The 252,517-nt window shown below is 41.0% G+C and overlaps 16 protein-coding genes across 28 annotated transcripts in view; 5 read left to right on the top strand and 11 right to left on the bottom strand.

Moving 5' to 3' along the window:
- Positions 1-2,226: 2,226 nt before the first annotated feature.
- Positions 2,227-4,685, top strand: tm4sf21a (transmembrane 4 L six family member 21a). The gene is made up of 5 exons (XM_068331884.1): positions 2,227-2,524; positions 2,809-2,874; positions 3,909-4,042; positions 4,115-4,301; positions 4,442-4,685. The coding sequence occupies exons 1-5, from the start codon at positions 2,348-2,350 to the stop codon at positions 4,448-4,450; spliced, it is 573 nt and encodes a 190-aa protein (XP_068187985.1). The 5' UTR covers positions 2,227-2,347; the 3' UTR covers positions 4,451-4,685.
- Positions 4,686-4,830: 145 nt separating this feature from the next.
- slc25a15b (solute carrier family 25 member 15b) lies at positions 4,831-10,149 on the bottom strand. Its single transcript, XM_068331883.1, has 7 exons — positions 9,951-10,149; positions 7,965-8,060; positions 7,620-7,878; positions 7,396-7,533; positions 6,894-7,069; positions 6,617-6,775; positions 4,831-6,076 (listed from the first exon to the last, which is right to left on the bottom strand). The coding sequence occupies exons 2-7, from the start codon at positions 8,017-8,019 to the stop codon at positions 5,958-5,960; spliced, it is 906 nt and encodes a 301-aa protein (XP_068187984.1). The 5' UTR covers positions 8,020-8,060; positions 9,951-10,149; the 3' UTR covers positions 4,831-5,957.
- A 6,708-nt stretch (positions 10,150-16,857) lies between these two features.
- On the bottom strand, positions 16,858-35,296 carry si:ch211-284e13.4 (insulin receptor substrate 1-B). The gene is made up of 8 exons (XM_068331701.1): positions 34,644-35,296; positions 29,675-32,797; positions 20,144-20,291; positions 18,699-18,985; positions 18,251-18,480; positions 18,001-18,113; positions 17,528-17,899; positions 16,858-17,296 (listed from the first exon to the last, which is right to left on the bottom strand). The coding sequence occupies exons 1-8, from the start codon at positions 34,990-34,992 to the stop codon at positions 16,858-16,860; spliced, it is 5,061 nt and encodes a 1,686-aa protein (XP_068187802.1). The 5' UTR covers positions 34,993-35,296.
- A 3,229-nt stretch (positions 35,297-38,525) lies between these two features.
- gucy2d (guanylate cyclase 2D, retinal) lies at positions 38,526-49,947 on the bottom strand. Its single transcript, XM_068331172.1, has 20 exons — positions 49,874-49,947; positions 48,201-48,470; positions 47,439-48,140; positions 46,958-47,259; positions 46,494-46,866; positions 46,157-46,241; positions 45,960-46,065; positions 45,684-45,803; positions 45,517-45,597; positions 45,169-45,345; positions 44,912-45,068; positions 44,668-44,817; positions 44,349-44,497; positions 44,082-44,245; positions 42,653-42,845; positions 41,913-42,087; positions 41,269-41,367; positions 40,182-40,276; positions 40,010-40,092; positions 38,526-39,893 (listed from the first exon to the last, which is right to left on the bottom strand). The coding sequence occupies exons 2-20, from the start codon at positions 48,310-48,312 to the stop codon at positions 39,809-39,811; spliced, it is 3,408 nt and encodes a 1,135-aa protein (XP_068187273.1). The 5' UTR covers positions 48,313-48,470; positions 49,874-49,947; the 3' UTR covers positions 38,526-39,808.
- A 6,011-nt stretch (positions 49,948-55,958) lies between these two features.
- hsd20b2 (hydroxysteroid (20-beta) dehydrogenase 2) lies at positions 55,959-61,077 on the top strand. Of its 2 annotated transcripts, XM_068330847.1 has the most exons (11): positions 55,959-56,157; positions 57,045-57,091; positions 57,219-57,294; positions 57,414-57,524; positions 58,579-58,646; positions 58,733-58,777; positions 58,902-58,936; positions 59,040-59,121; positions 59,285-59,350; positions 60,598-60,747; positions 60,843-61,077. In XM_068330847.1, exons 1-11 carry the CDS (start codon positions 56,010-56,012, stop codon positions 60,981-60,983), a joined length of 969 nt encoding a protein of 322 aa, XP_068186948.1. In that variant the 5' UTR covers positions 55,959-56,009; the 3' UTR covers positions 60,984-61,077. The 2 variants fall into 2 exon arrangements, with proteins under 2 accessions (XP_068186948.1, XP_068186949.1); XM_068330848.1 differs by lacking the exon at positions 57,414-57,524.
- A 130-nt stretch (positions 61,078-61,207) lies between these two features.
- Positions 61,208-74,990, bottom strand: LOC137605915 (solute carrier family 12 member 9-like). Of its 3 annotated transcripts, none has more exons than XM_068330845.1 (14): positions 74,280-74,986; positions 72,391-72,611; positions 72,135-72,269; positions 71,912-72,049; positions 71,524-71,820; positions 71,180-71,287; positions 69,512-69,623; positions 69,271-69,428; positions 69,115-69,197; positions 68,915-69,039; positions 66,589-66,781; positions 66,336-66,510; positions 63,246-63,392; positions 61,208-63,140 (listed from the first exon to the last, which is right to left on the bottom strand). In XM_068330845.1, the coding sequence occupies exons 2-14, from the start codon at positions 72,578-72,580 to the stop codon at positions 62,311-62,313; spliced, it is 2,691 nt and encodes an 896-aa protein (XP_068186946.1). In that variant the 5' UTR covers positions 72,581-72,611; positions 74,280-74,986; the 3' UTR covers positions 61,208-62,310. The 3 variants fall into 3 exon arrangements, 2 of the variants coding, with proteins under 2 accessions (XP_068186946.1, XP_068186947.1); XM_068330846.1 differs by lacking the exon at positions 74,280-74,986 and adding an exon at positions 74,112-74,264; XR_011037809.1 differs by lacking the exon at positions 68,915-69,039 and having other exon boundaries at positions 63,002-63,140; positions 74,280-74,990.
- Positions 74,991-79,001: 4,011 nt separating this feature from the next.
- LOC137606198 (solute carrier family 12 member 9-like) lies at positions 79,002-91,402 on the bottom strand. 2 transcript variants are annotated; one of them, XM_068331335.1, is made up of 14 exons: positions 91,304-91,402; positions 87,324-87,557; positions 87,064-87,198; positions 86,841-86,978; positions 86,458-86,754; positions 86,237-86,344; positions 83,343-83,454; positions 83,083-83,240; positions 82,916-82,998; positions 82,710-82,834; positions 82,241-82,433; positions 81,988-82,162; positions 80,429-80,575; positions 79,002-80,323 (listed from the first exon to the last, which is right to left on the bottom strand). In XM_068331335.1, the coding sequence occupies exons 2-14, from the start codon at positions 87,526-87,528 to the stop codon at positions 79,494-79,496; spliced, it is 2,706 nt and encodes a 901-aa protein (XP_068187436.1). In that variant the 5' UTR covers positions 87,529-87,557; positions 91,304-91,402; the 3' UTR covers positions 79,002-79,493. The 2 variants fall into 2 exon arrangements, with proteins under 2 accessions (XP_068187436.1, XP_068187435.1); XM_068331334.1 differs by lacking the exons at positions 87,064-87,198; positions 87,324-87,557; positions 91,304-91,402 and having other exon boundaries at positions 81,988-82,292; positions 86,841-86,954.
- Positions 91,403-105,952: 14,550 nt separating this feature from the next.
- Positions 105,953-114,276, top strand: gnb2 (guanine nucleotide binding protein (G protein), beta polypeptide 2). 3 transcript variants are annotated; one of them, XM_068330778.1, is made up of 10 exons: positions 105,953-106,553; positions 108,033-108,130; positions 108,234-108,272; positions 108,705-108,811; positions 109,304-109,367; positions 109,487-109,649; positions 110,372-110,438; positions 110,521-110,722; positions 111,719-111,935; positions 113,085-114,276. In XM_068330778.1, exons 2-10 carry the CDS (start codon positions 108,074-108,076, stop codon positions 113,189-113,191), a joined length of 1,023 nt encoding a protein of 340 aa, XP_068186879.1. In that variant the 5' UTR covers positions 105,953-106,553; positions 108,033-108,073; the 3' UTR covers positions 113,192-114,276. The 3 variants fall into 3 exon arrangements, with proteins under 3 accessions (XP_068186879.1, XP_068186877.1, XP_068186878.1); XM_068330776.1 differs by having other exon boundaries at positions 105,955-106,553; positions 108,051-108,130; XM_068330777.1 differs by lacking the exon at positions 105,953-106,553 and having other exon boundaries at positions 107,358-108,130.
- A 918-nt stretch (positions 114,277-115,194) lies between these two features.
- mink1 (misshapen-like kinase 1) lies at positions 115,195-152,568 on the bottom strand. 3 transcript variants are annotated; one of them, XM_068330775.1, is made up of 31 exons: positions 151,250-152,567; positions 143,838-143,903; positions 143,250-143,432; positions 143,041-143,151; positions 142,862-142,952; positions 142,263-142,393; positions 142,122-142,176; positions 137,403-137,481; positions 135,388-135,563; positions 135,195-135,264; positions 134,871-135,081; positions 133,416-133,523; positions 132,750-132,836; positions 127,676-127,852; positions 127,422-127,592; positions 126,868-127,134; positions 126,672-126,751; positions 126,470-126,573; positions 126,284-126,375; positions 125,377-125,528; positions 125,096-125,213; positions 123,432-123,548; positions 123,032-123,143; positions 122,688-122,837; positions 121,814-121,957; positions 120,688-120,822; positions 120,454-120,554; positions 120,209-120,358; positions 119,968-120,127; positions 119,737-119,876; positions 115,195-119,658 (listed from the first exon to the last, which is right to left on the bottom strand). In XM_068330775.1, the coding sequence occupies exons 1-31, from the start codon at positions 151,304-151,306 to the stop codon at positions 119,575-119,577; spliced, it is 3,879 nt and encodes a 1,292-aa protein (XP_068186876.1). In that variant the 5' UTR covers positions 151,307-152,567; the 3' UTR covers positions 115,195-119,574. The 3 variants fall into 3 exon arrangements, with proteins under 3 accessions (XP_068186876.1, XP_068186874.1, XP_068186875.1); XM_068330773.1 differs by having other exon boundaries at positions 119,968-120,358; positions 151,250-152,568; XM_068330774.1 differs by having other exon boundaries at positions 119,968-120,358; positions 126,868-127,026.
- A 404-nt stretch (positions 152,569-152,972) lies between these two features.
- pld2 (phospholipase D2) lies at positions 152,973-171,878 on the bottom strand. The gene is made up of 24 exons (XM_068331469.1): positions 171,667-171,878; positions 164,046-164,199; positions 163,795-163,922; positions 163,305-163,447; positions 162,861-162,954; positions 162,599-162,664; positions 162,461-162,519; positions 162,114-162,359; positions 161,887-162,030; positions 161,710-161,793; positions 161,505-161,583; positions 161,272-161,382; positions 161,003-161,194; positions 160,704-160,851; positions 160,180-160,298; positions 159,870-159,983; positions 158,334-158,438; positions 157,951-158,039; positions 157,638-157,751; positions 157,381-157,427; positions 156,964-157,098; positions 156,138-156,291; positions 155,728-155,842; positions 152,973-155,628 (listed from the first exon to the last, which is right to left on the bottom strand). The coding sequence occupies exons 2-24, from the start codon at positions 164,176-164,178 to the stop codon at positions 155,404-155,406; spliced, it is 2,844 nt and encodes a 947-aa protein (XP_068187570.1). The 5' UTR covers positions 164,179-164,199; positions 171,667-171,878; the 3' UTR covers positions 152,973-155,403.
- Positions 171,879-174,671: 2,793 nt separating this feature from the next.
- chrne (cholinergic receptor, nicotinic, epsilon) lies at positions 174,672-185,361 on the bottom strand. The gene is made up of 12 exons (XM_068331171.1): positions 185,190-185,361; positions 180,618-180,751; positions 180,333-180,377; positions 180,059-180,168; positions 179,779-179,934; positions 179,440-179,537; positions 179,168-179,368; positions 178,410-178,524; positions 178,205-178,319; positions 176,800-177,007; positions 176,505-176,638; positions 174,672-176,360 (listed from the first exon to the last, which is right to left on the bottom strand). The coding sequence occupies exons 1-12, from the start codon at positions 185,254-185,256 to the stop codon at positions 176,193-176,195; spliced, it is 1,551 nt and encodes a 516-aa protein (XP_068187272.1). The 5' UTR covers positions 185,257-185,361; the 3' UTR covers positions 174,672-176,192.
- Positions 185,362-188,408: 3,047 nt separating this feature from the next.
- Positions 188,409-191,963, top strand: gltpd2b (glycolipid transfer protein domain containing 2b). Its single transcript, XM_068331187.1, has 4 exons — positions 188,409-188,976; positions 190,838-190,896; positions 191,055-191,236; positions 191,367-191,963. Exons 1-4 carry the CDS (start codon positions 188,907-188,909, stop codon positions 191,950-191,952), a joined length of 897 nt encoding a protein of 298 aa, XP_068187288.1. The 5' UTR covers positions 188,409-188,906; the 3' UTR covers positions 191,953-191,963.
- A 56-nt stretch (positions 191,964-192,019) lies between these two features.
- Positions 192,020-204,438, bottom strand: atp1b2b (ATPase Na+/K+ transporting subunit beta 2b). 4 transcript variants are annotated; one of them, XM_068331189.1, is made up of 9 exons: positions 204,321-204,438; positions 203,979-204,125; positions 200,359-200,487; positions 200,169-200,276; positions 199,805-200,010; positions 198,180-198,239; positions 197,919-197,945; positions 197,635-197,730; positions 192,020-197,554 (listed from the first exon to the last, which is right to left on the bottom strand). In XM_068331189.1, exons 2-9 carry the CDS (start codon positions 204,067-204,069, stop codon positions 197,387-197,389), a joined length of 885 nt encoding a protein of 294 aa, XP_068187290.1. In that variant the 5' UTR covers positions 204,070-204,125; positions 204,321-204,438; the 3' UTR covers positions 192,020-197,386. The 4 variants fall into 4 exon arrangements, with proteins under 4 accessions (XP_068187290.1, XP_068187291.1, XP_068187289.1 ...); XM_068331190.1 differs by having other exon boundaries at positions 204,334-204,434; XM_068331188.1 differs by having other exon boundaries at positions 203,979-204,412.
- Positions 204,439-205,442: 1,004 nt separating this feature from the next.
- Positions 205,443-219,225, bottom strand: LOC137606105 (neuronal tyrosine-phosphorylated phosphoinositide-3-kinase adapter 1). The gene is made up of 7 exons (XM_068331186.1): positions 219,038-219,225; positions 211,821-212,176; positions 210,443-211,738; positions 209,879-210,370; positions 209,517-209,753; positions 208,634-208,740; positions 205,443-208,038 (listed from the first exon to the last, which is right to left on the bottom strand). The coding sequence occupies exons 1-7, from the start codon at positions 219,223-219,225 to the stop codon at positions 207,607-207,609; spliced, it is 3,108 nt and encodes a 1,035-aa protein (XP_068187287.1). The 3' UTR covers positions 205,443-207,606.
- Positions 219,226-242,746: 23,521 nt separating this feature from the next.
- On the top strand, positions 242,747-244,981 carry mogat3b (monoacylglycerol O-acyltransferase 3b). The gene is made up of 7 exons (XM_068331686.1): positions 242,747-242,828; positions 242,991-243,098; positions 243,303-243,373; positions 243,681-243,885; positions 243,987-244,161; positions 244,566-244,750; positions 244,827-244,981. The coding sequence occupies exons 1-7, from the start codon at positions 242,747-242,749 to the stop codon at positions 244,979-244,981; spliced, it is 981 nt and encodes a 326-aa protein (XP_068187787.1).
- Positions 244,982-245,609: 628 nt separating this feature from the next.
- srrt (serrate RNA effector molecule homolog (Arabidopsis)) overlaps positions 245,610-252,517 on the bottom strand; it is an 8,959-nt gene continuing 2,051 nt past the window's right edge. The window contains exons 6-20 of one of the 2 annotated variants that reach the window (XM_068331734.1): positions 250,624-250,793; positions 249,742-249,923; positions 249,568-249,672; positions 249,318-249,474; positions 249,047-249,198; positions 248,893-248,954; positions 248,707-248,785; positions 248,360-248,551; positions 248,107-248,271; positions 247,254-247,407; positions 246,669-246,862; positions 246,359-246,518; positions 246,161-246,250; positions 245,972-246,071; positions 245,610-245,848 (exon numbers count right to left, since the gene is read on the bottom strand). In XM_068331734.1, the coding sequence (XP_068187835.1) occupies positions 245,773-245,848; positions 245,972-246,071; positions 246,161-246,250; positions 246,359-246,518; positions 246,669-246,862; positions 247,254-247,407; positions 248,107-248,271; positions 248,360-248,551; positions 248,707-248,785; positions 248,893-248,954; positions 249,047-249,198; positions 249,318-249,474; positions 249,568-249,672; positions 249,742-249,923; positions 250,624-250,793 (2,038 nt within the window). In that variant the 3' untranslated portion in view covers positions 245,610-245,772. The remainder of the gene's footprint in view (positions 245,849-245,971; positions 246,072-246,160; positions 246,251-246,358; positions 246,519-246,668; positions 246,863-247,253; positions 247,408-248,106; positions 248,272-248,359; positions 248,552-248,706; positions 248,786-248,892; positions 248,955-249,046; positions 249,199-249,317; positions 249,475-249,567; positions 249,673-249,741; positions 249,924-250,623; positions 250,794-252,517) is intronic. The other variant, XM_068331737.1, reaches the window with a different exon arrangement.

Raw genomic sequence — 252,517 nt, 5'->3', positions numbered from 1 at the left:
GCAGCAGTGATCACATCTACCGCTGGTTCATTCATGTTAATCTTAATTTATCTTTTAACCACCATTTGCTGATGTTTGCTCCTTTTTAGGTTAAACGTGATCAGATGTTAGCATTGCAGTGCTGACAACCATGTTACCTCTAATGGAGCCTAAATAACATTACACACAAACGCTAGCAAATACAATAATAATAATAATAATAATAATAATAAGGCAGTCACAAACTGCAACATCCTGCGACACCCCTGAATTCACAGATCAAAGCTAGTTATCTGAGCTAACGTCATTGATCAGAGCATCAACTTTGATCTATGGTCTCACTCACACTGGCCTTCTGCCTGGTTTTTCTATGTTACCCGGTCTTGAGGGTACAAAAGTTGAAATTTGACCTTGATCTACTTTTCTCAAGGTCATCATCTCATTTTCATCCCCTTTGCCGCCTGAGTAATTTGTTTTTGTTTCATCTATGTATTTGCAAAGATATTTAGTGGACATACTAACAGACCGACAAAGGAATGGATGAACACTGACAATTACAATAGAGTACATCGCCGCTTTGAAACGGGATGTAATAATAATAATAATAATAATAATAATAATAATAATAATAATAATAAGAAGAAGAAGAAGAAGAAGAAGAAGAAGAAGAAGAAGAAGAAGAAGAAGAAGAATAAAAGTAATAAACCCAGAGGTAGGTGTAATATGTGTATGGGTTAGTGTGTGACAAGCAGGTGATGTAATGTTGGTTCCATGCTTCAGCTTCACTTTAATCTTGGGTAATAAAATTTGAATGAACACTATGCTGTAGAGAGATTATTTATTAACCCTGTCAACTGTTGTTGGCTGTTGGACAGTACCTTCTAAAAAGAGATGGCAAACAGAACTTGTGATGACTTCTGCAACCTTTTTGATTGTTATCTACTGTTGTCATTCATTTAAATATCAAACAAACAGGGTACTGTACTCTATGTCATTGCAACATCTCACATAAATTATTAACCTTTTGGCTTATTTCCAATCTTACACAATAATAAAAGTCATATCTGGCAACCTCCCTCTTCACTGACCCCATAATGCTGTTTAAATAACTGTGTCACTCAGTATTGTTCCAGCCTTAATGAAGTAAATACTACATGATTATTTCATTTTTACACTTCTGTTGAGTAACTGTGGGTCAGTTAGTATGCAAACATGACACATAAAGCAGTGAGGTCATATGTTAAGAGACAGAACAACATTCACTGCAAGTTTCTGCAGGAAAACATCATGACAAAAATGCTTTTATATTTTTGTACATTTTGTATATATTTCTTTCATAATCAAATAATTTGTCTTTATGCAATTCTGAGCCAAATAAAAACTCCATGTTGTTTCAAGTTCAAATAAGGTAACAAGAGAAAGAGATAAAGTAAAGTAAACAGTCATAGGATAGAGCCTTTTTCATAATGCATTCCATGTCATACTTCACAATTGTCTCTATGTGTCATTTAATAATCCAACAAATATCCGAATATGCATTTGCCTTATCATGTTTTCTACTGTAAGTGATGTATTGCCTCAAATAACAGGTCTGTGCTTGTCTGTATGAGAGGCAGGAAACTGAAGGAAACTATTTACAACCTTTATCACTTAGCAGGAACACTAACGCTGTCCAGCCTCTTTCTTTATCTAATAATAAGGTGAGGAAATTAACAATCATTAAATCATTAGAAAAAATAAGGCATGTAGTGTGCTAGGCTGGCATTGAGCCACCTAAAAAGAGATCATTTATCAAGGTTTTGCAGTCGATGTCAATGACACATTGTTTACACTCTTACAAGCGTGCTGCTACAAGTCTAAAGTCCAACCATGCTGTGATCCTAAAGTCACCGCACAAATATGCAGTATATAATAGACAGTAAAAACAGAGGAGCTAATGTGAACAAAAAAATGCAGATTTAATTGCAAAAAAACCCCAAAACATTTTACAGGCTTCATTACTAATCGGGTGTGTCATAGTTATTCAACCACCCACATCAAGCCCAGCCCACATAATCCAGGTGCATCTGCATAGTTACCAAAAAATATAGGCCTCTGCATTATCAAATAACTGATTCTGTAAAAACCTAAACTGAGTCAGACAGTGTCTATGTGCAGCCTATCCCAGGTTCTGTTTGTCTACGCCATTGACTTCTTATACACCTCCCACACCCTGAAATCACTCACCGTATCTAGTTTCTGTGCAAATACATATGTCATTAGGTTAGTTTCATGTTGAGCCTCTCTCAGAAAACAGGAAGGATTTGAGCTCATACCAGCGGTAGAACAAGCAGTTCAGCAGCAGTTTGTTCACTTTCATTTTGACAACATGTGTACTGGAAAGTGTTCCCGTTGCATTGCCGTTGCTTTGTACCCATTAGCACTTATATCCATTATTTGTAACATTGTGCTGTTCTTTCCTGATGGAGATGTCAAGTACGCCAAAGATGGACACATTACTGAGGAGGTGAAATACATGGGGGGACTCATTGGAGGGGGTTTGATGGTAAGTTGTGTCTTTCTCTTTCTACCAAAAGGTGTGGTTCTGGACTCTGGGCTGCTGCAGATTCTTTTATGAAATGTGTGCAGTGGTCATGTTGTTATCTTATGTTTTAGACTTCTCATTCATTTAATGCAGTTTGATGAGGAGTCGTGAGAAAAATATTTTTTTCTGTATTTGCTGACATGTTTAACTAGATTCTAAAAGCTTTAGTTTGACAAGATAAAGTGAAAATGCTGAATTGATCGTTTTAAACTGAATATTAATCTCATTCATCTGTCCTGCTGTAGGTGTTGCTCCCTGCACTTTACATCCACTTGACTGGAAAAGAGACTTGCTGTGGGAATCGCTGTGGGGTGAGTAAATACACTTGTATTACGTCGTAAATACTAATGAGATATTTCAGGTGGTATAAATGTTCACTTGTCCCATTTTGTTAAATGGAAATGTCATAAAAAATTATAAAGGTATTATTAAAATTTTAAAATAGAAAGGTCCTAATTAAATATCCATTTCAGGTTAATAATAGTTTTTATAATGTGAAAATAATTAAACACACATCTTAAGACTTGTGCGTCTTTTACCAGTGCATTTGGTTTTCTTTATTATGATTCATTAAACGATCTTTTTATCCATTCACTCATAAAAGAGGATATAAAACACATGATATAAAAGGCTGAATTGACCATATATCAGTACTTTTTTAAATGTTCCATATAGATCTCCATCTTTGCTGTTAGTGGTATCCTTCAACTTTTTTTCTGAAAAGTTAATTTTCAGTAAATTCAGTTGTATGGTGAGTGCACAATTTTCACAGCCTGAAATCCTAAAAAAACAAACATTTATTCTTCTGGTTGCAAGAGGAGAATTGGATAGTTAAAGACATGTTCAAATAGGTTGTTGAAATGTGTTTTAAAGTACCTGTTCAATTTACCCACGTGATCACGTGACTTAAGAAAACCAAGACAAGAAGCATGTTGTCTGCATGCTGTTAGGGGGTTTTAATGTCATGTGGGAGCACAGCCCTCTATGAACCCTCTATATTGTCTCCTAGGTCTGACTCAGACAAGTGTGTACAGTGTGACAATGGCAGTAAAGTAAACACAAAGCGAGCCAGCTTTGGATGACGAGTTTGAGCACGTGGAGCAATACTTTCTGCTCGTCTTTTTGCTGCTGGGAAAAAACGAAGCTCAATAGTGTGAGGAACGTGCCTGCAGAAACTAGTATCAGTGGACAACTTAGAGCGTGTTCCATCAACAACTGTTCATCAATGACACCAAAAAACGTGTAGAGGAGGAAGGGAGGCGTGGGAGAGAAAACAGTACAAATAAAGAATGTGCTCTGTGGCGACAGGCCTCTCTGACCTTGTCTTATTATGTAACTCCTGCAGATGTTCTTATCAATTGCATTCGCTGCAGTGGGTGTAGCCGGAGCCTTGTACAGTTTTATTGTGGCAGTGTTGGGTTTGCAGAATGGGCCTCTCTGTAAAGTCATCCTGGTTTGGACAACGCCTTTTAAAAACAAGTGAGTAACATTACAATGATTTTTCCAAATCTCAAAGATCCTGATGATCGATTGAGCTTCGTTTGTGCACAGTGACCACAAATACCTGACTGATGACACATGGTGGGGAACCTGCACAGAGCCCAAAAACATAGTGCAGTTCAACATTGGGTTGTTTGCCACGCTGCTGGCCACCAGCAGTCTGCAGGTGATTCTCTGTGCCATTCAGATGATCAACGGGCTCTTTGGTTGTCTGTGTGGAACCTGCAAGAACAAAGGGGTAAGACGGAGCTGAGTCTTTTACTAAATGGAAAAAACAAACAGCTTTCTGTGTTTTTAAGATATCTTGATCCAGATTGTGATAAAAAAAAGAAGAAAGTTTTAACTTCCCTGATCGGAGTTTCGTTTTTTGTTTCACAGCCACTGTGAGCTAAGTTGACTGGCGCCCCCTGCTGTATGACTGGGAGAAGTATTCCTAGAAGCACTTACTGTCAAAGTTCATCTCCCTGTCATAGTTTTTGTGCTTCATGACGCTCAAAAATACATTATAAGAAAACACAGAAATGTTGGTGTTAAGGTTTTTTTTTTATTAAACAGTACTATAAGAGAAATAAATCACAACAGATATGTAGCTGATTTCAAATAAATCACTTTTAAATATCAACATTTTGATTTTCTGTATTGACAACAAATTAGAGGAAAAACTACTCGACAGGTATTCTTCAACCTTTTCTGTAGGCTGTAGGTGCCTTTTATAGTCACAAACTTGTACTGATACAAGCAAGTCTGCATCATCATAGACTGTCAGCACTCAAAAACATCCACACCTCCCCAGGACATCAGGGTAATATTATTGAGAATTCCAGCTTTTGAGCACAAGAAGAAAATTGCTGGACCTGGAATAATGCACGTGACAAATGCATTCCAGGAAGCAGGTGACATCTCCTCAAATTTCTGTGGAGGTTACACAACAACAAACAGAATAAGAAAAAAGGGGTGACAAATTCAAAACGTAACCTTGACAGGATACCAAAACATTAAAATCAGACAGAAATGTAAAACACTAGGTGGTTGCACTTTAAGGTTTCTTTAGACATCATTGAAAATCGGTAGAATTGAACCTAGTGAAGTTTAAAACCAAATACAGTAACACTGAAAACTTTCAATATATGCTCATTTCCTGTAGCTTTGCTTCTTAAATAGCAAAGGTGTGATAAAAAATGAGTCATGTACTTCTGAGAATGTTAAAAACTAACCTGCTAAAAGTCTGTCTGTTAAGTTAAATTCTTTAGCCAATTGAGATGTTTAGTGGAAATCTTTTTGCAGTAATTTAAATAAGGATTTAAATAAGTGTTGGGATAGAAACTTGACAGCATACTGTAGCCTTTCATCTTCATCTAGCTTCACACAGTCAATAAAGTAATATTAGTACAGTACTGTGAGGATGTGACTCTGAGGTAGATATAAAATACTGAACTGAACTGGCTTTTCATTGTTGCTTACTACTGTGCTACATACGGCACTGTTGGCAGTGGCATTTTCGGAGCACTAAAAACACAATATTTGAATCTTAAAAAGTAAAACAAAAGGTTTTCGCCCTAAATATCATGTCAGATGTACGAGACCCAGGGCGTGTTAGTTTTCAGTAAAGTTTAATGAGTGCTTGCATTTGGCAAAACCCAGAACCCAAAACCAAGTCCAAAGATTCAACTTTCGTTTGGATAAGATTGTAAGGCTTACAGCCAGGTCCATAAATATTGGGAAATCAACACAATTCACACTGTTCTGGCTCTATGCATCACCACATCTGGTTCATTTCATTTTAAATGAAACGACATAAAGACCCAAAAAAATGAGAATTGTGCTAATGTCCAAATATTTATGGATCTGTGCTTCAGTTGTAGATCGCTATCCTTCATGTTTTCTGCATACAGAGTCAGTCAAACTGCTTCATCATGAGCTTCCGACTGGCCTCATAACCCAGAAAGAGAGCTCCATTGGCGGGGAAGGTGCGAACCATGGTGGGGGTGAGACCAGAGTAGAGCGCCCTCACACCTAAACACAAACCAGCAAAGATTATGTCAGCTAAAAAATTCAATAAAGAAAAACCTGCATCAGCAAATCTGAGCTGAAAACATTCCCAAAGATTATAATACAAACAAGGCAGTCAGAGACTGCAACATATCGCAAAGGGTAGGTCAGGGTACCCTAACAGTACGTGACAAGTGCACGGCTTTGACCTTTCAGGGTGGGTCAAAGCGATGCACTATCTTTGACCACAGAACAAAGCTAGTGAATAGGTAGATCAAAACACTAGCTTTGATCTATGGTCTCACTCACACTGGCCTTCTCCCTTGTCTTTCTATCTGGTTTCCTGAGCGTACAAAAGTTGAAATTTGACCTTGACCTAGTTTTCTCAAGGTCATCATCTCATCTTCATCCCCTTTTCCGCCCGAGTAATGTCCTTTTTTTTTCATCTTTCTACCTGCAACTGTTGAGAAGATATTTCGTGGACTAACGGATGGACGGACGAACACACACTGACAACTACAATACATCAGCGCTTTGAAGCGGGATGGAATGAATTATAGTAACCTTCGGTACGGGTGATGGTCATGAAGGTTTTGAAGAATCCTGCCTGTTTGGCCGTCATAGACATGACCTGAATTCGAGACTTGACGCAGTCCATAGGATAAACCACCAGCCAAAGGCACGCACCTCCAAAACCCCCGCTGAACAAAACTGGACCCACACCTGCAGCATAAACAGTAACATCACATTCAGACACAATGGAGATGACCAGTGACCTGTTTACCCATTGGGTACCTGTTTGGTCTGAAACATTCAGAAGACTAATAAATTTCTGGGGTACCTATGTCGTCTTTTTCACACTTCATGTAGTCTGCAAACCCGGTGCGGCAGAGTTCATAGGCACCAAAGAAGCAGAAATACCCGGGCACCTCTCTGGCTATGGTGGTGGTCAGGCCCTGGAAGAAGCCCTGTGGTCCCTCATTCCTTAGGATGGACTTCATCACTGACCACACCGTGCTTTAGACAGAGCAGAAACATGTGTGGCTCAGCCCCACAGTGGGGAATTTTAATATTATTTCATAAATTTAAGTTATTTCATGGCATTAAACACTGTACAGTATGTATCATATCTAAAATGTTCAAGTTACATGGTGGTAATTTAGTGATATCAGCAGCTGAAACATTACCTTTTAAATACTTAAAATGAGTTATTTTGTTTAGAATTGGAGTAATTTCTCAACATGGCCTATTCTCCTGGATATCAGAGTTAATAATCTTAAAATCTGAGTAAAAGTCTCTCATGACATTATGTTAAAACATGGGTTTAATCAAAACTCACTAACTTCTGGCTCTGAGCTATCCTCCCTGAGGCCTCCATCTCATACATGGCCTGCAGACGACACTTGACGAGTTCGGTCGGGCAGAGAACCAACGAGGAGAAGATTGATGCCACTGAGCCGGCACAGGCTTTCTGAACGTCACTAAAACAGAAGACATTTGGACATGCACTATCAGAGGAAGGCTGGTTGTGTATTAACAAAAATGACGTGGTTGAAACACCCCGTACCTCAGCACAGCTTCACCGTGCAGCCCGACCACAAACCGAATGACCTGCTGGCAGAAGCCGTAACTCATGAAGAGCACGGAGTTCTCAGCGATGTTGGCCACCAGCGCCGGCGTGGTGCCCTGGTAGAGGCCACGCAGGCCCACCTGCTTGTAGGTGGACGCCAGACAGTGAACAAAACTCCGGTACATTGTTGGAAAGGTCTGCATCTTGACCTTTGCGGTGTCCAAAGGTTGTCCGCTGAAGACACACGCTGCTCCCCCTAGCAGAGATAGAATTAAAAAGCTCTCAAAAGCCCAGATCAGCCAAAAAAAAACAACCCACCGACAGCAGGAAAACTGTCATTACCTACGGCTCCTGCAGAGAGGTCAATGATGGCCTGGACCACTGGGTGTGGAGCCATGACGTGTACGGGTAGTCGGAAGAGGGTTCTCTTTCTCACAGCTACAAATGAAAAGAAAAACAAAGCAATGACACATTACCTCTTCTGTGCACTGTTACGTGTTATTAGAGCACTTAAATTACTATGAATTCACAGGATAATAAGACATCTGTTCCCTTAGATCCTCCTCTGACAGTGACTAGATGAGGGTTTCTACACAGCAAACAGCAACTGAGTTACAAAGTTCACCGAAATAAATCCGCCCTCATTTCAGGCAACAGTAGTTATTTATAGTTAGGAGAAATTACGTAGTGGCTAGTTTACAAGATGAAGTAACTCAGTGACAATTTTATTTTATGTTTTTATGTTTTATGCAAAACAATAAATTTCAAAGTAAAAATTAGAAAATCTGCAACTCAAATATCAAAGTATAAAAAAAAAAGTAACAAACCTATACTGCATCCAGCTGTTTAAGTCAATCTACTGGATTTTAAGAAAGTTGTTGAAGCCGTTTTGTCTCTCATCCAAGAGACTTCTTCAGCTCTGAAGGCGGCTGGTCTGGTCCCAGGTTATTAACCGTGAGGGTTGTGTTCAGTGCTATTCACATTCCAACGACCGTCGTCGAAACCCGTCTGACTCCCCAACAATTGTTGATGGGCGTGTCAAAAGGGGGGTCGTTGAAATGCGAGTTACACCTTTGTATGCTAATGAGGGTTATTAGCCTGAGACACATCACCTGGGTTAATCTGCTGAGACAATCGTTTTGGGAGTTTCGAAAGGACATGATTGTAAATGTGCGAAAGGTGATGTCGCAGACCACCCCCCCCTGTTCCGAGATGGCTTCTCCACTTTGACGTGGATGAATTCCTTCACTCCTCTCTCAAACCATCTGTCTTCCCTGTCCAAGATCTGAACATCGATATCCTGAAATGAGTGTCCCTCTTCCTTGAGGTGAAGGAAGACTGCTGAGTCCTGTCCTGATGTGTTGGCTCTTCTGTGTCGAGCCATGTGCCTGTGAGCATTCCTCCCTGCATTTAACTGCATACACCAGATTGCTCTTCTGACTGTGTGGTGTGGGGTCTTTTGGGTGGACCAGTCTTTGTCGGAGGGTGTTGCCCGGCTTAAAATACACAGGAACCTTGTGCATGTTGAGGATCCTCCTCAGCTTTTCAGACACTCCAAACACATACGGGATCACTATACCATTACGCTTGCTCTCCTTCTCTTCCGTCCTCACTGGGTTGTTCTGGATCCGTCCTTTCTGGATCCTGTGTGAGCTTTCACAAAGGTCCAGTCAGGTATCCACCCCTTTTCTTCTAAACCACCAGTTATTCTTTATAGGTTCCCCAAAGCTATTTATTTCACGTAATTTTCTTATGTTCATTGGTCTCCGTGTAATTATAACAGAATGAATGTTCATGCAAAGTTTTCAGTTGATTAATGTCTTGTAAATTCCGATTTCTTTGAATGCAATTTAAAAAAACAATTAAAGTGATTAAACAGCTTACAGCAAATGTACTGTCTGCTGGGATGTTGTGTTACTTTCCTGTCAACCATATTCAGTCAGACAGAGTGCTTTATACGGCTTTATATTACAACACAACGCACTAAAACTAAAAACAAACAGCATGAAATAATCTTGACCCTGTGAGGTACAGTAAACCCTTCCACGCGCCAGTAACAGGTCTTTACCACTAGGGGGCGCCGCCCGCCCATCACTCCATTGTGTTCTATTGTAATCCGGATCGGAAAACAACGCGTGAACTTTCGCCATCCTTTGCAAAGAAACGACTTTAACAAGTTGATGGCAAACGTGTGGCAGCAACATCCGTTGCCCTGTGCAAATTTAGTGTGAGCGGCATATTATGCAAAGGTTACAATTTTCGATATTTTACATCAACTATATGTGAATAAAAGCTAAAGGAATAAACGCGTAGAAATGAAACACTCACCTTGAGGAGGGGAGAGCTCAGCTCATCGATCAACGCCGATGATGGTTTGAACCGGTGACCGAAGCTGATGTCCACGCGTGGCCGCATGCCTCACCACCCAGAGGTTATCATAATGACTCCTCTACAGCAGGGACATGAAGCTGAGGAAAGACTGGACCACCAACCGGTGGTGGAGTCATGATCACAAAGCTGTAAAAAAAAAACTAAGAGCACCACTTTAGTCAAAAACCAGGGGTAAAACTGCTGGGCTGAATTTACTGTAATGGGTTTAAACTTTTCCAATCGTCTTGTCCATAAAACCATATTTATGCAGCTATGTCGTGAATGTCACCAAATTAGTAATATGCTAAAAATGTCAGACAAAAAAAAAGTTACTTTTGCACAACCAAACTTTTAATAAAAAAGAAAGAGTTCTGAATGACGTGTAATATCTTTGCTTTACTCAACCTGTAAAAGCTCACATTACGATGACTGTTACATAACTAAAAGATCGTTTAGGCAGGAGCCGCAGTATCATCTTGTGATTTAAGATCTCTGAGGACACAATTAAAACACTTCCGGTTGACGGTCCAGTTCTTATTTAACCATACAAATCGGAATTGTACAGCACCTCCTGCTGGTCGAATTTACAGGTACAATAACTTCAACTTTACAGTTTCACCTCGGAAATGTCTGTTTCAACAGAATTTTCATGGATTCATCCACTTGTTTGCAGCCATTTATGCGAATCCAGGTCTCAAGTTACACTGGAGCCCTCTACCGTAACACAGCAACACACTGCAATAAAAACTATTGTATACTAAAGGGACAGTAAAGTCAAAATGAATCAGGTCTGTATTTGAAGTACACAAGTTAAAAAAAAACACTTGGTGGCATTTTAATTTTTTTATGAGCAATGGGGACCTAGAACAACAAAATTTATCGTAAGTTATGGGGCGTTCCATGACAGCAGAAGTGACGCAATGGTAGACATCGGGATGAAACCATATCAATGCCGATAAAGCGAGCGACAAGGTAACAAGCCGACATTTTCACTATTATTTATCAGGATATCGCCTAAAATCGTTTCATCATCATCATCAGATACTGAGGATGAGTTCCCTGTGAACCCACCTGGGGGTGTAATTATCCCGTATAATTATCACCCGATGTATGCGGAGGATGAGAGTTTGGACATCTAGTGACTCATCTCAGGTGGCTTCATCTGAATCAGATTCTGACAGCGATATCCAACTAGTTACTGTATAAAGTCCCGTTTTGGTTTACTGTGTGAAAAGTTAATTGTGCTACCGATACTAACACGCTAGCCCGTCAATGGGATTTTCCATATTATGTTAGCATTAAGCTATGCGCCATTCGTTACTATTGGACTGTGTGAAATTCTTGATCTCTTCTCCCTGTAACCTCACTCTTCCACTTGGGTCCCTCTCATTCACACACATGTAGTCTGTCTTACTGCGGCTAACCTTCATTCCTCTCCTTTCCAGAACAAACCTCCACCTCTCTAGCTTCTCCTCCACCTGTTCCCTGCTCTCACTGCAGATCATAATGTCATCTGCAAACATCATAGTCCATGGAGATTCCTGTCTAACCTCGTCTGTCAGCCTGTCCATCACCATAGTGAACAAGAAGGGGCTCAGAGCTGATCCCTGATGCAGTCCCACCTCCACCTTGAACTCCTCTGTCACACCTACAGCACACCTCACCACTGTCTGACAGTCCTCATACATGTCCTGCACCGCTCTAACATACTTCTCTGCCACTCCAGACTTCCTCATACAATACCACAGTTCCTCTCTGGGCACCCTGTCATAAGCTTTCTCCAGATCTACATAAACACAATGCAGCTCCCTCTGGCCTTCTCTGTACTTCTCTATCAACATCCTCAAAGCAAATACTGCATCTGTAGTACAGTGCTCTTGCAGCTACATTATATATTTTAAAATATACCATTGGAAAAAATGAAAATGAAAAAAACTTTTAAGTATTATTTTCAGGGATTGAAGTTTAGTAGTTGGAGATTGGTACTTCCTAGGTACTTTCTAGGTACTTTCTACTTCCCAATAGAAAGTACCTGGGAATGTAGCACAAATGATGATTTTGTATATATTTACAGTAGTTTAATTACTATCTAGTTACAGTATTGTGTTTAACTAGATTACAATTTTTTTTTCCGTAAGTATTGAAAGTCTGAATACTCAATTGTTTTGTTAAGGTTTTTTTTATTTATTGTGGAACAGCAGTTTGCACGAATTCTATAGAATGACCCATATACGGTACAAATTATTTGGCTGACCCTACAAGCAGCTATCATTAAGTATAAATGTAGGTTCAAAATGCTGAAAATTTTTTATATTTTAATATATTTTATATTATTATTTTTGAACACTGTTAATATTTTCTTAGCTTTTTCTTGGATATAGATCATAACCTGTGACTAAAAAGTCAGTTGCTCCTATACAATGAAGCTGAAAGTTCACACCATACTTGTTCAACACTTTCAAAAACCAAACAGAAACGCTTGTGAAATATTTTGTCAACAGCTACACCAAGCCGGATCCAAACATTGACTTAGTATAAATAGAACTTCTTAGAATGTGCTGTTCTCAATCAGAATCACCCTGGGAGTTCTGTGCTCTCACACATTTGTATATCACTCCCTCCTGCAGAACAACATAGTCCTTTCATGTGCCAGCATGTGCTGAATCAGTCGCAGTTCTCTGCATTATCAGGACTGTATGAAATCACAGTAACAATATAGGACCTTCTTGGATTGGGATTAAGCAAGTCTAATGCAGCTTGACACAGGTTGCCAGGAACTGTATTAATGGATGGCCATCTAAATGTTAAAGATGACCCATAATGGAGTATAGTTACTGAAATTTTCTAAGTGACAGACCTGATTTATTAGTTTTCTGCTTAAAGTTCAATTAAGTGCTATATAAATAAAACTTGCGGCACGGTGGCACAGTGGGTAGCGCTGTCGCCGCACAACACAGCGGGTCCGGGTTCGAGTCCCGCTCTGTGCGGAGTTTGCATGTTCTCCCCGTGTCTTCGTGTCTCTCCGGGTTCTCCGGCCTCTTCCCACCTCCAAAAACATGCACTTCAAGTTGATTGGCCGGTCCCAAATTGCCCGTAGGAGTGAGTGCGTGTGTGCGTGGTTGTCTGTCTTTGTGTGTGGCTCCGCGGCACACTGGCGTCGTGCCCGGAGTGTCCCCCCCCTCACACCCTATGCCAGCGGGGATAGGCTCCAGCTCCCGTGACCCGCTATGGCGGATACAGCGGCGATACATGACAATGAATGAATGAATGATTAATTGATTGAAAGTTCATTGCAGTCATTGCAGTTTTTCTGATTTTGTCTTTCTCTTTTAATATATAGCTGCTCTTAAACTTATTTATAGAATGCATAAGATGTAATGTAGCGTACATACTTGGAAATACATTCAGAAAATAATGGCTAATAATAATAATAATAATCAATGTAGGTAATAGTATTTTTTGTTTTCATTGTTACTTTTTTTTGTCAACTCAAACCAGGCATCATGTTTTTAGAGCCTGCAGGAGATTGAAAAATGTCATATGACACGTTCAATTAATTCCTTATTAGTAATATTACAACACAAGCTTTTCCCAATGTGACAATACTCTTCTGTGAAAAAGGCCTGATGAAGGAGCAACCACCCCGGATGATTGGAGACAGCAAACATTTCTGTTAGACAGACGTGTTTCATGAAAAAATGTGGATCAGCAAAAATTAAAAATGTCATTTTAATTGCTCCATATTTAAACATGTCATCAGTGTGGTAATCCTGTAAACTTCAAGGAGGCCAGTAGAGGTTTCCATAAACAACAATAATGTTAATAATGTGGTAGATAAAGGTCAGGATGGCTAATCAATGAAAGTCGCTTCCCTGATTCACCACCACCTCTGTTGTGGCTGCTTAATGTCGATAGTCTAAAGACCACAGTATCGACAGAAACCCATCCGTGTTTGTCTTCTAGAGTATACAGCATATGATTTCGCAGAAATTTGGATTACAAAAAGCTTGCTTCAAAAAACAAATTTGTTTTATCCTTCTCAGCTTTTCACACTTCATGTTTGATCTATCCTAAAAATATACATATTATTTAAAGGGGCCCCTAATATGAAAATCACTTTTTCAGGTCTCTACATATAGATAGTTATCCTCCCTAACCCGACCAACTCCTGGAATCTGGTAAAAAATTCTTCAGCATCAATAGATATTTGGAGTTTTAGAAAGTCATGGCTCTGAACGACTCAAATCGATCATATTGCGCTAGAATAGCCATTCTTGACGTCAGACTAGACACTCTGTGCTATTGGACATAATATTGGATGATATGGATTGGTTGACATGCCCAAGGGCGTGGCCATCCCCAAGACTGAGTTCTTTGCATCGGACGTGAAATGGCATCCATGAGAGGGAGACATGAAAGTTGCTCAGTTGTTGATTGTACAAATTAACACCAGTGCATATTTTTCATCTCATCCACAGAAGAACAGAATAGACCGTGGTTGCATTTAATTTTTAATGGCAATGTGCAGCTACATCACCTGCACGTTTGTTTGTGTGTGGAACCACTTCACTCCAGCCTGTTTTAGCAATGATGGTCAGTACAGACGGGGCTTTGCCTGAGACTGATCCTCATTCGAGGATCACTCCTAACCATACCGGACCAAGGAACTGCACCCCGGTTAAGGTAAGTCTCACCACATTTATCTTTTTTGCAGTTGTCCGTTAGCAGGAGTGATCAAGTGCTATTTGGCTAATTAGGTAGTACTGCTTTGTTTCGCTCCAACACGTGTGTGTGCTGGACCTACAGTATCTGGCTACAATGCACATAAGTTGGGCTCACATTTTATCTTTTTTCATGTTGTCTGTTAGCATGAATGGAGTCATGTCATGCTAGGCTATGTAGAGATGTCTCCTTTGTTTCGCGTTTGAACGAAAACGCAACTTTTCGAAAACGCTGGCCAAGGTGGATTTTTTTGAAAACGCTGGGTCTGCATTGTCGTGTGGACGGTGTATCTGCAACTTTTTGTATCCGGAGGGCGTGTCCCTGGGAGCAAAACCGTTGTGACGTCATGCATGTGACCCGAATCTACATGTACAAATGGAGCTAAAACCGGCTATTTTCTGATGTATAACAGCTCCACGTCGAAGATGCGTTGATAAACATGCTTTGCACTTTAATATTTGTTCATCTGTTTCTTTATTTATGTGTCATAAAGTTTATCTAATTATTTATTCATTCATTCACATTCCTCGCCAAAGACGCCGACGCCAGCTCTAGGTCAGACCAGGATATATTGCCTGCTGGTGGGAGAACTCTGTGATGGAGGTGATCCTCCGGGAGGAACAAGGTGAATTTCCACACGTCCCGGTCCTCTCTCCTGTCGTTCTAAGAGTTGTTCTGCTTATACACGCGTTGATAAACGCACTGATGCATTTACGTGTGGACGGAGATTTTTTTGAAAATGCTGTCATGTGGAAGCGAATCATTTTCGATGCGTTTTCAAAAAGTTCCGTTTTCAAAAAATTCCGGCATCGTGTGGACGGGGCCTTAGTGTTGCAATATTTTAATATTTCAAACAAACATGTTTTGAAATTCTGTTGGTAATTGCTGCCTGACATTAGCCCCCATTTGCATTGTTGACAAAACTCAGCAAATCTCATGTTTGAAGAGTGAATTTAAATCTATAGCCAGATACTTGTTGGTTTAACTCAGTGTAAATGCTGAAAACATGTTGTTTTAATTTTCAGGTGGGTGGCATTAATTATTAATTTCTGAAGACACACCCAACTGAATTTATTCTCATGTGGTCCTTCAGGACTGAATTAAAGTCACTGAGCAAGGCATGTAGCTAATGTTCAGTTCTCTCCACCTCCCAGACATAAAAACATTGTCCAAAATTTTAAAGTTAACTTTAGCTAGTTACCTTAAGTTTGAGAATCTCTTAAGCTAACGTTGATGCTAGTTCTGTACCGTTTGCAAGCCTAACTTACCATAATTGAACATTTCAGAAACAACAAAACAAGTGGCCTTTATCTATCGTTACGATATCCGACTTGCGCAAAAGGAATAATAAGTGGAGTATATATCTGTTTTCTTTATTGGACATGCGCCTGCGACGTCACCTGAACATTCGCACAGTAATCATGCCACACTAGACCTGTCAAGCCCATCACATTTACATACACATACAACAGAACTACTTCCGCTCACAACATCCATCCATCCATCCATCATCAACCGCTTATCCGGGGCCGGGTCGCGGGGGCAACAGTCTCAGCAGAGATGCCCATACTTTCCTCTCCCCAGACACCCCCTCCAGCTCCTCCAGGGGGAGCCCGAGGCGTTCCAAGGCCAGCCAAGTGACATAGTCCCTCCAGCGTATCCTAGGTCTTCCTCGAGGTCTCCTCGGACATGCCCGGAACACCTCCCCAGGGAGGCGTCCAGGAGGCATCCGGAACAGATGCCCGAGCCACCTCAGCTGGCTCCACTCGAGGCGGAGGAGCAACGGGTCTACTCCGAGCTCCTCTCTGGTGACTGAGCTCCTCACCCTATCTTTAAGGGTACGCCCAGCCACTCTATGGAGGAAACTCATTTCAGCCGCTTGTGTCCGGGATCTTGTCCTTTTGGTCATGAACCAAAGCTCATGACCATAAGTGAGAGTAGGAATGTAGACTGACCAGTAAATCGAGAGCTTCGTCTTACGACTCAGCTCCTTCTTCACCACAACGGACATATACAGTGACTGCATCACTGCAGAAGCTGCACCGATCCGTCTGCCAATCTCACGTTCCATCCTTCCCTCACTCATGAACAAGACCCCAAGATACTTAAACTCCTCCACTTGGGGCAAGGACCCTCCACCAGCCTAAAGAGGGCACACCACCCTTTTCCGGTCGAGAACCATGGCCTCGGATTTAGAGGTGCTGATCCTCATCCCACTTGCGTCACACTCGGCTGCAAACCGTTCCAGGGCACGCTGAAGGTCCAGGTTTAATGAGGCTAACAGGACAACATCGTCTTCAAAAAGCAGAGATGAAATCCTGTGGTCCCCAAACCGGACTCCCTCCGGACCCTGGCTGTGCCTAGAAATTCTGTCCATAAAGGTTATGAACAGAACTGGTGATGGAGGACAGCCCTGCTGGAGTCCAACATGCACCTGGAACAGGTCTGACTTACTGCCGGCAATGTGAACCAAGCTCTGGCTTTGGTCATATAGGGACCAGACAGCCCTCAGCAAAGGGCCCCGGACCCCATACTGCCGAAGCACTCCACCACAAGATACCACGAGGGACACGATCAAATGCCTTCTCCAGGTCCACAAAACACATGTGGACTGGTTGGGCAAACTCCCATGAACCCTCGAGCACTCAATTGAGAGTGTAGAGCTGGTCCAGTGTTCCACGACTGGGACGAAAACCACATTGTTCCTCCTGAATCCGCAGTTCGACTATTGGTCCAATCCTCTTCTCCAGTATCCTGGAACAGACTTTCCCCAGGAGGCTGAGGAGTGTGATCCCCCTATAGTTGGAACACACCCTCCGGTCACCCTTTTTGAAAAGAGGGACCACCGCCCCGGTCTGACAATCCAGAGGTACTGCCATGCGATGTCACAGAGACGTGTCAAACATGATAGTCCCTGCACATCCAGAGACTTGAGGTACTCAGGGCGAATCTCATCCACCCCCGGTGCTTTGCCACCAAGGAGTTTTACAACCACCTCTGTGACTTCAGCTTGGGTGATGGACGAGTCCACCTCTGAGACCTCAGCCTCTGCTTCCTCTGTGTAAGACATGGCAGCAGGATTGAGGAGATCCTCGAAGTACTTTTTCCACCGGCCGACAATATCCTTAGTCAGCAGCTCTGCACCTCTACTGTAAACAATGTTGACTGTGCACCACTTTCCCCTCCTGAGGCGCCGAATGGTTTGCCAGAGTTTGCCAGACAGAGGGCTATGCCAGATGTTCCCAGCAGACTTCTGCCTTCTGCTCGGCCAGCGGATCCAACTCACCACCAGGTGGATGACAGCACTGCCCCTCTCTTCACCCGAGTGTCGAACACACGCGGTCGGAGGTCTGATGATACAACAACTAAGTCAATCATCGACCTCCGGCCTAGAGTGTCCTGGTGCCACGTGCACTTATGGACATCCCTGTGGCTTATGGACAAACTGTGACTAGCATAGAAGTCCAATAACAGAACACCACTCATGTTCAGATCGGGGAGGCCGTTCATCCCAATCATCCCTTTCCAGGTCTCACCGTCATTGCCCACGTGAGTGTTGCACTATTCAGTACTCCTCCCAGGGACACCAAGAAGGCCAGGTATTCCGCACTGCCATTTGGCCCGTAGGCCGAAATGACAGTGAGACACCTGTCCCCAACCCGAAGGCGCAGGGACGCGACCCTCTCGTTCAACGGGGTGAACTCCAACATACGATGGCTTAGCTGTGGGGCTACAAGCAAGCCCACACCAGCCCGCTGCCTCTCACCTTGGAAAACACCAGAAAAGTGGAGAGTCCAGCCTCTCTCAAGGGTTTGGGTTCCAGAGCCCAAGCTGTGGTTGGAGGTGAGCCCGACTATATCTAGTCGGTACCACTCAACCTCCCTCACAAGCTCTGGCTCCTTTCCCCCCAGCGAGGTGACATCCCTAGAGCTAGACTCTTTGTCTGGGGATTGGGTCATCGAGCCCCATGCTGACGACTGCTACCCAATCCACACTGCACCCGTCCCTTATGGTTTCCTCGGCAGGTGGTGAATCCAACGGAGGTTGGGCCCACCACTTCTGTCCACAGGGCCCACAGGCCGGGCCCTGTGGGCAGAGACACGGCCACCAGGCCCTCACATACGAGCCCCAACCCAGGCCTGGCTTCAGGGTGGGGCCCGGTTGCGCCATACCGGGCGACGTCACGGTCCTTGATTTTATACTCATCATAGGGGTTTTTGTGCTGCTCTACGTCTGGCCCGTTACCCAGGACCTGTTTGCCATGGGAGACCCTAGCGGAGCGTAAAGCCCTTGGCAACATAGCTCCTGGAATCATTCAGGTACTGAATCTCCCCCACCACGATAAGATGGCAGCTCTCGGAGGAACCGCTCAGGACAGGAAGAACCAAAATAAGAGCGTCACACACTTATGATTAACATCTATGATGAATATAATTTTGCCAGTAAGACGAAAGTACATACAGTCAAACCTCGGTTTTCGAACACTTCTGTTCTCGGCCAAATTGGTTTTCGACCAGAAAATCCGAGAATTTTACGTCTCTGAACTCGACCAAAATTCGGCTCTCGACCAAACCGAAAGAAGCCGAGCATACCTGAACGCGACTCACTCGAGAGCTGAGCGAACTTGAATGCCCAGGATGCTTCCTCCGTAGCACATTCGTGTTCAAAATATCTTTTATTGAAATAAAACAGTGTCTATTTGTACCCTTTTTTATTTATGGTAAACAGTATACATTGCAGTTTATGGTGTAAACCGAAAGAAGCCGAGAGTACTTGAACGCCACTCACTTGGGAGCCGAGCAAACTGCCCAGGATGCTTCCTCCATAGCGCATTCGTGTTCAAAGTTCGATAGGATATCTTTTATTAAAATAAAACACAGTGTCTATTTCTACCCCTTTTTATGTATGGTTAACAGTATACAGTACAGTTCATGGTGTAAAATAGTGAAAAAAACCCAACTTTTAGACTTGGAACGGATTAAAATTATTTACATTTTAATTATAATGGGAAAAATATTTTCGGATTTCGAACAACTCGTTTTTCGAACAGCATTCTGGAACGGATTATGTTCGAAAACCGAGGGTTGACTGTATTAGTTATATTTGAGTGTCGTCTACTTACAGAATTTACCTTGTTCAGCATCGTCCTCATCCGGCTTCTGGGGGCGTAGAAAGGTGAGTACGTAATGCGGTCATGCAGGCTTGTAATGTATTGACCAATCACGGAACCCCTGCATGTCCCGGTCCGACACAGAACTGGCGTCGGCGTCTTGGGCGAGGAACGTGAATGAATGAATAAAGAATTTATAAACTTTATAACTGTCAAGCATAAACGCCTCTTCGACGTGGAGCCATTGTACGTCATAAAATAGCCGGTTTTCGTCACAGGGGCACGCCCCCCGGATTGACGTCTCCCTGCACCAACACACCTGATCGTTTGAATGAGCTCATCATCGATCAGCTCATCATCATCGGTATCAGGTGTTTTATTGGTAGTGGCATCCGCTCTGCGGATCCGCCTGGCATCCGCACCGAGTCCGCTGTATGACGGTGCGCTGCCCGCAACCGGGCCGTTTCCTGTGCGGTTCGCCGAAGCGAGCAATCTGCCGAGGCGGAACTGCGCGTGTTAAGGGCGCATCCGCCCCGGCGTCGGGTGCTATGTGAGTAGCTCAGATGAGCGATTTTGAAAAGCTGATATTTCGGACCACAGATCACTTTAGGTCAAAATATTTGGAATACAGTCTAGTTGGACATCTGGCAGCTGAATGACATTAAGTTAAAAATGCATAATATGGGACCTTTAATTATTATTATTAATAATAATAATAATAATAATAATAATAATCCACACTTTATTGATCGCTCTTGGGGAAATTCTCTTTACACTTCACTGAAGTACATACATGTGGTACACATTGGTTTCAGACACATATAGAGGTACAGGGGAGGCAGAGTGACGGGTCGCGTGAAGAAATCGCGCCCCAATGAGCATCTTGTAGGGGGGACGGCGCCTTGCTCAAGGGCGCCTAATTGTACTTGCCTCTGTAATTTTTCTGCATTAAATATTGAAAAAAATAATAAGATTTTTTTTTTGTTTAGTTTTACAAAAGTTTCCTTTTACTTTAATTATATGTATTTTGATCAAGTATCTTGAAAGAATTAATTGCTTTAATGGGGAGTAGCTACTAGGAGAGGATGATTCATTCTACTTATATAGTTAAAGTACTAATACTGCACTACAACGTACAAGTAACATCTGAAATGTTTCATTCATCCATTCATACTGTATTCAAGTCACAGTTAAAGAGATGTCAGTGATACATGGTGTTATTTTGTTTGATGCTGATTAAAAAATAATAATTAAATCCTTTTTTTAAATTTGTGATGAAATAAAAAATAAAAATTGCCTGTAAACAAAAAACAATGTGGTTTGAAGTTTTGCTTCCAAATATTTGCTCTTCAAACGACAGAATATCCTAAAAATGTCCAAGCTTTTAATTATCTATGAACTGATATGTTACCAAAATACCATCTGTTTCAAGACAGTAACCTGGGATTAAACACTTGTGCCCTCTGTCTACAGGCTTATCCCTAAAAACGTGTGACAGTGATGCTTTACATCAGTCTGGGTGAACTCCACTGTGTGTTTTGCATTTATTAAAAAAACCAAACAAACAAACCCAAACAGTATTTTACATTTCTTTCCATACCACTTTGACTTTTATCAAAAGAAACATTGACGCTGTCTACATCACAGACAAGAATCATCAATATTCTGTTTTGAACAATTTTGCAATGAACAGAATGAACCCCATGCCCATCCCCCCTCCCCAGAGCAAACTCCTCTATACACAGTATACTTTACATACATATAGTTCCTGTTCAGTCTGTTTGCATTTTACATCATTATCAAAGTATCATCATCAGCTTTAAAATACATACAACAATCTTTCCATTCTAATTATAATTGCTGTTCTGATTGTACATAAAGTATCATTTCCCACAGTTAAAGACTGATCAGCATTTTCTGTGCCTCATTTTCATTATAAAATATTCTCAAGAGACAAAACCAGCCTCTTTATTCCATAAAACCAAAATATTTCTGATGATTTGTTGATGAGAAGCTTTTTCTTACATCTGCCGTGCACATGAGAATGGAAACACTGCAAAGAGCCTCACCGTTAAAGTAGTTTCAAATATGCAATATAACAAACTGCATTTACTTTTCTCTACAGATTTTCTGTATGTTTTCCTCCTTTCTGAAGTCAGTAACGCCCTGAACCCTTCTCAGACGCTCCGAGTAGCTTTGCTACCAACTGTTACGTCTGCTTGAAGTCCAGATTATGAGGCACAGTCAGAGAACCTTGGTAATCCTCAATTATAAGAGAAGGAATAACAGAGAGATTATAAAAGATCACTTAAACAAAAGAGCAAGATAAATTAGAAAAGTGGAAATCTTCCATATGTTTGTGTTGTTTTGTTACAGAAGAGTTTGGCAATAAAGTTTTCAACATTGAGCATGGGCTGCTGGAAGTAGAGCGCCGTGCTTAATCAATTCACATTGTTTTTTTTGTTTTGTTTTGTTTTTTTACCTAATAGAATTTTTAAAAAGTGCCTCTTAAATTTTCATTACAAAAAACAGATTTTTAAAATTTCTTTTTCAGTTTGGTTGTCAGCGCTCCTCAACCCATCTTGGTGAAACACCACACACAATTCCTTTACAAAGGAGGAGTGGCCCAGGTGTTCAGTGTCCTTATGGATGTGAGAGGATCGGTCGGTTTGTGAGGAACCTAAAATTATCTAATTTGCTTGATTGTTATAGTGTGCAAGTGCAGCAAAGCATTTAATAGCTGCAACAGCCTCAGAATTACTTGGTTACTAAAACCACAGCACAGAAAGAAAGATTTTTTTTTAAAAATCTAATTGTGGGAAAAGCTACCAGTGTTAAAAATACATCAAGAAAGCCTTCTTCATTTGTACCCTGTTTACACACAGCCAGAGCCCTCGACTGGAAGGATTTGATCAATGCAATCATTGAAATGTCTGTCAATGCAACATTATGCCTAGTAGACAATTTTCTTAGATTAGCAATGGCCAAACTCTCCAAAATCAAAATTACTCCCCTAAGAAAAAATAATATACTCCATTAAAATTTAAACAACTTACTTTCCGGCCCAGTGGCTGTCAAGCTAAAAAGTGATTTTCATCAGGTGTATCTATGCCTGGCTTTATGTGTTTATGCTTTGAAAACAATCTTCAAATTTTTGGCAATTTGACAGCAGCAGAATTTTACCACTGGAATAAAAGAGGAAGTGACGAGTGTGAGCAGAAAGAGCCAACAGTTACAGTATATGGATCTAGACAAAGTCTTGAGTGTAGAAAGAAAAAAAGCAAGTATGAGAAGTAGCACTGTTTATGCTGAATCCACATCCAGACAATCCACACAATATCACGAGAAGTGTGTTTCTACTGTTGTGGCCCCAAGAGGTTAAAATCACCTCCTGGCCTGCTTGTCTTCGGGTTCTAAATATCCTGCAAGTAATAAGGTGAATACTCAACATCCTGTCTGAACATATCCTGTTCAACAAGAACTATATTCTACTCAGTTTAAAACGCTATGAATGGACGTCGAAGAGCTTTTGAGGCAGATGTCTTTACGGTTGTGGATTCTGGTTCTCTATTTTGCTTCCTTCAAAATCTGCAGAGATGGGGCCTGTAACTGCGGCGCAGCATTTATGGCAGTGTATGTCGTTAGTTGAACAGTCCCAGTTGTTCAGATGAGTCCAGAAGTACCAAAGCTTACAAAATTTTGTGATCCAGAATGCTTAAAATTATAAGGCTCATGCAAAATTCACAACTGTGAGATAATAAATAATAATTTTGTAGACTTGAAGTAGCATCAAATTGCATCTGATGATCTGGTGATTCAATTGGATGTTCATTTAGTTAGTGACTGAGCTACATCCCAAAGAACATGATCTTAGAAAAGAAATTTTGTTCAACAATATATTGGGGAGATTCTACTACATTGATGGAGGTTAATCTTTTCTAAGTGCTGAGTAGTTTCTCTCTGCAAGCTTCTAGTGACCATTAGTAACCAGCTTCACCTGGAAAACAAATGTACTTTATGTTCTTTCAACAGGTCATCAGCTTTCAAACTTAACAGGCAGCTACAGTCGGGCCTGAATTGAACACATCTTGTGTGTAATGACCGAAAGACAAAGACAGAGATGCATTCTTTTCTTCTTCTTTTTTTCCTTTCTGTGTTTTTGGCCAAATCTCAGCTTGACACAGCCAAATTTAAAAAAAAAAAAAAAAGGGAAGCACTTACATTGTGGCTGAAGTTAGGCACTGCAAAAAAATTAAAAATGAGGTTCGTTTTAATGTTTCTAATCAACACAGTAAGGCAATTTGAATATGGCTGACTGATAATAATAACACTTCCAGCCTGTCTGTAAAGATGTTCAAAATTTAGACTCAGGAGAGGAACTACTTTTTTTTTTTTTTTCAATTTTCACAACCCATTTTAAGATTACCTGTGTAAAAACAGCTACAATCAAAAATGAGGCACTTTATAAAAGATTATAGAGATATCTAGGCTATATAGTATTAATCATTAAACTGTATGTATATTGTATATTCTATATATCATTGTAATGTGTCACTTTACATTGGAATAGTGTTAACTGATGACAAACTGCAGTTTGCACTATAGTTTCTGTCCTTCTACAAGTGTACTGTAGTATATACTATAGTATAATACAAAGATATAATAGAAAAGCTCAGTTGCCAAAAAAGTGTTTACGCTTTCAAAGACTTTGTGCAACACATTCTTTCAAAGGCGTTGCATTCATTTTATACTGAAAGGAAAGGACAAACATTTATGTGAGGTTTTAACATTTAAATAGCAAAGGACATGTTTATTATAAGGTCTAATATGAATTCTGTCAACTTACTAGTGAATTTGTTTCGTACATGGGCTGTAGTTAGGGACTGTATGAAAATTACTGGTAGGAGAAGGTAGTTAAAGAAGATCTTTTAGGAGTGAAAGGGAGGGTCTTTCAATAGCTCTCAAACTAATTTAATCTCTTGTGTTTTGTGTGTTTTTAAATAATACATGGATTCCGTATGGATTCCATTACTGTATTTGCCAGTCACATGATCGGATGTGTTACTGTTTGATTGTCCATTAAATATATAAAAGTTGTTTGTGGATTTTGATGAACTTCAATATTGTAGCAGATCTTAAGACCAACAAAGGGTTGATTATATTTCTAAGTGGATCCCAGTATGGATGCAGGTTGTGAATATTTTTCAATTTCTTCATTAGTGTTTGTCCTTAGTAGTTGTGCATTTTATATATATGCGGAGTGTAATCTCGTTAATTTGTTTTCGTAAAAATAAATCTCGACTCCCCGATCATTTTTGTACAGTCCCTAATGGCAGCATCAATCCCCTCTGGCTAACAACCCTACTATCAGGTTCCTTCGGCAATGCATCATGTTACATACATAAAATCCAATTATTGTCCTTAATGCATGTTTGAGACAAATTTGATTAAGTTGACATCCATAACAGAAGAATGGCATGTTCATTTTATTTCCAAGCATTGTCTCACACCATGATAATTACATAAGTGCATAGTCGAGCATGTATGTGCCTGCTGCAAGACCTATATAACATTAGTTGTTTTACTGAATGCTATCATGTTGCATTAAAGCTGTGCCTCTTACGCACATATTGTCTCATCATCATCTCTTATGATAGTCCAATGAAATGACAGGGTTACTGAAGGAATAAATTTAGATATGAATTTCAATAACTCCATGTAATTCAGTTTTAATTTTCTAATGCATAGCGGAGAAATACAGGACATGATAGCCAATGTGTGGTCACATAACGGGCCAACAGCTCCTACTATGGAAGAAGGAGCTGGGCAAGTACGTATATATATTAATGTGGCTTCAACATTTGCATACGGGCAAGATTTGAAAACCAGCTGCAGGACACAACATGTTTAGCCCATGAACTGTGAGAGCTGGAGCTGAATAAACAAGTGGCCTGTGAGAGTTCACATCAGGGATCAAATTAACTGTGTGGAAAAGACACACAAAACGCAGAATTATAGCAGGATGGTTTTGAATGCATAGAGGCGTCGTTCTTCTCCCTCAACATGCTCCGAATGCTGACTCTGAATGTGAAAATGAAAACATAACTATAATATGTAATACTTTATTTAATACCGTTTGCACTCTTCACATTTATTATGTAAAACGTGTGAGGTTTTCACAGAAACATGTTATTTCTGTGTAAAAAAAACTGACAGCAACATAAAATATATATGTAAATTAAATATGAATTATTTATTCATTTCATTTTCTGCTTGTATGATAAGCTCATTTTAAAAACCCTCAGTAGTTTGTGGTCCAGAATTGTAAAGACTTTTTTTGGCAACTGCATATAATAAAGAGATAACAGTGACAGCGTATATGAATGTACTGTATGAAACTTCTGTCTTCCCATCTTATTTTGAGTCAAAATGACACTTGAAGATCATTTCACTTATCCAATATGGACAAAGGAGGATGTGACGATATATAAAAACACAAACTTTGAGGGTTTCACTTCAAATAAAACCCTAGAAATGTAGTTTAAGTGAGCTGCCACGTCGAGCCTGGATATACAAGAGTTAAATCGATTGCTCCAATAACAAACAAGTGTGTTTTAAATGAAACTACACAGATGGACTTTTTCTGCCATTTGTGTAATTCCCTGAAGGCCTTGTTAATGCCCACATGATCGCCCACACACAACCACGCTTCCCCTTTTATATTAAGTAAAATGATGATCAAATGCCACTTTTATTTGAAATAAAGGCTAAATTAAACATTTTTCTTACCCTGTCTCTGTGTGTGTGTGTGTGTGTGTGTGTGTGTGTGTGTGTGTGTGTGTGTGTGTGTGTGTGTGTGTGTGTGTGTGTGTGTGTGTGTGTGCGTGTGTGTGTTTGGCACACATTTGGTTGACAGAGAACAGCAAGCAGGATGGGGATGAGTTGTCCGGGGTTCTTCAGTGCGTGGACTCGGTGTTCAGGTCACACAGCTGAGTGTCCCCTTGCTGACTCAGCGTAGAGCTGTGGCACCGGCGTCACGCTTAAACCACCGCCCAAGATCAGCAATCTGGAAAAGAGTCCAAAGTAGCCGTAAGTTTACATTACACCATTTTTACACAACAGCTTTCACTTTAATTCATGTTTCTACAAGTTTTAACGTTTGTGCTCATTATTACAATTTACTGACTGACAGTAAATCCATTCTAAGTCTCCAATCACAAAATGCGACAGACGGTACAGCAGGTTATTTTCCAGAACGCACTGCTGTTGCAGAATCTCGAGCTCCCGCTGGCTACTTAGGTAAAGATTATATGACGCACAACGTCTTTCTAAAATGATTTACCGAGTTTGAGTCACGTACACATTGTTGCAGATGTCAATATTATGTGTTTTGTCTCTGCGTGACGCATATCAGTTCCAAGAAGTTTTCTCTTTGATGAGACATATTTAAAAACAGGAGCACCTATAAACACTGTTAATATGGAAGATTAGGGTACGTCTGCAATGGAGAGCCTTATAAAATTACTTTGATAGAGGGTAACCACAGTAAGGGACACTCAGACGACTGGAAAGATAAATCAACCCATAGTTTGAGTGGGACTGAGTCAGTCTGATGTACATTCAGCACCGACTGATGCAGCGTTAACACAACCATTTAATAACAATGAGCAGACCTGTATTCAGAGTTACTTGGTCCCTTATTACAAATTTATACTGCTTTACAGAATGGAAATTTAAAAATGACCACTGTAGGTGATCCATGCATCGGTAGACTTTGCATAGTTTATCTATGTGAAGTCTACCGATGCATGGATAAAGAGAATCTATAATCAGACAGAGTGGAGTGTTCAAGTTCCATCATTGAATCAGAATTTTCAGCATCAGTACATATGAAAAATGCACATGAACACACAGTATAGAAACAGCGCAAATGAAACATGGGGAATGTACTGTATATATATTCTCAATTCAATCTGGAACTTTAATTTAAGGATTTAATTTCAGTGCCTAATTGAAATGTAATGAAAACATGCGGATGGGGTAATGTGATGATAGCAAAAATAATTTAAGTGCTGATTGAATGTTTGTGAACCATCCCTGTGTCTTGGAGGCTTTATTATCTGCACTGTAGCGACCATCCATCCCCATGCTTCATATACAGTATTTACTTCCATTCATACAACATGGCTGCAGTTAATGAAAGTGGGGTAAACACTCTTCCAGCTTATAGGAGGAGATGCACTTTTGATTGCAAATTATAACATTTAATAGGACATTTTTTCATCTCTATGAATGTTAAATGCAGAAATGAACCGTCAGCAATTGAAATAAATACGCAATTATTATGATTATATACATATATATATATGGAGAAAGTGCGCAGCATCAGATGAATCAATCATACATATGTAGCAGCAGCACCTAGTATGTAAGGTGTGCAATTGGCTCGTTCAGTTCTCTCATAAATATGTATATTTACATATGTATTTAGATTCTAACATACTACCTCCTGCAGATTATATTTATCATCTACATGCCAAAGGAATTGATCTCCTGTGTATTTCAATGTAAATCCATAAAAAAACAGACTTCCATCACCAACATTAACTCTTAAATAATTCATCTGTGCAGTTTGAGGGAACTGTCAGACCTGCCACATGAAATCCAGCGGTCGATACTGCACACCCACACATGAACAAAACTACCTGGTCTGTATTTTTGTCCTCTCTCCATCCATTTATGTGAAATGGCTAATTACCAGCAGACATATCAATTGGCTTTGCTCTCTGAGCACCCACTTGTGATAATAAGAGACTCTAGAGACAATCCACAGCCTGGACGCATGGCGCCGCCCTCCAACTTGAAGTGAAGGTGCACAGAGGTGAAGGATGAAAAGAATGAAAAGGCATGACTACGATCCAGGTTTGGGTTTTATCACACAAAAGGCGGATTATAAAATATTAGTCAAGCTTCATTTTTCAGATCAGCCATCTACAGCTTAAAAACATTGGATTCACTGTCGGGACACAAGAAAAAAATCTCTGCCTAAATTTCAAGTAAGTAAATTATTGGTGATTTTGATTTTTTTTTTTAAAAATATCAACATGGTTGCAGATCACTTGATAGGCGAATTAATCTAAATCAATAATTACAATGTCAGTACATAGAGCGCATCCCACCACCATAGTAGAGCAATCAATGGAGGTGACTTTTTATTGACATGCATCGGGCCGCCATCAAGCTATTCATACATCTACTGTATTTTTATTCTGATGATTATTTTTTGGTTAATCGACCAACTGTTGATATATTAAATGCCATAAATGATTATTACTAAATACAAACATGTGTCTAAAACCTTGTCTCACTCTCATGTATGACAGAAAACAAATTCAAGAAGCTTGGTCATTTTTTTTAAATGACTGAAATTCTAAAATGGATAATATGGATTAATTTCATGCACATTGTCAAATTATTACAAGACTATTTCAAGGTCTTGGGTCTTAACAAGCAGCTGTTTGCTGAGCAGATAACCTTTAAATTTGATAAATCAAGTGGAAAATTTTTTTCATAATAAATAATATTTTCGATACGATGTAATTACTGTATTATTTGTCGTCAGCACATTTGCATTGTATCCCGCTAGTGCTTTGTCATTTGCAGTCATTTTGTCACGAGGCCATAAATGACACCATAAAGATGGTCTGGTGGAAGACGAGTAAATGGACTCACCGCTATAGACGCCGCCACCATGTGCAAACCCTGAAAGATGATATCTAAGAATGCTGGAAATGTGCCTGATAGATTTCATATATTCTTTTGATGAATATTTTTGGATTGGTCCACTTACCTTGACCATCCTTTCTACTGCTCTGGTGTGCTCGTAGTTCTTCTGACTTATAGAAATCAATACTGGCGTAAGTATTGAGGGTGGAGCTGGCGCTGCTACCCAATGCATTTCCTGTGATGTTGTAGGTGGTGGGGGTGTGCTCCGCTCCAGCTTGAGGGCTCTCCTTAACGGCCAAGTCAAGGTCAATATAGTTAAGGCCTTGTTCGGCGGAGGCTTGTGGTGTGGTTGTTGCAGACAAACTAGACGTCTGCCTGTTCTCCCATAATGAGCAATCCAAACCATGCCGATGACTCGCTGCCTGGCTTCCCTCTTGGAAGATGGATGTAGAGGCGGGTGGGTGGTGTGGTAGGGAGGGAGGTGAGTTGAACGCCTCTGTACGGTGGCTCTGTCGCCCCTGCGAGTCACCCCGGACTGATCTGCTGCCCCTTTCTGGTGAGTGAAATGACTTGGCCGGGGAGAAGCCAGACGCCGACTCCTGCTCCATAGAAACAGGCTGAACAGAGTGGATGACAGGCATTCCTGAAATGCTGGAATCGGAACCTTTATTATCCGTAAACGGAGCAGGGGCAGTTGTTGGCATGGCTGCCACCTTGCCTTTTGTCCTGTATCCGGCATTGCCCTCTGCTGCCAGAGAAGATGTGCTACGCTCATGGCGGGATTTGAGAGCAACAGCTGGTGGGCTCCGTGGGCTGTTGAACGTGGATCCAACAGCAGTCAGGGCCGTGGAGGTCTTCCCTAGATCCATACTAACATATTCAGCTGAGGTGGACAACGGAGCGGAGAAACTGCGGGGAAGGTTTTTGGGATTATTGTGGCAGAAAAGCGGTTGATTAATGGGCCGGAGGGTTCCGTGGATCATGGCGTGTTTGGTCCCCACACATTGTCCTCCATCATACTTACTGTCCTCCTTGAAAACAATACTAACGTACTCACCAACATTTTGAGACACTGACGGTAGCAGACTCTCCTTCACCCTAGGCAAGGTGTTGGCTTTAGTAATATCTGCAATCACACTGAGAGGGCGACCTCTCCTCTGCTGTTTTGGGCTCTTGCCACTCGATCCGTGTTTTGGATGGTGATGCCCTTCTTTTGTGCATGTTCCTGCACTCTTGTACTCTGTTCCAGTCCTTAATAAACTTAACCCTTTCCCTGCTGATATGGACTTGTCTTCCAGGCTTTCGCTGCTGGCTGAGCTGGAAGAGAAAGAAGAGGAAGACATGGAAAGTTGACAGCCTCCCACAGAGCCCACGGTAATTTTGTTTCTCTTGCTGTATCCCACTCCCCCTCCCCTTCCAGCGCTATCCTGCCTACTGCTGTCTTTTTTTCCTTCTTTTTTGTTTAAGTCATCCTCAAAGCGATTGTAGAGAGTGTGTTGGTAAGCTCGTGGCAAGGAGAAGTAGGAATTGAACATTTTTGGTTGCAGTTGGTGCTGTTCGGGGTGGGAGGGCGGTGTGCTGCAGGCGGAGCGGCTGCAGACAGGTGAGATATTCATGTAGTCGCTCGCCGTCCGGCTCTCCATGCTGGTTCTGCTATCCCACATGCCCAGTCTGTGCAGTTCCGTGGAGCTGGTGCTATTGGGAGACATGACCATGTAGCCCTCTGTGCTGGGCTGGTGGATGTGCTGAGGGGGGGACACACTGTTGTTGGGAGTCATGGCCATATACTCATCATCAGTTCCGGGTTTGGTTCCAGTGTCAGGCATACCTATTGATAGAGAGAGTGGAACAGGAGACGTGACTCCGGGCAACATGGCCATGTACCCACTGTCCACAGCAGCTCCTGTGTCCATCTCCCCCCTGCTTTTGTCTCCCCTCTTCCTGCCGTCCTCAAGCTGCACCCCCCCGACTGCCAGAGCTCTTGAGCCACGATGCACATCTGCCCTCTCTCTGCTACCTGTCTGCGACATGATGGCATATTCTTCATCATCTTCATCATCTTCATCTTTTGTATGTGGGGTCAGTCGCTCGTGGGCTGCCAAAGGCAGGGAGGCCCTCTTACTTAGTAATCTACGCTCTGCCTCAGTTTCTCTACTTGATGCGCGGCGCAGTATCCGACGGCCTTTCGAGCGATGATGGGAACCCAGGAGACCCTCTCGCTGTCCCATCACTATGTAGCTGGAGGAGCCTTCTCCGTGTACATGATGTCCTGACAGACTAGGTACAAGTAGAGAGTGTTCTCCAGGACTGGAGCCGTATTCATCTGAAGAACCATAGTCGCTTGGGGAACCTGAAACCGACACTCTCTGAGAAACACGAGGGTATGAACAGATTGTCATGCCTCCCACCGCCGCCCCCACCAGACCACACTCTGATCCATGACCTGAACTGGACGACAGACTTGGAGCAGGAGAGGGAGCAGGATTAGGCGTGTAGCGTGCAAGGCTAAGGGTAATCTTAGCAGGAGTGGGAGCCCTGGTAGGCTTAGGCCTCAGTGTTGGCGTAGTTGAGCAGGAACCATTCAGACTTGGGCTGGAGCTGGCCCACGTCCCTTTGACGCTTCCTCCACCCTCCTCCGATCTTGCCCCAATGCTGGCGGTTCGTGCTCTGGGGAATCCATGGCGTGATGTCGGTGAAGTGCTTGTGCTGCTGCCTCCGGTTCCAGGCGTCTCCGTGCGAGCTCGTCGGGAGAAGCCCACCTGGCTTGGTGGCAGATTTGGATGATGACGGCGGCTCGGGACGCTGATGGGGTTCGAAGCGGTACCGCCTCCACATGACGTTCCCACGGACTGAGACTTACTGCGCTGACGAAACTCCTCACTGAGGGCTTTCATTGCCTCCAAAAGGGTCTCGTGCATGTTCTGAGCCACCACTGAGTCGTCCACCTGCATCCAGAACTCTCCAGGGCCAGTAATCGCTGAACGACCCACCTCGATGAAGAAGAAATTCTCTGAATGGCCACACCTGCGGACGTTCATCAACTGCAACACCACTGCTGCCACATCAGAGTTGAGTTTGACAAAGTTGACGGTCTTTTCAGTCAGGCACAGCCGGTAGATGCCAACCAAGTTCCTGGCATGTCCAAGACCTTTGGGCCAAACCTTGACCTGCCACACTTCCTTGAAGGTTGGAACAGGAGACGGAGAACTACACTCTCCACTACTGCCATAGTCTTCAGGAGTTTTACCTAAGAAAACAAACAAAGAAGGAACATATGCTAATATACAGACATTAAATGACAAAATGCATCATACACATATAAAAATGTACTAGAAAAGCAAGATTTAACTAAAACAAAAGCTGTTCAAGCACGAATCAAAGCCACACTGATCTATATGTGTAGGTGACATGAATAAATCATATGTCACTCTTTTTTCATTACTGAAATGTGAGACATGATGATGGCTAATGTATTCCCTGCAGTGAATCTATCACCATCACTTTTAAGCTGGAAATACAGAGAAGCAACATGCTCACATGTGAACTAATGCATCCCAGACTGTGTTCACACTGCAAGAAAAAGGGACCCATGATTCTGATAAGTGATTCTCAGTCGGATACTTTTCTGATGCTGTTGGTGTGTTAGCGGTGTGAACACCCACATCCATGTTTATCAGCAATGCTGGCCAAAACACAAATAAGGAGGATAGCAAACCAATTATATCTGCTGTTGTTCATGTAAATGTGAGGTCATGGCACAGATCTGTTCACACTGATGCAGATGGGGGTCGTGAAAAAGATCAGGCTTGAGATTAATCTAAATGTTGTCACTTACAACCCCATAGTGTGAGTGTAGTAACAGTTCACTGCCAACCATGTGACCAATGACAGGCCAATAATCGTTTCTTGTTCCTACAGTCACGTCTATCTTCACTCAATCAGCTTCCATTCTCAAAGAAATATAATTTATTCCTGCCGATGGCTCCGGAAAATCACCATACCGTGCTCTTATATTAATGACTTTCTATCTCAACCAAAATCTCATATAATCACGCATACGATTAGAATAAAATTAAATTAACCATTATGTTTAATCGTCATTTCAAACGCCTCGTCTCGTCGATGGTTCTGAAAGCTGCCAGCATCAAAGCTGGGCAAAGCCCATCCGTCTCTAGTAACGCCAATGAAACGAGGGAGGGAGAGGAGGGAGGGTGGTGTCGGGCTCCAACATAAGGATAACAACGTAAACACGAGGAGAACCAACAGAAACACGCTTTCTTTCTTTTCTTTTTTTTTCTTTTTTTAAATTTTTTTTTCCTGACAGCGAGAGCGCATCGACGAGGCCATCTCCTTCCTACCAGGAACGTAAATGTGGAGTAGGCGAGCGGCAGTGGGAGCTGTGCGGATAAACAGAAACACGGCTCCAGCGGAGCGCACCCCGATAGGCTACTACTACATGATGCGTCCTGTGGATGGTTGCTATATGCCCACTGCGCCACGCGAAATGCACCGTCCTGCGAAAACGGGCTTTCATGGATTTTCAGTCGACGAGGAGGGGTGGGTGGGTGGGTGGGGGGGGGGGTCGTGTACATATGATTGCACACAAATGCAATTTAATGCATCAATTGGTGTGGGGGTTTTCTTTATTTTTTTTTATGCATGTGTGTGTTTGTGACAGGATAATAATGTATCTTCAGGTTATGACCGTATTATGCAGCACAAACACACCACATGCCGCCCATTCCGTGTTGTTGGTCGGATCCACCTGTCTTGGTTAAAAAAAAACAACACACACACACACACACACGCTGTCAAAATTGATCACTCGGGATGATTTAATCGGTTTAAATTCAATAAACGATCTGCAGCTGAATGGAGGGGAAAAAAAATAAATAACACGAATTAAACATGTGATGTGCAAAACCCCCACCACCACACACACACACACACACACACACACACACACACACACACACACACACTCACAACCAAACAAACAAACAAGCCGAGACAAATATTGAACAAATATCGGCTCGATGGGCCTCATGCAGAGACAGACAGCAGAAATCATGCCACACTTTCCCACATCTTACAGTTGCACTGGAGGTCCTGCATCGCTTGGTACCATTCATTTTGGATCTCCTCGCTGTCCGCAGCGATGGCAAAGCTCTCGCTGCGGGTATAAAGGACGATCATGTGCTTGTTCTTGGAATCCGCCCGCTTGTTGATGTTGAAGCAAGTCTCCAGGTTCAGGACTTTTTTGGGCACAGGTGATTTACTGCGAAATTTCTTCTCGTTCTCGTAGTACTCCAGTCGAGCAGGACCGTGTTCCGAGGCCGCCCGCAACACGAAGAAACGCCGGTGCATCGATTTGTGCTTGCGGAGATACCCGCTCTTCTGTACATCTTCATAATTCTGCGTCTCGGCTGCTTGGTTCTCCATCGCCAAAGCAGGGGGATAAATATTACAAGACAATATTCTCAGGAAAAATATCGAAGTCCATGTCTGCTCCTCATTAATCCATCGCAACTACATCCCTCGTCCTCCCCATGTCCACGTTTAAGTGTCCAGCATGTGTGAGCGACGGTTCAGGGTGGCAGAATCAGCCAAACCGTGTTGTGGAACTAGGATCCATGCTGTGAATCCAGCAGCTGCAGGAGGATCCACGCACCGGGCGTGGACGGCGTCCACCCGGCCCAGCCCCGACAGATCGAGTCCAGCCACGGTGCAGTGAAGCTGCTGAGGATGTCTCCTCCACCTGTCTGAGGTTACCCTCAGTCAGGCTCTATCCGCTGCTGTCCAGCCAGAGGAATTAATCCAAACTTCCTTCAGAGATTTTCAAAATAAAACATCTCCCGGAAGTACACAAGGTCTGAAGTACATGTGCTCACCTTCACGTCTTGTCAGTGCCTTTTACGCGGGTTGTTCAGAATGTTGGACCATTATTGGGTCTTGGCATTCCCAACAAATCAGTAAGGCTATAATATAAGGCAGGGATGTGACGTTATTAAAGCAAAGCTAGCACAAAGGAGAAGAAAATCAATCAAAAATGCGCTGTATTCCGATTGCAGCGAGAGCATGAGGTTCAGGGCAAACTTGGTCTCCAAACAGATCAACCACCTTGTAACAGGAAACAAAGATGAACTGATTGCTTACAAACTGGCATTCAACACAGTATAAAATACCACTATACTGTAGATGCTAAACACAACTGTGTTGGATGTCAAAATCACACAGTTATTGTATCACATCACATATATTAACATAGCATTTATTTGATAATGTTGACCATCATATTTACTAACATATCTATTTGTCAGATTCCTTGGGAGGACAGGCATCTGATCAGTCAGACTGAACCCTGTTCAGATCAGAGGGCATTCATTAGAGTGCATTCCTCCACCAAGGCCCAGCTAATTAAATCCAAATTCCAACAGGACACATGTGATCCCTCAGAATTCCTGACCTCAGTATCCTCGCAGTGTTAAAGGAAATTAAATCTCTAAAATTCAATTGCTCCTTCCATGACTTATTCAATACTCTTTCATGCTATTCTTTCAGGTGATTTGTACATTCTTGGCAAAACGCTGAAATGAAGCCAATCTTGCAATATTGAGATATGTAAAAAAAAGAGGTAGTTTAATTAACTGCTTTATTCTGATTACTTAGGAAATGTCATTTGTTCTGTAATGGGACCCAGTCGTGCTTTAATTGTGAAATCCACCCCGCTCAGTCTCCGGTCTCCTCCGGTTCTGTCAAGCGGGCTTGACGCGCCTCCTGCCAGCCTACTAGACAGCTCCAAGCCGGTGCCAGTCGGATACCACGGGGCTCCAGGACTGACAAGGAGCGCGGACATGCTGCCGAGGGAGGCTTCGTGTACGATCATGTGGACGATCAGGGTTTACGTTGTTTGTTATGCGTTTTCATGAGGACAAGCTGAAAACAGCAGTGGCACATGCTGTTGCAGTGATCAGAGCGTCTGAGTGGTAGTATGTATGTGGTGTAATAATGCAGCCATTTAAAACCAACCTGCAGAAAAAAATTCATGTTTTCATCCCATCACATTTCTTTGAATGCAAACAAAGAACATACCATCTTCTTCTTTCCTGAAGAATACCATACACACATTTAATCAGTTTCTCTGTTGTCGTTTATGGGGCTGCAATGGTTTGGAGCGCCAGACGCCAAAAGCATCAAAACAACACCAGCATGTGCATAATAGCACATAGTATGGCATCAGTTTTATCGTATTATGTAGGTTTATAGAGAATGAGTGAGGCATTTTTATTAGTGAGCCATAAATACAGAAAAATGATTACCACATAGCATTAATATGTTACTGACAAAGACATTTTAAACAGGACAGTCTTTGGACATTCAGTTTGTGGTTAAATCCAAGGGGTGCAATCACACCATCAAAGTGCCAAAAGTACTTGGCACGGAAACGTGTCAAACTGATCAAATTGTCCTCCCAGCAACCCCTGTTAATGGCAGAAATAGGTTGTGCTGTTGAACTGACATTGTCCCCAGGCTGTGGATATCGCCTGTTCCTGATGGGAGCAGAGACACAATCTCTTATTGTGTTTTTGGGTAATAACATTTTAATAAATTCATACATTTTAAGTTGTAGCTACACACGACATACATTGCAGATCCATGAAAGAATTCTAATATTCTTTTATGAAATCCCATTGCCCAAAGCAACAAATATATTTTGTTACTTTTACAGAAATTGTATTTACATCAGTTTTTTTAAAAGATGTTTAGTGAAATACAGTCACATTGAGCCGATACCTATGCAAACATTTGCTGGTGTTACTGTACACAGAGCAACTTCAGCTCCACAGAGGTTCTGCTTAAGCTGGAAAGCCATTGAGTAAACATCATGAATCAAATTTTTCACCATTTGCAATGTTCAGAATGAAATTGTGACAAAACCCCCATAGAGGGTTTGTTTACTATGTGCAGCCTGTTATGCAGACGCGGCATAACCCAAAGCCAGCCTTAAATTTTCTTTGGATTGTTCCACTGCAGAATATAACAGTCAGAGGTGAGTGAAAACAGCCCAAAGCATATTAGAATCACTGTAAAGTGTTTGTGATGTATGGAAAAATGTGGAGCCAAGATTTCCTGTGAGTTACTGAGTCTTCATGACTGAGGGAGTTTTCATGGCGCTGATACTTTAGATATTCACCTCTTGTTTCTGTACATAACAGCAGGAACTGATCTAATTTTAACAACTGAACTTGTTATTATTCTGCTTTGAGTTATCATTTTGTGTACTATGAGGGGGGAAGAGATCAACATACATTCAAGGCTAAATGCTTGAAAACACATTCTTCACTAAAATCATAATTTATTTACAGAATCATATTGAATTCAGTTTTCAAAACGAGAAATACACTCCATTCAATTTTGATTAGATCTATTTGGCAAATTGATTTGAAATTTAGAAAGAGAAATCTCCTGCCTACTCGGTAGCACAACTCATTTTGTTCTTTAGATACTCAAAGGAATATCCACACATTTACTCCCATGTTCCTCATTTTGACTCCTGTGTTTCCTCCTCCTTGGGGGTTCAGTCATGCTTGATGAGTCGGTGCTGGAACTAAAAACCTAATGGCGTGAACAACTTTAACACAAGCAACCTGATAATCAAGTCATCACATGTCCTAGTTATGTGTCTATAAGATGAACAACTGTGACAAGTCGATGTGTGAAGTGGTCAGCAGTGAGCTCCAAATGAAGAAATGTCCACAGCTGTCAGAGAAAATTCAAATCCTGACATTGCCTGCCTATTGCTGCTTCAATAACAGAGCTGAGACACACAATTACAGTAAATCCGAAGACACCCAGAGAGCAGTGCAGTGGTTTTTGAATGCACAGTGCATTAAACCCTTGTGCTTCATTGATATCTTTCCATTTGAAAGACTTAAAAACATAAAAAAACTGCACTAAAAAGTCCCCGACTCCTGCATAGGACACGAGACAAACTCACTGTAGCATGTACAATTTGTATTATATACACATTCTCCAGTCAGAAAGACATGACCCCGACATTCCTGTTCACGCTGCTTATATATATTGCAGAAAATTAATACTGAACCCTCTGGGGCATTCAGATAGAGCCACTGTTTGGTCTCTTGCAGAGTCCATGAAGAAAGAATGGAGCAAAGCCAGAAGTTTTTGTCAATTAGATGAAAATGCAAAAAGATTTCAAGAGACTAGTACGCAGATCATTTACATCACAGAAATCCTGATGCCATCCTCTTAATGCCATTAAAATCACAACATGCTGTAAAGTCCACTCAGCCATGCATTCAGCATGAGCTACAGTTCAGGTCTTGTTAGCATGTGTATCTTATATTTTAGTATAAAACATGTGAAGGTTGATGAAAGCAAGCCATGCAACATTAAAGAAGTCGAGGACAGAACAATATCATACAGACCCCGTGGCATTTTTTTTATTGTCATTAAATATTAATTCTATTGTCAGTCTGTATTTGTATAGAATTTCCATTTTAATTTCCATCCAAGCTAAATCTTAGGGCACATAATTTTCTTTGGATCTCTGTATTCAAAGTGATCCACCGCAATGACTCATCCAATCACAGCATTGGGATGAAATGCTAAGCAATATTGCATGTTATTTAAAACCCATAATAATTAAATATCTTAAAGAAATAAGTCAGATATTTTTACATACTGACCAATTTCAGTTACATCACTTAATTCATCAAGTGTGTGAACCCAAACATTGCTCCTCAGCTAAAATGTAAATGTTGAAATGTATTCATGTTTCATTGTGAAAAGGATAATGTTCCCTTTATGAGTGCAGCACAGACTCTCATCCCTGAGATGAAGAGTTGAGCAGTGTAGGCACCTGCTCATTTTATCTCCAGTATTTCTAGATAGGACAAAGATCAGTAAAAATACATACAGTACATTCAGTAAACCCAATTAGCAAATAATACTTTAGTGTTTTTGTAGATATTCCATTCCTGCTTGGTGATTGTACTCTTCTAAAACCAACACATGTATGTATGTATGTATGTATGTATGCATCTCGGAGCCAGCGTTTATCATGACACTGATGGGCTACTCATACAAATGAAGAAAAAAGAGCTTTCTCTTTCATTCTGAACACAGCACACACTATAGTAAATTGGGTTTGGATTTAGCAATATTCAGATTATCATTGATTTTTATGTGTATATTTTCATTCAGTAAAAAAATAAATGAATACAACAGCAGTAAGCTATCCCATCCTCTTCTGTCTATCTAGGAACTTTTGTCTTCTGTCAACCGGTATCTCCTCCAAAGAGATGCCGTGGTTGCTTCCCCTGAAAAAACACAATATTTTACAATTTACTGTAAGTTTTAATCACATATATATCTTAAAAGCTGTTCTGCTATTAAACTAGTTAAACTTTTATGCATATATGGAGTAAGTTGTTACCCTTGAGTGTCTGGAGGGATAGGCAGTGGCTTGTGGAAATCTTCCTTCCCTACCAACCAATATGTGTTTTCAATCCCTTTACCCTAGGAACAAATAATCCTTAGCATTCATAAGCTGATACCACACAGTATAGTAGGTATTCATTCTATATTATGACTCATTTCCTTTTCACCTTTAACTCTGTCAGGCCTCTGAGTTGAATCTTGTATCCCAGCTTCAAGCTGTTCAAAACATCAACTGTGTTTTGGCTGACATGGATTCTGTAAGCTGTTAAAAATGAAAAAAAAAAAATCATTATCAATATCAACACATACACACTAAAAGTCTGTTACTGTACTTCTAAATTATATAAAAGCTGTATCTAAGAAATGTAACAGATCAACTTGTCGTTTTTATTTTGTGCCACTAGATGGCAGCACACTACTCGGCCTCAATGTACACCCAAACCAAAAAAAAGAAAAGCTCTGTGATGAGACAGCTGGAGTAGCTTTGCAGAAACACATCTGTTAAATCCAACTCGTGACCAATATCATTTTGAATATAAGATCCCGATGTGGGCCTGATTTTGAGGTTAACATTTCTGTTTTTTGTAATCCAATAATTTGTTTTATTTTTTACTGATGCTCAGAGGTATGTGTATCTGGTTGAGCCATTGTAACATTAATTTTTTTTCAAACTTCATACACACACACACACTTCATACACACACACACACACACACACACACACACACACACACACACACACACACACACACACACACACACACACACACACACACACACACACACACACACACACACACACACACACACACACACACACACACACACACACACGTATAAAACTTGAAAGACTATCCAAAAATATAGTAGTAGTTGACCCTTTGACGTGGCGCAATTCAAGCTTCGGGACAGGAAATTCTACTGTCGAACAGCAGAATGCATCAAATGTGAGGTTTATTTTTAAACACAAGTGTTGCTGGGTATTTAATAATTAGGTAAATATTTCCTTTACACAACTTACGGAAGGCATCTGAGGCAAAGTTGGTGAATGACGACATTTCCACTGAAACTTCAAATTGACCTCTAATTTAGCTGATAGTCTTAAAGGATTAGTGAGGACTGCACACTCAAAGCCCGTTTAGCCTCAGGGAACATGCATACAAGCCACACCTGTTCTCACAAGGACCATGTCAAAAAAAGTTTTAGGAAAAGAGATGAGATCGTCGGGTCTGTAAAGCGATGCGAGACACTCACACAAGCCAGTGCTCTCCATTCGAGATGCTGTGTTTACGGTGTCTCCAAACAGACAGTACCGGGGCATCGTGAGGCCCACCACTCCGGCTACCACTGGCCCTGCAGAAAACACACACACACAGATGGGATGGACTTCAAATGGGGTGTCTTTCTTTAACAAGCAAGATATTACTTCATATATCCTTTTCTGCATCAAAGTTATACTATTTCTTTTTATAATTCTAAAATGAAATATTTGAAAAATATTTGGTTACAGCTCTTTCTCCTCATCATTTGGCACTTCAAATAAAAGTACACAATTCTTCTTTCGATACCAGTAGTGTTTGTGTGATGAAATTCATAGAAAAGAATTGGAAATCCAAAGTATGCAGTGTGTTAAGAGGATGAAAGCGCTCTAAGTGGATAGTGTTTCACTGGTCCAGGAATAAATGCAGACGAGGATAAAGGAGGTAAAAATACCTCCTTGTCTTAGCAGCTTGTGTCGCCGTATTCTTTTTCCTCTGCAATAAGTTTTATTCACTTTAGGATTTCTTTTATGTCATGTCACATGTCAAGCAGACAGGTTCAGAAATGGAGCATCATTGCTTTCCATCATGTCCACAGTATTGTTTATTATGGTTACAAAAGTTGAATACATTTCTCACCAGAGTGTAAGCCAATGCGGATCCTGACTTTGACTTCAGGCATGTGTCTCATCTTGAAGGTCCCAATGCAATGGAGGATGTCCAGAGACATGTTGGCCATCTCAGCTGCATGACGGTTGCCATTCCTGGTGGGGACGCCCGAAGCTACCATATAAGCATCTCCAATAGTTTCCACCTAAGGAAAATAGAAGAGTTAAAAGATGCTCAGCACACTAAAAGCAATCATATTTCATACTGGTCTGAAAATCCAGCCCCCATTTCAGGGGCTGGAGGTCAACTTTATATAGACTGCAAATTCCATTCCGGAGTTTCTTCCTCAATGAGGAAGTTCTTCTCCGCTGCTATCGCTTATGCTTACTCTAGAGGGTCTTGTTGGGTTTCTCTGCCTGTTCAAGGGCTTTGAAATCTCTGCTGATGTGATTAATCGCTATACAAATAAAGGTTGATTGATTGTTTGATTCAACGTGGGAGTTTTATGTGATTGGTTAACAGTACTGGTCACCACCAAAAAAGGAATTATCTTGATTTCAAAAGGAAACACAAAAAATAGAAATAAATAAATAAGAATTTTGTTTAAAAATGAAACAAGACCTTATTCACATCCCAAATTACCAAATTTAAGAAATAAATAACTATCGAATTCATCCTTTCTACCGATGATGATATACGTAGTGAACAAAAGATGCTTTTAAAATACTGGGATTTAATCTGGGCCCAACACAGCACAACATATTGCTGACCTTGTAAACATCATGCAGTCCTATGATGGCATCAAAGAGTGTGTAGAGGTCATTGAGAAGGTCGACCACCTCGATGGGATCGCTCAGAGCTGAGATGGTGGTGAAGCCCACGATGTCACTGAAGTACAGCGTGACCTCTTGGAAATGCTCAGGTGTGACGGGTTTGCCTGTCTTCAGCGCCTGTGCTACAGACCTACAGAAGGAAGATGATGAGCGTCAGACCTTTAAACAACATTCATCAGCTCTGTCCTATGTCAAAATGCCATCTCTGACATCATTACAACGTAGTGACGGCGTGGCAAGACTCTCCTCTCAATAAGAAGCTTAACAGAAGGAAGTTCATTTCCTTTGGAAAATGGATGTGGGGTTTTTATGCTTTGATTGGAGTATTATTTTTTCCATTTATATTTGTTTTCATTAAAATAAAACAACAAAAAATCATGAAGGGCACAAAGAAGACAGTTGTGTGTCCTAAAGTGTCCTTGTTGACATCTCGTTGAGACTTGAAGGTGTTTATACAAGACTGACACATCATTATACATACTGACAGAACATCAGTTCCAAAGATGAAGCATGGATGTTAAGGCTTTTGTGGTTGAGTGTTCTTCTGTTATTTATTCTGTTTTAAATGTAAGATCTGAAACTTTTTTTAATGGCAAATTGAAATGAACACCGAATTTGTCTGACCTGAACTGGTTGTTTGATTTGGTATTATTCTAAAGATGACAAGTTCTATTAAACTCAATAACACAGCGAAGACACTGTCTTAGCTAAGTGTCTGAATGACAGCAGTGATGAAGGCTCCAGAGTTCATTGGAGGCTTAGGAGGGTTTAAGAAATTCTGATTAAATGATGCAGCTTTATTAAAGAACACATTAGATTATCATTATGATCATCATGCAGCATTAAAGATTTTTAATAATTTCACAGGTGGGTTTACTTAGCTTATAAAAGTTAAACTTTGAACACAAACAGTTCCACATCTCAGAATGATGTCTAAAAGTAGTACATTATTGATTATTGTCAGCCTACAGTTTTGTTGTGAATTGCATTTGACAATAAACATTGCTTACAATATATTTTGCTTTTTAAAAAAAATAAAATAATTGATATTAACAAGCTAGATTGAAATAAATATCACATTCCCCAAGTCCCTGAATCCAACTGAACAACATATTTGGTATATTCTGGCAGAATATACCAAATGTACGTTTTGAACTGAAATAAATAGTTAAATACTAGTAGAAGAACCCTCTATTATGTCAGGGAGAAACCCCACCGCTGAATCCACCAGTTTCAGAGATGACGACCTCCTTATAGAAGCATGAGGTAATTGACCTCTGCAGAATTCCGAAGACAGATGTTACCACCAAACCTCAATAGACAAACTTCCTCAACTCCACATTCCTATCAGTTGTTGGACACTCACTTGGGCAACATTGCAGCCACCAGTTTGTCAGTTTTCTGTCTCTCCACTTCCAGCTCCTCTGTTCTCTCTCTAATCAGATCCTCCAAGTTGGATGAGTACTGCTCCAACATGCGCAGCATAGAATCAATGATGTTGGTCTTCTTTCCCTTAGTGATGCTCTTGAACTGTTGAATACCAAGAAGGGAAAAGCAAACTCATTTCCATCTTGATGCTTTAGCGTGCAGGTGAAAACGGAGCTGAAACAAAGAATGTTTTCCAAGCGTTCACCTGTTTGAAGATCTCCTCAAAGGTCGGCCTCCTGTCTGGCTCCTCGCTCCAAGATTGTTTTATAACCTGGATGACATCCAGCGGTGCCTCGTCTATTGACACAACAGGTCTGCACAAGGGAGGAGGCTCTTTAATCTTGCTGATGATTTCTGCCAACAGTGCACACAGTTGGAGAAAAACACACAAAAGTGAAGCACAAACAGGAATGCTAAAGTCGGACCAAATATGTTGCAGTGACAACTGAAGTAAACATTTGGAATTTCTTGATTTCTTTATTGCTTAGTTTCATTTTGGTGATGTTTGGGGACATTTTACTCACCCTTGGGAGGCATGTCCAGCATGCAAAAAGGTGCAGAGCGACAGATGACCTCCTGAGCGATGATGGAAAAGCCGTAGACGTCTCCTGAGAAAGTGCCTCTCTTCCTTAGGCTGTGATTTCGCAGCAGCTCAGGTGCCGTCCAAAGTAGATCTTTATTGAAAAAAATGAAACACAGCAATAAATAATGACAGAACCAGTTAAAGTAGGAGGGAAATCTCTGAATCATTTTATTTAAGGAACTCACTCTCTGGTTTTTCCTCATCAATTTCGATGCTTTGGGAAATCAAAATTTGACTGAAGCCATAATCTGTCACCTTCAACACAAAGCGGCCATCTACCACACAATTGCGGGATTTGAGACGCCCATGGATGATGTCACGGTTGTGCAGGTACTTCATTCCCTGAAAGCAGTTGGTTAAAAATGTGTGAGCAATGGTAAAACACAGCCGGGTGTGAAATAAAAGTCAAAGTGGTTGTTCTCTCTCTCTTTCTGTCTCTTACTCGAATCAGATCCATTAACAGGGAAGACTTAAACATCCAGTCGAGACGCACTTCTTCGTTATTGAGCAGATCCTCCAGGCTTCCCCTGCTGCAGTGTTCGGTCACGATACCAAAGATTCCAAAGTCACAGAACAGTCCCAGGAACAGATTGATGTTCTCATGCCTCATGTCTCTCAGCTGATAGGAGGACAATGGACACATTAAGGCTGTACAATCAGGTGTGTGTCACTGATATCTACACATTGGGAGGGGAATATCACTCATCTTGATGAAAATTTTACATTCAAACAATTGTGTAATCACAGATCAAGAACTGAGTGTTATCAACTTCCTGAGACATTTGTTTACCTTGATAAAGACATACTCGGTACTGCTGTTCACACATGACACGACTCTACCAGGACATTTCTTCAACCAAACCCAGTCACCCTGGGATTTAAACAAAGCCCCACGGTTATCATCAAACCAAAGACATCCAGAAAAGTGACAACTGGAGCTCAGTGAACGCATCTTACCTCAAACACAGCAACGTTTGAACTGTCAGGTGTTGAAGCCAGGTAGCTGCGACCCGACACCGAGTGATGAGGTGTCTTCATATCCAGCTGGCTCCTCAAGATGCTCTCATCATTAAGCTTCTGCTCACACATAGAATTCAGAGTTCAACATCTTTACAGGTAAAGAATTTATGTGTATCAGATATTCGCTAAGCAGATTGGAGCAAATAATGTCAAATACTCATCATATTGCAATAATGATAATAATATTTGACATGTAAATAGCCATGAACTAACCCGTTTGCTGATTTGTGTGTTGATGAAGATCAGGTCATCCAGAGTCAGCACTACTTTTGCTGCTCCACTGTTGCTGCCTCCAAAATTTAACCTAATCCTGCCTCTTCTGACAAACAGACGAAACATAATACTATAAGCATTTTTTTGAAATTTACGCAGAACATATATCATTATTTGATATGATCATCTTTACGTACTTGAAACCAGTAAAGAACATGAGTCCTAGACCAAACAACACAATGAACAGCAAGCACAGGAAGAGGAAAGTGGGTGTACTCATACCTTTGGGAAAAAGAAGAAGATTTTGATTTTTAAAAAGTACGTTATTCATAAAAGCCAAATTACAAGGTAATCAAAGAAGAGGAAGAAGAAGAAGACGACGACGACGATGATGACAAAGAAGAGGAAGAAGACAACGAAGAAGAAGAAGACAAAATGCAAAAGTCTGAGATTTCATGGTACTGTAATTTATCTGGTAACACACAAATATTAACTTGCATTTATTTCCTGTGACTACACCTTCATTGTCCTCACCTCCACTGCAGGCAAAGTATGGGCTAAACCAGCAGCCGGAGTCTGAGTAGGGAGTGCTGCCAGCAAAATGGATGGAGCGACCGAGGTATTTCAAACCTCCAGTAAGGCCATCTGTATGAGGAGCCTCCAGAACATGAGTAGAGTAGAGAGAGGAGCCCATGCCACTGTAGTCCAGCACCACATATCGCGCCTGCATGCCTTCGCCATTCCAACCGGCCCTTAAGGGCTGATTGAAGCCTTCAAATTCAAAGCCCCCCCTGCTGTCACCCAGAATCCGACCGCTGACCCAACGACCTCCCCTGGCACGTGCCTGCTCAACAGCCATTGCTGTGAAGTAAATCATGTTGTAGATGGTGGCAAAGAATGGAGAAACCTGGCAAAATGAAGGTGAGGTGATGAGTTCCCGTCTTTCCTCATCAGAAGTGTCGTCTTGTTTATGTATCACTTAATTATTATAGTCTCACCTGCTCTGGTTGGATGCTGCCATGAACTTCATAGCTGTCCTGAGCATCTCTGAAGGCCTCGTAGAAATTGCGTTCTCCAGAGTCCATGGTAATGGTGAGAACGCCATCATAGGCTTTCCGCAGCTTGGTGTCATTGCCTAGTGAGTAATGGTGTGCATCCTTGTAGGGTAGTGGGTACAGCAGGGTGTCATAGGGGATGAACACATAGCCACGGTCAATCAGACGCATATCCAAGGCTGTTGTCAAAAGTTGGTGCTGAGACTGACCACCAATCAGGACAGAAGGCATGCACATAATGATTACTGTGGAGAGAGAGAGAGAGAGAGAGAGAGAGAGAGAGAGAGAGAGAGAGAGAGAGAGAGAGAGAGAGAGAGAGAGAGAGAGAGAGAGAGAGAGAGAGAGAGAGAGAAAGCAGAGCAGAGGATGTTTAAATGCTCACAACATTTGATTGTTTTTGATCATCTGTGCATTTACACCTCACCTCTGACTCTGTCTGCTTCCCGCACTTTTGTCAGGGCTTGGCGAGGCCCATCCTTGTTGTTTTCCATAGTGACTACAGGGTTGACAGGTAAGCCAAGAGCCCTCAGAGAAGAGGCCAGCTCTTGTCCTGTGGCCTTCCACACGTCCGTGTCCTCTGAGATAATGGCCACATGAGCCCAGCGAAAGTACCGTAACACAGAAAAGAGTACACGAGAGGACAGTGGCAATGGCTGCAAGTAGGTGGGATACATCTCCTCTTTATTCATGTTTGGTTTAAGACAGCCCCAGGAAAGAATCCCAACATCCCACTCTTCTGCGTACAGAGCAGCTGAGGTGCAAAACCCTGGGTTTGCAGGGCCGATGAAAGCAGCACCGTAACCGTCCAGCTCGGCAAAGCGAGCAAGAGCTCGGGAGGACTTGCAGTCCTCGTTGATCAGCGTGTAGTCATACCAATAGCCTTTGTTAAGATGGGGGTCCCTATTTATGCGGGTGGTAGCTAAACCGGCCGCCAAGTCTGGGAGGGCTTTCGAGTACAAGAGATCACATGTCCAGGGTCCAACCAGGGCCACCTTAAAAGTGGTTGCCCAGGCTTGACATGGCAGAAATGAGACCATGAGTAAGGGCAGAAGGAACCAGTTCCCCCACCTTCTCCCAGAGCATTGAATAAAGGATGATGGCAGCTGTGGTTTGAATGATGAGGATCCTGTTGACAATGACGATGAAGCTACTAATGGATCAAACAGATTATATTGATCATAACTACTTGTAGCTCCTGTTTGCATACGTCTTTTCCTCTTCACTTTCTTTGAGTTGTGCTGCCATCGTGGGTGGTAGGACAGGTTGTGCAGAAAACGAGGATCTCTGTGACTTGCCATTTCCTCACAAAGCTATTCAGATGCTTTAGAGACAGAGGAGGGGCACGGTTAATGGTTGTTGGTGCGAGGGTGTCTTTGAGGGCAGGGCTGACTCCCTTAGCACTAAGGAGACCTCTAGATGAAAGCTGGATTGGTGATGAGATGACCAAAAGCCATCGCTGCCTCCACAAAAGAAAAAAAAGCAGAAAGAATTAGAACTTTGGTAGCAATAGGATTCAGTGTGAGTTTCCAAAGACTTGTGACACAAGCAAAGACACCTCAAGGCTGAAACAGTCTCCAAGGTACAGACATGATCCCTGACCTGACTGGTTCATCTTGCATTCTAAGTGGAATCTCATCAGTATCCATCTGTCCCTTTGAGGACATGGTGCCCTAAGTGCCAGTGCGCTTGCTTATAGAATTAATGGCATGAGATTGGCAAGCTGATTTGTTCTGAGAGGTCATGGAGTTTTAGAAAAAAAATCAAGCGCCAGTTAACTTTGGACTAAATCTAGGTATAATCAATCAATTTGGTCTTTGTCTCTTTATGTCAGTGGATTTGTAGGTTGAATTACAAAAGAAAGACCAATGGATCCCATTAACATTCACTGAATTTACAAACCTTACAGCTTGATAAGAATTAAGATGGAACATTTCCTAACTTCTAAATACTGGAGTATGCAAAAAATGTCCTCTATCTCTTATTGTTAAAATTTTAGTTTAAACCCTGATAAACAAACCAGCACAGCTGGCCTGAGTCTGTCTGCTGAGGTCTACTTTTTAAAATGGCTGACATGGAGTGCTGAGCAAAAGGCCTGAGCGATGTGGCAGTGGAGAGAGTAGTTTTAATAACAGATAACCCTTCTTGAGTTCAGGGAATTCCAAACTGGAAGAAATAAAATTGTCCCACCAATGTCTATTGATTTATGAAGATGTTTTAAAAGTCTTACCTGTGATCTTTATATAAACGGTCGGCACAAATCTGACTATAATGAATTGTTAACGTTATCATTAAAATCACACGCATATTAATGCGACATTTATTAAATGGAATATCTGAAAACTAAACCAGGCAATAGTAACATTGATACTCTGGCACATTACTATTTTAATATCTTGACATGAGCTCTCAATCTTATCACAATAAACCAATTTGATTGGTTCAAAAAATCTGAGTTAACAACACAGATCACCAGTTAGCCTGATTTCTTTAACTGTCTAACAACTAAAATGTTGCAAGTCAGCAATGACCTACAAGCCTTTCACAGAAACTAAGACTGACATTAGCTTATCGGCAGCTGATAAGTGGAGCACTGACTGATATTCTAGCTTTGTTCTGTCTATTCTAGCAGCTTAAAATAATAAAAACAGGTCAATTAAATCCTTTTAAATCCAATTAATCTTTCATTTTTGAGACGATTGTTGCTGTTGGAACACTCATTGGAGTAACTACTGCAAAGAGATTTGAAGGCTTCCTTGACACTGTGTGATGGATGTTCACATAAACAAAATTAAACATGTATTTGCCAGAGTAATGGAAAAGAAATAACAATTAAAATGTTTAAGAAGGGAAAATTCTGACCTGGAGCAGGTTTTCTAAATAGGAAGCATGTCATTGTTGGAGTCTTACGTCGAATAGCGCCATCCATACTATAGGTACGCAAAACATACAGATGTATACAGCAGAAAAAAGTTATTTTTGCGCTGTTGTTGAGGAAAATATCAAGGGTAATCCAAATGGCATGAAAAATAGAAAATATATCATATAAATCAAAATCAAATGATCTCCTCTTACATCCAAGTTCTGAAAGACCATAGTGAACAAATAGATCGAAAAATCTCCTAACTTCCAGTGGTTTAGTCTTGTTTCGGTTCTTGCTGTCCCTGTTTTGGACTGGGACTCACCCCAAACCACACAGAGCAAAGGATGATGTGTGAGAAGGGGTGCACTAAACCATTTTAACAGAGAGATATAGGCAGAGGTAAAGGAAAGAAAAGGGAGGGAAGGACTGGAAAGCTTTGACTTCTCAGTACTCTTTAGCTTTTAATCCATGCTAGTGTGGGTAGAGTCCGTGGAGGGGGAGGGCCTGAGGGGAAGAAAAGAAGGTGTAAGAAGAAGGTGAGAACACAGAGATGTTAATTCTGGACGCTGTAAGCTAAGATGCTTGTTTAGAGGAGCCTACAAAATGTAACAAGCTCACAATTATTTTTATAATGCAGTAGGGAGAACTGCGATAAAAAAGGCAGCTAACATTAAGCTTGGGCTGATTTACTGTCAGCAAAATGTCCTGCTGTAGCCACAAAAAAGATGTCATAGGAGGAACTCTGGTCATTACTTAAAGGAGTCAGGATGTATTTATTTTAATTGAATAGCAACACTCAGAGTCCATGAACTTTGACTTTGAATAAAAGATGGATTTTATTTTTTCCATCATTGCCAATTGTGTATTTTAGCAGTGATAAGTTCTACAATTTACTTCTGTAAGCTATTAATAGTCTTTGGCCAGAGCAGGAAAATAATTTATAATGCTCCCCTTAACAAAAGCAAGGAAACATTTTGCAGGGCAAGCAATCACTGAGGCTACCTTAAATGACAGAACTGCATGCATTAACCCAAGGCTTGATGGTAGTGCAGTGATTAAGGCACCTGCATCTGTAGCCTCATATAACCCTGGTACCAGCTCAAATCCTTTAGAGACCTGCTTCTCTGCTCTTTTTCATTCTCTGTTGATGAAACTAAAGATGCCAAAAAATTTACTTTTACAAAAAATTGTAGCATATTTCAGGTCGGATATGTATGTAACTATTTCTTAAATAAATAAAATTAAATAAATTAAAGCGGCAGACTGCTGTCACACAGCGCCTCCACAGAGAGGCTGAGGTCCTCCTTCGTGCCCCGTGCCATCAGGGGGTACAATGACTCTCTCAGGAGGAGCGGGGGAGAGGTGGCGAGGTCAGCACGCAGTTGAATGGATTTAATTTAATTTTATACTGTTTATATTTTAATTTTATACTGTTATATTTTGAATTTTATACTGTTTATATTTTTAATTTTATACTTTTTATATTTTAGTTATAGTTTAGTATATAAGTCCTGTTAGTGCTGCATGTGTCTGTTAGTGTAGTGTATGTCTTGTGGTATGTCCTGTGATGTCAGTGTTTCTTTTTCTCCTGGTGTTTATCCAGTATTATTCGTTATGTAATGCCTGAGCAGTGGATACGTACAATTTCCTCCGGGATTAATAAAGTATCAATCTTAAATATCCTCAGTCTCACTCCTGATAAATGTGCAGAAAATGATAATGTTAAATAACAGATAAATAAGTAAGTCCAATTTTATTCAGATTATCTGTGCTTCATGCAGCTCCTGACAGCTTGCAGCCTCCATCCTTCCACAAAATAAATTCTTTGAAAAAAAGGTCACAGAGAAAGTGTGAACATGAGCATCAACAGACAGACAGAAAGAAATGCTAATAAAAGCATAAGAACTATGTGACCGGGAGCTGGAGGGACAAAAATATCTTGTAGTAAGCCACTGAAAATCTGCTGCTGCTCTGTTGACCTGGCAGCATTATCAATGCAGCGCTACAGCTGGAATTTAAGCTTAGGGAGGAAAGGGAAGGTCCTTTGCAAAAATGTCTAAGTACAAGGTCCCCTAAAACAATACAGCAAAAACATTTATTTTAATCTGCAGTGCATTTTATAAATGTGAAGATGGTCTTTTGCACATGAAAGAATGAGACTAAAACTATATGTATGTTCCTGTTTGCCCTGTTCGCCACATTGATAACGCCCTTGTTGAAGTTATCAGATTAGACAGGTGAGTCTGTGCTTAACTGATCTGCTGCCTGCAAGCCTCTTAGTGGTATGGCCAACAACACTGGTAGAGATCACTTCACAGCAAGGTCACAAGAGCAAAGAACCCACTAGCTGCAGGGTCAGCACACTGCAAGGTGCTGACGTTTCGAATTTGTTGTTAGCTCTAAATGTCATTAATCTGCATTCCAAACATCTAAACACAGTCTTGCAGGCAAATAATCTAATAGTATTTCAGTGTTGCTATACAAGAATTGACTTGTTTTGCAAAAAATATGTGGAAAATGACGGCTTTCAATGGACACATATAGATTTGGTTGTGTATGGAGTATTCAACCCTAAATGAACTTGATTTAGAATCGCAATACTACATACGAAATCTGTCTACCAGCTTCATACTAGCGTGTGATTGACTCCATGACAGCAAAGACTGCCATGTGATTTAATGATTTATAAGTACATCTCTCTCAGAATTGATGTTCTTAGTGAAAGCAGAGACATGAGGGTTAATTAATTAAATGCAGATAAAAACCCTGGATGGAGAAGCTTAGACACTTGCCTTCAACTTGACCCCGTAGTTAGGTGAATTATTTAGGCCACCTACCACAGCTGACATCACTACTGTTCCTCGGATCACAGGGTCACAGCCTTGTGAAAGCAAGGTATTTTCCCTGAACAGTATTTTGAGTGTAATTTAAAGTGTGTGTTGTGTAACAGGGAATCTTCAGATGCTATTTTAGTCACTGGGGACATTTTCCTCTTAAATGTTCTATGTAAAGTAAAGCAGATTTTAATAAAAATCCAAAAAACAAACAAACAAACAATTTTATATATTGCTTTGCAAAACAAATAACCCTAACCCTAACCCTAACCCTGAATCCCCAAAACTACTAGAAAATACTACTTCATATTTTGCAGTGGATACTAGGATACTAGATTTTTTTAGAGTTTTTTAAAAATTTCTTTTTTGTATTACAATGAAAAACAAAAAGATCCCCATCACTATTCCTTATCAAACTCATTCAACTATGGCCTCTGGCATATCCTTTTGCAAGTGACATTGAATGTGACTGATATCTCAGCTCCTAATCTTTTGTCTTGATATTTAAAAATGGATTGAATGTAGAAAAAAAAAAAATTAAATACAATTTCAAAAATGCTGATTCAGAATTTCATTTGCTCAATTATCAAGTTTAAAGTGAGCAGGTCTTCCTCTGCCTCTCTCCAGGTAGAGCAGAGAGGCGCACTGCATTTACACCACCATCTGGTGGTTTAAAGCTAAATTACTGCTGTTTCCCCATCTCAGACAGGAAGACGCTGTTTCTTCTGTCTTTCTAGTTTACTTGCCCACTTGCTTGAGATTTATAGTTGCAAATGTCTGCAAATGGCACAAACTAAAATTTGCACAAAAATAATAGCAGCCATGAAACTGGATTGCGTCTCAAATATACGGCAAACTCTGAATATTCCCCAACTGCTGATCTCTTCCAAGTTATAGTACATATAGTACAAGTCTAATCTAATACAGTATCATATTTTGTAATTTCTATGTGTTTCTAAACTGGGACCGGGGTCAATTTATCACTTCCCACCCTAGCTTGACATGGCCCATAACACTAATCCAACTACGTTGCGAATGCACTTTTGCTCAGATCATGTGTGTCTGCAAGGGACAAATAAAGTAAAGTTACAAAATGTACCTCTTATTTATTTGTGTGACACAAAATACAGGCTGCACAAATGTCTTATTTTATTCTCTTTGTTTTGTGTTCAACATTTTGATAGTATAAAGGCCCCAGAGACCTTCAAATTTAAATATTTTATGAATCAAACTAGTTGATGAGAAAACAACACAGTTAAATATTTTTCTCTTATTGTAGGATATGCATTAACATTATTATTATTCTTAATAATATTATTATTAACAACAAACATTCAAAATATAATTTGAATGTTTGTTGTTGGTATTGCATTTGATAAATATGCTAGATGTTGAGATGAAAGGCCCTTACAGTGAGTCCCAAACATACGTTCATTGGTTTGAAAATGACCTAAATATACCACAAAGAACCTGCTGCAATGTTATGTAAGTAGTAGAGAGTTTCTTTTTGTCATTACACTGATTCTAAAGTCCACAACATCTCTTTAGCTTCATTTCATTTGCTTTATTTTAGCATTTATTTGCAGGCAGAAACATTTAGCTCAGTACTTCAGTAATGGTTAAAACAATTCACTAACGTGTGGTTTAAGATGTAGTCAAAACAGTTATGATTTCTATAATGAATATCTGATTAAAGTTGATCGTCAAAATTATGATGATACTTTCATATAGCTGTAAATTCATATAAGTATTTCAATTATTGATTAAGTGAAACAAATATAGCAAACAATTTGCCAATCAATGAAAACTTCAATAATTTATAACGTACATAATGTCTAACAGTGTTTTATGTGGTTCTTTTGCCTGTGGAAAGTCTGTCAGCCTTGTGTCTGGTGTGTGTGCTCAAAAATATAATCACTCAGTTGTTTAATCAAGAGCATTTACAGTTTGCCAACGAACAGACACTGATTTTACATGAACGGGTAGTACTGTTTCTAATTCTTCATTGTCTGCAGCAGCAACTTATCAGACGATGGAAGAACTGTGTCACATTCTTAACTGTGTCATTACTTTATCTCCTATGTGGCTGCTGAAGTCATAGTTCTGTTCTGGGTTTTTGGTGATTAGATGTTGGAATTATTTGACTAGATGTGTTACTGTGACCCCATATGCCACTCAAGGCAAGAGCGATAGCCTGAGAAAATAGCCCTTGTGATGGTATAAAAATGTCATGAGGTTTGTATCAGTTTGGTATTAAGAGTTAACATTCATAATAGAAAGACTGTTACAGACTGAAGTCACGAGGCACGACTGAACTAAACCAGAAAAATAGAAACATCACCTGAAAATATTCTCAAACTTCACCATAACTTAGTTTATGATTACAGAAAGCCATCAACAGTTCATTCATTCATTCATTCATTCATTCATTCATTCATTCATTCATTCATTCATTCATTCATTTTCTTTATCATTTAACCTGTCCAGGGTCTCAGGGTGTGTGTGTGTGTGTGTGTGTGTGTGTGTGTGTGTGTGTGTGTGTGTGTGTGTGTGTGTGTGTGTGTGTGTGTGTGTGTGTGTGTGTGTGTGTGTGTGTGTGTGTGTGTGTGTGTGTGTGTGTGTGTATCCTATCCCAGCTGGCATCAGGTGAGACAATGGGAGACCAGTTTATGGCAGGGCCACATAGTCACACTCACATTAATGTCTGAGAAATTTTGCATATTTTTTGTGGGAGGAGGACGTCCAAGAACCTGAGGAAAACACACAGGAGACCAAGCAAAGTAGAAAAAAAAAGTCTCAGAAGATTTGAATACAGGATCTTCGTGCTGTGAAGCACCATCGTATTCTTATTATCATGAGGCCTGCCACCAAAAACGCTTTACAGTAAAAACAAACAGTTTAGAAGTAGTGAAGCATTCAGTGTGAAGAGAGTTCATTGACCTTAAGCGACCTTAAGTAATGAAAAGTGAATAAACAAAGTTGTCAGATGACCCTGATAACCATCTTGATCCTACATCCAAAGCAAACAACACAAGGAGCAGTCATTTTGGATAGAAAATGATATGTCGCTAAATCGTGATTAACAGGTCCCACGGTTTCGTCTACAGAGAGCTTGTAAGGCTCAGATGCATTGTATGGCTCCGGAGGTGTTGCTCAAGCTCACCCTCAAGACAACAGTACACAGTAAGGGGTGGAGCAGTGTGGGAGGAGCACTGTATATAAAAAGTTTAAAATTAGTAGTGAGCACATTTGAAACCTTTGTCCACCGTACTACATGTTCACTCTTTAGTTCTGCAGCAAAATGCTCACTGATGTGCTCGTATTCATCGGGGGATTTACTGTTGTTTTTCACATGCTGAAACTTGCCTGGAGATGTTGGTGTGGATTTAAGGAGTACATTTTGTCAGAGATTTGGCAGGTGGATTTAAGAACATATGGAAAATGGGCAGGTAATACAAAAGACAGTGTACTTAACATTCTCTTTACATGTTACTTTCATAACTCATAATGAAACATTAGCAGTCAGAATTAAAACCAGATGGCAATGAGGACGTGTAGTTCTGAAACGTTTGATGAGAGTGGAGAGCAGAGAGCTGGAGTTCAGAAACATTTAGATTTTCATACCTCTACTTCCATCGGTGGCACATACCAGAATTCCAGTCGGTGAGGGCAGTTTGATAAAGGGCTCGAATAAGCTGTTTTACATTCCAACTTGATGGAACATTTCCGTCTTAATGCCTGTGAACATTTCAGTACCCTGCAGACACAGAGTAATTTAAGTTTTAATTTAAAATCAAGGTTTTTCCACTTATATAAGACTCTCTCTGATGAAACACCTTAAATGAAGTCCAAACACTTAGGATATTCTGGATAATTACAGGCGATTCTTTTTTCCACTGACCAAGCTAAGAGATTACTCATACTTCAAACTCTAACTTTTCGATGCAATGCAGGGTTTTCAGATGCAAGGTTTTTCAAAATTGGCATTTTAGAACAACAGTTAATGAATCTTCAAAACTGATTAAAGACTTTTGTAAACTAGTGTCAACTTGTGGTCACTGGGCAACATGTTCTTGTGCCATTGTTTGAACATCAAAGAAAACAATTTGTACTTATTGCATCACACTGAAAGCTGCTAACAAAAGTTAAAGGTGTAATATTTCAAAACTCATTTTAAGATAAGATCACAGAAGCTTTGGAATCAGGTTGTGCAGTGGAACACATTGTCATGTCTTCTTTTGGTGCTACTATAACACATGTAGTGCTAAACACTCTAGCTTTTCATAACTGTCCAGTGAATAGAAATGCTATTTTTTATTTCTTTGTTGTTGTGCAGTTGTCACTGGTGCTACATCTGGCATTGGTAAAGCTTACGCCACAGAGGTGAGAGTCTAACTTTCTGAAGTAATTCCTCCTCAACAATTGATGTGTTTTCAATATCAGTTCAGTGTCTTTTTGTGGGTTTAAAAAGCTACCAAACTTGTCTGTCTGCTTACTTGTCTTTTTCCAGTTGGCACGAAGAGGCCTGGATGTTGTTTTGGTGAGCAGATATGATGATAAGCTTCAACTGGTTGCCAGAGAGATTGGTGAGTGAAATGAATGTAGTCTTTTGTTTGGGAACTGCTGTTCCCTTGTTACTTTAAACAATTTATCTATGTGCGACGCTTGGGGAGGTATATTTCACAATATCCTGGGTCTCTTCCAGAGGATCAGTATGGAAGAAAAACTCGCACCATTCAAGTAGACTTCACGGAAGGCCACGGCATTTATCCAATCATAGCTGAAGAAATACGGGGACTGGAGATTGGAATTCTGGGTAATGGCATAGCTGTTACAGAACAGAGAATGTGTAAACACCATGTAGTTATTCAGATGCTTTATAAGTATATAAATCTGGAAGGAAACCAGTTAGAAGCTTCAATGTTGTAAACAACTAAAAGTTCCAAAGTAGATAGACTGTGAAAACGAAAGTCAGCAGCTTGTCTCTGGAATTGCTGGAAGTGGTTCAAACAATCAGCAGCTCTTAATTTTCACAAAAATGTGGGTCTTGGATCTCTGCTTGGAGAAACAGATCAACACTCACTGAGAAACAAGCATAGTTGATGAATGATGCCACTCTCCTATTTCAATGTGAAGCTGCAGCCAGCAATCAGTTTGCCTACATTTGTGCAAGGAATGTTAACTTAAAGAAAAGGCAAAAATGTCATGTTGCTATAGGGAATGAGTACGATAAGATAATTGGGATGTTATAACAGCATATGAAAGCAAGCAAGCAGAATAGTCATTAATATATTAAGAATGCAAATATATCACTTGAAAAAGTAATGAGTTGTAAAAAACAATTTATTACCCATACAATGCAGGATGCCATGATTATGATGTGAAGTCAGGTAAATCTGTGCTGCATTTTCAATGTTCCGAGCAAAAAAATCCAACCCATCTATGGATTAGATATAATTTGTGTTTTCACTCTTTGTAGCTCCTTCAAGGAGCTTTTGTTCCCCACTTATGTTTGAAATCACAATAATCCTTCTATCTGTTTACACCCCAAGCAGGAGCTGGGAACTTAGTAAAGACTAACATGACTGCAGCTTCAAACTTGCCTTACAAACGTCATATGTATCAGTGCTCTCATCAAACTCAAGTCTAATAACAACATATATTTCTGCAAAATATTACCAAGAGTTTAAGTATAAAACATGTTTGTTTGGCAGATTCAACTGCTGATTGTTATTGAATACAGATTCCTCCTTGCTTAATCCTTGATCATAATATATATAATGGGAAACCCACTAGCAATTGTCAGTGAAAAGTTTACATATACAGGCTTACTAATGGAATGTTTGTTTGTGTCTTTGTAACCCACACAGTTAACAATGTAGGCATGGCCTATTCCGATAATTTTGCCTACTTCTTGGAAACACCAGATGCTGAAATAGTAAGTTTTTAAAACTTCAAATTCTGAATGACACTCCAAGAGGTTTTAGTTTTGAAACTGAATTCGTGTTTTGTTTTTCTGCCCAGAAAATTACTCAGATTGTCAACTGTAACATGTTGTCTGTCCCACAGGTAAGAAATAGCATAACTATTACTTTAAATGTTTCCTCGACAATCACATTTCCACTGTGTCTGGACAGTGTTTTGGCTACTGGCTGCATAACACAAGATTATGATAGATATCTTCTTCATTCAGATGACCAGACTGGTTCTTCCAGACATGGTTGAAAGGTACCGCCTGAAATATCTAGAAGTTAAAGATGGATAGAAAGCAAAGAATTTAGAGAATGGATAAAAACATTTCCTTCTCTGTTTGTCCTCTATTTGCTTGTAGAGGGAGAGGACTAATTATCAATGTATCCTCTGAGCTGGGAATCCACCCACAGCCTTTGCTGACCCTTTATTCTGCCACAAAGGTATTTTCTCATGCAGTTACTCTTTACATTTAAATGCTCACATTCATTCAAGACACACTGACCAGATCTGATCTCACATCCATTGATTACTGCGCAATCTTTAAATCAACTCTCAGTAACTCGTCTGTCTGTATTGTGACTTTGACTTTGTTCTTTATTTCAGATTTTTGTTACTTATTTCTCTAGGTGTCTGCATGCTGAGTACAAGTCAAAGGGAATTTTTGTTCAGGTAAAGTATTTGATACTTACCTAAAAATTCCAGCAATCCCTAAGCTCATTCACATGTGATCAAACTGTAAGAAGTTTCAAACAATTCAAACGTCATCAAATAAAATTGAACGCTTCTTATATTTATCCCTAAAAAGTCATGTTTTCCTAGAATGAGGTGTAGTTTGAAAAAACAAGCAGAATTAAAACCTTAAATTCCTGTGTACTGTGAATAAACACCAGTATCATGTATACAAAAAGAACAATGCAGCAGGTCTGGTTTTTAGTCGGATTTATTAGAGTGGGCTGGTATAATAATAGGTGGACAACTGACACTAAAGGAAGCCAGAGCTTAAAGACATGCAATAGTAGCCTGCAAGTGTAATCCAGTCAGAAGCTGCCTCGATAGCCAGGGCTAAAGAACAGGAAAATAGAATAATTTTCTAAAAATGCAATCATAAAACTATGAAAATAAAACATCTTTGAATTAAGATTGACTAAAATATATAGCCTTCATTCATTTTTAACATTTAACTCAACATTCATTTTCATTGCATAAACTTAGTTAAAAGGAACTACAACCTAATCCACTGGATTAGGTTGTAGTTCATTCTTACCCTTCTTACTCTGAGTAACAACTCGACTGATATCTGTTGAGATAACATTTTTCAAGAACATATTTGCCATGACACCTTTTAAACTGGTTGCTCAAAGCGCAGTGAAGGCAGCACAAGCAGACTAGTGTGGTTTTATTCTGTCGATCTAAATAAGCTGCTGGCCTTACACACATATTACAGAGCGTTCACTCGTTTTGACAGATCCGTAAACATAAGGATCATTTTCACAAGTTTAACAACATGAAGTTTGTTTTTTGTAAAGTGATGTAAAATCTTTTACATTTTAGAAAAGCTTAGTTCATGGGCCTGATTTCAACCACAGTAAGATTTACAGGACAACACAACATTTTTGAGGATGATGCCAGTATCAGTGTTTCAAATTTTCAAGTTAAATCACACATTATTATACTGTTTTGTAATTGAAAAGCAAAGGTAGTATTGCTCTCTAGGGAACATACAGTAAATGCAATATACAGAATGCTGCACTCACTCATGCTTATATTCATTTTTTTATTATTGAAAATGAAGCTGGCTTAGGATACTCCTCTACTGGACAAAAGTACTTTTCTTACTGATGCTTTTGTTAAAACTGTATATCATTTCTATAATGATGTGAGGGCATCTAAACCTGTCTTACCCCATTTTCCCTCAGTGTGTTGTCCCTTTCCTCGTGTCCACCAACATGACAAACAACATAAGAGTCAACTGCTGTGTGAAGAGCGCTTCAGGATTCGTTCGAGATGCCTTGAACACTGTTGGCCACTCCAGTCAAACAAGCGGTTGCCTGTCTCATGCCCTCCAGGTCACTGATATGAAACACTTCTCAATGATCACTGACAAATTGTTCGGTTATTGCAGAAAATCAATGTCTTACCCTTTTCCCCTCAAATCCTACAGAACTTGGCTTTCACAATATTCCTCCCAGAGTGGCTTCGAATGTCATCCCCTATTGTCAGAAAACTAGGAAACCTCTCAAAAGTCAGTAAATATGAAGGAAGAATGAAGCAGGAAAATGAGAAGACAATGAAAAAGGAGTAATAGTCAGGCGCCTGGATGTGGACAGAGAAGGATATACAGGAAACTGATGAAAATGTGATTTTTTTTTTCTGTGAATTAAAATGATTTTATACCATTTATTTATCCCTATACTAAACATTTATATCACTAAATATGAATTTATGTATGGAGCTAATATATTCAACAGCTTTATTCATGATATTCATGTACAGTGACCGATTTAAAAAGGATCATATCAGAAAAGGATTCTATTAACATTTACATTATTACACTTGACAGAAACACAACCCGTTCCGTTAAATACATATTTCATGTTTTTTTGCAATGTTACATTTACAAAGATAATACAGAGCACATTTAGAATATGCTTAATCCAAGAGTAACAGCAGTTTAATATTTACATCTGCAGATCCTTAGTATACCGGTGTGAATCCACACAAAGCAGCTTAAGAGTAAATGTTAAATGACAAAGTTGTAAAGCCAAGTCAATGGTTTCAGTCTTGACTGAATCACCTGACTGTTCCCGACCGAGTCTGGATGAAGATGAAATCTAGAGTAACACGTGTAAAACTTTTGGTTGCATCTTTACAAACTGTAACACAAAGGACAAAAACTCAGTACACTTTTCAAGTGAGCACATTCAGAGCACAACAGAGCAGCAGTAAAATAAAACGGTTCGTAATGGACAACAGTCATCTGACCCGAATTCAAATCAGAAACAAAATCTTTGGGTCACTTGGTCCAGCAACCAGCAGACTTGACAAAAAGGGAAATGGAACTGTACTTAAAGTAAGAGGTAAAAAATATACCATAAATAAAGTGAAGTCCTCCTTGCAGTCAGCAGTCCTCAGCAAACACTACAATTTCATCCCTGAAATTCTAACTATATGTATATGTAGACATTTTATATCCAATGCACTACACAACCCGTATTGTTAAAAAAAACAAAATAGTTTTTTGTTCAGAAGAGACTTTGACACGTTTCCTATTTCTGTCTAATGTTGAAAAACAAACAAACAAACAAACAAACACAGAATAATGTAGCGCTCGTAGGAATGTAAATGACACATCTGTCAGTGTTTGGTCTTGAATCATATCAAGTAAATGAAAACAATAAATTCTCTAACTTGAATTCAAAAACCTCAATGGTATACTAATATAGATAAGCTTTGGTAAAAGGACAAAAAACAAAGCTGACTTAGTCTAAGTGGTGACATACTTTTCCTTGGCATCCAGATTTCATGAAATTATATGATAGTTTAATTTTCAACCAGCATGTACAACTGCGCTGAAGCACAGACAATATTATGTAAGTGTGAATGTGAATAAAACTGTTGACTTCAGACGCTCACAGCTCAGTGTATGTGACTGGCGTGACACCATGAATCAGGAGTGTTGGTCCTAAACTATTGGTCACTGCTTCCACATGAGACAAGTACTGTTGTGACTGGCTGTGATGAGCAGGGGGTCGAGGCAAATACAGGAAGCGAACAGCAGCTTGGGAGCTGTGCTCTGTCAGCATACTGTTCACTGCACACAGGAAGTCCTCGGACAGGGCTTGTGGTGGCTCCTCATTCAGATGAACGTGGTGTTTCAACACAGAGTCCCACGGCACAATCTTTATTGATGCACGAATCCTCAGCTTCCTCAGCAACTCTCGAAAAGTCTCTTCATTTACCACCCAGCCCTGGTCATTGGACTCAGTCTCCACATTCAGGAAAATTCTCATTTGTGCACGGCGCCATTTATTGGACATGTTAAGCACACAGGCCATCTGCAGCAGGAAGAGGCTGCACACATCCTGATACTCACGACTGCAAGGTTGGAGCAGGTTGAGAGGCCACACATCTATAGTGCGCTCTGACCCATCAACCTTGCTGTCTTTACCCTCTCCCTCTAGTTGGAAGAAGTAGCGAGCAAGGCACACATTCTTGCTCATTTTAATGGCATCAGACAGGATCCCCACATACTCCTCTGGTGATAGCCATCGTGGGCTCTCAATGTGCCGAACTGGAGGGAAATGAGCCTGCAGTGAAGGTAAGTCAACACCAAAAGTAAATTCGTCCTCAGTTGCTCGCCTCATTGAAGAGTCACAGAATGCAGAATCTTGAAGGAAGAAGTCCTCAGGAGTGCAGCTGTCATAAAAACCCAAGACCAGTGTGTTGGGCTTCATGCCACCTTGTAGAGAGAAGCAGAAATGCAGAGATGTGCGGGTCATACATTGTAGATAAAGCTGCATAAAAACATGTCCTGGATGCAAGTGTGTAAGAAATCACAGCATACCTAAACCTGTAATCCGCAGCAGATGCTGTGTTCCCTGTCTGACAGAAGGAGACAACGTCAGGTCTACAAAGGCCTTCACCCCGAGTTTATCAACCAGCCTCAACCAGAAGTTGTACTGCTGCTGCACCGGGTCTGATGGGAGGATGTCTAAAAGAAGGAGGAAAGGCAGAATTAAATTCACTGCATGGATTTTAACAACAAACCAACAGTAATGCAATACATTATTTCACAGCTGCATCACGTGAGCAAGCAGACAGTGGTGGAAGAGGAGCGAAAGAAAGCATCCTGACTGGAAGCATCACAGATTGGTATGTTATGGCTCTGCATAACTTTGCACCACCTAGTGGTATCTTTCTTTTCCATCAAACACCAAACTGCTGGAGATGATCTTTAATGCCAACTTTGAACACTCTGTTATCATCAAAACTTCATCACAGACCCATTTACAAAGACGGGCAAGCCTACCAGGAACAGTCAGGCGTTAGGGTTACCATCATGTCCCCTTACACAGCCTACCTATTCTGGTATATCAACAGAGAGCAACACTCTCTCAAAGGCAGAGCCATAGGATTGGAGGAGCAACAACTACGCTTGGAGCTGACAAAGGTTTCTAGTGATGTGGACAAGAGAGACATTCCTATAGAGACTGAACAGGCTCACAAGTGATTAAAGCCAACATTGAGGTCCTGTAACCAAACTTTGTCATCCAGGCTGTACACAATGACTTAGCAAACCATGTACTTCCACATGTAGATTAAGTATGAAACACAATTCTGTGTCTCACGGGCATCACGGGCAGTTGACCCGGAGCACTTGCCGAAGGCTAACATCAGTGGTGGCATATTAACATTTTAAAAGTGGCTATAGAAAGCCTCAGCCACCACCTCTCCCAGCAGTTTTGAACTGCCAGGCAGGAGGCCAAGAGAAAGACCAAAGAGGAGGTTTATGGATGTAGTGAAAGAGGACACGAAGGTAGTTGGTGTGAGAGAAGAGGATGCAGAAGACAGGGTTAGATGGAGGTAACTGATTCACTGTGGCGACCCCTGAAGGTTAAGCCGAAAGGAAAAGAAGGTCACCATTGACAGGGCTGGAGACAAACACAGTCCACAGTCATATCCGGGACAGGAATTCTCAGCACAGCTGCTGACTGACAGCAACAAGATGATCTCTGGAGATAGGTGGTGAAGAGTTGGAGCTGATCGAACAACTCCTGCATAATGACAGAGGGGAGATTTTGGGCTTTCTAGAGTGGTCACTTGGTAATCAAGACTAGTGGATTTGTCTAAGAGAAAGTTTGTCAAGTTAACCCCTGATGAGCAGAAAAAACAACAACAGGTGGTCCTGTGGTCAACCGTTACTGGGAATCAATGCCAGGGTCTGATTATACCGGGCTGAGTTCCCTGGCTGACCTTCGGCTGGATGTGAAGAGTACCGATCCAGAAGGATATTAAACAGTTTCCGATACCACAAGTGGTTCAAACAAAAGAAATAGCTACCTTAGAAGGTCACAACACAAATCTGTTGATTCATGGGGTAAAAAAAGAAAAAAGAAATTCTTGAGTGTCAGTTGTTAATTAAACATTAAATAAATTTAGTATATAAGCCTCCTTGTTAGAAAAATACAGCAATCCCTCATTACTCACAGTTAATAGGTTCCAGGACCACCCATGCAAAATGAAATTCCGCGATATAGCGACAAATTATTTATATTATTATTTATGGTAATTGAAACGTTTATGACCCTCCCCGTACTGATATTAAACCATCTTATATCTGTATTACCTTTCCCCAAACTCTTATAGACAGTTTAAGCACTTTTGTACTAAAGAAAAATGTTTCTTTACTACACGGAAGTGCGCTGCGTTCTGCGAGTCTTGGGACGCAGCGCACACACGGATGCTGTCAGCCAATAGCATGCGCGTATGGTATCAAATGACTACCTACTAAAAATCTGCAATGAAATGAAGCCGTGTATCTTAAAGCGCAAATACATGAGGGATTACTGTATTTCTTTAAGTTTGTTTTTTCTTTATAAACTGTTGCATTTCTCAACTACAGACTTGTATTAAGTACTTTCTAAAAGTACTTTCTAAGTACTTTTTTTACTATCTCGAAACACTGTTATCAACAACCAGAGGAGCCTTAGAAGCCTGACCTGCCAGAGGCTGCGCCTCCCAACATGCAGGACAAACAGACTAAAGAAGTCCTTCATCCCCCGAGCCATTAAACTGCTCAACTCCTCTCTGGGGGAGATGAAGAAAAAGGGAGTTCACACGAGAACGGAGGGATGACGGAAACAATGCACCAAACACTATAAACAATATACACACTAATATAATATTCAGTCCATGCCTATTAAGGTTTATTTATTCATGCCCTTTATTCCTAAGCCCATTTAGGTCTTTGTATTTGTATATTCCTTTATTTAGTGGGTTATTTATTATTTATTATTCTCTCTGTCTGGTGGGTTATTATTTATTACTCCCTTCTATTTGGCGTTGGCATTACTTTGTGTGTCTTTTCTTTCTGTGTACGTACTGTGCTGTGTGTAATGTGACGGAGACATTACACACAGCAGCATTTGAACCTCTTGAAGGGATGAATAAAGTCCTACTCTCTCTACTCTCTAACTACAACAATATAAACTTTGCAAAGCTTAAAAAAATATACATTACTTCACAACAATGCAAGGAAATGATCAATTTTTACTGTGGACATCCATTTTGCATCCTTAAGGGCACCAAGAAGCAACAAACTCAGCTGCTGACTGAAAGAATGAAAGTAGTGTTCTGTATTCCATGAGGTGAGTCATGCGATATTTTTGCTTGCATTAAGGACATGATAAACTAGGCTTAAACTGTGGGTGACTCTAAAATGGTAAAAAGAAAATGCATTCACCCATTAATAATACAAGAGAAGCAGCAGATGGAAAGTGAAAGCCCAACATTGAGCCTTACTTGACAGTCTAAGGTCGCAATGTAACTTGAGCTTCAGTGTGGGGGAGCGAAACCACAGAGGAAGATGATTCAAAGATAAGAACAAATTAATGCTATTAGCTGCAGATGGCCATCACAGGACATGCAAAATTACCCAGATCCCCCAGCTGCACGTGGCCCAACACAAACAGCCCTCCTTTCTTCAACTGGTTGACAAACTGGATGAGCTGACAGGAGGAGCGAGGGTTGGCCACCATGAGCAACACTTGTGGCCTCCAGAACTTCACGTGGTCTTTCCTCACATCCAGCATCAATAGATATTTCCGTACCTTAACCAAAAAGAAGGCAGATCTGTTGGGTAAACTGCATGTTTGATTTTGTATCCATCTCTGCAAGAGTCTAGATACCTGATGGAAAATGAGAGCCTGGCTGATATAGCCCCAGCTGCTGGTGGGCGATCTGTAGTGGAGGAAAAGCAGGAGCACTAACAGGATTACAACGCTGCCTGAGGAGTACACAGGGTTGATGACGAACATCATCACTAAACAGCTCACAATACCCAGAAGGCAAGTGTGCCAGGAGAAGAGCTGGAAGGTCGGCCTGTTAAAAAAAGAGACATACTGTATTTAATATACGGTATATGGATGGAAATGCTATTAATAGCACTTATACTGACCAAGATGAAAATCCGACAGCAATTCTACTAAGTGAGGCTGATGTGTAATGCAAATATGTTGTTGGCAGAAGTCAGTGGAGAGTATTATATTCTCATTTTTTGAATAGAATTTTATTATCTCCCCATCAATATATTTGAATAAGCTCACTTGAAAACCCTCACGCTGTCACGCTTTTTAACTCCACCCACTACCTGTCAAGCAAGCGCCCAACCAATCACGGTGCCCAACCAATCACGGCGTATCTGCCAGAAGGAATACCGTGAACAATATGGCGTAAGGCATTGGGCAGCGAGGCTTTTTGTTACGGTCACATTTTTTGTCCACATGACAACACAGATATCCGGGACGAAAATACCGAGCAAAGTGAAGTTTTTTGAAAACACCGGGTCTGTGTTGTCATGTGGACGCTGTAATCGAAACTTTTTTTTATGCGGGGGGTGTCTCCCTGACATTAGTATGTGTGACCCGTCTCTACATGTACACACAGAATGGACGGGGTTAAAACCGGCTATTTTCTCACATGTAACAGCTCCACGTCCAAGACGCATTGATAAACATGCCTGACAGTTGGACATTTGTTCATGTGTTTCTTTCTTTATGAGTCATAAGGTTTATGTATATTTATTTTTTCATTCATTTATTCATTCATCATTCTTTCATTCACGATCTTCGCCGACGCCAGTTCTGGGTCAGACTGGGATGCGCTGCCTGCTGGTGGGAGAACTCTGATGGAGGTCGTCCTCCAGGAAGAACTGCGTGAATTTCCACACATCCCAGTCCCGTTCTCGGAGTTGTTATACTTATAAACGTGTTGATCAACGCACGTATGCAGCTATGTGTGGACACGGCCTGATTCAGGTAGTGGTTCTGATATGACCCAAGAATAATCACTGGCTGTACCTCAACGTTACAAAAACACAATCATTGTCCATACCCCAACCCCTAACTGTACATGTTTACTGTACTTTCATTTTCGTCATGTCCAAATGATCATTTTCCATACTGCTGGTGTGTGTGTGTGTGTATACTGTATACGTGTGCAAGCATTTGGAGTTAAACGAAAGTAATTTCCCTACGGGAATTATTTTTACACACACACACACACACACACACACACACACACACACACACACACACACACACACACACACACACACACACACACACACACACACACACACACACACACACACACACACACACACACACACACACACACACACACAGTGTACTGCCATCACTAAAATATACATGTTTTGCACATTTCCTTATTTTGCTGACAGTTTTATTCACAGGCTTTCTTCAAAATGCCACACACTTCAAACTCATGCCAACTGATATTTTTATCCTCCAGTAAATGTCGTACTAGAGCAAATGAAGCCTCATGAAGCTTTGAACTGCAATGAACCGATTGGGATGAAAAGCTTCAATGCTTCAGGGAGCTTCATCTGCACATCACTAACTATACATGGCCTTCCCAGTTAACATAATTTTAGTGTCATAACTGTACCAACAATTGTCATGTTTTTGAGCAAAGAGTCCAAACAGAAGGAAAGACACAGAAAATGGCAACGATTTCTGGTGAAACTATCTGACTAGCACGAACAGTCTGTCCAGCTATGGTTTCCTTTTGGAACGAGACAATCGATGTAGTATCCAAAATGATCCTCGGGCATCTGACAAAAACAGTCTTTAAGTAACTACATACAGTTCTGTTCATGTAGTCAGCTCATAGAACTATCACCTCTCTAAAATTTGTTTTCCACTTGCTCTTTTGACCGTTGCCTTTTCCTTTAACGTTAGCTCCTGTCCCAATCTCATGATTAGTTAGCTTTCTTTTTCCAGTTAGCCTGCTAACATTCATCTACTTCTTCGCAATGCCCGCCCAGCGCAATCCATGATTTGCCAACACAAAGTCACCACATTGATTTTGGACTACATTGGTTTACAATACCAATACATTTGTTTTCATATGTTTGGTGTGAAGTCTGATATTATTTTTTTATCATTGAATTTCCATGTGTTCCCTCTAGTTTAATAGAAACTTATTAATTACCTGAAATTTGGAGCTGACGCCCATTCAAGAGCCAGACAAGCGAGGTCAACTGCAGCGTATGCAAGCAGGTAGAAAACAGTCACCAAACTTGCTATTGAATTGAGCTGACCTGCAAACACTACACACTGAAATATAAACAGAACACAAGTTCAGGACCATTTAATACTGAAAATACAAGATTCATCAGAAACTCCCCTCACCTGTGCCAGACCCCAGGTGTACAGCACTGCCACCCATGGATTCCCAGATTTTGATGTGATGGTGGCTGGGGCTAAAGGTAAACCTTGAAGGGAAAAAAACTGCATCTTAGAAAATAATTCTGAAACACTGATATGTGTAAAAACTTCAGTCCTCACCAAACAGGTCATCCAGAGCAAGAGCGTGAAGGATACGGGATGCTCCAATCATAGCACACATTGCAGCTGACAGAGCGGAGCAGTATATCCCAATGGTCACAAATGGGGACCAGATGTTTATTTTCTGGAGAAACCCATAATCCTCAATCAACAGAGTCCTGAAGACAAAAAAGAATAGAAAGTAATTTCTGCAAATATGTATTTCTCTTTGAATATCAAACGTTAAAGAAACATTTCATACCTGTCACAGGTGGCGCTGACTAAGATGAATAAGAGGACATAGATTATGAAAGTGTAGAGGACAGCTGTGATGGTGCCTTTTGGGATTGAAACACTCGGAGTCTTCAGATCCCCTTCAGGGACATGTGTAGGAAGTACAATAAGCATGAGAATGCACCAAGGTCCACAGAATATGTGTATAAACATAATGCAAAAAAGAAGTTGGTGCAATGACACAATGAAGTCAAATCAAATTGTTCATGAGAACAGAGGAATAGAAGATTGTGGTCTGTCATAAGAAGAGTGTCACTGTCTGAATAGCGATTCAGGGACGGGTGGAGCGAGAATAAATATCACCATGTGATTAATTTTTGTTTGTGTGTGCGATGATTTGCCTGAATATGTGTATAAAACAATGATTTTTTTTTTGATTTTTTTATAACAGTCAAAAATAAGATAGCAAATACTTTTTCACTTGTAGAAGTCAGTAAGTAATTCATATATTCATTTTCTTCCAATATTCAGGTCACAAACTTCCCTCTTTGCAGCTATCCCATCCAGCTTTTTTAGGGAAACACCAAGGCCTTTAAAAGCTAGCAGACACATCATCTCTCCAGTGCATCTCAGGTCTACCCAGGGTCTCCACCCAGTGAAACATGTCCAGAATGTACCTCCCCTGGGAGGCATCAGTGTGGCATCCTAACTAAACGCCAGAATCACGTCAGATGACTCTACAGCATCTGCATTAGGTCAAATGCTGCCCCGGTCCATGTATCAACCTCTCACTCCATTCTTTCCTAACACAACCCTGTGATATTTGAACTACCCTACTTGGGGCATCCCTAACTTGGACAGAACAGTCCACCCAGACCTCCTCGTTGGTATAATGAACGATATCTCCACCTCTCGCGTGGAAGACTGGGTTTAGATTCCCCGATGGGGAGTCTTGAGACAAGAGGGTCGCCAGTTCAAGTCCAGCTCCTAGGGCGCTATGACATAACTGCCCTTCCCTCTCCCATCTCTCTCCATTAGCTGCAACTGCGAAATGCCCTACACCCTCTAGCACTGCGCCGAGAGTGACGAAGTGATCCAGCACTCTAGGACCAGGACAAAAACAACATTGTTCCTCTTGAATCCAAGATTCAACTAACAGTTGGTCTCCCCTCTCTGGAACTTTGTCATATACTGTACTTTCCCAGGGAATAGATCATTGAGTAGGGTGATCAGAAAGTTACAACACATTTTCCGGTCCTTGTTCTGAACTCCTCCACACCCATGTCCCCAGATTCCTTCGGAATGCAGTCGAAATTTTGCCAGAATTGAGAGCTGAAGACCTCCTGGACAGGAGGCTTTGCCAGATTCTCCACGCACATCTACATTGTTTACTTGGAAACATCATGTTTATCTGGTATACCCCCACCATCAGATCCAGCTTGCCAAATAAGGTGATCAGTTGACAGCTCGGCATCTCTAATCCTCCAAATGTCCAATACATGGACCTTGCAGAAATTCTATCTACAAAATTTGCAAAATATACTTCACACATTAAAAATTATTATTGTTCAGAAAAATGACACCAGTAAGTAAAAAATAATTCCAAATCATACAAGTACATTATTCATTAATCATATATAGGTAAAGATGACCTTCACTGTTAAGTGATTATATATGTAAGACAACACGCTCTAACCTGACATGTTGGCTCCAGCCATGATTCCTGTGCAGCTTGTGAATAAAACAGCAAATACACTGGCAAAAGACATGACAGTGTTGGTGCTGTAATCCAAAGTGTATCCAGCTGCAAGAATAGAAAACAGGAACAGTAAAACTATTAAAAGAAGTCTGTGTAGGCTCTTAATCATCCAGGTCATTTCACCTCTTGGATGAGATGTGAAATGTCTTCAACCAACCTTAAACAAGTCCAGTTGATTCTTTATTTTTTGCTTGTCTTCATTAAAAGATTCTAAATCTTGCTATTTTAATCATGATCTGCATTAACATTCTTTATATCAGCCTCATGCCCCCAACACTCACGGCCCAGGTTGTTCCTAAGGGTGCTGGCATTGAAGCCTGTGTAGCTGGCATTGAAGTGGGCAGTCTGGTTTCCAGATCCATGGTGGGTGATGAAAAACTCACGAGGTTTGACTATGACTGAACTGATGAAAATGGACAGCAAGGATATGGTGATCAACACCAGGATGAAAAAGGCTGTGCGAGAGTAGATGTGAGCTCCAACCAGACACACAACCAGGCAAAGTAGAAGGACTACTGTGGAGTACAGAAGGTTGTACCAGTAACCCTGGGGGAGCACCTGCAATCCCCCTGATGAATCTATAAAAGAGGAAAACAGTTAGAAAACCGAGAATCTGAAGAATGACTGAGAATACAGTATAAGAGAAACATTAGATAACCAAAATCTTACCGGGGTCTGCACCAAATACATCAAGTATTGCCTCTACAAGACCAAGAACATATTCTCCACATGCACACACTTTGGCCAAGAAGAACATCAAACCAATACTTCCACCAAACTCTGGGCCGAGGGACCGACTGATCATGTCTGGTCGCACTTTGTTAAGATTGATGTTTTAACTGAGGAATGAAAGCATAAGACTAAAGAAAGACGTTTCAGTCACCAAGGATACAATAAGCTCCACCCCCTTGTATAGCGCCATTAGTGGAAATGGCAGAGATGGACAGTATTGTCAGCGATATGATGATGTAAGCTACAGTCAGCATTAAAAGACCCTCCAACAATCCTGCATGACCAACTACAAACCCTGCAAGAGAGATCACATTACTGTTAGTCAAAGTGCACAATGCAATTACTCAAAATGTAGGAAAGTTAAACTCCTACTGCTTACAGCCAATTGCTCTCAGGTTTATAATCGCTCTCCTCACCTGTTCTCAGGAACAGCACAATGCTGAACATGGACAGGATGGTTGGCACCATGACCCCAAAGAACGTGTTCAGCTTTTTAGGCTCTTTACTTGGAGTGCCGGATTCAGGGGTGGCATCCGACTCTGCGCCACATGTTACAGTCAGACCGCATACCCCTGACGTGATCAGGGGGGTGCGTTCACTTGACATAGTTGGTCAGAGGTGTCTCGGTGTGCTTGATCTGTGAAAAACAAATTAGGGACAATAGATTTGTAAGAAAAACAGCAATAACACTTTCCCATGCAGTTTTCTTTTTTAAACAGAACAAAGTTCTCCTTTGTTTGTGTTGTGTCTTCTCTTTTTAAAGTGAGAACACATATAAATCATAAGACTATGACATGAGTTGTGTTTAATGTCTACAGCTTTAATTCACTTGAAGCATTGCTTTTTTCACATTTCTAAAAACAAGTAACAATCACAGGGCGATCTTTCACAAACAAGTAAACACAGTGATGTTTCTCCTCATTCTAGACTTGCACAGCATGTGCAGATGCACCCATCACATATTCCTCTGTACTGTCGGGCATTTCTTGTCTACAGTTGGTCATGATCAGTAAAAATGTTTTCTTATTTCTTCTACTCAATACAGAAAATTTACTGAAACATGTCCAGCCAGGAGCGCAGAGTGAAGTTGTGACTCATTCTTGTTAATGAAAACTGTAGCTCACACCTCAGGTTGGTATTTTCAGTCAGTCGATTCACAGCAACTTGTCTGTTTTTGCAAGCAGCTCCCACCAAAGAGCAAACAGACATATCAACCTGGGCATTATCCTGTGCACAGGTAGCCTTGGTTGTTTTCTACCCCTGAAATTCACTTTTGTTATTTCTCCCTGAGGCAGTTTTCATCTGTGACGCGAAAGCCAGAGTTGCCTTGACAATCCTACTTTAATTAAATCTTCAACAGAAGAACATGAGTGACAACAAAGCATGAAAGGAATTCAACTCTCATCAGCTCATTAACCTCTTTTGTTTGTAATGAATTTCACAATGCTTTGACGGAACAAAACGATGAACTAAGAATTAACTGATGATAAAATCTGGATATGATCCGATCATTGCTCAAACTTTTCCGGTGGTCAGATTTGTGAATGTGTTGTTTTTATTTGCTTTACGTCACATTTAACCAAGCACGACTGGAATTTAGACTGTCACACAAGGCAGAGTCTGGAAATTTACTGTGAATGTTTTACATGGTTAATCGATTGAAAATTGAATTATTATTTGAACCTTATCTGACAGTGATATGCATGTTTCCAATGTGATACTTAACAATTTCACTGGCTGTCCACAACTCTTTTAAAGTCTTTTTTTTTTAATTGTTAGAACCCTCAAAGACTTCATGATGAGGGGGTTTTTCAGTGGCTGAGACAGAGAGGTTTGACCTCTCAATAAAAACAAACTACATTCAGTGATACATATGTGTAAATATTTGAAAATGAATTCGTCATTTTGCCAGTCATGTTCTGGAGGATGCATTTTAGGGTGCACGGTTTTTGACATTCTCTGACGTCACATTACTAATAAAAAACGCCGTCATGTGAGTTCGAGTAACCGACTTGAGAGACAATAAATTTTCTACAATATATCACAGTGTCTGTTAAAAATGTGTGCCCAAACGGACGGAAATCCATTAAAAATCCGCCTCTTTTCTGTTGAACCTTTTGGTGGACGTTTGTTTTACCTCCTCAGCGTCACTCAGGAAGTGGTCCGCCCGGCTGTCACTGAACACCTCACGCGGTGTTACGTAGTTGCCTGATGCCGTCCAAATGGCAACATCCGGGATATTTATCCCATTTCCCCTGTGGTATCACTCAGGAACGCCGCGTAGGAGGAGGAGAATCAAACTTACCCGGCGGACACTTTCGCCACTTCCTGCTTCAGTGGTCCAGAACGTGTGGTCTAGCGAACCTCTCAGGGGGGATGCTTCCGGTTCGATACGTCCCAGTTCAGATTCCAAGTGGGAGATTAAGTTTAACCAACAACTGGATGCTGTCAGAGATGTGCTGCTTACGTACAATGAGGCAGGGCAGCCGTGGAACGCCTTGTTACCCTGGTATTTGTTCAAAACTGTCACGGGAACAGAATCCAATCATGTGACTGCTGAAAGGGGTGGGCTAAACGAGTTCATATTTTCAAAGCTGTCTGTTGTAAATTATTAGACCCCATAAGCAGAAAATCTAATAACCCTGAAGTCCAAATATGGACACACACAGCTGTTTGTTAATAGAACGGTAGCACTTGACTGAATGTAAATCACATTACTGCTCTTATGTGTGCGTCTGATGCAAAGTTGTACTGTACAGGTCGCTGACAGTTGTCCCCACTAGAGTTCACTGTTGCTGCAAAGATGACACACATATACTGTACTATGTACGGGGATCATGATCCAGTGGATCACTAACCTGAGATGTTAGATCACATATGAAACTGTGAACAGTCAGGCTACAAACAAAAACAAAACAAGGCAGTCAGAGACCGCAACATCCCACCACTTACCCTGACCTACTTTCAGGGTAGGTCATGGTCAGTGACGTGCGGTCAGAAAAAAAAAAAAAAAAAAGGAAAATCAAATAAATAAATTAAATGAAGATACAGACAATAATTTCTACAAATAAGTTATTGACGTGTTTGTTCAGAGGGAGCGGCGCATGGACTTCATTTACAAGTAAACTTGACATATTAATAAGTAGGTAACAACATTATGCTTTTTTAATCAAATATGCTTATTTGTGTGTTACAGTTTGTAGGTGTAAATAATTATGCAATGAGACTTTAACATAACCCACTCACTGTTGCTAATTAAATGGTGAATAAGCTACACTCTAGGTTCATATTTTTGTAAATCTGATCACGTGATCATGATGACGTTGGTGCCTCACCTGCCATGATCCTCACCGCACGTCACTGGTCATGGTACCCTGAAAGTAGTACCTGACAAGTGTATGGACTAGTGCATATGCAGACAGCCAGTGTGAGTAAGACCATAGATCAAAGCACCAGCTTTTTTGGGGGGGTTTTGAAAGGACCTGATTGTAAATGGGCAAAAGGGAATGTCATAGACCACCCCCCCGTTCAGAGATGGCTTTTCCACCATGTCAAAGTAGCTTCAACTACGGTCGTTGGAATATCTCCTCTGGACATGTCCAGCCATCTCAGTCTGGCCTCTCTGACTTTATCTCCAAAGAGATGGGTTTCAACTAAGGTTGTTGAAATGTGAATAGCATTGAACACACCCCACAGGGTTAATAAGCTGGGACAAGACCAGCCACCTTAAGGACTGACATAAGTCTTTTGGATGACAGGCGAAACGTTTTCAAGAAACTTTCTTAAAGTCCAGTGGATTGATTGAAACAGCTTTGGATAACCATGACCTGGATAACTGAGAGCCTACACAGACACACTGCCCAGAGAGACATGGCAGTAAATTTCTCCAGATACAATTCATGGTTGCAGGATCATGACACACACACACACACACACACACACACACACACACACACACACACATAAGGGGCCTGTTAGCATGCAGATGAGATGAGAGGTGGGCAGCTCCTTCATGGTGTGCCCCCAATGAGCAGCTTGTAAGGCGGATGGTGCCCTGCTCAATGGTACCTTGGCAGTGTTCAGGAAGGGAACTGGCACCTCCCACTGACAGTTAACATAGCACTTTTTGGTCCACATGGGTCTTGAACCTCTGGTCCACAGCCCAAGACCTAGTGGATTGAACTACTGCTGCCCCAAACTCATGCTTTAACCGAAAAGTAAAAAAAAAAAAAAAAAAGTGAGAAACAATCTTAAAAGGCACATGTGTTAAAAATGGTTACGTTTTATATGGCTTTTGATGACATTTTAATGTGTAGTTTGATATACTCCAGACAACATCACCAGCGTTCTATCTAAAAAAAAAATTTGTGTTTTCATGGGAAAAAAATTAAATGGTTAAAAATTCAAGCTATTCAAAGGCTGACTACTCATCATGAACACATGGCCGTTAAAATAGATGTGACCCATTATAACCAGGTCAGTAGTGACCACCAAAGGTTTGCCATGAACTCATGATTTAGAAGGGACGAGCATTCATTGAAAATCATACATTTAAGGTGTAATATATATGCACTTAATTCATGGAATAATTTTTACAACTGTTGAATCAGAAAATCAAAGTTGCATCAATAACTTATTGTGCAGAACCCTAGAGGTCCGTTAATCACAATTAACAGCTTGTAAAATCAACACCTATGATTATGCATGTCAGCTCTACTGAAGACTGTGAGAAGCCATTATCCTCTTTGTTAATAAAGTCAGCATTATCAAGTCCAACATCATGGTACAGTCACCCTATTTTATACTTCAATTACTGTCCCAACTTTACAAATTGTGAGCAGTTATCCTCTTTGTTAACAAAGTCCACATTATCAAATCCAACATCATGGCACCAGTCACCACCTCTGATCCTTCAATTACTGTTCGAATTTTATTCAATTTGTTCCCGTCAGATTGAGATACCTCTCTGAGAATTTCCCAATTGTGCATGTCCTCCTGTAGCCTTAGATATTCTATCCAGTCACTTACACTCCTATCTTCTACTGGCCTTCCATTATGAAATATAATGAACATATGTTCATATGTTCACTTACATCCAGCTGTTTCCATTACCAATATCAGAACTGCTTGTGCCCTGAAAAACCTGACCCCAGTAAATCTGTTATGACCAATGCCTAGCCCACTCTCTAAACTACTGCATTAATCTCCTAAGTGCCAGAAAAATTTATAACCAAGCACCTCATTCAAATTGTGAGGGCCACAATTTCTCAGCTCAGAAATAGCCCTGTTAAAAGGCCAAATTACATCATTCTGCAGGCTGAGAATGGAGAAAATTTTTGTTGGTACTTTGGCACTGCTGATCATTCCATTCTTATACACAGGTTAAATGCTGTTGGTGTCAAAACAAAATGTATCGTCTTCTGTGGTCATTTGAGTAACACTGGTAAATTAAATGTCACTGGACTGCTGTAAAAAAATGTCTGTACAGGTAGTCGCCGACTTACGACCTGTGCAACTTACGACCGATCGACTTTACGACCACAATGTCCGGGTAGGGCGGGGCATTCCCTCCAGCCACAGTACTCACGCTCTGAGACTCCCGCGCTCTCTTCAGTCCCCACGGCGCACACACGCTGTTCAGTCACACTGTGAGATCAATAGCCCAGCCCACTACTGATGGGCTGGGCTGCTTGGGAGACTGTGACGGAGAAATGTATGAATGGCGTATGGAAAAACTGTCAAGCGTTACGTGAACTCTTCTGCTGGATTTGAAAGTGACGAAGAACTTGATCAGATTCGGGAGAAAATAGTGAAACTGGCAAAAAACCTCTCCTTGGAGAACTCACGAATGATCGCACTGTATGAAGAACTGATCGCGCTGGAAGAAGAAAGAGTGGAAGAAGAGAGAAGAGAAGCAGAGAAAGAAGAGGAGGAAACAGAAACAATGTTCACCACCAAAGGCTTGTCAGAAGGCTTTTCCCTGTTAAATAAACTCCGTGCACACTTTGAAGAAATGCTCATAGAACATAGAAACATTTGCAAGGATTGAACGGATGGCAAACGACGCTTTCCGTCCATATCGTGAAATTTATGAGGAGAAAAAGAAACGAACAATTCAGACAAAGCTCACAATGATTATGAAAAGATCGTCTCCCGCTCCCACCAACCCACACGCTGCCCCAGCTGACGATCCGGACGACCCCCAGCCAAAAACCAGCGCTGCTGGATTTAATTTTTACGTAAGAGTCGATTTACGACCAAGTCGAGTTACGACCGATCTGTCGGTCCCAATCGCGGTCGTAAGTCGGCGACTACCTGTATTGTAAACAGTGGTAAATTCATTCCCTAAATTGTCTTCTTGAAGACAAGATGATTGTAATTATCTCCTCTTCAGCAGCTTACCCAAAATATGGGTCGTGGGTTATGCTAGAGTTATCCCGGTTGACTATTGGCTAGAGGCTGGACGAGTCACCAGTTCCTCACAGAGCCCCATGTAGAAAACAACCACAACCCCTTATCCTAACCACTCACCCTCACATTCACATCTACGGACAATTTGGCATGTCCAATTAATGATGTTGCATATTTTTGGAGGTAGGAGGAAGCTTGGAGAGAACCCGCCGACACAGCGAGAACAAGCAAACTGCACAGAGAGGAAGTGAACCTGGAACCTTCTTGCTGTGAGGTGACGCTGCCACCCACTGCGCCACTGTTCTGCCCATGGCAAATATGTTGTTGCAAAAATGTGACAACTAGCTCTGTTTTCAGTCTTAACTAAATCATCCATGACTGGTCCCAACTGAGTCTGTATTAAGTTTGCAGGTGCCCCGCCTAAAAGGTTGAAGCTTCATTGAGTTCTTTTGTGCTGCACTTGGCCATGGATAAAAGCTTTTGTCAGTCTTTCATTAATGCAAATATGAACTCTTGTATGACTATAAATAACCTCTAGTTTCTATGTATTTCATGTGTTGTCTCAAGCCAGATCAAGCATATCGAAACAGGAGAATATCCTACTTGACTGCAAAAGCAACAGGTGGCAAATTAATAAACCCCAAAACATGGTGCTACATACTATATCTTTTCATCCACAACCACAATTGTTTCATCTACAGCCACATATCTGTGTTTTGGACCACAGGGTTGCTGGAGCCTGTCCAAACCAGCTACGGGCAAAAGATGGGGTTCACCCTGGATAAGATGACACCTCAATGTGGGGCCATATGAAAGACAAACACACTCACACCTATTGACAATTTGGTGTGACCAACTGACTTGAACTGCATGTTTTTGGAGGTGAGAGGAAGCTGGAGAACCTGGACAGAACCCACGCAGACACGGAGAAAACAAATAAACTGCACCGAAAGAGATTGATCCCAGGACCTTCTCACTGTAATGCAACAGTGCAACCTACTGCGCTACCATGCTGCCCACGTTTCATTACATTATTTCTCAAGTTACAGTATTTGAAACAAAATTCCATACTTACACCTAAGCATGAACAATAAAGAATAAAATATGCTCACAGCTCAGTGTATGTGACTGGCATGACACCATGAATCAGGAGTGTTGGTCCTAAACTATTGGTCACTGCTTCCACATGAGACAAGTACTGTTGTGACTGGCTGTGATGAGCAGGAGGTCGAGGCAAATACAGGAAGCGAACAGCAGCTTGGGAGCTGTGGTCTGTCAGCATTCTGTTCACTGCACACAGGAAGTCCTCGGACAGGGCTTGTGGTGGCTCCTCATTCAGATGAACGTGGTGTTTCAACACAGAGTCCCACGGCACAATCTTTATTGATGCACGAATCCTCAGCTTCCTCAGTAACTCTCGAAAAGTCTCTTCATTTACCACCCAGCCCTGGTCATTAGACTCTGTCTCCACATTCAGGAAAATTCTCATTTGTGCACGGCGCCATTTATTGGACATGTTAAGCACACAGGCCATCTGCAGCAGGAAGAGGCTGCACACATCCTGATACTCACGACTGCAAGGTTGGAGCAGGTTGAGAGGCCACACATCTATAGTGCGCTCTGACCCATCAACCTTGCTGTCTTTACCCTCTCCCTCTAGTTGGAAAAAGTAGCGAGCAAGGCACACATTCTTGCTCATTTTAATGGCATCAGACAGGATCCCCACATACTCCTCTGGTGATAGCCATCGTGGGCTCTCAATGTGCCGAACTGGAGGGAAATGAGCCTGCAGTGAAGGTAGGTCAACACCAAAATTTAATTCGTCCTCAGTTGCTCGCCTCATTGAAGAGTCACAGAATGCAGAATCTTGAAGGAAGAAGTCCTCAGGAGTGCAGCTGTCATAAAAACCCAAGATCAGTGTGTTGGGCTTCATGCCACCTTGTAGAGAGAAGCAGAAATGCAGAGATGTGCGGGTCATACATTGTAGATAAAGCAGCATAAAAACATGTCCTGGATGCAAGTGTGTAAGAAATCACAGCATACCTAAGCCTGTGATCCGCAGCAGATGCTGTGTTCCCTGTCTGACAGAAGGAGACAACGTCAGGTCTACAAAGGCCTTCACCCCGAGTTTATCAACCAGCCTCAACCAGAAGTTGTACTGCTGCTGCACCGGGTCTGATGGGAGGATGTCTAAAAGAAGGGGGAAAGGCAGAATTAAATTCACTGTATGGATTTTAACAACAAACCAACAGTAATGCAATACATTATTTCACAGCTGCATCACGTGAGCAAGCAGACAGTGGTGGAAGAGGAGCGAAAGAAAGCATCCTGACTGGAAGCATCACAGATTGGTATGTTATGGCTCTGCATAACTTTGCACCATCTAGTGGTATCTTTCTTTTCCATCAAACACTAAACTGCTGGAGATGATCTTTAATGCCAACTTTGAACACTCTGTTATCATCAAAACTTCATCACAGACCCATTTACAAAGACGGGCAAGCCTACCACGAACAGGCGTTAGGGTTACAATCATGTCCCCTTAAACAGCCTACCTGTTCTGGTATATCAACAGAGAGCAACACTCTCTCAAAGGCAGAGCCATAGGATTGGAGGAGCAACAACTACGCCTGGAGCTGACAAAGGTTTCTAGTGATGTGGACAAGAGAGACATTCCTATAGAGACTGAACAGGCTCACAAGTGATTAAAGCCAACATTGAGGTCCTGTAACCAAACTTTGTCATCCAGGCTGTACACAATGACTTAACAAACCATGTACTTCCACAAGTAGATTAAGTATGAAACACAATTCTGTGTCTTCTTCTCTGGAGCACTTGCCGAAGGCTAACATCAGTGGTGGCATCATAACATTTTAAAAGTGGCTGCAGAAAGCCTCAGCCACCAGCTCTGCCAGACAGCACTGTTAAAAGATGATTGTCACCACTGAGATTCTGAATATATTGGTAGAAGGATGCTGAGTTTTGAACTGCAAGGCAGGAGGCCTAGAGGAATACCAAAGAGGAGGTTTATGGATGTAGTGAAAGAGGACATGAAGGTAGTTGGTGTGAGAGAAGAGGATGCAGATGGAGGCAACTAATTCGCTGTGGCGACCCCTGAAGGGAAAAGCCGAAAGGAAAAGAAGAAGTAGACCACCATTGACAAGGCTGGAAACAAACACAGTCCACAGTCATGCAATACAGGTCTTCATTTTATTCATTGATCATCTTAGTAGCTAAGCTGTGGCAGATGTTATACTAAGGTTCTTAGAAGTATATATGATAAAACTGGGTAAAAATTGAAACCACAAAGAACATCATTGCTACTGAGTGATAGCGTTGCACATGTTGGGAAAGGATTGACAAAGTTTAAACTCAGAAACTCCTGACACAGTGATGTGATATTTAATGACTAATAATACAAGAGAAGCAGCAGACGGAAAGTGAAAGCCCAACATTGAGCCTTACATGACAGTCTAAGGACTCAAGGTAACTTTAGCTTCAGTGTGGGGAAGAGAAACCACAGAGGAAAATTATTCAAAGACAAGAATAATTTAATACTATTAACTGCAGATGGCCGTCACGGGACATCCACAGGCAATTACCCAGATCTCCCAGCTGCACGTGGCCCAACACAAACAGCCCTCCCTTCTTCAACTGGTTGACAAACTGGATGAGCTGACAGGAGGAGCGAGGGTTGGCCACCATGAGCAACACTTGTGGCCTCCAGAACTTCACGTGGTCTTTCCTCACATCCAGCATCAATAAATATTTACGTACCTTAACCAAAAAGAAGGCAGATCTGTTGGGTAAACTGCATGTTTGATTTTGTATCCATCTCTGCAAGATTCTAGATACCTGATGGAAAATGAGAGCCTGGCTGATATAGCCCCAGCTGCTGGTGGGCGATCTGTAGTGGAGGAAAAGCAGGAGCACTAACAGGATTACAATGCTGCCTGAGGAGTACACAGGGTTGATGACGAACATCATAACTACACAGCTCACAACCCCCAGCAGGCAGGTGTGCCAGGAAAAGAGCTGGAAGGTCGGCCTGTTAAACAGAGACATATTTAAAATATATGGAACGAAATGGGCTTCCCATTCTCAATTTTTTATCTTCTAATCATTAAAAGAATAAATTTCAACCATTCTAATATTAAAGCATCAATAGTGTCACTGACAAATTCTCTCATATAGATTTTAAAACAATTTTTTTACAAACTTATTCCAGAAAATTGATCAATTTTAATCTAATGCCAGATCTTGTTGGCATAGCTCAGTAGAGATGACTACATTCTCATTTTTCTAAGGATTGATGTTTCATTACCTGAAATTTGGAGCTGATGCCAACTCAAGAGCCAGGCAAGCGAGATCAACTGCAGCGTAGGTAAGCAGGTAAAAAACAGTCACCAAACTTGCTATTGCATTGAGCTGGCCTGCAAACACTACACACTGAAATAAAAACAGAACACAAACCACAGTTCATTACCTTGTAATACTGAAAACACAGGATTGATCAGAAACTCCCCTCACCTGTACCAGACCCCAGGTGTACAGCACTGCCACCCATGGATTCCCAGATTTTGATGTGATGGTGGCTGGGGCTAAAGGTAAACCTTGAAGGGGAAAACACTGCATATTAGAAAATAATTCTAATATGAGTAAAAGCCACTAATATGAGTAAAACATTCAGTCCTCACCAAACAGGTCATCCAGAGCAAGAGCATGGAGGATACGAGACGCTCCAATCATAGAACACATAGCAGCTGACAGGGCAGTGCAGCAAACACCAACAGTGACAAATGGAGGCCAAATGTTTATTTTGTGGAGAAAGCCATAATCATTTATCAACAGAGACCTGAAGACAATAAAGAATGGAAAGTAGTTTATGTCATGAATTCATCCCAATATCTATTTCTCTTTGAGAATTTAGATCAAACATTAAAGAAATATTTCACACCTGTCACAAGTGGCGCCGACCAAGATGAATAAGAGGACATAGATTATGAAAGCGTAGATGACAGCTGTGATGGTGCCTTTTGGGATTGCAATGCTTGGATTCTTCAGATCCCCTTCAAAACATGTGGAAGACATGCAAATACAGTATAACGCTGTTTGTGGATTTTTGTGTATACTTTTCATTGCAAATCCTATTGGGGTGTAACATGCACGAACATTGTTCCAGATTAGCTATCGGAAGAGAATTTTCTGACTCACCTACAAGTTTGGCTAATTTTGGGTGCACCATGTCTTCCAGCCTCACTCAAGCCCTTTTGTATGCAAGTCTACCTTACTGATATACGCAGAGTTTATCTTTTTGGGCAGGTTTTAATCTGGCTGTGAGTTTTGGGATGAGATCCATGGAGAAATAAAATGCATCCTTTTTTCCAACCCCATTTTATGGATACATTGGATTTTTTCACTCCTTGCAGTCACTTTTTTAATGCCATTGCACAGAAGTATGACCCTATCGTCCACTGCCAAATAACTTTTCAATTTGATGTGCACTTTCGCAGGCAGACAAAGAGATGGCAACAAGTTGTATACCACCCTTCGCATCTCACAACCACAACCTTGTTACGTGCATCAAGGAAGCATCGCAATTTCCTTGCACTTCCCGGGAAATCCGCTGGCAGCATTCCCACATCTACATTACCTGCTGGCTCATCATCTGATTGCTGCACTGATGAGTTGACTATCAAAAACTTTTCCTGCTCTCACTGCTGGCGCCTAAATTCCCAGTTCCAGATTCCTGTTCACCAGGCTCCTAATTCCATCTCTGCAGAGAAAGTTCTGCCCCATGGTGGAGTGGATTTCCCCTTAAATTTGGCCTCATAAATGCAAACCTCTGTTGCAAAGAAGACATTTATCCTAAATTACATCATTACATCTCTTGAGTTGGGCTTTCTCTTTGTGGATGAACCTTTACTTGGTATTGGTGATTTATGTCCTCCCCAGTGGGGTTCACTAAATTCCCAGAGGATCTCAGGTAGCAAGATCTCAGGTTCAAGAATGCATTTAATTGCTAAATCCTTCCTGCGAATACCTACTCTTGTTTTGAATTTCAACTGTTTCCACTAACTCTCAAATTGATTCATTTTCGAATCCAACCATTTCAGTTGACACGTACTTAACTTGTGAGGAATTTTCTGATTATTTTATCAGTAAAATTGTTCATATCAGGCCATATCACATCACAGGACTGCACTTCTCTTAAAACCCACAGTCCTACCGGTATCCTCCAGCATTTCACTCCTGTGTCTTCCTCTGAACTGCCTGAGGTACATCGTTTCTCACCTAAAGCCTTCGTGTTGCCTCTCTGATGTTAGCCCCTCTTGACTCTTTAAAGGGGTATTTGACATCCTTGTCCAATTGTTTTCGTGAAAGCGAACTGCCCCTTGCACACTGATGTACCCTCTGCTTTCAAGCATGTACAGTAAGCCCTCCCACATTCGCGCATCAACGTTTGTGACTCCATCTGGTAGGCAGTCATGTGATACCATACGAGCGTTCTATTGTCTGACGGCATCCGGAAGTGCACTCTGTTCCGTCAGTCTCGGACTTTAGTGAGACACAAAAGTGCTTTAAACAGTCGATCAGAGTGTGGGAAAAAGTAATACAGGTAGAAGGTGGTTTAATATCAGTATGGGGAGGGTTCATAAACGTTAAATTACCGTAAATAATAAGTGGATCGCGGTCTCAATCGCGGATTCCTCATTCAGGTGTAGTTCCTGGAACGCATTAACCGGAAAGAACGAGGGGGCCCTGTATTCTGTTTTGAATAGTTTTAATATATTGGATCAATTCCAAACTGGCTTCAGAACCCTCCACAGTATGTAATCTACCTTGCTAAAACGACATCTTACGAACTGTTGAATTGTGCATTGAATTCCAAGTAAAATAAGATTGCTTTATTTGGATCACCCACCTCTACAAACAACTTCAGCAAAATCCTTGGTAAGTGGTCATCAAATCTGCAGAATGGGGTCAGAAATTTAGGTGCCCTTTTGACAGGTTTCTAAATTTTGATAAACAAATCAGCTTCGTTGTTGAAGGAAGGGTTTTTTTTTTATCAGCTTAGAACAATAACTAAGATGAAGTAATTTTTATCTAAAAGAGACTTTGAAACAGTCAAACATGCTTTGAATCACATTTAGATTACTGCAACTCACTTTGCACAAGCTTATCCAGTACAATTTAGGCTCCAGTTAGTATAGAATGCTGCTGCAAGACTGACACTGGCAACAAAGCTTATGAGCACATAACTCCAGTTTTAGCCAGGCGTCACTGGTAGCCAGTGAAATCTAGGATTGATTTTAAAGTTTTACTTTTTGTTTTTAAATCATTCCATGATCAAGCCCCCATCTCCAATCTTTTATCCACCTACTCTGCTTCAAGGTCACTTAGGTCCACAAGAAAACCTCTCTGCTGACCCACCAACATACTTAAAAACCATTGTGGGCCGAGCCTTTTCTGTAGTAGCCCCAAAGCTTTGGTACTCCTCCCCACCCCATATCTGTTCATTTAACACTATTGTCAGTTTTACGTCCAACCTGAAGACAAACTTTTACACTCTTGCTTTACACACCTTTTTTATGCCCTCTTTTAGCCACTGTTTTATTGTATTTATTAACTATATTTATAGTCCTGTATACTTGATTTTGTATTTTCAAGGCATGTATACTGTTTTGGTCTTCCCCGCTATACATGTAAAGCACTTTTGGTCAACTGTTGTGCATTTAAATGTGCTATACAAATTAAATTACTTGATTTGACTGCAACATACATTATATCAACGGTGCACTCTTTCGATGATTGTCTTCAGTGGGATAATGTAAAACAAAAAGCACTAACCTGACATGTTGGCTCCAGCCATGATTCCCGTGCAGCTGGTAAATAAAACAGCAAATACGCTGGCATATGACATGACAGTGTTAGTGCTGTAATCCAAACTGTAAACAGCTGCAAGGATAGACAACAGAACATTAAAAAACATTAAAAGATTCAACATCTTGTAATTTTAATCATGATCTGCATTAACATCCTCTGTATCAGCCTTATGCCCCAACACTCACGGCCCAGGTTGTTCCTCAGGGTGCTGGCATTGAAGCCTGTGTAGCTGGCATTGAAGTGAGCAGTCTGGTTTCCAGATCCATGGTGGGTGATGAAAAACTCACGAGGTTTGACTATGATTGAACTGATGAAAATGGACAGCAAGGATATGGTGATCAACACCAGGATGACAAAGACCGTGCGAGAGTAGATGTGAGCTCCAACCAGACACACAACCAGGCAAAGTAGAAGGACTACTGTGGAGTACAGCAGGTTGTACCAGTAACCATGGGGGAGCACCTGCAATCCCCCTGATGAATCTATAAAAGAGGAAAACAGTTAGAAAACTGAGAATCTGAAGAATGACTGCGAATATAAGAGAAATATTAGATAACCAAAATCTTACCAGGGTCCACACCAATCGCATCAAGTATCGCCTCCACAAGACCAAGAACATATTCTCCACATGCACACACTTTGGCCAAGAAGAACATCAAACCAATACTTCCACCAAACTCTGGGCCGAGGGACCGACTGATCATGTCTGGTCGCACTTTGTTAAGATTGATGTTTTAACTGAGGAATGAAAGCATAACACTAAAGAAAGACATTTCAGTCACCAAGGATACAATAAGCTCCACCTGCTTGTATAGCGCCATTAGTGGAAATGGCAGAGATGGACAGTATTGTCAGCGATATGATAATGTAAGCTACAACCAGAATTGAAAGACCTTCCAACAATCCTGCTTGACCAACTACAAACCCTGCAAGAGAGATCACATTACTGTTAGTCAAAGTGCACAACGCAATTACTCATTGTATAAGAGAGTTAAACAAACAATCACTGCTTACATCCCAAAATTAAGTTAAGTTTTATCTCTGTTCTCACCTGTTCTCAGCAACAGCACAATGCTGAATATGGAGAGAACAGTCGGAACCATGACTCCAAAGAATGTGTTCAGTTTTCGAGCCGCCTTAGCTGGAGTGCTATGGTTGGAATCAGGGGCATCATTTGACTTTGACCCGCATGCTGATGTGGTCGTAGTCATACTGTATGCCTCTGATGTGACCCCAAGGGATTGGTCTTTTGACATTTTTGGAGAGAAGAGCCTTACTGGTTGGCCTATGGAAACAGACATCCAACATTGTTGCAGATAGTTACACTTTGAATTACAGATCCAACTCTTCTGTCACTGTGGTTACTAGTGAAGCAATATAGCATGAAATGCTAAGAAAGAAAGTATTACAGTTGTGCTTATTAACTGCAAATATTCTGTCTTCTTCCTCTATCTGGGAGAGAAATTAATTTCAAAGTTAAATAGACTATAAAATGAAAAAATCTAAATTTTTGTACTTGTGACACATTTTTTTATCTAAGAAAAATCCCACCTCAGAATGAATCAAATTTCAACTTAGAACCATGAAAAAAGCACCACTTGTCTGTTTTGTCTGATTTATTCTAGAAGAATGATGTCCTCAGGCTTTATCCATTGAAATCAGCTAACAGTTGTGACTTTGGAACTGTTGATTCACATGCATGCTGGCCCCGGTTCAATCACCTGCATCTGCAGCCCTGTGGGGGCACAAGCCAGTGTCAACCGTAGGCTGGACCCAAGCCAGGATAACTGAAGAAGGTTAAGATAGGAAGGGCATCTGGTGTAAAAAAACTTTGACAAACAAATATGAGCATTCATCTTAACTGAAAAAAAGGATGAGATGCTGTGGCAACCCATAATGGGACAAGGCATTCTTCCTGCAGCCATACTGACTGCTACTAAGAAGATTATGCTTTATTATGAATAAATCCAGCATGTTATTAAATGGCTTCTCTAGAATTTTTGATAACTGGTTCTATTGAAACATGTCTATAATTCTAAAAAAATAATTTTATTGCCATTCTTAAATATAGGTACAACTTTGGCAATTTTCATTCTGTTTGGAAACACCCCAGTTTGAAATGACAGAATACATATGTGCATCAATGGTGCTAGTATTCCTTCCAGTATGTCCTTGATTACAGTAGTTTATATCAAATCCATTCACATCAGTAGAGGCTCTTGCTGCGCATTGTTTGACTAGGTGTCTTATCTCTGTCTTTCACTGGCGCCAGAAACATTGCGTTAGGGTTTCTTCCTCCATCGTAATCAAAATGATCCCAGTGCAAGTGTGAGACAGAAATGTTTTCTGCCAGCTCAGGCCCCCCACACACAAAAATTCATTTAATTTATCAGCAACCTCCACCATGTACTTACATTTCGTATTTTTTAATACTAAAGTATTGTGGATAGGATGGTTTGGCCTTGTTTTGTTTTATGAGATTGTTCACTATGTCCCATAGCTTTTTGGTGTACAGTAATTCTTATTTTCTGCTGGGAGATTACTATAGTATTTTTTCTTACAAGTTCTTATTATAGCATTTAATTTATATCTATGTTTCTTATATCTAGCTTCTGCTTTTTCTGTTCTTTGCCTTTTTATTTAACATATTCTTTTTTCGACAGGCATTTATCAGTGACATAGTCATCCACGGTTTCTTCACCCCTCTTTTTATGTGGATTTTCTTCACTGGGCAGTGCATATTGTGTAGTTTTTCTACTCTATCAATAAAATAGTCATAAAATAGTCATAATCCTCAGCAGTGTAAACATCAGACCAGTTTTGAGTTAATAGGTAATTTCTAAATGCATTTATTCTGTCTCCAGTCTTGACTCTCCTGTAGAATGTTTGGACCTGTTCCTGACACACAGTTGGTTTCCAGTCATAGTTGGTAAATATTGGGAGGTGATCACTTATGTCATTGTTTTTAACCTTTACTCAGTAATAACAACTCAGTGTGGTATTTTCTTGTATCTGGGGTATCATGCAAAACAAATTTAACACAGTAATTTACTTCACTTGACCTGTCTCGATAAAATATGACACCACAGACAGATAATTACTATTTTAACTTTCTTGCTTCAAGCTATTTGCATGTCCTCATTAATACATTAGTCAAATGACTTTTCTTCCTCATGAAATGTACATCTGGCTTTCTGTCAACGTCAGTCAAGAGGAGCAGGTTTTTATAAGTTAGGTTGATGAATAACAGAAAGATGTATTACATTAAGTTACGTTACATTACATTACATTACGACAAAAATAAACTGTCACTACAGGTAAATATGCCAACTGAGGCATGCTGGCAGAAAATTTCTGATTATGTCACAAGTGTGATTGTCTCATCTTCAGCTGTATATCTGCTTTATGGTTCAGTTGGTGCCTATCTCAGGCAGCTACGGGCGAAAGACAGGGTACACCCTGCATAGGATGCCAACTCATCAGAAGGCCACATGAAGACATACAAACACGCGTGCTCACACTCACACCCACAGACATTATGGCTACTAGCCAACATTATCCTGTCCTTTGCCTTTTGTGGACGACCAGCCTGGGAGACTTGAATGAGTGTGTGACGTTGTAAATCACAGATTTGGAATTACGAACTTGTCTTGCTGTGGGTCATGGGGTCATCCCTTTGTCCTTCATCTTAACAACCTGCTGCCAGAGGATTTCAGTCACGTTAGGATGGCTCACCATCTTGCTGAGTCAGTGAAAGTGGATGTTAGACTGCCAGTTGAATAGGGAATGACTGATACTCAAGGAAATTAGCACCTAGTGTCAGATTAAAGCTAACTGGAAAGTATCTGAAGGTGTTCTCTAATTTTGATCAGTGTTCTTTTCTAATATTTCATTAAATCCAAATGAATTTCATTAAATTAAATGAACTACCCTTAAAATTTTCTGCTATTTGAACTTTGTGCTCTTCCTCTCTTCCAACTTTTCCACCTTATCCTTTTCAAGATGGTGGTCACATATTTACCTCTTTTTTTTTTTTTTTTGGGAAGATGGCGTTCATTTAACAGTTTGTTTGTTGTGTTGCATGGTTTATTTCCCCTTAAAGGCAAAATAAAACATGCTCCATTTGAAATTTTATTGGTTGCTGCAGGCCTTTCCTTAGGTGGGAAGACAGACAGAAGAAGTACATTTACATGTTGAGCCAAGGTTTCCCCTAGGCCAAGGCATGACAATATACAGTATATGTATGTGTGTGTGTGTGTGTGTGTGTGTGTGTGTGTGTGTGTGTGTGTGTGTGTGTGTGTGTGTGTGTGTGTGTGTGTGTACACACATATACATACAGATATACACATATAAGTGTGTAGATATCACTTTTTAACTGTCAACATTTCTCCGTTGTCTTATCTGTTGACAACTGTGTTGTTTTCGTTGAAATATTTGTGCGTGCTCCTTGTCATTTAATTACAATAACCTGTTCCTCTTGACTGATGTCAAATCCTGTGGATGAAGAGTCATGAAACAACAGACATTTTCATGAGATCATTCATATGCCCCGAAGCAAGGATATTTTAACGTAATCTCTTGTCATATGATACTCATTATGTCTAACTGGCTTTTCAGTGTTGCTCTTTTTCTTCGTGACACTACAAAATAATATGTCAATACTCCCTCCTGTTTTATCCCCAAGACATGCCAGTACCATCCAGAATTACGATTGTTTTTCATTTATTCCCAAATTCCTTTGGCATCAGTGGGGTGGTAGCTGCAAGAATAAGACCCAGACTGTGCAATACCTCTATAATCCGATGGAGTTAATACAGAATGATCATTTTTATAATTCCTATGGGATAAACTTATCAAAACCCATTTTAGTAACATGCACCTAAATCAGTCAAGTCACAAAGATCATAATTAAATTTTCTCACTCAGTTCAATGACTTGCAACTGTCTGGTTTTTAGTTTAAATAGATTATGTGTTTAACTACTAAGAATTGTAAACACAAGGATGTTCGGAGCGTAGATGTTCAGACTCACCCCTGTGAACCGGCCGGGACAGTTTCACACACACCTCCTTTGTGTTCTGGAGCGTCTTTCCGTGTGGATGTTTCTGGTGCGACAGCTCAGGTGTAGAAGCCAGCCGGTGATCGAGTGAAGAGGAGTGAGCTGCTTAGACAGGTGGAGTGTGTCATAAAAAAAAATTTAAAAAACCCAACCTGCCCACGTGACCGTTGAAAGAAGGAGGCGGAAGTGGAGTAAGTAATTAGTAGATATCAAAAATAACCGCGCCCCAGTTAACTGCCTGAGGGAGAAAAAGTTTTTCCCAGCTGTTTACCTAAACGACTTCTTCACGTCACAGACATTGAAAGTGTATTATAGATCAGTGGTCCTCAACCCCGGGACCGGTCCGTGGGTCATTTGGTACCGAGCCGACCAGAAACAAAAAATTATTTACATTACTTCCGTTTTATGTGTTTTGGATTCTGAAACATTTCCAACCTCCTGTCTTTGTGAAGCGGGATTTTCTGCAGTGACCGTAAAGAAAACCAAATTGTGGAGGAGACCAGACGTCCAGAACACACTTCAGGTGTCATTGTCTCCCGTTACCCCTAGATCAGCAGTCCCCAACCACTAATTCCCAACATTGTAATTATTATTATTTGATTGACTTGTTCACTCTTTTATTGGAAGTGATCAGTATTTCTCTTACGTTGCTATATTTCAAAATAAACCTCATCAGTGCAGTCACTTCAATCGAATTTTTAGATAGATAGATAGATAGATAGATAGATAGATAGATAGATAGATAGATAGATAGATAGATAGATAGATAGATAGATAGATAGATAGATAGATAGATAGATAGATAGATAGATAGATAGATAGATAGATAGATAGATAGATAGATAGATAGATAGATAGATAGATAGATAGATAGATAGATACTTTATTAATCCCGGAGGAAATTGTATATATCCACTGCTCAGGCATTACATAACAAATAATACTGGATAAACACCAGGAGAAAAAGAAACAGTGACATCACAGGACATACCACAAGACATACACTACACTAACAGACAGACACATGCAGCACTAACAGGACTTATATACTAAACTATAACTAAAATATAAACAGTATGAAATTAAAATATAAACAGTATAAAATTTTAAAAAAATATTACAGTATTAAAATATAAACAGTATAAAATTAAATTAAAATTAAATTAAATCCATTCAACCCCGTGCTGACCTCGCCACCTCCCCCCCGCTCCTCCTGAGAGAGTCATTGTACCCCCTGATGGCACGGGGCACGAAGGAGGACCTCAGCCTCTCTGTGGAGGCGCTGTGTGACAGCAGTCTGTCGCTGAAGGTGCTTCTCTGCTGGGAGAAGGTGGTGTGTAGGGGGTGGCTGGTGTTGTTGTTTTAATATGATTATTTCTTACAATTATTTTGTTTACAGGGATGTTGATTATCAATTTATGAAAAAAAAGTGCTTTGTTTGTTGATTTCTGCATTTTACATAAAACCGCTGTGGATGATTTATTATTAGACTACAGCTGTCCTGGCATCATTGAAGATGATTGAGCAAATGAAGGCCGGTCCGTGAAAATATTATCTTAGATGAAACCGATCTGTGGTGGCACAGTGGCGCAGTGGACCCGGCGGACCCGGGTTCGAGTCCCGCTCTGTGCGGAGTTCGCATGCTCTCCCCGTGTCTGCGTGGGTTCTCTCCGGGTTCTCCGGCTTCCTCCCACCTCCAAAAGCATGCGCTTCAGGTTGATTGGCCGGTCCCAAATTGACCGTAGGAGTGAGTGTGTGCGTGTGAATGATTTTTTGTTTCTATGTAGCTCCGCGGTACACTGCCCGGAGTGTCCCCCGCCTCACGCCCTGAGACTGCCGGGATAGGCACCGGCTCCCCCGCGACCTGCGTTAGTGGATGAAGCGGGTTGGAAGATGACTGACTGAAACAGGTCCGTGGCGCAAAAAGGGTTGGGGACCGATGTTATAGATGATAACTAAGGGAATTAGTGTTTTGTGAAAAAAACGATCATCTGACATGAAGTCGTTTAAGTGGACGTACTGTAGTTACAGTTCATCCCTTTAGGTGTCACTGTTTCTTAAAGGCTAAAACACAAAGACAGTTTATGTTCAGGAGATGATCGGAGGTGTCTACCGAGGGTTTCTGTACTTCAAGGATTGTGCAAATACTACCTCGCTGCTTTTGATTTAACTCAACACAACATCGTGTAGTGAAGTTGAACCCATGACATCTGTGTGGATATGGTTAAAGACACAGACTCGTGAATTTCTGTCACGTCCTGTACTAGTGGGATCATTTCTTTGATCAATTAAACATAAATGTTATTGATAATTTTTCTTTAATTAACCAGGAGTGATAAGGATTGCATGAAGATGGACGAAGTGAACTTAACTATCAATCGGTGTTGGACGTGGAGAATTACATCCCCTCCCCCCAACTTTTGCCTACGAATTTTAAGAAATCTCTCCACCTATATATTTGAATAAACTCACTTAAAAACCTCACTGTCAAGCTTTTTAACTCCACCCACTACCTATGAATCAAGGGCCCAACCAATCACGGTGCCTAACCAATCACGGTGCATCTGTCAGAAGGAGTCACGTGAACAATATGATGTAAGGCAGGGATTCCCAAAGTGTGGTGCGCGCACCCCCTGTGGTGCGCGAGCTGCCGCTAGGGGGTGCGCGAGGAGAATGGCAGCTGAGCACCTTAAAATACATAAATGATTAAATAGATAATTTAAACACTTTTTAATGGAGGATTAACATTTTAAATATTTAAATTTATTCACGGAAATAATTTGTAATTTTCAATTAAAAAACGTTTTGGGAAAAATTTAAATAAATAAAAATACCCAAAATGTACTTGGCTTTCTCCTAGCTACGTGCTAGCTTGTTGTGATAGCAACAACAATAATATGCCGAAATGCATAACTGGTTAAAAACGGGCAGTCTGTCCGGTATTAAATCTGGGAGTAATGAAAGAGGACAGGATACATTGACCACAACTGAGAGCTGTGCAGTCAACCAGGCTGAAGAAATCCAGCAGGAAAAAGAGAGTGATGATGACGAGACAGGGGAAACTGAAAATGAGGAGCACAGAACACAGAAAACTCACCCGGACACTTCATCGGGAGAAGGGGGTAAAGAACACAATGAGACTCGTACTCGAAAGAGAAAACATGATGTTGAACTCGGGCCTACGTTATTTTGATTCTTTGTGGCGGAATAGCATATTTGTTACCATTTAATAACTTAGTTTGTTAAATAGGCCTATTTGTTACATAGCAGGGCTCAAAATTGCGCCCATTTTGGTCGCATATGCGCCCAAATTTTTATCAGTGCGACTATTAAATATATTTGGGAGCACCGGTGCGACAAGGGGAAAAAATCTGGTGCGCATTTTTTTGTGAGACCGCGCTCCTGTGGTCCTTCCAGGAAACAGTGAGAGCGCAGCTGCGGCTGCTCTCCTGGGCGAGAGAGGCGGAACGGAGATGGACGGAGCGTCTCTATCGCTCCGTCACTGCTTTGCTTTTGGGTAGGTGGTCCTGAAGTCTTTGCTGGTGCCACTAACTTCTAAATTTGGGAGCACCAGTGATACCAAGAAAAAAAGTTAATTTCGAGCCCTGCATAGTAATAACTGCTGTTCATCACTCATCTGTAGTCGACTCGCTCGGCGACCATTTGGACTTAAAATATTATTGGGATTTTTATATTGTTACTATTATTCTCCCCACCATTTCTAAAGTGAGAGATCATTAGGCCCATTATTGCACAATCTATTCTGTGTTAACAGGAGCCTATATTATTAAACTTGATACCTATATGGCTATAAAGACTACGCCTTTTTTTTTTTTTCATGTTTTGGGCATTGGGGGTGCGTCAGCTAAGTCAGGAGGTAGAAGTGGGTGCGCAGGCTGAAAAGTTTGGGAACCGCTGATGTAAGGTATCGGCGAGACGTTATGTTGCGGTTACACCTTTCGTCCACACAACAACGCAGATAACCGGGAGGGAACGCTGGCCAAAGTGAAGTTTTTTGAAAACGCCGGGTATGCTTTGTCGTGTGGACGCTGTATCCGAAACGTTTTCTATCCGGGGGGCATCTCCCTGCGACAAAAACCGCTGTGACGTTAAGTGTGTGTGACCCGTCTCTACATGTACACACAGAATGGACGGAGTTAAAACCGGCTATTTTCTGATGTATAAAAGCAACACATCGAGGACTCTTTGATAAACATGGTTGTCAGTTGGATATTTGTTCATCTGTTTCTTTCTTTATGAGTCATAAAGTTTATTTATTTATATTTATTTATACATTCATTCATCATTCATTCATTAACGTTCTTCGTTGACGCCAGTTCTGGGTTTGACTGGGATGCGCTGCCTGCTGGTGTTAGAGCTCTGTGATGGAGGTTGTCCTCCAGGAAGAATGGTGTGATTTCCACACATCCCAGTCCTGTTCTCGGAGTTGTTATACTTATAAATGTGTTGATCAATGCATTTATGTGGTTACATGTGGACATGGTCTGATTCAGGTAATGGGCCTGTTTGTGCCGTGAGTTTTGACAGCAACATTAGGTGGGTGTTTTCTAAAGCAGGGGAAATATTGTCCAAAAAAAAAAGAAATCACCTAGGACCTGCCATAGTGGACAAAAATGTTGTTTTTAAATAAAACCAATGATATGACCCAAGCATAATCCCTGGCTATACCTCAACGTTCCAAAAGCACAATCATTGTCCATACTCCAACCCAAACCATTCTCCCCTTATTGCACATGTTTACTTTATTTTCATTTTCGTCATGTCCAAATGATAATTTTTCATACTGCCAGTATACTGTATGTGTGTGTGGTAAACTGTATATGTGTGCAAGCAGTTGAAGTTTAAAAAAAAAGTAATTTCCCTACGGGAATTATTAATAGAGTTATTTATTTGATTTTTGATTTTTTAAATACACACACATACCCACACACACACGCACACACGTGCACACACACGCACACACACGCACACACACACACGTACGCACGCACGCACACACACACACACACTCACACACAAACACACACACACACACAGTGTACAGCCAACACTAAAATAATCATGTTTTGCATTCTTCCTTATTTTGCTGACAGCTGTCCAGCTCTGGTTTCCGTTTAAAATGGGACAATCAATGTAGTATCCAAAATGCTCCTCGGGCATCTGACAAAAACGGTCTTTAAGTAACTACACAGAATTCTGTTCATGTAGTCAGCTAACAGAGCCATTGCTTCTCTAAAATTTATTTTCCAAATGAGACTACTATTGGTCGAAGAAAGAGAGGAGGAAAGTGTGTTTGTAGGAAGAGAGAGAAGAGGAACGCCAAGAGTATAGGACTGAGAGTAGAGACGTGAAATGTTGGGACTATAACAGTAAAAGGTACAGAGTTGGTTGACATGATGCAGGGGAGGAAGGTATACATACTGACATACAGAATCTTCATACTGTCCAGGAGACCAGGTGGAAAGGTAGCAAGGTTAGAAGTTTAGGAACAGAGTTCAAGTTGTTCCATCATGGTGTAGATAGGAAGAGAAATGGAGTAGGAGTTATCCTGAAGGAGGAGTTAGTTAGAAATGTTGTGGAGGTAAAAAGAGTGTCAGATGGAGGATTAGTTAAAGATTAAATCCACTTTATTGTCCACACGTGGGGAAATAGTCTTTACACTCTTCACACTTTCTTTGTATGTGGTTACATGTTTTGGTTAGTCATACATGCATAGTTTTTTGAATACAGGCCCCAGGACACAACACACAAGGGGCCTGTAGGCATGCAATTAGTAACACATCATACAAGAAACAGTAGGGAGAGGCAGAAGACGGGTCGCGCACGGAGGTCGCACCCCAAATGAGCAGCTTGTAGTGGGGACGGCGCTTTGCTCAAGGGTGCCTCGGCAGTGGCTGGGAGGTGAGCTGACACCTCCCACTGTCAGCTCAGACTCCCAGGGATGTCATGGCGGAAGCAGGAATCGATCCACCAATGGCTAGGCAATCTGTCTTCAAGACATCTGCTCTACCGCTGAGCCACTGAGTCTGAAGCTAGAAATTGAAGGTGTGATATTCAATGTTGTTAATAGGTATGCTCCACAGGTAGGATGTGAGCTGGAGAAGGAGAAATTCTAGTTGGACTTTGAAAAAGTGATGCAGAACATACAGTACCTACAAATGAGAGAGCTGTCATTGGTGCAGACTTCAAAGGACATGTTGGTGCAGGAAACAGGTGATGAGGAGGTGATGGGAGGTTTGTTATCCAGGAGAGGAATGCAGAAGGACAGATGGTGGTTGACTTTGCAAAAAGGAGGGAAATAGCTATAGTGAATACTTTCTTCCAGAAGAGGCAGGAACATACGGTGACCTATAAGAGTGGCGGTAGGAGCACACAGGTAGACTACATCTTATGTAGACGGTGTAATCTGAAGGAGAGCAGTGACTGCAAAGTAGTGGTAGGCAAGAGTGTAGCCAAACAGCATAGGATGGTGGTGTGTAAGATGACTCTGGTGGTGAGGAAGATGTAGAGGGAAAATGCAGAGCAGAGGAGGAAATGGTGGAAGTGGACTCATTCTTTCAAGGACTCTCTGGAGCAATAAAGGACCAGCTTATTTCTGTCGATCTGCCTGAGAATTTGGATTCTCTCATAGCTTTGGCCATCAAGATCGATAAGAGACTCACCGAACGGAACCAGGAGTGGGAACGACTTCGGACTCGCTCATCGCCACACCGCAGATGGAGAAGGGACTCCCAGGATCGGCCGAGTCACATTCATCCACTGGCAACCAGATTGGTTCGCATCAACTAACCCACGGAGGAACCCATGCAGCTGGGTCGGACTCGACTGCCCGTTGATGAGCGGCAGGTGCTATTACTGCGGTCAGCTGGGACACCTCGTGAATGCCTGTCCCTCTACAACGCCCCTTTGAGGTTAAGGCTGTAGATGGCACCCCTCTTAGCAGAATAACGCATCGTACTCAGTCGGTTAAACTTATTTTCCCGGACTCTGTGACGGAGCGGTAGAGACCGCTCCGTCCATCTCCGTTCCGCGCGCCTCTCTCCCTCACCCAGGAGAGCAACCGCAGCAGCGCTCATTGTTTCCTGACAGGACCGCAGGAGCGCGGTATTGCTCAGACTGTTGTACTTACATTCTCGGGTCAAACAAACTGTCGCGGTAGTGCGTTCGAGGGTGCACACTCGGCGCCTACGCGTTCTCCCCACACCCACACAGAATGTGATGAGACACTCACCTGAGGATGCTGCATTAGTCCGTATCCAGTTCAGGGGCCAAACGGAGCCACTACCTGGGGTGTGGCTTAAATTGCGTAAAGTGGGGCGCGGTCAGGCCAGCCGGTACCTGGACTAAACCATTTTTGGATTACTGGATTGTTTTGTATTTTGCAGGGTTGTGATAAATGTTTAAACAGCCATATGATGGGCATTTATGTTTTATTCTGTTCTGGTTTATTTTGTAAAGCAGGTTTTTCCGTTTCGGGTGTATTATGTCTTATAGTGTAAAATCAACCCCATTTAATTATTGTTGGTTTGCCAGGGGAGGGGCATGGGGTATTTAAGGAAAACATTTCTGCTTTATGGGGGGAGAGTTGAGAGTTGGAGCTGGGAGTTGGAAGTTGGAAGTTGGAAGTTGGAGTCAAGCGTTTTTGAATGTTATGCATGATTGCCACTGGTAGTGTCAGTTTTCTCTGTATATACTTCCTTTTTGTTCTTGCACTAGGTTTTTGGTTTTGGGAATTCTGATCTGCACTGTAAATATTTTTTTCACTGCTTGTTGGTGAAAAATAAAAACCCCACCAAAAACTGATCTTTTGTGGCTGCGCCATCAATTTTTTCCCCACTACATTCACGAACCCGTGACAGACTCTCACACAGAGACATTAAGTTTCCACATTTTTGACTCTATGGCACATCAGATAATTTTAGGACACCCATGGCTGAAGATGCACAATCCAAATTTTGACTGGGATAATAGGAGGATTACAAGTCTTCCTGTTCTGCCATAGTCACAGATCCATCGAATCCTGACTTAGTTAACATTCCCCGCCATGTTACCATGACTTTGCTGAGGTTTACTAAGGCTAAGGCCACGTCCCTGCCACCGCGCCGTCCTTATGATTGTGCTTTTGATTTGTTGCCCGGTAGGACCCCACCCAGGGGTACGTTGTATTCTCTCTCTGCTCCAGAACGCAGAGCAATGGAGGACTATTTGAGGGATTCTCTTGCCATTGGGATCATCCGCTCTTCCTCATCCCTGCCGGAACCAGATTTTTCTTCGTGGCAAAGAAGGACAAGACCCTCCGACCCTGCATAGACTATCGTTGTATTAATGACATTACCATTAAGAACAGGCACCCTCTTCCCCTCATCTCCGCAGCCTTCGAGTTGTTGGAGGGGGCCAAGATTTTCTCTAAACTCGACCTCTGCAATGCTTACCATTTGGTGAGGATCAGGGAAGGGGACGAGTGTCAAGGAAACTCTCTTCAGCTGACCGTAATTATGACATTGGTGACCGCGAACTGCTGGCTGTCAAGGTGGCCCTGGAGGAGTGGAGACACTGGCTGGAGGGAGCTTCTCAGCCTTTTCAGGTATGGACTGATCATAAGAATCTTGAATATTTAAAGACTGAATGCTAGACAAGGCTAGGTGGGCTATCTTTTTTCCATCCATCCATCTTCCACCGCTTATCCGGAATTGGGTCGCGGAGGCAGCAGCTTCAACAGGGAGGCCCAAACTTCCCTTTCCCCAGCCACATCCACCAGCTCTGACTGGGGGATCCCAAGGCGTTCCCAGGCCAGTGTTGAGATATAATCCCTCCACCTGGTCCTGGATCTGCCCCGAGGTCTCCTCCCAGCTGGACGTGCCAGAAACACCTCCCTAGGGAGGCGTCCTGGAGGCATCCGCACCAGATGCCCAAACCACCTCAACTGACTCCTTTCCACGCGAAGGAGCAGCGGCTCTACTCTGAGCCCCTCGCGAACAGCAGTGTTTCTCACCTTATCTCTAAGGGAGACACCAGCTATCCGCCTGAGAAAGCCCATTTCAGCCGCTTGTATCCGCGATCTCGTTCTTTCGGTCATGACCCATCGCTCATGACCATAGGTGAGGGTAGGAACGAGGATTGAATGGTAGATGGAGAGCTTTGCCTCTCGGCTTAGCTCCCTCTTTGTGACAACAGTGCGGTAGAGCGACTGCAATACTGCTCCTGCTGCCCCAATTCTCCGCCCAATCTCACGCTCCATTGTTCCCTCACTCGTGAATAGGACCCCAAGATACTTAAACTCCTTCACTTGTGGAAGGACCTCATTCCCCACTTGGAGAAGGCATTCCACCGGTTTCCTGCTGAGGACCATGGCCTCAGATTTGGAGGTGCTAATCCTCATCCCCGCCGCTTCACACTCGGCTGCAAACCGGACCAGTGAGCGCTGCAGGTCACAGGCTGATGACGCAAACAGGACCACATCATCTACAAAAAGCAGTGATGCAATCCTCAGGCCACCGAACTGTAAAGCCTCCTCACCACGACTACGCCTCGATATCCTGTCCATGAAAATCACAAACACATTTGGTGATAAAGCGTAGCCCTGGCGAAGGCCAACAGCTACTCGGAACAAGTTTGACTTACTGCAGAGAACCCGAACGCAGCTCTCACTTTGGGCGTACAGGGATTGGATGTCCCTGAGGAGAGGCCCCCTCACCCCATACTCCCGCAGTACTTCCCACAGTTTATCCCTGGGGACACGATCATATGCCTTCTCCAAGTCTACAAAACACATGTAGACTGGATGGGCATACTCCCAAACCCCCTCTAGGATCCCTGTGAGAGTAAAAAGCTGGTCCGTTGTTCCACGACCAGGACGGAACCCACATTGTTCCTCCTCAATCTGAGGCTCGACAATCGGCCGGACCCTCCTTTCCAGCACCTTGGAGTAAACTTTCCCAGGGAGGCTGAGGAGTGTGATGCCCCTGTAATTGGCACACACCCTCTGGTCCCCCTTTTTAAAAAGAGGAACCACCACCACAGTCTGCCACACTTTCGGTACTTCCACGCAATGTTAAAGAGGTGTGTCATCCACGACAGCCCCTCAACACCCAGAGCCTTCAGCATTTCCGGGCGAATCTCATCAACACCCGGGGCTTTGCCACCGTGCAGTTGTTTAACTACCTCGGTGACTTCACCCCGAGAGATTGACTCTGATCCCCCATCATCCTCCAGCTCTGCCTCTGCAACAGAGGACGGGTCAGTTGGGGTAGTTGGATTCAGGAGTTCCTCAAAGTGTTCCTTCCACCGACCGACAACCTCCTCAGTCGAGGTCAACAGTGTCCCATCTTTGCTGTATACAGCTTGGATGGTTCCCCGTTTCCCCCTCCTGAGGTGTCGGACAGTCCTCCAGAACAACTTTGGTGCCGTCCGATAGTCCTTCTCCATGGCCTCTCCAAACTCCTCCCACACCCTCTGTTTTGCCTCTATCTGGTACCAGGTACACTTATGAGCATCCTTGTGTTCGAACATGGTGTTAGTTATGAACAATCTGTGACTAGCACAGATGTCCAACAACATAACACCGCTCGGGTTCAGATCAGGGAGGCCATTCCTCCCAATCACGCCCCTCCAAGTGTCTCCATCATTGCCGACGTGTGCGTTGAAGTCCCCCAGGAGAACAATGGAGTCCCCTGCAGGGATCCCTTCAAGGACCCCATTTAGGGACCCCAAGAAGGCCAAATACTCTGAATTGATATTTGGTGCATATGCACAAACAACAGTCAGAGTTTCCCCCCCCCACAGCCTTAAGGCGTAGGGAAGCGACCCTCTCATCCACCGGGGTAAACTCCAACACAGCGGCGCTCAGCCGGGGGCTTGTGAGTATCCCCACACCCGCCCTGCGCCTCACGCCTGACGCAACTCCGGAGTAAAACAAGGTCCAACCCCTATCCAGGAGTTTGGATCAAGAACCGAGGCTATGCGTGGAGGTAAGCCCCACCAGATCTAACTGGTAACGCTCCACCTCCAACACAAGTTCCGGCTCCTTCCCCGCCAGTGAGGTGACATTCCACGTCCCCAAAGCCAACTTCTGCCGCCCGGGTCTGGTCCGTCGGGACCCCCTGTCGTCACTGCCACCCATATGGCAGCGCACCCGACCCCATCGGTCTGCCCTGCGGGTGGTGGGTCCACAGGGGTGGCTATCTTTTTTAGTCGGTTTAATTTCACACTCTCCTACCGACCTGGTTCTAAGAACGTAAAGCCTGATTCCCTTTCTCGTATGTTTGCTCATGATCATATTGACTATGAACCCATGACTATTTTACCGGAGGGAAGGACATGCTTTGTGGCTACACTTTCTTGGGATTTAGAAGGCAAGGTTAAGTCGGCAGCCGATGGGGTCACCGTTCCCCCGGAGTGTCCTGATGGAAAGCTCTTTGTGGTTCAGGCTCTCGGGGGAGGTGATTCATTGGGCCCACACCAATAAGACTGTCTGTCACCCTGGTATCAATAAGACTTTGCTTGTTGCTCAACAATGTTTCTGGTGGCCCAAGATGACAAAAGATGTTATTGACTATGTCAACACTTGCCCTGTTTGTGCCAGTAAGAAGGTTTCTCACCAGAAGCCTTCCGGAGTACTCAGGCCCTTGCCCATTCCTCAACGACAAGTCATAGAGGTCAGACTGAGATGGTTTGGACATGTCCAGAGGAGAGATAGTGAATATATTGGTAGAAGGATGCTGAGTTTTCAACTGCCAGGCAGGAGGCCTAGAGGAAGACCAAAGAGGAAGTTTATTGATGTAGTGAAAGAGGACATGAAGGTAGTTGGTGTGAGAGAAGAGGATGCAAAAGACAGGGTTAGATGGAGGCAATTGATTCGCTGTGGCGACCCCTGAAGGGAAAAGCCGAAAGGAGAAGAAGAAGATTTTTATTTTAGGGTTATATCTTTTATTTCAATCTTTAATACTGCACATTTTGTTGTTACATTGGTCTGAATTGTGTAATGGAATGTGATTGGTTATTAGTTGTGATGCCACAAGTGCTAAATATCTGAAATTTGGATGTAGGAATGCACAGACAAATTGAAATAGAAATTTTTAATACAAATGTTGGAGTTGGCTATCCGGCAAACTATTGGAATAACTCAATCAAATGTCGTAACATTGCGTGATTTAACAAGAAGCAGAAGGACGAATAAGGAAAAGAAACAATTCTACTCCACTTGCAGGAACCCATGGAAATTCTACGATTAAACAATATTATCCAACTTCATACCAAACATATGAAAATAAATGTATTGGTATTACAAACCAAGCGCACCGATCACAGAGTTCTCCCACCAGCAGACAGCGCATCCCGGTCTGAACCAGAACTGGCGTGGGCATCTTTGGCGAGGAACGTGAATGAGTGAATGAATAAATAAATAAATAAATAAACTTTATGACTCATAAAGAAAGAAACAGACGAACAAATATCCAACTGTCAAGCTTGTTTATCAATGCATCTTCGACTTTGAGCTGTTATACGTCAGAAAATAGACGGTTTTAACTCCATCCATTCTGTGTGTACATGTAGACACGGGTCACACACACTAATGCCACAGCGGTTTTCGTCACAGGGAAACGTCCCTGGATAGAAAAAGTTTTGTTTACAGCGTCCACACAACAACGCAGACCCAGTGTTTTCAAAAAACTTCACTTTGGCCAGCGTTTTTGTCCCAGATATATTTGTTGTTGTGTGGAAATAAGGTGTAACCACAACAAAAAGTCTCGCCGGCCGATACCTTACATCATATTGTTCACGTGATTCCTTCTGGCAGATGCGCCGTGATTGGTTGAGCTGTAGTGGGTGGAGTTAAAATGTGACACCTTTCAAGTGAGCTTATTCAAATACAGTGGTACCTCTACTTACGAACGTCTCTTCATACGAAATTTTCAAGTTACGAAACGCCTCAGCAGGAAAATATTGCCTCTTGTTACAAAAGAAATTTCAGGATACGAAAGGTAAAATTTCATTATGGACTGCTTCTCGCAGCTCCCAAAGTACCCTGAACGCAAAATTCTTACAGCTACTCTGCCATTGGTTATTACCTAGCATCTTCCTGGCATCCCATTGGCTAAGAGGGACCTCAATGTTTAGCTTGATAGGTATCTATGCAGCGTCCTCATCATTCGGTCCTCGACCCATGAGGTGTTCTGATAATTTTACGTAAATATACTAACTTTAATTCACTATAGTCCACAAGAAAGTGATGGGGAAAAGAAAAGAAAAGGAGAAAAGAGTTTTTTTGTCCATACAAACAAAGCAAGTGATAATAGAAAAGCATAAAAAGGGGATGCATTTGGTTGATCTCGCCAAAGAATATGGCCGTAATGTATCTACAATCGCCACGTTATTAAAACAAAAGGAAGCCATAAAACACCAGGAGTTTTAGGCATGGCGTCGGTGGTTCGAGAAGTTCAAAGGGAGGACTGGAATTCACTCTGTTGTTCGACATGGGGAGGCAAGTAGCGTATGAACCAAAGAGGGCAAAAAACCAATGAGGACAGCAGTTAAAAGGTAAAGGACCATCATATTTATTCTTTGCTCTATTCTTTGTTTTTTACATTATGCACAACTTTCGTTTATTGTGTAATAATCTAATTGTAACATGTATTTGTTACATGTTTAGATGGATTTTATTAGGGCATTTGCATGGAAAACGCAAAGTCCTAGACTTACAAAATTTTCTACTTAAGAAATTTCTTCCAGAACCAATTAATTTTGTAAGTAGAGGTACCACTGTGTATATATAGGTGGGGAGATGCGTAACTGCGTTGCAGTTTCCGTCGCTGCCCCTCACGTCAGTAGGTCGTGCTTCTAAAAAGAGTCCTCTAGCGCCACGCAGTGGACAAATGTGTGTGTCGCGTTTGAGCTTCAGTCACGTTTCAAACCGAAGATTTCTCATAAAGCAAATGTGACAATGACATTTTTGGAAGGTTTCACTAATTTGATTAGAATATTCACATTGGAACTTCATTTTTAGAGGAGTTTTTCTGATTTCCCCTCCTGAAGCGCCACCTGTTGTTCACACTTCTTTATGTCTTTAAAAACTGAGGATAGAATATCTATCCTTCCCATCTCCATAGTACTGCAGTAGTAATGATGTAGTACTATTACTAAAGGTTTAGAAACCATCCAAACAATTGTAGGTATCTATTATTAATTTCATTTTATCGTTGTATTTCAAACATGAGCGTCTTTTGCACCAGAAGATACACCAGATAGGAATCCATGCCGGGGGATATCGATTTTTCCTTGTTTGCCATGACTTCACACACTTCCCCGTCCGCGTTGCATCCTGCAAAGCATCATTTTCTCCCAAATAGCAGGGACTTTCTTGTAGTAAGTCCCTGCCTGAAGGGGGGGGGGGGGGGGGGGATCTGCGGGATGGTCTCCTCCCTTTCTAAAAATAAAAACGATAACAAGAAAACATCTCCAACCTGCAGTGGTTGGTTTGGGGGGGGGAGGTTGTCATGGGACCTGGTGTGGTATGGGTGTGGTAGAAACGTGCTTCATGCTCACATTTTGAAGATCTCCCCCCGAGCGCGCACCGCGTGACCCGGCCGCCGGGTTCAGAAGAGGAGCCGCGTGGATGGATGACAGAACGGGGGGGGGGGGGGCGATCCGTGGAAGAAAACATCTGCTTTCTGAGTTAATTAGAAAAAAAAAAATCGGATTATTTCCGACAGGCAGCGAGGCAGATTTTCCTCGTTGGCTGTTTCGGTTCTTGAGGCGGTCGTCCCGATGAAGTGTCGGCAGAGGGAGGAGGAAACCAGAGAGGAAGGAAACGAGTAAACGTCACGAGAAGAGAATTGGAGTGAAAACGGACTGAATACTAGTTAATGAGCCGTCCTTGATGCTGCAGCGAGTTGCGTTTTTTTACCGGATAAATATGTTGTTGTTGTTGTTGTTGTTGTTGTTGACTTGTCGGGCGTGAAAAGGAGACATTCTTTCTCTTTTTTTTTTTTTTTTTTAATTTTTTTTTTTGGAGAGGGACCCACAGTGGAAGCAGATTTCATCCTTTCTGGAGCTCCACTAAAGCAGAGAGAAATGGAAACGTGTGCAGCCCTCCACCGTTTGCCTGTTTGCTGAAGGATCTGGAAACAGCCCGATCGTGACGCACGGAGCTTTTAAGTTTGATCTCCTCGGCGTGGAAAAAGACGCGGAGTGCGAGCCTCTGCTGGTATTCTTTTAAAAATATATATTTATTTAATTTTTTTAATTTTTGGGGGGGGAAAGATTGTTTTCATTTTTAACAAGGGAAAAAACGACATATTACCGGGAGAATTAACAGGTAGCCGCCCATTATCAACCGCGGTGCCAGTTCGCTGTAGGCCGGCGCATGGAGCGTAAAATGGCTGGGGAATGAGGCGCGTAATTGTGGCATCGTTTCGACTAAATTAATACAGCTACATCCGCATTATGGGAGCTCGGCACCTGAAAGTGTGATCAAGGCCTTCGGCAGCTTGTGGGTGTTAATCAATATGTGATGTAGCCTCCATTGGCCGGGCCTGTCTGCCGACCACAAACACCACAAGCAGACAGATAGAACGCTTTTCAGCCAAATACATGTCCGAGATGTTCTAGATGTGGCTTGTAGTTTTCTCATGTTGTATGTGTTAGCTGGGGTTGGGGTGGTATAGGATGGGATGAGGGGGGGGGTCACAATTTTTCCTACATTATTGTGAAATGCGGTGGCTGTGCGGGCTCCGCGCCCTCCTCCTCCTCCTCCTCCTCCTCCTCCTCCTCCTGCTGCTGCTGCAGACGGAGCCATGCCGCGTTGGGGGGTAGCTGCACATCAGATGTACATCCAGAGGGGTGGGGTCCGTCACATTTGACATCATGATCAGATTTGTGCTTTCAAAGGCTGCACTCCCTCTGACACGTCTTATGAACCTGCCTCATCAGCATGAAGGAGGCCGCGTCTTCTCCACATCAGCGCAGATGGGAGTCTTGCGTGATTGCCCCCCCACCCACCCCCACCACCATTCACGTCCAGTCGGTGCTCACAGTCAAAAAGAACATGCATTCTGGACCCGTCCTAGACTGATCTCTGATGCATTAACCCCCAGTCATTTTTCCATAATGGTGAAAGGGAACAGATTCATGATGCCCCCATTAGTGATGTTGTGGTCCAGGTTCCTCCAGGGTGATCAGCTGTAGTTGATCCTCTGTAACATGTACTGTACGGATGTTTGCTGTGCAGCTTTATTGCGGAAAACAAGTCAAACTAAGTTTCTTCCTGTTGAAAACATGCTGTGATGGTAAAGCTGTGACCCCAGTTAGCCGCCAGTGAATGGGTGCATCTCCTGCCAGTCTATAGGATGAGGTTTTCAGTGTTCACACAAGTATGTGCAACTCCATTTTACAGAAAAATCTCCTCTGTTGAACTAGGCATGGCTGCACAGACATTACCAGATTGGAAGTTCTTTCCTCACTGTGTGCAGTTGGTAAACCTTAAAGATTAAAATATGTGGTTGTTGTTTTATTGTTTCATTCCCAAATGCAGGACTAACAGTGTTTTAAGCAAATTATTTTCCTTAATTTAGTCTTTTTGATGAAAGTAGATTCCTGGATTACAGGATTACAGCAAGTATGAAACTGTGCTAATCCCAGTGGGCTTCAGTAATATTTACTGGCAGGCATGCTTTATGTAAAGCAGACTCTGATATCTGAACAGGTGAGTGCTCGGACGAATCCAAAATGAGTGAGCTGGAGCAGCTTCGCCAGGAGGCAGAGCAGCTTAGGAACCAGATAAGAGTGAGTTGAATATTTTTATACTTTTCATATTGTGTTAAGCATTATAAAACTTTTATATTTATCTGTTGTGTAATTCCTGTTTGTTTGTTTTTTTGCCCACTAGGATGCAAGGAAAGCATGTGGAGACTCAACCCTGACACAGGTAACTACGATGGAAAAGATGCTGGGTGGTAAAAACCACGGCTACTCTCCTAATCCTGTGGTATTAAAGGCATCAATCCAGTGGTTACTGCTGGTGTAGTAATTCCAATCAAATGAACGATTTTTTTTTTAAAAATTGGGTTTAAATTACCCTGACAGAGAGAAATGCTGAGAATTTTTTTAAATATATACATCAAATCTTCCTTTGCAATACAAATTTTGGAAAATAGATTCTGAATTTTTGGCATTTTCTACCCCATTTACACCAAAATGAGCGGCGCTGCCCCTGTCTTTAATAAGTACGGTCAATGCCCCCCATGGTTATATCCTGAACATCTACATTCAGCAAATTTAACAACTTTTTTCCTTTAACTTACAATTTGTTAACTTTGCCAGTTTCAGCAAACTTATTGATCTTTGATTGATCCCAAAGATAACTGCTGGTCTGGATCCCGTGGGGCGGATCCAGATGAGGACAAGACGCACCCTCCGGGGCCACCTCGCTAAGATCTACGCCATGCACTGGGGTTCAGACTCCAGGTGAGTCGAGGTGTCTGAACAGCTGTGGTTGGGGGGTAGCTCTGAAATGAGTCTCAGACATTCACACACCCCCTCCTGGACAAATCCAGACCACTTTGGTGGCGCCCTGACTTTTCACCTTGAACTGTCACGTCAAACATCTACCAAGAGTTTCTGTTCCAGGTCAGATACCCACAAGGCTAATCAACCTCAGTTGTATGTTTGAAGCTAATCGGTAGCACATGTTAGAATGCTAAAGTAAGTTGGTGAACATGTTGACATTATTCCTGCAAACCACGCAGCGCACTGACTTCACCGTCGTGAGCATGTTAGCATCTATCTCACGTCAGGACTAACATAAATTCTCAGGGCTATCGTCCGTAAGAATTTACTGTATGTTAAAAACTCAAGGATGAAATTCAAACGAGAGTCCGAAAGCAATCAGAGAACAGATTGTAGATGAACATCCATTGATAGATCAGGTGTGACACGGCAGGGTGTTTGTCTCTGTAGGCTTCTGGTTAGTGCCTCTCAAGATGGAAAACTGATCATCTGGGACAGCTACACCACAAACAAGGTAAAGCTAGCCAAAGCGTTCTCCTCAGTTCAACAGCTATTTTTGTAACGTATTGTAACTTTAGCACCACATTTTCTGTCTTTCTGACTTGTGACCTTCAAATCCACTTCCCTTCCTAGATACACGCCATCCCCTTGCGGTCTTCCTGGGTGATGACATGTGCGTACGCCCCCTCTGGGAACTACGTGGCCTGCGGTGGCCTTGACAACATCTGCTCCATCTACTGCTTGAAGACTCGTGAAGGCAACGTGAGGGTCAGCAGGGAACTACCCGGCCATACAGGTGAGAGAACGTCTGTCTGACGGCTGGATTTAGATCAAACACATTTCTATTTTCGGAGACAACGTGGATGCACGAAAGCTGAAAAGCCGTTTGGGAAATGAATGAATGTGGATTTCCTCACATCTGCATGACACAAATGCATGACATTTGGTGTCTACTAGCAATAATAAAGATGTTGATTAAAAAAATATAGGTTTTAAAAGATGAATACAAGAGGGTTATCTCCACTAGGAGAGGACACATCCAGTACCGCAAAAAGGCTCAATTTGATCTACGCTCTTTTTTTAACCCTCAAATTTACCTCAAAGGTGATATACAGCCTGCCTGAACTCTTTGGTGAATGGAGTTGTCCATTAATAAAAAGGTCTTTAACGTATAATGTGTTTATATCTTTGATTCAAAGTTTCTGTTTCCTCTCTGAAGGAAAAATGTAAATATACAGTCACATATGATCACTGGTTTTTCAAGAGAATCAGTACATAATAAGTATTGGTATTTAGAGTCACTACAGTAACTTTTCAAATTAAATTTTGCATTATAAGTTGTCAAATTCAACTTTATTACAAAAAATTGTTCAATGTTTTACAAGTTGGAGAAAGATATGTGTGACTACAGGAAACTTTATTCACATTGACTTTGCCTTTTTTCTGTTAGGACGATCTGTCTGGAAACACTGATGCCTCTCCTTCCTTCCTCCCTCCACCTGTTTTCCTTTCTCCCAGGTTACCTGTCATGTTGCCGATTTATCGACGACAATCAAATCATCACAAGTTCAGGAGACACTACATGGTGAGCTATACACTCAGAACTGCAAATACTGTATGTGTTCCAGCCCTGATGCCTCTTAAATCTGCCTCCTCCTCTGCCCCAGTGCACTGTGGGATATCGAGACGAGTCAGCAGACCACGGTCTTCTCGGGCCACAGCGGCGACGTTATGAGCCTGTCCTTGTCGCCTGACCTCCGCACCTTCGTGTCAGGAGCCTGTGACGCCTCGGTCAAACTGTGGGACATCAGGGACAGCATGTGCAGGCAGACCTTCACGGGTCATGAGTCGGACATCAACGCCATCTGTGTGAGTACGCACATGGCGATGGGCACATCGTCCAGAATTGATTCACAGTTTTATTACCTAGGGTTGCTCATCGTGCAAAGGGGAGGGAAAAGAAGTTTTACTTTCATCCTAGGAGGCACAACTCAGCCTACCAGAAGTCTTAGAACGTAACTGGTCATCAGGATATCTCTGGTTAATATTTCAAACGTTGTTTTTTAGATGCATTTAATGTAGAATATGGAAACAGCACCAGTGACTAAAAATAACATGGATTGTGATAATTATGTGTTTGCCACAACTCCTTGAATTTTACTGAGTGTTATATGTGTGCAGTAAGGGTGCTATAGATACACTAAACCCAGAGATTGAATCAAAGGTTTTATTGGTGTAAAAAAATAGTACACTACTGTGGTTAAATGCTTTGTCAATGATCCTTGAAGTTGCCACCAGTTAATAAATCTTCACTTTTCACACCAAGTTGATACTAAATCATACATAAAAAAGTGAAACAAATAGAAAACCTGACTGTAAAGTTGAACCCAGAGGGACAGAGAACCGGTGCTGATAATAATGTGCAGACACATCTATTAGAAAGTGATCTCAGGTGCCAGCCTGTCCCTCTGTGTACTGTCTAATATGCTATTAACAGAGCAGCACTGGGAGTTTTTTTTTGTTTTTTTTGTCACATCACACACTGTCTTGTCTCCAGCTTTGGGAGGGATTAAGGAAGACAGAAGAGGATTAAGCAGATTATTAATTAACACCACATGTGATCATCCTGCACGAGTCCAGACTCAGAGTCCAGTTGGAGTCTGGACTAATGCTCCACACACAGACCGATGCAACAGGTTCAGTGTTTAACCTTTGGTGCGCAGCTCCGAGTAGAGCCGTCAGCCCCCCCCCCCCCCCCCCCCCGAGGAGACGGCTTTGATCCCACTTGTTAGCGTCTCGTAAATCTGCATTGTTCAGTCATCCACACTTCCTGCTTCTCATCCACCTTTCTTTGCTCCTCCTCAGTTCTTTCCCAATGGCAGCGCCTTTGCCACAGGCTCGGACGACGCCACCTGCAGGCTGTTCGACCTACGTGCAGACCAGGAGCTCAGCCTGTACTGCCATGACAACATCATCTGCGGCATCACCTCCGTGGCTTTCTCACGCTCTGGCCGTTTGCTGCTGGCTGGTTATGACGACTTCAACTGCAACATCTGGGATGCCATGAAGGGTGACAGAGCAGGTGGGTGGAAATAGTCGAAGAGTAAAATGCTCCAGTAAAGTATAGAGCTTGGAATGGAAGAGCAACAAACATAAAGCCTTCAATGACAGATTTAATTTGCTATGTAATGCTCATGGTTATAGTTGCAGAGAAGCAATCTTACAAGAGGGAGACGACAACCACTGTAAATAATGACTGATATTCGCAGAGCTAAACCAGTGAATATATTGGTAGAAGGATGCTGAGTTTTGAACTGCCAGGCAGGAGGCCTAGAGGAAGACCAAAGAGGAGGTTTATGGATGTAGTGACAGAGGACATGAAGGTAGACAAGAGGATGCAGAAAACAGAGTTAGATGGAGACCCCTGAAGGGAAAAGTCGAAAGGAAGAGAAGATTTGCAGAGCTAAACCAGTACATTCAATCTTGGTTCAAATAGCCTCTCTATGATGAAGGTTAAAGCAGTAATAAACCCTTGAACACGTGTCGAACTCAAGGCCCGGGCCTTGGAGAAATGTGACCCGCGAGAGCATAAAAAGTCAGTGTCTAAAAAAAATAGGTCAAGAGGGTGCTTTGAGCCAAACTACATTTCCCACAATGCAGTAATTAAGCCTATTTTAACTCTGATAAAAACGTTTTGAACAAAATTAATGTTCTAACTTGTGTTTGATGTTATTTTTCTTTATTCAGTTGGATAATTTGATACTTTATTGATGGAGCTCTGTGGGTTTAATAACCTAACAAATTAAAACTTATGCTTGTAACTTGAATAATAAATTCAGAGCTATTTAACATTAAGGAGTAGTTACATTTATGTTACATTAAACTGAGTTATACTGAGTTACATTTCTAAGTTACATCTGCCCCTTTGAGGACAGCCATGATGCTGATGTGGCCCTCGATAAAAATGAGTTTGACACCCCTGCCCTAGACTCAAGGTTTTTTCACTCTATTTTTGCTAATAATGACGATGGCTTGCAGCTCAGGAAGCAGATCATTTATTGGGAGGTCGATTTCCCACCTCTGCAGTTTGCATGTCAAAGCATCCTTGAAAAAGACACAGAACTGTTTGTCCCTTATATTGTGGTTGGTCGGCCAAGAAAAGGGTTTTTGTATTAAATTCTGTAACAGGTCTTCTTTTGACACCCCCCCACCCCCTTCCTCCATCCTGCAGGAGTCTTGGCCGGTCACGACAATCGTGTGAGCTGTCTGGGTGTGACGGATGATGGCATGGCGGTGTCCACCGGCTCCTGGGATAGCTTCCTTAAGATCTGGAACTGAGTCATGTGCATACACACACACACACACACACACACACACACACACACACACACACACACACACACACACACACACACACGCAAACACTTCCAGCAGATACCGCTCCCATCCTGGGCCACAGTTTGAACCCCTGTATTCACTGTATGTAAGACTCAACAGACAACCTGCAACATGTACTGTACATAATATATATGTCTTAGGTATGAGTTTACACAATCACACACACTGTCCGCGGGACAAGAAAACACCCGAACACACACCCACTCCACCAAGAGCTAATTAAAGTGCACAGCAGCAAGACTATAGTAGGACACAGATACCATCAGTCAAATGTAAAGATGTGACCAAATACAGTTGGATGTTCAGCTGCTTGAATAAAAACACAAATGCCACTTTTACCTGAAGCCTTTGAACACATCTAACACAATCATTCACACACACATTTTCCTGAGAGGCACTGCTCCTCGAGTCAAACGGGAAAAGACATTAATGGACAATTCTGTCTTTGTTTACAATGAAGTCAAAAATGCACTTCAAAGAATTTTTTCTGTACTGTTTTTGTCTCGATTCCACACGGCGCTCATGTGAAGGAGAGATGGTTGTGGAGGTGAATTTTCTGAGTCCATTAATGCTAAAGAAATAGAAGACAACAACCAATGTTTGATGGGTTGGACCAATGATCGTCTTAGTCCAAGGAAAACAAACACTAATTTTCATCTGACTCAAAATATGTTGTCTGTTTTTATAGCTAAGTACCCCCCATACAGACACACACACACACACACACACACACACACACACTGTAAATCCACTCATAAGTTTGACTTTTTTTTTCAGAATTTTTTCCACTTATTGTACTGATGTTCTCCCTGTGTGCCTCAGATCCACTTCAAAGATTATTAATAGATAATGATGATAAAGTTAAATTAATAGAAGAATAAAAGATCTGAGAATCAGGTAGGTGGAAAACAGAAGACACATCTGAAAAAAGCAGGGGCCAGTATTCATACTTTGACTTTGTCGATGTATTAGCTGGACATTATGATGGTATAATTGTACATATTAATAAACAATAGCCTCTCCTGCCAGTGACTGTCTTTTTATAGGGCTCACAGGAACATTGTTTCTCTATGTGTGTATATACGTATACTGTATAATATACACACACACATTAGCGGGAACCTGTGGAAATTCCACGAAAAACCCATAAGGCACATTGGTTCATAAGGAAATTGAGACAATTTAAGGCTTATAGGTGCGCCTTATAGCGCGGAAAATACTGTACTTCTCTTTTTGTGACGCAAAAGAGTTTCCCTCAGAATTTGTCGCCATTTTGTGTCGTTCCTGCTGTTTGGACTCTGCTCAAAAACATGAAAATCGTTGGAACAGTTATGACACTCAAATGATTTTAACGGGGAAGTCCATGTAATTTTATTTCTTCTAACAGCAGATGCCTTACGCCATATTGTTCACGTGATTCCTTCTGGCAGACACGCCGTGATTGGTTGGGCACTTCAGTGACAGGTAGGGGGTGGAGTTGGTAACAGCGTGAGACTTTTTCAAGCGAGTTTATTCAAATATATAGGTGGGAAGATGTGTGTGTGTGTGTGTAGTAATCACTATTTCATCTCTGCTGACAGGAACTGGCGTGTTTGATTTTGTTTTAGTTTTCGGCCGCCAGAGGGTGCAGTCGAGTCAGAATCTTGACCAATGAAGGGTCATGCAAAATATGTTAAACAACTTAATGGCATGAGTATGAAATTTGTTATGCGAGGTAATAACTGGATCTCTTACAATCTCTGAAGTAGTTTATATAACATAAATCCAGTAATGGAGACAACAGTTCAAAGCAGATTATAGCGATTATATCAAGAAGGAATGAATTATTTTACACCCACTCAGGTGCTGTTAACTGTCCTTCCCACACAGGCCTTAATAATAGAAGTTGGATGGAAATTTAAAACAATTGTTTGTCAGACACAAAGAAATAATACAGAGTAAAATGAGATCAAGGTATTTTATTCTTCAAACAATTCTGTATTAAGACATGAATTCATTCAACACAATCTTTGAAAGTTTAAAGTTTATCAGTCTATGAAATACAATCCGGAGTTAACCTCCCACAAGTAACACAGACGCGCGCACACACACTAAAACATTGCAAAGATGTTTGACCGTCTTGAAAAGAAAGTGAAAAAAGAATAAAAGATATTGTAATTCTGTTTAAAGATCCTTATCGTTTCAGCGCCCTCGGTTTTCCACCACCTCTCGCCTAGTGTTTAACGGCTCCCGACACAAAATGAAACTGCACTGTCACACCTTAAAGTGCTTTTAGGGGAAACGAGAAGCAAAACTCTTCTTCAACCCATTACGACTGACGATGGGTAACTTTTTACAACCAGCCTAATATTTGGAAGTGACTGCTCAGTCCATTTGATGACACGCTGTTTCCTCCTCTAAAATGTTTATCACAAGGGTCAAGTTAAAGTTTACTACGTTAGCAAATTAAGGTTTTTTTCTGTTATGAATACATTTGGTTTTCCGGTAGAATAATTTACAACCAGACAAGTTAAACAATAAAAATGACTGAATAAATATGAAGCTACAGGTCTTTTTCCTTTACGATTTAATGAGCAGTCATCTCCTGATGCCTTTTATAAGTTTTGTCTTTTTAACTGCAGATGAAGTAGTTTGATGTGCCACATTAGCTTGAGCACTGCTGCCGAGGTAGAAATACAAATAAGCATTCTAAGTGAATATGATATTGTACAACGTAAGTATAACGTAAGCATGTCTGTTAAAGGGGAGCTCCACTGATTTTACACACAAGACCTCTGACTGCAGGTCTTTGGGCGTGTGACCACGTGTGGGAAAAATGCAGCTTGAATTTTTTTGTGGATCCAGATGGAGCTGCTGGAAGGTTTGCCTCGTGGGCTGCAGGTGAAAAGCCAAAACCCTTAGCAGCTGAGTGCAGTATAGGTAATGTAGATGTGTGATTTTACCACACGTCTTGATTCTGAGTATCATCAGAAGTACAGTAGAGCTCACCTCCACATCCTTTCACACCTGGTCAAACAGCGCATGTTACTTCAAATGATCAGGAAATTATGATGAACTAAATTATCCACGCCTGCGTCACGCAATTCTGACTAATCAATTGGTTAACTTCTTACTTTTGGTACTTGAATTCTTTTTGGTATTTTGGACTCCATAACACAAATCCAAGAAGTAAAACCTGACAAAGGGCCACTGCACCACTGGTGTGATGATCCCTGTTGCCTCCTGAGCATGAGAACTCTGTCAGGCCCCTGAGGGCCCTTAAAACTGGAGGTCGGATCAAACACCAGCCTGCATGAGTCATCCGTGTTTTGAATCACTGCAACAGTCGACTCCTCCAGTAACAAGAGGACAAACATATTTTTCTGATGTAACTAGGACTTGATCCAACACCATCTGCATGAAAACAGCCGTCTGACCAGACTCTATATTTACTATCACCAACCACCGGTGAGTGAATGCCCTACAATACATTGTGCTTTGATTAATAGAACAGCACACATTTTTATATAAATACAAATCTGTCTTAGTTGTACATTCACTTTTATTTCTCAATATAGACTACATATTTTATAAAATAGATTTTTTCAGAATACACCAAGCTGACTTCCACACTACAAGATCACACAATCAACATCATTACAGAATAAGGGCGCACGTCTTATGTGCTGCAAGAACCGATATTTTCTGAGCAGACATTTTAGAGTTCAATTTGATCTGTACTGTTTTCGCTGCAAACACATTTCACACGTATGGCTTTTCTCTGAGCTGGCTCCAACTCTCAGTTGATCCTTTACTCTGGGTTAATTGTTATGATTTGATTGGTTATTGCATCTTTCTCGATGGATCATCCTCTGTGGGTCCTTTTAGGTTATACGTTTACCAAAAAAATCTTTTCAAGTCCATCTACAGGATGATCTGGATTTGATATAAGTGCACTTAAATGGCACATATAGGGAGCAAATATAGTTGTGCCTCTTCATGAAATTTCAAGTAAGAGACAAGTGGAGGTGGGGCTCAAAACGCTTCCATAAATCTATCGCCTTCCCAAATCCAAGGCACTGCTTAAACTGTAAACATGACAGATTGATTTAAAAAAAAATATGATCTGACCATAAAAAAGGTGCCAGAGAGCCTGGTGGATTGTGACATTCGAAATGTAGGTAATGGCACATAACAGATATTCAAGAATAAAAACACATTCGCAATAAGGGGAAATAACTTTGATACAGTACTTTATACTCAATTGCTTACATGCACACAAAGTATCTGCTCGAGATATTTCTACAAATGTATGCTGACTGAAGTGAAAGTGCTATCCATGCCAATTTACAGTTTGTTTTCCAATCTCCTCATTAACCTTTTCATATAATCTTCAAATAAACTGTCACGACCGCCCGCTGCTCTCTAGTAGCTTTTACAATTGTAGAGTCAAAATCTCTCAGCGTCAAAAGCGACTTTAAGCAAGCTTTCCTACTGATCAAAAGCCAAAATTCCTTTCATAAAATAAGCCGTTAAAACATCTACCTGTTAAGAGCACAGGTCTGTGGTCACAAGATGTGAGTGAATCATGCATGTACCTAAACAATGCTGACCGATAAACCACCAAACCACTTTCTGCTGCTGTATTGCCTGATGCATGAGAGCACACACCTTGTTTTTGCAGCTTCCTCAACAAAACCAGGCTGCAAACTCCTGCACAGGACAGGAAGTAACCCAAGTAAATAAAAAAACACATACCATAATATTAACGAGAAGTCAGCTGATCTTTCAGGTAGGCCAACTGAAAGGAACATTGCTTTGCGATCTGTAGGAACCGTTTCTACTCCAACCCCCTTTGGCCTTGACTAATACCCCCACTGACGAATAAACAGTGAACTTTGGCAGATGTCTAGGTATAAAATATATTCAGTGTCATCCTCTAGCGGTGTTAAACGCGCCCAATGAGACGGAGCCCTCTGTGGTATTGCAGAATCACCCTCCGCTAAATCTGTCCACTGGTCTATGGTAAACATAAACTGTACCACACTAGGACTTTCCGCTGTAATCTCCTCAACAAACACTTCCCACAGACTGAGCCTCACCAGTGAAATAGTTGAAAAAGTGATGTATAATGCAGTAGAGTAGATCACCGCGGTCGGAGGGTGAAAGGTCCTCCGCCACTAACCGTCATCTCAGAGACGCCGTCCCTCTCCCGTTTTCTAACGTTACCATCACCATCATCAGCCAAATACAAGAACTCTCTCTTCAAACAAAGACTCCACAAGAACAGTATATATTGCAATATAATAGCAATATAATTACAGTAAAATTAAGGATACCAGTAGGCTAATAGCAATACAGAACCACAACAGATAAATAATAAACTTTGTAAATCTATGAAAACAGAAAGTTTCGATACAAGCCTGATGGTTTCAGGAAAACCATTAAACAAAGATTTCCCAGCACTGATTGTGTGTACTGCACCTAAATGATTGACTCCTCCTCCCCTTGTTTTTTTATTTGATGTTTTTTCTCTTTTCTTTACATTTAAAGCGCTTAAGGCTTAATTTCCAGGATTAAGATTTGTAACATCATCAGCCAGTTAGGCCAGAAAAAGGGTAATGGAGGCAGAGACTTCAAGTTACAGTCTACTATAGGTAACTAAAAATAATTCAACAAGCTACTTTGCCCTGAATTCTGTGTAAAATGTTTGTACTATTTTCCTTCCTTTAAGCCTCTCCGAAACTGTGGGAACCCCAGAACAATGGGGGGGGGGGTTCCCAAACCACTGTAGATGGACGCTCCAGTACTTATTTGACGTCCATGTGTTTGTTTGAGGCCTGCAGATGATTCAGATCTAAGGTGCTACCTATTTACAGCTTCATTTTGACATACAGTATAAGTAAATAATGCCTTCTTCAAAACCTACGGTAGAACCATCGAGGAATGTTTTTAACATATATCACAACTTAAAACTGAATAGTCACAAATGAACACAGGTCACCAAGTAAATTAAATCCAAACAAGAATATATACAGTACAAAACAATAGATGGGATCAACAGATGAGATTAGCATCTGAAGCTAGATCATGATTTATAATGGTGATTCTAGGAAGGATGTTATCAACGGGGCCTCGGTAGAAATTGTATAGGCTGGAATGGATTTAGAGATTCCGTGTGTGTGTGTGTGTGTGTGTGTGTGTGTGTGTGCGCATGGGTGAGAGATAGCTAGAGATAAACACAGAGCTGTTCACATTTGTGTGCATGCATTTTGTGAGAATTTTCAATGCACTTCCGTCTCCAAACCCTGCTGGTTCCCACAGAGATGGGAGCCGCTGTTCCTTCACCAGTTCATGATGCAGTTTCTGTTCAATGTCATGAAGTACACTTGGCTGCTGCCTCCAGACCGCACTGATGCGAAGAACACCTGAGGATGGCAACAAACAAAATGGCCCACGTGTCAGCAGCGGCTACGACTGAGCCAAGCGTCCCACGTTTCTCTTACCTTGTCGTTTCTCTCACAAAGAAATTTCAGCCTTTGAGCTCGTTTGTGCATGAAAACACCATCCAGGTGGCCCGTCTCCACAGAACGAATCTCAATGGCTTTTTCTCCCCATCCCATAATCTGATTTGAGCAGATATGAGCTGCAAGGCAAAATGTAACATGAGCACTTATCTGATTATACTGTACGTCGTGCATTTTTAGTTTTTGTGATTATTTGGGATTGAGCCGCACCGACAGACGTAGGCATCTCGCCCCACTGCAGGACGACGTCCTTAATGATGCGTCCGTAGGTGTTAACGTAGACGCCTTCGTCCTCGTAGCACAGCAACATCTCCATGCCGTCTGAGCTGGGCAGGAACACGATGGCGTGTGGCGTCACGTGACTCTGGATCTGGTTGATGTTAAAACGGAAGGAATGAGCCACACGATCAAATCCCACGACACACTTCTGTCTGACAGAGGCCCAACCTACATGAACAGGGATGTAAATGTCGTAGTTGTTTCCAGAGTCCACGTCGATGGCGTGAAAACCAGCACAAGAACCATATATGACCTTCAACCTCTGACCCTCCTCCACTGTCAGGTCAACCAGGACAGGCCTGTGAGGCAGGTCTGCAAAAGACTAGTCACAAAGGAGTGGACAAAGAGCAGATCATCACGTCGAATGCCTGGTCTGGTCTGGTCGTCTGCTCTCACATTATTAATCCAGAAGCTTACCTTGAAGGCCATGAATTTGTGATAAGGTTTAGGAGCCCAAGCATACACTTCAACCGCATTCTTCAAAGCAATCACAAGGAACTTTATCCTCTCATATTTCACTAGATGGAAGAACCACAAGGCAATGAGACACCAGATATTTGTCATCAATAATTCACTGCTGCATATGCATTCAAACAACTCATCCAGAGTGGAAGAGACAGCAGCGGTAACCAGCTGTTATTGACCGCTCACCAACTTTGTAGTGCACACAGCCCTCCATCTCTCCCACCGTGGTCCAACCTTGCTTCTTTTCCACCTCAGGGTCATTGTGGAGAATCTTGTTTCTCAGCCAGGCCAGGTAGTAGACACGCACCTTATTTTTTTTACCTGTGGTAGAAACGGAGTGTTCAATTCTTTATAGAAATTACAATTTAATTTCAGTTCTTACACTCTTTCAATAAATATATTTCCTTCATTTCTACTGTTTGTTACTTCCTCCACAATGTTTTTGGTTCAGGACATTTGACTTTTTCTTGCATTGTTGACAGGATTACTAAAAAACTAGTGGCTATAATGTGGGTCAAGAAAAACTTCTGCAGTGCACCTGAATCAGAGGGCAGACACACAAATTATTTTGCACTTTCATTGCATAGGATTGAATTGCAAGTTGGTCCTTCCTCCCAGCTCAAGGTGAGCAAGGAAAAATATTTAGTTTCTCAGCTGTTCTGAATATAAAACCTCCTAATCCTCCCCACACAACCTTGGAGGAAAGGTTGCAGGATCATTGAGGGTCAAACACACAAATCTCTTTAGTTCCTTATTCATCCATGTGACAGAGTAAAGGAGACAGTGACGTAGCTCAGTCTCTGTAATCTATAGTCTCAAATCTCTGGGCTCTGTTGTCAGGGGAGTCACAAATTCCCTCTCTGAAAAATTACAGAATTAGGAGTCAAATATTTATGTCAACAAGGAGAAAAGGCCTGAAGATGCAGGATCTCTAATGCCACACTATTCTAGATGGTCATGTGATGAGAGACGATGCTGACACATCAAATGAAAGATGAACACATCATACTTTTTGGAAATGCATCACACATCTCTGCAGCTGAGTGGATATTTTCAATGTAATATCTGATAAACGCATTATCTGTATTAATACAGCACATTGTAATGTTGATATTTCATCTTTTTCAGGATTTAAAATAAGCTTGACATTTTTATTAAAAGGGGATACTGATGTCTAAAGTCAAAAAGCAATTCAAAACAACAGTACTGAAGAACTGGGTGTAATTTGGTGTCCCATTAAAGGTAGCATCCTCTTGCTTTAAGCACAGGGAGCTTTAATGGGAGCAGCCTGGTGATGAGCTGCAGTAATGACCTGATATGGTGATGAGCAGGTTGAGGCCCTCTAGGACATCCATCTGTTGGAACCTGCGAGAGTTGATGAGGGGGTAAACCTTGCCCTGACCACTGCGGTCCAGTAGCTTCAGACCATTCTCCGTGCCCACCAACAGGTTCACACCTGGAGAAACAGGAGCAAAAACAGTTTTTATTTTCCCTGTTGCTCCAACCCCAGTCAAAAATATTATTTTCAAAAATATTTTCTCAGAATTACGAACTGTTACTTCACATCTTTTCCAGTCTTTTTTCCACATCACAACCAGCAGATATCTAACACTTGATATACAGTATATGTATTTTATTATGAAGGACAAATCCAAAGGTAGCTTTAATTAATAAGTAATTTATCTGTATTCATCATCACACATACACTTCCACAAGCTCAAGTTAAAAAAAACAACAACACATCTTTTGGATTTCCCTACAATCCATCATCAAGGCAAAAACAGCTTGTGAGAGGAGGCTGGAAGCTAAAAATAGCATCAATGATGAAAGCAGAGACACTGTGTTCTCCCAGAAAGAGTTATGAATGTCACACTGTGCCTAATTCAAGCCACACCAGTGACCCTAAATCAAATTTCCAAGTCACAGGTTTTAGTCATATTTTCCAATACTGACGAAGCAAACATTACTTTTATGACAAGATGATGCTTGGGACAAGCAAGTTTCTCTCCACACCTTTAGCAGTACCTGGTAACTTAAAAAGTAATTATTATTAATTAAATTAGATGAAATTAATAATAATTACTACTAATAATAATAACGAAACTATAATTTAAAAAAATTTAAGCATCTCATTTTGGTCCTAAATATCTTTTACATTTACGCTTGAGAATTGTATCTGGTCTCACCCCAGAGGGCTGCACAAAGGATCTCAGAGTTGAACCTCTTCTTGTACTTGCGGATCTCAGGCGTGTCGTTTGGTGGACGTGTGTTAGTGGGGTTGACATTCACCATGGATCCTTTCCTCACCTCCATTTTCAGCTGTTCAAACCTAGAGCCTAGATATGAAGGCAGCAAAGAAAGACTTCAATGACGAGGAAAGTAAAAACACAAAACTGTGCAAGGTTTAGAAATAGAAAGAAAACTCCCAAACAACCTTGAGTTTGATTTAAAAGATTGCGAATGTTTTAGCAATTATCTGCGTTCCCCTTGTTTGATGTTCAGATGTTCCTGCATGTGTGAAAGTCCTCACCAGTGACAGACATGTTGTCCTCTGTGCCTCCTGGCGTCTGGTACATGCCCAGATCCACAAAAGTGGTAAAGGAAGACTTGCCAGATGCTTTAACCAAACCTCTGGACTGATACTGGTGGAAAGAAGAAAGGGTACAGGTGGTTTATTGTTCTTTATATACATTTCAATGGTGTAGAAATTTTTTGAAAAACACAAAACAAAAAAAACCCCAACATTTTCTGTCTATGTGGCATAAAAATAGTGATTCTCATGTCTATATTTTTGATGATGACCCACTAAAGGCTGAAATGACTGACACAAAACTGTACAGGGACTCTTTGACTGGAATGATGGCACACAGGAACACCTAAATATAAACCAGGAATTTAGGACTGTTATACTTGGCATCAGTAAAACTCACATCATAAACAGAGTCCTTCCCCGGGGAGGAGTGAGTGGCTGAATCGGTGGGGGAGTGGGAGGGCTGGACCACATCTGGCAAGTTAGTGTACCCATTATGGCTTCTCTTCTCTGGTGTCTTTGAGATGAAGAGAAATATAAACACAATCGTCCATGTATTACATACATCAGACACAGTCTTGATTGAGGCTGATCTACTGAACCCATTAGCAGGACATGATTTCTGTGGCTAAAACACCACAGACCAATCTGGACTGGAACGTAGTTGTGTCTTTTACATCACTGACATTCCTCTGTTGATGTTCAAACAGCAGATTTATGTCCTGCTCTCTTTCACCACTGTCATTAAAGATGAAACTATTTCAGGGGAGTGGATACCTACTAAAACCTGTAAGGCTAAATTTTACATTTCCCGTAGGAGTGGGTGTGTGCATGCTTGTCTGTGTCTCTGTGTGGCTCTGCGGTGCACTGGTGTTGTGTTCGGAGTTTCCCCCTGCCTCACGCCCTCAGTCAGCTGGGATAGGCTCCAACTCCCCGCAACAGTGGATGAAGCGGTAGACAATGAATGAATGGTGCAAACAGAAAAAAAATCTACCTGCAACATTTCTCTAAATTTATATCATACACGCAACTCATGCTTTTAAAGCATGATCTCTATGATAGACTGAATGAATAAATGAATTCAGTAAATTTGCACAACAAGAAAAGATCCATCTCTTGAGCACCCTCAGTATTAAATGAGAAGTGTCTCATTTGCAAAGCATGTGCTCGTGATAACATTTAATTGTAGACTCGGGTTTGTAACGTAAATGTAGGACAGTCACTGTTTTAATGTGATGCACCTGAATTTCTGCGCATCGGGGATACAGGTTGGAAGACAGCATCTTTATAATGTGAAACAACCATGTTTTTTGTATTTACTGTATAATGTGTACTTATATAAAATATATTAGTAATGCCACTAATGCTACAGTAATTCATAACTCTTTCCTTGATATGCAGTAATGTTGTACGGCACAAAGATTCCACACCCATTTTCAAAACATAGACTGCCACACATAGCGGTGGTGATATTTGTCACTTTCAAGTGATTGTGAGTCACCTGCAAGATGTATGACGTCTGCTACTGAATTCTATCACTGCCTTTCCAAAAATATGAAGAACCAGGGTAAGGGGTTTTGGCATCACGTTAAATCCTTTCAAAGTGGTGGATAAAGAGAAAAAAGGTGGAGAAGGCCCCCCCAATCTTCAGGATAAATGCCATCAGTACACAGTTTATACAGCTGCTGCTTGTAAAATCCCTTCATGTAATTTCTGAAGGGTAAATGAATAAAGAAGCCACGACCATTTGTCATTATATTTTGTCTATGGAGGACTTTGCACTGATTTTTCTGCTTCCTCCCCAGTGTTTGTGTTCTTTTGATTGAAAAAAGTGGAACCTCAAGTCTTCATCGGTACTTTACATTCAACTTTTCTGCATTAAAAGGTGCCGTGGAACTTAGCCCAAGGAAAATTCATGTTCTCATCACTCGGTCAGTCAGGTGTGAAAATAAATCAAAATGGGGGAGATGTTCCTGTTGTGCTGCTTTGTAAACCTCCCTGGCATCGATATCTCTATTGAGTCACAATCCATTGTAAACATCATTACAAACACAGACGACTCACCCTCTGCACCAGCATGGTCTGATCCCCATAGCCTCCCGCCTCCTCTCCTTCTCCCCCCTCGCCTTCATCTTCATGAACCACCATGGTGTTGACTGAGTCCGTGTCTGCATCCCTGTGGCTGAGATCACAGAGGACATGACGTCACGGATGACGTACACCAAAATAAGCAGAACATTGATGAGGGATTGAAGTTAAACTTTACAATTTTATATAGTAATTAATTTTAAAATTAAGTCAAAGTTTTAAGCTATATGCTCTGTAAGCTATTAGTATTAGATTACCGATCTGTGGGGCTTTCTTCCTCCTCTGCTCCCTCACCACTCTCGCTCTCCTCGCTGCTCTCACTACTCTCTGAAGAGGAGGAGTAATCATTGGCCTTGACTGGGGGCCTTGGCTGCTCCTCAGCACGCTCCTTGGCAAAAAGTCCATGATCCTATGCAAAAATACACCAGATTACTTCAAGAACACTTTCAAAAATGTATCTTTTGAGAAGTGCTCAAAGAAACAACAACAAACAACTGAATATTTAAGACAATGTAAACACTTCTGAGACTAAGGAGAGCATCAGATGGATGGGGTCTTAAAAACAACACTGTCAGCATTCAGAGCCTGATTAACGAGTTTCTGTCACGGCTTGTTTTGCGTTACTATTCGGGTTCACATGACAACGGAAGAATGAAAACATGTTAAAATATGCCTGAATATGTCATTCAAATACAAAATATGATTTACTCAACAAAACAACACAAATGCTGCATGCAACATGTTCTACACACTGAATGCAGATACATCATGAAGTCATGCATGAACACTAAGCATTACAAAATACACAAAAGTACTAACCTCCCCTATAGCTCTCTTGTAACTCTGCATTTTAAGGTAAAATAAACAAACAGGGCTTTGAGAGGAGAATCACGAAGGGTAATAGCAACAGTGTGAAATAATAGAAGTGCAAAGGAGCAGCCAGGTGACTGGCATACATTGAATTAATCTCCTTTTAGTGAATGTACTGAGCAGGTAACTTTCTATTAAATCAATAAATCCAAGTTAGTACTTTTCTTTACTGCTTCCTATACGTGACAAATATATGTGCTGCATGTAGTAATCCTGCAATGTCACAACTAGTAACTTAAGTTAAGGAAAAGGGGAACACACCACATATATTTTGTTTTGGAAAGAACCACTTACAGCAGGGCGCCCAGGGCGGGAGGACGTGCGAGACTCCCCTGGCTTGTGACGACTGTCATGGGAGAGAATGGGAGACTCCATTTTGGAGGAACCTGCAAATAGAAAAGTAGTGTGCAGTTATAATTCTAAACCAGACCAACTGCAAACATTTCCTACAGAGAAGAGCATAGGGAGCCAGGGACTCACTGAGGATGCGATGCCTCTCTAGGGAACCAGTCTGGGGCAGACTGGATATGATGCTCATGCTGTCTCCCCTTTCCCAGCGATCATTGCGGCTGAGATCTGGATTGCTGCCATCAGGACACAAATAAGTTATCTCCAGGAGTCACTAAAACCTACCTCGTTTAAAAGGTGCTGATCAAACAAATCGTTTGGCTCTTTTCAGTACCTGGCTCTTACTGGGTGCCTTATGCCAGAGGCCAGGTTGGTGTTGAGAGCAGTGGCAATGGATGCTGTCCTCTGGGGAATCTGATGACGACAAGTCAGTCATTCGTCAGAGGTTTGCAAACTTAGTTTTTTTGTGTAAGTGCAAACTGAGGTCTGTTTTGTGTTTGTTCACACAGTGCAGAGTCAGAAGGTTCCACCTTAGGTGGGAGTTCCACATCCGGCAGTCGGATCCAAGGTCCGCGATCTTCTCTCATTTGGTGCACCTGTGGCGCTGGGGTTTCAGAAGTGGGGTCTGAGTTTTGACGAACCAGCTCTCTAGAGTGGATTGGACGGGGTGTGGGGGCAAGAGAAGGATCCTGGGTGGGGAAGGCGGACATAGTCTTAGTGGGCTGGTCACAGAGAGACTGGGAGCGAGGAACCGGAGCAGCATAAGGCTTCAGTGGAACCAAGTGAGCCATCTGGAACTACAGGCAGAGGGGGAGCAGCCGAGTAGAAGGAGGAAGCCAAGGCGGTTGGAGAAGCAGGTGGAGAATAGTGCAAGGTCATGTTGATGATCCGAGGTGATTTTGCAAGTGTTTTTAAGTGATCACAGACAATTAAGGAGGGGAGGGAGGGAAAAGAAGAGGCAAAAATAAGAGCAGACACAAGTAAAGGTAAAGCAGCTGAAGAATCAGGGGCAGAAAAGCAGAAGCAGACGTATCCTATGTTGTTGTTACAGAAGGTTTTCCTCCACTGAACTTGCACCACCCACCTTTCCCTGTCCACCTTGGGGTTCAACAGGCCTTTGCATTGGCGGGGTTTGAGCAGACTGGGCAGCTCCTGATTGGCTGATTGAGTCAGAGCGCGACTGAATGGCAGTGTCCGAGACAGTGGTGCAGATCTTGGGGGAACCCTGCCTATTGAGCTTACTTCGCTCCTCCACCTATAACAAATAAGGATGTCAGATGAGGCCAGTGTAAAGCCATTTGTGATGTGTTACAGTTCAGATGTAGGTTACACGACTACCTCACGGGCCCAGGTTGGTTTGTTGTTTGGCTCCAGATTTTTGTTATAGTGGTAAAGCTGAGGCTTCTTATCTTGCTGCTGTTTCTGTAAAGACACCAGGTATGCATGCTCCTGCTGCAGCTGCCTCTGCAGCCGCTCAGACTGACGCTGCTCCTCCAACTGCTTGCGCTTATATTCCTAAAAAACAAATCAGAGTTAAACAGTTGCTTCCTCATACTAGACAATATGCATGTCAGACGAGTCAAAATGCATCTGAAAAACACAGTTGAGCTGCACAGACAACACAGATAGAGGTTTTGACATATATAGCTGACCAGTGTCGATTTCATTCATTAAAATAGGAAATGTTCTTAGTGGATTTCATCATCTCCTGTGTGTTTTTATTTTTAGTGCAGCAGTCAATCACCAACCCACACCAAAATGTCTGTAGCTAAAACTTTGTGTTGCTGCATTCTTGATGGACACTGACAGTGAAGTTGGATGACTTGTGTTTTCATTGTGAGTTGTAGGAATGTCTCCCAGCCATGTGAAGGCCACAGTGTTCCAAAAGGAACGAGACATCCCAGAGAAAAAACATTCTCATTCACTGGAGATCAGACATTCAAAAGCAAATACATGTTTTAATTACTACTCTAATTGACAACATATTCACTAATAATATTGAAAATAATACAGTAAACGGACTATTAATCAATGATATCAGTGACCACCTACCAGTTTTTACAATTTATAATAACAACCAGCAGAGAAATCACCCAGAGGAGAGACTAAAATACAGGCGAGTGAGGACAGAGGAAACTATGAATACATTAAAGAATGACTTATGGGCACAAAATTGGGAGAATTTATATAATGAAAAAGACATTGATAGTGCATAGGAAACTTTTATAAAAAATATTCACATCATTATATAATAAAAATAGTCAAATAAAGCAATGTGTCAGAAATCAAAAGTACAAAGATCGACCATGGTTCACAAAGGGATCACAAAATGCCTGCAAAAAGAAAAACACACTACAGTATATAGAGAGTTCATTAAAAAACAAAAGAGGCAGAAAATAAATACAAAAAACAAAAAGAAAGTTAATATTATAAGGGTATGTAGAAAGGAATATTACAGCAAAATATTATGTAATTACAAAGACAACATTAAAGGAATGTGGGACATATTAAACAGTATTATTAAAAATGGTACTAAACATCAGAGCTACCCTCTATATTTTGTTGAAAATAACACGAAGATGGATAATATGGATGATGTTGTCAACAGTTTTAACAGTTTTTTTGTAAACGTTGGACCAAAAATGGCAGATGAAATCCCAGATCCATGTTTAGATGAGAAGCGGAGTGACAACCTTATAGAAAGGAATCCCAGTTCAATGTTCCTCACAGCAGTGGAAGGAAATGAAATAATAGATATTGTAAATAAATGTAAAAGTAAAACATCCACGGATTTAAATGAAATTGATATGAAAGTTGTAAAAAACTTCATTAAGGGGATTTCGGAACAACTAACATATATCTGCAACTTATCATTCCAGACTGGTAAATTTCCTAACAGCATGAAAATAGCTAAAGTTGTACCGCTGTATAAAACTGGGGATAGACACCACTTCACAAATTACAGGCCTGTTACCTTGCTTCCACAATTCTCCAAAAATTGTTCAATAACAGACTAGATAAATTCATAAATAAACATAAATTACTCTCTCATAGTAAGTATGGGTTTAGAGCAAACAGTTCAACATCACCAGCATTAATAGAATTGAGGAGATCACCAATGCCATTGATCATAAACTGCACTCTGTTGGAATATTCATAGATCTCAAAAAAGCATTTGACACAATCAATCATGACATTTTAATCAATAAACTTGAGAGGTATGGGATCAGGGGGTTAGCACTGCACTGGGTGAAAAGCTATCCGAGCAACAGGAAACAATTTGTGAAGGTGGGTGAATGTTCATCGTCATGCTTGGACATTGCTTGTGGCGTTCCCCAGGGGTCAGTGTTGGGTCCTAAACTGTTTATTCTTTATATAAATGATATATGCAAAGTTCAAAGGTATTAAAACTAGTATTATTTGCAGCATTTTTTGTACTGGGGGGAATTATACAAACTAATGGGGAGGGTCACTGATGAAATACGCAAATTAAAAATGTGGTTTGACGGGAACAAATTATCATTAAATCTAAGTAAGACCAAATTCAAGATATTCAGCAACTGCAATAAGAACATTCACGCACATGTACAGATAGATGGGGTGGATATTGTAAGGGTATATGAAAATAAGTTTCTAGGGGTGATAATAGATGAGAGGATTAACTGGAAAGCTCATATAAAACACATAAAAAGCAAATCATCAAGAATCATTTCAGTTCTGAGCAAAGCCAAACACATTCTGGACCACAGGTCACTCCACATTCTCTCATTTTACCATATTTACATTACTGTGCAGAGGTCTGGGGCAACACTTATAATAGTACAATAAATTCATTATCCAAATTACAGAAAAGAGCCATAAGAATAATTAATAATGCCGGTTATAGAGATCACACAAACCCACTATTCTTAAAATCCAAAATATTAAAACTCACTGACATTATTCATTTTCAAACAGCACAACTGATGTACAAAAATACATAATACACTTCCTGGTAATATTCAAAAAATGTTTTTCAATAGAGAAAGGAATTATCATCTAAGGGGAGCACAACTTAAAACATCAGAGGGCACTTACAACATTGAAAAGTTTTTGTGTTTCTGTTTGTGGAGTGAAGGTGTGGAACAGGTTGGGTGTGGAGCTCAAGCAATGTCCAAGCATGATCCAGTATAAAAAGCGCTACAAGCACATGGTTTTCACTGGGTACAGGGAGAGGGAAGGGGTCTAACAATCAGGTGTTTTTTATTAATTCTATTTGTAACTTTTCTGTTTATTCTCTTTTCTCGTATATATGTTTAGTACTTTATTTTTTTGTACTATGCACTCTATTATTATAAGTAGGGCATTCATGTCAATGGAGAAGTGAAGAAGGGGTAGGATTAACTAAGCATATGCTTCATCCTACTCCTTTTCGGGCATGTTTTGTATGTTATTAGTATTATTGTTGTCTTGATTATTGTTATTCTGCGCACATGTTCGAAATAAAAAGCATTCATTCATTCATTTGAACAATCAGTCTTTCAGAGGAACCTTCACTGATCTTCATTGTAAGATTTTTTGTGAGTTTGAGAAAGACATACAGCTCCAGTACATAAAAGATATACAGTAATCCCTTGCTTGTTCGCACTTCATGATGCACGGCTTCACAACATCGCAGATTTTTAGTACGCGATAATGTACTTGCATGCTATTGGCTAACAGCATCCGGAAGTGCGCTGCGCTAAGGAGACTCACGGAAGGCAGCGCACTTCCGTGAACCACCAAAGTGCTTGAAACAGACAAGAGTGTGGGAAAAGGTAATACAGATTAAAGGTGGTTAAATATCAGTATTGGGAAGGTTCATCAACTTCTCCTTTTGGCTTTTCCCTTCAGGGGTCGCCACAGCGAATCAGTTGCCTCCATCTAACCCTGTCTTCTGCATCCTCTTCTCTCACACCAACTATCTTCATGCCCTCTTTCACTACATCCATAAACCTCCTCTTTGGTCTTCCTCTAGGCCTCCTGCCTGGCAGTTCATATCTCAGCATCCTTCTACCAATATATTCACTATCTCTCCTCTGGACATGTCCAAACCATCTCAGTCTGGCCTCTCTGACTTTATCTCCAAAACCTCTAACATGTGCTGTCCCTCTGATGTACTCATTCCTGATTCTATCCATCCTGGTCACTCCCAAAGAGAAACTCAGTATCTTCATCTCTGCTACCTCCAGCTCTGTCTCCTGTCTTTTCCTCAGTGACACTGAGGAAAAGACCAAATTACATCACTGGTCTCACCAGTCTTGTACACCTTTCCTTTCATTTTAGCTGAAACTCTATCACACATCATACCTGACACTTTTCTCCACCTGTACCATCCTGCCTGTAAACACTTCTTCACTCTCCAATGTTCTGGACTGTTGACCCTAAGTACTTAAAATCCTCCACCTTCTTGAGAGTTCACAAACGTTTACATTACCGTAAATAATAAAATATTTTTTTGCAATATTGTGGAATTTTGTTTTTCTCAGGTGGAGCTGGAACGCATTAACTCCAAGTAACAAGGAATTACTGTATCCAACTTTAAGAAATAAAACAACTTGAGAATACATCACAAGACACATTTGTTTCCACATTTTCTACCATTCAGCAATTAACTACTGCATTTTTATGAGAGATTATGGAATATCAATATCTATAATGAAGGATATTATTGATGTAAAAGAACAAAACAATATCATTGCTGATATAAATTGCTGATCTTAAATGAGTGACCTCATTAAAATGCAATATTTCACAAATGAAAAATAAGGCCAGAGAAAATGTCAATAAAAATTTCAAACTATTTCTGTTCGTAGAGAGTTAAGCTTGAATACACAGCTCCCCCGGCTAGCCATTAGCTGGGGAGAGTTTATTACAATTTGGAATATAGAACATAATTTTTACAAATCTGCAGCAGTCACAAAATATATATGTAACTGTCATTTTTTGTATCAACTGTGGTTTCTTTAATATACATTTCAAAGGATCTTAAAAAAAAGTGCTTCACAGCACTCGCCTTGTATGTCTGCTGCAAATACTACCGCTGTTAATCATTAATCACAGAATTGAAACCCAGAACTATTCCAGGACGGTGCCCTGTGACTAAGCATGGGTCGTTATGAAACTACAGGGATTACGTGCATGTTTCTCAGGAGGGATAGACAGTGTTATGGCCGCCTCCTCCATACAGTAGTGAGAATAAGCTCGCTGTAAAACTGGGAGAAACAGTATATCTTGATCCAAATAAAACAAACGCTCAATCAAAGATCCAAATCCGCTTTTATTTTTAATTCAGCAGAGCTGAATCTGTGAAAGTATTCATCATGGTAGACTTTTATTCAAATTAAAAGAACAACCCCAAACAAGAAATGATGGAGCAGTGAGGATTATTTACCATAAGCAGTGCCTGCTCCTGAAGCAGCTGCTGCTGAAGGATTTCTAACTGTCGCTGCTCTTCTTCTAACTTATGTCTGATGAACTCCTGTGGAAAGGTAAGAGGCAGAAATGTTTTGCATTACGGTGGAGGGTAAAGGAAGTAAAGTGCAAGGGGAGGGTTGGCAGACAGCATTCACGGAATGTCATTCCGGTAAACAACAGAAACTGTCTAGTCCTGACAAAAATAAATAAATGTGGCTCTAAGACAAAATTTTCCAGACTAAACATGAACCTTCCCTCCTTAGAAGGTAAAACATGACATCACTGTGTAAAATCACTCACAGACTGAGAAATTTCTCTGACCTGAGAATAATCAAAAATTTCAGGAGGACATTGAGATCATAAATTACCATACTGACTTAAAATCAGCATTCGTCATTACAGGTGCTGTGATGCTGGAGTGTTTTGTAACTGAGGGTAAACTGGAAACGGCACAAGAGACGCAAAGAGCTCACCCACAGAAAACTCATCTGTGAATAAATACACTAATTTAGACTCTTGCTGCTATGGCAACCTACTCATGGAATTTCACCACTGGAGCAACTTGCACAGTGTTGCCAGTGGGCACACCCCCACTCGACTCTGATTGGTTGATGGCAGCCCCTAGTCTCTTGTGGTTGGTTACCTGCTCCCTCTCAGCCAACCTTCGGTCTTCCTCCCTCCTCATATCGTCGAGTCTCCGATGGGGACCTTTTTCCTGCTGCCTCACCATCTCTCGCTCCTTTCTCTGTTGCTGGGAGGGAAGGGTGACAGGAAAAACAGCAATGAGCTCAGAGGCTATGTTTGTACAGGAGCATTTAAGAAGGAAAGCCAACTTATACGTGAAGCCTTTCCCTCACATATAAGGGAGAGGGAGGAGGAAATAAAACACAAGCTGTGAGTCATTCACAAACATACTGTACATACGTAGATACTGAATCCAAATAAATTTTCAAACAGTTTTGATTCAAACTCACACTGACCAAAACTGTTCACTATTCCTTTGGAAGACGTTGAAATAAACAGTTTGGTCTGTTAGTGTCACAAAACCCTCAGAGCTCTTACTCGATTACAGTTGGCACTGTACAGTTGAACAGACGAGCCACAGAAGATAGAGGTGGAGATGAGGATGAATGCCGAAAATGGAAGAGTTAAATTTTACAGAATTATAATCCTTATTAATAACGCACAATAATGTTAGAATTTTAAGGTTAACCAAAACCCTATGTAAATTGTAACGTGTGTTTAATCTATGTGGTTACATAATTAATGACTATCAACCAATCACTGCAGGGATTACAACGAGGTCTTTTTTTTATGACTATTTATCATTGATATAGAGTTTACAAAAAATGCACAAACAAAATGTCAAAACAAGCCCTGTTGCTTTTGTCACGATGGTGACATGATACACATTCAGGAATCTCACCGTCGACAATCCATTCCATTCCATAAAAATGATTTGCAATTACGGTTTGGCGCAGAATATACACAATGAACAAAGCTCCATGAAGATTTTAGATAGAGTGCATTGTTTGGGAAGAATGGTTGTACATGAAGATAATTGAAAAAATAAACTAATACCATTTCAGTGGTCCATGTAATCTTTACTGTACGTGTCTGTAAGAAGCTTTATAAGAAAAGTTCTGAAGAATGCTAAATGAATATCTTTGATTTACTTAAAGGAAGTTGGATATATTGAAAAATACATTTATTTGGTTTCTTGACCAACTGTTGGGTAGAAACATGAATTTAAGTCTCATGTCTTTGTGCGAAATATTATACAAGAGCCTGAAAGGAGTAGCTTCAAACAGAAAACAATGGGGGACGATGAGCTTGATTATCCTCATTATCAAAACATGAACCTAGCATTAGCTCTTCTGATATGATATACAGAAACAGAAAAGAAATTGTTTACTGTACTTATAGGTAGAGTTTTGGGGGCTTTTACTATTTCTATCAGGATATAGTGGTTGTCAAGAAGCAGCTCAACCAGAGAAGTTTCAGGAAGTTTTGAAAGGTCAAGAATAACTATTTCCTATTGCTTCCAGCCTTCATGTCTAAATCCTTAAAATTTCGGAAATTTGCACGTTGATAATACCTCTTCAAGTCGTCGACGCTGTTCCTTCTGTTCTTCGATGCGTTTCTGTCGATCATGCAACAGTTGCCTCTTGTGTTCCTCAGGGTCTCTGCGCTGAGCAGCCAGTTGGGCTTGCTGCCTCTTGTGTGCTTCTGAGCGCTCTTTGTTTTCCTGCTGCAGACGCTGGAAGTCCCGCCTCAGGGTGGACTCACCGGGAACATTGAGGATGGAACTGATGACCAAATTGAAGAAGTGAGGAAGAGAGGTATCGGGAGTAACCATACGCACTGAGAAGACAAGTTCAGGATTCATACTACTTGGACAGAGATGATAATCTGCCTTTACCTTGACTCTCTGTCATCTCCTCGGTTTTCATCCTCTTCATCACTACCACTGTACTCATACTCTGTCTCCTCTGGAAAAAACAAATACAGTAAGAGAAGTCATACATCCTAACCCAAATATTAAACTAGTCCAAAGTCGCTTTAATAGATTATTGTCCATGTAGAGATAAGGTCGGCTGGATCACACCGCTTACCTTTCTCGCCTCTTTTCTTGCGTGTGCGGTCAATATGGTCTTTGAGTTGGATTCGGACCTGACGCTCGGTGGGCTGGTCGCGGATGAACGAGTGCTTGAGCAGCTGCTCTGTGGACGGTCGGCTGGGATACGTCTTAACGAGACAGGCCTCGATAAAGTCAATGAATTTCTTGGACCTGTGAGGAACGGGGAGGTTAGAGGATGATGAACTAGCAAGGAAGAGTGGGAGGGTGGTGAGGCATGAATGATTGGAAGGAGAGTTGCTGACCAGAATCCTGATCCAACAACAATGAGAGTTTCAAGTTGGACAAGGTTTGTCTTTTAACGCCTCTCTAGAATGTCCTAGGAAGGAAATGGATGCATAACTTTTGATGTTAAGTGTCAACTAAAGCGTTTTTCTTCACACTCAGTCAAACGAAAAAAAATTTTTTCATGAATTTTACTAATTTTACAATTCAGTTCATTTAATCACGTAGTTCATGCTACCTGTAGGTTAGCAAAACAGGGCAACAGAACAGTTGTCTTCCTGCATCCATCCCGTCCTTTGTTTTTGCATTTTCATTTGTATTTGTATGAGCCACACAATATTGACTGAAGGCTTCTTAATTACATCCCGCATCAAAGCGGTGATGTATTGTCAGTGTTCGTGTGTTCGTTTGTCCACCAAATATTTTCGCAAACGTTGCAGATAGAAAGATGAAACAAAAAGCACATTACTCTGGCGGCAAAGGGGATAAAAATTAAGATGACCTTGACCTTGAGAAAACTAGGTCAAGGTCAAATTTCAACTTTTGTACACTCAGGAAACAGATAAGAGAAAGACGAGGGAGAAGGCCAGTGTAAGACCACAGATCAAAACTAACGCTTTGATCTACCTATGCACTAGCTTTGATCAAATGTCTTACTCACACTGGCCTTCTCCATATGCATTAGTCTATGCACTAGTCAGATACTACTTTCATGGTACCCTGACCTACCTTGAAAGTAGGTCAGGATAAATTGCGGGATGATGCAGTCTCTGACTGCCTTGTTAATGATTAGAATCACAAAACATTGAGGAAAGACTCATTGCATTCTGAATGCAGTTAGACCATCATGGATACTAAGTGGGTTTACTAATGAGTAGCAGGAAAAGGAATGGAAGCAAAAAAAAAAAAGTTGGGGTTATTTTAAATGGATTCAGCTTATCTTCAAACATGCTGCAGTAGCCTGTTTATTCAAAGATGAAGTAAACAAATATGTTAAAGCAGTGAATGTAAATGTGCTCTCATGCCACAACCTGATTTTTCCTGCTTTGCTGCTATATGTCCCTTTTAAAGAATTTAACCATTGATTATTAAAAAACACTAATTATTTCATTATCAAAAGATTACATTCAAGTTATAACACGTACATGTTTGCAAATAATATGAAAGCTATTAAACATTGTGACAGAATTTATATTTATGCACTACATAGCACTAAACAATTCAAATAAGCTTTGTTTTTGCTGAAATTTTTTGGGTGAAATAAAAAGTGCCGTACTCTATCCTGTCACAACTGGCTGGAAGGGTGTGTCTGCCAGATTTTCATGTTGCACCATTTGAAAGTGACATTGTGAACAAACGTGTGCTCTAGCTACATGCCACAGGTAGTGTGTCATTGTTATTGTAAAGTTCCTGTGTCCATAAGAATATACTACAACTTCTTTATGTGATGCTTGATTTGAAACAGTTTCTTCCTCCAGCTAAATGGATAAAAAAAAGTATTTCCTTTAAACTGATGTGCAACTATGAAGTACCACCATAAATCAAACAGATTATAAATTTAAATTTCATCCTATTTTCTGAAATGCTGCAGCAGACTGCAGACATGTTGCACCAAAGCAAAAAATGAATTTTTTATTGAATTTCCATTGAGATTACAACTTTCTCTTCAAACTTCTCTGAAATTCTGTTTATGCTTAGACACTTTTTTGCATACTTAATATCATATGAGTGGAACTCAAGGAAACAGCAGCACGGTTGATAACTCACCATTTTTTGGACTTCAGTTTCGGAGGCGGATTCCTGGGAATCAGGAAGAGGGCCCTCATTGGGTGCATGTCACACAAGGCTACACAAATTAAGGACATGGGGAGATGTAAATTCGACAGGTCATCATAATTCATACACCTACTATCAATCACTGCATACACTCTTTCTGTGCTCAAACATGGTTGTAGCTACTCTTATCCAATATTTCCAGGTGCCTCAGGCTTATTGTTACACTGAATATAAGAACAAGGACTCTGAGTCATTGTGTTCCCAGTGTAGGTAGGTAGCTAAACCTGACTGGTAAGCTTTACACTCAGGCAGTAAAAAAGCTTTTATAACAGTCTTTTGGTCATACACAACGCAACTGAGGTAGCCAAAGGCAAGGAGGACATTTTATCTCAGCATTTAAAGAGCCACATTCAAGCAGAGGAATCCTAGATTTACAGTACTGATAATGTGATCTTCATTTAACATGAACTGTTAATAAACAATAGATGCGGTTGGCAGAATGGCTAACATCAGCTGGCAAACCTCCACCAAAATGTCAACACCCATCTGCTTAGCTTGCTGTGCCCCTGCCCCACACCTCTAGACACACAAATGCGATCCTCCCACAAGGATTTATGGAAAACTGATAAATCTTAGTAGGTTTAAATAATGAGAGCCATGTTCTCTGCTTCCCCTAAAAAAATAAGTAAATGAAGTTAGAAACACAATAAATCTGAAGCAATGATGGCTTGATGGCAGTTGGTGAAATGGCTGGAAATGATGGCTTTTACTCTCATCTTGTTTTCAAATACAACAATAAAATATTTACTGTGAATACTTCTGGCTTGGATAATTGTGCAGCACGTATCGGATACCTTGATAGCCATAGTCAAAAACATACTTCATTAATGAGACTGAAAGAGTGAGATATGCTGCTGGTTTTGCTGTGCCATAATAATGGCACAGCAAAACCAGCATCAAAGTTGGCCTGCGTGCCTTATGACATTCACAACGTCATCTACATTATAGAATCTATACAGTTTGAGTGACTGCTTCAGTCACATGAAGAAAGGATGTCAGAACATTTGAAAAAACTCTTTTCCACTTTTTCCTCCATGAAAAATTATTTGGAAGCCAAGGAATCTCTATAAAACCACAATGCTTTGTTTATAATAGATTATAACAGATTTTATCTGGCTTGTATCCTCTTGTGCCACAACAGGACACAAGGCAGTGTCTTATTGTGCCGGTCCCAAGTCCAGAAGGAAGGTACACATACTGTGTGTCCAGGAGACCAGGTGGAAAGGTAGCAAGGCTAGAAGTTTAGGAGCAGGGTTCAAGTTGTTCTATCATGGTGTAGATAGGAAGAGAAATGGAGTAGGAGTTATCTTGAAGGAGGAGTTTGTTAGGAATGTCCTGGAGGTAAAAAGAGTGCCGGATAGAGTAATGAGTCTGAAGCTAGAAATCGAAGCTGTGATTTTCAATGTTGCTAGTGGGTATGCTCCACAGGTAGGATGTGAGCTGGAGGAGAAGGAGAAATTCTGGTTGGACTTTGATGAAGTGATGCAGAGCATACAAGTGAGAGAGTTGTCATTGGTGCAGACTTCAATGGACATGTTGGTGCAGGAAACAGAGGTGATGAGGAGGTGATGGGCAGGTTTGGTATCCAGGAGAGGAACGCAGAAGGACAGATGGTGGTTGACTTTGCAAAAAGGATGGAAATGGCTGTAGTGAATACTTTCTTCCAGAAGAGGCAGGAACATAGGGTGAACTATAAGAGTGGTGGTAGGAGCACACAGGTAGACTACATCTTGTGTAGACAGTGTAATCTGAAGGAGATCAGTGACTGCAAAGTAGTGGTAGGCGAGAGTGTAGTCAAACAGCATAGGATGGTGTGTAGGATGACTCTGGTGGTGAGGGAGATGAAGAAGACAAAGGCAGAGCAGAAGATGAAATGGTGGAAGCTGAAAAAGGAAGAGTGTTGCATGACGTTTAGGACGGAGTTAAGACAGGCTCTGGGTGGTCAGGAGGTGCTTCCAGATGACTGGACAACTACAGCTAATGTGATCAGGGAGACAGGTAGGAGAGTACTTGGTGTGTCATCTGGAAAGAAAGTAGATAAGGAGACTTGGTGGTGGATTGAGGAGGTACAGGAGTGTATACAGAGAAAGAAGTTAGCTAAGAAGAAGTGGGACACAGAGGACTGAGGAGAGGAGACAGGAGTACAGGGAGATGCAGCGTAAGGTGAAACTACAGGGAGCAAAGGCCAAACAAGGGGCTTATGATGACTTGTATGTTAGGTTGGACAGTAAGGAGGGAGAGACTGATCTATACCGGTTGGCAAGACAGAGAGACAGAGATCGGAAGGACGTGCAGCAGGTTAGGGTGATTAAGGATAGGGATGGAAGTCTATTGACAGGTGCCAGTAGTGTGACGGGAAGACGGAAAGAGTACTTTGAAGAGTTGATGAACGTGGAAAATGAGAGAGAACAAAGACTAGAAGAGGTGACTGCTGTGGACCAGGATGTAGCAAAGATTAGTCAGGATGAAGTGAGGAGGGCATTGAAGAGGATGAAGAGTGGAAAGGCAGTCGGTCCTGATGATATACCTGTAGAGGTTTGGAAGTGTCTAGGAGAGGTGGCAGTCAAGTTTCTGACTGGGTTATTCAACAAGATCTTAGATAGTGAGAAGATGCCTGAGGAATGGAGAAGTGTGCTGGTGCCTATTTTTAAGAACAAGGGAGATGTGCAGAGTTGTGGCAACTACAGAGGAATAAAACTGATGAGCCATACAATACAATACTACAGATGCAGTATTTGCTTTGAGAATGTTGACAGAGAAGTACAGAGAAGGCCAAACGGAGCTGCATTGTGTTTTTGTAGATCTGGAGAAAGCTTATGACAGAGTGCCCAGAGAGGAACTGTGGTATTGTATGAGGAAGTCTGGAGTGGCAGAGAAGTATGTTAGAACGCTGCAGGACATGTATGAGGACTGTAAGGCAGTGGTGAGGTGTGCTGTAGGTATGACAGAGGAGTTCAAGGTGGAAGTGGGACTGCATCAGGGATCAGCTCTGAGCCCCTTCTTGTCCGCTATGGTGATGGACAGGCTGACAGACGAGGTTAGACAGGAATCCCCATGGACTATGATGTTTGTAGATGACATGTGATCTGCAGTGAGAGCAGGGAACAGGTGGAGGAGAAGCTACAGAGGTGGAGGTTTGTCCTGGAAAGGAGAGGAATGAAGGTTAGTTGCAGTAAGACAGAGTACATGTGTGTGAATGAGAGGGACCCAAGTGGAAGAGTGAGGTTACAGGGAGAAGAGATCAAGAAGGTGGAGGATTTTAAGTACAACAGTCCAGAGCAATGGACAGTGTGGAAAAGAGGTGAAGAAGCGTGTACAGGCAGGATGGAACGGGTGGAAAAAGTGTCAGGTGTGATGTGTGATAGAAGAATTTCAGCTAAAATGAAAGGAAAGGTGTACAAAACTGTGGTGAGACCAGCGATGTTGTTTGGTCTACAGACAGTGTCACTGAGGAAAAGACAGGAGGCATTGCTGGAGGTAGCAGATATGAAGATGCTGAGGTTCTCTCTGGGAGTGACCAGGATAGGATCAGGAATGAGTACATCAGAGGGACAGCACATGTTTGAGGTTTTGGAGATGAAGTCAGAGAGTCCAGACTGAGATGGTTTGGACATGTCCAGAGGAGAGATGGTGAATATATTGGTAGAAGAATGAGTTTTGAACTGCTAGGCAGGAGGAATAGAGGAAGACCAAAGAGGTGATTTATGTAGTGAAAGAGGACATGAAGGTAGTTGGTGTGAGAGAAGAGGATTCACAAGACAGGGTGAGATGGAGGCAATTGATTCGCTGTGGCGACCCCTGAAGGGAAAAGCCGAAAGGAAAAGAAGAAGTAGTACCAGATTTTATCTTTATCAAAAATGATTGATCTTCTGTGATTTAGATATCACACTTAGCCATTTTGTAATTTTGAAGACATCTGGATTTATTGCTTGGCCTTACCCTAAAAGTAAGTTTAAAGGTGAGCACTAAAAACCTTTCCTCATTAAAGACAACGATCCCAAAATCAATATCTAGTCTCAAACTCTGCAAAGCAAAGCAACAAAAAGCCAAAGCTCAGACATTTTAGGAGGAAGACTCTCCCTTTAATTTTCTATTTTAAAAATCACTTACCCCAGCTCTGTGATTAGCCACACAGAGCTGTAGAAAATGTGATGTCTTTTGTAAAAAAACAAAAACAAAAACAAACTGTGCCACAAGTGTTTTATAAATCTACTCAATGTCCATTTCAATAAAGCAAGCCGACCAATGAGTAAGTCCAATCTTGCTCCAGGCTTGCATTTTAACAACCACCAACCGATCCGATGAGGTAATTTATTTTGTAAACATTTTGGCTGCTACTCTGAACTGAGGGTTTTGTTGCTTCTTAGTCAGATCTGACACCAAATCTCAAAGCAGACAGAGCTTCCCACTGAACTGACCGCAGAAGCAGAGCAGAGTTCTCTGCTACCAGCCTCCACACACCAACTGCAGGTTCATGACTATACTAGCTTAATTATAGTGAGTCAGCAGTCCATCTGAAAGCACAGACTACAAGGCTGAATATGCAAAACAACAAATCATTCATGATGTCTTCAAGTGTGGATTTTGAGACCAAAACATATGACTTGTTGTTCAGTAAAAAGAAATGCAGGATGAAAACACTGGACTTACGAGGAGCTCCCTCTGCCATCTCTATGGCTGTGATTCCCAGGGACCAGATATCGCTCTGAAACACATAAAGGAGAGTGTGTCAGTCGTCTTTCATATGCTCCCACAGTGCATTGCTCACAGAAAGCATAATTCTGTTGTTACCCTGTAATCGTAAGTGGAGTCAGGGTTCTCATCACAGGCGATGACCTCAGGTGCCATCCAGTAAGGTGTGCCGATGAAGGTGTTCCTGCGCCCGACGGTCCTGTCCAACTGAGCGCTCACACCAAAATCGACTGCATGTAATCAGACAAAAAAAAGGAAATGATTGGTGATTTTAGAAGAAGTAGTAGTATACTTTATTAATCCCCACATTGTCACTCAGGTGTATACATATTTTGTGTTAGTTAACAGTCAGTGTATGAAACACAGCACACAAGGGGGCCTATAAGCATGCAGTTAGTACACACTTCAAACTACACACATCGGGAGGCAGAGTGACGGGCAGCGGCTTCTGAAACGCGCCCCAATTGAACTGCTTGTAGGGGGGACGGCGCCTTGCTCAAGGGCGCCTCGGCAGTGGCTGGGAGGGAGGGGGAGGTGAGCTGACGCCTCCCACCGTCAGCTCACACTCCGGTGATGTCCTGGCGATCCACCGATGACTGGGGCGATCTGTCTGCAAGACATCTGCTCTACCGCTGAGCCACTGCCGCCCCTTTATGCCTTCATTGTCAGTTCAACAAGCAAAATCTTTCAGTTCATACCAAGTTTGACCTCTGCATTCTCTGTTAGCAGCACGTTCTGGCCCTTGATGTCTCTGTGGATAACTTTATGAGCATGGAGATGAGAGAGGCCCTGGACACAGAAAAAACCCAAGAATGGTCAAAAAAAGACTGACTTTTACTGCAAATTTATTTTGACCAGCATGGCTGTAACTTCTTACCCTTAGAATCTCTCGACAGATGTAAGCAATCCAGTCCTCTTTCAGAGAGCTGCCCTTGGTGTTTTTCACCAGGTCAGTCACCGATCCTGCCCCGCAAAACTCCATCACCAGCTACACACAGACAAACAAAAACTGAGTCAACACATTAATGACACATATGGTGTGACAACATCTGAGGAGGTAAAAGGGTAGACAGAGGGTAGACAGACCCAAAGTTGGTCATCGTGTCCTGGCGGACTCTTCTTGACAAAGGCACCATAGTACGTGGCGATGTTGCGATGGTGGCTGTATTTTTTCAGCATGTTAATTTCTGCTTTGATCTCCTCTTCTTCCTCCTCTGTAACATCCATGACCTTAATGGCAGCCAGCTGGCCTGTCTTCACGTGACGGCCCTGAAAAAAAACAATTTGGATCAGTTGCGAGCAAAGTTTAAAAAGAACTGGGACTCCATGTCTCTGAAACTCTTTGAATATCACCCATTAAGTGTAGCCAATCAGTTCATCACCTAATTTCATCATTTCTGGTAAAATTTTCCTTGCACTGTAGCCGCTTATCTTTCTCTCACTGCTACTTCAAACTTGTTATACTGACAGCTGAAAAATTTGCTGACATAGCGATGAAATAAATCTGCTATACTCTGAGAATTTAATTACCGGTAATAGAACATTTCACTAAATGCAGACTTATAAGGGTCTTTGCTGTCGCACTCCATCCAAGTTTACAGCAACTCACTGCACAAAAAAACATGCTTCAAATATCAGTGAAACTCCCACTTCATTATTCAGATTTTTTCTCACCTTATACACCTGCCCATATGTCCCATTTCCGACAACCTCAACCAGCTCAAAGATTCCAGCTGGATCCTGCAGGAGACAAACAGCCAATGGATTAATCCAACAACATACGGGTAGCGTCCATGGGCATCCATGGTTTCTATCGCAGCATTTCAAGAAAACTGCATTTCATTTTGGTATTTTTTGCAGATTTGGAAAACTTTTTTTTTAATGACACAGCTGCACAGGTTATATTATTTTTTGTTATAGTAGGTGTTTTGTTGTTTTTCTGAACCCTACACATTTACCCTTCAGTACCGACCCTACTGTAAGTTAAGAGTTACCCCTGACTACAAAAGTCCTGCTAAACTGCAACTGTTCTCCAGCGTCTCCTGCAATCTGGATTCATTACCATTGGCACAAAGGCTGAATTAACTCTGAGCACAAAGTCCTGTTGAGAACACAGTCAAACAATTAAAACGAAAATTCATTTTTCAGTTAGTTTCACTTCCTGACAGACACTAAATCTTTGATAGACAGCGTAACACGGCAATCAGTCATATTTAAGTCGCACCTGTTGCACACAACTGGACATAGACAGATGCAGGTTTACAGGCCGTCCACAACAATGTTAAAAACACACACAGAAAAGCAAATGAGGTTCAACCAGAATTATACATAAGAACATGTAAAAGCAACCCCGCCGGTTTCTACACTCAGGCAAATTAAAATACAATGCTTCAATTCCATATTTCCATATAAATCACCTGAGCTCAATTATCCAAGCCACCCACTCACTATCCACCCACCAGACTTAACATGAAGAAAAATGACAAGCAAATACACCACATATCGATGGTATGCTGATGAATGGTATGTCAATTTGTGGAATTAAGGACATATAAGAAATAAGGTCTTTTTTTAAACTGTCTCATTTTAAGTCTCAAAGCACTTAACACATATTTTACTAATAACGAGTAGACTGTAGACCCCCAAGAGACAAAGCAAAATGATGACAGCTCTACTTTAAGGGAATTTCAATATGGCTTTAAGAGGATGTGTGGGTGGCTATACTACAGCTTTGGGTTTACAGTGTGGAGCATGACTTATGCTGTTACCAGCAGTTTCCAAAGATGCCTGTATGGTGGGGAAAATCTCTGGTGAGAAAAAGAATGTGTACAGGCGAGAAAGCAGGAAAGATTTTCTAGTAAAATAAGAAAAATAACCACAGATTCCACTTATTTAATGCAAACGCACATGAGATCATATACACATAACACATTTCGAAGCATGTTATGCACAAGAACACCAATGAAGGGGGGACTGTGACGTCAGGTTGGAGGCAAGAGAATAAAGAGGAAAAATGTAATGATTGAGTGGGTGGCAAGACAGAGGCGGTAGCTTCACCCACGTCCAGTGCAGAGAGTGGGATGAGAGGACTGAAGTGAGAGAGGGGAAGAGTACAGTTATGTTCGAGGAGTAGTGTCAGCACACAGTCAAACAAATGGCTGGGAAAAAAAGCAAGGAAGCAGTAAAAAAAATTACACCATAAGAGGATGAAAAATCTACAGGCAGCCTCTTTACATCATAAAAGTGGCAGGTGTGATACTCCATGTTGATATCATGCTGCCGTCCATAAGTGTAGTATTTTAGAGAACCTCGGGGAACTACTCAGTGAATTCTTCCCAAATGTTAAGTAGCTTCCAGCCTGTTAACTCAATGGGAAATGAACTCTAAAAGACACTGGAAATGGTTCACAGGGAAGTCGACCACACGTTTCTTGATTGACAACTCTGTTAGCAGAGGAAGTCTTTTTAAAATAGCCTGCAAATTACCTGGTTTCACAGCCACAGCATTGTCAAAATTACAACGCAAACGCTTCGTAGTCCCCAAACACTATCACAGAACAACTTTCTAGTTGACCTGGAGTGTTTTGAAATGCCTCCCTGATTGAAAATTTAACCACATTCTTAAGGGAAAGTCTTCTTCACATTCTACAAATAGCATATTTTGTCAGCAACATTACATGATTTGCAGTCTCAGCCACAAAGAAACAGTGTTGTTTTTTTTAAATCAAAAAGACCTAATTTCTCGATTATGCTAACATTAAAGTGCCTGTTGGCAACAAACGTTTTCAATCATGTGACACCGAATCAATGCAAAACTGAAGCGTAAAATTGTAGACATTAGTTACAAACAAGTAGATTGTTAAAGTTGCTTTCTCATTGGATAGTTTAAAATTAATATGCATGATGTGAAGATGCAAAAAAAAAAAAAAAAAAACACCCTAGCTTTCCAAAGACAAAAACGCTTTGTCGATTAAAAAAAAAAAAAAAAAAAGCTTTATGCAGTTTAAACCAATCATAATCAGAGCTATCGTTTCCCTGCAACAGTATCACAAGACTAAAGTTCTCAGTAATTTCATTGCCAGTGGGCTGATGTTCCCGGTCAATTAGGAACAATACCGGGAAACATTGTGACCTGTTCAGTATTTGATGTCTGGCAACCCAATTCTAAAAGACATTATGAAGCTGTGTAAAAGAATGATAACTTGATAATCCATCTTAACATTTTGTAAACATCTAAAATATACTATCATATATACTATCATATATTTTTTGACACTTTAGCTCATTGATTTTCGTAAATACTGTATATGCTTATTCTGATGGTAGCACCCCATCCAAACATGTTGAGACATGAACACGAAGACTGTAAAGTTGTGCAACACTACAAAAGCACCTGTTTGGAACATTTCACAGGCGAGCAGGTTCACTACCATCAGATAATGGCTACATGATTGAGCATAAAAGGGGCATCCTCAGAAGGTTAAGTCCTTCTTGGGTAAAGACGGGGCAAGGTTCACTACATTGTGAAAGACATAAGGCATGTCATGTTATGTGTAATCAAGAACGTGAGTACAGGCTCTGGAACGATTCCTGAATGTGTTGTTGCTGAACACAGTTCATTTATAAATGATTTGATGTTTTTATTTCGTTTTAAAGCATGCCACTTCACTTTTACCATATTTGGTTATTTTGGAACGGGATAAATTCATTTTCCCCCCTCAAAAATTCCACAGAAAACACCCCACATTGACAAAATAGAACAAACAAATTTACGAAATGTACATAGCAATTTACGGCCTTTGCCATGAAGCTTAGATTAGAGCTCAGGTACATTCTGTTGCCACTGATCTTTCTTCAGATGTTCTTACAGCTTCATTGGATTCCACCTGAGGTAAATTCAGTTGATTAGACATGATATGTAAGACACACACCTGTCTACATAAGGTCCCATCGGTGACATGCATGTCAAACCACAAACCAAGCACAAAGTCAAAGGAATTGTCTGCAGACCACCCAAACAAGATTATCTCAAGGCACAAATCTGAGGAAGGGTATGGAAATATTTCTTCCGCTTTGAAGGTCTCAAGATTAGCCTCCATCATCCAAAAGTGGAAGATGTTCAGAACCACCAGGACTCTTCCTAGAGCTGGCCGCCCAGCTAAACTGGACAATCAGAGGAGAGGGGACTGAGTCAAGGAGGTGACCAAGAACCCGATGCTCACTCCGTCAGAGCTCCAGCAATCCACAATGAAGAGAGTAGAACTAGCCAGAAGGACGACCATCCATGCAGTTCTTCATCAATAAGGCCTGTACGGTAGAGTGGCCTGATGGAAGCCACTCCTTAGTAAAAAGGCACTTGGCAGCCTGCCTGGAGTTTGCCAAAAGGCACCTGAGGGACTCTGACACCATGAGAAATATTTTTTTCTGGACTGATGACACAAGGATTGAACTCTTTGGAGTGAATACCAGGTGGCCTTTTAGGGGGAAACCAGGCACCACTCATCACCTGACCAACACCATCCCTACAGTGGTGGCAGCATCATACTGAGGGGTGGTTTTCAGTGGCAGGAACAGAAAGACTAGTCAGGATTGAGGGAAAGATGAATGCATCCTGGATGAAAACCTGCTCCAGAGCGCTTTTGACCTCAGACTGGGAAGAAGGTTCATCTTTCAGCAGGAAATCAAGTCTGAGCACAAAGCCAGAATATCAAGAGTGGCTTCAGGACAACTCTGTGAATGTTCCTGAGCGGCTCAACTAGTCCAGGTTCGAATGCTATCAAACATCGGAAAATGATCGGAAATGACAGTGCTCCCCATCCAACCCGATGGAGCTTGAGAGGTGCTGCAATAAAGAATGGGCAAAACTGTCCAAAAATAGGTGTGCTAAGCTGTGGCATCATATTCAAAAAGAATCGTTGGCAGCGATTAAAGCTGTAATTGCTGCCAACGATGCATCAACCAAGTATTGAGCAAAAGCTGTGGATACATATGATGATTTCATTGATAATTTTTCAAAATATGCTAAAAAAATTTCCACATAGTCATTATGGGGTGTTAAGTGTAGAATTTTGAGGGGAAAATGAATTTATTCCATTTTCGAATGAGGCAGTAATGTAACAAATGTTGACAAAGTGAAGCTGTAAGAATACTTTCTAGTTCCACTATGTTTGTTATGGCTTATGTAAAGGCCACTTATCCTCCTGGACACTATAGGAAATTTGAAAATTAGCTTTAAAAACAGGCTTTGTTGTCCAGTGAAGCTATGAATCACTTTTAGGTGGTCTATTTTGGTTACTTTTCGTTTTTTCTACTTTTATTTTTTTTAATTTCATGCACATGTATGAATGTACTATCAATTGTTTGGGAGTCCTGACAACCTCCATGGGGCCTCCTTCATCACTGCAAACACCCATCAGGAATAATGAGAAAGACAATGATATTTATCAACCATCTTTGTTAACTCAGGCTTTCAGCTTCAGGCTTCGGATGTGTTCTCACAAAAAGAGGCCTTTGGTACATCACGTGATTCTTCTTTCACACTAAATAAACTGACCACATGTCACCTAATTAATATAATAGCAAATATATATAAATTTCAATGAAAAATGCACACAATTGACTCCTTTCAATTGTGACAACTGCATATTATACAACTCTTAAATGTGACACAGCCTATGTAAACATTTAAACTCAATAACTGCATTACTGCATATACTCTCAGACAGCAAAGGATAATATATGGAATAGTTAATAGTATTACTCCATGTGTGATCAATACCAGAGGACTGCCTGTTTTTCAGATTAGTCTTGTTAGCTGCAACACCAAACATTCATTATGGGCCTTATCAGCAAACCAGGAGCAAGACTGGAAACATGCCCTGACAGAGTTTCACACTTGCTGATATAGATAATCATGAATCTACCACCTAAGAAGTTTGCTGAGGTGACATATATTTCATGAAACTTTCATCAACTCAACAGTAAAGACATCCCAACAACAACTAACTGATTTGTGGAGGGAGCCTGACCAGAAGTTGCTGGCGTAACAACAAGGAAAAGATCTCTAACATACTTCTCTCCCACATATCAATTGTGATTGGTGGAATGGAAAAGGGAAGCTGAAGTTCCTCTGACAGGTATCTGGAGGAGATGAAGGACCTCCCTTTAAGAATTCGCATTTATAACAATGACAAGCTTGGGACATTCTTGAAATTAATATGGATATGTTCAGTAGTCTGTCAACAAGCAGAAATAAACATAACAGCCAGCACACATCAGTGTCGTCTCAGAGCAGCACGTACTGAAGTCCACTCAATGTCAGAAGTGAATATTAGCACACAAAATGGGACAGAAACCTACCCTTAATCCACATCTGGTTTGTTTTACTCAGCCATTCTCTAAAATAATGTGCTGAAATTAATCTGAATTCTCCACTGCTGAAGAAACTGGAAAAAAGTAACATTCCATCAAATGGTTTGGACATTAGACGACCTGCAAACATTATCCTCAGATAGAGCCAGGTGTGACTGGAAATACAACAAATCTTTTCCAACAAAACCAAACCATAATGTTACAAGGCAAGCTAACATTCATTCTTTTGTTGACCAGATAAAACCTGCGAGCATGGAGAAATTTTTAGATTTAACCTGGATCGTTGATAGTCTTTACTTCACTATGACTTTTCTAAATAAATCAATTATGTCAGTCTCCTTTTGTGTTGAATTGCATTCTAAAATTCAAATAATTATCCCTCTGGTTTCATCAGCCATTATTGCTTTTGTAGAATACTATTCATACTAGTGGTATACTATGTATTGTGATAAAAGTCAAAATAGATTAATACAAGAAAACCATCAACATCATGTGTTTTGAGATGTAATCCATCCCTGGCTTGACCCTTTATTTCTTTAGCGGTATAAGGAATATGTACAGATACTAGCTGCATTATATACTGATTATCTAATCAATAGTTGTTTTTTTAAACTACATTTTTAAGATGTTGTCATGTTTTTAATTTTAACACATTTATTTTGATTTCTTACACAATGATAATTTGGGTGATTTCATGTTAACCACAAACAGGAAGGTGGTGAGGACTACATGTTCTTAGATCTAGCATGAATTTATGGTAACAGAACACATTCTCAGTAACGAAATGGCCATCTTACCTATATATAATAGAAATTTAGAAATGATTCTTCTCCAACATAATTACCATGTTTTATTTTTCTCTGTCTAGAAAATTGGTACAGGGAGGTCAAGGGTGACGCCTTCAAGGTGGGCCACTAAAAACACCAGGGAATTAAGCCAGGGTTGGTCACTGATTATCCGTGCACACCTCCAAAATAACAGCAAGTTAAACCAAGGAGATGGCGTCTGACACACACAACCTTGGAATTTAGTATTTCAAATTAAAATAGAAAAAACAAAGTAGGTGTCCGACAGTGTCAATCATGCTTACCTCCACCAAGGACACTATGTATGTTTTCTTTTATAGGTATTAGACCAGAATTGAACCAAATAAATGCGGCGAGCGCACACACACACACTCATTCTAGAACCAACACATGATCCAAATCCACACCGAAGTTTAATGAGGTCAACAACAAACCAACTAACATGGATGCAAGTGTAAGCTCCTTGGCAGAAGTAATAATGCTTGGATTGGTGTAAAAAAAAATTGGCCTAATTAGGGTGTTTTATCTATAAATGTGTGCAACGTGATGTGGAGTCATTTGAAATTTGAACCCACCAGTTTTCAAAGGGACTGCCAATCCAGTTTCCACATGCAATGGAATATAACTATGTGATGGTCACCTGCTGTTATCCCCGGAGACTTTTTCAGCTCCAGATTTCCGTGTTTTTGTTGTTGCTACACAGTAATAACGAAAGTTACTCCCTTAAAAAAAAAAAAATCAATGGATACTTAACCCACCCTCGACTTTGTTGTGTGGGTATAAATGGTCGTGTTTGTGTCAAAGGTAAAGTGGCACCTCAGATTATATGACATAACATGGAATGAGTGTGTCTGACAATTTATAACAGGAATAAAGTGCAGCGCTCTTATTTCGGAATAACAATACTCACCCTCAGAGCTGCGAGGTCTATGTCATCCAGGCTTCGTGTGGGGGCGTTATCAGACATTGCTGGAAAAACTTGAAACGCTCGCTAACAAGTTATTTAATGAGAAGTACTGGGAAATTGTCTGCTACAACGAACGTGAAAGGCCTCGTCTAAAATAGAAAATATGGCAAATGGGCTGTCAACTATGCAGAAACTGTGGAACAAACACAAGAGCCCTTAGATTAGCAAACACATCGCAGATAGAGACGCACCCAGCTGGCTAACTCACGTCAACTCGAGCCAAGAACTGTTATCCGCAGTTGTTTTACAAAAATAACGATGAAAATGTCACACTAAAACGAATTAAACTTGTAATAATGGATTTCAACTAACTAAAATGTCGCCGTTAGCCAGTCATCGGTAGCCTTCTGACAATTGGCAGGTTTTCAATGCGTTGCACCTCCAGTGTTGTTGAACACCTTGCTGCGTTCATTTTGATCAGCGTCTTCGCTGGTGTACATCCCAGCTGATGTTGTTAAAATGACATTATGTCGTCGATAATTAAAAAAATAATAATAATCACTGAATCCGTCCTTGATACGTCGATAAAGTATAAATTAAAAATTAATATATCGTTCAACAACGCAATGGTTGTCTTTAAGGAGAACGCAACGTCTGATGTGATGGCGTCCGGGTCCGTCCGTACCGCACCAGAACCGACTGTCAGGCTGTCATTATTTGCCACAAAAACATGCCTCCGCAGAATACTGTTGTAGCAAATGGGCATAAAACGACAAAATACTCCTAGACTTTCCTCGAAATGCGATTATTTGCGACTGCCGTTGCCAAAACTTGTTAGTACGACTTCGATAATCCTCAGCTTTTAATCAGAGCGCACGATAAATCCGAACGCGAAGTCAGGTGCGCGTAATCAGTCTGCGCTCAGTGGCTGGATACGCAGTTAAGCTAGCAGACTAAATTGTCTTTTTTTTTTGCAAAATAAACTTTCGGTCTTCATCCATTTTCTGTGTTGACAGTCGCGCCTAGCACTGCCAACCTTCCGGGGGAAACGCAGGCAGACAGACGGGCACAGCGCTCTCTCCAGGCACCGTAATACTTGTAAACCGGGGCCCTCGACTATCTCAACTTTAGCTCCGCTTTCACTCTCCAGCGTCCAAAAGCTTTGAACTCCAAACCGTCGTTAAGAGACACAGATAAGGTGCTATTTCAAACTGCGGCTAACAGCCAAACTTGTTATTTCGCCATGTTTTGCTTGCCGAGTCCTCCCTCCCCCTCCCAGCCGTGTTGTAGTCTTGGGGGGCTGCGCTGACGTCCGCTCGAACAGAACACTCCTCAAGTGTTTTCGCCTCTTGGATGGCTACGGCACTCCGCCAGGGACAAACTTCATGAGGAATTGCAGCTCACTGCAGTCTACGCACCTGCTCCTCTTAGATGAGCAGGTGAGGTCATCTGCGGACATACCTATCCTGCAGTGCAGTGTTAACATTCTTCAAATGCCATCAGTCATACCTGTTTGTCCTTCTCATGGTTTTGCTGTGAAGCGTCTGTAAGGTTTTCAGCTCTTAAGGATTTAGTTGGTTTTTTTCCTATTGGGCCCAAACAATCTCGAATAAATCACAGCAGTTGTCATCATTATGTTGATATATTCCTAAAGTTGTTGTCCGAGCTCAAGAGAACATTGTTGTATGCAAACAGAAACCTGACACAATTACATGGCAATAGCAGGGGAAATTCATTCGTTTATTTTTATTTCACATTTCAGAAACAATACAATTTCCTCTGAATTGTCTTTTCATGCCCACTCTGTTTCCACCGTGGACATCGCTGAAATATAGACATGATCTACTCAGGATATTAACCTCATCATCGAGTACAGTGCTTTTCTCTTGCAGTGTGTGGAAGAAATATTTTTGATTAAAACACAGACTATTGTCTATTTTATGAATAAAACTATGAAAATATTGACGATTTATAAAATACATTCCAATTTTCTAATCGTTTTATACTTATCTGGTTATCAAAAGTAAAAATATACTGTATTCTTGTATACAACAACAGTATTAATGAATATAAAAGTAAATTTTCAAATAAAAAAAACAAAGTTATTGAAGAAACAACTAATAAACCCTAAACTATAGTTATTCATAACTGTTAAAAGGGGAATAGGAGTATTTATCTCTCAACCCCGAGTGTCAGTAACTTTTACATCAAAAATCAAAGTTTAGGATCTACAGATATGTATTAATATATTTTGATAAAAGACTGTTAGAGATCATTTTATATTTGTACAATATACACAACAGTAGTAGTTTAGTAGTAGTAGTGGTAATGCTGGTTAGTCTAACAAAAGTAAAACTCCAGATAAACAGTTTTAGGTCACTTCTTATAACAAAACAAACACTTATCTAAAACAATGAAACAATGACACGATCCAAGGCTTTCAGTGTGCAAGGGATCAGACTTTTGTCCTGAAGCCATTGATGCACCATTTTAAACATGTCCATAGTGTTCTGTGGACATGTAGTCATTGTTCTTGTGGGACCTGTCTGTTACATTAACAGCTTGCACTGATATTACCTCAGCAGTGTCGCTTGTGGGCAATGTTTGAAAAAGCTCACTGAGGTCTGAACAGCTTAACTGGCGTTCTCATAGGGTGATCAAGTATACAGTGGTTTTTCTGTAGCATGAACTGACTACAGGTAAAACCAATTACATCAATCATGCATGTCTTAAAATATATTGGGAGTACAGGTATTTCTGTTTTTACTAAAACAAATTCAAACACCACATAAAAGTGGAGAATATGAAAGTTTAAGTATCCTTCACAAGCTTTAATTATTTCATACTTTGCTTTCTTAAAGCAAGGGGATATTAAAGGTCCATTACAAATGTGCAGAGAAATGGTGCAATTGTGCCTTGTGAGAAATCTGCAGACATTCAAATACAATATTTGAATGACTTCTCAGGTTGCATAGTGTCCTTACTTCCTCTCACCAGTTTTCTGTCATCTATGTCTTGGGTACTTTGGTTTTTCTGAAGGATGCAGTACCAACTATTATATTGGTTGAGTTACAGCATGATACTGTCAGTGTTGTCTGTCTATAGTTAACACCAATGCTCCATGACTGTCCGATCTAAGATGTGCTCAGTAGTGGTAAATCAGTTCTGCACCGATAGGTGAAAGGAATTAACTGGCTTCAGGATAATAATATATTTGAATTTACACTATGGAACTAAAATTCTCTCTGTTTTAAGACCAAAACTATAAACTAAAATCCTTTAAATCAAACATCAGATAGTGTGTAAATGCTGTTTTTTACCACCGTCAACGTGGCAAAAGTGGGAATTCACTTGTAAAAGGAACAATTTAAAGTAATTCACATTGACACTGATTATTTTCTTTCTTTTCACTCCTTCAGTTTTCACAGCAGATCATTTATCAAATAGAACTAAAATGGCTTCTGCATATATTTTCAGTCCTCTTTCAACATGGTACCTTCTATTTTCCATCATGGCAACCTGATTTGGTGAGTGAGCCTTCTCATCAATTCTCTCCCTTTTCTGCTACGTCCATTCTTTATTTCAGCTACGATCCAGTCATCTCTTTATATCCGTCACCATAACAACCACAAATGTTCTGACAGATTTGCTGGCACTGCAGAGAGAGAGGTGAAGCCTCTGAGGAAGAGAAGAAGAGTGAGAATGAGAGGCAGACATAGAGAGGGACAGAAAGAGAGCGAGACACCCACCCACCTAACAACGCTGCACCAGTAACTGTACACTATGTTCCCGCATCATGTGATGACAGTTTTCTCATGTAACCCTGCAATTCTTATGCATTCATACAATCAGTTTGTTTGGCAGATGCTGCCTATGTGAATAAACTGTCCTGCTTAAATTCATCTATTCTTCTAAAAGATCAAATTTACATTTCAGTGGTATCATTTAGACCAACCATTGGTCAGTCAAGAAGACGATATATAAATCTTTTTTTTTTAAAAAGAAGATAAAGTGATGTTGATTCCTCACAGCTGACCAAACAGTGTTTACACTACTTGAATGGAGTTTGCTGAATTGAAGTGAAACTACAGCGAGGCATATTTGTCGCATCAGGCCTTTTGTTGTTATGTTGTGGTATAATTTAGGCTGAGCTGTGGTTATGTCCACAGTCCTACAGGAGCCATCCCTTCCTTAGTGGCCAGTGGAGGCAGCAGGTTCTCATTGCGTAGGAACTTGAGGGGGAAGTGGACCACGAGCCCTTGGACAGCCTTCAGCTCCTCTTGGGCCTGCTCAGGATCTGTATTGCAGAGGCGCTCCTGGCCAGAGTAATCCTTCAGGTCTATCTTGTTGCGAACAGAGTTGTGGGGCAGACATTTGAAAACCTGCACAATGACAGCAAGAAATAATAATACTAATAATAACAAGACAAAGACAAATTGACAAAAGAAGAAAAAGGAGAAGGAAGATGATAAAAATTATACCTTGTCATAAATGATGGCATTCTGCCTAGCAGTTGCATTCCAGGCCTCAAAGAACTCAGTGCTGATTGGATCATCAACATTGATACTGGGGTTTGAAGAAGCTCCGACAAGAACACTGGAAGCAAAAGTTTGTAGTGATCAAACGTTCGGAGCAGAGGGCTTTCAGACAATATTAAGTTATATTAATGCAGAGGACTATTAATTTTTTTAAATGCATATTAAATATTTACATGTGTATCTTAGGTGATTTTCTGGTAAAGCATGAAATATATGGTAAAGTCTCATTTTGTTCTTCTTTGTGTTTATTAGCCAACACTAAATAAAATTTGTATCATATCAAAACGTAGTTATAGCCTTCATGGTCTCACATGAACAGAATGTCATTTCAGGATTGCCTCGTTCGTTCTAACCTGAAACACTCTTTGCGCAAAGCTAGCGTGAGGGGTCCTGCCTGGTAGTCCTCTCCTCCCATGACTGACAGCACCCGTTCTTCATCCTCCACAAACACTGCCATCTCACTGTCTCTACTGCCCAGCATGCTGCGGTCATTGATATTGGCTGATCCTAGAACACATTTTAGGAAAGTAGAGCCATTCGAAATGTTTTATTTCAGAAGCATCACCCATGTCAAATCAGCATTCAGCACATGTACCAACCTTCAAAATTAAATGAACAAGCAAATTATTTTTCACAATTAATGATGTCTACCAGGCTCTATCCAACTCAGTAGGTTTAGTACTAAAGTAGAACTCAGGATTTGACATTTATTTTTTGGGGTTCAGTCCTGATTGCATCATTGATAAACAATTGCTGTCTTAGCTAATTTGGTCAAAAACATATTGTGTTTACTATGAATACCTCAAAGTAAATGATAAAACATGTAGGGATCATTTACTGTAAATAACTTGTACTTTTCCACAAAAATCTTAAGGATTAGGACTTTGAGGTAATACTCAAAGTACAAAACTACTGTTTGCAGCTTTTAAATAGTCCTATTGTATTCTGTGCTTTACCTTTTCATCTTCCTTCCCCTTAATTTGAAGAGCTTACACTTAAATGCCATCCTCTCGAAGATTCATTTTGTTCAATTTCACATTGATATTAATTTGACCTGGATGCACTTTAAATATTGCAGCAGAAGTCAATACTCCTGTGAAGCATTTCATCAGGAGAGCAGACAGCAATGACTGAGCTTAGCTGATGAAATCAGTCATTTTAAAGCTGCAGGTGTCTCACCAATGAGATAGCAGCGGTCATCAGCAATGAGGGCCTTGCTGTGAACATAGATGAGCTCGGTGACGTGTGACTGGGAGAGCTGGGAATGTGTTCTCAGGCCACAGAATGTGATGTAGTCATTCCATCGATCTTCAACTGCGAGAACAAACCGATATCACCATATTCACAAGACACAACACAAAAATATTGAAAGATTTATGTAGAGACTCACAGAGACTCTCTAACTTTTGAAAATGAATGTAAAATGAAGATGAAGTAAAGGATGAAAGTAAAGGCTGGATACCTAAAACAAGTGGCTTCAGATTAAAGGTGCAAGACAAGGAGAAACAAAGACAAATGTTAGAAAAGAAACAGGAGATATTTTGTGATGTCAGGTGGTATTTTTTATTTAAATGAAACCAGATGCTGAGAACTCACTGTCTTTGAGTCTGTGCAGGATGGAGTGCTCTCCTCTGCACAAAGTCCTGGGACATTAAAATCCATTAAATGTATGAAACAGTGGTATAACAATAAAATATGAAGCAGAGTACAAACCCTAATTATAAGACACAGTATGTCTGAACTTCATCACTTCATTTCATTCATTGAAATTGTGTTTTCATTTAATTGTGTTTTCCTGTGGTTGTCTGAAGTACTGCTTTGGGCTGAGTGCATAATGTTAATGAGGTTATTACCTGTATGTGAAGTGGAGAATAGCCTGGATGGCGTTTCCGCCTCCAGCAGTGATGTCTCCCTCGAATCCTGGCAGTAGAGGAATCACCACAAACACTCTGTACTTCTTCTGCTCTCTGCAACGGGGCGGCAACATATGATTTGAAACATTCCCTATAATTCTTATCTCTAATTTACGGTTACTCTGAAAAGAAAAAAAAAAGACCAAATAACATTAAGGCAAATCAAGATTTCCTGAAAGGCTTTTTAAGCAGTTCTGTAAAAAACAAACAAACAATTATTAATTGAAATCCAGCTAGTGAAATCAAAACAGACTTGTGTGCACGTAATATTCGCTCCACAATTGCATCGCCAATCCCATTATGGACATTCTTCCCATCTGCACAGCTGATGAAGAACTGGTTCTGAGGGCAGAGAGAAGACAGATGGTGGCGCTGCATGTGAGGGGCTGAGACAGATTGGTAGGAAGCTGGCAAAGAGCAGATGAGCTGTTTTTGGGTTCAGGCTCAGGTGTTGATTAAAAATATTCAAGGTCATCATGAAAGTTTATACCTTTTAACTTTGCCACGTTATCATGAGCAACACATTAGGACTTGAACAATCCAAAATGATTTCGAAATCAGAAATTAGACAGCTATAATTTTGCCTGTATGTGAAGTGCATACTGGGTAATAACCAGTCAGGCTTTTATGAATTACCTCTATGTAGATGAAGTGTTCACTGTTCTTGATGACATGGACGTAGGCATTATGAATCGAGCTCTCACAGGTTCCAGTAGACCAACGATCAGCAGAGCGAAGCACCTGAAATAACAGGATTTTATTTTAATGACAAAAATTTATTACAAGCGTTTGTTGCAATTTATTGCTAATAATACCAAACATTTATACGAGCAATAGTCAAATTGACATGGTGACAGTGTTGGTGTATGCGCATAAAAAAAGAAACTTGAGACTGTTGTTTTTATTTTTTGTAACCTAAGTTAGCTTCTACATTTCTTTCAGGGACACTGAAAAAAAAAACACACAGCTTGACTTGAGAAGACTTCGCGCCCTGAAACCTAAATAAGGGATTCACAATACCTTGCATGGAAAGCTGCTACTCTACAGGGACCATGGGCTAAGGTTACTGGCCACCACCCATCATCCACAAATACAGCCACGCATAACCTTTTGTTATTCAACACTCCCTGTTTGAACATTAACAAGCTACAGTATTTATTGTTGAAAAAGAATGGTTCATATTTCGCATGAAGAGTCTTACAAATAATTGTTCCACCTTCCTATTTTGGGCAGTGGATTTTTTTCTTTTGCTTTGTTAAACAGGATAAACATTTTGGAAGTGATTTCTTTTCAGACATTTGTCTGGTTTCACCATCTGTCATTGTGATAAAATGTCTTAAAGTACTTAATTTCAAACTTCAACATACAAACTTCACAAAGCCAGAGCAGCGTCTCTGTGTAGCAAAACAACCCAAAACTAATTTCCTGCTGATCTGATTTGGAGTCAAACAACGAAGCCTTCAATCTTCTTACTTTAAGGTAATTTAACTTCATTTATTCATCTAAATTATTATAGTTAAGAGTAGCAGCATGATTTCAGTTGAAAATTTACAAATCTAAAAATGTTGTGTTCCTCATTGTAATCATTTAGGTAAAGGGTTGATTTTCTATGCAGAACAGGTTTCTGGCCTGTTCTAGTGCAAAGCCTGGCATTCTCTTCAATGTTTGGTGAGCGTGTTTTCAAAACTAGTCACTGTTCTCCAGCACAGCTGTCACCCACGGGGAACAGAAAGAAAATTTCACTTCATGCACGCACAGGAACAGCATGAGTATAAGGAAATGTTGTATCTGTGTACAGGTGAAAATACAAGGTGAAAAGCAATCACTTTGTTATCACAAGACAGACAGTGAAACTTAAAACAGTAACATGACAACATAACCTCTGAACTATGTCTGACACAAAAACCTCTCCAATCATGCAGAACTCTCATAGATATTATTGAAAATAAATACATTTTGCAAGGGTTTCAAGTCCTTCATAGCTTTTCATGGACATTTTTTTATATTGTTCTCATTTGTTTCATGCAGCAAATATTTCTACATGTTTTTCCATTAGTAGCTAACTGTGAGTTGATTTTCTTCATTTTTTTTTCTGTTTTATCTTCAACCAAATATTTTATAAAGGTGCATAGAAAACAGCTTGGTCGTTGCTGAAGGCGTGTGTTTTAGTACCTGCACTTTGGCCTTCCTGGACCCCATTACAGTGAAAAAGGGCGGGTCTGCAGTACAGTGAGACTTGGGGAGAAGGTAAGGGTAGAACTCGTCTTTGTACTTGATTTTGAAAATCTAGAAAAGATAAAACAAATGAAAGACAAAATTTTAACCTATCTTTGTGAAGTGTCCAACAGATGTCCTTGTAAAGCTGAGCACTTATGTACCTGCTTGTAAAATGATGTTTACAACACTATGACAATCAGACCAAATTGTGGAAAAGCAAATCCAGGTAGCTTTAAAAAAACAGAACATATGACTTGATTGTGACCTTAGTGAAGTTCCAGCGTTGGATGAAGTGGCGGGCAACATCCCTAGCAGCACTGCCATGAACAGCTGCAGACAGATCACGCCATGGCATGCGAGGAACTTGATGGCGGTCAATGTTATCTGAAAAAAATAAAGCAACCCTTTGCTTAAGAAAGGTACCATTTTCTTAGAGACAAGATGACCATAATTGTCTCGTCCACAGCCACTTCTTCAACTTTACGGGTCACGGGTTACGCTGGAGCCTATCCCTGCTGACTATAGGCGAAAGGCAGAGAATGCTCTGGATGCTTTTCCGGTTACAGAAAGGTAATAATAACTCAAAAATGTTAGTTATTGATAGATTTGTGTATTCGTCAATGGGGCTCATTTTGATTACCTTACTGTTGGATAGCTTAGCCTTAAAACATTCATATTTTATATTATTAATCTGGACCTCTAAAGTCAGTGAACTGGAAGGAGGTGTACCTCAGCAAGAAACTTTGGGTGCATGTTTGTATATGACTGGGAGAGATTTAAATATCATACCGTCAAATGGTTTGTCCAATTCGACCCAGTCCTTCCTGATAAAGTTGCTGTAATCTTTTCCAATCCACAGTTTAGTGTTGCCAGTCAGATCAAGCTCTGCTTGCTTAACCTTTTCAGTTTGCTTTGGGCCATCGGCCGCACCATCATTCTGGTTAAGACAGAGAAATATCTGTTAGCTGACACAAACAATGGAGTGTAGACATATTCTTAATTCATACGTTTAAAAAGCATACAGACAGACAGACATAGAGACAGACAGATAGATAGCCAAATAGATAGAGGATTCAATGTATTCTCACATCATCTTCTTTTGGCCCATTGGTCATCCCTGTCAAACCCAGGTCAGTGAGTCGGTACTGGCTAGTATCCCACCTCCCAAACGCCAGGTCAATCCCCCCCACAAAGGCTACTGTTTGATCGATGGCCACCATCTTTTCATGGTGAGCCCACAGGAACACCACCGATGACACGTGGTCAGGATGTCGCATGACCTAAAGAAACGAGAAAATAATTCTGTCAGTTGTGGAGCTGTGGCCAAACTTTAAAAACATATGGAATTGTGACCGACCTTTATGTTTGGATGCATATTCATAAGAGTCTTCTTGCTGTGCTCGCTATTAATGCCGAGTGCGAGCTCCACTTCCTTGTACAGCAGAATGCACACTTTGACTCCTTGTTCCTGCAGGGGGAGGTTCAAAGGAAGGTGATAGCTGTTGAAGAACTGAGTAGCGTAGAAATTTTTTTGTTTTTAATTTATTTAAATTGTATGAAACATAAGAATGAGCTAGAGAGAGTGGTTACAGCTTTGCGTTTGAGTATTTCATCCAGGCGCCAGTAGTTATCAGTTGCTGGTCTCTTTAGGAACACTTCAGGGCTGAGCCTGGGAGACAGGAACATTAATTTTTATATTGCTCACAATAAAACCAGCTTATATATAGCTAAAATATATCAATGCAGTGACACTTTATGCGTCAGACCAAAAGTCTCATCAACAAATCAAACATACCACCAGTCTGTGATGAAGATTTCTTCTTGGGCTTGTTCAAGAGCGTCAGCAAGGTCTGCAAAGTAGCCACTTCCGTTCACATACCTTAAAAAAAAACGTGAAGTATTCCAGTTTAGCAACTGGAAATGAAATCTGGAGACAGAATGTTGTCAACCTTAGACAGACTGCATGTCTGACCATTTGGTGAGTGTGTTCTCTCGTGGCGGCGCGAATCCCTGGAAGCGTTGCACTTTGAGAAAATCACAGGTGTCTGCCAGCCGGTTGATTTCATGGCTCCACCAATGAGCCTGTCTGTAGCTGCTGCATTTGATGACCAGACTCCTGAACAAAGACAAACAGGCCACACATGCCTCACCAGAACATAACCCCAAAGTATAAATGTGTACTTAGACCATGGAACATACCGAGTGAAGTTCTCAAAGCAAACACCGTATCTCGTGTCAGTGTAAGCACGGCCCACTTTCACTTTGAACTCTGGGTCAAACAGCAGCACAAAGTTGATTCTTCCATTGTCTCGGTTCATATACATCAGGAAGGAGTCTTTCACCACCAGCCAACGCCGTGACCAGCGGAAACAAAACTGATGATGACCAAAGCAGTTTAGCCCTTGGATACGATGACCTCCTGACCTCTTGAAGATGGGTCCCTCCCTGAGAAAAAATGACACATGTCCCACAATAAATCTCCATTGTGCACTTTGTCATTAACACTTCTTTCCCCTGTATCTCACACACTCAAAGAGACTGCTTACAGGCCTTTGGGTCCAAGATCAGTGACAAAAGAGAGAGCACCAACAGACAGGAACTCCAGCTGAAAGAAAAGTAAATGAGAAAATGTCATCACATTACCCGTCACCCACATTTATGTGTCTGTGTTTTAAAGCTATTACCATGCTGTGATCATTTTTGCAGAACACGTTTTCCAGCAGACCATTCATGTATTCCTCAAGGTATTTCTGCAAACAAAGTGTTTAAATATCAAACACAAAATACATTAAAATGTCAGTATTTACAACATTTACTTGGAATATTACTGAAATCTGAGTATGTATAACTAATGTATTGGTCAACCTGATTAAGGACTCAGGCATCAAAGCATACACTGGATTCATTATTATCTATGTACAGAATATACTGTATTATTTTTCATACCATTTTGCTGGAGGTCCTTCTGGTTCGCTCGGTCCCATGTAGGCTGGGCATTTCCTCTGACATGGCTCTCAGCTGCTGTCTGTCTTTTGCAAACCTTTAATTTAAATAAAAAAATTGAAAATACTGGCATCTACTGTACAATTATTGACTTGTGGTTGTTCCCCTCACTGCACCAGTCAATTTGCAGAATGCATCCAAGTCTGTCGAGACTCATAGTATGTTGTAGCTAATAAATAATTTCATCATATGGTGCACTGGCAAATACCTAAAGTACAGTATCGGCACAAGTGACCTCTAAGTGGACTGAAAACATTTAAAAGATTAAAAAGAGATTTATTCCTAAATACATTTTTTAGGTAGTAGTGACCTTGAACTTTTAATTTTGACCAAAGAATTTAGGTTTGTCTTGTTAGGCTTTACTTTCTCAATTACTGGTACACCAACCTTCCCAGAGGCAGCAAGTGACGCATCATCCTGTGTTTGTAGAGGTCTCGATGCAGCTCCTGGAAGTGCTTGTACTTCCTCTTTACCGTCCAGTGGAAGTGGCCATGTGTTAGTTGCACTGTGTACAGTGTACCCACACGGACCTTGAGGGGCAACATGGAAATAATGAACATGTAAGCTTATTTACATGTGATGATTTTTAAATTTATTGTTAACTTAATTTTTCTCTCAGCGATCTTGTTATTAAAGGAATTCATATAAAATCATTACAGACTCGTCAACATTGGTGTTTTAGCGAGGCTTGAAAATTAATTTGAAATCAGATATTAAAAATCATGATGTGTTGTCCAAATTGTAGAAATAACTGCATTTTGAATAATTTTGAACTAAAATTGCCATTTGAATCTGTCTATGAATATATGAATCGTTTTAATACCTTCCAAAAATACATTTTCAAAGCTGTCTTATATATTAAAAGAAAAACACGAACCTTGGAGCGAGTAGTGTATTTCTCTGTGTTGTCCACCCTGCATGTAATAGGGGTACCAGGCATCAAGTAAGGTACTCCCTTCTCCTTCAGTTCAGGAAGATGGTGTACCACAAGGAAAGGACGACCCTCTGTGATTTGGATGATAAGAATATTTCAAGATGATAAGCATGATTTTATATATAGCCATCAGAGCTTCAGTAGACAGGTCATACATGAAGATCAATGCTTTTATAACAGGGACTTTATCTTACCGCTGCTGGACATGAGGCCATCTATCTCATCTGGACTCAGATTGTGGAGGTCATGCAAAAAACGTCTTTGGTCCAGGTTTTGGGCAAATGAGCGTTGAGCCTCCGGCTCGATCACATCCTCTGAACTGGCCATAGCTGTTACTGCAAGTGTCAGCTTCCATAGAGCAAACAAACAAGAAATAAATACAGATGCCACTCATGTTTAATATTAAGATTTGCGCACTACACCACAAATGCAATGTTTACTGCAGTGGCATCATGAGCAGATCCAGGGCTGGGGCAGAGGGCATCACTTTTTTCGTTGGTGGAGCCTCAAACCCATCTTGGACCTATAGCATTTAATTCACGGGGTCAGTAAGCTTGCAATAGGAGGGATTCTAATGTTCATGACTTCCGAAGCAACTTGGATGTCAATGATAATCATTTTTAGTAAGTGAGATATGGTCATTCTAACATGAATACAACAGAGTTGAAGAAATGATCATCTAATGCTGCTCTTCTCAAATAGTGGGGCACGCCCCCCTAGGGGGTGCAGTGTGATGCCAGGGCGGCGCGTGTGACCCTGGGGAGCATGCTTTTTTTTTTGTACAAGAATTAAGTGTAATTGCACATCCACTACAGTAGTTAGTAGTGGCGCTCTCATTGTCAGGTGTGCGCAGGGAGTATCGGCTCAAGGAACTACGAAGAAGTGTCTGTGGCGCTGGGCTTCACTGTGACTACAATGGGAGATGAGGAGAGACCGGTGTGTTTACTGTGTCTAAAAATGCTGGCAGCGGACAGCATGAAGCCAAATAAGTTAAGATGCCACTTAAAGACATTACACCCCAATCACGCTGACAAGCCACTGGAGTTTTTTTAAAAATATGCTGAATATTGCCAGCAATCATCCTGCTTTGTGAATGCTACTTCAGTAAACCAGCGAGCTCTGTTAGCATCATATAAAGTGGCGTACCAAACTGCTCAGTGAAAATAAACCCACACAATAGCAGGAGAGCTGAAACATTGAGCAGGAGCTGAGAGTTCAAACCTCGCATTGAAAAGCTGTGCACTGCCTAAACGAACTCATTACTGCTGACTTCCTCAATTTGATTTAAAAAAAAAAAATCACCACAACTTGTTTTATTCGTTTTTTGTTTGTAAGTTAAGGTGTTTTATATATTGTGCTCCTCAGTTAATGTTGCTGAACTGAATTGGAATTATTTATTATTTATTGATTTTATTTTTCAGTATCAAATTGTGCAATAAGTTGGTCAAAAATGTTCACAGCAAGGTTTTATTTATATCAGGCAAATTGATGTCCTGTCACATACTAAAAAATAACGTTAATAAAATTGTTCTTTGTTTTTTAAATTGAACTATATTATTTTTTTGTTTTCTCTAATGTTAATAAGAATACAAGGTTATGCAGCGATATACTTAACAGCTTTAAAGACAATTGATATTATTGATAGTTGTGGCGGAGAGTAGGGGGCCGCAAATTGTTTTCATCCTGCTAGGGGTTGCAACAAAAAATACTGTAATTGAGAAGCACTGATTTAATGTGACATGAACATGGACTGAGACTGTATCTGCAGGGTATTTTCCATTTTCCATTTCTATTCCATGTTAACGTGCTTCAGAAACACAATTATTTAGGCTTCTGGCTATAAATTTCTAAAAAACAATCTTCATGTGGCCCAAATCCTCTTGGTTAGTGAGAGCCGGGACACACTAGTAAATACATGATGGTGACAAACAAAGCATCATGACAGAGAGCAGAGCACACTCAGGTCTGGTGTCAGGGCCTGCTGTTTCAGGTGGCTATAGCCACAGGAATCAGGCTTTTCCAAAGCTTCACTTCATAGCCCTGTGCCAGAGCCCCGAGGCACAAGAGGGAGGTGCTGGATGAGTGGGTGTGAGACATCCTGAACCATCGATGTTGGAATGTGCATTACAACTTTTTTGTTTAGGTTTGTGAATTGTGGGAAGCTCAGTTATCTTGTCTATAGTTATGCACATGAATTTGTTGCGGCTGGTGACAGATAACAGAAACAGGTGGAACAATCCAGCCGGTTGGGCTGGAAAATGCTTTGGTAAAGCAAGAGGATGAGAGGAGGAGGACGGGCACAGAGTCTTGTGAGTTTAAGACTGACAGTCGGCATCGTGTTTCTTCTTTAAAATGTTTTACTAATTGTTGTGATAACTTTTTTGTCAACTGACAAGGTTTTAGCTAAACACACACTTTTTGTGACATTTCTTCATGTTTTACCTGCAAACTCTCATGAAGTTAAATAATTGGGATGAAGCCCTTCTGTGTCTGTAGGACATGACAACCTGGTAGGCTACTGTTTAAATATCTTTATTGCAGTCACAGTAAAATTTAGATTGGCTACTTCTAGACATGCCTTGTAGATAATGCTCTGGAGGGCATTGTTGGCTTTCTATCTGTAAAGCGCTTTGAAATGTCTTCAGATGTGATTAAGCACTATATATAAAAGTTGATTGATTGATTGATAATAACTATAAGGACATGTTATGATAACAATGGATTTATGGGCAATTATATCTTGGTTCGAGTTAGGTCATACAAATTATGTTAGTATGATAACAGAAGAGCTCCATGAAACCACACTCAAATCAAACAACAGTGAAATTTAACTCCTAAAATAGTTTTTACTAAAAACCTTCAGAGAGATGTTTAAACTTCATTATTTGAAAAAAAACCTTGAAAGTCTACAATGTGCTTGATCAATGCAAAATTTGTAGAAATGTACAAAATTGGTTTTTTCCCTTTTCCCAAAACAGCAAACAAGGAATGAACTGCACATAAATTTTACTAAATAAGAAGATGTACATTGATGCTGAACATTTACCTGTTCCTGAAAATGTTGGTTTTTGTTTTGTGAGTATATCTCATCAGGTTTCAGAGATGTGTACCCCAAAAGGTATAAAAGTGAAAATTTTACCTTGACCTAGTTTTTCAAGATCAAGGTTGGGATCTAATTTCCATCCCCTTGCCTCCCTGAAAATAAAGCCTTTTGTTTCTTCTTTGTATTTTATCTGAGTCCTGAGATATGTGCGAAAAAATGTACAAAAGTTGACATTTGACCTTAACCTACTTTTCCCAAGGTCATGGTCATCATCTCATTTTCATCCCCTTTGCCGCCCAAGTAATGTGATTTTTCTTTCATTTTTCAATCTTCAACGGTTGTGCGATGTTAGCGGACCGACGGACGGACAAACAAACACTGACAATTACAATACATCACTGCTTCGCGGGATGTAATTAAATAAAATTTCTTTACGACCTGCAAACGACCTCGCCTGTTCTGTACAAGCTAAAGGCTACTGTCTCCCAAGGTGGGATCATTACACTTGATGTAAACGGAGTATATAAGTTTTGATATTGGTTTATCACTCTATTCCAACATTTTTGCCAAGCTTGTTGCTGTAAGTTAACATACATGTAGGTTGCATTTAAAAATCATCAATATTAAGCTGTTAGGAGACCTGAATTTTGAGTCACTTCTGGACACTAAGATCAGCCCCAAGTGACACAAAAGCTTCTGATGAGTTGCTTCTGAAAATACTTCATTGAGGAAACACCAGTGGAACAAGTGAGTAGACCGCAGACACATAATGTCGTAAACTAAAGCACACAATTAAAGTTCTCTTCCACTTTTTTTTTTTTTTAGGAGTATAGTGTCAAAACAATATTCAACTAAATAAACTAATTAGTATTGTGGCTGTTGGTGGTGCTGGATGATTGAAACTCCTATGGAGTAATCCAATGAAAACACACGACACCGAGGTTAAAAATGAACTTTACTCTACAGCTATCCCTGAATTCCTCATCACACAGACGCCAAACTTTCACAAGAGACCCCCAGTGAATAGAAGTTACTCCAGCGTGGTCCAGTTCCTCTTTTAAGAAAACTTTGGTGACCTCTGACCAGGAGTTTGTGTTTTCAATGGTGTCAGTCTGGCTGTTAGCAGAATTACACAAAAAAACTATCCATCCATCCATCCATTCTCTTCCGCTTATCCGGGGTCGGGTCGCGGGGGCAGCAGCTTAAGCAGGGAAGCCCAGACTTCCCTCTCCCTAGCCACTTCATCCAGCTCCTCCGGGAGAATCCCAAGGCGTTCCCAGGCCAGCCGGGAGACATAGTCTCTCCAGCGTGTCCTGGGTCGTCCCCGGGGCCTCCTCCCGGTAGGACGTGCCCGGAACACCTCACCAGGGAGGCGTCCAGGAGGCATCCTAACCAGATGCCCGAGCCACCTCATCTGGCTCCTCTCGATGCGGAGGAGCAGCGGCTCGACTCTGAGTCCCTCCCGGATGGCCGAACTCCTCACCCTATCTCTAAGGGAGAGTCCGGACACCCTACGGAGGAAACTCATTTCGGCCGCTTGTATCCGGGATCTCGTTCTTTCGGTCACGACCCATAGCTCGTGACCATAGGTGAGGGTAGGAACGTAGATCGACCGGTAAATCGAGAGCTTTGCCTTTCGGCTCAGCTCCTTCTTCACCACGACAGACCGATACAGAGTCCGCATCACTGCAGACGCTGCACCGATCCGCCTGTCGATCTCCCGTTCCATTGTACCCTCACTCGTGAACGAGACCCCAAGATACTTGAACTCCTCCACTTGGGGCAGGATCTCATCCCCAACCTGGAGAGGGCACTCCACCCTTTTCCGACTGAGGACCATGGTCTCAGATTTGGAGGTGCTGATTCTCATCCCAACCGCTTCACACTCGGCTGCGAACCGTTCCAGTGAGAGTTGGAGATCACGGCTTGATGAAGCCAACAGCACCACGTCGTCTGCAAAAAGCAGAGACGGAATACTGAGGCCACCAAACCGGACACCCTCAACGCCTTGGCTGCGCCTAGAAATTCTGTCCATAAAAGTTATGAACAGAATCGGTGACAAAGGGCAGCCTTGGCGGAGTCCAACCCTCACTGGAAACGAATCCGACTTATTGCCGGCAACGCGGACCAAACTCTGACATTGGTCGTACAGGGACCGAACAGCCCTTATCAAGGGGTCCGGTACCCCATACTCCCGAAGCACCCCCCACAGAACCCCCCGAGGAACACGGTCGAACGCCTTCTCCAAGTCCACAAAACACATATAGACTGGTTGGGCGAACTCCCATGCCCCCTCAAGGACCCTGCGGAGGGTGTAGAGCTGGTCCACTGTTCCACGGCCAGGACGAAAACCACACTGCTCCTCCTGAATCCGAGATTCGACTTCCCGACGGACCCTCCTCTCCAGAACCCCTGAATAGACCTTACCAGGGAGGCTGAGGAGTGTGATGCCCCTGTAGTTGGAGCACACCCTCCTGTCCCCCTTCTTAAAAAGGGGGACCACCACCCCAGTCTGCCAATCCAGAGGCACTGTCCCCGAAGTCCACGCGATGTTGCAGAGGCGTGTCAACCAGGACAGCCCCACAACATCCAGAGCCTTTAGGAACTCCGGGCGGATCTCATCCACCCCCGGGGCCCTGCCGCCGAGGAGCTTTTTAACTACCTCGGTGACCTCAACCCCAGAGATAGGAGAGCCCGCCTCAGAGAACCCAGACTCTGCTTCCTCATGGGAAGGCGTGTCTGCGGGATTGAGGAGGTCTTCGAAGTATTCTCCCCACCGAGTCACAACGTCCCGAGTTGAGGTCAGCAGCTCCCCATCCCCACTATATACAGTGTGGATGCTGCACTGCTTCCCCCTCCCGAGACGCCTGATGGTGGACCAGAATCTCTTCGAAGCCGTCTTGAAGTCGTCCTCCAAGGCCTCACCGAACTCCTCCCACGCCCGGGTTTTTGCCTCAGCAACCACCAAAGCCGCATTCCGCTTGGCCTGCCGGTACCTATCAGCTGCTTCAGGAGTCCCACAGGCCAAAAAGGCCCGATAGGACTCCTTCTTCAGCTTGACGGCATCCCTTACCGCTGATGTCCACCAACGGGTTCTGGGGTTGCCGCCACGACAGGCACCGACCACCTTACGGCCGCAGCTGCGGTCGGCCGCCTCGACAATGGAGGCGCGGAACATGGTCCACTCAGACTCAATGTCCCCCGCCTCCCCCGGAACGTGAGTGAAGTTCTGCCGGAGGTGGGAGTTGAAACTCCTTCTGACAGGGGATTCCGCCAGGCGTTCCCAGCAGACCCTCACAATACGTTTGGGTCTGCCAGGTCGGACCGGCATCTTCCCCCACCATCGGAGCCAACACACCACCAGGTGGTGATCGGTTGACAGCTCCGCCCCTCTCTTCACCCGAGTGTCCAAGACATGCGGCCGCAAGTCCGATGACACGACCACAAAGTCGATCATCGAACTGCGGCCTAGGGTGTCCTGGTGCCAAGTGCACATATGGACACCCTTATGTCTGAACATGGTGTTCGTTATGGACAGTCCGTGACAAGCACAGAAGTCCAACAACTGAACACCGCTCGGGTTCTGATCGGGGGGGCCGTTCCTCCCAATCACACCCTTCCAGGTCTCACTGTCATTGCCCACGTGAGCATTGAAGTCCCCCAGCAGAACGATGGAGTCCCCAGTGGGAGCGCTCTCCAGCACCCCCTCCAAGGACTCCAAAAAGGGTGGATACTCTGAACTGCTGTTTGGTGCATACGCACAAACAACAGTCAGGACCCGGCCCCCCACCCGAAGGCGGAGGGAGGCTACCCTCTCGTCCACCGGGGTGAACCCCAATGTATAGGCACCAAGCCGGGGGGCTACAAGTATACCCACACCTGCTCGGCGTCTCTCACCATGGGCAACTCCAGAGTGGAAGAGAGTCCAACCCCTCTGGAGAGGACTGGTACCAGAGCCCAAACTGTGTGTGGAGGTGAGCCCGACTATATCTAGTCGGAACTTCTCAACCTCACACACCAGCTCAGGCTCCTTCCCTGCCAGAGAGGTGACATTCCACGTCCCAAGAGCCAGCTTCTGTAGCCGGGGATCGGATCGCCAAGGTCCCTGCCTTCGGCCACCGCCCAGCTCACAATGCACCCGACCCCTATGGCCCCTCCCACAGGTGGTGAGCCCATGGGAAGAGGGAAAAAAAAAAAACTACCAGGAGGAATTTAGAGTTGTGTACTAAATGGTGTGCTTTTCTTGTTGCGTGAAAGGTTATTTCCATATGTCTAACAATCACAAATCCGATTTAGAGTACCATGGCAACACTTACTTTAGATCTATCTGAATCTGACCTAACCTGTTCATTGATAATTAATAACTAATTACTTAACAAGCTGTGTTATAATGACTACGTGAAAGTTATTCTTTTATTTTAAAAAATGTACTGGGAGTCTCTAAAGACTCAGACAGGCATTTGGCACCAGAATGAAACATCTGACAAGCAGCCATAATTTAAATGCGTCTTAAATTCCTGCTCGACTACAACAACGTCGCTGACTCGACGACACAGTTTAAGGCACTCCATTGTAAGTAGGTCTTGTTGTTAGAAGTCCACATATCAATTTACTCTGGTTGTGGAGGTTGTATATCCTGAAAGGTGTGATTTGTTTTTCCGCCTACACTGATTCTTCAATTACAATAATTCACCAAACTACGTCAGTCGTGTCGCCAGGGGAAGGTGACAGTAATAATCGGACCATAGAGGACATTAAAGCATACAACTTACCCTCAGCTCGGACACCACCTCGGTTCAACACATACAGCTATTCCACATGAGACACGAAGACAATTAATTCAAGCTAACGGAAGTGTTTTATCGCATTTCCAGCACCACTGTCTCACACTGGTGTTCACCGGTGTTCCCGGGAGGTGATGGACACTCTAAGCCCCTCCCACTTGTCCAGCGGGACAACAACAAAAAAAAAAAAAAAAAGGAGAAAAAAAAAACTCTTGAAAAAGGGCAGGTCCTGCTTTAGCATGTATTTTTCGTATTTTTATTCATAATTGTAACTAAATGTAGCTGAAATAGAGAGAGTGCAACGATTTTCCACGTTTGTGCAACTGTGTTGAGAACAGATGGAAACACACAAAGACCATTCATGTATGGAAGTGTTCGCCACCATACTGTTGGAGGACAAGTCCCAACTGAGCTCTGACAGGAATGCAGAAAGATCTGGAGGAGAGGGGCGTGGTGTGCGATACTCGGACTGTTCGACGGGAATCACGGGATATATCGCGAGATTTCCGTATATTTAACTTACAGTACTGTAATTGCTTTATTGTCAGAAGTTGACTCTTAACAGAATTACTACCATTTTTAAATGAATGAATTTTTGTTGTTTTTGTTTTTCAGAGAAATTATTACATTTTAAAAAAAACAACCCAGAAATAAAATTCCACCATAACACAAAATAATAAGATAACCTTTATTTGTCACACAGTAGGGAAATTTGCCAAATGTTCTCCTTTCCAATGAATCAAATGTCAATCTTTGGCTTGAAAGGCGGAGATACTGTTTTTGTTTTTTGTTTATTATCAAAAAATTGATTTTAATAGTGCACATTATTTACATTTGAGATTTAAAACATAAGACATACATCTTAAACATTTTATATACATCTTTTTCTTTCAATAACATTCATTTTTCACAATAGGATTCAAAATATAACTCAAAATTTTCAAATTTTTCTAATCTTAATACAAAACGAACGAGTTTTCCGTAATTAACATAAATTAATCAAAAAGAAATGTCTTATTTTCATTTTCATATTTAACAAATGTGTTCCCCTCAACAAAATTAACCCCAAATTCATCTTTATTTAAGTGTACTTTCACCAAGTGGATGCCTCAATTAGTCAGAGTATGAAAAATCTGCCAGACCTCTTCCTTTCTCTTTTCATAGTTGGTCAGGTTCCTCCTGACTCTGACAGCGAACCTGGTGCGGCTAAGGACATAATTGAGTAGGTTCACATTCACTCCTTTCATTCTTTCATTCATTCCAAACAGCCACAACAGTTTCCATTCTTTCTTGTCTGCTATTTTCCCTTCCCAACATCAATTGATTAATGCTTTTATTTTAGTGAAATATTGCTGTAGTTCTCTGCATTCATACAACTCATGCATACATGTCTCTACTTCTATTTCACACACATCACACTCCTTTCTTGCACTTGCGTCAAATTTGCTGATGACCAGGTTATTGAAGATTCTGTTGTGTCTCAACATAAAGTCAAAATGTTAACATTCACTCATGTTCCACTTCATTCTCAGATTTTTCCACACATCCATTGCACTCATTTCGTTCATCGCTGTTCACTATACTAACGAGGATGTTAGTACAGAGGACATTAATTAAAATTCAGGATTTCTTTTGCAAAAGTCAATGAGTTGCTTCATACATATAACTAGTTCTAATCTTTTTTTTTTCCAGAGAAATTCTAACGTTTAGGAAAAACAGAAATAAATTAAATTAAAACTGAATCAAAATATTGCTCTTAAAACTCTGGCAGAGGTTTCAAGATTTCTTCCTCAGCCCTGAACTCAAATCGGATTCCTGCACTAGATGCAAACACACTATTTTTAATAAAAATCACCAAAGAATCCTTGTATGTATAACCTCAGGAAACTGATACAATATTCATGGACTATGAAAATTTGATTTTAATAATCATAGATTACACATCATGTTTGTTAACTTTTGTACTACTTTGGTGTAATCTTAGAATAAGGCAAGGCTGTGATGACAAACTGATCTCCATCTAAGGAAGTATTTACATGTTATTGCTGTCAACGCAAAGTAGTTCCAACCACACCCTGATCAAATGGCAACGTAGCACATGGAAGAGAGTTGAAATTTGAATCTCAACCTTTTTAAGCTTGACAAACAGGTTTCATGCTGCATTGTAGCAGAATTTTTTACTAGAAAGAAAACATGCCTTGAAAATGTGTCTTAATACCTCAGATCTGTTTTTGCTTTTCCTCTTTATCATAAATGAGTGTCCATCCATGTGAACGTAACGAGATCTACAGTACTGCGTGTTGTATTACTGTATACAAATATACAATTAAGATGATTATTTTACTTAATGGGAATTACAGATCACTTCACTACTTCAGTGTAGTACATGTTCACACCACATGGAGGTGTTCAACCACCACAACGTTCCCAACAAAGGTCCATCCGTCCATCCGTCCATCCAGCCATCCATCCATCCATCCATCCATCCATCCATCCATCCATCCGTCGAAATCGTCTCCACATAATTTATGACTGCATTTGAAATCCTTTTTAACAGTTTGTCCCTGAGACTGAGATTTGTGAAAGAAATCAGTATTTAAAGTAACTTAATGTATTAACCTTGTTTTAATTTTACTGAAGATTAAATACATTTGTTGTAAATACACTTAATACACGCATAATGAAAAATATCAATAAAAAGCCATACTATCTCATTTGCACATTGCCTACAGAACAATGCCCGGATGCAGCACAATTAGGTCTTAAAGAGAACAAGCATGAACTATACAACAAATGTTATTATATACTACTAATTTATTACTGCACTTATATAATATACATTGGATAAAACATATATATCTTACTATGACCTAATATTTGTTTTGCCAGTTTTTATAAACTTCCTTTTTTGATATATTTGTAGGAGTTTATATAATTTCTACACTTCTGTACTTAGATGTCAAGATTTTCTTTTCACTAACCCTGATTTAACAATAATACTGCTGTGACTGGTTATTATAGTTATCTGATAATTTTCTCTGCTGTGTAACATTTCTCAGATACATTTCATGAGACTTTGAATGTCTGTATTCAGTATAACTACTCTGACATGACATTTCATGTGTTTGAATATGTGGGTCACAATAGTCACACTTTTAAACATATTGACGCAACATGTCATGGTGCACAAGATTAAATATTTATTTAAAAACATGGCACAGTGAATCAAGACAATATCCCTCTGAGTCAGCAACCTCTAACAAGAGCGCTAAATAAATAATAGTGAGGGCAATGAGGTGAATTCAGGTGGGCTCAAGTTACATACATAAGGTCTTCACATGGGATGTGGGACATGCAGGTGTGCATATTCAGATTATTATAGATATGTCATCTGTGCAATAGCAGGACGATTATCCTGGGCCCATGAATGTTGTGCAATTTAAGTATACCACATGCTTAAAAAGTCAGTTTATTCCTTTTAAACTTTCTTGAATGAATTCCTGAATACAGTTCTGCACAATCCTTAGGACCCCACATCGTACCTTCTGATGCCAGGGTATTTTTGCTTTGAGGACCTCTCCAGTGTAACAGAAATACACTTTTAATCATGTTGGTGACTTGCCTTGACATGTCATCAGAACTTGCTTAAAAATACAATACTTGGACTTCCACAGTAAATGCAGGCAAAATAATATTCTTGGTGAAACTGTGTTGTTGCTTGTATAATATATTAATCACTGCGTTACCCTGTGTTAATCCTCATTGCTGGTTGAGACAGTTTATGATGCACTCTAAATTCTTTACTTTCACTTAAGTTAGACATCCTCATATACTTGTCACTATTGAGTTACTATGATATTATCTGTAATCTACCAGACATTTTACTATTACACTCATAAATTTTGGACTGGTATCAGAGGTCACCAAGCCACACTCCTTTAACAGATACACAAATTGTCCTCTAGTTCTCTCCACGACCAGCCTGCTGCTTGAGAGAACTCAGTCCAAAGTTTTGAATAAAATTACAAAATCAAACCTCAGTGTTTTAAGTCTTTATTTTTGCTTCAGCAGGAGGAATTTTTCTCCTTTTTTAGTTGACAGATACGTTTCACAACCATTCATATACAAATAATAATTAGATCTGTTCTAATATTAGTTTAAATTGTTTTAGGGGGTGATTGTGATTAATAAGAAGGAATAGTAAAGTGATGATTTTAGGAAAGTGATTTTACTAGACAGGATCCACTCTTTCAGTGTATACATCCAAAACACATCCATTACGATGCAGAGCTTGAATGAAAACCATTCATTGTCTGACAGATGTCTACAAAAAAGGTTTGAGTTGCGTGAACGCATTTAGATTTGTAGTTAAATGTCGCTTAACAAATCCCGTCTAACCCAACCCTTAATTTGAGACAGGGACTCAATGAACAACTCAGCTGCATGGACAGCACAGATCAGTCACCCATGTTAAGGTTTCATCAGAGCAAAATACAAAAATAAAAAAATCTTTTTTAACTCGGGGCATATTTTTTATTTTCTCCAGGAAATGGAAATTCGGGTGCCTTGTTGAGGAATCCTGTTAAGAAGATCCCCAATGTGCCGAGGATAAAGAGGAGGATGGCGGCCCAGAAGCACACTCTGTCAATCATCTTTCCAATCAGGACCCAGCTTTCAATTTCCTGATATAGGATAAAAATGAGTTAACATTAAAGTCCTAAGAGTTGTAGAGTAAAGTGAGATGGTGGCAAATAAACACAAAACTGAAGCACTGAAACAGCAAGCCTACAAACTGCATTACGTAGATGAAATCTAAAGTAACTCACAGATCCAATGTTATTTTGTTGTCTTGTACTCTCAGCAATGAAGTTGCAGGCATCTACACATTGCTTGATTTCAGGTGCAGCTTGGGCTAAACTCTTATACAGGTTGGCTGTGCTGCTGATGTCTATATTATCCACTAGTGTAAGGGAGAAACTGAGAGTTATAAAACAGTATCCCACCACATAAACAGATACAGGCATCACAAAAGGTGTAAAATATTTAAATTATTACATTTATAACATAGATGAATGGGGGCTAGTAAATACTACTTGCTAATTTTTAAAGACGTCATCTCACCAATGGATCGCGTGATGCCATGCCTCTCTCTCTGTTTGTCAAACATCATTTCACTGCGGGGTTGTTTCAGCACATATTCCTCTGCCCTCTGCATGAGGCCAAAGGAGCTCCGTCGCCGCTCTCTCACTCCGTTTACTTCTGTTGTCACGTCACTCTCATCCACCAGTGGAGACATGCCTAGAAAGCGAGGCACCATTTCCAGGAACAGCTTCACCAGGGTGATGGTGAAGGGGCATGGGGGAGGGGGTGTACAGGGCTATTTAGACATTAATAATTTCATATACAGTAACATATACCCCAATTCACCAGAAGTTTGGGCACTCTGTATAACATTATAAAACAGAATATGATCATTTCCTGATGCTTCCTACGTTTAAAGCTACACCCATCAATTTTATCAATTTTAGTAAATATATGCTTGCTCTGAGTTTAATGCTGGCAATTTATCTCAATAAGTTTTAGGATGCTCAAAGCCACCTGTTTATAGGTCATATTTACAAATACAGCTCATCAACTTTGTTCACATGATTTTAACATGACTCAATGCTACTGGGTGTTTCAGGGACTTAAAGCACAACACATTTCCTCATGAAAAATTTGGCCGATGTATGAAATGCTGTTTTATTAAATTCTTTTCTTTCATTTGCTGAGACAAGTTTTCTTTACAGCGTTATGCCAGTGTTATTGCAAACAATGCTAAAGTTTGATTTTGGTTGACTCAAGTTGTTACTACCTCAAGATTCAAAAACAGCATCTATGATGAAATGTGGATGTGTTAGTTCCCATAAGTAAACTGCACGGCTGTGAAAGTTGCGCTGAAAAAGGCTCAACATATGCTCCCATCCACACAAAGACTTGATCAGGAATGCACTTGAAAAATGAAGTCACATCGTATTCCTTACAAAAGTGTGGCTTCAGATTAAGAGAATCCAGGTAGTAAACTGGCTTGTGTGCCATCCATTTTTGTCACCTGTTGAAAACCTTTTGTACATTATGAAGTCTCAAGAACGGCAAAGCAAACTTGAGACTTTTGATTGATGTCTTTTAAAAAAGAATGGGTCAGAAATCAACTTCAACAATTAATGCCATCCCTTCCCAAACACTTCCTGAGAATTGATAAAAGAAAAGGTGATAACACAGTGGTAAACATGACCCTATAAAGTGCTTTGAAAAATGCAGCATGAAATTCAGAATGAGCATATACTGTTTGTTTGGGGGTTTTTTAAAACCAAAGTTTGACTACAAAATATTTTTTCTTTACACTGATTTAAAATCGAGTTGAAAAGGAATTTGGAGATCATGGAATTCTGTTTTTATTGGCATTTTACAAAATGTCCCAACTTTTTTTGGAATTGGGTTTGCAAGGTCTGAATATATTTGACTCAACAGTGCAGGATGTACCTACATGTTTTAGGGTATGGGACATGGTGTGAGTGCTTGGGCTCCGCAGGGACAAGTTCAGCACCACAATTTGATTAGTTGCAATGAGAGTAGTGACACACATAACAAAGATCAGGTACCTGGGGAAGACATTATAGAACATCTATGTTGAAGAGCAAATTCAAGCTGCACATGTTAAAGACAGCACTACAGTTCACATACAGACTCACTTGCCAATGAGAGGGACTGACAGAGATGTCTCAGGGATCTTCTGAGCAATCAGAAAGATGAAGACAGTCTGAGCCAGCAAGACAGAGATGGACACGGTCAACTTTTGTCCACCAGCTGTGATGGAGACAACTGAGATTTAGGAAGAAGCACACTACCCAACACCCTTTATCTCACCCTCTTCTGTGTAGTTAATCAGAACACAACATTGTTTTCTAGATCTTTTCATATTTCTGTTTGGTTTGTCAAATCTATAGGAGCATGGAAGTGTAATATGGCTGAGTGTGAAATAGTTTCTCCCACTGTAGACATAAAAGATAATCATGAACTTAAACCTAGTAGATGTCAGTAAAACATCTGAAAATTGTGAAAAATATATTCTTTTTTTTCCTACTTCCGTCCCTATTTCCCACAAAATTGATAAATTACATACAGAACCTCTGGATTAGGTCTTGGAACCAAGGTTGTTAAGATTGATTATGTTACACTTATGGATTATGGCCTTTTTAAAATTGTTGTAAGTGTAATAGCTAACATGAATATGAATGACTGTGTGTGTGTGTGTGTGTGTGTGTGTGTGTGTGTGTGTGTGTGTGTGTGTGTGTGTGTGTGTGTGTGTGTGTGTGTGTCTGTGTGTGTGTGTGTGTGTCTGTGTGTGTGTATGCGTGTGTGTGTGTGTGTGTTTCAAAATGAGACCTGTAATAATGCTCCATCTTAAAGAGTAATAGTATGTACACTAATATCCATTAGCTATACAGACCTTGTGCAGGTAGGAAGTAGGCCAGTACTACCAGTGAGGAGATGAGTGAGCAGGGAAGGATGATGTTGATGATGTAGAAGAGGGGCTTCCGTTTGATGATCAGATTGTACAAGATCTCTTGATACTCTACGTCATCTGGGGAATACTGCGTGTTAAACACCTTCCTGGCAGGACGGTGAATGATGGCCCACTCACCATTTTCTGAGTGTTAAGAAAATAACAAGCTGGAGTTGAGTTGAGAACTTTGTAAATTGGGTTGAGATGTGTTGTACCTGTGAATGCCTCAGGGTCGATGTCCACCCACTCCCAAACCAGCCCTTCGTCAGAGGGCAATACAAGGTTGACCTCATTAGCACTGTACGTCTGGGACCTAAGGGTTATAATGGAAATTAGAAGCTATATGGCTGTTTCTTTTCAGCATATGCATGTTTCAAGATGGCTTTAACCTTTTCTGGCCCCACCTGCTCACCATGTCAGTGCTAAGTTAAGGTGGAGTTTGGATGGGATCAATCATTCGTTAAAGTGCAAACCATGTATGAAATAGAACACACTAATAAATAAGCAGTTATACATACAGTATATTTTTTTTAAATGATAAAATTGTACCACACCTGAATGCTAGTGTGCAGTTTTGATAATCAAATGGAAAGTAGGTGACCTCGATGGCACAAGTGCTGCGGTAGATAGCAGGAGGCTGCCAGGTAACGGTACCACTGCTTCTGATCAATGCATTAGCGTAGTAAGCAACATCAAACTTGCCATCAATGCTGCAGACATTGTGAATAAAGGACAAAATCAGTTTGCCAAACTTCGAAAGACAACAACAGTATAAAGTATGATGATATTTGAGACAGCAACTTCACAATTTTTTTTTATTTATCATTGGCTTACTTGTTCTCCAGAACAATGTCAGGAAGCCAAATATTCTTGCATGGGACACGAATTATAGTAATGCCGTAATAATTGGATGAGTTCCAAGACAGACGATAATCAACCCATGCCTGCAGATGACATTTGAGAGAAAGGTCACCTGTGATATTAAAAACTAAACACAACGGAGTGATGAAAAAAAAAAAACTAAGAAGGAAAATTAACCTTAATTTAAAAAAAAAAAAGCCTTCTTGGGACACAAAAGAAAAGAAGTTTAAGTAGAGGGACAACTCACAAGCTCAGTCCACACATTGGTTGTAAGAGTCTCCTCCTTTTCATTCTGTGGTAAAAATGAAGGAGTTGTATGAAAATTTGAGCTGCTGGTTGTGAATTATGCACAACTATGTTACTACTTCAACAACCTAAGAGCCACAACTGCTCCTATCCAAAACTTGACGTCCTCCTGTTGCCATAATTGTGAACTTGTGGTCTAGGTTCTGTGTTCATATTGTATTAATTTATTTGCTGTAGCTGTTGCATCCTGATTTTATTGGAAAAAATTGGGAGAACTAGATCTTACCAAAGAGATAAGGTTAGTGAGGGTCAGCGTGATCTGCACGTCCACCTTGTCTTCAGGGCGAGCCACCGGACGGATATTCTTGTTGTAGTTTCTGAACAAGTCACTAATCAGATGTTTTTCTTCATTACATTGCACTGTGTGAAAAAATGAAGGGAGACCGGAATGAGATTATGCTCATATATGGAATATGTCAGGTAGAATGTTCTGTAGTTGTTGTTGTTATTGTCACTGCATGACAATACAGGGCATTTCTGCCTATGTGACACAAGGCTTAGATAATGCTTTCATTGCCTGGACATAATGCAAACCTTTGACTTTGTAGTTCTTCATCCAGCAAATGTGTGCAGTTTGAAAATCATTGTGCACCTTCATTTGTTAGTGATCCATCATGATAATAGTAGATAGAAGCATCAGAATGTACAAACCTCTGCCAAGGGAGCTCAATTTCCCTGTTATATTTTTGTACCTAAAAGCAATAGTTACATTAAAAGTATGGTATTCTGTCAAATAGTGTATGAGTAATTTACAAGCAATCCAAATAGCCTTATTTATTTTATAATTGCAAGAAAACTGATTTAACATTAAAAATATAAACAATAAGAGAAAAACAGCATTTCCACTCACAAATAAAACAACAGCAAAAAACATCATGCTCAGGGGAAGCAGCAAAATATGTTGTGAGTAGGCAAAAAAGTTTCCAAGGACAAAAACTACTCTACATAAAGAATGGGACGACTGCATCAGTCCAGCATGATCTACTTCATTTCAGTTTTTTGATTACTTACAGAACTTGGTAAGCAAATGTTTGGGACAATGTCCAGGAAATATCCCCTAAAGACTTGCTGTCGCTAACATTATTCAGGCAGATTTCTGATGTTATGATTCTTGTTTCACGACTTCACTTTTTTAGAGTTCACATCCTGTCTTGTAGTTAATAAAATGCATCCTTACATTGCTTTTTATCACAGATATTTTGCTGTTGCAGCCCTTTTTTTATAAACAGTCACTTGTTTGGCTAATGTTTGCACATTTTAGGTGGATATTACTGTGTTGCTGTCACGGTTCATCGTGGCAGTGTTGGTGTGTGGCAGGGAGAGGCCAAGCTTGTTGGTGGAGCCACGGCTCCACACCTGAGACTGATCCATACACCAGTTACTAGCTGTCACACCTCAATTGGTGTAATCAGGATGAGGTTTTTTAAGTCAGATGGGATGAGAGCTAGGTGCTGGTTCGTTTCTGAAGATTCCTGTAAGTCTGTTCTGTTGTTCTGCCTTGTTCTACCTTGTTCTGCCTGAGTCTTGTTTGCATCTTGCCGGTGTAGTTAAAGTTAAAGCTATGGACAAAAGTGTTGTGTTCGGTGTTCTGCATTTGGGTCCATACCCTTACCTTTGTGACAGTTGCTAACAATATTCAACCAGTTTGCTGACCTCATGACTTGTCTGTTTGCTACTCTGACCTAAGAAAGAAGGGAGACAGTGATACTACATTTGGGTCAGTGAATGCATATACTGTATGTACACATTGGGAGGCCTATTAACAATTATTAATACAGTGCTTTCAGAAATACAATATTCTAATTATCCTCCAGTCATGAGTAAAGTTATCAACCTTTACTTCAACTTACATATTTTTTCTGACAGCATGGTTTACTTAACCCATAAGTACATGTATATCATTCAAAAGCAATACTTCTGAGCTATTTTTACATCTGTTGAACTTCTATTAACAGGTATTTCATTTTCTGTCTTTAAAAATTGTTTACAATGTACAACTACATTTTTTAAACTATTTTCCAACTCTACATTTCTGAATCCTTAATAATAAATATGAAGAATTGTGTTTTAAGGCCATTGTATGTCAATTTGTCAGTGGTAGCCATGCCTAGAACTGCACTGACATTCTAAATAAAGATGTATTTTTAAGCTTTCTTTCTATATGAACTTGAAGAAAGTCGGAGAGAAAGGCAGACAGTAGTGACTCCTGCAATGTTGCCTTTTCCCTGCCAGCTGTCATATCTACAGCTCAGATTACACCACTGCTGGGAATCTCTAAAATGGAACTATGTGACATTCGGGTTATCTACAATAATCGTCAGTATCACATTTCAACAAAGAACAGTAATTAAGTAATAAAGTAATAAAGTCTTAAATGTGTCATCAAGCACGGCCAATGTGATACATGGTTCTGTCTGGTCTAATCACAGATATGTCACCCAGTTTAAAGCTGTAATCATACATCCGTGCAGTTTATTTTAATGACAGTATGATAACATGCCAAACCTCCCGAGGGTTCTATTCTGAAGCATTCTTTATTATCGAACTGGATAGAATGGACTAAGAAGCAGCTGTGGGAAGTGTTATTCTCATCTGATGCATTAGACTTCATAAACAGATCCCTTGTACTTCCTCTAATTTCACTGGAGGAGAATGAAAACTAATTATAGGAATTGCTAGTACAAACTGACTTTATAAAGTCTTTTTAAAAGGGAGCCAGGAAGATGACAGCATGCCTGATGATGATATATCATGAAAAAATACTGCAGTGTTCTAATTTCCAGTGATACACATCACTTCAAAGTTAGTGCTGATATTTTGATATTCTGCTTTTCTTCTTTGGTATTACTGCAATATTTATATTAAATATGACAGAACTCACTGATTTTCATATTTAAAAGTTTAATATGATTGATGGTAGCAAGAAATGCCGATATGCATTTTTACACACCCCAATTATATCATAAGTAGTGTCCCTGTTGAGGGTTAGGGAGGAGAAGACTTTAAACTGTGACATTTGAGTTACGCTATGTTATTCAGTTTAGCCAGCCAGCTCACATGGATCAGTTGTACTATCATGTGTATACAAAGTACTGTTAATGACACTTGAGCCTGTTCAGAGAGACAGGCGAGAGATGATGGGAAACTAGAGGCAGAATCTACAGGTGACCTCTGAAGGGATGTGGGATGGATGTCTGAAGGTTTTGTAGATTTAGATGATTAGATAGCATTAGTCATAAATGAGGAAATCATTTAACTGAACTGTCTTTGAAGGTGAGTAGAAGACAAACAGCACAACAGGTCAGACCAACATGACTGCACAGGTAAACATTACATTGCTGTTTGAGTGGTGGAAGCCAAGCTTACCCTATCTGACCACGCTCCATTAATCAGTGTTGATTGTTCATGTGACTGTTTTGAACATGAGATGTACAATAATTTTATTTTGAGCATGCGAGAGAAAGAACAATGGCTGTCTTCCAGTCAACATCATTCCCCTCAACAGGCCCGTCATCGATGTCAACCTTACAAACACAGCTGTTGATCTAGGCTTGAAAACCACTAGACTGACAACAACTTCAAGTTCATCTAAAGTTTGTTTGTCATCTGACAATGATGATACCATTTTGATAAATCCTATGACTCCGTGCTTATACTGTATATAGATGTGCAGAAGTCTTATTTGCAGTATACTAAAGCGAGGGATCCAACAACACCATTCCCAGGCTCCACGTGATATTCAAGTCAAGTCAAGTCAACTTCAGATTACCACCGGGGAGCCGGAGCCTATCTCGGCATAGGGCGTGAGGCGGGGGACACTCCGAGCACGGCGCCACTGCACCGCACAAAGACATACAACCATGCACGCACACACTCATACCTACGGGCAATTTGGAATGGCCAATCAACCTGAAGCGCATGCTTTTGGAGGTGGGAGGACCCGGAGAGAACCCACGCAGACACGGGGAGAGCATGCGAACTCTGCACAGAGCGGGACTCAAACCGGAGTCCGCTGTGTTGTGAGGCGGCAGCGCTAACCACTGCGCCACCGTGCCGCCCCCATGATATTCAAGTAACATGGTAATCTTGCTAGCCTGATAATATCAACAACCAATATTTCAGAGTCGATCTTATCAATGTTGGGACTTTATCCCAGAGAAAAGCGAATTGACATGTTATACATTTACAGAATAAAATAAGCACCCTCAAAATGTATTTTTAAAAGTTCATTTCATTGGCATTCACTTCTGCTTCTACTGCTGCTGTAGGCTTCATGGCCTGCTGTAACCCTCCAGTTGCAGAACGCCACCTGTGCCATCCGGAACTTCACACGCTGGTGCTGTTGCTCTCATGATGAAACAAGGATAACCTCAAGTCTTATTTTATACTGATTTTCTTTAGACAAATGCCACAAATGTGTAGCCAAAGAAATACTAAGACATGGAACAAGTCATGGAACAGATTAGCCTTGTCGACCTCAGTCTACAAGCACACTTGGTCTCAGAGTTGTTTGTGTTATACATACTGTTGTATGCCAAATCAAAACAGGTTGCAAGACGATAGGCTAATGCACAGATGTGCACATAAAAAGCCAAATCATACAATAACTAGGTCAACAGAAATTTTTTTACTATCTCTCCCTCTGATCTTGGTTAAAATCTAGATATTTATCCATCATGCTAATCTAAGAAGCAATAGGGGGTTTTGCCTCACTGGCCTCATGCACGAATTTCAAATTATAAGAAGGCTGACAACAAAGGAGATCTATCCTGTTTTCCTGTTTCACTGCGACACTTACCCTGAACCAATAAAGTCCCGAGAGTTGCAACTATGAAAAATATCCCAAATTTGTTTGCTGTCATCATTTTCCGAGACCTCTTCACTGCACTGTGTTCCAATACATAGAGATCTGAAGTTTGACAGAGATGAAGAGGGAGAGTGAGAGTAAAGTCAGACAGGAAGAGCCCCAAATCCTCCCACCAAACACCCCGACTGTCACCCAGCCCGGCTGTTCCTATCCACAGCTCAGATTACACAGCAGCTGGGAAGAACTAAGCCAGGACTTCAACTCACACTTGGGTCACACACAATAACCATCATCATGATCGTTAGATGACAAATATCTGTGGTGATACAAACTGTATATATGAAGGTATTTCTTCTATGTATTATATGGTATCAAAAATTTATTGCAGGACTAGGATTTTGTCTTTTGATGGGAAAAGCACTAGTGATACACGATCAAAGCTAATTTTGAGATATTGCTATGGATATTCTTCCTGTATTTGTGTCTTAGCAGAATGTGTGGCTCTTTGCTCCTCTGTCAAACAGAGAAAAAGAGGCAAGAGTGAATCCAGGATTGATGGCTTATTTTTCCCTGCTATGTCTCCAGAGAGGTCATGCATATGCTGGAGTTTATGAGAGCAGGACCCTAGAGGTGGGGGGATATCTGTGGTCCACAATGTTTTAAGATTACAGTGCTGAATGTGTTCCTTGGATTCAGATAATTCAACTGCTCCAGTACAGGTAACAAACACAAACTCTGCAAAGGCAACTCTGGAAAATAATCACCAGCCAAAGTTAACTATTACTACTTTCTACTACTGTTGCTATTAACTATATTACTAGTGCTGGGAGTAACAAAAGTAGTATCACCATAAGGTGGCAAGGACGACTGACTGATTTTTGGAATGCGGTATGTGAGTTGCACAGTATGCGATTTTCTAAATATACATTTAGGGAAACAGAGATGAGCTTCTTTAAGGTAACTCGAGCCTCGAGAAGGCAGATTGTGTGTCTCACACTCGGTTAGAACATGGGCAGGAGAGTGACTGGATCTGTCCTGCCTCATAGACAAGGAGAGCTGCACTTTACGGCTGGAGCAACATTAATCTCATTTTTGATGTAGACAAATGTGGGAAAACGAGAACATCAGAATGATAAAAGTGTTTTTGGATGTTTTAAGTTCATATGGCAATATATTCTTTTAAATTAGGGTTTCCTCACAACAAGAAGTCCATCATTTGTCTTTCTGGCACTTTCTATTAAAGGTGATAACCAAAAATTTCCTCACTCTGTTCAATTTAAATTGGTAACCCCTTATATCAATGGCATGGAGGTCTGTTGGTGAAAATGTCAGTCGAGCTTGAATAACTGTTATAAATATAGTCACATTCAGGTAGGCAGGGGTTCAAACCATAGAGCAGTACATTTTATTCATTTCCCATTTAATTTTTCATAAAGTCTTATTGATCTTCAAACTGGATAACATAGCAGTCATACAAATCATAATATCTTAAAATTTACAAAAGTTAATTTTTTCCAGTTTTCTTTATGACCGTGATGTAACAGTTATTTAGATTGTTATAATTAGATGCAGCAAATATGGTATTTTCTATGTATACAGAAAACACAACCCTCATCAACAATCATGTTGATATGGGACCAGCATGTGATTCACACGTACTTACTTGAAGAAGGACAGGACTTATTACATTTCTGGTGTAAATCTAGAGGGCGGACAAAGGACTTTCTTTTTTCCAGATTTCTTAAAATTCACCATTTGATATTTCTGTAGGAAATATTTTTGTTAAACTGTAGTTTTTGTAACAGATATACTGTATTTCGTTGAGATAAAAAAAATATTGTTACATTTTTTTGTGTTCACTATTTTTCCTGAAAAATAAATCATATATTATTTTATTACTGTATTTTAAATCAAAAGGACAATTTCTAGCCAAACGCGTCAGGATTGATCCTACGGTTGAATGTTCAGACTCTGGGTGGAAAATCCATTGTGGGGATGTTTGACAGAAAGAAAATACCTCTTTTCCGCTTTACTGAACTAGACAAACACGCCCAGAGTGTGAATTTATACCACGTGCTTTTGTCTACCCTTACTGTGCACTTATGCAACAAGAATCCAAATAGCATACCTTTCCAAGAATGACATCTAATTTGAAACATATGTTATTTCATCAGACCATTTAGGGAGGACCATCTGTGTTGAGTCAATCAATTCAAGCCTTCTGAAAGGCTCACATGTTTTCAGGGGGATTCAGTCTCCTCTTGTCAGTTGCTGCCTTTTTTAAATGGGACCATCCATTGGTTGGCCAAAGTAAAGCCCCATGACCAGCTCCTCCCAGCCAAATCATTAATACCCCTGCTTTCACTTTTTCCCGCTCCTTCACTACAAAATACCATTGTTGTCTTCACAAGCACAAGCACACATGTAGCTTGGCTTCTGCATGTAGTTCAATGTCTGTTCACCTCCCCCCTAAAGCAGCAACTGCAGCAGTGGACAAATCACCGGGTTCTCACTGATAGTGATTATCACAAGAACACCCTTACGCTGCATTTAATTTCAGACTTTAGACCTTAATATTTAGAGGGAGTCACAAAATAATCAGCACTAAGACTGTGATACCAGTTAGAGAATAAATGAGCTTGTATCAAAAGTACGCAGACAACAAAGAGAAAAGTATAATTTTAAATTCTTCTTGTTCTGGAGCTAGGGGTTTCTTTCTTATGCCTGTAATTAGATCAGCACAAACATGTATCTTCCCGACTTCCGTTTGCACTCTAAGCAGGGATAGGCTTGGTCAGACTATGTTATTCATTGACAGATATGTATGTGGTATCTCCGTTCAGTCACCAGATACAGATTGTCTTGGATTATTACAGCTGTCATGTTGTCATGACTTGAATAAAGTAACTACGATGGATAAAATAGAAAGGGGTGGGTAGGGTCATTTGTTTCACGTCATGATCTCAGACATGTGTCCCAGCGCTGTTACATCAAGTGGATGTGCTCATAATGGTATGTTTGAATGAGAGAGAGAGAGAGAGAGAGAGAGAGAGAGAGAGAGAGAGAGAGAGAGAGAGAGAGAGAGAGAGAGAGAGAGAGAGAGAGAGAGAGAGAGAGAGAGAGAGAGAGAGAGAGAGAGAGAGAGAGAGAGAGAGAGAGAGAGAGAGAGTGAGAGAGTGAGAGGTGGGAGGAGAGGCGAGGAGAGGGAGCAAGTGTTTATGCAAACTAACCAGGAATATAGCACATACCTAGAAGATGAATCGTGGAGAAGGGGTTTACCAGCGAACAAGCCGTGCTACCTCTGCTTTATCAGCCAGTGGCTTCACTTGGCTGATCTCTGGACCCTCAGACTGAGCAAAACAACGAGACCGGACAATGGGTAGTCAGAGAGAAGACATCAATCAAGGAATGTAAAAGAAAGACAGGGAGAAGAAGGAGCCACAACACACATGTGGTTGTAGCAGTGTGCTCAGGGGGAGAAGAGCGGTTGAGCTACACGTTGTCTGAGGTGGAATGTATTAGAGAGCTTACATTTGGGGTTCTGAGAAAGAGCATGAGAGGTTTGAGGGTCATTAGAGGCAGGGGTCAGGAAAGAAGTATTCGTGGTGTCAGCCAGTGCAAGGGGATAAAGACTCGTGAGAGAGAGGGGCATTAAAATATAGGGACAGAAACACTGAGGGAAAGTCAGAGCCAAAACTGGACTTCAGAATGGGAGTAAAGAGCAAGGCTGCTGTGGCTATCCTAGTCCTACTGCTGTTTCTGGGTTCCCTGTGGCTCCGTGAGTATGTGTGTGTGTGTGTGTGTGTGTGTGTGTGTGTGTGTGTGTGTGTGTGTGTGTGTGTGTGTGTGTGTGTGTGTGTGTGTGTGTGTGTGTGTGTGTGTGTGTGTGTGTGTGTGCATGTGCTGTCTGTATGTTCCTACTGTTAATACTAACAATCCCCTCCTTGTTTGAAATGCATACATTCCAGATAAGGAATGTGTCACAAGAGTAAGTGGTCACAGAATTAAGCATGATCGTCGCATCACAAAAAGACCCTCAAAACATGACAGAAGTACTTCAGAGTGCGATTTGACCTGCTCTCGGGATATGAGAAGACATCTGAGCTATTTGCAGTCAGATCAGATGAAGTAATTGCCCACAGAGTAAAGAATTATTACATGTGGAAAAAAAGAAAAAAGAAAGAGATCCTTTGTCCTCCTCTATGAAATGTGTTCAAGCATTCTTTTCTTTCAAAAGTCAAAAAGAGATTCCATTGTAACTGGTTCACATTGTGATAAAGTTCAGCCGTGATCATGTGATCTTTCTCTTGAGCTCAGATTAAATTCTAAGATTTGAGAGAAGTGGGTCAGCATCACAAACGGAACTTAAAAGTTTTTAGGCGGTGACAACAACCAACTCTGTCTCGATCTCCACACCATCAGAAAACTTAAGCTCGTCTTTTTTTGTGACTAGTCGGGAAACACATATCACCGCTGTTACACAGGCTTCATGTTTCATCTGAACTCAGTGAATTTGATGACTCCTTAACAGAAAGTTAAGTGACTTTGTGACTGGATTATTCTGCCACATACCACATTTGCAGTATTTGAATGTAAGATGGTGTCAAATGTGTGGTCCAGGACCATCAGGGGCCTCCGAGGTAATGCAAGGAGGAGGTTTGACATTAGCAAGCTGGCTTCACTCAGACACACAACACAGTGGAGAAATCAGTTGGACACAAGATTTATCTGAACACCTTGTGTGTGCATGATGTGTGCTGAGGAGATTAATCACAGGATTTACGATATCGCTGTCTGGAATTAATTCACACAAGGGTAAAACATGCAGCATTTCCTGATGAACAGGATTTGAATATTCATGATTATATTTAGTTTTATCCCTTTCAACAATTGTGCAACCAGAACGAACAAACTAAATATTGGCTCCTTCTTTTGCGTTTTCAGATGTGCTAAATACTTCAAACTACACCTATGATAATATTTGTCTTTGTGCTTTAAACTGTACGAAATTATCTAAAATCTTACTGAGATCAACATGGAATGAATCAAGAATGTAAAGCAAAAGGGTTCAGTCTTTTTAGAATTGGTTTCTCATTTTAACAGGGTAACAGATCTTTCACATGACCTAGACCTAGAATTCCTTTACTACGTGACACTTTATAATAATTTTCGGTTCATTGTTTAGCTTTCTTCATATAATCTTGTTACTTGTGTTAGTTACTTGTGACAATTGTTTAAATCAGTCTCTAAATTATGCTCCACCTTATCAACGCAACAGAAACAGCTGCTGGATGGTGAAACTAGCGGACAGATCTGTTGCTAAATCATCACATATTTCCCTCAGGAGGAGACTAAAAACCTCCATACAAATGCTCATATTGCTATGAAACTGTCTGATGTGAGAAAAAGTTATTATAGATGTAAAGAATGGTCGTTTTCAATGTTTCAAGCTGATGTGGAGATATAAACCTCTGGATATTGTATGAAAATTTGAATTTAACGAGAATGTGTTTGTGATTTCACGACCTGTAGTTAAGTTGCTGCACTATTAGGGAAAAAAACAGTCTGTTTCTGAGGGAATAGCTCTCCAAACAGAAACCAATTGTTCTGTTGTTTCTCTTTCCGATGTCTTGCTGCAGAGGGAGGTTTGGATTACCACTGGGAATCTTGTCTAAAAGCTTACCATCAGGAGAACAACGTAAGAGCACCAGCAAATTACAAAGGAGTTCACTCTCTTCATTTCCTCCATGTGGTGATTTCCTCAAGCAGATGGCTAATTTGAATGAGTTGAATCACTTCCCCATTCTCTCTTTCTTTGTCCACTATCCTCCCATCCCCCCATCCCCCCACTGTCAGCCTCACCAGCTGAACAACAGCAGTGTGGTGGACGAAGGGTCTGGGATCCTGCAGGTGTTGGAGACGTGCCCCGGTCAGACCTTCCAGGTGTCGCTGCTGACCCACCACCTGCTAAGTGCACCAGCGTACACCTCCGACGTCCTGCTGCAGCCCTACCTGTCAAGCTGGGATGAGCTTGTGAAGTAAGGTCGTTAGATAAACAGGATTAGAGCAAGATGGATTCATTTATGGCCAATGAAAAGAATGAAATCATTCATTGTTTATCATGTGGACTCGTAAGATGAGTCACTCAGATCTGTGGTGCTCCTCCAGGTTTATGGAAGCTCTTGGTCCGATGGTGGGGCTGATATCTCAGGAGATACAAACCAAGACCTCTATAATCCGTGAATTGGCCCTGTTGGCACAAAAGAGCCCTGAAGCAGAGCTGGGTCAGAATGAGAAGGAGAATAATCCAGAGTCATCACCACACACTGGTGGTTATCACTCTGTTCGCTCCATGATCAGGATGGAGCTGGACCAAGGACTTGTAGACTTTAACCACCAGACGGACTCTGGGTGCCGGACCCTTCTGCGTCTGCATCGGGCTCTGCTTTGGCTGAAACTATTTCTGGGGAAGCTGGCAGAAATGCCGGCGAACGGCCGGCTGAAGAATCCCTCAGAGTTGTGCCGCGAGGCCTATAAGAGCACCCTGGCAAAGCACCACACCTGGTTTGTCCGCAGGGCCGCTGAGATTGCCTTCATTGCCTTGCCTGACCGGACTTTCTTCTTCAGGTTGGTGTGTGTGCAGAACCAGGAGGATCTGAGTCGAGTGCTCAACAAAGTAGTTCAAGCAACAGGAGAGGTTTACAACAGGACGCAGAAAGCCCTGGAGGAACACGGCATGTTGGACTTGCCTTGAAAAATATTCAGGCTCTACTGTTTTAACAGACTTTGCCTTGTCCAAATGAGATCCTTGTTGTCACTCAAAAAGGAGTTCTAACAAAAGACGTTTCAACCAACAGTGGCTTATTTTTCCTCCTGACCAAAGTGCCATGCCAAAAATCAGCTTGAACTTTAAAAAAAAAGTTGCTTTCAGTTTGTAGATATAGCTAATCAACATTTCACAGATCCTATCCGTTAGATGAATTTATAAGGCATCTGATATATTTATGCCCACTAGACACTGTTACAGTTGGACACTGTCACGTAAACACACCACATCCACAGTAAATAGTGAAGCTTATAATGATTGCACAGTTCATGCTTTTGTGCCAAACCCCACCGAATCATAAGTGATGCTTTTCCACATTCCAAATTTTATAGAAAATCTAGTAGACTACCTCAAAACTGTCGAGGTTTTAAAAGTTTTACAGTACTGAAATGTGGGCATGATCTATTCAGGATAAAGAGGCGCTTCACACACAAAAAAAAAGTTTCAAACTGTAGGTTTGAATGATCAAGTATCTGTTAAAACAAAAAAAAGAAAAGAGAATCTAGTTGAATATTTCCTAATGTTGTCCGACTTAGGAACGTGACAACCTTGTCTTTTGACTTTATGTAACGTTACCCACCATCCAGCAGAGGTTCCTGTGGAGGAGCGCCTCTTCTCCAAACATCATGGTGGTATCATAATAACACTGACATTTCTGAACCCATATACAAATGCTTTTGTCCTCCTGATATTAGTTTGTTCATAAGAAAATATTAGATATTTGATCATAATTATTAGAAATCAGATAGCAGGTAATTAATGAAAATTCTTCCATATATATGTAAAAAAAATTTAGTGGTATTACAAGATGCCTGAATTGCTCTTTAGCAGACTATGCTAAACCAGCAAATATCTCTAATGCTACATAATCCTGGCTATCTCTTTCCCTGCTGCATTCTCTTTGTGACATTAAGACTGAAGAAGAGGAAGAAGTCAATAAATGAACAGGAGAGGTTTAAGGTCAGTAAGGTGAAGCAAACTATAACCCCACCAAGCGGTAGCCAGCAGGCTGAGTTGAAGCAATTCACTAAGTCCAATGACAAAGAGCACCCGTGCATTTCTGTGATTTGCTTGATTTTTTTTAAAAACTATGTACAAGTACTGATTGTTGTAGAACACATCCTGAACCTTGATCTTTGACCTTTAACCTGTGATGTGTTGAGGAGGCTGACATGTTACTGGTGGGTTTTCCACCATGTATTTACTGCTGCTTCAAAATCCAGTGGAAACTAAATACAAACATCATCAGGAGTTTACTTAATGTCAGCGTATCAAATGTAAAAAATGGACCTTCACTTTTGTTTTCCTTTTTACTCTTCAGAAATATCTGTGCACAGGCTCACACGTGCGTCCACTGGTGCCGGTAGTGTAGATTACTGAGAAAGAGATTACATCAAATTATATCTATCTCATGCTACTTTTGACCGTGGCCAAATTCTTTATGTCCTCTACAGAGACAGTAGTACATTCCACTTTATTCATAGTATGTCACAAATATAGAATCTAAACTGGCGTTATGGCAATGAATAAAACATACTGTTTATAATCCTAGAAAAAATGACTGAAAGGTAAAGTAAAAAATGATGTCAGTCTGTGTTTCTTTATGTTACATTTATTATTTATTTTTCTATCTTGGTTTGCGATAAACATGAGCAAAAATATAGATACAGTCAGAGCATAAAATTAAGATCCAGAATTGAATTATTGTCCTTTTCAGAGAGTATTGCAACAAATTTCATGAATTTCTTCCTTGAACTGTTCCTTAACCAATGTTTTAGGCAATAGTGTGATTTCATATGAGGGCTTGGGTGAGAGCAATGATGTTTTCTGAAGTTATTTCTTATTGGAAAAATAAAGAGTGGACTCTCTCTAACATTGATCTTCTTTCTGGTTTAGTTCTGAAAGGTTTCTGAAGGTTTTTGTACGTGGACGTTCTCTGAATGCACATTCTGATGTGTTCACTGTACTTACAAATGTTCAATGGCTTCATATTAATCCAAACAATCCCAGTGTTCAGAGATCTTACACTGCAAGCGCAATAAACTCTATTAAGGTGTGTAGAAAGGACTTAAATAACAAAAAAATGTTTCCACATCAAAACAAAAACATCTCCAACCAATCTCGCCATTTGTTGAATTAAAGAGGAAAACCAAGCTCATACATTCTTTACAGCAAAATAGCAATAAAAATACTCTTTTATAAACAAAACACTAGTTTTTATGCTCTTTCATTATGACAATGCACACTGACATAATTGCCTGAAAGCAATATCTGTACGTCCTTATTCTTCTTTCTTGCTCTTGGTGATACATGTTGCACTGCTTTTATTCATGACTTTCCAATAAATACATCATACAGACAGATAATTAAATATATTGCTTTTTGAGGACATCTCCAAAATTATCAGTGGTTCAAAACGCATAAATAGAAATGAAAGGAAAAAACACTGGGGGAAGCAACACTGTCTGTCCACCAGGAGGCACTGTTGAGTTGTAGTGAAACGTGTTCCTTTGTGCGTATTATCGTTACATAAGAGTAGGCCTTTAAATATCACAGGATGTTTAGTTTTACATGGATTTGCTGCTGAGGATGTCAATGCAGCACTAATAAATTAAATTCAGTCTTTGGTCAATAAAGTAATTTTCCCAAGCTCATCAGTAAAACATGATTGTCCAAGTAAGAGATGAAGCAACACATTTTATTTTTTCCATGCTGTGTTAAAAAAGCATTTGATCTAATAATGGCTGGAGGGAAGTGTAAGTATTTGAAATAAATTAACCTTGCTTCATGAACACTTAGAAAGAGAATTGGCCATTTGACACGAGTAGGAGGAGCAACAAAGTAAGGTAAAGAAGTTCAGCATGCCAGGTCTGGATTAGCCCCAGATTAAGAGATTACAGTAAAATGAAGTGACTGTTGCAGAATACCAGAGCAGAATGCATGTGAATTAGTGAATGAAGAAACAGAAAAGAAAGAGGCTATGCAGTGCATCCTTCTCAATGAACAACCCCTCTGATATGCTACATCATTAAATCTAATTGGATATCTTTTTTAGTAAAATCTGGATCAGTGTGAGACTTTTTTCAAAAATAATTGCTGCTCTGGTAGAAATTAAGTGGTGGAGTTGAGCCAGACACTTAAGTAAATGAACAGATGCTTATATTCCACATTTGCTGCAGTGACATGAAGGATCACAGTCGCAACGGTACAATTTTGTGGCCACACCACAAAATGTGTGTGAGATTAAAAGCGTGACTCCACGGTGCCTCCGGCCAATAATCTGAAGATGTTTCTAACAATTACCCAACAAAGCTCCAGCACCAAATCCAGGTCTAATCTGTCTAGTTATTGCAATGACCTTGACTCCAGGTCCAGCGGAGAGTATTCAGACAGGGCTATTTAAATTAAAAATTGAAAAGTTCCATGTGGTTGAAGAAGCAAATATCCAGTTTGGTTTATTTCCTTATAGGCCTAAAAAAAAAAAAAAATGCTGTTGCACTAACAAGTCACATATTCAAGTCTAGTTACTTTTAAAAGAAAATGTAAGATACTTTGATATCCTGGATGAATATTGTAAAAGATGGCCATGGGTATGAGTGACACAAACACAAATTTTCTACATTATTTTTCCCCCACAAATGCACATAAATTAATTCAACTCATCACAAAAACACACTTCCAAGTGCAGATCAATACAAAATATGACAATGGCATCTATTTGTGATTGATAAAATAGATGCAATACATGCACAAAAAACAAAACCTGTAAATCTTCATTTCTGATTTACTTACAAATTGAGAACCAAGAAAATAGCTGTTGGGTTAGATTTAGGAATAACATTACACACTCGCACAGGGAGCGTTTAATGTCACTGCACAGCAGGATAATTTTAGCTGTTTTCATTTGATATTCAGATGTTTGTTGGAAGCCTGTAAACTCTGTCAAGTCACAGCCTGACTGTGATTTCGGATGGAAATAAAATCATGTGGGCGGCACGGTGGCGCAGTGGTTAGCGCCTCACAACACGGCGGACCCGGGTTCGAGTCCCGCTCTGTGCGGAGTTCGCATGCTCTCCCGGTGTCTGCGTGGGTTCTCTCCGGGTTCTCCGGCTTCCTCCCACCTCCAAAAGCATGCACTTCAGGTTGATTGGCCGGTCCCAAATTGCCCGTGTGAGTGAGTGTGTGCGTGAGTGGTTGTATGTCTTTGTGTGTGGCTCCACGGTGCACTGGCGTCGTGCCCGGAGTGTCCCCCACCTCACGCCCTATGCCACTGCGGCGGATGTAGCGGTGGTTATATGAAAATGACTGACTGATAAAATCATGTTTTTTCACCCTGAAGTGACGTCTCAAACATAACCGATGGACCAACTCCTAACAAACTCAAGTTGACAACCATAATACGAATCTCATCTGTTTCCAGGTCAAACATCCGGCGTGAATATCAAATGACTCGTATAATTATCATTTAATGAAAGCTGTCCTGTGAGAAGAATGGACTCAAACATTCATAATGTATGCCTCTTAATGAATATTGCACATTGTATGCAACTTCCCGACCTACAGTATGAAATGAGACCTGTGAATGAAACACACACACACACACACACACACACACACATACAAGCAAACAACCACTCTTAAAGGTTTTAGCCTCTCCTGTTGGAGATGCCGATCTCATTGTATGTTTTGTGTGAAACAAAATCTTGGTGTGAATGAGGTTTGATAGTTTACGGCGGGGTCCCTCCTGGTGGTCAGAGGTTTAGTAAAACCTTATTTCACACTCAGCAGAAATGTTCAGACTTGGGATCCTCCTGCCCTCATAGCACACTAAAGACAATACACACATGCAAAATGGCTTCATCTTTGCATCCATCCATCAAGATATATGCCAGTCAGTTGGATTATATTTTTTAAGTGCAACAAAATTGATGTACTGATATAAGATTATGATATATAAATACCGTAGATATACACTTTTGTATTGTAACTTGTGTATATTCATATATATATAGAGAGGGATACTCTATAAGGAGGCAGCAGGATGGGAGCAGCAATAATGCGATAAGGTTGCTGATCCTTGCAAACTTTGAAAACATGTGTTCACGTCCTTTACATCCTCTAGTTGGTCATGCAGTATAAATAGACATCACCTCAAAGTAATTTACAAAAAGAATTTGTCCCAAAGCTCACAGACAGAAACAATGACTGGATTACCACCCTTTTATTCTTGACTAATCTCATCACATCACCTCACCTTCCCAAACATTTTTTACAAAGGGTGTGAATACTGAGATTTGTTTCTGTGTATGTGCAGTGTTGCAGAAGATGACGACGGTAGTTTTTAAGAGAGGATGAAGTGAACCTAGTTGTTAGTGTTGATCCTCAGCTTGAAAGACACTCTTCCAGCAAACTTGTCTCTCTCACTTCCGAGGGGAATGTTGTTGGCGTTGATCTTGCACTCGATGTTGATGTCTTCATTGGCAGTAATGTTAAGGAATTTAACGGCAACCAAAGGCTGAGAGTAGTTCACCTGCAAAAAAAAAAAAAAGATAGACCCAGGGATGTACTAGAACCAAAGCATTCTCTCAGGTGCATATTCTATAAACTTACCTGAGCTTTCTTGCCATAGTAAGGGTAGTACATCAAATTGAAAGTGCCATTTGCAGGAAAGTACTGCAAATCTCCGATTTTGTCCGTGTCTTCTCTCTGAGGAAGTTAAAGAACGCCATCAGTTCAGCCTAAAAGATTTCATACACTGCAGAAGAAAAGTCACATTAATCTACTACTCTGGGCCAGACCCCACCGTGGTAAAGACAAACACAATCACAATCTACAATAATTCTATCCAAGTTTGAAAATAATCTAAAACATCGAAAACCACTATCTGTTCTTACCCATTCATTTTTGCCAACTTTGTATCGCTGAGAGTGGGAAAATCAAAGCATCATAGTGGAAATATTGCCGGTAAAGAAGCGGCATTTGATATAGTTATCAACCAAAATTACAAACAACATTACGCAGACTTTAAAAGGAAACGTAGATGATCGATATGGAGCACACAGGTGCCGCATTTTGAATTCAGGGATGTTGCGGGTGAGGATCATTAACTGTAAATGGGCTGAACTCCATATTATTATGAGACACAAATGGCTTACCTTTGCGCCACAGGTGACATAGGGGGCCTGTCCATTGTTTCCTGGCAGCATCCCAATCACCTTTAAGAAAGAAAGACAACACATCAACAGGACTGTTCAAATTTCACTATTGCAGGTTTAGAAAACCTGCCTGTTAGGAAAGAATGCTCACTGCTGATACAATTGTTTAAGAGTCCCTCTTCACTTCCTTCCTTCACCTCATTTTGCATAAAAGTCAACGTAAAGTGTTAAAGGGACAGTAAAGTTAATTTTAAGTGACATATATGTTATTCATCATTATGAAAAATAGAAGAAAATATAAATTTTATGTGTGTAGCATCATCCGTTTGGTCAAAAAATCTTAAGATCTGCGCCGCAGCAGCTTCCGCATTCAGTGGTCACGTGGGCGCTACAACTACAGTTAGATGCGGTTAGCTCAATGCTAACATAATATGGACAGTCCCATTGACGGGCTAGCGCGTTAGCATTTTTAGCGCGATACCTTCCCAGAAGGTATTCTAAAGAACGACAGGTCCTCGTCTTCGCGTCTTTTTGCTGTTCTGTTGACACAACCGCTCACCGCGCAGGTAACCATGATACTTTTGGTGTAAATCGCGTTTAGAGCTGCATTGTTTCTTATGGCTGTCAAGCTATGTTGGGCGCAAGTGACGTATGACGCCCACGTGACCACCGAACGCGGAAGCTGCTGCGGCGAAGATTTCAAGCTTTTGTGATCAAACGGATGATGTTACACACATAAAATTTATATATTCTTCTATTTTTCATAGTGATGAATAACATAAAGTATGTGTCACTTAAAATTAACTTTACTGTCCCTTTAAGGAAGAGGTATCTAATTACATCCCGCTTCAAAGTGGTGATGTATTGTCAGTGTTCGTGTGTTCGTCCATTAGTCCCTATGTTAGTCCACCAAATATCTTCGCAACCCTTGCAGATAGCAAGATGAGAAAAAAAGCAGATTACTCGGGCGGCAAAAGGGATGAAAATGAGATGATGACACTGACCTTGAGAAAACTACGTCATGGTCAAATTATAACTTTTGTACACTCAGCAACTGGATAAGATAGAAAGACGAGGGAGAAGGCCAGTGTGAGTAAAGACCGTTGATCAAAGTTACTGCTTTGATCTATGAAAGTAGGTCTGAGCACTAACTGCTTTGATCTGCAAGTAGGGCTGGGTGACATTTTGAATTCATGGATGTCGTTGGATGTTGCAGTCTCTGACTGCATTGGTTCTTGTTTATTTATGGAAGACTTGACCACGCAGCTTACTTCTTCTCTTTTCACATGGCATATCAATGGGAAAGCAGATGAATATATACTGCTGATTTCTACAGCTCATACTCACACTGCACTTTCTCTTGTCATGAGCACTTTATCTGCCAAATCTGACTAACAATGGATGAGAGGTTGTCAAGAAAATCAAACATCAGAGACTCCTTTCATTTTAGGTAGACTCAAACAGAGGGCAGTGTTACATAATTTTCAAAATGGCAGTAAACTATGACACAAATCAACAATAAATCAGATCCTCTTGACACTGAGTCTCCTCCTTTTTACTATTTCTCAGCCATTCCATGTCTCCTAGCAACACCGTGGATTCCCATCCCTCTTTCTGTTTCATACCCGATTCAGCTTGATGATGATGCATGGCTTGCCCTCCTGGTATCCATAGTAACGGTCATGGACGCCAGAGCACTTGTCCAGAAAGGTGCGGTTGAACTGACAGGAACGTTTGGGGTTGTTCTTCACGTCGCCGCTGTCCTCCTGCAAGAAGTATTTATCTGGGGTGCACACGTCGTTTTTCTGGGCCTGTACAGTGTTGTTATACGCTGGAAGAGAGAAGGTTGGGATGGGTTTAACTTTGTCTGGAGAAATAAAACATGCAATCTTGCTCGCTGTGAAGTTAATATCTTATATCTTACAACATGATTTTCAGATCATCCACAGCAGAGGATGTTTTAAGTCATTGTCAGAGAGTCAAACTTACGTTCCAAGAACCTGTCCAGGGCCTGAGCATACGAGTCCCAGCTCTCAGTTTTCTCTATGTCATAGACAATCTCAAAGGTCTCATCTGCTTTGGGTCTAATCACCATGCCTGTGAATGACAGAGAGACAATGGGGAGTTCAAGACATGGAGACACAACTGTGATCTGTGTTTGTCTCATCAGTTACTGCACCTGGAGTTGCGAGCCTGTCCTGCCAGGTCGGATTATGGTCATCCAAGGTCTGAAGCATGACATACATGGTGAGCGCAAACAGGCCGGCCAAGAAGATGTAGAAAACTACGTAGAAGAGAAAAATAAGACCTGCAGACAAAGAGAAAAGAGAGGATCAACTGTTTGCTTTAAAACTTTTTATTTTTATTTTCTTACTGCACGTTTTGTATTTTACACTTTTTTCTTGTCCCAGATGAAATAAACAGGCCATAGTTTACAACAGAGCTTACTTAATAATGCAAATGTAACATATCAATTATTAAACACTCTACTGGAAAACATGTTGAAAACAAATTTTAAAAGAATCCTGTGTTATATAATTCTTATCTATCGAGGAGCTAGCTGATACCTACTTAGCTGACAGCTAGATTAACCAGTGTCCCCTAAGAGTCATCATTTCAAGTCCATTTGTTCAGGTTTCCTCAGTTCTTTAGCTGAATATTTGATTTTTTTAAATGTTACTTTGCAAATAATATCATTCTAAAACTACAATAGACTTACAAATATATTACCATACAAGTAATGGTGGTGGTGGTGGTGGGGTAACTGAGATGGATACAGAATGGGGGTCTTGGCAAGGAAACCACAGTGATGAAATTACATTAGATTGAAATTAATACATTTTTGCTGCAGTACTAATAATTACCAGTTAATAATGTTGACATATCAGAATTTTATATCTATTCAAGAGCTGAAAATAAAAAGATATTGAATTTACATAATATCAATAACAAAAGCAGGAAACCTGTGTGGCTGGAAAGTGCCTTGAGATAACATTTTGTTGTGATCTGGCACCATACAAATAAAACTAAACTTAACTGAACTAAATTTGAGAAGTTAGAGTCTTCAAAATAGAAATGATCTAATGAACAGCTCTGTCACATCGTAATCAATCACAAATGTTCGATGATCCATCTCTGCAAGTTATCTTAGTCAACATGATAACACATTAATGCCTTTTGTTCCCTACTTGGATTTCTCAAAATACTGAAGCAGCTGTTCTGTCACATCACAGGCACTCCAGCCCACATAGAAAGTGGTAAAAGCATAAATAGCATTTTTTATGACACATCCCTTAATTTAGGCAGCAACACCTGAGGCTCGCATTGGGTAACAACTGCATTTCCTGACCCTGTGCCTTTGCTGTCAGGCCTCCAGCGAAGAGCTCTTTCTCTCTGTCAGTCAGGCTTACAGAAATCCATCACAAAATGTCAAGGGAAGCTGATCCCCAGGGGGCATTTACAGAAGTGTACCCTGATGACTTGGAGCTTTTGTGATTGTGTGCGTGTTCATCCAATAGTTCCTAGAAGTATTGGAATCTGAGGTGAAATAAATGAATGGCTAAGTAAAATAACATGCAGCATACAGTCTGTTGCATGGAAAAGACCCAAGCTGAGTCATTAAATATACACAGAGTCAGCTCTCAGGCTGCAGACCAAGCCAGAGGCACTACAGCAAAAGAGGCATCAGAGATAGAGACAAGCTGTGACAATAAAGTGTCTAAGTGTTTTTCTCTGTGGTCCAGAGGGACTGTGGTGCTAACCACAAATATGACACCACCCAGGGGAGACTATTATGTGCATATGTGCATCTGAAGTCAAGTTTGCAGGCAGGATGGATTCCCCCCTCCCTGGTAAAGTCAGTGTTAGGTTTACAGTCTGCCTTCTCATTTCACAACAATGATGGATCGTGAAGCATCTCTCTTTCAACCCGGTTTCATTTGCAGACAGCAGTTGAAAGGAAGGAACAAAAGGCCGGGGCAGGACAATCCAGCATCCGTCAGTAAAGATGACATGTAGTGTCTCTTTTCTATCAGGATTAATTAGGAGTACTCTTGCTTTGTAAATATGTGATCAAGCAGATCTCTAACATTAAAATGAAATGCCTTGGAGTGATAATCAATAGCTTTCAGTTGTATCTTGTTTAAAAAGACATTCATTATCCTATGTATGGTCTGTATTATCACGCTAAGAGAACTAAGGTTTGGTTTCCCATTTTGACTGTCTAGTGTTTTAGTCTGTTGTTTTGGGGTTTTTTAGAAGAAGAGCCCGACACGTACTTTAAATAGAGGTAGCCGTTTGAACATGCTTGCTTATTGTCTTGTGATGACGGACTATAATCAAAGCTGGACTTGTCTTCTACCTGATCACATTATCTTTACACAAACACATAAGGACGTGCACTGCGTTTCATCCTCAAAGCGCACTTTGATCTGATGCTGCAATGCACAGTTCTGCATCTGAACAGGCACATCTGCTTTCTAAAGGGACCGGAAACCTGATTAGTTGTGTTTTCTCAGCACATTTTCAGATAATATAGTAAATAAATGGATACTGGATGTTGTCAAGTGGAGGAGGAGGTACAGTGCATTGGCCACATGAGTAACTAGAACTAGAATGGAAGTGCTGAGGTGAAATGTTAAGTTTAGCAGACCTGCATGTAGTGATGATCTACAGAAATAGCCTAATTACAAGCCTTAGAGAGCGCAGCTTAAAAAGGCCACCAGACCCTAAAGCACCTGGGACACACTGAGCTGGATTAAATTGTGCACTGCGTGAGGACTCCAGCAAAGAAAACTGCAATCAATGATTCCCAACTCTGCTCTAACACTGTGTCCATTCATGAAACCTAATAACCAGAATACTCTGCAAGTAAATATCTTTCAGAACCATAAAAGGTGTCGCCATGAAAATCAAAAGATGGAAATTAGATTTTAATTCCTGAAAGTCATTTGCCTTTTCCAGACTCCACATCCTGAAACGATACCTTTCCAGCCAATGAAGTCATTAGATTAGGATTAAACCCCTCACTGAGTAACACTTGCTGGGAGGGGCCGGGCTGGAGGTGATACAAATAGCATTTGGCCCTCGGCTTTACCCAGATTAAAGCGCTCCAATGTCATTAGAACAGCGCCATATGCGCACTATCAATTCATGAATGTTTGAAAAAGGCGCAAGGTGTAGGGCAACACCTCTGCGTTAAAGAGGCTGGGATTGTATCTCTGTGGAAATGAGATGAATGACATCATTATGAAGGCTCATTAGAACTAGACATAAAGCTGCAGACACACAAACTACCCCCCCAAAAAATTGTCGACTTCACGATGAAAAAGAAGTCTTATCTGAAGCCAAATCCATGTAGTGACACTCTTCTGCCTCCACAGATGAGGAGCTGATGCACTTTGCAACCCAGTGGAACCGGTGCTGCAGCAATCTGGATCGTTCAGATGTCAAGTAAAAGCACATACCTCCACCCTGATTCGGAGCGCATTGCGCACAGACAGGAGAAGCATACATTAATAAATATATAAAATAACAAGCTGATGTTATCCCCCCCACCCCCACCCCGCCAAGCCGGCTCCCACAGGAGCGGTGCCGCATTAATGTTCCAACAGCACCTGGTGGTCAGCATTACCTCACCTGAACATGAGGGGACATGAATAAACTTAAAGAATGAATTGATATCATCGTTTCCCGCCTTGAAGCGCCACGTCGCCCCTCAATGAGACACTGATGACAGAGACCTGTTACAGAACCGGGGGGACCGTTTTTGCTGCATTGCTGTGGTTGGACTGGACTTACCCCAGCTGCTCGCCGTCCTGCCCAAAAACTCCCTCGTCCTCGGATTCCATATAAAGTCCTTCCATCCCCCCTTCTCTCCATCCTTTGCCATTTTTTCATACAAGTTCGGACCCCGACCCTAAAATGAAAACCGCTAATGCAACAGGACTGGAATGAATAGTCCGACAGAGAGAAAGAGAGAGAGGGAGAGAAAGAGAGGGAGGGAGGGAGAGAGTGAGAGAGAGAGAGAGAGAGAGAGAGAGAGAGAGAGAGAGGATGGAAATAAACACGAGTGAATAAAAAGTTAAAACCCTATCTTAAACTCTTTAAAAATAAATGATAGCGCTAGGAATCAGCTCCTACCCACGGAACGGACCTAATATTCACCCTCCCCCCCAGCTCTCTTCTGCATGCCGCAGAGTTTTGATGAGTGATGCAGAAATCTTAGTGATACTGCGGTACAGCAGTCCCTCCGCCTCCCTCTACATGTACTACCCGCCCCCCCGCGTTCAGCCGCCTTATCCTCCATCGCCTAACACGCTTGCCCCGCCCTAATTTCCCCACTTAACCAATCACTAGCGCCGCATCCCGCGCGTCACGGACCGGCTGCGTGACAGACAATCGTTAAAACAAATCACGCGCTGGCTCTACATATCGCTTTATTCCCTCTGTGTCGTCACGTCTTCAAAGAAAAATCAACCGCTGATATTCCAGAAGGAGTCCAGCGTGTTCGTCAGTGATGAATGTCCGCCCCCACCGTTTTCTTACATATCTTTAAATAACCTCAGTGACATGATGAGCGCACAGGTGTCCTATTATTCATGTTGCTATGCAGTTTTCCATTGACCATATGGCAAAATAATCCTATCTTTGTTTAATGAATAAATAAGACATAGATTCTTTAGGTTATATTGAGGGTAAGTATTGAGGCTTGGTGAATATTTTGGATTTATTAATCCACTCAATTTGAAAGCTAAATTGGTCAAGGGTACCTGCTATTAGGATTCAAATTATAAATCACTATTTTGGGAGGACTTGTAATTTTTTTTAAAGTAAAAGTTGATAGTCGTGCGAGCAGGCTGCAGTTTCCTTTGCTCAGAGCGAGTTTGTTATGTAATGCCTGAGCAATGGATATATACAATTTCCTCCGGGATTAATAAAGTATCTATCTATCTATCTATGAAACATTATTCTGATGCAGGATCTGTATGCAAAGATGAAGCAGTGATTTTGAAATTTTTGCATAAATCCACAGCAGCAGTAGCGACAGAGTAGAGTAAGTGCAGCGCCCTCACACGAACACTGAAGGTACTGCAACACGCTGCAGAAAGTACACAGGGAACATTATGTCCACATTCGAACCATTTCCAGTATAAAACAACATGAGGCATAAAAACATGGAACAATTCTTTTTGTTGTGTAAAGTTCATTATATAAAATTTATTTTAATGACAATATCAATGCAAATATAGCACTACAGTGATTTCCAAGGTACACCGTATCTTACCATATCAATATAGTATGGCACTCATATAATGGCCACTGTTTTAGAAGACACACAAAACCAACATCTTCTGTAAACTATTTTGGAAATGGTACCTAGAGTTCCACATCAGTCCAAGAAAAGGAATTATTTTAAGCTGATTACTTAGTACTGTATCTGAAATTAAACTGGGCACAATAGTATTAAAACATTTTCAGCGTAAGGAATCTCTACATGCATTGCACTTGCCCATTTCCTTCACCCTGATCTGTGTTTGTTTGAAAATGGACTCAGTAAGCTTGAAAAAACCTCGACCATCAAACACGAACAGGTGGAACTAAAACAAAAGGCCAAAGCAGTGAATCTCAAACATTTAGATAGGTCTTCTTTTCACGGGGTGTACTGTACTGTACAGCTTGGTGCTAACTATCATGAAACAACAACAACCAAGAAACATTCAAGTGCCTTAATACTTTTACAGAAGGGCTCACTCTTCAAGGTACAAACTTCATTTCATGTGTCTTTCGGAAATAAAAGTTTGTAACAATAACCACTATAATAATAATTTCTCATGGTGACACCATGTAGTTGAATGAACAATACCGGTAGTCCAGGATAGCAGCAAAGTATTCAAAATGTCAAGACGATGAGCTGCTGATATCTGTACACAAATAAAAACTAATGTACAAAAAAGGCGTAAATAAAATAATACTAACACAGCTTAAAGGGAGTCTTGCATAAATTTAAAAAGAAAGACAATGGTTAGACTGTGCCAAGGGATTACTGTTTGTTAGTCAAACTACAAGTAATGCATGGACTGGCTGCAGCAGATAAAGTACTTAATTCTTTTAGAAAAACATAAGTGAACAATGTTTATACAGTTTATGCTACATAATATGTATCGATTACAAGTATGAAAATGGAAATAATTGCTACATTTTCAATACAGTTGTACATCTCTATTTACAGTACATTAGGGATTATTTCTCCTAAGCATATACCATGTTTTGTGCAGATTGTTCCAGCATTCTGTTTGAGGTGATCAATACTCACAGTCTCATCAGTTGCATCGTATTGTACAGTCTGTGTTGATGGGGGTCAGTGCTTGTTCATTCTGTGTGGCGTAACACTCTAATGTGCAACTGTGGATAAGCATGAGTGATGATGATGAAACACTGATCTGGATTTGCATTTGGCTGGACTGCAGGGTATGTGCCATCGGTCACAACACCTTTTCTAATGAGAATATTAATCTTTTTATACAACCACATGTTATTATAGTGAAGACCTGCTGAACGTAAAAGTCATCAGACATAATCATCTCTACACATATTCTTTTACAATACTGTATGTCTATTGTGACATGCAGAGAATGACACAGTAAATATGACTTCTTCAAGTCTTAGATATGTATGTTAGGCTAGTTGACAAGTTTTAATTATGTTGCTCCAGAAGTGGGAGCATATTGCTATAAAATTGCAGAAATGTTCAGAAAGTAAATAAATTTACATTACAAAACAGATACAGTAGGTAGCTTTTACTCCTCCTCGATGATTATTTGCATCCACAATGACAATCTATTGAAACCAAGACATCTCATATGCATTCATGATTTCAAGAAACATTTCAATAACTTGTCAATGGGTTTTGCTGTCTCTCATCCACAGAATTATCTTTATGCATGTTCAACAACCATGTGTTGGAACAGTTACAGGTTTACTTTGCATCTCAAGTAGTCAGGAGGAAATTTGGCAACACTGAACACTGATCAGAAAACGTACCACTCTTTCACTGTTGAAATAATGTCTTCACTTGGAGCAATAAATCTGGCATTTTAAGTTTAAAAACTCATTGGCAATTAGAACACATTAAAAAGGACATAGTAGAGAGCAAGTACAAATCACCATGTTAAGATATGAATTTAATCTGATTGTAACATTTATTTTTCCGTCTTCTTTTATCAACCCTTTTTTTGTCCCCCCCCCAAAAACATGTTCAGTTTCCAATTATGTACTTTATTGGTCTCAGATAAGTTTCAGAAAAGAAAAACAAATTTCTCTCTACTAAACCCATATTTACTCCTTTATATTATTACAAGTCCAACCACCTCCTTCGGCTCTTTGACTGTAATCATCAGTGCGGTACTTGCTGTCCTGTCTCTCCACCTCAGATCGCTGTGTCCCACACGACGGCCTGTGGCCTCTGGCAGGGTGGTGTACCAGTCTTTCGAGGTTCAGGTGTCCGTCTCCAACTTGGGAGGATGGGCATGCTGTCCTGCTTGCACAGACTTTTGTCAGGGCGCCTATGGGCCTTAATCTCTTTGCACAGGCAGCGTTTACGCTCAATGACTTCCAGCAGCTTGCCATCTCTCTGGTTCTGCGTTGCAGACGGGTTGCTGCCCCCACCTACAGAAGGCTGTCCCTGTGCCAGCTGAGCAAGCTGCTGGAACTGCAACTGCAGGTGGTGCTGATGCTGAAGCTGCTGGAGCTGCTGCTTTAACTGCAGCTGCTGCTGGTGGAGCTGAAGCTGCTGCTGCTGCCGGGACACATTGGGACTGCTGGGACTGCAAGGTGCTTGAGATTGGGACAGACCATGAAGCTGGAGACATTTCAAAAAAGTCAAATTAGTGAATTTATGTAATGTTTTCCGATATTTCTTCAATTCAGTAGCATCCTGTGTGTCAATTGCAAAGATGTCACTAGGGACAGCCAATTCATGAATGCTAAATAAATGTGCGGTTTCTCTCAACTTCCACCAGGATGCAGCACTGTTTCATCTATGACCAACTGAGGGAGGGTCAAACAGCCACATGAACACTGTCTCTGCAGCACAGTCAAACTGCGTCAGCACTTGCTATGCAGCCAGAATCAGAGCGAAATGTGCTGCTAGAAGACTGCAGCTCATCTCTCCAAAACATACTTGCAGCATGCTCTGTCATCCACCAATTTCTCTCAATTCTGGATTACGTATTAGCCAATGCCATACGTTTGTGGCTCTTATTCTGCTGAGGCTGGCCATAATCTTAATTTGCTCTGTGGACATATCTAGCAGCTATAAATAGATATGCTGGAGCACTGTCTCCAGCAGAAGGGGAAGTGATAATGAGAACAACATTAATGTTCACTGCAAAATCCACCATTAATGAAGTCAATGGAGTCTATAGTCATAAGACTAGGTGTTATAAGATATTCACCTGATTCAGGGCTTCTCGTGCTGGTAGACTGCTCTGTCTCTGTATATCTCCTCCACCCACCTGTCTCACTCCAGCAGCAGAGGAGGAGCGGCCCAGCCGCCCCAGTTCTGCAAGGAAACAAACATTACACTCTGTGCCTGCTAATGAGAACGCCAGAATATAACTTTTCATTTTATCACACACAGATGTGAATGTCTATCCATACTCATGTGAATTGACACAAAGATCTTGTACATCCTGTGCTCATTATGTTCTAAGCTGTGAGATGACAATAAAATAACCTTCTATGTATCAACACAAACACCACTCTTATTAACACTCTTAAATACAAATTTACACAGATATTTGTTCTGTATCACATTTTCATTTGGCCTCCATCAGTCTGGAAACTGGGTATGTCATATTGTCTAACACATTGTCATAAAATGTATTGAAAAAGAACAGCTAAGTTAACTGCAACAATCCTAGTCTTTAATATAGCCATTAAAGTAGGTTAAAATCAGCAGTAACAAATGTGATGGAAACTGAGAGAAAGCAAAATCTAACCATTCAATACTTGGGGGTCCACACTCACAAGCTGTACAGTACAGTGTTTACTTTTCATTAGTATGATTTAATTACTCATATAAGTTTTATCCTCTCTCAATGTACATTTATTTTACATTCAACAAGCCAGTTTGTGACAGTGAGCATTTTAACCACTTTGAAATGGGACTAGAGCTGATAAATGCGCAGAACTGGGTGAACTCTCTTACTGACTTTGCTTCAAGGAAAATGTTGCACACTTTCAAAGTAAGTTATATCTCTGTCTTAAGGAAAGGTAAAATGTAAAGATACTGACTGGGGAAGAGGAGGTTAGCCCTGCTAGTTTGTTTTTACCTACCGCCATTGCGACAGGCAGGGAAAGTCTGGCAGGGGAGAGGCAGTCCAACTCTGGGCAGGGCCCTAAAGCCTGGGCTGCTATCCACGCCGGCCAACGATTCACTCTGAGTCCGACTGGTAGCACCACTGTAGTGGAGCGGTATGCCTGAGTGGCCTCCTCGCAACGCCGTGCCTAAGTCCTCTTTATCCATCCTTAACAAGGCATCAGCACTTCCATTCCATGCACGCCCTTCATCTTCTGAGAGAGGAGATGGAATAGAATACATATTTTAAACAATATTTTACTCAATATATAGCCAAAAGTCTTTTTTTTTTTTTTCCAATACAGCATTGCACTCTGTACTGAAAGGAGCTCTGACTTACTCTCTGTTTCTCTGCTCCCATGGCTGAAGGACAATTTCCTCTGCATAGGCCAGTAACTTCCCTCATCTGCAGCTAAGCTGGCACTACTGTCCCAGGGCATGAAGCCAACTTTGGATTGGAGGGATGCAGACCCTCCATTACTCTTGGATCCCCCCTCACCTACACCAGTGAGACTAGAGGGTTGCTGCAGAGATGGTGTCTGTGAGCTTCCTCTCAGGCTCTCATAAGCCGGGGGTCTTCGGAACCCACCTGAGGGGTAGGTCCACAGCAAGGGACTGTCTGAGGATGGAGGCTTGTATGCTGGCAGGCCATGAGGAGTATGAGAGCGAAGGTGCGGGCGAGAATGAGGACGCTGGGATGAGGATAATGGTGTAGGGGTTGAGCTGGTGTTGCTTTGCGATGTTTGACTGCTAGTGGAGTGACCCAGATCCATCTGTAAGGAGTGTGGGCCTCCATCCCTATCCCTATCTCGATCTCTGTCTCTGTCCCTGTCTTTATCCCTGTGTCTGTCACTGTCCCTGTCTCTATCCTTATCTTTCTCTTTGTCTCTGTCCCTCTCTCTACCCCTATCCCTATCTCTATCTCTATCTCTATCTCTATCTCTATCTCTATCTCTATCTCTATCCCTATCCCTATCCCTATCCCTATCCCTATCCCTCTCTCTATCTCGGTCCCTGTCCCTATCCTTGTCTCTATCCTTCTCCCTATCTGTCTTGTCAGACTTCAAGAGAAAGCTAACAGATTTGGCTTCCCGGCCTGTACTCGATGTTTGGGTTTGGACTGTGGAAGTCTGAGAACTGCTCTTATTTGGAACAGGAGAATCTCCTCTTTCTGGCTTACGATAGTGATGGTAATGTGAGGGTCGATGATGAGGATGATGGTGGTGATGGGAGAAAGGGGAGGTGGATTTGGAAGAGGGAGGCAGAGGTGTGGAGTGGCTTCTGGCTCTCAGTCCAGGAGCTGGACATAACTGGGTATCTCTGCTGTGTTTGTCCTGTTGGGTTACACTTCCTCCCGATGATTCCTTGGAGTTTGAGAGTGATACAGGGACATTAGAAGAAGTTGAAGAGGAAATGCTGGCTTGACCTGTTATGCTGGATGTTTGAGTTCCAATTTTAGAAGATGCAGATGTTTTGTTTTGCACCCCAACCCCACTGGAAGCTGCTGCTGGCTGGGGGAAGGCAAGCAAGGGGGGACGGTGCTGCAGAAGATTTGGGAAAGGGGCTGGGATCTTTGTGTTGGACTCGGGCTCGGATTTACTCCCTTGCAGCAAGTAGGGTGTAGGAGCCCGTGGGGTATGTGGACTTGCGGATAATACCTGCGGTACAGGGGTGGAGGACACAGAGGAAGGCAGCGGAGATGAATGGGAGATCGACACGGTAGCTTTGGGTTTTGAGTAGGAAGGAGAGGAAGAGGAGGGGCGTGGCAGAGACGAGGAGCAGCTGGATGAGGAAGGAGTGACATGAAAGTGTTTAGAGTTTCTCATTTTTTCATGTTTTAGTGGGAGGTGTCTATGGGACTCCCTGTCTTCTTGCAATGGGTACTTCATCTCCTCATAGATGGCCTCATTCTGGTCTGAGTCTGAGTCAGGGGTGGTAGCCACAGGGGTGACAGGGTGGGGGGTGGCTGTCTGACTGTCTCTGGTGAACACTTGGCCCACCATCTCTATATAGACTGGTTCATCGTCCCCATCTCCTTTATGAATCTGAGAGTCTGCTGCCTGAAAAGGCATAGATGTGGCAGACAGAGGCACACGTGGAGGCAGGGGGTCAAAGGTAAGTTGGGTACTGGGACTTCTTTTGGGTTTTAAAGGAGGCACCTTTTTCGATCCAATATCTCCAGAGTCAGACTTTTTCATGGCTGTTGGAGAGAAAAAAAATGCAGTTCAAGAAAAACAAATCATTATTATCTACAGCGTTTTACCTGAAATCCATTTTCTTACCATTCTTCTTCTCCGAGTGTTTTGACTGAGAAAATGGAGGCTGTGTCTCAGAAAGTCCTCTGCTGTCGGCAGACGAGGAGCTGAGGCGAGTGCTGGGATGACGTTTGGGTTTTGCTGGGGGACAACGGCCGCCATGTTGGGACTGGGTGTCTGAGTAATCTCCGTTCTCCAGACTCGTATCTCCAGCACCGACAGCATGGCAGGACTGGGAGCGCGGCGCCATGGCGGAGGCACAAGAGTGAGGGGAAAGGTCCTGGGATGCTGGCATGGTCATGAAACCCATCCGGAAGTGCCGGCGGAAAGATGCCAAGTCTCTGACTTTGCCAACAGTAGCTGAAGGGTCGTTTTGGGTGGAGCTGCAGTTTAGGAATGAGATTGGGAAGGTGCGTATGGAAGAAAAATGTTGAAGCATGAAGAAATCGTAGTTAAGTGCAAAACCTTCATGTACTTTACGTTGACCTCACTCTTTCCACACGCTTCCTTTGGTCTCCAAACATTCCCATAAAGAAATACCTGGAGGGCTTTCTCGAAAGAGAATCAGAGAAAGCCCTGGAGGCTCCTCTATCATTCATGTACACATATCTTTAAATCTGAATTCCTGTACATCTGCTTCCACCACAAACATGTTCAATTAAAAAAAAAATCAATTCCCCTGTCAACAACACTATTCTTGTACACTGTGCTGTTGGAATTCCCTTACTCTTTATATCTTTATTCCTCCACCCACATTAGTAGACTGCTCTCAAGAACACCAGAAGCCTATAATCTGTTACCATGGGAACTGTTGTGATTTTCACATATTTGATAGTTTGTCTTTGAAATCATCAATGATTGAGCTCTGCAACAATAAATAAAACTGAAAAAAAGACAAATCTGGCTAAACATTGCACTGCTTTACCAAACGGAGCAATAGTTGGAATGGCATTCCTTGTTCTTGAGTTCTTAATACTGTAATGCACTTACTGGGGTTGTGAATATATTATATAACTCTAATTCCGCCAACAGTAATGGGTGCAGAAGCTTATTAAATACATAAAGCAGAACTAGTCAAGTAAATCTCGAGCAACAATATCAGTGGTTTAATTTGTAACTGTTGAACTGTTTTTTTTATTTTTGATAATCTGCAGAGGTCACCAAAGGGCTGACAAAGTGGCCTCTGATAACCTTCTACTTGTTTTTCAGCTTTGAATATATGTGCTACAGTGCTGGGGTATCCTCCCCAGGAGTGCTATGCTAAACCACAGCAACAGAAGATAAGCCCCTGGCCTTAACACTAACTTCAATCGAACAAGACTGACTGACTTTCCCAATACAATAGACTTTTCATTAAGAAGGCTGCTGTGAAGTTACTGTACTAGTGCAAAATGTCAGGGGGAAAAAGTGAAAAAATGTCTGTAGTGGAAATAAAATCAAAAGCAGTAAAATGATATTATAATTTACTGCAGCAAGGCAGACAGAAACCACAGCTTTATCAGGATTATTCTCATTCTGCATTTGCGTAGACTGTTTGGTAGCTATTAAGTCACAGGGAGCTCATCTGGGCATCCACATCTGTGCACTCATATTTGTGGTTGCAGGAAACTGAAATACCGAGTGGGATATTAAATAGCTTGAGTGCACAATCATTTGATGTGTCAGAGATTCATCATAACACATAATGGTGACTATGGGTCACATACCTATCTCTTTTAGATCAGTTCATCCGTTTGATGCAGTGAAGCAAAGAGGGAGTAACTCTCTGCTTGCAATTTGCAGTCAACTTTGCAAGTTGCAGAACTGAAACTGCTCTTGGTAGAGAATACAGTGGCTCCTATTTTCCCCCTGACAAATCATTATGTCAGAAAGTGCTTGTGTTATTGAGTTTTTATTTGTGCTCTTGAATGCCTCTGGTGATGCACTTGTGACTTTTCTCAATCGGCATAGTGACTACAGACCATATTTAGCCCAAAACAGAGGCTCAAAAGCTCAATCTGATAGTTTCAATTGGTCTGTTTGTTATTTTTCTCCAAACCTATCAGGACACCAATCTGGCAATAAGGATAACTACAAATGGCTTGAAGGCATTTCAGTGAAATTATGTGGCATGATGGGCCCTAAGGACAGGAAAGTGAGGGCAAATCTAAGATTTCAACATGAAAGAGAACGTTGTTATAACTCCACTGTTCTTGGTCCAGACTTCACATGCTGGCACATTGCTTGAAGATATCCACATGTCAATATGTGGCAACACCACTATCTGATAACAGGAAGAGAGTCTTTCATTCCAAAAAATAGATTTTTATATGAGATTGTCTTTGTTCAGCTCCAAACAGTAAACACAGAAAGAGACACATCAAAGTTTAACATGGATTTTCTTCACATTTGTTTGTAAATGGGCCCAGAAGGGGAACAGGTGATACAGTCTTAGAATGGAACTTTGATAGCGTGAGCAGTATCGTCATCAAACTAAGCCAATCAGAGGATCAGAGGCAAAGTTAGGTGGGCTTGGCATTGCTAAACTTGGGTTTATCGCTGCCAAAGTAAGCAAGTAAGCAAGGCTTACTAGCTCTGCTTCAACTCTTAAAGCAGAAGATTGAGATTTTGGGAAATAGAGTGTTTTACTGTCAGATGATTGATACAACTCCCATTCTAGCGCCAACAGCTAATGAGCTTTGTCTCAAGCCCCCTCCACACGATGCCAGAACTTTTTGAAAACGCAACGTTTTTGTTGGGTTTACGCCTTCCGTCCACACGATAACGCAGATATCCGGAACGAAAACGCAACTTTTTAAAAACGCTGGCCTATGTAGATTTTTTAAAAAACGCTGGTAATTTCTGGATTCCTATTGGATAAAATTTGACTCAATACTGCCACCACATGGTTTGGCATGCTTATAGCCATCTTTAAAAAAGCACTGCTGCGTTTACGTGTGGATGGAGATTTTTTTGAAAACACTGTTATGTGGACGCAAATCATTTTCGATGCGTTTTTTAAAAGTTGCGTTTTCAAAAAAATCCGTCATCGTGTGGACAGGGCCTCAGATAAAGACCGGAACTAAGTGAAAACTTTCAGCCCAGTTCTGTCTGAATTTAACCAAAGACACCAAAGTCAAAGTTCACAGTCCACAAAAAAAGCAAACAACGAATTTGAGGTGAAGAATTGTTAGAAATTACTCTAACAATTTTTTAAAAACTGCTGCAACCATTCCTGTCGCTGTTACTATTTCAAATTGACATTCTCTTTCCATCCACATAGCATCAGACTTATTCAACTGTAAACGTGTATGCACATTTCTCTTTCTCTTTTCGGATTGTTGCTTTTAATACATTAAAACCTGTACGTGTGACCTGTACCTTGGTCTGTACCTGTGGAATGTTTACAGCACCAGATCTGTAAAACTTTCTGTCTTTGTTATCTGGCTGAAAATGAAGGTTATGTATTGACTTGCATGCACACTACAAAGAAGCTAGAGAATTGTACATCCTTGATCAAACCATAAACTGGTCATGTACAACCTTTGCCCTCGCGGAATACAACCTCTTCCTCAGAGTGCGGGATATTACCAACAGCTTTTAACACTGTAGTGATAAAGCTTTTACTAAAGAAATACAGTTTAAATCATTCTGCCCCTAGCAACTACCGTCCTATTTCTAGTATACTGACTTGGGACAAACTTTAAGATTAGGTTAAGTTTAAACAGCTGAATGAGACAATCTGAAAATTTTTTTTTGAGAACTTCCATTCTGGTTTGAGGGCAAATAAGAGCAGAGGGGTCACCTCAAGTTAAATTTTTAAATGGGTTGAGCTTGAGTAGCTGACACTGAGTGTCATTGGGTTGGAACTTACCGACACAAGACACGACACTGTAATTCATCGCAAAAAGTTATGGGTTGTCTCTTGTTTTGCTTTAAACTGATCTTGAATAAAAAAGAAAATTCCATAAAAGTCTAACTTCCTGTGGGAGTGGTTCACAGCAATAAATCATAGACTTTATTGATTCTTCTAACAGTATTATTGTAGTATTGCTTACCAGCATGTGACATCCAGTTGTGTGTGTCTCTGAAGTGACCAGCGGCCAAAATAAGATTTCCGCTTGTGACTACAAACAACACAAATAACTTCTTAAAGCTTCCACAACCAAACAATACATGTCTTTATCTGTCTGAAAGGCAACAGTCATTTTCAGTACTGACCTTAAAAATTTTCATTTGTGTGACAAAGACTGTTTTTATCTATTCAAGTTTCAAGTTTCAAGTCTATTCATAAACATAGTGAATTTGACAGTCAGTACCTCTGGCATTGTCAGCGTGACTAAAACCTGAACAATCACAGAATAGTTTGATTGATTCATCAAAACGAAACGTTGCAGTAACTGTTTGTAAGATATGATTTATAAACGATTAACAAACTCAAACGACATGCGGTTAAACTGACTTACACATGAAAATATTCTAATTTACATAAAAAAACATTTTCATGCATTTACACAGAAAAAAAACATTGAGAAGCCAGAAAATTTAAATATTTTCCACATATGTAAACTTTAACACTGATACCTTTCCTTTTTTTGGATTTGCCTCATTCCAATTTTACTCACGCTATCTAATTTAATGACTCTGGGAGACCACTGCTAGTATTTGGAATCAGGTGTTTATCACTAATAGTTAATGAGTTTTTAACAAAATATGACCATCAAAGATTTTGAATACTGGTTTTCTTTTTGTTAAGCTATTTCATCTTCCATGACGCATTAATCCATCAACATCAACCCATCTGAGTTAATATTTCAATATCCTTTATATGAATTGTGGTCCAGATCTAAATCCGATTGAGCATAGAGATGTTGTCTATGTCTATATTTTTGTTTTGCGATAAAGTCAAAAAATTATAATATGTGTTCTGTTATTTTTTTTTATATCTTCTATTTAGTCAAGGTGATTGAATATAAATGACTGAATTAAAAGGGAGATGCAGGGCTATTTTAATCCTCCACATGTCTTCATATACCGTATACTAAAGGAGACAGACAACACTCAGACTCATACTAGTCTTTTTATGTGTAGACATTAATAAAACCTTAGTTGTTGAATTTTCTTCATCTACAATATCATCATTACTGTAAAATAGTATGCCTATACAATCACCATGAGAAACAGTCTCTTAAATTTAAAAAAAAACACACACACACAGACACTCACCCAGGCCATTTAAAATTCTGTATTTCCCCAGTCATCTCAGTTTTATGAATGGGATCCCTCTCCTGGTGGTTATTAGATCTCAAAAGTGTTGTCCACCTCATACCACTTCTTTTTTCTCTCGAAAAGCTCACTCAGCTCTGCAGTCTTCATTGGATCGAGTCTATTTGGTTTCCATGCCTTCATCCCTGTATGGCTTCATCCCTGACCCTGTCCTGTTTGCAATCATCACTGGTCATGTCCTGCTTCTCACCTCTGCTGCTTTGACTCTTTCATAGCTCATCATGTCCTGCTGTCCCACTCGTTGCCCTACGCCTCTTACTGGCTCAATTTTGCCATGATGATTGTCTCTTGCCAACAAGCGTTCCTCCAATTACTGCCACCAGTCAAAGAGCATTGGATGGCACTTATGAACAAACTGAATTGTTGTTTTGATGTTCTTCTTTCCTCTGCAGCACAAATAGTGCACACAGTGTGGAATTTGGTAAATTAAGGGTGACTCATACCAAACAGTACATCTCTGTGCCCAACAACCCAAGACAGATAAAAGCAATGAAGCATGCATACACTTTTTAAGATAATCATGTCATCAAATTGGGATGATTTCAGGCCAGTTTAATGGAGTGCTTGATTTAATTCTTGTGTAATTAAATTGGATTTAATGCTTGAGTTTATTTTAGCAGGTCTGCGTAAAACGCACTTTAAATTAATATTTAATTACTCTCAAAATCATTATTCCTATCATTATTATTCAACGGGACTTAGCAGGAGACTGTTTTAATGTGTTATGTTTACCCTCCTCCTGGAAGATGTCCAAAGACAGAAGCTTATCCTGATACTTAAGCTAAATGTGTTGTAATGGCGGAGGAGTTAGAGCCTTGAACACAAACCCTGTTGAACAACGACTCATGATTTCTGTTGAAGCCGTGCAGACAAGGTGTGTTTGAAGAAGCATTGTGAATTCTTGCAAAAAACTAATACCTATATTCAAAATTCCACATAAAAGAACTTAAAGATGTAAATGCAAACAAACAGTATTTTTTCTTTGACTTTTAGCGCAGGTGTTCTGCAAATAAAGCACTTTAAGATTTTAACAAGCAATGATTCTGTTTCCATGCTCCTCCGGGTTTGACTAATACCTGGAACAATCTGTCCCATGAGGCCTGTTCAATGGAAATGCTGTTCACTACTCCGCTAAGTAGGAAGAACCTTCGACAGAACTTGACAACAGCAGATATTTCTGGTCTGCTCAGCTCATAGAACCCTTTGACTCAAGATTCAGAGTCCCGAACACCGGATTCAGTTATCAGAAGTAGAAACTAAAAATAAGTACATTTGAACACAATTACTTGACTATTTAGCTCATAAAAAATATAGATTTAGACCAACAAATGATGGTGATCATGGGCAGGAAATAGGATATGAAATCAGAAGACAAAGAGTCACAAAACATAGGGGTTGGTGTGTACTGATTGCGGCTTGTCTTACAGTCGCAAAGATTTCTCTCATTCCCAGGCTGTTTTACGCTGACGACATCTGGATGAAACTAAACAATCAACAGTCTTTCTACATTAGCGGGTTTCACCTCCAAATGTTATCACCTTTTCAGATGAGAAATTGCTGTGAATTAAAGCAATTCACCCAACTACATGAAAAGATAAAAAGAGGCTTTGATGAAAGTATGCAACATAAAGACTAGATAATCGCATATGGATATGAAGATAAATTATCAGTCAATTGTGTTTCATTTTCTTTTTCAATGGTGGCTTCCTTCTTGCCCTCTGAAAGTTTTGTTGGCTTTACAGTCGGCTAACGTACTGTATCTCATCCACAGATCAAATTGACAGACTTATGATACTCTGTTATGCAAATGTGCTGAAGATTTTCAACCAGACTCTTCTGACTTCATCTGCATGAAATTAGGATTTTGAAATTAAACTCATTCACGCCACCTAAGAGATTTATATCTTTGCTGAACGAAACCCTGATGTAATCATATATATACATATATATGCAGAGATCCCTCCAGCTGATCTTCTCACCTCTTTTTGCTTCCCTCTTGGTCCCTCTGCCTCCAATCCAAACGACTTTTGCGATACAGCAGGTTCATGTCGCTGCGTGGTCTTTCCTCCTCGCAGCCTATCACAGCAGAGTGTAGCCGCTTGCTTCGCCTCTCTATGTCACGCAGGAATTGCTCGACTGCCACATCCTGGGTAGAGCCAGAGCTCATGGTATAGAAGAAGACTCGGGAGAGGGGGACGTGTGTCACAGGCAGCCTCCTCCAGCTCACCTACACAAGAGGAAACAGGGGCAATGTTTGATCTCATTAATCATTAAATAAGACATATTTAACAGATTCCCAGCACACTTACACTGGAAAGGACTGACAAGGATTACTTAGGGATGTGGAGAAGTACATTGAAATGCAAATAAATAAATCCAAATAACTGGCAGAAGTTTGGGAGGGTTCTTGCTTATCATGCTCACAGTGTCCAAGCAAACAACCCTGCCCATTACTCCAACTGGCACCCTTCACAGCAGGGAGGCAGTGAAGCACGATGATGGAGGATGCACTTTGTTTAACCAAACCTCCAGCGTATCACAAGAAAACTATTTATATTTTCATTATCCACTTATGAATATTTGAGTAAGCATGGTAAGTCAGCTGCAGAGCCTCTCTGGCTGCAGGCCCTAGGATGGCCTAGCTAAGCCTGTCTGCAAGCCAGACAGTAATATGGTTTGTCATATGTAGCGCATGCACAGCTTCCTACTCGGGCTCACCCCATAAGAAGTCACGCTTGTTGTGAGGCAGATATCTAAGGGCCCAATAGCGTTACTACACTGGAGAGTATGTGGAATTTAATTGGCTCAGAAAAGTGCTGTTGTCAGCTGATGCATGTTTCCTGTGTTTTTTCATCATAAACAGAAGCAAAAATTGAAGTTTTTTACTTTGTGGAAGCTCAAACTTGATCGCTGCTGTTTTTGACATCAGTTTATTTTGAGTTGAATTACATTATTGGTGCATTAATAAGAGCGTCATATACAATACTTTACTCGAGAGACATGATACTACAATGGTCAAAGTTTAAACAGGAAAATGTCCATGCCGCTGTTATGTCATTAGATTATTACTACAAATGCATTTACTGAATATTAAGACTTTTGTTGCTGTAGGGTTTTTTTAAAAGTGTAAGCTAAGTTTGAATAATTTTGAATAGGACTACAAGTAATTTTCATAATGGGTTAATGTACTGATAAGAATCTATAATAATTGACTAATTGGTGGGTGTACATGTTTTGTGATATTCATCTACAGCATAGTGAAGTTGTAGATGAATGTCAGCAGGCTAACTGGAGAAAGAAAGCTAACTAATCGTGAGATTGGGAAAGGAGCTAACGTTAAAGGAAAAGGCACCTGTCAAAAGAGCAAGTGGAAAAGAAATTTTAGAGAAGTGATAGTTCTGTAAGCTGACTACGTGAACAGAACTGTATATAGTTGCCCTAGGAGCATTTTGGATACTACATCAATTGTCCCATTCCAAAAGGAAACCATAGCTGGACAGACTGTTCGTGCTAGCCCGCTAGTTTCACTCAAAAATCGTTGCCAGTTTCTGTGTCGTTCCTGCTGTTTGGACTTTTTGCTCAAAAGCATGAAAATTGCTGGAACAGTTATTTCACTCTAAAATTATGTTAACTGGGAAGTCAATGTATAGTTAGTGATTGGCAGATGAAGCCCCATGAAGCATTGAAGCTTTTCATCCCAATCGGTTCATTGCAGTTCGAAGCTTCATTTGCTCTAGTACGACACCTACTGGATGCTAAAATATCAGTTAGGCATGAGTTTGAAGTGTGTGGCATTTTGCAGAAAGCCTCTGAATAAAACTGTCAACTGTTTTGGGGATGTTGCTGACTGTGGTTCTGATCATGCAGAGAGGGGAGAGCACACCGTTTTTTGTTTCACTTTTCGGGTGTTCGCCGCCATTTCTAGAGTGAGACCCTGGTTAGGATATTAAGGTTTGTATGTGTAATAACTACACTGTATATCCGAAATGTTTCTGTGATGTATTATGTTTCATTGCACATGTATTTTTTTATTGATGCTCAGTAGTGTGTATTTTATTTTATAGAAATTGCCACTACTGTTGTCTTGTTGTGTCTTGTTTTATGTAGTCTTGTCAGGGTTTATTTTTAGTTTTAATAAAGAAGTTTTTATTTGTTATCTTTTATTTTTCTTTTATTATCCTCCAAATCGTTTGAAGAAGGTAAATGGGAATTTAGTTGTTTATGTTATACATACAAATTTAATGCTGTCCCCTACCTGAGTTGGGGGGGAGTACAATCGGGAAATAGAACCCACATTTGGGGAACCGTCTAGACCAGGGATTCCCAAAGTGTGGTGCGCGAGCTGCCGCTAGGGGGTGCGCGAGTGTAATGGCAGCTGAGCACCTTGAAATACATAAATAATTAAATAAATAATTTAAACACTTTTTAATGGAGGATTAACAGTTTAAATATTTAAATTAATTCACGGAAATCATTTGTAATTTTCAATTAAAAAACGTTTTGGGAAAATTTTAAATAAAAAAAAAATACCCAAAATGCACTTGGCTTTCTCCTAGCTACGTGCTAGCTTGTTGTGATAGCAACAACAATAATATGCCGAAATGCATAACTGGTTAAAAACGGGCAGTCTATCTGGTATTAAATCTGGGAGAAATGAAAGAGGACAGGATACATTGGCCACAACTGAGAGCTGTGAAATCCAGCAGGAAAAAGAGAGTGATGATGACGAGACAGGGAAAACTTAAAATGAGGAGCACAGAACACAGAAAACTCACCCGGACACTTCATCGGGAGAAGAGGGTAAAGAACACAATGAGACTCGTACTCAAAAGAGAAAACATGATGTTGAACTCGGGCCTATGTTATTTTGATTATTTGTGGCGGAGTAGCATATTTGTTACCATCTAATAACTGTTACAGTTTGTTAAATAGGCCTATTTGTTACATAGCAGGGCTTGAAATTGCGCCCATTTTGGTTGCATATGCGCCCAAATTTTTATCAGTGCGACTATTAAATATATTTGGGAGCACCGGTGCGACTAGGGAAAAAAATCTGGTGCGCCTTTTTTTGTGAGACCGCGCTCCTGCGGTCCTGCCAGGAACCAATGAGAGCGCAGCTGCGGCTGCTCTCCTGGGGGAGAGAGGAGGAACGGAAATGGACGGAGCGTCTCTATCGCTCCGTCACTGCCTTGCTTTTGGGTAGGTGCTCCTGAAGTCTTTGCTGGTGCTACTAACTTCTAAATTTGGGAGCACCAGTGCTACCAAGAAAAAAAGTTAATTTCGAGCCCTGCATAGTAATAACTGCTGTTCATCACTCATCTGTAGTCGGTTCGCTCGGCGACCATTTTGACTTAAAATATTATTATTGTCATTTTTATATTGTTACTATTATTCTCCTTACCGTTTCTGGGCCTAATGTGAGAGATCATTAGGCCCATTATTGCACAATCTATTCTGTGTTAACAGGAGCCTATATTATTAAACTTGATATCTATATGGCTATAAAGACTACGCCTTTTCTTTCTTTTCTTTTTTCATGTTTTGGGCATTGGGGTGCGTCAGCTAAGTCGGGAGATAGAAGTGGGTGCGCGGACTGAAAAGTTTGGGAACCGCTGGTCTAGACTGTGTGTGTGTCTCGGTGTTGTGTGGGATTTCCAGGTTGATTTTGCCTCTAGATTATCTTCTGTGGTTTGATAAGATTTTGGTAGTGCTAGTGCCTAGTAACAAGACAACAGTAGTGGTGAAGAGGAGTTCTGCCCAGCCCGGTGAGAGTACTGATGGTACATGAGGACGAGACGTCAGCGGCATGGTGCTAGGGGATCAGAGAAGCAAGAATTCTCAGAGACTGTGAGGTTCAAAAATAGACATTACACGATGTCGGAGGGGGAAAAAACCCCAGGGGTGTCCATGCTTGTCCAAGTCAGAGGAGAGTCGGCTGCATCATCTGCAGCAAGTGGAGATCACCTGTCAAGTCTACAGGCACAACTAACTGAGCTGAGTAGAAAACATGATACTGTGATGTCCAGTATTGCCTCTTTGGGTGATACACAACCAAGGTCCATTGTATATGTACCAAGAGAAAGGCAGATTGTACCTTTTAATGGTGACTCAGGGAAAGATGCTCAGTCTGTTGATGAGTTTATTGAAGAGATAGAAAGGGCAATAAGTCTGAGGGGTCTAAGGGAAGCTGACCAAGTAGACTTTATTCTGTCGCATTTAAGAGGATCTGCATTAGATGAAATTAAGTTACACACATATAGACAGGATAAGAAACCCAGTGAGCTCTTTTCATACCTACGTGAAGCGTTTAGGGAGAAAGCACCACACCATAGTTGTTACATGCATTAGAGGGAGAAGACCAAAGGGACTATTTGCACGCCCTCTCTCAGTTATTCAACGCTGCGTTACTCACCTCTCCTGACGTTGTTTGTGACCCACAGCTTGTGGTACGTGACCAATTCATTGAAGGTTTGCGTGACTCCACCCTCCATCATGAGCTCAGGAGGCTCACCAGAGAAAAACCACAATCCAGCCTGGTAAAGTTTAGAGAAGAGGCTAGTATGTGGACCATGGAGGATCAACCCAGAGGTAGCAGCGTGGCGATGAGTAGAAACATGGTAGGAGATAAACTTGATGGACATCCAGTGATCAGTGTGTCCGCCCATGACTCTGGAAGTGATTTAACCTTAACTCTCCAGGAAGTTGTTAAAATGATGGCTGAACAAGGCAAGGCGATTGGAGAGCTGACCAATGCTGTACGTGAGCTCACCACTCAGAAAACCAGGCCTAGTGCGACAAGCTTACCTAATAAGCCGAAGGCAACTCCCAGCTATACAGAAGATGACCAGCCTATATGCCTAAGGTGTGAAGAAGTTGGCCATATGGCCAGGCAGTGTACTACATGCAGAGCCCAAACTAGTCCAATGCCTATTCTGCAGGGAAACGAGGGTCCTCGGTTGAAATGAGCCCTGCAATGCGAGGCAGATCAGAAAGCTCACCGCAGACTAAAGAAAGGTTTTTGCAGAATGCAGTAGGAAAATGTCCGGTTGTAGACATTCAGATAGGCGGCATCCCCCTGAAGTGTCTCCTGGACACAGGAAGTAATGTAAGTACTTTGACAGAGTTTTTTCAGAAACCACCTACGTGGAGATGATAAAAACATGCATTATACATCAAAATGGCTAAAAATCACTGCAGCTAATAAACTACCCATACCCATCTTGGCTATGTTGAGCTGGATATACAGTATAAGTCATGTGAATTTCTATTCCTGAACGTGGGTTTTTGATAATCAGAGATAATAATACCACTGACACAAAGGATCTTGACTCTTGCCTGCCAGGAATAATTGGAAGGAACATAGCTAAAAGGTGCAAGCAGTTGATACTTACTGAGTTTGATGCAGCGCTTGGAGGTGAACTAGACTCAGACTGGCGAGGGGTCTTTCAACGTGTGCAGGAGGCGGATGTAGGTGGAAAGACAGTCATGGCTCGTATAGCACAAAAGGACAAGTGTCGCCTGCGCTATCAGCAGCCACGGTGAATGTGAGAAGCCCTAAAAGAGACTTTGGTGACATGTCTACTTTGATATTTGAGTCAAGCAATACCCCCCTGCCTGGTGGAGATATCGTAGTACCCACTGTTGTGTCTGCCGACAGCCACATTTTCCCAGTACAAGTAGTTAACGTGTCAACAGTTGATGTTTGGCTCTCACCGAAAGTCAGATTGGGTGTTATGACCCAATGCCATAGCATTGGAAGGCAGAAATAAGATTCAAGATGCATGGTCCTCAAAAGTATATGAAGTTATTGAGGTACAGGGAACAACATTCCCAGTAGTCCCTGTGAATCGAGGTCCCTTAAAAAGAATTCATAGGTCTAACCTCTGACTTTGCGTTGAGCCTATTCCATCTCCAAGGCAGGACCACCAAACGAGTCTTTCTCCTCACCAGCATGAAGATGAGTCAGACTCAGGCCCCGAATCCACAGATTCAGACCCTGAATTCCTATTGGTTGAGCAAGTTGATAATCCTGGTGATCAAGTCTTGGATAATCTAGGAAGTCACCTAGAAGACGAGATCATAAGTGAAACTGGAAGTGAGCGACTGTTAGACTTTGCAGACACGAGCAACAGTCCAGATGAAGACTATTCCCCTCACCTGGAGCTGGTGGTGGAAAGCCCAGTTTTGTTTAGAGAGCTATCAAAGAGACCAGTTCCTACGCCGCGACAGAGGGTGGAGCCAACCGGTGGAACCCCACCTACAGCTGCCCCGCGTAGAAGTCTTACAACAACCGCGGGTAAAAATCATAATCCTTTCAACTTGCCAACGTCAGCGGGTAACACTGTCTTTCAAGCCAGATGCACTGTCTCGAGTGCTAGAAGGTTTGGTGCTTTACACTTCAAAAGTTAATATAGGAGATGATGTGTAGGAAGTCACCGGGACGTTGACTTCAGGCAGGGGAGAATGTAGCCAGGTCAAATAGGAAATGCTTTTGTAATATAGCGGTTGCAGATTTCTCATACTGCCTGGTGATGCGCTGTTGGTTGTCCAGTGGGAGTCGCAATTTTGGTTACTTCCACGGGATGTTTACCTGGGCTGACGTCTGGTCACGTGGGATGTTGGTGGCGCACTACAGTTGCACACTCACTTTGTGGATGAATGAGATGCGGAGCGAAGACAGGTGGTTATCGCCGGGTTTGAGGACAAACACTGAATTGACCATGTTGTTGAGGGTAGGATTACTTACTGGTGTAAGTGATCTTATGGTTGTTTATCAGGTTTGGAATTATGTGAAGGACTTGTTTTGGGGATGTTGCTGACTTATTCTGTTCATGCAGAATTTCTAGAGGGCGACCCCGTTTAGGATATTAAGGTGTGTATGTTTAATACACTGTATATCCACAATCTTTCTGTAATGTATTATGTTTTATTGCACATGTATTTTCAGAATGATGCCCAGTAGCCTGTATTTGATTTGATAGAAATTGCCACTACTGTTGTCTTGTCTTGTTTTGTGTAGTCTTGTCAAGGTTTATTTTTAGTTTCAATAAAGAAGTTTTTATTTGTTATCTTTTATTTTTCCTTTATTATCCTCCAAATCATTTGAAGGAGGTAAATGGGAATTTAGTTGTTTATGTTATACATAAACTGCCAGTTCAACCAAATTTAATGCTGTCCTCTACCTGAGTTGGGGGGGAGTACAGTCAGGAAATAGAACCCACACTTGAGGAGCGGTCTAGACTGTGAGTGTGTCTTGGTGCTGTCTGGCTGGCCATACATAACCTTGTCACAAATATATAACCTTTATGACTATGAACTGCAACAAAAAGCCTCGCTGCCCGGTGTCTTACGCCATATTATTCACATGATTCCTTCTCATAGATGCGCCGTGATTTGTTGGGTGCTTAACAGGCAGTGGGTGGAGTTAAAAAGTGTGACAGCATGAGGTTTTCAAATGAGCTTATTCAAATATATAGGTGGGGAGATTAATGTTTTTATAAGTATAAGTTATAGCTATAGTAAGTTATATAAGTTATATTACTTGTAGTAAAAAATACACAAAGCCAATACAGTGGAGGTAAAGAAAGTGGCATGCGGAGAAAATATGAAAATATTTTTGCACAGCACTTGAAAAAATACTAAAAACGTATATCCAATCACAGTTTTGAAACATGGTTGGTACTTTTCACTTCCTGCAATGCATGATCTTGTGCCCTACGGAGCAGAAAACAGTAAAGGAATCTTAAAAATTATGCAGAACTAATTATGTTCTCTACTTAACCGTTTCTAATATCACTGCATGTAGCAATGTATCTGTATGTAAATCCAGTTTAATGAGTTCTGAATAATGCTTTTAAAATCTTTGACTGAGGAAGGAAGTAGAATAAAACACCCTTTAAAAATACATGACATGTATGCATTCCAGCAGTGTAAGAGCTCGCCGAAGTCAATCCCATTTTCCACCGAATGCTCTGCAACCTTACTATTAAAACAATATCTCCACTATTTTTAACTACAAAGACAAAAGCCACAATGGGAGCATCAGGTGTTGTCACCTGAACTCTGCTGAGCAGGTTAGCTGTGTGTGATTCTTTTGTTATGCCCAGTGTGTCATCCAGTGTGTCAGCATGGATGCTGTTATTCTCGAGTGTTGCAGCCCTAAACTATAACCTCGACCACTGCTGCTGCCATGCTTGCTGACTCGATGTTAATTAGGTTACGTAGCTGCAACAGTGGGCTGGGCTTTTTCATCACTGAAGCTTTGATTTGGGTTTTTCCAGGATCTGGCAGTTCTGCTGCTTCTGCATTACATGATGTGAGCTGGTGTGTGATTAACTGAGCAAAAGAATGAGGAGACCTTAGTCTTAAAAATACAGGTAGGTCTATGTGGTCATCCAGGGTTACAATCATTACTACAAGCTAACGCAAAGTGCACCAGACACTTATCTTGGTTTTCTGTCATTGATCAGTCACTTTAAATCCAAAATAAATCAGTATCCTGTATTTCCCGAGGGAGAAATTGCTTGCTAAATGCATAACATTTAACAAGTTGTTTCTCCTTTAGGGTCAGGAGTTTTTGAATGTTTCTCATTAGAACCAAGAGGTAGATGGTGCAACATGTCATGAAGCTGGATCTGCATGCAACACTGCAGACTACTCTCTCATGTACATAAGCAATCAGATCACACGCATATTCAAATCAACCATACATGAAAAACATGCACACAGAATCTGAAGCTATAATTAAAAATTCTCAGCATCTGATTCATGTGTTAACAACTGAGGGAATTCAGATCAGAGTAGAGAAATATTGTGATGCAAAATATCAAGATATTATACTATGGAGTGAGATAATTGTCTCAGATGATTAAAATGGTCTTTCACTAGCACTTAGTCCACATACTTTGATGGCTTTATGCAGCAGCCTGATGCATGTTCAGCAAATGATCCTGTGGTGTTGGTGCACATTGCTGTGAGCGATACAGTAATGCTACACAAAGAAGGGACATATCAGCACCAGCGTGACCTGGCATTGAGCCAACTCTTCTATGACATACAGTATATTTCACAATACTGTTAAATTATTGATTTGAATACATTATCCCTTTGTGTTTGCAAACATGGTTTGACAGGAGGTATTCTTCCATACATGCAATCTTCTTTATTTCTGCTAAAAAAAAACAGATGTTTTTTTGATTTTGCAAATCTGCTGAAATAGAAAAGATAGAATTACATTGAGGGGGATCAAACACCTCGTTCATAATACATATCACTTTCTTGCTTCTCATCTAAAAAGACAGTTCACCATCTAATAAGCTCCCAAGTAAAAAATGGTCATATTTACAATCTTTTGCAACCTTTCAACGCTGAATTAAGTAACAAACAAGAACACTTTATGTAGATTAATTTGTGAGAAAATCAGAAGTAGTTTTTATCTACGGATGTCCACTTCATGAATGATGTAGGATCTGATTTTTTACACAAGATACTGCACATGTGCTCAGGTTTATGAACCTTCTCTCTGATACCACAACCTATTTCTGCCTGCTGCTGTACAGCATCATAACTTGACCCTGCAGCCACATGGTTCAGCAAAGTCTCTGCACTCCAGCCAGATGCAGCGATGCATTTCAGCCTGAGAAACAAGCAGAGCGAGGATGAGAGAGGAGGCAGCACGAAAGGACAGAGCAAAGTGAAGAATGAGCAGCTTAAGACGCACACACGGCAAGAGAGGAGGAGAGATCGAGGGAGCAGGAAACAGACAGGAGGGGGCACGGTGAAAAATTGGGGAAGCCAATAAATGGGGAGTCACGGAAGGATCAACTGAGCTGAAGACAAATATGATAAGGCAAAAAGAAAGATCTTATGGAAAGGAATATGGGAATGGCGAGAACAAGCAAATGGAAGCGTGTGCAAGAAGAAATGGAAGGGAAAGTGAAAGGCAGCCAGTCTACAAGAATGGGGGATGGAAATGAAATCAAGCCTCTCACAGTAGTCGCTGTGTGTGGTCTCCTAGCAACACTGTCAGCCATGCATCTCTTCCTTAGCTACTGAATATGCACAAAGCAGGACGTCAACCTCATCATACATAAACTTGATCCACAATATCTCTTGCATTGTAAATGGATGTAGTGTGTGTTTGCTAACATTCTTAGCACAGTGAGCTACATGCTGCACATTTAGGATGTTATACAGTCTGCCACAGTACCATCAGCAGTCTCTTAGAGAGATGCATACCATAGGAATGTTAGCAAAAGATTTTAATGAATGCTTTCCAGGTAGAAGGAAATTTGTTTGCAGTAATGGTATATTATTTGTTACGGTTAAAAAGAAGGCACTGAAGTAAACTATCACTGAGAGCTGTGAGTATCTGAAGCAGCTGCTGATATGAAGAGGAGAAATTACACCTGCTTCCTCTCAGAAAACCAATTGTAATTACTGTTCAATATCAGATCACATGTTTTTGGTCAAACACCAAACTCATGCGCCAGATGTTCCAAAAAAAACCAAAACAAAAACAACGACACCAAAAACAAACAAACAAAAAACCTCACAATATACGGCCCGTTGGGTTTTTCAGGCCAACCTGTGCCAGCTGTCTTCCCCAGGCGGTGACATACTTCGTAAGCAGGGGCTTTTGTGACAGACAGAGGACTCATTTAATTTCTATACTGACTTGCTAGAAAGTAAATTTCACCAACCAGCACCAGTAAAACTCAGTAATTACTAGACAACATCTTGTTTGTGTAACTGCACCTGGCAGTCTCTTTTCACGGTAACTACACATCAAGTTAAATATTCAACATTTCATAAAGTAAAATACTTCAATCAATCAAGATGAACAGAGTGACTGGTGAACACTGACAAGATTGCTTTATTTTTAAATTTTGAAGGCTGTGCTGACACATTAAATATATACTTCAAAGGGTTTGATTATTGTATGTCTCACAATTTCAGTTAAAAGAATTTCATCCTGCAATGAGTGATTCTATGCAAAGCATTCAGTCAGTCAGACTGTTCAATCTGAATCGCACAATCGGCCATTCATATTTTCTCCAGAAATTCTTTAATTGCAAAATATTTTAAAAATTCTGACCTAGAGAACAGTGATGCATTAAAACTTTTCAAAACAGCTGCTTAATTGTTATCTAACATGTTTATGGATTGGGGTGAAATGACACGCCTGCATATCTATAGAAAAAAAATGGACAATGAGAAAAATGATCATTGACTGCAACTTAAAATAAATCCTCATCACCAAAGGAAGGGGAAACAGATTATCGTGTGCTCTCAGATGCAGCCTTCTGACTTCTGCTCTCTCAGATTCAGAGATATATCTGCTTTCAAACCAGAATCCTTGAGAAGATTCAATTCTGCCCAGCTTACCTGCATACCAGAGACCCTTTCATGCACCAGTTCCTGCCTGGTGGACAATTACACACTAGTTAAAATGAAACAAACAATATAAATATAAGCCTCCCCCTCAATGAAACATTAGCTTGAGATCAAAACTGCTCTTGAAAGTCTGATGTGACATGTTTTTAGAGTTTCCCTCTTGTGTCTTACTTTCTTCAATATGGCTTGCATCCCTAAATTCTGGGGAAATATTTTATCATGTGTTGTAGTTGCTCAAAGGCATTGTGTGAATTTAATAAAGAGATTTTTTTTCTTGGACTCTCTTTTAAGTTTTTTGGTGAAAAACAAAAAAAAAATCATTAGTATGAAAGTAAACATGGAATACAAAAAAACTGAACAGGAAGCTGAAGCAATCTTTTCAACACAATATCCAACGACATACTGTATCTAATTAGTGTCCAGAAACCAAACTACACTCACAAGATAGTTTGCAGTCTTTGGATTCTTCTCCTTACAGTTGTACTACTAAGTGACCGCTAAATCTTTTATGGTCCATGACCAAAAATAGCCCACCAAAAAGCTTTTCCTGTTTCCCCAAACACCAGGCCACAGCCTTTAGCTGCCATAAACTTGTGAGGATAATCAATTTTTGTTTCTTGGAAATGAAAACAGCCAAATACTAAAAATGACAAAAGTCCTTGAAACGCAAATAGCACCACCTCAATGCTTGGTTGTTATGCGTGGAAAGTTCCATGAGAAAATAAACTGCTACTAAGTTATGCACTGCAAATAAAATGTGAAGGAAGTAAGGAACGTGTTCAAGTATCCTCCCAAGTGGTTCATGATGAGATGTAATTTATCAAACAATGCAACACTTGTCCTTAGCTTATTGGTCTAAAACACAGTCAGCCACAGATTGACCTCCCAGTCCCTGTTTCCCACTTAGCTTTCCCTTGCCTTCATCTTCTGCTGAAATCTGCAGTAACCAAGGTGACCCACTGCACTTACTTGAAAAATTACTAGGCTTACAGATCCACAAGCCCTGATACAACACCAGACACACTTTAAATCAACATTCATTGTTTAATTTCTCTGTTACACATATAGGTCTTAAAATATTACAGAATGTCATAACATATTCAGCACTGTACATAAGCTAACGCTCCTGTCCATCACATTACATAAAAACAAGATTCCATCCTATGCATGAGTCTATTTTTTGGTTTCTCTTTGTGTTTGGATGCTGAATCCCAGACTGTGACGTAGAGCGCTGCAGGGAGAGGAGTGAGAATTGGGGGAAAAACCTCTGTGTTGGTGCACGTGCATGAGTTTGATTCTGCAGCTGCACACGCTTCACTGAGCCTGCATCACTCTCCAACCCAGATCTGACTTCGTTTAGATGTGGATTACCCAGGAATATTGGACGCTTCTGTGTTTGTTTGTTCACTTAGAAAAATTTAAAGGATAAAAATAGGATCATATAAAGTCTAGACTGTGTCAGATAGTGGTGATGGTGTGATTCACTGGTAAGTGGGACTGTATGTTTTAAAGTAAATCTTTACATAGCACATGGAGTTCTTACCTCAGTGATGTGAGAAATGTCTTATCTGCTTTGACAACACTTCACAGTCTATGGACAACAACCCCGGCTGAACTAAGCCTGGACCTATTTAATGAACCCGAACAGACTCAGCCAATGCTGAATCTACATTTTTGATTTATTTGATGAACTACAGAAAAACTAAATATGAAATAGCCGGCGGCGCTGTAAGCTGCACCTGCTCCAGCACTACAAACCTAATCAACTATTCAGCCACAATTAAGGAAAACCCACTAGCCCAAAGCAAAACACAGATAAGCTGAACTTCACTCTGAACTAGACATCTGATTTGCCTCAAAGCAGCTTGTAGGGGCCAACACTCCAATCTTTCTGGAGTTCTTTCGTTAATTGCATCCCACTTGATGTATTGTAATTGTCAGTGTTCGTGTGTTCGTCCGTTGGTTCATCCGTTAACCGTTCGTTCGTTCGTATGTCCACCAAATATCTTCGCAACCGTTGCAGATACGTAGAAAGATGAAACAAAAAGCACACTACTCAAGCGGCAAAGGGGACGAGATGAAGATCTTGACCTTGAGAAAGCTGGGTCAAGGTTAAATTTTAACTTTTGTACACTCAGTAACCGGATAAGATAGAAAGACGAGGGAGAAGGCCACAATTAGGCAAAACCATAGAGTAAGACCATAGATCAAAACTAGTGCTTTGATCTACCTATGCACTAGCTTTGACCATAGATCAAAGCTAGTGCATAGCTTTTTTTTAATAAAAATGGAAGAGTCCTTTTGACTCTATTAAAAGTCAATTAACAAATAACGGAAATAAAAATCTAAGAAGCTTAGAATGTAAGACGCTTTCACACTCGCTGAGCCGCCCGTCTTCTGGTTGAGCAGCAGCGTAGGTGCGATTAGCAAAAACAGGTACAGGCCACAAGTGGTTTTCCACAACATGAACCATCCCACTCCTATTGTTCACGGCGTAGGATGCTTATAAGCACACACACATGCCCACACACAGCTCACCCACTCGTTTGTCTCATTTCATACAAATATTATCTCTTGTAGCCCGGCTCTTTGGTTCCCACTGTGTTCTGTGGCACAACAGAAAGTACGGAGAAGGGATTTTGATGGTTTAAACAATGAACTAATTTGGGAAAATAAAGACTTTGCATGACAATGAGAATGAAACCATACACACTGCCAGCTCATTTTTATAATAGACACTAACGAGAAGAAATTAAAAGCAGGAAGTCAGATGCATCTAATAACATTTTAAAGATCTGTGCTGCAAGCCGAAGCAGAAAGTGAACAAATGTGCAGCTTTGGTGGTCTTAAAGGTGTGATTGGCATGTATTCCACTCAGGGTTTGAGTTGAGGAGCTGCTATTTCTGTCATTCCCGCTGTTCCCCGGCACTTAGGAAATGAAAAGGCAATAACTTGGATTAATGGTGGGTGATGGCAGATAAAACACTGCAAGATGTCTGATTCAGTTTGGTCTTCTGTAGTAGACAGGACACAATACAAGCGTGGTTGATGACAACTAGACGAGTTGGCTTGTGTGGAGACTACAAACAAGCAAGCATCCAGAGTAACACTTGTACGTTCTAATGTCTGTGATGTGAACTGCAACTGTCTGAGTCCCTGCAAATCTATGTATCCTACGCTACAAGTTGCTCCTTTTGTTAATTTGCTTACAACAATTATTTTCTATTTAATTTGGTCAATGTTGAAACTTATTATAAGGCTAAGAATAAAATAAACTAAAACAATTGGTCAAGAAAAGTTAAATAGATGGTTTGAAATACATAAGACCACGCAGGCCTTATTATTGTAGGTTCAGTCCTCAAAATCCAACTAAATCAAACCTTGGAGCTCTTGAAGCCGCCGACATGTTTTAATATCAAGTCAGTACCCCGTTCTCCTCCTTCTACCATCAGGGAAGGCAGCTGGAGTTCTCATCTGTACAAATGAAGATTGCTTTGGCATTTACAACACATACTTAAGTCCCCCTGCTTCCAGACATGCATTTCTCAAGTCACAGTGTGAACTTATCTGTGAACTTATCTTATCCCACAATGCCGCTGAAGCTGAGGTTTTTGCTGGTTTGCTGTGACCTTTAGGAATGTCACAATTAATCACCTCTGTGGGATACTCCTACTGTACAGCCATTAGGCTCCACATCAGTGTAAAACCAATGCAAGCAGGTGGCATGTTACAGCAACAAGGCTGGGAGCAAACATTTTACTTTTCACACACAGCTAATAGGAAAAGTAACATGTCTCGCCTTCTTAGGATGTATTGAGTCTTATTCAAGGCCTTTTCAAAGTCTTTATCACATTGATATTTTGGACAACCTTTTACTATTTACGCATGTCTTAACATATATGATTCCAATGTGCTTCTCCACCCATCCATCCATCCATCCATCCATTTTCTTGTGGATGAGATGATGGTAAACATCTCGTCCACAGCTGCTTATGGGTCACAGGTTAGGCTGGAGCCTATCCCAGCTGATTACTGGTGAGAGGCAGGGTATACCCCGGATATGTCACCAATGCATCGCAAGGCCACATGAAAGACAATTAACTGTTCACGCACACATGCATGCCTACAGACAATTTGAAGTGATCAGTTCATCTAAATTGTCTGCTTTTGGAGGTGGGAGGGAGACAGGCATGGAAAACATTTTTAGATATAAAGCACTCAGCGAACAGAAAGAGCATCAAGAAGTCAGTGGTCATCTGTGGCACCAAAGAATCTCCCCTTTTCCCTCTGTGAGTGTAGAGGATGTCTGTCCATTTAGACGCCGCTATGACTTTGTTTTCTTCAGTCCCTTTATTCACCACCGCATTGCATTAAAAAAGAAAAAAACAAAGATATGAGACAAAAAAATGGACTGCGGGCAAACAGTAAGCCTTTATTATATTTTTTAGAGAGAGGGAATTTAGAACTGGAGACTCAGCTGAAAATGTCTAATGGGATTCAATTCTGGGGTTTTTTTCCTTCTACTCTTAAAAAAGCCAGCCAGAAAAGACGAGGGAAAACATCCAACAATGTCAAAGGCAGGATTTGCATCCAGGACATTGCTGATGAATGGCATGACCTTTAATCAAGGAGCCATCAGAGGAAACCTTTACACCTTCAGGCCTATTTTTAACTCAACACAGTGACTGAGAAGTTGATTTGATCAATAAAATACACAATTCTGAAGTAGATGTGAGACTGATTTGAGATTGAACATTTTTTAAATTGTGCACATCTTTTCACAACACATCATTAATTTAATGGATGGGCGGGCGGACGGACGGATGTACAACAGACAGACACTTAATTGTGTTTTGTGGTCTTTAGACCATGTTTAAATATTATACAGTACTGGAAAGAACAATAGTTTTCCTCTTAAACTGGAAATATTCACACTCGCTGAGCCAAGTGTTCATCTCCATTTATAAAAACCCATAAATTGTATTTTCTAGCTTCCTTTGTTGAAAAAGGTTTGTATGAGTTGTCAGCAAGACAAGTCAATTTCCAGAAGAAATACACAAAGTACCATCTGTAAAAGTCTTCTCAAACACTCAAACAATGTCTTCCTAAAACACACAAAATCAAATACAAGCAAATTTCTTCACACAGAAAGAGGAAAAGTAGTACCACACAGATAAAACACAAATGCTATTATGAGTAAGGTCAGGATGACACTGATTCAAGTGAACACAATATTCAAAACTCAAACCAAAAGTCAGTTTTTATAAAGGGATACATTGACAATAAATCAATAGCAGATCAACTAGAAGCATTTGTGTGTGTGTGTGTGTGTGTGTGTGTGTGTGTGTGTGTGTGTGTGTGTGTGTGTGTGTGTGTGTGTGTGTGTGTGTGTGTGTGTGTGTGTGTGTGTGTGTGTGTGTGTGTGTGTGTTGTTGTTGTTTTTTTGAAAACTAGTTAACTACTAACAGTAAAAATTCATGTCTGTCCAGACTCAGACATCGAGTCAAGCAATTATTGGTGAACTCCCCTTCTGCATTCAAGTACTCAAGGATGGTAAAAAAAAAAGAAAGAAAGAAATGGATGCTACTATCTATCTATCCATCCATCCATCCATCCATCCATCCATCCATCCATCCATCCATCCATCTTCATGCCCAGCTCAAAATACCCACATGATGACTGCTGTCTCAAGGTCATCAGTGTCACCATTTTGAGACTTTTGTACCAAATCTGAAGAAAACTCCTCAAGACGTTCCAGCGACAGACTGGAAGCACAGTACCTCTATGAATACACCAATCACAACTTAACCAGGGGCCAAAATGATGTCTTCAAATATCGTGTTTTGCCTGAATAGATATCCAAAACCAAAACATAAACCAGTTAAGATAAACAACAAAACTCCCTTTTGAGTAGCTGGAACATGTATTGCAAGTAACATTGATTATAAGAATGACTTATTCTGTCAGTCAACATATTGAGTAATCAACTAATCCTTTCAGCTCGAGATAACTGTTCAACCACTTTTACTAGCATGCAATATAAGAGTACAGGGTGAAGGACACAGAGGGATGGAAGAGAAAATTGTGGCAAAATTTAATCCGAACCACAAGGTCAGACCTCTAACTGACTCTGAGGTACCTTCTAATAAACAAAGCAAATTACTTTTGTGACCAAATAACCTGGAATGACCAAATAAACTGAATGTCTTCAGTGAGATGATCATCGTCTGGATGTGAAGTGAGCGGTGAAAAAACCAGAGGCATGGCTTTGCTCACATTCAGCCACAGAAACAATGTCCCTCCATCATTTCTGATTCCATCGCTATCTGTCGGAACTGAGAGAATCAAAATGGTGAAACAACAGACTGAAGAATTGTTTGTATTCCTTGTAAATAACAGCAATGCACACATGTGCGTAGCAGTATTGATTTAGACATATGTGCTGGTCTGGGCAGTGGTAGCAATTTATATTACTTTTACCAACCTATTGACCTGCTGCTGCTCAAACTCTAAGGAAACAACCTGTTTGGATGCATCAGGAAATCCATAACAAAAAAAATCCATTACCTCTCATCCAGACAGGGGTATCCACTTGACTAGAGAAATGGGCTTTAAATGTCAGCCTCTGCCACGTCTGTTGCACATCCATCAGTCCCTCTCCCGCCCCACGTAGGCCTTCCCTCACCCCTTCAGTATATTTGTGAATTCAATCTTCCAACCTGGGATTCTCATTATTCTTGGACTTAAACTGAACTGAATCATCCACTTCCTGGATAAACTGAAATATGGTCAGACTTCTTTATCCTTTGGTGAAAAGCATAGTCAAGTTTTTCCATTGATATATCACAACCACAAGCTCACACCAACTCATCCAAAAGTCTGAGGTTGTTTTAAAGTGTATTTTAAAGCTCTACATCCTGAATTAGCAGGGAAAATCCCCAAGGACAAAAATTCCAATAAAATATATTCCATTTTTTCCACATTGCCTGGCATAGACTCGCAGAGCTGCCACATCGAGCTGCAGTGTTCAGATATAATCATATTTCTGAATCGAATTTTGAATCTCCAGGTGAGTGTCGGCAGTTAGCGACAGCTTGTGTGCAGCCCTGGTTTTTGTCTGCATTCGAGACACGCGGCACAGTATATGTGGCTCCCAGCCCGCACTCAATGACCCCTAAATCACAGCTGGTCTTGCCCATCCCTTCTCTCCTCTGTCTGCTCCCACATAAACCAAACATTGCAGGAGACACTGTCACATGTGATGTTCTATTTACCTGTATCCGTGAGCCAGACTCAAAGCCAGGAATTGAAAGACTTTTGTCGTATTTAGTTCCAAGGTCAAGCAAGACTGGCCGGTGATGAGTTTGATTTTATTTCACTTTCTTTCAAGCGGAAAGCAAAGAATCATCATCCCTAAAGACAAATCAGCATTAACCTTTATAGTCAAATGGGAATATTATCATACTTAGTATAATTTGTTTTATTTGCACCCAATTCTTTTTATGCTCTTGTTGTACCACAACAAATTAATAGGCCTGCTTCTGGGAAAATAAAATGTCCACTCAGTACTGATGGAACATTTCCTGCCAAGTCAAGCAGCCTTCCCTTAATCCTCCAAGTAATACTGGATGAGATATTACGGCATCCTGGTTGACAAACAACAATGATCAAGGTTTCTTTTTAGCAGACTAATATATACACTTAATTTAAATAGATATGAGGACGTGGTGGAGAGGGGAAGAAGAAATAGGTGTGATGCTGTTCTGATCGGTTGGGCCGGAAAAGGGGACAAAAATATTGTTGATTATCCTTAATTTGACTGAATTTCACAACCCAGTGAACCTTTTGGATCGTCACAACGGATCTAAGGTGGGATACTGCGGCAGTTTATTGGGTATCTAACTGATGTGTTTTCCTCAAACACACACACAACACACACACACACACACACACACACACACACACACGAACTGACTTCCCCCATCCAGACGCCTGCCTCTCCCGCACCTCAGTGACGCGCAAGCACCTCCTCACCTGGCTCTGCGCGCACACACACACACACACACACACACACACACACACACACACACACACACACACACACACACACACACACACACACACACACACACACACACAATACAGAGTAAATACCATGGTTCACATGCGCTCACGATAGAAAATAATCCCGACCTGCCCACACCATCCATAAACACGCAGATGTTCTCAATAAGGGCCTTGCAGAACTGGGCTCCCAGCACTTGACGCTGCTGTGGAGTGGGTATTTAATCTCACCATACACGCTCCAGCATCACCGGTCAGCAGATGAAGACTTGTTTTTTTGGTGAAATATTCATAAAGCCTCGTCACGACTGAACTTAAAGGCGGGCTGTGGGTTACATTGCGCGGCGGTCCTGTCCTATCTTTACATCTTTTTCTTTTTCTTTTCTTTTTTTTTTTTTTTTTTTGCGGTTGGGGCTCAAACGCAGGCCTTATATTCACCGTCATGAGCCGTGAGGCTTCAAGGTTGAATAATTCGGCATATGAAAACACATCGGCTTGCTGTCAACCTTGTGTTTGTCTCCTTTACGCGTAAAACGCCATCGTCTCCTCCGCATTACAGCATCTCATTCCCTGCTGTTAATCAAGCGGACTGTGCGTCTCTCCGATGACAGCTGGCCATTGAGAGCAGGTGATGGACGCAACTGATGCGGTGAATCACTGAGTGAAGCAGAACAAACATTCATGAAGGTGTGTAACCTACCTTAGAAGCCAAGCAGCCAGGCTGGCGCAGAGGCAGACTACGCCGATATCCAGTTGCCCAGGCTCGTAAAAATCAGACAACAACAACACCACGCCGGTTGTTGATGACACAGCTGTCTTGGTAGACGGAGGGGAAGGAGAAAAATCCTTTCCCAGATGTGTCAATTGACGTGGATATGAAAAATCAGCTATTCAGACGCATATCACCGGGATGACGCCTTTTCTTGACGTGAAAGGTCTTCCATTTTTATGATAAACAGCGGACTGTACTACCGAGGATCGGTGCAGCCTGGCCGGTGTGAGATCCGATTGAAAACCTTGATGCGTTTCAATATGACGTTACCAAATGTTCCTCTGAAAACACCCACCATCCTCGTGTTTTTGTTAAAAGAAAAGAAAAACTAAAAAAAAAAAAGCCTCCTACACGACATCGGTCAAAGGAAAACACGCTCTTCCAAGCAGGAATGGACAGAAAACACGACAAATGCGCAGATAGCAGCTGTGTTGGTTCACTCACTGGGCAACCTCACGGTGTTTGCATCCCTATTAATATTCATACAGCACATCCCGAGAACAGAGCGGTGGTCATGGGTTCGTTTTGGTTCAGAAAAAAATTTAGAAATAAAAATAAATAAATAAATAAAATTTATATATATATATATATATATATATATATATATATATATATATATATATATATATATATATATATATATATATATATATATATATATATATATATATATATATGAGGATGAACTCTACACAAAACAAAACTGTCTATTATGGAATAGACAGTCCTGGTGGCGTAATAGGGGATAAAACGCTATTAAGTGTAAAATTCGTTCTAAAATAAACCCACGGGAACCACAGACTTTAAGTAGGCTAAGCCGTAATAGAAATATTGGCATAACATTTTGTTTTTACCCGGGATTAATAAAGTATCTATCTATCTATCTATCTATCTATCTATCTATCTATCTATCTATCTATCTATCTATCTATCTATCTATCTATCTATCTATCTATCTATCTATCTATCTATCTATCTATCTATCTATCTATCTATCTTTTAGCTGGATAACCAGTTATTTATATCACAGTTGGAAGAAATAAAATGGGATCAGACCATGAGGAGCCACTACAGAGCCTATATGAAGGACAACGCCTGCTTATATGATGTTTTATCGGTATTGAAAACTTAAATCTGTATTTGAATATTAAAATGAGGTGTTTTAAGCGATAGTTGGTGACATGACCACCTGTCCTACACATGCTGTGTGAACCTGGTACGCCCCTTAAGTACCGTATAGGCAGGACAGCCGAGAGGCAGTAGGAAAGGAGTGTTCCTGGTTCATGATATTTTATTATCAGAGAAGTCTTTGGACCAGCCATTGCTACACAAACAGCGTGCAGAGGTCAAAGTATGTCAGCTGAAGTTCACATCTACCCACTGCAGTGATTGATTCAACTTTCTTCAGCAATAGGTCAAATTAGACTCCGGGGATTTCTTGTTTGTTTGGGTTTTTTTGCCCAGTTTGAGGACACATGTTGGTTTTGTGATAATTTTCAACACACTGTACATCTTCACAAAGACAACATACGTTTTAGAGATGTTCTAGGATGTTGTCATCCAGCTAATTCTCCCATATAAAACTAACACATCTCTATAAAAAGGCATGGAGACTGGAGAAGACCTCATGTTAGAACGTCATGGCTGGGAAAATGTTGGAGATGGATTGGTTTGGCTGAGTTCACCAGGGCAATGAAAGGATGGCAGGATGACGTCACCTGGAGGTTGTGCTAGTCCGTGAAGAGTAGGGTTCCTGCTGTAACCCTGGAAATTTGCTTCTGAATAAGGTAATAATTAAAAGATGCCAAGGAACAAAATATGGGTTCTTTTCATTGACCTCAAAGAAATCAGAAAATAAAGTTGTACTTTTTTAAAAAGATTTTAAACACAATTTAGAACAAATAACTGGATTCATACATGACATGTTTCATTAGGATCACTGCAGCAATAGAGTGAATACTCCCACCCAACAGTTGTCTCACCATCAGCACAGTTTCTAAAACAAAAACTGGGATGTTATGTAGACACTTTTAAACTGGATCCTAACTTAAAATTAAAAATAAATCACTCACTAGTTCCAGCTAATAAAGATTAATTTTACATCTTCTAACAAGTGATAACAGGAGATGTCTGATGTGGAAGACACTAGACCGTCCAAACCCTCTGGTGTTCTCCTGATTAGAAGTGCTCTTAGAACTGTGTGGGCGTGTACAAATGCACCTGATTGACATCTCTTTCAGTCACCTGTCTGGTCTGTTGCACCTGCTAGGGGCGGGACAAGTTGCACTTTTACCATTCTTATTGGCTTGTGAGACATGGGACTGTCATTGCAAAGCCCACACAGCATCCCCTCCAATCAAACCTGAGGTAATTACCCAGCAATCAGCTTGGCAGGTGTGCAGCTTGTGCACTGAAATAGTCCCTCTTCAGAGCTGACAGTGACTCATCACCACATAGGTGTACATAGCAATGTTAAAGAAAGGTTTATACATTGAAGTTGTTTATGTTTGTACGTCTGAAAGTGCTGCCGCAGCTCAGTGTTTTACTTTGAAAGTGCTGTGTTGGTTTAATACACAGATTCCTTTCACTACCATAAAAACTTTTATGTGTGAAACATCTGCTGATAGTTTTTGGAACTACAGAGAAGATGTATTTATTGCACCTGAGGAAACTGCGATGTGTATTATATCTGAACAATTAAAACAATTTTTCCAAAAACCCAGAGATTTTTGACAGATTAAGATACAGTAATACCAAATTTTGTATTTATCATCTGGGGAAAACATGAGTGCAGTGTTTTTGTCCTAAAGTACAGCCACCAAAGTATTCAAATGAGAAAGTATCACATGTCATCCAATAATGATGTAACTGAAGAAGATGCTGCACAGATCCAATGCACTAAAGAATTCACTGTAAAACAGTTCCGTTTATCTTGGACATTGCTTGCAAGTATTGGGGGAGTGGATTTGTTATCAGTAGTTAACATGATCTGGTCAAAGTGCATGCTACTCTTCATGCACTTGCTGAGCTGGTGATTCTACATCCATTCAAAAATAAATTTGGAATAACCTCTAATAAGGTAGAACATTACGTTTTATATTTTTGCATTATAACCATAAATTGTGTTTTATTGTGTTTTATTGTCAAATTCATTCAAACACTGATCACCCAAGTTTTATGCTATCTAATTAAACATCCTCCCGTCTTGGTTTGCTGTCAACTTTATTCAGCATGTAGATACCTTGTTTGTGCAAGTTGAAGATTTCCCATGAGGAGGATTATGATCACAAACTAAAGTACTGTACTGATTGTGGATGGAATTTTATTTCCATGAGATATGGACATGTGTTTATTTTTTAACCGTTATTTGCATAAGTTCTGTAATCACAGCCTTTATTGAACTGAATTACAGTTTAAAATATTACTGCTTGACTTAAGTTGAATACATGTCGCAGGAATGACTAAAGGAAAAACTCAGGGGAAGGAGCTGTTAGAGGTAGTGAGTGTTCTACAATGGGTGCTGAGTTTCCTCTTCCTAGGTAAGATACAACCACAAGCTATAATTAATTCATGTTTATAACTTTATATACATTAGTTTGCAAAGATATTATAAAGCTAAGCTGTCTAAATTAACTCTACTGTATCTCTTTTTCCCACCTGTTGTATGAATGCAACGCGTCTATGTGATCGTCCACCTTCAGGACTGGGCTGTGCAATCCTGATGGTTTATCTAATGTTTACTTCGCTCTGGCCACTTTCTGTCCTGTACTTCATATGGCTGGTGATTGACTGGGAAACCCCTGAAAGAGGTAAAGGAAACGATAACATTCAAGTATCCATCGTAGCAAGTATGTTAGGTTAATTCTCTATGCAGTGTTCATATTCATTTTGGTATGGTAACTACAAAAAACCCTAAACTACAACAATCAGTATACAAAAGATGCTGTTTGTACGTGGAAATTTGGAGGTGGAAATTAGTGGTCACTCAGTGTGACGTCTAATGTCTCAATCAGGTGGCAGGAGAAGCACATTTACGAGGAACTGGAAGGTGTGGAGGCACCTCAGAGACTTTTTTCCAGTCAAAGTAAGTTGCAGGTTGTTTCTTTTAACAGGGTGATCTGATTTGAATGAACTTGAATAAAAATTGACAAATCAGTGTGGCGGGGCGTTAATGTGGCTGCCCATGAGAATATCTTTTTTTAAGCTGTTAAAAAATTTTTTTTGAGAATAAATAAGAATAAATAATATGTATACAAATTCTGACCTGATTCTGAGTTGTCAGATGCTGTTGTGTTTACATTTTGCACAGTGTCCTGAAGGCTTTGTGACCGCGGTTGCACTCCTCTGATACAGGAAACTAGAATTAACTAAGATGACATTTCCTTGCTCAGTTGGTGAAAACGGCCGAGTTGAATCCCAACAAGAACTACATCCTGGGTTGTCATCCACATGGCATCATGAGTGCTGGGGCCTTTACCTGCTTCAGCACTGAAAGCTGTGGCTTTGCTGAGATGTTTCCTGGGCTGAAATCCACCCTGGTGATACTGGCTGGACTTTTCAGGCTGCCAATCTTTAGGGAGTATATAATGAGTGGAGGTATGTATGAGACTGAATTATTAATGATCAAATATTACATTTAAATGACACGTCAGTGTCCAACAGCTGAGCTAAACTGCTGTTTTACTTTTTTTGCAAAGGTCTTTGTCCAGTCAGCAAACCAAGCATTACCCATCTCCTTTCTCAAACTGGTAAGGGTAATGCAATCGTGATTGTGATTGGCGGTGCTGCTGAATCTCTGGCCTCCTTTCCTGGAGTCAACACAGTGGTTGTAAAGCAGAGGAAGGGATTTGTCAGGATGGCTCTTGAGTTTGGGTAAGAAAACCAATGAAATATGGTACAGCTAAGCTGACCTAAAGAGAAATAGTGCTTGGATGACAAAAGCTGACAAGAGAAAGTATGTGGAAAAAGACACAAAGTTTGCCTTGGTCAAAGTGAGTTCAATGAGTCTGTAAAAGCAAAAGTAAGATCATTTTTATTACACGATCCAATGTTTGTATGAAGTTCCAGTTTTGAACTGCACAAAAGGGTGGAAAATCCTTTTTCAACCATGATGCAAATATGAATTTACTTGAAAGCAAGATACTGTGAAACACATTTAAAGTCCTCACGTATAACTCACCGCCCCCAGCATTGGGTATCAGTTGGCATCACTGTATTGTAATAACGATCAATCAACTGTGTGACAGACTGATATGCCCTCTGATGATCCTCTTCAGGGCTGATCTCGTGCCTGTTTACTCCTTTGGAGAGAATGAGCTCTTCAAGCAGGTGATTTTCTCGGATGGCAGTCTTGGTCGAAAATTACAGGACCTGTTCAAAAAGATTGTGGGTTTTGCTCCATGCTTATTTGTTGGCGAGCGCCTGGCATTTATACCTTACAGAACTCCCATCACAATCGTTGGTGAGTATTTTATCCATCTCCATGAAGCTTGGCATTCTGCTAAGTGCCATATTTGATCCAACACTGCTTCTTCCAGTGGGAAGTCCAATCTCAGTGTCAAAGAGCATCACGCCGACTGAGGATGAAATCGATCACTATCACAGGCTCTACATGGATGAACTGACAAAGTTATTCCACGAGCACAAAGTCAGCTGTGGTCTTTCTGCAGATCATAAGCTTCAGATCATTTAGTCGTCTCCTCGCTATATGAACCCGTTTCTTTGCTGTTAAAGGGGTTTCAACTCTCTGGATTTTTTTCCTTTATACTGTAAGTTGTGACTGTATTTGAAATTATTTAAAATGTGTGTCTTAAAAATTTAAGCTATATTTGTTCACAAAGCAGTGAAAATATAAAGGCCTTGGTAAACTGTATTTCTCATACCAATTCAGAATGAGCATTTCTAATGTAAGTAAATAGAGGTGCAATGGACACGGAGCACAAGAAAAATAAATGGAGAAATGTGTCTGCATACTTGCTTTCTCATGATAGTGTGCTGTACATTTGACCTGTGGTTCTTATACTGTATATCTGCTGGGCACACTTTAACATGACAACATTCATATTTTATTTGATATCGACAATTTGTCCATGTTTATTTTTTTTTTACTGCTAAACACTTACAATAGACATTTCTTGCACCACTGAGGTGTCTGTGGATTTCTGTTTAGTAGGAGCATCAAATTAAATTACCAGCTGACATCCATTAAATTCAAAGGTTTATCCAGTAGGGGGCGACCTTCCTTCCCCTCTGGTTAAACAGTTTCTTTGAAGCAGGACAAAGAAAATCCTTCACACAAAAACACAAAAAAAACAAGCAAATAAGTCAAAGCACAACTTTATTGAATAACAGTTGACAGCATAAGCCTATTCTACTTGCACATTAGTAAATAAAATATTTCGGAAAACAAATAATCTAATCAATTCCTGTTAGCAAGAAAGAACATTTACAAAGAGTAAATACTCCAAGGACCAGGAGAGCTCCTTAAAAGAAGTCGATGTCATCTGGTGCATCCAGGTCACGATACTCAATGATGTTACGTGGGTCACCTCGTGACATTCTGAGATGTTTAAGGATGTAAGGAGACAAACAATAACCCAAGAACATAAATAATCGTTGAAGGATAACAGCAGAAAATAGACCTCTCATTGTACAACAAAAATCAAGCACACAGCGCTCTCACCGGATGTTCCGTGGCTTCCCTGGATAGCCACCTTGTCCACGGAAGTTGTCATAGTTGCCTCTGCCTCCTCCGTATTGATTTGGGGGGTAAGGGGGTCCACCTGTTGAAACAGCCCATATCAAACCAAAAGGTAGCAAAAGGCATTTTCACTATCAGTAAGAACACAAGACCAGGGTGAGAATGTATCACCATAGCCCATCAGCGGTGGACGAGGCTGAGCGAAGCCCATTGGACCCTGAGGACCTTGAGGAGGAAACGGCATGCTGGGAGAAAGCAGACCTAAAGTGAAAACCAAGGGGTATATGGTTGTCAGCAAAATATATTAAATCAGAACATTTTTCAAAGTACTTGAACTTTTTTCTGAGTCTCGAGAAACCCTGTGCTGACCTTGACCTCCCTGGCTTGGGAGGGGAGGCAGTTTAATCTCAGGCAGTGACGGTCTCTTAGCATCCATCAGGAAATTGTTAAAGAACGCCACTTCTTTTTTCACTTCTTCAATTTTGTCTCCGTGTTTGTTAAGGATGTGCTTCCGTACAAACTCTGGTCCCTGGAAATTAATTTGAAATGAAGCTGATCTTGGTCTTCAATTGCAAATGAAGTAACCAAGCAAAAAGTCATGCTACAGGAATACTGGAAATGTGCATGACATTCCATTTCCATGTGTCACAAAGTCCTGTATACTAAATTTAAAGCTCACCTTAAATTTCTTGCCACTTAGAGGACAGAGCCATTTGTCCTTTCCCAACTCTTGAGTGTTGGCAGACACAAACTTCTCAACCTCCTCCCCAGGATCCTTGCGGCCCATTTTTGTTGCCTCTTCCTCAGATAAAGTTTCTTTAACACTAAATAAAGGACTCAGTTTTTCCTCCATCATTTTCTGCCATTGTTGCACTGTTGAAACACATTCAATGTGATCCTTAGGAATCAATCCAAATTCTGTTAATGCATTTTTCCACATACTGTGTAGTTCAGTCCACAATTTCAACATAAATAGTAATTAAATAACACAATATGTTCCCAATCAACATTAAAATTATACTGTACATGCATTAGAGTACAAACCAGCATCTACAATATGTAAAATATGATTTGAATGAGTTACATGGAAAATTAAGGTTAAAATATTTTAGAGAAATCAAGAAATAAAAGAAATGAAAAATGCTTTGCAGCACAAAGCTTCACAGGAACACAGACTTCTTGCATGAACGCTTCTATCACATAATCAATATATTTACATTCTTGTTCTTCCATGTTATCTAACACACCAGGGACAAAGACTGACCTTCGCCTTGTGTGATGCGGTTGGGTGGAATGGGCCCACGCACATGGATCATCCCACAGCGGTTGGGCATTTCATCCTCGCTGGGGTATTCACATGTGTTGTAGTAATCGATCGAATGCACAATGCGCAGATACACGATCAAACGATCTAAAACCTGGACCAACGGGGAGTACGTTAACACTTCAGGAAGAATTTAAACAATTTCTATGCTAATTGGTAAAATGTGTCAACGACTCCGTATATAAAGCAGGGGTGTCAAACTCATTTTTACCGAGGGCCACATCAGCATAATAGCTGTCCTAAAAGGGCCAGAAGTAACTAATAATTGTAACAAATGTAAGTCAATGCAATTGAAAATACAAATGTAACTACTCCTTAATGTTGAATAGCTCTAAATTTATTACTTACTCAAGTTACAAACATTACAGTTACACAGAAAAAATGTTTGCTTGTTGCTGTTTTAAAATAAATTCTTTTGTCGGGTTATGAAACCCACATAAGTCCATCAGTCAACGATCAATGAATAAAGAAAAATAACATCAAATACAAGTTAGAACATTAACTTGGTTCAAAACAATTTCGTCGATGTTAAAATGGGCTTAATTACTGCATTGTGGGTAATGTAGTTTTTGGTCAAAGCACACTTCTGACCTATTTATTTTTAGACACTCAGACCTTTTATGCTCTGGCGGGCCACATAAAATGTGGCGGGCCACATTTGGCACCCGGGCCTTGAGTTTGGCACATGTGATATAAAGGATAAATGGAGTCACACATGCTTTCAAAAAACAGCAGAGAACTGAATTGTAAACATTTGACTCGGTAATTGTGCTGCTTTTGGTCTACATCAAACCTTGGCTAGCTTGTCATCCCTCTCCACGGTCATCTCTGCAGGGTTCCCCTCCTTGGTACTTTCCTCAGTATCCATCCCTGAACCCAGGAGTTCCTCCTCCTCAGCGCTCACCTCCTCAATCAGATAATCTGTGATATTCTTCATGATGGGGTTCTGAGCTGTCAACTTTTGAAATCCGACATTGCACAGAGAATGATTTTTTTAGTAAGAGCTAATTTATTCGAGCAGCTGAACTTGTCGGATCGGGACGCACCTCTGCGCTCTGTCCGTCATCCTGGAACTTGTTGGTCCAAAGGTCTCCTTTGTCGTCCAGCGTGTGGATGAGCTTTGCAGCCAGCTTGATGTCGTTGCGGAGCACATGCTTGTGCTGAGTGATGCCGTTAACGTTACGCACCCTCCGGGCCAAGTCTCGATTCACCCCCGGAGCCAATTCACAGTCTCTGAGCTGTAAGGGGTAAAATGTGAATTACTATTTAAGATGGGTGCAGTGGATCAGACAACACTGACCTTAACCAAACAAAAATCTAGAGCAAGTGAATTAAGATATTGTCCAAACTGTTCTGGTTCACATTCTATATTGCAATATAAAAAAACACTTACACGAATATTTTGAAGATTCCAGCAAACTTCTTTAATGTTGATACTGCGGTCAAATGTTACCCAGCAACGTCTGAAAAACCTGCAGCAGCACCGGGATCATGAAGACATTGTGTAGTCTTTTGTAAATAAATGTAATCGTATAAATAAATGTAATAAATGTAAATCAAGTTGTTACATTTAACCAACCTCCGCTCAGGATGGGGGTCAGACAAGCAAACGCGTAAAAACCCAGGGTATCGCCGGCAAAGCTGAGAGGAAAATAAACGAGGATGCTTGTTTTAAAATCAAAACACGGGTTAAACATCACTGGATTGTTCAGGGAACCACGCGTTCAACTCACAGAAATAATCTCAGCCTTGGAAATAGAAGGAGCAATGCTCCTCATGAAGAGAGAACAGGTCCTGTGGAGGGGCCGTGGTCTGGGGGTGTCATCTTTGGACTTCTTCTCCTCTTTCTTCTCCTCCTTAGCGTTCTCCTTTGGTTTCTCCTCTTCTTCATTTGGACGAGCGACAAAGCAAAGGAGCATCTTTATAAGGCACAAATATTCAAACCAGAAACAGTGTCTTTCTGAAAATAAAAAACAGGCCCTATGTCGAATCTTGATTCCGCACCATCAACCTCATCTTCCTCCTCCTCCTTGTCCTCCTCTTCCTTGGTTACAGGTTTATCAGAGCAGTTGGAATTTGAGTCAGTGTCGGAGTCTGATTCGCTCTCTGAGCCACTGCCCTCATCATCACTGTCACCGCTGTGCTTTCTCTTTCTCCTTGGCTGATAAACAACAACAAATAAAGCAATGAGAACTTTATGGGTTGATTCTATCCACTGCCTGAAAGCAATTCAGGTAAGTAATACAACCCCTACTTTCTTGGGTTCAGGCATTTCTTCTTTTGTGGCTTCATTCTCTGCCTTCTCTTTAACATCCACCCCTTCGGTCGCACCAGGTGTTTCGGTACTGTTGCTGTCCTCCTGTGAAACAGTTTAGCTCAACAACACAGGACTGTAAAATCTCTTTTGAACAAAGTAATCTCTGCCTACCTTCACATTTTTGTCTTTCTCTACCGAGGCCTTGCGATCGCCATCCAGAATTTTGCTGTGCTCTCTTTTAGGAGGTTCAATGCCTGAAACCGATGCCGACTTCTCCCTTTCTTCCTCCTGCTCGGACGGCAGGTCCAAAATGCGAAGATCGTGATCTGTCCCTCCCTCCATCTTTATCACAGCTGAAGTCAGAAGGGTGAGAAGTTTAGTGTAGATGGAGGTCCAATTTCAGTTCTTCTCTTTTAGGCATAGCATTTTCCCCCACCCCTCCATTGTGTGCATTCATGCGTAGGGTAGTGTGTCCTGTTTCTTCAGGGGATGGAGGGCTACTTGTCCTTTACATGGCCTTACAGATGAAGTGCTTTTAAATGTTCATGTACATGTTTAATGTACATATACATGAGTTTGTAACTGGACTGTTGTAAAGTTCATTTGTGTTACGTGTTTTTACTTCCTCTTCTCGAGGTTTGGACAATAAACACAAATGTTCTGCTTGTGCTTTTTTTTTTTTTTTCCACCAATTTTTTTGCTCTATCCTGTTAATCAGGTCACATTTGCCACTAGTTTCTATTGGTAGCAGCAACAGGATTGCATGTTTGTAGATTCATTTGCAAATGTATAAATGTCTACGGTAAGATAGTTCACCATAACGTAACTTATGTTCTGATTATGTGACAAGTGGCATTCCCAGTTGAACAATTTTAACCAATACAACATAACTCTGTTTTGAGAGGCAAGTCAAAGAGTGAGGGGCACTGGAAAGCAAGTGGTACAGTTTTTAAAAAAAGGAATTTGCATATGGCCAAAGTGTCTTGAGTGAGATCCACCAGTCGTTATACATTGCTATTGTTTTTTTTATTACTATATCATCAGTGGTCTCACCTGCATCAAGAACCTTGATGATGGCTGGGGTCTGTTCAATATCCAGGGAAACATTATCAAACCAGCCATTGTCCATCAGGAACATGAAGACATTCAGACGGTTATGCAAGGCGCTCTGGGCCTCTGCCTTGAGTCGGTTGGCCTCATCTGGATGATACTTGGATCTGAACCTGTGTCCAGAGTTGGGGTTCACAAAAATAGTGGGGAGGGAATGATGGAGGTTGGGATGAGCAGAATGTAAGAGTTAAAAAAAATGCATATTACATATCCCGATTACAACAGTAGTGTCATATAATGGCACTCAGAAATATTATTTATATGCTTATATTTAACACATTACTCAAAAAATATGTTAAGTAATTAAAGGACAAAGTAGACATAAGATATCTTTTTAATCCAGATGGTCAACTATCACAAGAGAAATTGCCATTTGTGTGTTGTGTATAACCTACTCTTTGTGTCAGGAGTTTCAGTGTAAACATGCTTTGACCTTGTGACTATTGTAGTGAATTATTTCAGAGAAAAAAAACACAGCAGATTCTATAAAAGTCTAGCAATAACAATCAGAATTTCACAATAAAAATATTGATTATTGAGTGGACTACAGTTACCTTTCAGTTGTTTATTGCTTGCTTATTAACAAATAAATACAGAGAGGGGTCTCTTCTGTGGAAATGCGCTCCACTTCACCACAATGATGTGTCTGTATGCACACAAATTCGGTTTTGGCATTGGATTTGATCCAAACATAAAAGAAAAAAAAATCTCCACGCGAGGAACACTGTTCACTGTCTATCTAAGATCCCTGGTACTGTTTGTCTAAAAGCAACTGCATTGTGCGCAGCGCATGCCCTTGCTGTCTAAGACTGAATCCTGCTGATGAGTTCCACTTTCTCTCATCTTCAAAAAAATATGTTGCCAACGGAGTAGTAGGAATGAAGGGGGGGAAATGGTTATGTCAAAACAGATCAATTGTGCATGACACCTGTGAAATAAGTGTAACAAGGGTTAACAGGCATTGCACAACTGTGAATCGTGACAAGTTTAAAATGCTGACAAAGAGAGAGAAAAGAAAATCAACCCAAACAAATAGATTGCCCTTTTGGTAAAAACCAGAATACATTAATTCTAAAACAAGCTAATCTTTCAGATTTGTGATTTTGGGATGGAATTTAGAGACAAGTATTGTTATTGTCTTGCCTAACAGTTGAAGACACAAAACAGAATTGTTATGCTGATTAAGACATGTTTTGCTTTACTTGCTCAGACACATATAAGCTTATTAACATCTTTGGGACCCTCGGTCTGAACTCCTCCAGATTTAAAATCAAACAGTAATATGTGCACCAAAGTTGAATTTGGGTTGATTTTGCTCACTAATAAATGACAAGCACAGAAACAAAAGCCATTGTCAATAAACACTGATAGTGGGCCTGGTCCTACTACATGGGTGGATCCACTTACGGATTTGAAGCAAGAGCCTCAGACATGTTAAAATGGAACATTTCCTGCTTCCACTAGAGTACTATCACCTGAAACTCAGGATTGTTGTGTTGTTGACAGAACAGCATAGACCAGCAGTCCAATATGTTGCACCACCGTGCAACACATTGGACTGAAGACCAGAGCAGACGAGCTATAACGTGGATCGAGAGAGGGCCTCACCGTAGAGTGAGTGAGTGAGCAGAAGGTGTTCAGTTGCCACTAGATGACACTAAACCAAACATGTGGTATCTTGAAATGGAAATTCTATGCAGTATTCCACATTACTGCAGCTTTTCCCCTACCATTATACCCAACAGCACCCTGCCCCACCTTGAATGTCAGGTTAGTTTTGTTTAATTTTATTTCCTATACATTCACCAGATTACAGAAGACATTTAAGGATACCTGT

The sequence above is a fragment of the Antennarius striatus genome, chromosome 13, assembly GCF_040054535.1.
Source record: "Antennarius striatus isolate MH-2024 chromosome 13, ASM4005453v1, whole genome shotgun sequence".
Classification (NCBI taxonomy): domain Eukaryota; kingdom Metazoa; phylum Chordata; class Actinopteri; order Lophiiformes; family Antennariidae; genus Antennarius; species Antennarius striatus.
This window is presented reverse-complemented; position numbering and strand designations above follow the sequence as displayed.

Coding starts and splice junctions, on each gene's coding strand:
- gucy2d (XM_068331172.1), bottom strand. CDS start 48,312: ATGGCAAGTCACAGAGATCCTCGTTTTCTGCACAACCTGTCCTACCAC. Junction 45,804..45,959: donor ACACACAAATCAGCAAACGG/GTTAGTTCATGG, acceptor ATGTGTGAGCAG/AAGCTTAATGATGAGAGCAT. Junction 41,368..41,912: donor CCGCATTGGCTTACACTCTG/GTGAGAAATGTA, acceptor TGTTTTCTGCAG/GGCCAGTGGTAGCCGGAGTG.
- hsd20b2 (XM_068330847.1), top strand. CDS start 56,010: ATGCTCACTGATGTGCTCGTATTCATCGGGGGATTTACTGTTGTTTTT. Junction 59,351..60,597: donor CAAAGGGAATTTTTGTTCAG/GTAAAGTATTTG, acceptor ATTTTCCCTCAG/TGTGTTGTCCCTTTCCTCGT. Junction 60,748..60,842: donor GCCTGTCTCATGCCCTCCAG/GTCACTGATATG, acceptor CAAATCCTACAG/AACTTGGCTTTCACAATATT.
- LOC137606105 (XM_068331186.1), bottom strand. CDS start 219,225: ATGAGCTCTGGCTCTACCCAGGATGTGGCAGTCGAGCAATTCCTGCGT. Junction 210,371..210,442: donor AGATAGAGATAGGGATAGGG/GTAGAGAGAGGG, acceptor ACAGGGATAAAG/ACAGGGACAGAGACAGAGAT. Junction 209,754..209,878: donor TGGGAGCAGAGAAACAGAGA/GTAAGTCAGAGC, acceptor CTCCTCTCTCAG/AAGATGAAGGGCGTGCATGG.
- si:ch211-284e13.4 (XM_068331701.1), bottom strand. CDS start 34,992: ATGGAGAACCAAGCAGCCGAGACGCAGAATTATGAAGATGTACAGAAG. Junction 18,481..18,698: donor ACGGGTGCAGTGTGGATTGG/GTAGCAGTCGTC, acceptor GTGTTTTCCAAG/GTGAGAGGCAGCGGGCTGGT. Junction 18,114..18,250: donor CACTCACGTGGGCAATGACG/GTGAGACCTGGA, acceptor ACGTGGCACCAG/GACACTCTAGGCCGGAGGTC.
- LOC137605915 (XM_068330845.1), bottom strand. CDS start 72,580: ATGTCAAGTGAACGCACCCCCCTGATCACGTCAGGGGTATGCGGTCTG. Junction 72,270..72,390: donor TGTGCTGTTCCTGAGAACAG/GTGAGGAGAGCG, acceptor TCTCTCTTGCAG/GGTTTGTAGTTGGTCATGCA. Junction 66,782..68,914: donor GCGTCAGCTCCAAATTTCAG/GTAATTAATAAG, acceptor TTTTTTTAACAG/GCCGACCTTCCAGCTCTTCT.
- gnb2 (XM_068330778.1), top strand. CDS start 108,074: ATGAGTGAGCTGGAGCAGCTTCGCCAGGAGGCAGAGCAGCTTAGGAAC. Junction 109,368..109,486: donor ACAGCTACACCACAAACAAG/GTAAAGCTAGCC, acceptor TTCCCTTCCTAG/ATACACGCCATCCCCTTGCG. Junction 111,936..113,084: donor CATGAAGGGTGACAGAGCAG/GTGGGTGGAAAT, acceptor TCCATCCTGCAG/GAGTCTTGGCCGGTCACGAC.
- LOC137606198 (XM_068331335.1), bottom strand. CDS start 87,528: ATGTCAAAAGACCAATCCCTTGGGGTCACATCAGAGGCATACAGTATG. Junction 83,455..86,236: donor GGCTGGAGCCAACATGTCAG/GTTAGTGCTTTT, acceptor CATGTTTTGAAG/GGGATCTGAAGAATCCAAGC. Junction 83,241..83,342: donor GTCGGCGCCACTTGTGACAG/GTGTGAAATATT, acceptor TATTGTCTTCAG/GTCTCTGTTGATAAATGATT.
- mogat3b (XM_068331686.1), top strand. CDS start 242,747: ATGACTAAAGGAAAAACTCAGGGGAAGGAGCTGTTAGAGGTAGTGAGT. Junction 244,162..244,565: donor AGGATGGCTCTTGAGTTTGG/GTAAGAAAACCA, acceptor GATCCTCTTCAG/GGCTGATCTCGTGCCTGTTT. Junction 244,751..244,826: donor AACTCCCATCACAATCGTTG/GTGAGTATTTTA, acceptor TGCTTCTTCCAG/TGGGAAGTCCAATCTCAGTG.
- pld2 (XM_068331469.1), bottom strand. CDS start 164,178: ATGGCCAGTTCAGAGGATGTGATCGAGCCGGAGGCTCAACGCTCATTT. Junction 161,195..161,271: donor ATATGCATCCAAACATAAAG/GTCGGTCACAAT, acceptor TCGTTTCTTTAG/GTCATGCGACATCCTGACCA. Junction 160,299..160,703: donor ATTGGACAAACCATTTGACG/GTATGATATTTA, acceptor TATTTTTTTCAG/ATAACATTGACCGCCATCAA.
- slc25a15b (XM_068331883.1), bottom strand. CDS start 8,019: ATGGCTCCACACCCAGTGGTCCAGGCCATCATTGACCTCTCTGCAGGA. Junction 7,879..7,964: donor CCTCTCTGCAGGAGCCGTAG/GTAATGACAGTT, acceptor TATCTCTGCTAG/GGGGAGCAGCGTGTGTCTTC. Junction 6,776..6,893: donor GTGTGAAAAAGACGACATAG/GTACCCCAGAAA, acceptor TTTATGCTGCAG/GTGTGGGTCCAGTTTTGTTC.
- gltpd2b (XM_068331187.1), top strand. CDS start 188,907: ATGGGAGTAAAGAGCAAGGCTGCTGTGGCTATCCTAGTCCTACTGCTG. Junction 188,977..190,837: donor TCTGGGTTCCCTGTGGCTCC/GTGAGTATGTGT, acceptor GTCTTGCTGCAG/AGGGAGGTTTGGATTACCAC. Junction 190,897..191,054: donor CTTACCATCAGGAGAACAAC/GTAAGAGCACCA, acceptor CCCCACTGTCAG/CCTCACCAGCTGAACAACAG.
- chrne (XM_068331171.1), bottom strand. CDS start 185,256: ATGATGACAGCAAACAAATTTGGGATATTTTTCATAGTTGCAACTCTC. Junction 180,378..180,617: donor TCACTAACCTTATCTCTTTG/GTAAGATCTAGT, acceptor TTTTTACCACAG/AATGAAAAGGAGGAGACTCT. Junction 176,361..176,504: donor AACAAAATAACATTGGATCT/GTGAGTTACTTT, acceptor ATCCTATATCAG/GAAATTGAAAGCTGGGTCCT.
- tm4sf21a (XM_068331884.1), top strand. CDS start 2,348: ATGTGTACTGGAAAGTGTTCCCGTTGCATTGCCGTTGCTTTGTACCCA. Junction 2,525..2,808: donor TCATTGGAGGGGGTTTGATG/GTAAGTTGTGTC, acceptor GTCCTGCTGTAG/GTGTTGCTCCCTGCACTTTA. Junction 4,043..4,114: donor ACAACGCCTTTTAAAAACAA/GTGAGTAACATT, acceptor GTTTGTGCACAG/TGACCACAAATACCTGACTG.
- atp1b2b (XM_068331189.1), bottom strand. CDS start 204,069: ATGGCAAAGGATGGAGAGAAGGGGGGATGGAAGGACTTTATATGGAAT. Junction 200,488..203,978: donor CAGGACGGCGAGCAGCTGGG/GTAAGTCCAGTC, acceptor CTTTGTCTGCAG/GTCTTATTTTTCTCTTCTAC. Junction 197,555..197,634: donor ACTATGGCAAGAAAGCTCAG/GTAAGTTTATAG, acceptor TTTTTTTTGCAG/GTGAACTACTCTCAGCCTTT.
- mink1 (XM_068330773.1), bottom strand. CDS start 151,306: ATGTCTGATAACGCCCCCACACGAAGCCTGGATGACATAGACCTCGCA. Junction 142,394..142,861: donor GAATGCAGAGGTCAAACTTG/GTATGAACTGAA, acceptor GATTACATGCAG/TCGATTTTGGTGTGAGCGCT. Junction 125,529..126,283: donor CCCGCCCTGGGCGCCCTGCT/GTAAGTGGTTCT, acceptor ATTTTTGCATAG/GATCATGGACTTTTTGCCAA.